Source organism: Zosterops lateralis (assembly GCF_965231275.1).
Source record: "Zosterops lateralis genome assembly, chromosome: Z".
NCBI lineage: Eukaryota > Metazoa > Chordata > Aves > Passeriformes > Zosteropidae > Zosterops > Zosterops lateralis.
The window spans coordinates 44,413,654-44,702,011 of NC_139800.1; the positions used below are offsets into that span (position 1 = coordinate 44,413,654).

A 288,358-nucleotide genomic window follows, 5' to 3' on the forward strand; every position below is an offset into this window, starting at 1 on the left:
TCCTGTCATACCACCAGATGATTTGATAGTTGTGTGTCATCATAAGCCTGAAGTATTTGTTTTCTTTAGAGATCAAAGCCATTATTTAAGTAAGTTACTTTAGCAATAATCACATTCTCATCACGGATTTTCCATTGTATTCTTGGCTTTTGCTAATATCCAGTGCAAAACTGTTTGCTTTTCATAGGTGCATCTAAAGAACTGCTGGAGGAGTTCTCTGGAAAATCTGAGCTGTTATGTTTTACTTAAAGAAAACTGTGATCTCCTCTTAGTATCCCGGGAGACACTAACACATTTACAAATACTGACTTACAAAGAGAGGCAAAAATCTTCCATCCAATTCAGAAAATCCCCTCAAACTCAAATCCAAGGTGTGGATCAGGTTTATTAATCTGGGCTCATTGATTGAAAGATTTTCCCCATTCAAGAAGGAGGATGGAGGGACAAACCTGAGTGCCTCAGGAATATAATTCTCTTCTTTTTCCAACAAGTTCCAAAGAGCCCAGGCAACCTGAGAAAATTCAGGTCCTCCTTGACATCTCATTCCACAGAGCTCATTCCTGAGGCATCTGGGCTGGCTGGCTATTTTGTGGCCACTTCAAATGTAGTAGATGCATTCAACACAGTTCTTGACCAGCTGAAAATGTGAATGTGAATCTGAGATCTTTAGGTCCTGGATTTATAAAGTAGTGGTGTGCCTGTTTAATTTCATGTATGTGACTACCTGCAGTGGGACTGAACCATGTGTTTAGTCGGGACTGTGTTTAGGGCATCTGGCTGAGAGACATTTGGTTTATTGCCATGCAAAGACCAGCCTTTTCATATTGAGTGCAACACTCCCTTGCATCTGTGATTTGATCAGGTCATTTAACTTCTCTACCTCAGTTGTTTCATCTGAGAAGTCAGATTGCTAGGGCTTGCATTTTGGACAAGTGGCATAGGAGGATTAATTAATGAGTGTGCACCCTGGACTTCAGAGAAGCCTACCAATATGAAAAACTATAATTAAGATTCCTTGTCTTGCACTTGAAAACACTTGCACACAGCCTGAGCACAAATGACTGTTTGTCACTATTACTTAAGGCAGTGAAGGTTGAATATGCTCAGTAGGATTGGAATCAGACTAAAAATTTACTTTTAAGACAGCCATTGAAAATCCAGAGTTTGGGAAGAACCAAGAGAGACTCCAAAGGCCAGGGCCAACAGTGATAGCTTTCCACCAATTCCAGCAGGCTTTGAATAAAGCTTGTATCTCCCACAACTGTCTCAGATAGTTATCACTTCCTCATCATACATACTTCTTCATCTTCTGCTTCTCTCAGAAAATGAATCCAGCAAGTTCTTCAAGCCGGAAGAGACTATTTCTGACATCAAGAAAAGGGAAGAAAACAGTATGTTGCTTCTGTACCTAGCTATCAAAATCTAGCATTCTAATTAAAAATATATAATTGGAAAAATTTTGAAGGATTGGAACATATACTTGTGGAACTGAGCAGTTTTTTCCCTTGGGCTGATTTTTGAATTGGATTTGATCTTGAGATAATTAGAGAGTTCTAAAGCTGGCTTGGTGGAATTGTAAGAAGTCAATATGGCAGTGGGTGAAAAAAATCAAGCTTTCAGAAACAAAATAAATAAGGATTTTTTGATTTGAGGAAGTCAGGAGCAGCACATCTGTTCCACCTGTAGGTGCTAGATCCACATGGTTGTAGTGAGTGATAAGGACTGATAAATGACAGGCAAGGCCCACCAACACCCTCGATTGTTCAGATAAAACCTGCTTTGGAGGAAATTTGATCTCCATGCTAGAGTATTGCATTGTCCATTTCATGCCTTCTGCATTCCTGGTGAGGATTTTCTGGAAATAAGGGGAAGGAAGAGATAGATGCTGCATAGCAGCTACTCTGGCTTTTTGTGCAGGCCTCTGGGGCGCAGACAAGGATACAGGCAATGGTGTGAACTAATGCTGCGGGCTGTAGCACAGGAGCAGGTGAGAGCTGCTTTACCCAGTTGCTGATGGAAGACTAAGGCTGAGGCAAAGAGTAGGGGGAGCAAAGGTGATAACAGCAATTAATTTGAGGGGAAAAAGGTAGAAAAAAATAAGTTGAAATGCGAAATGATGCTCCTTGGCAAGAGCATTGTCTTCAAATGGTGCACCTGGTTAAATGTGGCATTTGGCACAACTGCAAACTGGTAGGAACTAATGAGAGTTGGTGGGTAGGAACTTCCTACATCTTTCCAGCTGCTTCAAGTAATATGAAAAGTCAAATTTGTGTCCCCATTTTATTAATGAAATGTTGGCTTCAGGCCATGGGCAGGGTGGTAATTAACAATTAGCTGAGGAAAGAGCAATATTAATAAGACAAATGATTGCTAAGGAGATAGGGAGCGTGAGTGTTGGGGTGTATGCCAGTGAGGCTGGGACTCTTCACCAATAGGGCAGCAGTGCTACAGAGCAGGAGAGCAGGAGGACTGAGAGCTCCAGTGTTGGGGTATGGGTTTGATTGCTGTAGGAAGCTAGAGCTGTAAGGAGCAAGAAGTGGAGTTTGGTTGTGAGGAAATGAGGTGGTAGAGGAGACAGCAGACATTTAGAGAATTCATGCTGACATTGAGTTTTGGAGAGGGAAGAGACAAAGATGAAAATTTTGAAAGGAGGTCTGGTATCTGACTTTGGAGAAGAGCAAGAAATTGTAGAAGATTTACATGAGAAGAGAGGATGCAACTCTTCCCTGGTAGCCAGTTTTCTATCCACATATTCAGTATGTGATGCCAGGCATATGCTCCCTGCATCTTGATGCAAAACTATGCCTTCCTTCTTCCTCTGTCCTCCCAGGTACCTCAAGCTGTTGCTCTTCTAACGCTTTCCATCTATGACCCTTCCAGGCTGATATTAGCCCAGTAGGCTGTGCAGCAGCCTCGTGTGGCAGGCTGTCCCAAGAAACCAGCCACACGAGAAGAAAACACCACACTCCTCCATGCTTGGTGATACAGCTCACTGCACAGCAGACCATGGCTGTTACCATGGTGCTGCATCACAAGAGTGCCTCTTGTGTCACACTCTGGCTGACACATACTTTTGTCTCGAGTCTTTTTCAATTTTGGCTCCTGTCCTCTGCTGTGGGAATGAATGGTGTTTTCCTTTGTTTAGAAAACCTGCTGAGAGATCTGCCAGCTGAGGCCTTCCAGTTCTGACCAAAGCCAATAATGGTCTGTTATGATCTGTTGACTCTGTCCCAGTGAAATGGGCTTGTCGCCATTTAACTTTCCACCTGTCATTTGTGACTGATGGAGGCAGAGCTGAGGAGGGATGTGGATGTGCCCATCCATCTCCATCTCTCTGCTGTCAACACACATTGCAGATTTGTTTAAGCAGAGGAAGTGATCTTGTTAGTACTTCTCTTCAGAGCAATGTTGTTTGCATTTTTGACTGGAGCATTTCAGCCAGAGGCTGCTGTATGAACATGCCAGCCTTACAGGCCATAATTATCTCATTTTGGGAAGGAGAGTGGAGTGTTATGCTTTAAATTTGCCCAGCTCTGAAGGCTGCTTGTTGCATGTCAGTGCAACCCACAATTGTAGCTGCAGCAGTCCTTCCTTGACTCGGGTTTTCCAGGTGCTGATAGTCCTGTAAAAAGCTGCTATCTACCCCACAAAAAAAAAAAAAAAAAAAAAAAAAAAAAAGACCATTGAATAAATGTTCTTTTCCCCTCATGTCTCACTGGCTTTGTATCTGATGTGCAGTCTCAGTCCTCTGAACCATCTGTAGCAGGATAAAGAAGACACTCATGAAAAAGGGAAAATTGTACAGGAGACTCAACAGGAGTATGCCGGGGTCTAAGGAAGCCAAACCACAAAGCCACCATATCTTGGCTGGAAATGTATGCTTCCCTTGATGATAGCATAGCATACAGTTACAGTATTTGGCATCTCCTTTTGGAGGTCAAGACCAGAAAGATTTCTGTGAGACTAGCTAAAGCTTCCATAGAAAGAATAATGCTCTGTAGAATCACATATATTGGTCAGGAGGATAAAAGACCAACTGGACCATTTCTCTTCTGCTAAATTACAGTATCTCCTCACCTCTTGTGTTTGAATGCACTTTTGAACACCACTGCTGATATTTATGCAAAACATTCTTTTTTCTTGTGGCTGATAGTGTAGATGTGCTACTTTGCTAATGAATTCATCTGGTTACCAAATGCAGGTACAAAGTAGGGATGGCAGAAGGAATCAGTGAGTCGATGGCAGATGAGGCTCTGAGTGGAAGACTCTTAAGAGAAGCCATGCTTAGGCAGAGGTTTTTCACTTATTTTGAGATGGCCTTTGATAAGCTGATTCAACAGACGAATATAAGGTTCAGTGCTTCAGCCTGAGAAGGAGAGGTATCTCTTTCCTTATATGATTCCTTTGCTTTTCTACTAGGCATTGTATCCTCTGGAAAAGAGCTGGAGATATGCATGCCAGATTGACTTGTAGGGCTGATGATTCTGGTGTGATGCATGCTCTGTCGTACAAGGCAGTGTGTCCTTGTTAAGCTAGGACAGGTAATTTCTTTTCAGTAGCTGTTACAGGGCTGGTTTTTGATTCAGCATGAGAATGGTGTTGATAACACACTGATGGCTTGGTGTTAGTTGTGGTTATCCTAAGTCAAAGATGATTTTCCCCTTGTGTCATGGTCTGCCAGGGAGGCGGTACGCAAATGAAAGCAGGAGGGTGCACGGCCGGGACAGGTGACCCGAACTGACCAAAGGGATGTTCCACACACAGAACGTCATGCCCGGTATATGAAGTGGGGGGAGTTAGCTGGAAGGGCAGATGATATGGATTCAGGAAGGGGAGGTCTGGCTCAGTCAGTGGGTGGTGAATAATTGCATCGTACATTACTTGTTTCTTTTTTCTTATCATTATTATTACTTACCATTATTGTTTTATTTTACTTTATTTTCACTATTAAACTCAACATAGAGGCTTTACTTCAGTTCTCCTTCCCATTCCACAGGGGTGAAGGTGGAGAGGGAAGGAGGCTGAATGAGCAGCTGAATGGTGCATAATTTCCATCTGGGCTTAAACCATGACACAATGAAAGAGCCCTTCCCTCATATTCTCCCAAGGCCAAATCTATCTTTGCCATATGAATGACATTGCAAAGAAACCAAAATGTGATTCTTTTCTTTATCCTTTATGTGGCAAGTTGGGGGAAGGGAAAGAGTCTTGGTGATTTGATCCCTAAAAACCTCCATCTAATGATCTAATGTGGCAAAGATCCAGACAGAGAAACAACACCAAGCTCCTGGGAACTGGCTGTCATTTCCTTTTCCCTGCCTCCACTGTTGGTGTTCCCCTTGTTGGGAGTATCCTGAATTCCTAGGCCTGGCTTCTTGCTTGCCTGTCAGAGGCAGGATGGAGGGCTTTCCCCCATCCAGTGAGAAGGCTAGGTTGTACCCTTAGTGCTGGGGAGCAGCAGAAGCAGGACTTGCTAGGGCTTGGTAGCCAAGGAACAACTGGCTATTTCTCTGTTGCTTTTGGAGAAGCTTGGGAAGAACATGGCCAACATCAATCTAGCTGGAACCCTTCCTCATAGTCTTCACTCTGAAAAACTTTTAGTAGGGCCCCTAGATTACATCATGATTGCTGCATTGGGCTGCCAATTTCTGGAGGGAGTTGGCAAAGAAAAGACTTAATAACTTATCCCTGCTGTGGGTTCATCAGTTCCACACAAACATCCAGCTGCGGCTGTTTGTTGGGGAGGGGATGGCAGCCTGTTTAGAAGGTTGTACCCACTACAGATGGGCTGATTTCAGGACCTTGCATCCCTTTCTAAAGAGAAGGCCAAAGTGACAGATTTGCTAGACATGGGGAAGAGTCAGGGTTAAGATTAGGAGAGGACATGACAACAGAGGCTCATGAGGTAACCAAGAACCTTCCAAAGCAGGGATATTCAGCAGGATTTTCTGTGTTCTTCAGTTTGACTTGGGCTAATAAGGAGATTTCTAAAGACTCACACAGCAGGGGACATACTGTGCTGTGATGTCTCTGGTTTTGGAAATAAATATAAAATTGGAGATCCCCACACTCTGATGGATAGAATAACAAATTTGAGATTTCCTGTCAAATGGTCTAATTCTGGCCAGTTACAGGGCTCCTTGGGCAGGGAATGTTGGTAATTTCCTTTCCTCCCAATGAACATGTCAGATGGAGGAGAGAGTGAAGTGAAATCTCTGGATTGTTTCCTGGCCAGAGCAAGACTCTAGAGAATTGTCCATGGGTGAAGGAGCAGGACAAGAGTCAGTTAACCCATAAAAAGGAAGTTTCCTGGACCTCTGGGTATAAGGCCAAACAAACCTGACAACCTGTGAGGAAAAGGCCAAGTGAAGAATGGTAATACTGTTGTGGCTTGCAGCATACACCTTCACACAGTGAAGCTGGCTAACTAGCCAGTGTGTTCACTGGCCCATTCCATGCTGTAGCTGTCACTCTGGGCCTTACTATAACGATTTCTACCTGACTCTTTTAAAGAAATAATAGGAAGGGTTACCATCTTTACAAATGCCCAGTTTTTCTCACTCTGTACCTCATCTCCAAGTTTGTTGTTCCCTTTGTGTGATTGCACCTTCTTTTCCACCCTCAATTCGGGAAAAAATTGGTTGTGATGGTGACTAGATTATTCTGAGTAAAATGGAAAAAAAAAATGTTTTCCCAGCTGTGTCCAGAAAATCCAGACACACAAGGAAAGCCCAATAAATGATTAACTCAGACTTTCCATCTGTAGATAGTGGTGTTTCTGGTTAGGCGTTTTTAATGATACTATTTTTTTTTATATTGCTAACCTTCTTCTTCCTCAAGACAAAAGACACCCTCTTTGATTTGAAATGCAATGTCCTGAGAAATTTTCTGATGAGTACCTGGATGATTGCTTACTTGTTGTTTTCTGCCTTTTGAATAAGGAAAGATTATTTGGAAGTGAGTTTCCTGTACTACTTCCCTGTGAGAAGAGAATAATGAACAAGATAGCAACATTTTTATTGGCCAAAAAATTACATAATTTATGCATTGGTTACTCTTTGCAGAACACTGATTTTAATACACTACTTTTCTTATTTTTCCTTGGTTTTTTTTTTTATTTATTTTTTTTTTTCTCTTATGGAGTGGTTTAGTGAGGTAGGGTATTTTCAGCTGTGAGTTTTTAACCCAGACAGTTAAGTTAGTCTTAGAAAGTGGTAGGAAGAGACTGGTGCCATCTGGCTGGAACAGGCACTGACACAGCAATGCCCAATCCATGCATCCACCTAGGTGCTGCCCTGCTGATGAGAGAAAGCACCCTATGACTCCTGTGTTGTGACCAGAAGCAGGTTTGACCCGTGGGTTATAGTCAGAAAAACAGGTTTGGTTTGCTGCCCTGCTCCCACTCTGGTGGTCAAGCGTGAGCTTGCTTGGCAAGCACACCTTGGCAGCCCTTGACACTGCCTGTTTTACCCATTTTCCTGTTTATTGACCTCCTGGTTTTTATACTCAAGACTCTTTGCAAACAAGCAGTCCACCATAACTGCTTTTTGCCTTGGCTACCAATTTTGATACCTGGCATACTTAAACTTGGCATTTTCAATACCATGACCTGGGCAGTCTCAGCTGAGAGCATTACTAGAGCGCACTTGGCCTTGCAAGGCTCCACTCCTGCAAATACCCCTAGCAACTACCTTTGCAGTTTGGCCACTTCTCACACAAACGCCCCTTATCCAAGCTGTGGGATCCAACTGTCCCTCATGCTTCTTTCACACTTTTGTCTGCTGCAGTCACCAGCTTCTGAGATTGTCTCCCATTTCCCGTGCCCTGCTTAACTTCAGCCTGCACCCATGCAAGCCACCTGCCCAGTGTTGGCTCCCTGCTCTCAGGTTTAGGTTTCTCTCACCTGAGATTCAGGCTGGTGGTTTGAGTGGGTCTTTTCCCCCTCTGACTTCTGAAGGCTTTAAATTGGTGTGAGAATGAAGCGGAGTCTCAAGCTCTTATTTTTCTCTGGTTTCTCTCATTGTTTATTAATTCTTATCTTACAAGTTCTTTGTGCCCAGCCAAGGTGTTCACAGCAGCTCAGACACGATGTGACTCCCCCCACGATGGGAGGTTGCTACCTCTTATACAGATAACTACGTACTTATTATTTACAATTTCATACCAATGCCTAGCACCTATACAAGAAGGGTCATTTTTACTTTAAACCAATCCTATCAAACTACCTTGCATCATCACCACCTCAGAAGATGGAGGACGAGGAAGAAGGAGAAGAACTCAGGGCAACATCCTAATTCCTCCATCTTGTTCCCCAGCACCTACCTTCTAAAAACCCAAAACTACAAAACTTTCCACCTGGTGATTACCTACACTACTATCTTTTACACATGTGTGACTTGAAATTTTGTCTCTCTGTGTTGGAAGTTTTTCACATGGACTGAAATCAAAGCCTGTGTCTTCCTGGGCTCTGTGCCAGGCAAACCCCCTGCACAGACCCCAGAGCCCCCTGGCCAGGATTCAAACCATCTTTCTTGGGTCCCAGTCCTCTCTGCCGAGGTCTGTGACCATCCAGGGCAGCCAGAGGAATGCCCTGGACTCCAACACCCTGCTCCCCATCACTGCCCATGGCTGGGGAATTTGGAGAAGCTTAGCCACTGCACAAGCTGGACTCAACTGTTTGCCATCTTCTGAGTTTTTGGGGTTTTTTTAAATTTCTATTTGGGTTGTGTAAAATCACATGCCGTATGCTCACAACTAAGTTCTTTAACAATTAAGAGTGCTCTCTAACTGTGATATGTAGCTCATCACTACTTAGCAAGCTGCCAGGTTTTGTGTCAGCTTTTTGTGACTTGTTTTTTTCAATATAACTACCTGGAAATTTATATCAAGCATTTGGACAAAAAAATACAGATTTCCTTAATAAATATACTAACTCCACCACATTTCTCTGCTGAATTCTCATTCACAGAAATATTTTAGGATTTAATAGGGCCCTTCTGCAAAAACAATGATCAGTGGTGTAACAAACACCTGTTTGTGCCAATTTCAGGACTCCATCACCCTCCTTTGCGGAGAAGCTGACCAAGAGCTAGATGCACACATAGCATGGCTTGCAGGACCATCCTGCCCCAGGCTGGCAAATGCTCTCCTTTCCCAATCCTTTGGCACAGACCATGTTCTTGGCAGCCTAAGTGTCTGGGTGACTTAGACTAGATCCCTGGATCAGAGAGAAAAGGTCAATTTTCTGTCAACACAAATAGAGGGGGAAAAGCTCCAAGCAGGAGTGCAGTGGCTGCATCAGCCACCTAGGTGCCCAGGGCAGGGGCATGTGCCTTGCAAGGGATGTGACCAGCCCCACACTCCAGCCCTGCTTTTGCTCCCAGCTGCCTCCTGGCCTGCAGTCGCATGACCTCAGCCTGTCAGGGAAGAGGCAGGCAGAGTGCATCAACTCCCCGGAGATTCAGGCGCTGGGTGGTTTCTTTTTCCGCTGCATTAGCCATTTCAGATGGGGCGCAGATGGGGAATCAGCAGCCTGTGCCCCCACACTGGCTCCCGGGGCCCCCAGGGTGTCTGACAGATGGGACAAAACCCTTGCGGGGCCAAAACATGTTTGGCATCACAGCTGTGGCTAGGGGAGAGGGGTGAAGCCCTTCAGCACATCGCCCAGCCCCACCAGCAGAATTCAGCCACAGACGATGGGCACAGAAGAGCTGCATCACAGGGACCTCTTCGGGACTCATGCCAGCTGTTCCAGTGGATGGAAAGACAGGTTTTCACCCACCTGTTCCCAAAGGACAGAAATTACTAGATTGGAGTGCTGCTGAGCAGGGCAGGGGACAGTCTTGTGCTGCTCCTGGGATGGATGGTTAAAGACAGCCTGTGGTGCTGGAGAGCAGGCAAGAGGCTTAGGATCAGGAGACGGGAAGTTGTAGGGAAAGAGGAGAATGCCTTCTGAAATACAGTGTACACTACTGGCACCCAGATGACAGAGGTGGTGCAGTCTGCTGCCAGGCGATGCGGGTGTAAAGCAGGTGCACTACTGTTTGGGTAGATGTGGAGCTAGAAGTGCTGAGAAAGAATGGGTTCAGTCTAGGAGAAGCAGTGTGAATGTGAACTCTGCATGTCACAGCCCCATTTTGAAGAGCATGGGAAGGTGCTGATGGATGGAGCCCCTAGACAAGCTGGAAGAGCCCAGAGATGGTGCTGCTACCCCTGTCTTACTGCCAAACAGGGAAAGCTTTAGGCCAAGGTGCTTCAAGCATTATGCCCGGACATAGTTTTATCCTGCTGGAAATAGATTTTTTTTTTCCCCATGGGGCTGAAGAAAAGCTGAGATCACCCAATGCTGGCAGGGAGGGTGGCTCTGGCACTGTGAAGCCAATGGAGAACAAGGCAGAGCTGTCTCCTCCTCAGCCACAGAGCCCAGCTCGCTCTGGGTGTGGTACTTATGTCAGTGACTTCACTGTGATGCACTCCTACCACCAGCACTGTCCAAAGCCTGTCAGAAGAGCACAGCATTGGACAACAACCTTGCCTACCACCTAACACACAGGTTACACAGTGCGTTCCGTGATCCTGGTCCTCAGAGATTGTTCCAGAAAGCCTATCCTCAAGTTTGATTGGTTAAAACCAAAGAAGTTTTCAGCTGCCCCTGAACAAAACACAGATACCCTGAACTTAGAGTGTATCTGTGAAGTGACAGCCTTCTTTAAGCAGTCTGCCAGACTTGTGCAGTGAACTCCTCTAACTGGGCTGTGAGATCTGGGGGGGTTTTCTAAGGCACAGCTCTTGACGGGGAAACCCCACTTTTACTTAAAAGAAAAAGGCTCAGAGGTCTTATTTAGAGCATTTAGAGCAATTCTAATGATGTGGCTGAGTGCTCTAAAACCTGCCGCAAGAGAGCTTCCAGCGACCTGTGAAAAAAAACAACACAAAAGCGGAAAATCAGTTTCGAGTGTTCAGACGGGGTTACTCCGGAGACATCTGCGCTCTTCTGCTTTTTGAAGTCGGACTGCGAGGGGAAGCCCCAGGGCTTTCTGAAGCCTTTTCTAGAAAAGGCTTCTGCTTTTTCTTTTTTTTTTTTTCCTCTTCTCTCTCCCCCTCCACCCCAACTCCCCCCCCCCCCCGGCTGCGGGGGGCGCTGAGGGGGTTTAAGCGCCGAGCAGAGCAGAGTACGGCACGTCCCGGCCCCGCGGGCTCTGGACGCGTTCCTGCCCAGCGCTGCTCTGGGCACGCGGGCCGGGCTCGGCTTTTCACGCTACTGCTTTGCTAATCCTGAAATAATTTTTTTTTTTTTAATCTTTTCAAGAAGCACGTGGTGCACTCCGCTCCCCTCCCCGTCATCGCTCCGACCCCCGCCCCCTCTCCCCTGCCCTCCCCTCCCGGCCCCGCCCCGCCCCGCCGGGCCCGGCCCGGCCCCGCCGCCCGCCCGGCCCGCGCCGCTCCGCGCCCACCGCGCTGGGGCCGCCGCGCTGCCGGCTCCGCTCAGGGCCGGGGCTACCAGGGCCCGCCCCGGCTCGGCACGGCCCTGCTCGGCGCGGCCCGGCCCGGCCCGGCCCGGCTCGGCGCGGCCCGGCGGGAGGGCGGTGCGACCCGCCGCGGCCGGCGATGGGAGATGGAGGGAGCCGGCGGTCCGGTAAGGGGCGGCGTGTGCCCTGCGGGGGCTGCGCTCAGCCGGGAACACTTTTTCCCATTTACTTTTGCATTTTTTTTCTTTTTCCTTCCCCCTCCCCCCCGCTTTATTTTTTATTCTTTCTATTTTCTTTTTGTTACCCTTTTTCTTTCCCTTCTTCCCGCACCCCTTTCCTCTTTCCTTTTATTGTTTTCCTTTTCCCCTCTTAATTTCTTTCTCTTAAAAAAAATTAAATTAAAAAAAAAAATCTCATTTTCACAGTTCCCTAAGGGAAAAAGCTCGGAGCCCACTTCTGTGCTCGTAACTGCTATATCCCGGGAGACACCAGCTGCAGCAGGGAAGGGACACTCAGGGCTTGGGACCCCGAGCCTGCATATTGTGCAGTTCCTTTTGCTTGTGTCTCCAAGTAACTTGTCTGTGTAACACATCAGCGCTGTGCTGCACTGACAGGCTCTCTCAATCTTGCCGAATTCTTGAATTAAACAAGACGTTTTCAGAATAGTCAGCGTTTGACTGAGTAGTAGCATTGCACTTTCAGGGCAATAGTGGGGTTGAGATGATTTCACCAAAAGTGTAAAACTGTAGAATATTAAACTATGCAAGCATGCTTCTGTGCAGTTGAGGTGCTATCTTCATCCTTGCTCCCGGGAACTGGAGCTACGTTTCTCAATGGGAACATAAGCATACAGTTGTAAAGAGTTTAAACTTAACACAAACCCACTGAAGTTACTAACTCCCATATAGGTATTTCCATGCTATAAACATCAATTACCTGGCTCCCACAGGGTCCAGTCAGTATATTGTCAGGCAAAGCCACATGTGTATGTTATTGAAGTGATTTGGGTGTGTAGTAGGCAACTGCAAGTACTATTAGTTTTGTAGCTTCAGTCACACTTTAATTCTGTCTGTGCATAGGACCATTTACACAGAAAGTCAAATGCATTATTTGTAATGGAACTGGAGGTTGCACACCCAGTGTTTGAAGCAATTGTAATAGACTGCTGAGAGTCATCCAAGCCTTTCTGGTTTAGCTAGTAGAAAGAAGCCTCTTTCTACTCCAGATGCTTTTTCATCAGTCATATCCTTAGTTGATGCATTTCAGCACATGAAATGCTCTCAGTGAATCTGTCCTAGCTCTGTTCATTTACACAGAGAGGGTTGGTTTTGGGGCCTGCTTTTGATGGGAAAGAGGTGAGGTTAGCCATGGAGGAGACCCTGTGCAAATGGACCCATTTAATTAGAGCCTTGGTTCATTGGGGAGTGTAAGACCATCCTTTGTGGTAGTGGGGATGTTAAAAAAAATCCAAGAAACTTACATGCTGCTGTTTTCAAAACTTGAAACAAGTTTTGAAACAAAAAATCTACGACTTCTTAGTCCACACAGAAAATTCTTGCACAACTGATCTATGTGAAAGTGGTTCTCTTGTGCTAATTGTGCTTAAGCGGATTGTTTGATTTACTATTTCCAGTTTTCAATTTGATCTCTGTGCCATCAAAGTGAGAAGGAAAACAGCAGTGAGGATCTTAATGAATGTGCTAGCAGCTTTTTTTTTTTCCCAGCAAATCCTTCTTTACTGTTATCAAGGTGCATACCTGAAAGACATGGATGTTGTTCAGAGTATTTGCCCTCCCTGCCTCCACACCAACACAGTTCTTTCTGTTCTTGCCCATTATGCCAGGCAAGGCTGGCAATTGATTTTGCAGCTTTGATATAAGAGATGGTTTGGGGTTTGATCCCTGTGGGCTGAAGAGGCAGGCTCTCTGCGGGAGTTCCATGGAGCATCTCTGCAGGCGCTTGTCTCCATGTGTGTGTTCTGAGACAAGTGCTGGAAGATTCAACGTTTAGGCAGCACAAGTTGTACACCACACAAGGCCACCAGTGTTAAAGTAAGGGTGCTTGGGCTGTGGCTGATAAACTGTCTTTGTGCATGCACACTAGCTGATTGCTTGAAACCATTCCTGCTTCATGGGGAGACAGACTGGCAGACCTGAGGGCTGGAGTGATTTTACTCAGGCATGTGTTTCTCTTTGAGAACCTCTATTTGCTTGCAAGGGTCTTGAGAGAGAGCAAGAGGCTGGGGTACTGCTGGGTGCTGATTTAAAGGTAATTTAGAGATAGCACAATGTAGTGGCCTAGTGAAGGGAGCCCAAGAAAGGGAGGGAGGGGGTTGTGTCTGCAGAATAAGATGATGAGTGTAGGTCTCCAGGGTACTGAGGAGTCAGCTGCCAAGCTGCTGTTCTTCAGCTGAGGCTGGACAAACCTGTGAACTGCTGCCAAAACTCAAAGATTGAGGCTGTCAGAGTATCCTGCTCCAGATCAGCTCTGCCTTCAGAGTGCTGAGGATCTCTAGGGCGCAGCAGCTGTTAAGAGTTGTTTGGTGTGAGTCTTACTGAGCTCACCCAGCAAAGGTGGGAGAATTGTTCTTCGGCTCAGCAGGGACATATGCCACCCACCATCCTTGAAGGGACATTTCTTTGCAAATGGTCCTGATGGAGAGCTGGCTTCTGGTGGAGCAGGGATTTCTTGATCTGCCTGTCCCACCCAGACCTGCTCTGTGACCTAGGTGGTTCATTGCATCGTGGTGGGTTGTAAAATTGTTTGTGGCTCCTTCCCTCTGGAAGTTTGGCTGAGAAGGGGGATGTGTGCTGGGGAGCTTCTCTGGACAGTCACTATACAGCAAAGTGGGTCCACAGATAAACAAATTCAGGTCTTGTGCAATTTGTGTCCTAAACTTGTGAATATCTTTCTAAACGGATTGATGCCCTCCAAAGCCCATCATCACAGAGACTATTTCCAGACCTTATTTTCTTGTTTGTAGTGATGGGAAATTGGGGTTGGGGGTTTGTGTGTGTTAGAAATAATTTTCTTCTGTTAGATGAAGAAGCTGTTTGAGACTAGCTTGAAGTGTCTGCCTGACACTTTCATTCTGGATGTAAATGTTCCATTACTCTCAGGAATGGCACTGTTTAAAGTATACTTCTGCAGTATGTTTCCAGATACTTTCTCTGAGTGCAGTTCCTCCTTGCTCTGAGATGTTTCTTGCTGTTTTGCCAGCTTCTGTTTGAGACCACAGACTCCTGTGATGCTAATGCATCCAAACATTTATTCTCTGCATTAAAGACATGAGCAAGGCAGGTTGTGGATGGTGCTTAAAAGCAGGGTGGGGTGAGAGCTAGCCCTCTGGGTTCTGGCTTGGTTGCTACAGGGTTGAATCAGGAGTCAGAGCAGCTTGGTTATTATCTAGCCCTTGAAGCTTGAATGGCTCCTGAATTGACTGTACTTCCTGGATGCTGTAAGAAAAAAAACCTGTTTGGGCACTGGATCAGGCTGTTGTCAGGGATCAAGCTGTCCATCAGAGTGTGAGCACTGCATTTCCACCTCCACTGAGTACCTCAGCCACTAGTGATGGCTATGGGAAGTATGTGATGTTTGCTATGGCTTCCTTTGCTAACTGCATGAAAAGATTTTCAGTGTTGCAACTGCTGGGCTAAGCCGAAGGAAACCAGGCTGGAGCTGGCTTCTGAGGATGGCCTGCAAGGGCAGAAACACACTGGTCACTGCCACGCTTGCCAAGAACATCATGTCACAGCCGCAGCAACTTTTTGCTGCCTGGTGAAAGGACTGTCTTGCCCAGGACCAGGGGTTGGACTTGACGATCACGATGGGTCCCTTCCAACTCAATGTATTTTATGATTCTATGACTGGAAAGAGGCCCTTGTTTTGAAACTGTGTTGCAGTAGTTTGGGAGTAGTTTTAAGAAAACAACCTAAATGGCACATATTACATAATACAAGCCTCCCTTTTTGCAGAAGCAATGAATGGGGCTTGCTTTCTCTTTTTGGCGTGAAATGGCACAGTGGAAGAGGTGGCTTAAAGTATACTCATTATTTTTTTACAACAGTTTTCAAATAGGAAGTGTCACTTGAGTAATAACTGCATCTCCCAGGCTGAATGATTGCCAAGTGTGATGGCAAGATGCGCTTAGGCCTGGGATATGTCTGCATGTCAGTGCTAACAGAAGAATGCTTGCCAGGGAAGCCCTGTTCTCAAGAGGAAACAAATTCTAGTACCAGCAAGTTCTGGTTGTTGTCAGCTGTCTTGTCTGTGGACTTGCTATGACTTAATGAGGAAGAAAGAAGAGGTATTAACTTCCTCACCAGTGGGACATGAGCACCAGCTGGCCTCTGTTGTGCTGCTTGTGGGGATGTAACATCTCTGATGCCTTCTGCCTTCCTGCCACAGCTGAAACGGCCTGTTGGCTCCTGGCCGCTTGCGGGGGAGCTTGCGGGGCCATAGCTGCCTGACAAAGCTGCAGTCCTTAAGGTGCACTTTCTTAGCAAGCAAATAGTCTTACAACAATATTTTGAGTTCCGCAGTACCTGCCTGTCAGGAGAAATTTGTTGATGTGTTTTCTTGCTTCTGCCTCAATTGTGCCAGAGATAAGATGGCTCAGATCAAACTTCAGTCAAATTTCTGTTCCAAAAATCTTCTGTTAAATCTAGGTAAAGCTCAGAAGAAATTCACCTCAGCTGAGGTGAAAGCTGTAAAATTAATTTAAATGTGTGATATGAAATAATCATGCAGAATCAATAAGCTATGTCTATGTTTGCAGAGGTACCTACCTATGCCTTTTTGCATACTCTGTTGCTGTAATTCTACAGTTTGCACTTGCCACAGAGAAAATGCAGGTTTTTTCACTTCTGCAGATGTAAATTTTTCCAGTGTAGAGTGATCTGATGGTTTGGTGTGGGGTGTTTTTTGTTTGTTGGTTGTTTTTTGTTTTTTGTTTTTTTTTTTTTTTTAGCTTGGACACTATCTTAAACTATGTTTATAATATTGGTTTGAAACATGAAGATGAGCTCCCCAGTACCCTGTCCTTCCATCCATAAAAGCAGTGTATGTTTAGCTGGACATAAAGAATGTACAGCACACAGCAAAGGATGCTGTCTGTAAATTTTCAAGGGACAGCAGATGTTTGCTAGGGTTTTGGGAAGAATTTGGTTGCTTAAAGATACAGAACTAACTTCTGGTAGGCTCATAAGGTATTTAGGTATATTCAAATTTTAGCTTCCATGGAGTAGAAATCCATGTGGAGCAGAAGACTATAGCCTGTCTAAATGTTGTTCTGCTATCTGAGATGCACTACCTGCTGAAGAAAAGCGGTCTGTCAGTTTGCTAAATATACTGGAACAGACTGAACAAAACCAGTAGATGCAATATGTCTACTACATGCATCACTGAATTTAGGTCTTGTGCAATTTGTGGATAAAATATACTGTATTTGCACAGTTTTTCTTAAATTATATCCTCACCCCAACACTTTTTGACATAACTTGGGAAAAAATACTTGCACCGTGGCTTTATAAAAGTTTGGGGTGTTTTTTATTATCTCTATGTGTTATGTCTAAGAACATGGTGGTTCAGACAGTGAGCTAAAGCCTTTTTCTCAGAGGACTTGTTTTGATTCTTGTATATACCTTAGAAATAGTGCACAAGTATCCAGAGGTCCATACAGCATGCATCAGAAATCACTGACTTGGCAAATACAAAATGCTGAGTGACCTTTAATGGTAAAGTGTAATCATACAGACTTTGAATTAATATGCTGTCCACAACCATGCAGTTACAGCTCAGACAGCGTCAGCCTTTGCATAATAAAAAGCATTTAATTCTGTGTAACAGCCGACTTCTTAACAACTTCAACCAAACAACAAAGCAAACATCTCTTTATGGGGAGAAAAACTCAAGTGCAGGTCTAAAACAAGGTGACCAGACTGGAAGCAAATTTTACCTGCACGATACCGCTGCTAAGGCATTAATTTGAGGGTTTTCTGTCACTGTTCCCAGTTTCTTTTCCTAAGCAGCAAGTCTTTTGCTTCATTTCTGAACTGAGCCTCTCTTAATGCACTGAATTTCTGTGAAGTCTGCCTTTGCACAGGAAGAGCAGCTTTGACAGTATCTGCACCCTTTCAGTTTTGCTCTCTCCAGCCTGACTGCTTCCTGTGAGGCTGCTCATCGTAAACAAATCCTGTGCTTGGAATAATGGCATAAGAAGCCTGCAGTGCCCTGGTGCCTTTCAGTGATCCCTGGGGTAAGCTGTGGAGTGTTGTTGTGGTGATGACTCAAGAGGAGCTGGCTGGGTGGTACCAAGCCTGAGGTCTGTCCAGTGCACAGCCATGCCAAAGCCTGATGAGCAGGTAATAGTGACTCACTGCATTGGTGTGGATTCAAGGCTGCTTAGCCCAGGAGCATGTATGTGGTCATGGAGGTCATTAGATGCCCAGGAAGAGTTCAGCTTAGAGATTCATGAGAAGGATGTGATTTCTATATTGTTAGGGATTTGTATCCCCTGAGCTTGTTCACTCTCCTTGTCAGGTGTTTTGGTTTCTGTGATGTTGCTTTGCAAGGAGGTTGATGATTTTGACTACAAACTGTACAAGGAACCATGTCCTTTTGGGTGTGGTGCTGACTCCCAATACATTCTTTTGTTGTCTTCTCTGGCTGTTGCATAAAAAAAAAAAGGTGCTAAATTACTGATTTTTCTTTGTTTTTTTACAGACCCCTTATCACTGCAAGCACTTCTGCCACATCTCTCAGTTGCCTTGTAGTTGAAAAGTCTTATATGATCCTCTCTAAAATCCCAACTCTTGGTTGGAAAACAGCTATAGGCAATGCTCTCACACAAGCCTGTTCTTTCCTCCCCACCTTCTGGCTTTCTATACATCTCTGTGCAACTCCTGATAGTTAGGAATTAGTTTAAAACCCAAGCTGAGATTTCTTCTCTTTCAAAACCTTGGCTAGCATTAAGTTTTAGCAGCTCCAGCTGAGATTAAACCATGAAAGGCTCCTGTTCTTTTGAATTTTAATCTATTTTACTAATGCTTTAATTCAAGAATTGCAAACATGTGTTATTAGTGTGGGGAGATATGAGGAAAACACAAGTATGGTGTATGAGGTCACATGGAATTAAGCACTACAACCCTTGCTAGTGGTCTTACTGTGAGCACCCACACTCTTCCTGTGATGTTGGTGCACTAGGTTTCACCACTTAGCAAGTTTATTTTAATGCCAGCTTTCTGCATTTAATCCTGTTACTCAGGAAAGTGAATTAAAAAAAGCTCAACAGGCATAGTCTTTTCAGAACAATTGATATGACCTGTCAAAAGCAGTGAAGCTTGCTAAGCTTTTGGCCATGCAGGGATGATGTGACAGCAGAGGCAGAGCTCTCAATGCAGGATTCTGTAAAGACTTGTCTATGACACTGTAACTTGCTTGAAAAGATTTTAAAATCTGTGGGAACCTTCTGTCCATCATTCCTGCTGAGAACATAAGCTTACTGTATCAGGATATTTGATAGGTTGCTGAGAGGCAATTGAATTTTTTGCTAATAGAGATATTGGTGAAGCAATGAGAATGGAACAAGCACAGCCTGGGATTAGAAATGGTCCAGGTGTGGCTATGAAGTTTTCCATAGTAGACTGTGATTTACAGGCATTCTTAAAGGCTTTTTTCTGCTTTCCTGCAATACTGCTGCGTTCAGTAGCAGCCTCAGTGAAACCTCCAAAAGGTGCTGCCAGTGCAAGGATTGTTGCCTGCAGTCAGGGAGCTGACATCCAGTGGTGGTATGGCTGAGGGAGAAGGCAGAGAGCTCTGGGAAACAGAGCTGTGCACATGCGAAAAACATGTAAGACTGAGGCTTCCTCATGGTATGGCTCAGCTGTGGAGACATGCATCCACGTGCACCTCTCTGTCCCAGCCAGCTGCTCTTCATGAATGGTCCTTAGGTCCCTTCCTTCTGATGTTTCCCCTTAGCATGAGGGGTCTCTTGCTGTGCAGAATTTTGGCTGACTCTTGCTCTCTGAAGATTCATGCTTGAGCACCCATCCTGTTTTGCTTTTTCTCAAGCACTCTCTCCCCAGGTCTCCTGGAAGGGTGAGTCTGTCTTAACAGCATCTGTCCTTTCAGGGAGTCTGAAAAATTCCAGACTGGAATTTTTCATTTAATTATCTGCTCCTTTGAATACTTCCTTCTTATTAGACATTTTCAAGAAAATGTATGACCTTAAGTGTGAATGCTTCAGGAGGCATGGGTTTATACTGTTTCTTTGTGCTCGGACTGACCTATTCCTTGTCAGCAGCTGTAGACAATGTTATCCCCTTCCACTGAGACAGAGCCCAGCTCTCCTGTCAGCTCAGCTGAAAACTGTGGTGAGATAGCAAGAGTTTGATATTCTTCAGTTAAAGCTCTGTGAGATGTAGGTACATGTCTTGGTTTGAGACAAGTTAGGAGGAAATGTTCACCCCAAGACAGTATGAAAAGAAAAAAAAGGCCTCAAGACAAAACCTGTTTGTCCCAAGAAAAGGTCCCAACCAGAACCTCAGTGAAAGTCCAAAGAGGATGCTTTGGTGCTTTTCTTCTGTGGAGAAAGGAGAAGCATTTTCTTTAGCTTTTTATGACTCATTCTACCTATCTAAAAACCACTAGTATTTTTGGAGGGCAGTTTGATGGGATCTTATGAGTTGAAATGAAATTTGTCTGGAGAGAGAACTCTGCTTCAGGAAAGACAGCACCTGGCTCTCATCAGGAGCTAAAGACACCTCTCAAGGGTGAATTGTGGGAACAATTTCTCCTTGCAGATACTGACCTGCTGCTCCATTTGCATATCCAGACAGCAGAGCAGAGGCAATGTGTGTGTGCTTTGTGCCCGGCTGACTTACCTGTGCTTGGCGGCTCCTGCTGGAGTAGCAGGAACCCTGTGATTTTAGCATGCTGCTGCTGTTCAATTCAGTGCTGAGACACTGAATCAGCAGCTTCATTCCTGTGCTGGCCTGAAACCACCACAAGCACCATGGGCTTATCCTAAAGAATCTCTCTGCTCCCTAAGCATGAAACAGAAGGCCAACAAAGTGGGATCTCTGTTGGCCCATGCCAATACCTTGGGTGAAGTCAATAGAAACTGGTCCAGTGTGTTGGCAGGAGGTCTGAGGGGTGAGGACTGTCAAGTATAAACTAATGCACCCTCATAAATGTTATCTAAAATTTACTGAGAGGCAAATGCAGCCTTCCTAACTCCTGACCAAGAGCTATGACCTAGAGAAGTAGGCTTGATCAAACATGTTCAAACAGGCAGAAAGCACTCCAAGAGCAATGCACAAATGGGTAGGAACTTGCTTGCCTCTCTGCCTAGAGCATCACTGGAGTGAAAAATAATATGTATAAGGCTTATAAGAAATGTATGTACAGCTGTATGTACCCTGATTTAAGGGTATTGGTGCTCTAAGCGTCACCCTCTCCAGCAGTGACAAAGACAAGATGCATCAAAAGTGGTGGTTAAATCTCTCTGAGGGAAGCAATTATGAAATGAGCTGACCTGGATGCAGATTTCTTTGCCCTTGAGCTGAGAAAGAAGGCTTAAGCAGGAGTTTCATATCCCTTTCAATCTTGCTTGTATTTAATCTTTGCTAATGCAGCTTGAAAGCACCATGAATGTTTGTCCAGCCCATTTCTGGGCTCCTGGTTTCAGGGCATCTTGACTTCTGCAAGGCTGGGGTGAGTGGTAGATCGAAAGAAAGAAAGAAAGGAGGGCACATGTCTCTTGATTTGTACATTGGTAAAGCAGTAGTCTTAAAAACTAGCTCTGACTTCAAAGCATCCTCATTCTTTCCTGCTCTTGCATTCTTTTTTTAATATTTCTTGTTTGGATGAAATATGGTAAACTTACCATTAAGCCTGGGTCTGGACTTTCTTTATACATCCTTTTAGTGCTCTGAGAACCTAAATAGATGTTAAATACAGCTGTTCCCATATACAAGCCAGTATCTGTAATTCTCATCAGCAGCATTGAGCACTTCTGAAAATCAAGTTACCCCTTTCAGATTGAAAGACTAAGATCTTGCAGCCTCTGTTTGGGCACCTAACTCTAATAAATTATGCCCTATACACTGAAACCCCATTAATTTGACAATTTACTTTTGCCTGTTACTGGATAATGCAGAGGGTGCTGTGAGCTGGAGTTTTCTTCTTTGCTTTACAATATGGTACAGGCAAATAGAGATCCTTGGAAGATGTGTTTGCTGACAGGGATGCTCAGTGCAGCAGATGTCTATGAAATCTCAAAGAGCAAGGCTGAGGGATGGAGAAGCAGTGTCTCAGAGGGATATAGATCAGAAATTCCTTACTACTCAGGAACTGGACTGTTCCATTCATTTTATTTTCCATTTCATTTATCTGTCACTGGGATTTGGCACTAGCTAGTTGTTAGCCATCCCATCCCTTCACATCCATCTGAGTAGACTGAATTTTTGTCTGGCTTTATAAGCTATTCCTGTCTAAGTTGTTGCAGACAAAGAGCCTTCTCCTGTGTACTCTGGCTTCAGCTATTCATTTTCTAACCCTTGCTACCTCTCTGCCAGTGAATGAATGCAGCCCTGTAAAGACAGGACAGATGTGGAGATTTCTTACAAGCTCATTTTGTCATGCTTGTGGTAATCATCTTTGTGCTAGGAAGCCCTTTATCTGTTCCATCACATCTTTACCAAAGGACTGGATAGGCTGGTAGCATGTGCATCTACGTACTGGCAGCCCTAGTGCGGAGTAGTTGGACTAGGGAATGGTAAATAAATTAGTCCAAGACCCCTGTGCAAGATTGGCCGTTGACTTAGGGCAGAGTGGTGTTGGACTATAAATCTTGCAGAACTGGCACAGTGCAGAAAGGCAGGAGAAAAAATGGGTGTAAAAGGCCAGGAGAACCTGGAGCAAAACCATTCTAGGGCATGGGGCAAGATAGCTATTTGCCAATATGCTCTTGGAAGAAAGTGTAATTGTTGGACAGATGGTCTAGGAGGAATATATGCATTTGTGATTCCATCCATCTCTGATTAAAGAGCTGTGACTATGTGTTCCTGTGAAGTATGTGTCCCTTGTACTTTGAACTTCTGTTTGTATCTGACGCTTTTCCTGAGGTATTTGATAGAAATGCGTAAAAGTTATTGTTGTCCTGGGGGGCAGAATGTTCCATTTAACTTTGTTTTTTAAAGAGTGTTTTTGTAAGCTAATGCTTTCACCAATATAAACCATGCTGTGGCTTGCTATGCCACAACAAGTGACTGCCTCATATGAATATAAAGTTCACTGAAGAATTTATAGAGTTAGTGATTTATTTTATCTGTCACTTCAAACAGCAGAATTATGGGCTCTGTCTTGCCCAGCCGGGAAGAACCTTAATGCTGATTCTGGGTAGTTTCTGTACTACAGTTTATTGCTGGTGTGTGCTTTCTCTTAGAGATTTGTTTTGTCACTACCTGTCCAGAAAAGTAGAAAAGTATTTTGATCTTAGTCCTGTAGCCTTTCTCTCTTCTGAGAAACTGGATCTTTACTCTGTCAAAGTGTTTCTTACAAGAAGGGAGCAGTGGGAAGATGTTGGTGGCACCAGGCCTGGGTAGAATGGGTTGCTCAATCCATCTGTCCATCCACCCCTCCAGGTGTGTTCCCCTGCTCAGTGGGCTCACCACCCTGTGTCCCTTCCCTGCCTCCGGGGCAGATAAGCAGGTTTGACTTGTGTGGTATGGTTGTAAAACCAAGCTGGGCTCTTTTCCTGACCTACACAGTGGTGGTCATGCATGGACTGCCCAACAGAGACCCTTAGACAGTACTCCATGCTTGTTGCATCCTTCTTCCCTTTTTAAATCATCCTTGTTGTAGTCCTTGGTCCTCACTTTCTCTGCCCCATTCTCTTTTCAAAGAAATAGCCTGCCCCATTTCTGGTTTTCCCATGGGTCCCAGTTTATGACATACATAAACCAGAAATTTGCTATTTCTGGTACTGTTTCCTTGATATTTTTAACCCTAATTGGTATTATTGAGATAGTTGACCAGAGCTGCTGGCCTTTCAGTGGGTAAGCTGGCTAAAGAGTAGGTAAACAGTGGTTGGGTGCTCTAACATCTGTGTTAGATCTTTGTTCTTAATACTAAAATTCTTGGATTCAATGACACAGAGGTGAGCTTTTCAAAAGTGCTCTGAGTCGACCCACGTCTACTCTGGATGATCTTGGTGGTGACAGAGTGAAATTAATACTTCAGAAGTGGTGCCTGAAGGGATTTCATATTCCTTCTCCTGTTTTTTCACTAAAAGGTAGATAAGCTTTGTTTATTTTGACTCTAGGCAGAAGCACTTGTGCGGGATAATGACGTATCGGCTCATGCCCAGAATGTTGCCAAGGCCAAATATGAATTTTTATTTGGCTTGGAAGAAGAGAAGCCTTCAAGAATGGGTAAGTGCTGTTCATTACTACTGTCTAAAAAAAAAAAAAAAAAAAAAAGCAAAACAAACAAAAAACCCCCATAAGCCACTCAGGAAAGTTTTGCAGAAGCTGCTCACTTAATGACCCCCATGAGGGCTCACTCACTGTGCTGTGCTGCCCTTTGCAAGTACTGGGCTATAGGATCCTGCTGGTATGGCCCCAGAAAATGACAGTGGTTCCTTGTCTTATACCCCTGCTGTTCTTTCTGGCTTGTGGGGGCCACCGTGATGTGACAGCAGGGACTCGTGCTGGAGACACATTGGTGGAGGGAGTCCTTACACTTCTCTGCAGTAGAGTTGTTCAGCCACAAGTTCTGCAGTTGCACATGCTGAAACATGGCCATTTCTGCCTGGAGGTCCTTCCAGAAATGCACTTTGTGGTCTTTCTACAGGTAGAGGTAGGTGAGATTTTAATTTAGATACTTGAGGTGGTACCTGAACTGCTCTGCCCTATGTAGTCAGTAATTCCAGAAGTCCAGGTGCAATATCTAATGTTATGCCTAAGGATCTGTCGTGTTCCTATTGTCTTCTTGTAAATAAATACTTCTTGTAAATACATTTTCTACCTTTTCAGAGCCCAAGTTTAGATGAAAATAAATGTAGTTATTGTAGCTATTCCTCTTGCCTCATCAAAATTATCAACAAGCCCTGCCTTCTTTGAAAAAGCATTTCCTCAAGCTGTTCTCTTTGTACCTTGATCCTTTCTAATTGCAAACTTTCTGGAATGTCACTTAATTAAAGAAGACTCCCTTCTTGCCAGAAAAAGGCAGCACTTTGTTCAGAAACAAACTGTGTAGGCGTCTCAACTTCAGTAAGAAAAGGAAAAAAATAATAACAATTCTAATAATAAAAGATAATAAAAAGCAGAACTTGAGTTTTCTTCCTGGATTTTGTAAAGTTTAGTCGTCCACTTAGGAAATCCTAATTGCAAAGTGGAAAAAATCCACATTTCCAAAAAGAGAAAAAACTCTCAAAAAAACCCCAAACCAAAAGGACCACATTTAGGAATTTTAAATACTCTTCCAAATTGCCACAAAATGTGTCAGTTTATTACATGAATCATGATGACCTAATTTCTTGCTTGGAAAGACACAGTGTGAGAGTACTGTCAGCAGGCATTGGTACAAATCCAGAGATTGGTATTAAATAAAGTATGCTGTGTCTAATAAATCCAAGTGAGTCTATTGTTACTAGCAGCCAAAACAATTATCAAATATGACGGGTATTGTGAGCTTAGTACTGAGCTCTAAAATAAAGGGTGGCAAAGAGTAAGCCAGATATATTGACTTCTATGCCTAATTCTCTGTATTTTTCCTGTGCTGCTTCTTGCCTTGTTTCTGGATCTCCTCCTGTTCCTCTTTTACTGAGAAACTACCATTAGAGGCTAAGAGTTAGCAAAATAGGCCTGATTTTAAAGGATCCTCACAGGAGGGTTTGTGAATATTTAACAGTGGTTAACATACCACATTTGTGAATTGCACCCAAAAACTGGGTGACATTGTGCCTACGCAGACTGACCTCATGCTGTCACAGACAAATGCATCCTCCTCCTTCTCTTCCAAGTTGTTTGACCACCATGGATAAATGAGAGTGGTTCTGCCCCTTCTAGTTTTTTTTCAAGCGAGCAGTTTTTAACTGCTTATTAACTGGAGGTGAATGAGGACAGGGTGACTCAGGGGACAGAAGTACAAACTCAAGGCTTTTGCGCACCAAATCATGCTGTTTTTTGGATTTGATACATGTCAAATATGTCATGACATATGCTTTTGGGGGAAGAGCTGTGCTTGAAAGTCTTTCTGTTCTTTTCTGTGTTAGATGGGAAGGGAGAAAACACTACTAAAATCCAAATAAACATGCTACTCTCTGAAGTTCTTTTAAAAGAAAGAAGACATGCTTTTTAGGGGTCAAAGTATGAAGTATTTCAGGCAAATAAGTGACAGGGGCATGGCCAGGAGAAATGTTGGTGTTTAAACTTGATCAAAAAAAACAACTTTTGGGCAGTTAGGCTGAACTTTAATTTATGTAACCTAAAGCAGCTGACCTGTGCTATGGCTAGCCTCAGAAATGAAATGTAGCGTGGAAGCTGCTGAACAGCTTAATTACTACTGCCTTCTGGTTTTTCCTTTCTCTTTTGGCCACAGCCATGTTACTGTAGCCCTGCTGATGCTGCCGAGGATATCCATGTCTTGACTGAGCACTAAAACACTTGCATGAGACAAGCCAATTCACAAAGAAGGAAAAATAATTGGGAGGCAACTGTGCAAACATTTCTGTTTACCCAGGTGGGAGATGGCAGCTTTTGTTAATAAGCTCCCATGCTGATTTTTACCTTCCAAGTTGAAGCTGCTGGTCATTTTCAGATGAGAGAGGGGAAAATAAAAAGTTAGATTGCTTTAGAAGAGGTGTTTCATCAATGATACTCAGATGCTAATAAAGCTGTCACATGTAAAACGTTTTCTCTCCTTTGCTGTCTTCAGTCTGGTTTTATCTGGGATATTTGTGATCACTGATGCCCTAATATGCTCTTGTCTTTAATGCATGAACCCCTTGTCTGGGTCCTCTTCTGTCTTGTCCATTGCCCATCCTCCTGCCCTGGATGCATTACTTGGAGCAGAAGCCACGGTCCAAGCCCCCAGGACCCTCCTGTTGTGGAAGGGTTCAAGACATACATCTCCCTGCAGACCCCTCCCCCTGGGGGAGTGGGGAAGATGCACCACAGTTGTCCACGTGGCTCTGCACAGCCTGGCCACCTTCCCTGGCAAAACCCCAGCCTTCTGCCTTCCAGCTAAAGAAAATGTTTTTTAGAAACTGAATTTAGTTGGGTTGGACAAGACCTCTTCTCAGACTGACTGATATAAAAGGCCTCTTGTTGTATGTGGAAACATACATTCCTCCTCTGGAAACTGCTGTGGAAACAGTGATCTCTATTGAGCAGACTTTTCTCCAGGCTTGGCTGTGCTACAGGCCTGATTTTTATGACTTTGCTGTTAATGCATTTAATGACCAAAAAGAAAAAAAAAAAGTCACGGCCACATGACTTAGTCTTAAAAATGCTTCCTTGGGGAAAAAGTGGGGGATACTACAAAATAATTCCTTAAACACAAAGGCCAAATACCCCATAATTCTGTTATATGAGAAAATAAATCCAAGACCGTTGTTAGGAAGAAAATAGCTTCTTAAGATTAATAAACAGTCTTTTCTCTGATGCTTCTGAGAGGAGAAAGCTTTCATCCCTCCTCTGTACTAGAGGTTTAATCTCATCCTTCACAAAAAAGCCGTGTACAAATACTGCCTGTGTTGCTATGCAAATCCGGTCTTTCCCAACAGCTGCTGGAAGAAGCTTAGTTTTGAATTCCTAGTGAAACAAATAGCTTTTTGGAAAGCCTGTCACTTGCTGTTTTGTGTTCAGTGAGGTGTCATGAGGCAACTGATCTCATTTAACATCTTGCTTCTGCCAAAAGAGATGGTCCCAGACACATGCTGCCACGGATTGTTTCATGCCAGTTCTTGTGCTCATCTGTGTGCTTAGCAAGCTCAAGCCAGCAAAAACTGAGTAAAAACTGCCCCCTCCCAGCTAAAAAAAAAAAAAAAAAAAAAAAAAAAAAAAAAAAAAAAAAAAAAGGCAGCAAAAAGCACCAAAAGAATTCTAAGAAAAGGGCTTATTTTCTCCTGGCAGTGTGTGCTGAATCACCTTTGCAAAGGGGTCAAACAATGCCAGATCTGACACGTGAAAGAAAATCAAACACATACTTTGACCCATACAACATAGCCATTCCTGAACCGTAATCACAGAAATTATTGCTTTTTGCTTTAGAATTTCTAAAACTTATTTGAAGACCAAAGGAAGAGCACAATAGCTGCTCTTTTGTAAAAGTAAAGCCTTTTGGGGGTTCTATGCTGCTGATGTCAACAGCATTAAGAAAATTATCCCAGTATCTTTACTTACATACTAGGTTGTTCTTAATCTTGCGCCTTGCTTGTTTGCTTTGTTACTTCAAGGCACGCATGTCCAGCTCTGCTGCATCCTCCTTTCATTGCATGGAAGTTGCATCTTTCTAATTTTCCCTGCAGGAACTGCCCTCAGACCACAGGCACTCATTGCATTGTTCTCATGATAGCCCAGACTGCTGATTGTAGTCTTGCCCAGTGCTCCAACTCTGTTGTTTTCCATTTTGAGGTACCACCCTTTGCCATATTTTCATCTCTTGCTCTTTCCATCTCCAGGCAATCCTGAAAGTCTGGGCTCTCTGGTCTCATATCTTCCTCTGCAGCTCTGCTTTCCTTAAAAGGTGCAAAACTGCATTTTCTGAAGGTTGGAGGACTTCTGATTTTCACATTAATTTTGCTTAATTATGGGGAAGGATTGGTACATCTGATGTCATGCAGCATTTACTAGGAGCACACACAAGGCTGGAATACAGAAGGCTAGGAGCTGTGGTACCCCTCTTCCCTGTAATTAAAATTCCATCATCCTGTTGTGCATACTTGACTTTATCAGTTTATTGTTGTTGTTTCTAGTGTCCCACTGCATTTTCTGATATACAGAAGACCTGCAGGAATTTTTAAATCATAGTGTGTAATCAATAGTTTTCTCATAAATATCCCTGATGTTTGGCATTGCTGATCGGCAGTGGTGCAAAAAGAAGGTTAAGTTTTTAAATGTAAGTCTCCAGAGGTACTGTACTAGAAGGTATTTTTCCAGTTGCGTTTGTGTATTATAGAAGTGATTACCTCTTTGGCACCAGCATGTTCACTGGCCATGCTGAGTGCTCCTCTTTTACTCCAACATTGAATAAAACCAGGTCATTTTTGGATGCTCTGAAGAGCAGCAAGCTCTTACAGTGCTGTCAGAAGAGAATCGTGCGTATGGAAAAATAAATGCTGGTGCAGGAGGACAGGTTCCATTGTGCTCTGCATGTTGGCTGCAGAGGTGGAGTGGTGAAGCTGTCTTGCTATCTCCCTTGAAATTCTGAGTCCCGTTTCCTGAGGCTAGGGGAAACTAAGACATGCTCTGAAGCTGTCAGGTGTGATGTGATGGATGTCTGGGTTTCCAGTGCGGGGGAGAGGAAAACTAAAGGGGGCACAAGGCATTATGCTAAGTCCCTTGCTCCACAGGAGGAAATTGTATGTCTTGTGACCTCCACTTGAAAGCTGGATAGTTCAAGTTATCATAACCTACAGCTGTAGGGAGGAGATTACCACATCCTCAACTTTCTAAACAACAGAGCTGTTTGAAGGCTAAGGGTTTAGTACAAATAATCATTAAAACATGGACTGTTTGTTTATTATTTATTAAAGGTGCATTATTAAGCACTCAGAAGTTAGGAACTGCCAGAGTTAAGACGGTATATGTCTCCCTGTCTGCGCTCTGTTGGCTGAAGCTGAGAGCCATGCTGATGTGAGCACACAGATATTTGGGGACCTTGTGATGCTGGCAGTCTGTCAGTGTCTGGCTACATCAGATGCTCTGAGCACACGTGGCACCGACTGAACTTGGCTGAAGCTGGCAGGACTCAGCAGCACTTTCCTGGAGGCTGTCAGGCCATCCCCTTCCATCAGACAGACAGAAAATGGATCATGCAGATCAGTGGGTACAAGAGGAGAGGCTCAGCCAGCTGATTGGGCTTGTTATATGCAGGTACAGTGGGGCACAGCTGTATTTTTACCTGTCATCATGGCCTCCTCTCCTTGGCCTCAGCCCCATCATCTGGTGAGATCTGCAGCACACCAGCACAAACCCTGTATTGTGCTGTAGCCTTGCTTCATTTCTGAAGCTTTCTGAAGGAAATGATGCATGTTAAGTTGCTGTTGATATACACACGGAGAAGGCATTTAAATAAAATTATGTGGGTAAATGCAGTTCTGGCCTGGTATTGGACTGTAACACAGAGTACAGCATGTATTTTTCCTGTTCACAGTTCACTGCTTTAACAAGTACCTTCTGCCTTAGATCCCTGTGTTGTTTATTTAACTCTATCCAGCTTCCTGAGGAAGGGAATCTCATTCACTGTGAGAGCCTGCTGAAAAGTTTCTATGCAATGTCCAACTGCACCTTCAGCAACAAACACTTGGAGCCTGGGAGATGAATATGTCCCTCTGTGTCCTATTTTTGTTTTAGCTGGACATATAATTTGAGATCCATCTCCTGGGGTGCTTTAAGAACTGCCTAGCAAGATTACTCTTAGCTTGATTAATTCACCCCAAACCCTGAAATGTAGTAAAGAACATCCTTTTCTGCAAATGTATCTGGTTTCTGGATCTACAAAAATCCAGAGTTTCTGAGATTGGTGCTTAGAAGTGAGGGATTTTTAAGCCATTTTGGCTTGCTCAAAGCAACTTTCCAAGGGTTTTGAGAGGATTCTTTAAATATACAGTATTTTAAATATATAACATTAATTACAAGTGAATTTAGAGAGGCTGTAAAGTCTTTGTAGATGCTGAAAGTGTCAAAGCAGCTGTGAGATGTCACTGCTTTGGAAGTTTCTTCTTCAGGTGAAGGCTCTTAGGGAGCCTTTAAAGTAATTCTTGCTAATTACTGTGTGTATCTACACTTAGAAAATCACCTGTTACCTGCTTCCTTTCTAAATCACAGCAGCAGAAAAGAAAATTTCATTTTCTTTTTCGATCTGTTGTTTACATTTTGGGTTTCAGACTTCTCCAAACATAAGTCTTAAATCAAAACCTGAGATTCTTACAGCCATATCAATCCAGAGTGTGGGACTTCAAAGAAGAAAAGTGCATTAAATATTCTAAGACTCACTTGCACTTTTATGTCAGGATAAAGAGCCCAAATACTCCCTTTGTATTCCCTCCTGTTCCTGCTCATGCTAGCAGCTGTTCCACTCTACCATTTTGCTTTCCAGGGTAATGACTCTTGGGACTGAGCTATCTCACTGACCATCTGTGGCCCATACAGCAATTTGTAGTGGATAATCCCTCACACTAAATCCTCTCAGCACGTGTGCATGTTAGTTTTGGACTTTGTCCTTTTTTGAGCTTGCTGTAGGCCTGTGAGTGACTGTGGCAAGGTGTCATCCTTGCAACCAGAGCAAAGATATGGGGGGGTCTTTGGAGGACACTTAATTCAGTGCAGTTGGGGTTATGCAAGCTGTCCCAAACCCTGTTTACCACTGGGGAAAATGCGCAACCAAGTCACAGCATTGCTTGCATAAAGCTTTCCATCAGGAAGAGGGTTAGAACTTATGCAGTTGTAAAAAAAAAATCCACACAAACTCTCAGAGGCACAAAGAGGCATCTATTTTACATGCTTTCTAAATGGTCAGTGCTTTCTAAATGCACAGCATTCTTATCCTAGTGGCTTTTCTCAGTCTGTTTTCCAAACCAGTGACAACTTGGCATCATCACATCACTACCTCCAGCACTGGAACTTGGCAAGCAGAGAGATTCGTGACAGATTTACCATGGGCATGGTTGTCCTATGGCAGACTGAAGTTTCATCTAGCACAGCCTCTGATAGCCAAAAACCTCCCAGAATTTAGGGAACTATGCAAGAGCAGTGGTGAGCAGTACGTTTTTGAGAATCTCTTCCAGTGCGCAGCAAGCTGTGGGTGTACAGTTTCCTGAGCAACACAGTGCCCCTGTATACTTGCAGGGGGGTTATTTTTTTTTCCCCTGAACAAATTAGTTTAATTTCTGGGCAACCCTGAGCACTGGCTGTCACACCACTGTCTGGCTGTTCAAGCATAGTGACTGCAAAGAGCATGCCGCCTGTGCATGCTTTTGGGCTCTGTGCCAAACTTCGCAATGACCACAGCAGGGAGTCCCTCTGGTCGTTTCTTTTTGGGGTGACGGATCTCAGCCAAGACAGTCAATTTTTCTGCAAGGGCCCTGCCATCTATTCCCCTCTACCTTCCCTGCACGTTTGCTAAGGCACAGAGGCATTTCACTAGGATTTATTTCTAGGCAACTCTCCCCAACCTCTTCCCCCTGTTTCACTTTCACTCAGCTTCCCCATTTCCACCAACTTGTTGTTTTTACATAATGCCACTTTTGACGGGAACTTTTGACGGGATGAAGACCCAGCTCCACTTCTCCTTCTTGGAGCAAGCAAACTTCCCAAAAGCCTGGAGTGCCTGCAAGCTGCAGAAAATCCTGCGCCGAGTCTGGTGTGGATGTTTGCAGTCCAGTTACAAAAGCCCCGTGTTTGCATTATGTTAATCCTCTGGCTCTGGCTACGCCAGCTAGGCAGGACCTATCGCAGCAGGGAGAATGACATCATTTGGAAAAAGGGCTGCTGCACAAGGCTGCCAGAGGCTGTGCAGCATCCCTCCCTTCTACAGGGGACTGCTGCTCCATCTCAGCAGGAGCAGGCTGCTTTATCAATTAGAATATTTTTAGTGACCATAGAAGTTGTAACATGATGCAGGGCAGGAGGAGCTACAGATGTGTGTAACCATCCTCTTTGACAGGCTGCAGTAGTGATATAATACCATAAATCCTGTGATTTGATCATTAAATTCTGTCACCTAGAGATTTGTTTCATCTTAATGCATACATTTTTTTTTACTTGTCCTAATTTGCCTTTTACAAATAGTGGCAAGAAATACCAGGAAAGCGTAACTGATATGATGCTGCATGCAAGCTCACCCACGTGCTACTTGTGATTGGCGCAAGGAGCTGCAGAGACATAAAATGCAGGATGACTGAGCTGCTTAGTGAATGCTTCCAGCTCACTAATGCCGAAATGCCATAAAGCATCCTGCATTCCGAGACCAGCACATGACTCTCAGCATCGCCATTCTGTCTGATTCTCCCCTTACAGACGCAGTTACAAAAACGGCAGCTAAGCACAGACGTATCCCTGGCATGCTGTCAGGCAGCCTTGCTGGAGGAAATTTTTTTTCCCCCCTGCAAGCTGCCAAGGTGGACTCCTTAGCTGCGATAGACTGACTGAGACTGCAGTTCCCCCATCAGTTTCATAATACTCAGAAAGCATCCATTTACATCATTGTGTGCAGTGCAGGGCAGCAGCTGCCAGGAAATTTGAAACTATTTTGATTCCAGTTGACTAGAACAGCAGCAATTGAATTAGCTGGTATCGCTATAGATAAACTGATGATCTGTGCATTTTATTTCTTTGACCAATGGGTAACTGCTGGAGCTACAGTAACCTCTGTGAGTAAGGAGACTGTTCAAGCAAATATATCTCATTTCTCGAGCTATATGATATATATATATATATATATATACTGTATAGAGAGAGACACTCACACCATTCTTTTTTTAAATGTACCTGTAAACAAAATGTCTGTCTATGCTTTTAACTTGTGTTTTGCTTCCTAGAATTTCCTTTTATTATGCTGTAGACAAGTTTGTTTGACATGGAATGGTTATTTACCTATGAAATATCATATCTATGCCTGATATAAGTCATTAATTCTTTCAGCGTCTAATCATCAGAAAGGCTGCCAAATGCTGTTAGGTTATATCTGCCCAGTCTCAGTTTTCTAGTCACTCACCCCCTTTCTATTTTAGCTTTTTCTCTATCCATTTCTTTCTTTTTTTCCTTCCTTTTTTTTTTTTTTTTAATTTGTTGAAAGAAGCCACCTTCAATGCAAAGTAGAAATTTGTGTTACCTGAAAGTGTGTGTCCTTTCTTTGTTTGTTTGGTGATAGGTATTTTTTTCCCTGCGCATCTTCAGTGCAGTCCTTAAATTTTGTTGTTGTCTTTCTAGCCTTGTTTGTAATGCAGTCATATTGGGGGATGGGGTTGGACAGGATATGCCAGTAGCTGCAGCAAGACATGATGCTGTGGTGGTGGATGGGAATAAGGGAGGAGTTTCCCTTAAAGAGCTCAAGCTCCCCTAAGCTCTTGTACCTGAAATAGCTCTCTGAAGAAAGGGAAAGGCTTTGCAATTTTGGCAGAGGGGGGTGGACTGGTTGTGGTTTACCTCACAAAATAGAGACCTTGGCAGTCATGTGCATGGTGGTACCTAACATAATGGCAGCGAACACTGCTTTGATGTCATATATGAATTCTTTTTTTCAGTCAGACAGAGAATTAGGCAATATTCCTGCATGCATGAAGGCAGGAATCCCACTGACTTGTATTACAGGAGTGGCAGCAGCAGCCCATCCAGAGGAGGCTGCTGACATCTCACTTTAGGAAAGGCCTTATATTTCTGCTGTGATACCACTACTCTCTTGCCCAGATGGAACACAGCTTGCAGGTGTGGAAGAGGGGAGTACTTGTAAGCACTCTCCCTCTCCTTGGACATTGCTCTCTGCCTGCATGTGTGAATATGTCCTGTGTATGTATGTATACCTCTTCAGGAGTCTGATGGGCTTGCCAGAGTATGAGGTTCAGGAGAAGTAAATCAGAAACTGGCTCAGGATTTCTTTCCACCATCAGCAGTGGCTGTCCGAGGCAGATGGGGACACGCAGCAGAGCATTTAGCGTTCACCATGAGAAATAAGGCCCCCTCTGTTTCCCTCGTGTTGGTTCAGAAGCTAAGATAGCAATTAGCAGAGACGAGTCTGGCCCCTTGGCAGGATTTGTATGCGGTGCCTTGTTAGGGCTTGGCCTCCGGAGCACATTGGCTGCCTCCCAGCCCCACAGGAGGCTGGGGCTGACACTCCGGGCTTCCTTCCAACAAGGCGGGATGTGTGGGTTGGAGTGAGGCACGGGGGATCCCAGTTCTTGGGGCACTGTGTATTGCCTTTCTTCAGGCACTGCAGCCAGAGAGTGTGGCCCAGGTGGCCTGGCCAAGTGTTGTGCCACAGTGCTGAGGGCACATATTGAGCATTGCTGTGGGTGGATGTGTCCAAGAAGGGTTTACATTATCATCTATAGTGACAGGCTCCCTGTCAGTCCTCTCTTAAGAAATCCCACCTCTAAACCACGCTGAGAGAGCAGCACTAAAGCTTCTGCGCTAGAGAAGACCAGGGTTGTGGGATGAGAAGGCAGCTTGGGGTTGCTTGCTTGGGGTTGTTCCAGTGCAGGTGTAGGGACCTTGTAACCATACAGCATCACTGTGTGGCTGAGTTGTGTGCAAAGGTGACTGTTTGTCTGCTGCTTCAGACACTTAGGAAAAGCACTGTGGGTGCACCCCCAGCTGTGTGTTGGAAAACTTGCCATGAAGATGGGCTGGTGATGCAATTGTGGACAGGGCATCCTTGGTCCTTTACAGCTCCCTGGGACCTTGCAGCAGAGAAAAGGTTCCTGATTTGTCTAGTCACTGTCCTGAACAGCAACCAAAGTCGTCTGGATGAAGTTTATTTTTTATTATATAGTGATTAAGTCAATGGCATGGAGGCATTTGGAGAACCCACTGGGAAAGATTCAGAGGCTTGGCAGGGTCCAAGACTGTTGGTTTGATCCTGCACCATGCCCAGTGTGTGGTAATTACCCTATGGGTAGATATACTGGGATATACTAGCAGGTGTAAGCTTCTGCTTAACAAGCCACTGGCACATAGGTAACCATATTAATGCAGTTCTGAACTTGTGTTAGATTATCCTCTCTTTCATCTTGAACTCAGCCTATTATTAACCACAGCTACATGGCTTCCTCCTCAGAAACAGACCGTGGTCAGCCTGCTCGGAGCAGAGCTGGGGATCTGTTTGCAATGCAACACCTAGAGATGCACCTTGGGACCAAACCATTCAAATGCAAGTTGCTGTCTGGTTTCAGAGCTGTCACCCCTGATGATTTTCTGAGTAGCTGTTCAGGTCTTGCCATCCTGAAGTTTGATTTTAAACACTTCTATACTCCTGGCCAGTTTAGTTGTTTTTTTTTTTTTTTTTTTCTTAAGGAGTGAGACAAATGCAGCTGATGATGGTTGGCTTTTTTGTTGTTTTGGGTTTTTTCCCCCTAAAAGCTCAGTTCCTCCTTGGGCTGTGATATAAGGTGGCCAATAATCTGTCATTATGTGATCCCTGAGCTCCCTCCAGACAGATGGTTCTCTGTTACCTCACAACAATGGGAGCCAGTGGGTGCTTGGCGCTTGGAAAATGAGACCACCCATTTTTGCTCCTGCTTCGTTTACATCAGTTGGAAAAGCAGCACAAAGAAGAGAGGGGTAGCACGGTTTTTCTACAGCAGTGTACTTGCTGCAGTAGAAAATGTGAATTGCTTGGTATGCCCATCATTGCAACATGTCCTTCAGCTGCCTGAGTTGTTAAAGGAAGAAGGTAGTGCTGGCAGAAAGTTGAATTGCTTATTAATTGCTTTGTAATTTAGCTAATTAGTTTTGTCAAGGCTGTAGAACATAAGGGGTGTGGCTGATTATCTTCCCAGTGTTTCACCTTTACAAGTGCAGATTACCTAAAAACTTAAAACCATCATGTGTGGTGTCTTTTTTAAGTAAAATAACACGTGTGGTGGTGCATGCTGTGGATGGCTGTCAGACATCTGAATCTCTGCCTTCTTAGGCCTATGTGCTTGGCCTGTGGCCTCAGAATGTGCATGTGGCACTGGGACCTTTCCTGAATCAGACATTTCTGGCATTATTTCCTCTGTGGTGCTCACTCCCAAAGTAGGGCTGCCCAAAAACTCCTATATAATAGGACCAGCTCTGGATTACTGCAGTGTGAGAGTGTGCAGAAGTGGGTTAAACTGAAGAGTATTCTCTCTGCAGAGGAGAGCATTTACTCTGTTAGGAGTGGGCTGACGAGGGAGACTGGGCTTTTTGCTTTGTGCATGTGGTGGATATATCCAGGGTCTCTTTTTTCTTTGCAGGTAGTGGCCGTGGAAGCAGCAGTTTGCCTCCTCATACCATCATCAATGAATTTCCAGAGTATGGCACTGTAGAGTCAAGCACACAAGCCCCAACGGCTCCATCCATGTGCCAGGCCGAGCCTGTAACGCGCAGTCCGGAAAGACAGGACAGTCACCACTGCATCAGGCCTGTTCTTCAGTGCACAGCTCCTGCAGATAATGTGAGGCCTGATGCAGGGGCAGTGCAGCTTCACACCTCAGAAGAAGGTTTGCAACCTGCAGGTAATCTGCCAGAGATGATGAAAATCTCTCGACAGTTAGAAGCAATAAAGGTGCAAGAAAGAGCAAATACTTCTCTAGATTCAGAGACACAAATGGAAGAAAAGAGTGTTACTGGCAGCCAAAATGTGCAGGCAGCCAGAGAACCAGTTCCAGCAGGCCAAGAAAAACTCTCCGACATGCTTCTTCCATCTGAACGAACAGCTGAGGAAAAAAAGCATTTGATCATAGAGAAAGATCTGGCTTCAATATGGGCTGGAGAAAAGCAGTCCAAATTTTCACAAGCCATAAGTAATAAAGCAGAGGAGGTCCACACAGCTCAGGAACCAAGCTGTCACAAGCCATCTGTGACAAACCTGGAAGCAGTCAGCAGTGTGGAGAGGGGCACACGTTTTGAGGAGTTTTCAGAGTACAGTCAAGGCAAAATGCAAACAGGTCCTGAGAGAAGGCTTGCTAAAGAGGCAGCTGTGAGTAAACATGTAGAATTTCAAGGTGTGGAGATCTTAAGGCTGCAAAAAGCTGAGGAGCAGAGAAGAAAGAAGCACTCACTGTTGGACTCTATGTCTGTTGAGAGGAAGGCATTCCCCAAAACATCCAGCCACCCTGCGTCACCAATGGTCTCCCCAGGCTTGCTTGCCTTGCCAGACAGTGCATGGAGTGATGTCTGTGAAGACCCAAGGCAGGGACCCTCTGCTTCTGGAGCCTCTCCTCCAGCACTGCTTGATGAAAGCAGGAAGGATGACGTTTCTGTGAAGGACAGGAAGAACTGTGGTGAGGAGGAGATGGCTGTGCTTGCAAGATGCGAGGGCAGGTGAGCTGGTCCTAAGAGGGGAGCAGGGGTCAGGCAAGGGTTCTCTTGTCTAGGTATGTGGCTTGTGCCTACCTGTTTAGGAGCTTGCTGCCTGTGGTGTGGTGTTTACAGTAGTAGTTGATAGCTGGTGGTTGGCTAGTATGTGAAGTTGGTACTGAAGCCACTCCACACCATCATACTGAAGTTTGCTGTCCATCTCAGGTTTTGAAACATAAAGATCAGAAATCTTGCTGTTTGCACAGTGATGTCTGTGTGATGAAGCATCTGTACAGGTGTAGCTGGGATCTGGACATGTCATGTAATTAAACACAATTGGCATGCAGGCCTAGCCATCCAGATTTTCTGGTTTCATTCAGAGTTTGTGCAAGAACAGTGTGAGAACCTTTTAAAGGTTGGATTATCCAGGGCCATGAAGATCGTAAGAGGAAAGACATTTTATCCAGGGCCATATAGATCATAGGAGGATAAATGCTACAATATGTACTTTCTATATTATCTATCTATCTATCCATCCATCCATCCATCCATCCATCCATCCATCCATCCATCTATTTATATAATTTTAGCAGTAGATATTGCAAGAATGGCAATATGCATTTGCATCCTGATTTGCTTTGCATTCTGATGTCCTTGTGTTTCTTTCCTGATGCACATCTCTGACAAAACAAAGGGTTCCACTGGTGTGATCTGAGCAAACCATGCCCTCTTTGACCTGGAGAGGTGTTTGCTGCTGACACAAGATCCCTACAAGGGACACTCTGCACTTCTGGATCTGTGGTGTTTTGCTTTGGCTAGTGCATGGGATTACTTGGGCTGGCTATCCTAACCTCTGGCATGTTGAGGAGTATTTGGTGCAGCAGAGAAGAAAACTCTTCAGAGGGATGGTATACCTTTTCTTGCATTAGCAACCAGGCTGAGTTTTCTCCCTTCAAATCTCCTCAGGCTCTGTATTTTTAATTGCATGTGCTTCCCTTTGCATTTTGGAGTTATTTCCTTTTGCTTTTTGCTGAAGACCCCAGTCCTAGGACTGCAGAGATAACAAATTACCCTTCAGTGGCAGAGGCTCCATCTGGATACACATCTCCAACATGTGCAGGCCCTAGAATGGCACTGGTATTTGGATAGATCGTACACATTTTGCTTTCCTCCTTTGCATGTAAGCAGATGATGTTATCTGTTAGACAATATTAGGCTGTCTCCCAGCCCTCTTCTTTTACCCAGAAAAATGTTTCTTTCTGTGTCCTGGAGTGGGAGATCATGCCAGTCATAAATAGAGGTAGTGTAAGGAGAAACCAGCATTTTACCTGCAGTGCATAAAACTGCATTGACCTTTCTGCTCAGAAAGGTGGAAGGTCAGAAGGGTTGCCCAAAGTCTAAGCATTGCCTTCAAGCTGAAATGAGCTGTTTCTGGTTAATTTTCAGGACGGTGGAGGAGGGGGAAGCAGCCACAGGAGGATATGAAGATTTCCTTGGGCAGAGGCACTCTGACGTCTCCACCGATGTGTACAGCTCACAGTTTGAAAACATCCTAGACAATGCATCTTTGTACTACAGTGCAGAATCGCTAGAGACATTGTACTCAGAGCCCGATAGCTTCTTCAGCTTTGAGATGCCACTCACTCCCATGATCCAGCAGCGCATGAAGGAGGGTGGACAGTTTTTAGATAGGACATCAGCCTTGGGGCAGATAGATGTCCCTGACAGGGAGGTGAAGGGATGTGGTGAAGGCATTGCCAATGGATTAAGGGATGCAAGTGAAACACTCTTCAAAGGAGATGTCACAGAAGTCCCTCATCTGGAAAGGTAAAAGTAGTGGGTGAGCTTTCTGTGTGCCTGCTGATTTTCCCCCATCTCTGTTTACTTCAGTGTACTGTCACTGAATATAGTTTTGACTCTTTTAACATTTCAAATTTTCTACAGAGATTAATTCCCAGGCTGACTGCAGGAGAGGAATGAGCCATCCAAACCTGCCATTCATAAGAAGAGTACAAATTTACATTATGAAGGTTTATTAGGCAATGCTGATGTATTGATAAAAGTCTGTCTGTTATTATCACATCTCTGGGACCTGTCTCTGGAGGAGTTAGTTACTGGTTACAAATGAACCTTGTTCAGCTCCAGTTCCTACCTGAATTTATTGGCAGCAACTTGAGCAGCGGTAACACTTTGTGTACACAAATGAGTTGTCCAAATGCAGTTTGTGATCTGGATGTTAAAGATGTGTCTCGGGGCACAGTGTTTCCTCTCATGAGGCCAGTGGGAGTTTAGAATGTTAACTTCTGCTGGGATGAGATTTTGCTCCCACTACATTCACAGGTTACCTGCTTCTTTTGTTGGTGCACGTACTTACTGAAAGAGGAGCAAGCATTGCAAAAATGTTAATAATTTCTGTTTAGGTAAAAGTGGAGGTGAGAAAACCTATTAGAAGGAAGAGTGATGTGAAAAGCAAAAACTAGACTGAGTGGTTGGAAAATACTGTACAATTGTAGAAAATCACTCCATGTGCAAACTCTTGTAATAGTGTGCTGTCCAAGAGAGGGTGGGGCAGTGAAAGGCAGCCATGTTCAAAGTGGGAGGTTGAGTTAAAAGCAGAGTGGTGAGGGTGCAACTCACCCACAAAGTGGACATCGTGAGTGACAAAGATGCCTCTGGTCTTCATCCTCCAGGGACAGGATGTTATCTTAGGGTTCTAAGACTATTCCCTTAGATGGAACTAGTCTAGTTTCTGGGAGTAAGGATGGGAGATTTTTTATCCGTTTTATTTCTTTTGTGCTAAAATGAAAGAAGTCCTTTGAGGAGAAGTAGTTTTGCTAACTTTACGGATTAAGGTACAGTTTGCTCTTAAAACAACAGGGAGAGGGACCTTCGAGTTCAAAGTATTTTTCCCTCAATCATACAGTAAGAAAGATGTTTAAATCTTGTGCATGCATAGTGCCTGCCAGTAGGCAATAAGTGACTGCTAATCTGCAATAACCTGTATGAAGCCAGAAACTGAGGTCAGTCCTGAGACTTGAAGCTCCTTACTTCAAGTAAAACCAAAGACTGACATAAAACTGGACGAGGGAGAAAAAGCAGCACATTCAGATCCTGATTGTTACCCCCTAGTTGGAGCATTTAGTATCTAAAAAGTACTGTGAAGTAAGGCCCACATTGGCTCATCAAGACAAAAATTATCACAAAGACAAGGTGTGCTTAGATGAGCCACAACAGGTGCCTGCCTAATGTGGATTTCACTTGGAATTAATTTTAGTTTAGATTTGCAGCCATACTGATAAACCAGCAGTAAATGTTTAAGTAGCTTTTTTTCTCAACTAAAAAAAGAAGCACAAAAAAGAAGAGTGATCCTCGTTTGTTAGGGACAAGCCTCAAGGGCTCACCTAAGGTAGGTGCCAGTAGAAGATGTCACCACAGCAGGATGGCTAGCCACAAGTATGCCCAACAGAGTAATCCTACCAGCGATTATCGTACAGCTAACACCACTCTTCCTCCTCCAGTATTCCGGTACCGTGATGTATTGCACCAGGCGTGTATGTTGTGTGGTGACTGGCAGGCGACTGACAGGTCGTGAGTGCTATATGTACTGTGCTGGAGCCGGGGGGGAATCACGGTGTCAGGAGTGCGTGGGTAGGAGCAGTGTGTGCCTGCCGGAGGTGGCGGGAGGTTTATCCTACAGGGGTCAGGGCGGTGTGTCCTGGTGATGCTCAGGTGAAACAGAAATAGCCTCCTGAGCCCTGGCGGCTCAGGGAGTTTGAACGCGCGGTTGTGTCGCCTGAAGCAGTACGAGACCTGGGTTTACCTGAGTCTGCCCGTGCGATGCGCCTGTGGCACCTCTGTGCCTGCTGCTGAACCTCTCGTTTCCTACGGTTTCTTGCGGTTTCCTACGGTGCTGTGAACCTGCGGTTGTGCTTGGGGCTGCAGTTCCTCACGCCTAGCGCCTGCCTGGCGCTGCAGAGCGGCGGGAGCGCCCTGGGCAGTGGTGCAGCCCTCCCGGAGCAGGAGGGGGAGAGGAGCCCCCCGCTCCCCCGCGCCGTGTACGAGAGCGGCGGGAGAAGCCCCTCCCAGGGAGGTGGGGGTTCCTCTGGGGGCTCAGCATGTGGATACTGGCAAGTGCAAAGGGAAGTGGGTGGATGTCGGGTGCGGGGGATTTGGGAGCAGAGCAGGGTAGTGCGGGACTGCAGGGAGCGTGAGACACCCCCCCCCCCCCCGGATACCGTACAGCCAACCCGAGGGAGCAAAAACCGAAACCAGAATCTCACCAGTGCCTTGTGCCGCGCTATTTTGGTGGTAAAAAAAGTGACTGGGGAGGGAGCGCGCTTCTAAGTACCAGCAGTAGTTAATGGGTGAGCGGTGTGGAACATGAACAGTCCTTCCTGGCCCAGAGCAGAAGGGGATGGCCCACTTGAGAGCAAAGAGCTGGCGGTGCTACCCCTGGAAATTGAAAGCCGTGTGCCAGTTGGGAAAGGGGGAGCCCTCCTGGATAGCAGATAGCTGACACCATAGCCCCTTCTGCACCTGTCCGGAGGGATCCCGAGCGTACCTCACACAGGGAGTGTGGTTTTGATTCATAAGGACGAGAAAACCTGGCCTCGCAATGAAGAAGCGGGAGGGTAACATCCTTCTCCGCTCTTAGGAAATTGCTGGCTTTGGGAGGGGTCAGCTCTGGTATGTGAGGGCCGGTCACATGCCTTCAGAACCGAAAAAGAGGAAAAAAAAGCTGTTAGAGGCTTACAGGCTGCGAGTTCATATGAGCTCCTAGCTGTCTGAAGATTTCATCCCTGCTGTCCTCCCTGTCAGCTGCTGGCCGTGATTAAACGCAGTAAGTCCTGGTGATGGACCTGCCTGCTTTGACAGCCACCTGCTGTGCTTCCTTAGGATAGGGGGATGTCAGCTGCCCCTGGGTCTTCCGCAGAGCAGGCAGGCTAACTTTTACAAGGGGTCCTTTCTTGGCGTAGCTTAGGTGCTCTTTGTGCCTGGCCAGTGGAGGAGGGATGGCTGGGGGACAAGGGCGTGCAGCTTGCCTTCCTTTGGGACTCTTCGTGGCTTTGGGGGTGGAGTTTATTCTCTTTCAGTTCTCTGAGATAACCTCAGTTGGTTAGAGCGTGGTGTTAATCATGCCAAAGTTGAGGGTTTGATTCCTGTGTGGGCCGTTCACTTAACAGTTGGAGTCGATGATCCTTTTGTATGCCTTCCAGCTCAGAATATTCTGTCATTCTGTGGCGATTATCCCTCTGGGGGGGGATAAAAAATCTGCAGCCGAAGTGGCCTTAAGTTTCCACAGGAGGGGGTGAGAGAACAGGAGGAGGAGGGGTGGAGTGTGAGGTTTCAGAGCAGAGGGACAGCCTTGCTGTGTGTCAGGGCACCGTGGGATCCTCATGAAATAGGCTGAGCCACAGGTTGCCAGTGTGATGAAGCTTTGTAATGACAGTAAGGACGTTCCATTTGGGCCGTGTTTGGTTACCTTGTCTCTTTGTTTTATCCTTGCAGAGGCATGCAGTCCCCATTGTCACACCCACGCCCCGGGTGCTGTGCTCCTCCCTTCCCATGCCAGTGGGCTGTGTTAAGGCGAGCAAGGCTCAGCCTTCCTATCTGGGAATTTATCTTACTTTCAGACGCAGTAAGGAAAACTTTGCAAGCTGCTGCCAAGATACTGAACTTGAGTTTGTGTTGCCTGGACTAGGTGTAATCATTTCCAAATTGATTCAAATTGGTGATCCAAGTCAGAGTGGGGTGAAGGGGATGTGTTTACAAAGCAGTAAGATGTACTTGAAGGGAAAAGGAGTTATCTTTTCTGTGTATACCACAGAAAAAGCATCTGCATAACTAAATGTGAAGTGTGAAATTATATCTGTGATAATGTCTGTATTTCCAGACTTTAAAGACTGGACTTCTTTTGGTCTTTTCTTTTACTGCATACTTTACAGCAGGCTTTCCGTTCCCTCTCCCCTTGTAGGCTAGAATCAGAATAAGAAATTTTTAAAAACCCACAAAAAAAAAAACGAACAAAAAAAGTACAGCATTTCTTTTCCTGCCATAAGTGCCTTTTCCTGTTGTCTTGGAAAGTATCAACTTTGTTGGCAGGACATTGCCCAAGACTTTTGTAAATCCAGAGAGAAAAAAAAATAAATCTGTATTGCAACTCCTAATCCTCAAAAATGCTAAATATTTGCCACCTGCCATCATCTTCAAAGAACTGCTGCTGCTCAGCAAATTCTGCAACTTCTGTTATTTTTTTTTTTCTCCTGGAGATGGAAACACAAATTTAGTTGCATATATATTCAGGAGGGGAAGCAAACAAACTCCCTAAAGCAGTCTGGCGATTCTCAGAATAAATTCACAAGAATGTGGCCTGAAATTCCCATGGGTACCAGGTTACTTTTAATTATTGGGGCCTCTTGTTCCCATGGTGGATATTTTTCTGGTGTATAGGTCATTTCCAGCAATTTCTTACTTGGCACTGTGCTTATTCCTTCTTTAAGACAATAAGCTTTGTTGATAAATCCAGTTTTGATTCCTCTATCCAGGCTGATTCTCTCATTCTCTTCCCAGTTTATCAGTACTCAGATGCCAGTTATAATTCTGGTTTTCAGTTTGCACACTGATATTTTTGTCCAAAGAAGGTTGTATTTGATTTTTAAATGTAGTTACAAGACTCAATACTTAGGAATCTAACATGCAACTTTTATACATTGATTTTATTACTCTGTCTGACAGAGGTCTGGTAGAATTTTTTTGCACTTTGAAGATTCACTTAGAGACCCAATTGAATTTTTTTCATTTAGTGTCAAATCTGCTGAGATCCCTGCTTTTCTGAGTGGATGTTTTTCATTTTCAGGCCTGCCTCAGCTCGTGGCAGACTGGGACTTAGGAGACATAGGTCAGTCAGAACATGGTACTTCATATTTGCTGTCAGCCGTATGTCCAGGATAAGGAAGTGTATTCAGAGGGCATTGGTTATTGTCCTAGAAAAGCAAATGCATTAAATGCATCTGTGAGCAAGCAAACAAGCATGGAGCCCATTTGCTGGCACATGGGCTAATGCATCTGTCAGTTGTTGAGCCACTGCTAACCACTATATGCTGGCATGGGTGTATGTTGAATCCAGGTAAAGAGGAAGTGACACAATTCACAGGGGTACATTTCTGACACCACTGGCATTTCTAAAATGTTTTGCTACACTGTTCACCTTGGTATTCCCTCCAGGAAGGTGTCATCACTTCATCAAAGCTCTGGAGATGCGCTGTACAGAGTTTGCCTTTGCTCTGGCTAGTGAGGTGCTTGGAATACCAGTTTAGTGAGAGTTTGTAAAGCTGCTTCTAGTTCCTAAATAAACTGTTGTTCTAGGGAAAAAAAAGGGCTGCTGACTTTTCGCCTCTTCAGTTCTCAGCCTCCTCTGAAAATAAAACAAACAAGACAAAAATCCAGGAGCTCACAGAGACAGAAAAGAAAAATAAAAATGGAGCAGCTGATCAGTTTGCTACACAAAGCGCCTCAGTATAGAGCTGTCGGCAGCTCAGCTTTTAAGCTGGCATCTGTTGGCACAGCTCAATTAAAGTCAAACCCGTTTAGGTCAGGAAGGCTTGATTCACCAAAACCAAAGCATCTCTGCCAGCTCTGAGCTGCTCCCGAAGTGCAGCCTGCCGTCTCATCCATTAGCCATGATTGGCTGCTAGTCAAGCCCCCCTCCATATTACTGCTGGTTAAGTCTCTTCTTCCTCTCTGTGTGTGCTGGGATAGAGACAGAGCCTGGCAGCTGGCAAGATGGCATAGAGAGGCATGCATGTCTTTGGATGTGATGATGGAGAAGAACGGGGCACAGAGCGTGCAAACTCCTTGCTAGCACAGCTGGGTGAGCTGTGGGTTGGTTAGTAGCTGTTTTTTCTTTATTTTTTTTTTTGTATTATTCACTATTCTTTTTTAGGACAGGTGGTTCATTTTGCTGCATGGTTTCAGTGTAAAGCTCCTATGTGATACTAGTGCCAGTGCTCAAGTGCTCCATCTGCACATTTGCAGGAAAGCCTAAACTGAAAGGTGTAAACACATGTATTTCTATGCATCTGTTTTGCTCCCTACCAGGAAGGACCAGCTGGACCAGCTGCCTGGTTAATATGCTCTTCCTGATCCAGTCTCCCAACAGTTAAACCAAGCCCAAGCATGGGGGGGAAGTACTCAGCTGTCTTCCAGTTTTGGTCCTATCCTGGAGGACCCTGCAGGATCCTTGTACAGAAGGAGGGTCATGTGCGTGCTGAACACAGGGATGGTGGCTCTTGACACGTGGAGCAGGTGGGCTCTGAGGGGGGAGCCTAAGGATTCCTGAAACGTGGGGGCTTAGTGTTTTCTGAGCAAGGTCATAGGTGTGCAACGCATTTGTTGGGTCTATTTTTTTTATTTTTATTGGGGCAGGTGAATCAGATCCTGAGTATGGGACAATACTCATGCTTTCAAGAGACCATATGTCTATGTGTCAAGAGTCTATGTGTCTATGCATGTCAGAAATATTCATTGTAGGGAAATACTCATTGTAGGGAAATATTCATTGTAGGGAAATATTCTTTGCCTTTGGATACCCCCTGGTGAGAACCAGGTTTTCACTTTCTAGGCATGGTGACATTAATGTGATTAGTGTCCCTTCGGAAGCACTAACCCTTGCCGTAGCGATGTATGAAGCCTGAGGTCAAAATGGAATCAAACCTGAAGTATTTTTAGCAAGACATTTGTACTTCAGGCGGCAGCAGGCCAGCATATCTGTGTAATAAAGTACATGCTGTCTCTCGGAAGGGCTGCAATCCTGTCCCTGCATGTGGCGGGACTTCTTGTTCTAATGCTGTGGTCCTGTAATGACAATTGCATTTGCTGCATACAAGCCTACAGAAATAGTGTTTTCTGAATGCTTTAGCTGCTAGCTCCCTTTTTAACAATCAGTAGGAATTATTTTAATGAAAGAAAAAAACAAATGATTACAGGAAATAAGAGGCTATTTTTGAACAGCAGTATGCGTTTCATATTTTTTGATCTGAAATTGACTTTGCATATGTGTTTTATTGATAACCAGTAGGGGATTACAGGGATTGTTACTTTAAACTTTGCTCCTTTCCGTGTAATGTGACAAGGTTGAAGTACTTTTTAATAGCTGTTTAGTGGTTACTCTGGCTTGTAGACATCATCGTTGCTTTGTATGTCCTGGCTGATGCTGTGCTTGTGAGACACCCACTGAACTGAGTTTCAGCAAAGTGCAGCTGTGTCAGTCCTCAAAGAGGGCTCTACTTCAAAGCATGTCTTTGAAGAGAATCCATACGTAGGACTTCAAAGCAGATTAAACCATTTGGAGGAAAATAGCACACTGAGTCATCTGCTAGGAAAGGGCATTATTTTTATTTTTTTTATTAGTTTTCTCCCCTTCCTACAGTTGTATCTTGGAAGAGCCCTGGAGCTGAAGGTAACTGGCAAGGTAAATCATTGCTTGAAGTGCTTTTGTGCTCACTGTCTTTTGGCCCTGAAGAAGCTGGTTTGGAACTGCAGCAAAGCTGCAGCACAGCCGTTCCCAGCCCGTTTGTGTGGTCGGGTCATTTCTACAGGAACTGAGTCATCAGATCCCACTGCTGCCGGGATTTCTTCACTTTCTTCAGTAGGGCTGCTCCTTTCAGAGCTGGGCTGTTAAAGCACAGCTTTCCAGGTCCTTTTAAACAAAATTCAGACTGTGCCACTGGTTATGTCTGATCTGCTCTGAAATGTGAAAGGATATCATTCACTGAACAGCCACATTTCTCTGAAGGGTGGCAGAGCCGGGATTTATTTCCGCAGGGCAGGACACAGAGGATGGAGTGGAGGAGTGGGGGCAGGCACCTGACTTTTTCTGCTTTGTCCCTGCCATGCATCTGAGGGGCTGTTGAACTAGTATTAGAGCACACTTTTCATGGACAGAGTTGATGGTTATGGAGGGAATGCTGTTCTGTTTCAGAACCAGGAGAAGGCTCGTAGTGAAAGCATTTAAAACAACAGGGCCAGCACTGTCCTGCAGTGGGTGATTATCAGTTTCAGTGTGGCTTCCCAGTGGACGCCTTGCCCCTGCTGAAAAGAATGTTGGTTTTGGCCCCAGCTTCAGCATGCCAGAATGTCTCTCCACCCTTCCTTACTTTTAATTATTGCTGCATTTTGCTCTGATTGGTTTTGCTGGCAAATGCCTGACACAGCCTGCCTTGGAGTAAAGCTGATGTTAAAGGCATGCACGTTTATTTGAGAGAAAAGGTTGGTTTTCCTCCTGTTCCCTCCTCCTCTCTTTTCAGAAAGTCTTGTGAAGGTTCCAGCCCTGTATTAATCCAAACTCCCCTGCAACTGGTGCAACCAGTGCACTCCCTCCAGACGTGTATGCCAGACGAGGTAGTGCTCCTTGGGGAAGGAACATAGGCATCCAGGGGAGTCCATGTGCTACAGAGTATATGCTGTGCATCAGTCTGGTAGCAGTGAAAGACAGTGTCAAGCTGGGATCGCTGAAATGGCTGTGATGAGGACAGCACTTAGGCTGAGTTGTCACCCTGCCACTCGGTGTCAGCTCTGAACATCACTTCATTGTTAGCAGCTGGGCCAATTGCTCCATGCTTTTACTCCATAAAGGAAAATGCTAGTATGTATTTCTTCCCTGGAACTAATCAGAGAATCTTGTTTCCATGGATTTGCTACAAAATGAAGAGCATACCAAAGTTTAAGGCATCATAAACTCACATTCAGGCTGAGGTTTCCTCTTGCAGCCTAGTTGGCTAGGAGGTTGGACCACTGAGATACGAGGTGCCTGTATTATTACCATTATATTACTGGCCTTGGTGTATTTTTTCTAGAAATTGCAGCTGTTCTTCAATCAAACATTGCTGTGTACAGTTTCAGTTTTGGTGGTAGCTGGAATGGGAGACGGGGCAATAAGTGAATCTAGAATATTCTTAAACAGATCAAGCATGCTAAGTGCTGATCATGACAAGATTGTGATAGCTTGACATTGGGAGCTGAATTGCTGTAGAACTAGTCTATTATGGAATAAGTGAAGGAAACAGTATAAAATCCCTAGCAGTTATGGTGTAATGTAGGAAAGTCAGAAAGCCTGACAGAGCTTACTGTCTTCAGCTTACATGTTTTATCCGTGAGCTTGGAGAGGTGTCTGCTGCTGTTAGAAGGTATTGCATTTACCACAGCAGCTGCTTATAGAATTCTTGTAATTTCTGCTGGATATAGTGGTCACAGCCTCTGTGCATTCCATGTGGATCTGGGGATGCTTTGACAGGAGAAAGGATGCATTAGGAGTGCATTGCTGGGGACAGAAATAACAAGGTCTGTAGACCTGGTTTCTGGCCACAGTTTGTGTACTGTGACACTGGAGAGGTCTGGAGTTTTTTTGTAGCTTCTCTTTTCTGTGTTTTCTGATAGCAGATTAATGTAAGTGTCTCTGGATAAAAATCACCAGCCATTCCTGGACAGGCAATTACTAGTAGTATCATTACAAGCACTTTTGGCCTTGAATCTAGGATTAGGGGCAATATAATCTATTACATTTTTTGGTTTGTGTTTTCCAGTAGAGGTTTCTCATTTTTATGTGATAAAGAGTAAAGTTGCATGAGAAATCCATGTCCAGCTTTGCTCTGTATCACAGAGCTCTTTCTTGGCACTGTTTTGATGGTAATGCTGCTGTGGATTCTTTATGTGTAGAAACTAGACTGCAGAAGAGAGACCTATTTTCAGCCTTGGTTGCTCATAGCTCTTTTTTAAAATTCATTATAAGCACTTTACAGAGGGAGGCAAGTATTACTGAGTTCAGCAGATTAGTAAACAGAGGCATGGAGGGAAAAATATGCACCTGGAAAGTGTTGAAAGTAAGAAGAGATGTGAGCCTTTTCCCTGAGTAACAGCACTTGGATCCTGCTAAAATATCCCTGAAGGCAGCTGGCATGGTAGCCATGCACAGGGCATCTGCATTTCCTAAGCCCTCAGTGATAGGAGCACTGTCTTCAAGCCACCTAAAGCCAGTTGAGAACTGAAGTCTCACTTTAGTGCTAAGAATTTGCCATTTTCCCTGAACAAGAGGCTTATGTTACAGACAACCTGTACTGATTTGACAGCCTTTTTGTAGGTTGTACTTTTGTATGAAGTACAAAAAGTACTCACTAGTACTTACTTTTTGTACCAGGTACAAAAAGTTTTTACTTAGCCCCACTTTGTACTAAGTAATAAACTAATCAACTGTCAGAATTAACTACAGGAATAACAGAAGGAAGCATCCTTTATTCTTTGATGTATGTATGGGCACCCTCAGTCAGGATGAAGCTTTAAATTGGAGAAGCTGGAAGATAGGATTTCTTATGGAGCCCTGTTGACTAGTTTTGGCAAGCAGGGGAAAGAGCACATCCTCCCTCTTGCTAGGTGTTCCTCCTTCCCATCCTAGCCATGGCTGAGAGGCAAAGCAGAAGCTGGGAGCTACTGTATTGTTAATTTCACTAAGTGGCAGATGCTGGCACTTCCTTTCTTTCTGAACTTGTGGTCGTTTGCGGTAACATTGACTTTTGTAGTGCACTGGTTGCCAGCAGGGTACAGATGTTTCTTGTCAGCTTTGGCCATCTTTCAGGGCTATAAATATTACCTTTAATAAAGAGTAGTGGTGAAAGAGGACTATGATTTATAGTGAGGTGAGGCTCTGTGAGTTGGCATGGCTTTTGAAGCAGCAATTGTACATGAAAGACTCTGTAGATCGTGTTGGCTCACCTGAGTATGTATGCCTTGTTCTTGTCAATTGTTAGAGATGGGAATTTGGAACGAGTTGTGCCAGATTTGAATGGACAAGGTGTTTCTCAAGGCTTGTGTCAGGGTACTCTGTCATTTGCTTTCTTCACAAGTTTGATATAGGCCAAATTTAGAGAATTTCAGACATTGGGTAGTGGTTTTAGATAGGACTGAGGAGCATTTCCCACAACCATGATGTCAGGAGGGGCTTTTTTTTCTTTTCTAGGAAAACTGATGGCTAGTAATATTAGTGTTGTTGAAATTGTATTTACAGTATTAATTTTCTGCTAGGCATTGAGACTGACTGCCTTTTGTTATATCACCATTTTCTTTATCCTGAAATAAATGCAAACCAATGCAAATCCCTAGTTCCTGTTGAACAGGTTAGATTTCTGTTTTTCCCAAATACTTGATAAGTTGTACCTACAGGGTAGCTATGGGTGATTTCTGATGCTGTCGCAGCACTGAAAGGACAGAAACAGAGGTGGAACGGGCTATCTCTGTTCTGTAGATGTCCTCTTAAACCATGGATGAGAAGAGAGGTAGGAACCAGGTGATGATTTGTGGCATGTGGAATACCAAGTATTTTTATTTTAAGCTCACCTTATATGAAAATCTCATCTTTGAGGGGTCAATAAGTGACTAGCAGACATAGGAGTAAATGGCTAGACAATTGCTACTGGAGCACAGCAATCAGTTGTTTTAACCATGCCTTGTCAAGTCTGAAAATTACATTGGTGTGTGAAGCTGTGGTATGTTGTTTAAAGTGCTGTGTGTTCAAAGTCATCTTTAACTCATTCCACTCATATCTGCCCTGTGCATGACCCTTGCTGATCATTCATTAGCCCTGTGTAAGTGGGATTTTAGTAGAAAGAATCTCTATGTAGTATAAAAATAGAGAAATAATCATAGAAATGCTGTCAAGTGCACACACACACACATTTGCAGAGCTGAGATTTTGCAAAAAATTTTGTGCCAGTGTTAGAGAAAAGCTCTTCTGAAGTTGAAAGCCTGCCTTTGTGTAGGGGTGTGTATGTGTGTAAGCAGCTTTTTGGTGTGTCGGGCTCTTGTCTCTTTCATGGAAGAAGCAAAGCAGGCATACAGCTCAGCCAGAGCTTTCCTGTTGTACTAGAGGTGGGCGGAATCTGTAAGTGCATGATTTATATAGGGTGGCCTGGGACTGCCATGCTGAACGTCTTGACTTTGAGTAGCTGGTGAAGGAAGTAACTGTCCCCATGAGGGAGCAGAAGGGGAGCAAGGAGTTCTTCAGGCTGGCATGGGTGGTTTGTGTCTCTCATAATCCAAACTGGGTTCCTTGCTCTGAGTCCTGCTTTTTCTGGCAGTGCCTTCCCGTTGGATGTCCGCTGCTTGTGGGTGACACAGAAGCCACTGAAGGGTTCTAGTGATACTATTTTAGATTTAAGGAATTGTATTGTTTCCAGGACAACTAGGGGAGAATGAGGAAGGGACTTGTTCTGATTCAGCTTGGAGTAACTGATTATACTAGCTTAGTCATTGCATTTCTCCTGAAAAATGGTTAATTTCCTACTTTTAAAGAGGCCTCTTCATGCCAAGCAAACAATTGGGTTAAAAAAATACTAATGCAAGAAGCACTCAGGTGCAGTTGTAGGCTGATAATAGCAAAGAGCTCTCTGAAGTGAGCCCAGGTAGAGGACACTTAGCACAGTCAGAGGGAAGGTCTATATTTGGCTGTCTGTTAAACACCCTTAACTTCTGCTGACTGCTAAGTGAATGTACCTGTTCTACACTGCTCCTTCAATTAAGTGGATTTTGTTACTTGGCATCATGTTGCCTCTGTACAGTTAATTGTCTTCTATTCTAAGAGGAAACTAACGTAACCTTATTTTTCTTCTTTCCTTATTCTTTTCATTTCATAGCAATGCTGAACTACGGAATGTGCTGTTAGACTCTAGTGCAGCCATGGGGGGGAATGAACTTCAGGAGAGAGATGCCGCTGGAGCCCCTGGCCATGATCTCAGCAATGGCAGCAGCAGCAATTTGGAAGCAGCCAGGCGCCTGGCCAAGCGCCTCTACCATCTGGACAGATTCAAACGCTCTGATGTGGCAAAACATTTGGGTAAAAAGTATGTGCTGATATGAGGCCTTTGGCCACATTCTTATTGATCGTTCTGGAGGGGTTTGCTTCTGAATAACCTTTACTTATTTCTTCACTTTTCTTTAGCAATGAGTTCAGCAAGCTTGTGGCTGAAGAATATCTTAAATTTTTTGACTTCACAGGCATGACGCTGGACTATTCACTCAGGTACAGTTCTGTTTGTAGACTTTTTGTTGGCATTAAAATAACAGTTCTGTTTGCAATGTTGTCCTGATTAACATGGTTGTCCTTTTTGGATGTAAGAAGATGAAAGGAGGACTGTGGTGTATTTTGGGGACAGAGCTTTCCTCTTCTGTTTGGCTTGATGTGCTGCCGTACTCTAGTGCTACTGGAGTGGCCGCTGCATGGAGAAGGAAATATTTGGGTGGACCTGCTTAGGGATGTGCTTAGGGATGGTCCTTGATACAGAGAAGCTGGAGAAAAGTGTCCAGTCACTCTCAAAATAGGAGACTTGTAGTCTGCCAGGTGTCAGTGAGGAATTACAGTGTTGCTCACAGCTGATCTGCACAGACTTTCTGCCTGATGCCTTTTGGAGCTTACCCTGCTTTGCTGCAGTGCACTAGGACCAGGGTTTGATGTGGCTCAGTGGCTCCCCTCTCTGTGTCTCCCTGAGGAATCCAGAAATGTGCAAAACAGCAAAAACTTCTTCGTGGAAAAAGCTGTAGTGAGTTTGGTAACTGTCGGCATGGATGTTTGAAGACTCAGCTCTTCCATTTTCTGTCCTTTTTACACTGGAATCAGACCTCAACAATGTTTATTTTCAGTGCTTTTTTCAGAAGTCAAAACACCAAGTTTCTGTAACAGTGGTCTGTTAGCACAGTTGCTGGTATTCTGATGTTTAAGGGGATTGAAATGAGTTTAACTCATTTGACTGAGATTCCTTAAGTGGGAATTTTTTTCTAATGGAAATCTAGGAGGTGTACATGCCCTTCTCAGCCTTTTTGCAAATGCATTTCTGGGGATGTGATGGCATGAGACCATAACATATCCAAGGCACCCACAAAGTCCTGCCTGCTGAAGGCAGTGGAAATGGAACATGCCTGCACAAGCATGAACCTCCTGGTCCTGAGGCAGGGCGAGTGGAGCCAAGCTGGAGCACCCACTCAGCATGGGGTGGGAGCTGCTGGGCAGTGGGAGGTCTGCTGCTTGTTCCAGGTTTTAGTACCCCTGAAGCTTGATGTTAAATATACCCGTCTTTCAAAACGTGAAATCCAACACATAATTGCTTTGTGCCACATATTTAGGAGGTCTCTGCTCCCTGTAGATCTCCTGTTAATATTAATAGTTATGAGCTTCTCTAAAATTTACCCAGGCTTGTGTAGGACTGATGACATCTATCTTGCCATTTACTCGTGAAAACTGAGATTTCTGGGCAGGTCCCTTGACCTTCCTTTGCTGAGTGGCAAAACCAGCCTTCAGGAGGATTTGGATTGTCTTCTCCCCTTTCTCAAAAACTCCTGTGCTGTGTTGCCCTACATGATCATGTTGTCAATATATTGCAAGTATTCTTCGACCTCACCCTTTTACTCACTTCCTTTTCCAGTTCAGGCTGGATTAGTCCAGGATAAATAGTGAGGTTCTGTTTCCACCCCTGGGGCAGTCGGTTCCAGGTGTATGTCACACCTCTCCAGGTAGAAAACTGAGGCCTGCAGCCTGCTGCTAGAGGAATGGTGAAGAACATGTTAGCAATGTTGATGGTGGCACCACTTTTCTGCTTTGGACTCAGCTCGTACTGAAGTCCCAGCATGCTGGGCATAGTGGCATTCAGTGGTGGTGTGACTTCATTCAGGCCATGATAGTCTGTTGGTCCCTGGGCTTACACACTGACCATGAAGGACTGTTAAAGGGTGAACGAGTCTTGCTGACCACTCGCTGGCTCTCCAGTTCGTGGATCATCTCATGGATGGGGGTCACAAAGTCCCAGGTGGTGTCATATTGTCAATGGTGCAGTGATGTGGTAATGATTGGTACCTATTGTTCTTCAGCCCTCAGCAGTCCCAAAAGAGAGGGGTCCTCTGAGGTATTCAGGCAAGGCATTCAGCTGTCTCATTTCCTCTGTCTCCACAGCAGCTATCCCAAAAATCTCAACAACACCTTTTTGGGTCCTTGAAATACCCTCTTTTGGGGTAATCTAAGCTAAGGATGCAAGAGGCCTCTGGGCCAGTCACAGTGAGGTGTTTTTCATTTCCAGTCATGCTCTCTCCACCTTCCAGTGCAGTCAGCTGTTGGGGTCCCCTTGGCACCCCAGAAAGAGATGGATTCTGTCCCCACATATCCTGATGGCATCAGGGTACATCATGTGCTGTTGTAAACTAAAGCCTTACACTCCTGTGTGTTGGATGTGCCAGGGCTCTGGATCCACACAGTCCAATAGATCTGATTGTCCCTTTCTTCTGAAATCTGGCTGAGGCCTCTGTAATTCTAGTAATAGTACATGTTGCTCATTTTTTGTAAATATGAGCTGGAGGCCCCTTCAAGAGAATCAGAAGCAACATCAGCTCTTATATTAAAAATTAACTCTGCCCTGACCAGAACCAGGATAGGAGCACAAAGTAGGAAGGACAGAGAAACCCTGTGAACATTCACTTGTGTCTTCTTGTGAATTGGATTATTTGCAATACAATATGTGTGAAATTAAGTTATTACTAGACAGATCACACTCTGTGTGAGTGTGAGATTGTTGCAAATACAGCCTGTCTCTGACCTTACATCAGAGAGAAAAAAATTAAGGTTTGTGCATTGAGACTAGATAGATGTGAATGTTCCAGCAGTATATTCTGTTCCTCTCAGATCTGGTGTTAGTTTCAATCTCAGGGAATGTTTAAATTTGTCTATTAGACAGTCATTCTGTATGTCTTCTTACTTTAGATCCAGAAGTTTTGTGTTTTCAGTATTTTCTTAGAAGCAGCCTGATAAATGTATGCAGATCATCTTTGGCTGTGAGGTGCATTTTTCTAGTGGGAAGAACAGCAATGGGGTTAAGAGGAGGGATGGTCAAGTAAGAGAACAGAAGTGAAAGATGTGTCTTCCCCACCTCTCTGCACATGCTTGCTGGCTATATCCGGTGAGTGTGCCCAGATATGCATCAGCCCTACGCTGTGGGCTCTCATGAGCAAGAACCTCAGGAGGGCCAAGTTACTCCTCCTGCTGTTGAAGCTCAGTGGGAGATGTTGCTCTTCTGCCCTTTTGATCAGATATTTTCTGCAGGTCAGCTAGTCACACTGCTTCCTGACTGATGTGGTCCTGGATAAATGACAACACATTTGGTGTTAGCTGTGAGTGCTGTGCACTTTCTTGACTTCACCTAAAAGAGCTTCTCTGGTTTGGAGAGCAGTACTAATGAAGTAAAGTTAAAAGAGTGTTAAAAGTTATTGCAGGGGTGGTGGGAAATTAGAATAGAATAAGGAACATCCTGGATATCTTATTGTGCATCAAAAACACACGTTCAAATTCCTTGTCCAAAGAAAAAAAAATTGAAAGTAAGAACAGCTCTTTCAAATGGTGAGATTACTTATTATTTTGTATATTCTGTGGCTGAGACTAGTGGTAATTCGAATCGTCCTTCATTTACTATAACATTGGAGTTAACTGTACCCAGAATGATAGTCCAATTTCCTAGAAAGGCTCCTTGGAACCTAGTGTGCTTACGTACTTCTTGCTGTGATGTGTGCTTTGCTCTTTTGCACTGTGTGAAGCAAAAAGAGATTTATTACCTTAATTCCACTTTTTTTTCCACTCCTGATTTAGGAGTTTCTTTAAAGCCTTTTCACTTGTTGGAGAAACTCAGGAACGAGAGAGGGTTTTAATCCACTTCTCCAGCAGATACTACCAGTGCAACCCAAATGCCATTTCTTCTCAAGGTAATGTTTTTTCTAAAACTGAAGTCTTTACTTGTTACTGTCTTCCTTCATTCTCACCTTCAGCAGCAAATACAGTGTATGCCTGGAAAATGAAGCTACGTAGTCACTGTACCACACTTTAGAGGCTGTGTCTGGTAAGCATTGAAACCCTCAGTAGGAAAGGTGTTTAGGCCTTCTCAGTATAAATCCTCAGTTGTGGCACCTTCAGATTTGTCCTCAGTTGTAGTTTCTGGTCTCACTGGGGTGGGGGTACTTGTGCTCCAGCTGCACTCATGTGGACAAGAATAGGTCCCATGTCAGCCAGAAGAGAGGATGTTCACTTTCCACGCTCCATTCAGTGCTTATGTCTGCATGCACTGGCATCAGGCATGCCAGTTTTTGCCAGTTGTGGGGGTGAATTTTGGGTGCTGTATTCAGACCCTGGCATGGTTTCATCTCGACTAGCTAACATCAGTTAGAGTGCTCCTCCTTGCCAATGTTTTCAGTCAGTTTGGAAAAAGATGATGGAAACAAACAAGCACATAGATCAAACCTGGGAAAACTGGGACTGCAGAAGAGGACAAACTGTCTGTTGGCATAATTGCTGTGTTCAGCCAGACGTGCTGGCAGAGCCTTTTGGCCCTGCCATTGTAGCACACGCTGATCACACACTGAAGGAGGAGGTTGAAAAAGAAGGCAGTCATGGGTTTAACTATACCTTTAGTTGCAAGTGTAAGTGAGAAAGATCTGCTACATTTGGAGGTACCACTGTGCCTCCTTACCCCTTGCTTTGTGACCCCTGTTGCAGTTAGATGGTGTTTGGGCACTTTGTAGCTCTTCAGCTTTACTGGCTGTCATGCAGGGGAGAGAAAGAGTTGGTAGTAAGAACAGGATCTGCTCCTGTGCTGTCTCTCTCCTCTGCCTATTGCCTTTCTTATTTCAAGACACTGTAGGCAGTCAGGTAAAACAAGTGTGTTATGTTCAGAGTGAAATAATGACTTGCCAGATGATGGGGGTGCCTTACTCTGGTCCAGGGTGCAGGAGGGAAATTGCGACTTCAAACCCTGGGTAAGCGTTTAAATCTTGCACGCTTAACCCAGGATTTTAGTACTATGTGCACTTTGGGCACCACAATGTAAGAAAGATACAAAGCTATCAGAAAGTATCCTGGAAAAGGATATGAAGATGGATAAGAGTCTAGAGAGGAAGCCAGATGAGGAGCAGTGAGATCACATAGTTTGCAGAGCCTGGAGGAGACTGAGGGTACAGCTTCCTCACGACGCCTGGGGGAGGAGCGGGCACTCATCTCTTCTCTGTGGTGGCCCAGGAGCTGAGGGAATGGCTTAAAATGTCAACTGAGGTTTATGCTGGACATTAGGGGAGAGGTTCTTCTGTTAGAGGGTGCTTGGGCACTGGAATAGATTCCCCAGGGAAGTGGTCACAGCACCAGCCTGACAGAGCTCAGTAAGTGTTTGGACAATGCTCTCAAGCACATGGTGTGATTCTTAGGGATATCCAGTGCAGAGACGGGAGTTGAACTCCCTGATCCTTGTAGGAATCCTTCCTTGGAAAGTTGATTCAAAAAGGGCTTAAAGTACTACTAATTTTTCCTGAGGTGACCACAAAGAAGAACTTGACAAAAATTCCTCAAAGGTTCACAACCAGACTTTCCTAGCAAACCTTAGAAATTCAGGAATTTGGCAGAATTTAAAACAAACATTTAATAAAAATAAAGCATTTCACAGAACATTGACTTAGCAAACTTTACTCATCCAACATTAATTACCTATATTTCAGAAAATGGAAATTAGGAGTAGAAAAGAAGGAAAAGAGACAAAAAGAAAGCGTGAAAAACAAGATTTAGCTACTGGCCTGGATCCTAGTGTGGTTTCAGCTTCCATAAAATTCAAAGACAATAGGGACACAATCACATGTCTTGGGGTCTGGTCTGGCTTCCTTTGGCAAGCAACCCCGGGGGACTTCCAGTCATCTTGCCACCCCAGGGCTTGACTGGGGCTCCAGGGCAGGGTGTGAGGCATTGCTTTCAGTGTGACAGTGATTGGTGGCAGTTCTGGACTAGGGGCTCCAGAGAGTGGGGTGTGGAGCAGTGCGCCATCCCATTTTCTGCAGAGCTGCTCCCCCTACACACTCATTTCAGTTGTTTTGAGCCAGTAATCATTTTCTTCAGTCTCTCAGTCCTCCAACTCCATTCTGTGGTTCTGCGAATCTGGCTTATTGCTGAGGGCCTTGGCCACAGGACCAGCTTAGAAACCCCTGGAGTACTCTCTACCCAACATAGAGCTAAGGCAGCATAAATAACTGACTGTGCATCTCCAAAATTAGGTCTAATTGAGCTCTGAATGAGGACTGAGCCAAAGGGGGAGAAAACCAGGATACCCTGCTGCACCCACTCTTTACACATGAGCAAATGTATTTTACTTTTCCCTTTCTGCACTGAAGTAAATTAAGAAGGTCTTGATTCAGACTGTAATATTGGTATTAGCAAGCTAAGAGAGATAGCATAATTTCCTGTCTTGCTTGCTTCATCCATGGGTGCTGCAGGACAGTTTTGACAATTACTGAGAGATAGATGAAAGAAAGACTGTTCTGGTTTGGCAGCTGAGTGATGACCTCATTGTTCATTTATTTAATTACATGTATTTCTTGATAAAACAGATTCTTATAAAGGGAACAGACTCAATTAGTCTATGAGTTCTAGTTTCAGCTTCTTAAAGGTCCAGATGTGGTTTTGCATGTGACTCTGGTTATTTCTCTTTCTGCAGATGGAGTTCACTGTCTCACGTGTGCCATGATGCTGCTGAACACAGACCTGCATGGCCACGTGAGTGTGCATAGCTTTGTGTGGACTGCTCCTATATACACCATGCTGGGAAGGGGTGGTTTGTGGCAGTCTCCATGCTGGTGGCCTTCGCAGCAAACAGTGGCTACACTCCCAGGCTGTTGTCCTGGGCAGGCCAGGATGCCTTGATCAGTCATATGTAAGCTGGCATTGTGCCTGGCGTTGCCATAATATCTGAGCATACTCCCTGTCCTCAAGCCTGTCTTTCTGGTGTGCTTACCATCCTTCCTGCAGCAGGCCCTGACCACAAAGCTGTGCTTGGGATTGGCTTCCCCTTTACAGTATGTACAAACATATGGGAAGGCAGAATAAAGCGGAAGGTGAAGAAGTTTTGGGAAGGTCACAAAAGCAAGGTGATGCTTGCAGGCATTCAGTTGCAGGGGGCAGATCTGGTGGAAGCAGAATTTTGCACAGACAAATGATGGGTGTACTCAGAGCCAAGAGAATGGAGGGGGGAATATGGGCATGCTGAGTGGGAGCCCTATGTTCCTTCCCTGCACACCTCTCCCCACCGCTTGCCTGGGTGAAATAGTATTCTGATTTGAGTCCTCTTAGTCATGCTGCTGCAGGGTGCCAGCAGCCTTAGGATGGGTATTTCAGTACCCGTGGTGCAATACACCTGCTATGCAAGATGGGAGGCTTCCTCTGCCCTGGAGTTAGGATGCAGTGTTTAAAAACACAGGGAGCATGGCATGATAGATAGTATGCAAAGACAGTGGCTTCAGCCATGCAGCTCTGGGGCTTTTCTCTAGCCCTCCACTGCACTTGCAAGGGCTCTTCCAGGAAGGTGTCCCTTGGGAACTTTCACACATTAATGTTTCATTGGGCAGCAGAACGTGGAGGCACCCTGGCTCTGTCTTAATGGGCTGCTTAGCCCTGTGGGTGTGCTGGTGATAAAACCAAGACTTGAGTGTTCACAGGGAGTTCTGAGACCCACCTCCCATATAATTGAATGCCTTTGTCAGAAGGTTGTGGAAGCAGGAATGGGTAGGGAGTTGTGAGAAGCCTTTTTCTCTCACCCTTCCCTACTGAAGGGTGTGTCAGTCGAGTGTGATTGGGGGTACAGGAATGTGGCCCAGTTTGTCTCTTAGCACACATGGCTTCTCTTGAGCCACACCTGAGTCTTTCTGCACAGGTATCCCACTCCCCAGAGTGGTGAGCAGCCTGGGGCTCGTGCTTTACAGCCTGCCTGGCCTCACAGTCTATGGAGGGAGACCAAATAATGGTTACAGATCAGCCTGACAGCAATTCCCACTGCTCTCTGCCATGCTTTAGTGGGCCCTGCTGTCTTCAGTAGGTACTGGAATGAATGGTTTGGCTCTGACCGACCATTGCTGCTGCTGACTTCGGTTGTTGAATGTATAACTTCGGAGGCTTATCCAACTGACAGTTGACATTGTGTTGTTATGTATACACAACTGTAATATTTGCCAGACTCCTGCTTGTATTATGTCCAAGAGTGTCTCATTGTGTTCCCTCCAACCCCTCTGATTTCCTCTAATCTTGGTCTTCCTCTTACTGCTTTGCATTTTTCCACATAGGTGGTAAGTTTGGTGTTTTTGACTTGAAATGCAGCCCTTGCAGATATACCTTACTGTCTGTTTCCTAACAAAGATAATGCTTTGCCCCATCCTTACCAGGAATCTGCTAGAGCAGGAAGCAAATGCATCACAGGGCTTGTCTATACACTGAGCTCTATTTTTTATTGACACACTGATCATAAGCACAGACACTTCTATTTCACAGTCAGCTCAACTGCTTGTAGGGCTGTAATGCAGCTGCTCTGCCTTCAGTTCACACTTGCCTTTAACTCTTGTTGACAAACTCTTACTTATCCCCTTTGTTTTCCCTGTCTTGCCACACTTGTATTTGTAACTAAACAGTTTTTGCTAGGTGTGTCTTGGAAATTAATGCTTGCTTCTCTGCACAGAGGTCATCACCCACACTGGTGTTAGAGAGTTTTGAGGTATCTCTAGACCACCAGGCGCATCTTCTGGAACCTCTGTGGCACTGTATGAGGTGTTAGCTTTTTGTTTTGCAGCAAAACAACCATGCCGCATTGCCATTGGCTTTGGTCAGCATGGGGAAGATGCAAGCTGCCTGCGTGGAGGAAACAAATAGAAGTAGGCTGAAGTTTCAGGGAGAAAGGAAAGCACTTGTAAGTCTACTAGACCAGCTCCAGCCTGCACCTGAAGACTGAAGTTATGAGCTGTATTCTATAAGCTTTGCAACCACAGAGCCACAGTTACATCCTGTCTGTGTTCTCAGGAGCTGTCCTGTTGTGGGAAGCCATGAATGGTTCCAGAGTTACTGCTGCTTTCTTTCTGTGGGTTTGTGCTGGCTGCAGGCTATGGGGTCTTCCTTATTGGCTAGATGAGGCTGGTGGCCAAGATTTGGTGATTTTCCTCATCATACATTGAGGAAGATAAATAGAGGATGTGCACTTTAAGCTGTCATGTAACTCTTAACATTGGATGGCCTGTATTACCAACTGGTGCCCGTCTTTGGGCTCCAGTCATGTTTTAATTTGGGATCCTGCTCCTAGCCAAAGACAGAGCTCAAACAGAGCTCTTTTACTGTATTTCTACAGACAAAGCATGCTCTGACAGTTTAAAAGTCTTCACATCCATCTTCCAATTGACAGTGGTGCTATCCTCAAAGATACCATGACCATCACAGAGCCCTATTTTCTCTTCTGTCTATACCATGTTTCATGGCTCATCTCTGACTGCTTTTCTTTCCTCAGATTTCTTTGGTATCCTTTTTCATCAATGCAGTGTTGTAACTGTTGCCCGCACAAAAGGCTCCCCACATGCTAAGGAGGGGCCTTCTAGCACCTGGTACAGACTTCTCATCAAGTATAGACACGTTCTCTGGGGAGTGATGGAGATGGGAATTCAAGAGTAGTTTAAGGCAGCCTCAAAGCTCTGGATGTAGTTTGGCTCCTACACAGACATGTAGGGACAGCCAAACTGTTCCTTTGCATTTGTGGCTTATTTGGGCAACTTTCAGTCTGAGACTTAGACAGGAAGAGAGAAAAGGGGGCAAGCCTTTTGCTTTGTCAAAGCAAATGTCAAAGCAGCCTCAGCCTCTGAATCAGAAAAGGTAATGGCCATGCCTGGGCATTGCACTCCAGCTCAGGCGGTTGCCAGTGAAAGGGGGCATTGGAAATTTTAAGAGAAGGGTGTAGAAAGGGCCTCAGTCATGTGTTTCCTTTTGCCTCATGGCAGATTTAGGTAGAACTTTTCCATCAGAGGCTGGTAGAGCTTCTGGAGACACAGGGATATAAGGCACTATGCAAGTACCAGAGATCTTCACCGTTGTCCTCTTCATTACCCCCAGTATTAAGCTGGGTTTTTTGGGGGCTGGGTGTGTGGGCCTTTGGGTGTAAAAGTACTTTCTCTTTTCTAGCTACATGCACACAAGGATGCTCATCTATGAGTAATCTCGTGAATGCTTTTTTAGTGCTGCCTGCCTTGGGCTTAAAAGAGAGCAGAAAGATGCATTTAATCTGATGTTGCTCATTCCTGTCGTTTTGGAAAGCAGCAGGAATATGATGTTGTGTTTCTCTGACACTCCTTTCAGAACATTGGGAAAAAGATGACCTGCCAAGAGTTTATTGCTAACCTCCAGGGAATGAACGGTGGCAAAGACTTCCCAAGAGGGCTCTTGAAGGTAAGGAATTAACTGCAGAACATGGGTTTCATTTTTACTGACAGATGGTTCAAAACAGAACACCTGAATGCATTTCTGAATCTTAATTGTCAAACATGACAAGTGATGGGCACGTTTCTCCACCCTGAACATACATAATACATAATACATAATATATATAATGCTTATTCTCCTGTTTTCCCTCTTGCCTTCACTTTATAGTGAAAGAGACTCTCTGCAGCACAGAGGGGTGAAACTGAGCTGCAGCAGGTCTCGCCCCAGAGCTGTGTGCCTTATAAACTCACATGGTCATGCCAACCCAGAGTGCTGTCTCCTGATTACAGCAGCCAGAAGCAGCCAGTTGGCTCTAAATGCAAATACATAAAGGCTAAGGCTGATCTCTGTGTACAATCTGGAAGGCGTGTGTGTTTTTTCATCAAAGGTGCTTTGGGGTATTCACATTAGAGCTGGAGATGTAATTTCAGATTATAATGTGCTGTCTGGCACAGGCTGCATTGCTTCAACTTTTGTTCATTAAGTTTGTGCCAGGAGTTAAATCTGAAGAATGGGGGAAAAGGCTGAGCAGGACAAACCTTGTTTTATTGTCGGTAATAATGAGAATGTTTAGCTTCTTTTTTGTCTGATTGCTAGCATGAAACAGCACTTTGTTTAAATGAAGACAGGTAGGCGTACACTGGAGTTCATAATTTATTTATTTTTTTGTAATGGAAATAAAAATAAGAGACTGCCGCATCTGAGAGGTGACCCAATGTTTATTAAGGCAAATCAAATGAGTTGCCATCTCTTCTGAGGGTTTTGTTGTCAGGACCATTGTGAAATACAGATGTACCTGCATAGTTGAAAGCAGCAGAGTTTGTGTTCTAGTGTTGGTAATTTCTTCATTTTCTTCAGGGAGCTTTTTGTTGGGCCCTTCTGTGTCAGTTCTTACTAAGCAGTTGGGAATATAAATGCAACTCTGCTTTATTTTAGATTTAATGTCTTTAATTTTTGCGTCTGTATATCTGTCAGCAGCCACACTTAAATTATTTTTTCCCCCAAGGAATCTCCTTTATCAGTTTTCCATAGAGGGATGTGTTGAGATTAATTTGCAGTCTAATTACAGCCGTTACTGAATAAATAGATCTCCAGATTGCGTTTAAATAACCTGAGTGTACTGACAAGAGACTTCCACTGGTGCTCACCTGCTGTTTGTTTTCCTGCTGACAGAATTATGCAGCTAGAGCAGTACCTTGGTGTTTAGTTCTCACCTGCTAATGCTAGAGATGTCTGACTCTTCACCCAAAGCAAATAACCAGGGCTCAGGAGTTTTTGGATGTTGACAGACGGAAGAAGCTTGGTGTTGGTGTCCCACTTTGCTTAGGGCTTTCTGCCCTTTTCTGTGTGCTGCCTTGATGTCTTGGGGACAGAGGTGATGCCCAGCTTTGGTTTCTCATCTGGCTTGTCTGAAGATTTGATGAACTGACCCTTGTTTTTTACTTTTATCAGTAGAGGGGAGTAGAGTGAGTATGAGTAATTGTGCTACTGTGTTCACAGCAGCCATGCTGCCACTAAATGTGCAATTACAAAGACTTAACAGAAATTAATTTTTGCATTAGTCTCAATAAATTAAATTTATAGCACCCTGCTTCACCAAAGTGCACGTGGCTGCTGCATTAGCTGTGTAACCACTGAGCATGAGTGAGGTGGTGAGCCTTCTCCCAGTATTTTTGCCTAGCTGCCTGAGAGAGGAAGAGCAGTTTCCACAGGGTGGCAGTGTGTCCCTGTGGGAGTGAGGTCCTGAGCACCCAGTGGTGACTAATGCAGACCTGTGGTGAAGTGAGTGGGCTTTTCTGCCTCTGCAGTCTCCCTGTGTTCTCCTCGTGCCCCTGCTGCACCCTTGTATGAAGCCCTGCAGCTCTTCTGAGCCCCAGAGCAAAGCCAAGCAGTGCTGGAGGGGAAGGATGATCAGGGAGAGCTGGGTGTTCATCCAGGGCTTGTGAAGCTCTGCACAGCATTTATTGTGGATCCAGTTCCCAGAGTCAGGGGTGCAAATACGAATGCTTGGGCTATCCAGGAGACCCAGCCAACAGGCATCAATCAATTGCCTTCAGTCAATCCTTTCACCGTGAGTGTAGCGTGTAGCCCTGAATATTTTGTCTGCATAGGAAAATAGCACATCAAGGTCCAGACATCAACACATAACAAGGTACAAACTTTTGTGTGATCAGCCACAGAAAACTTGGGACATTAGATCAAGTTACTCTTTTTTTTCACCTCTGTGGGGGAGCTATCTCTATGTTTTATGAAGTTTTTTTCCAACAGTGAGAGCACTTTTGGTACAAACCACAAGGCCTTCATGACCTGATTCTCTATGTGTCACTAGTTGTGCTTTAAGAACAGATATTTCATTCTGATTTGAAAGTAGATATGGGAAATGCTAATGTGATCTTGCTCACCTTGTGTCTTGCTGTCTGTTCATTTAACATTGAAAAAGGTTTTGCTTTTGTATACCTGTCTGCACAAAGATTCACTGCCTTTCCTTTTTCCTCGCTCCTTAAATTGGATCTGAGGTTGCTTTTAAACTTAGGACCCATAAAGACAAATACACCAAACTGTGATTTACGGTGCACTTCTCCCCATGGGGTCTGCTTGTAGTATTCGTGTACTCATCACATATATATATATATATAGAAGGGGAAGGCATGGCTAGGATCTCCCTCCTTGGAAAGAAAGTAAAATCAGGCTGACATTTTTGCAGTGTAAAGAACCTCATGATTACAGTGTAGGAGTGGTTTCTTTCTCACATGCTCACACCAGCTTTAATCTGCTGTAGTGATACCATCTTCACAATGATGTGCTAGGAAATTGTACTGTGTGACCATAGCCTTCTTCAAAGCTGGGCTTCACTTGGAAGCTTGGGCTTGGAAAGAGCCTAATCTTGGCCATACATTCTCACTTCAATTCCTGAGGACATTGTGGTCCCCACAAATGAAGTGCTGGTATGGTGCTGGCCACAATGTTTTCCTCTTGTCAGCTTGAGACAAGGTATGTGGGATTCCACTCCAGGAAGGTGGCAATAACAAGCCCTTTTCCTATGTAAGGAGAGAAAATGTCTTCTGTGGTCCACAGAGAACTTGCAAGAAGGCATAACTGAGGAAATGGATCCCTGCTTTCGTTAGGCAGTGCTCTGGGCGGGGTACTCTGTTGTTAGGCTGTGTGCAAAGTACCACCTGTCCTGCATAAGTAAATGTCCTCTGCATTTATGGTGTCCAAGACACATCATTCATGGAATCATGGGCATCAGCCAACCTGTGACATGGGCTGACTGGTAGTAGTGCTGCCCCATGACATGAACACTGGATGTGGGAAAGTCATATCTGGCTATATGTCTTTTGACAGGAGGTAGCTCTTCACCGACCTGTTGTATCATCTGGGAACCTCCATCATGTTGAGGTAGCTGGGATGTTCTACAGGGTCTTGGCTAGACTCATCCTGTCCGGGGCTGCTGATGGAGATAAGATGCCAATCCTGCATAAAAGATCTTCTTTTTCTCAGAAGCAGTTTTTCGGATAGGCCTTATCTTCTGCAGAAGCACTGTAATGAAGTGACCAAATTGACTTCGAGTTGCTAGTGCTGAACTCTGCTGAAGAACCAGTCCTCCTTAAAATCATCTGAATTCTTGATCAGGATTCCTGGCATATGCAATTTCCTATAGAAGCTGTGAAGTAGGGTTTATCTCATGTTGCTGTCAGTTCCCTGCACTTTAATTAAGGGTTTTTTTGCCACTGTCTTTCTGCCTCCTCTCTCTCCCTCTTTTTCTAATTCCCTTTGAAAGCCCTCCAAAGCAAACACTCAATATAAAGAGAATTACTGACGTCTCACTTTATCCATTCCAATCATTTCAGGTATTTAGCAGAGAGAATGAACATCAGGTGGCTAAGTTCTCCCTGCGCAGCCTCAGCCCCCGTTGTGGAGAGGAACTTACACTAATTGGACTGCTGTGGGCACCCTAAGTGCTCTCATTAGAGTCTCTCTCTTCATCCTTTTCGTGGCTTTTTGGCAAGAAATTCCCACCTTCGAGGGAAACCTGATGAAGTCAGGGAGATGAAAGCGTGTGACAGCATGCCAGGATGGCCCTAGGAATACCCCACTGACTGCTGTAACACCCTGCAGTAGTGGGCAGAGGAGGGGAGGACTAGGTGTCTTTGCTCCACTAAATAAAACAGAGCTCTGCCTCCTTGTTTCTTTCCCAAAATAAAGGCTTTTTTCTCTTAAAAATATTTCTGTTGGAAATAGTATTTTTGGGCCATTTCTCATCTGTATGAAATAGAAGATCTGTTATGGAAGGCCTCTTTCAGCTGCTAGGAGACAAGACAGTCTAATCTGGCAGCATAAAAGTCAGGGAATGCAGGATGAAATCATTAATCCTTGTCTTAAACAGTTGTTTGTGAAAGCATCCTTTCCTTTCACTCTCAGAGGAGCCACAGGTCCAGTGACTATAGGTAACACCTGGCTAGTTAGTCTTCACTCTTCTCCATCCTTGCTGAGAACCTTCCTGCCATGATAACCTTTGTTTCCTTCAACTTGGATTTTTTGGGTGTTGTATTCTGCCCTATTCAAGAGCAATAACCATTTAAAGCATGCCTCAGCAGAACTGATAATTTGATTAGGTTATGATGGTGTGTGTATCGCTTTGTGTTCCTTCAATTATAGAGATTCCTGACATCTTCCTGCCCCGTTGAAATGCAAATATACCTTTTTTATTCTTTTTGCATTTCAGAAACTTACCTCAGTGCACATAAAAAGAAGAATCTATAATCTATGTATTTTTTCTCAAGTCAAATAAACGCAGGTACTGAGTTGAGGAAAGCCTCATAATAGGGAAAGCCTAATACCAACTGTGTCTCTGAGGAGGGAAAGCAGAACTTTAAACAGGGCTTAAAACATAAAAAAATTTGAAGGTGATATAAGAATTAGGATTACTCTGCATAGTCTAGGGGTGGTGCAAGGGATTGCTTATTCTACTAGGAAGCAGGCTGGATTTAAGGATGGACCTGTTTTGCTTTGACAATGTGCATTTCTCTGAATTATGTTTCCTCCTTCAACCTTTCTTTACTTTTCAATTGTTATTCAAAAGATCTCACCTAGCCTACCAGGCTTTTGTGTCAGCAAGGAGTGAAACCCAAGCAGAGTCAGCTAAGAATTTCCATTGCTACTGACTGCAATTACATGGCTCAATACTAGCCTCATAATGAGCGTTTGGAGGGTTAATTTTCATCTGTGGAGGCAAGTTATCGGTATTGTCTTGTCCAGGTTAATCAGACAAGGGAATTATTTGATGTTTGGCTTCTCCAGCCCGTCAGATAGCCAAGGCCATCACTTGTCTCCGACTGTAGCTGAAGTGCATAGCAGGTCTCAAGGATGAATGTCAGCTGTCAAGTGTGGAGGATACAGACCAATAATCTCCAGGAATGATGCACTCTGCCACTTTAAAAGAGGAATTTTGGGCTCTTTGCAGACTGGGAATTCTCTAATACAATGTCACGCATACATTTTGGTCCATATGACATATTACTCCCACCTCTATGTAGGTAGAAAACAAACTCTGAAAAACATTCTTTGATCTTCCACCCACTGATTTGCTTGAAATTTAAGTTCTCTGCTGCATCTCAAGGGAAGGAGGAGTAGTAATATAATTTATACCATATTAAAAAAAAAAAAAAAAAAAAAAAGGACAAAGAAGATGAGAGACCACCAGCTTTAGGATTATTGCTGTATAAATCTTTGGTATTCCTTCCTTCTGTTTGTTGCCACACTTTTCAAATAGTAGTGGACTATTCTCTCTCTGACCCAGCTATACTGTTTTCTTTCAAACAGGAGTATTAGGCTGTTCCTTAAATTCAGATTTTTTTTATTCCTTTCCTGTGATGTTAAATGAAATATTTAGTTTCCTTCTGAGGTCATGCTTCCTTGGATGATTAAGTATTCACAAGATCCTTGTACAAATATGGGGTAAATACAAGGCACCAGTTTTCTGTCCTGTTGACAAATGGGTTCTGGAAGGTATCAAAAGAGGTAGGAAGGATTTCACCTGCTTTTTGGGCAAGGTATCTGGACATGACTCCATAGGTAGATGGAATTGTGGAGAAAAGGGATGTGAAAGGCTATGCCTATTTTTCCCCCTTCCATAGTGCAATGCCTGCAGCCACAGGTGACACCCACTTGAAACCTGTGATGATCTTAGAGTGGCTTCAGTTTCCTTTGCCCCCTCCTCTACTCCCACTTCTCCCTATTGTGCCCCTTCCTTTTGCCCTCTTCCTTCCTTCCTTCCCCCACTTCCTCTACCCCCATTTCCTTGTCCTCCCCTTCTTTTTCCTCTTCTTTTGTTAATTGGTGTTTGCTGTTTGAGTCAGAGAGAAGCTTTGGAGGGTGGTGTGTGTGTGTGTGGGGGTTTATTTAATAATTTTTAAAATTTTTAAAATTATTTTTTAATTAATTAATTTTTTTAAAATGCAGATCTCTAGGGTGTGAGGGGTTTGTTTCAGTGGTGTTGACTCTAAACATATGCACTGTAGGGACAGTGGCAGAGATTGTTTGCAGCTGATCTGAGATAGTTTGTTTTACATCACTTCTTTAATCACTTTCTTGTGGGTTTTTGTTGCACCTATGCAGAATTTTAGCGTTTTGATGTTTTTATGGATTTGTTTGAAGTGCTGCTGTTTTCCATAGCCACATTTGTCAGCTTTAACTTAAGGAGCTTGGTGGTCTGTGTTAGTCTGCCTGCCATATGGCTCACTTAATTTCTGTGAACTCTATTGATAGTAGATGATAATTCCTAAAAGGAGGAATTCAAGAAGAGGAACTTTTCCCCTTGGATACTATAGTACTTTGCCAGGAAGTATAACAACTAGTCTGTGAAACAGCTGTTCTCAGATCTGCTGCAAGGAACATGAAGATGGCTGAAGGCATCTCTTCACTTGCAGTGCTGATCGGGATAACAGGGTGCATGATTTCTTTGCATCCCTATTATTATCCAACAGCTTGTTTTCATTAAACCTGTGATCTCCTATCATTCTCATCAGGGCACATAATTACCTTAGGAGTGGTTTCTTTTGGCACAAGATGCAGTGTGGATGCCAGGATACAGTGATACCAGGTTTCATTTGATCTTCCCCCAGTCATTGTGTTTTTGTCATTCTGCTCACTTCTAGGTGCTTATTGATGTAAAAAGTTGGCTGGGACCATGAGCTGCTGGTTGTGGATGCTCTTTCAGCCTTCTTCTATGTAACCTAAACCAGAGATAGTTCAGTTGCCCTCATGCAGTCATCCATCATTCTCCCACCATTCCAGCTGTTACCCTGCTAGGATTCCTGTTGAATGTGCATGTAGAAAAAATGGAGGGGCTCTAGTATTTTTGCTGTTCACAGGAGACATTTAGATTTAATCTTGGATTGTCAGCTCCCCCTAGTCAGGAGACCTCAGAAATTGTTATCTTAATATTACAGGAATTTTACTGTTGTTCAATTTTAAGCTCTAGTTATGTAGCCATTGTGTAAGAGTAGCTTATCTGTCAGAATTAACTTTCCTCTTCCTTGCTGTTTTGGGGAGAAGGAAGAAAAAAAAAAAGAAGTAAAGATGAAGGAAAGATTTAATGTTGTTTATTTTTGTTTATTTAACAAACAGCTTTTAATGGCAGCATTGAATAGTTTTGCCTTTCTGTGCTGGCTTTTAAATATGTTACTGGCTTTTGAGGGTGTATTTTCAATACATTCAATATGCATGTGTTTATGTATTTTGTCAGCTTGTGTTGTTTGTTGACATCAGGCTTAAATGATGCTAATGTGACTGAGTTTGAGGACATTGGAATTCTTTAGATACAGTAATGTAGCCCTTAGGTTTGTACCCCAAAACCAATATTGAATATTACTTTGAATTCTGCAGTTTTTCTTCTTGTGTTGTTGATTTGCTGAATGATGTTAGGAAGACCAAGCAAGGACTGAGTATATTTTGCCTCCCAAGGAAACTTGACTGGTGGGAGGAACAGATGGGAAGGAGCTTATTTCAGGGTAAGTTGGAACAGCTGACCATTTCCTTTATGGGTGACGGGGTCTGACATAGTGCCTTGTGACAAGAGAAAAGCTTTTGTATGGTTTTAAAAGGATGAGATGGAAGGACTAATAGAGACTGGTTTTCTGCTTCTGCATCTGTTTTGACTTAAAGTTTAAAATTTTCCTACTGGTTTATGATTTGTTCCTTAGAGGAACTGATAGAGAAGGTTTCTATATAGAGTCACAGTCCTTTTGGTCACCACAGTGGTGTCACTGACAAAACGAATATTTACATTCTGCCCCTTTCCTACCACCTCTTTGCTGACCTCTGTACAAGAGGGAGATCCTGAATTCTTGACACACTTGGAGAGTCCCCTGGGTGTGGTCAGCTCTGATTTTTCTGATAATGCACAGCTATTTCAGTCCCTCTTTAAAAACCTCTCTTCTATCCCTCTATTTATGTTAACAAAACACTTTTTCCTCAGAAATCCCTGTTGCTCAGTTACAGACATAAATCAATCCTGTGTGCATACTAATTTCTAAAATGGTGGGTCTTCTCTAATGTCGAAGCATGGTCTTTCCGCAGAATAACAGTGAGTGTGTACACGGAATACTGGCTCAGTCAGGAGTACAAGATTTTATTATCACTTGCAGATGAAAATCAGGGACACTGATGAAATCTAGACCGAATCTTCAATCTGAAGATATTTAAGATTTCAAATGCATGATCTCAGGAGGCTGTCTTTGGGAGAGTGTGAGCTGAGAAGTGTTTTCCATACTCAATAGAAAACAAAGAAGAAAGAATATTCTGTCAGCCTTGGAGTTTTGGACTGCTGCAGAAACAGACTTCTTCCTTTCTGAAGTAAGGTTCCTGTCCTACCTGAGGATCTGCTAACTTCAGCTCAGAGAATGCTAGATGAACTGCTGTAATTAGGCAGCAGTGATGGTGCTGTGGGCAAGAGAAGAGAAATATTGCTTTGATTCAGTCTAGCTTGTGTTTAATAATAAAATTGCTCTGTATAATTGACACTGGCCTAGGTCTGTGTGTGATATTTAGGGAGTGTAATTATTTCAGATGGTTAAGGGTGCTTGGGGAGTTGGCCTTATAAGTCTGAGAGCAAGAATAATCTGCTAGGCAGGGGGCTGCTAGGATAGAGAGTGATTTGTGGCCATTTACGTAGCACCTGTCAGGACCTGCTGCTTAGCTCATCTAGAGCAGTGTGACTGCAGTGCAAATTTCCTCTAAGAAGAGATTTTCTTTGAAAAGCTTTCCCACAAGCAGTGGATAATTTCACATGGGTTAAGTAACATAAAACCTTTTTTGCAAAGTGGCAGAAGTAACTCAGAGCATGATTATTGCCAGAGAAGAAGGTTCCTTGCAGTTATCCTCTAGCAATGACAGCTTTGTGTAAAAGAGGGGCATATTTGGGATTTGATCTCAATGTGTAGGAATGGGCTTGCTAGATCTGACTATTGTGGAAATGAAAAGGTATTTTTCTTGTTGGCCAGAACAGAAAATATCTGTGCCTCAAGCAGAATGGAGGCAGAATCTGTGAGGAATCAGAAGTTTCCCACCCACAGGACAGTTTTTGTGTTGGTATTTATGTAGCCTGTTCCCTGTTCCACTGACCATTGTCCTTCAGCAGGGTCCACACCTATTCCAGTCTGTGGGAAGGATATGCACCTTGTTGCGTCCGTGGGGGCAACATGAGCAAAGGCTTAATGTTATCAGAAAGGCTGCTGCATGCTGGGGAGGCAGCAGCATCTTTTTTGAGCAAAAGTGCACCTAGGACCATCATGTGGCTGTCTAGCCATTTGCCCTGTAAGGGTGTAAATTCCTGATTGCAAGAGACTGGGAAGATGTAACGGGGGAAAAGTCCACTCAGTTCATATGCATCTTATTTACCCCTGGGTGCTGTTAGCTGCATGATATGGGGCAAGCAAACTCTCACTTTGCTTTCACATGGCTTGGCAGACATGGAACGGGACTCAGGTGTGAATGTAGACTGGAACCTCTTCACCCAGCTTTTGGCTGCCTGATGTATCTCAGCATGGTACATTCACCTCAGCATGCCAGGCAGCACTGCCTCATTGCTGTCTGCATGCACAGACTTGCTCCCTGTGTGTCTTCGTGTGAGTGGGATGATAGCCCTCGTGTCCTCCCACAACCGAGCACCACTGCTTCTGTCTTTGCCCTGACTGGTAATACGGTGGTATGGGGCAGGTTGCTGAACCCGGTGTTAGCCTTGCTGCAGAGTCTTCCCACTCCTCATGCAGCCTCTGCACAAACCGTTTGCCTTTTCTGGGTTTTAGGACAGTGTCCCCATTGTCCACTTTTGCCTTGCTGCTCACACAAGCTGCTCCACCTGTCCAGTGTGTGCCAGCAGCTGTCACGATCCTGTGCTGAGCCGAGTAGAGCACAGCAGTCTCTCTCTCTCTCTCACACTGGATGGAGCATGTTGCCATGGCAATGCACAGTCTGCTGCACTCTGGGTCTCCAGGAGCCAGAAATTATGGTCCTTTTGCAACATTGAGGTAAACATCTCTCTTTTCCCGTATTTAGTGTATCCTCCCCTCAGTAAGAGTACTAGCTCCTTTTGGCATCAGTCTTCCCTTGCCCCCTGCATGAAGGCAGATGGCTCCAGGCACAGGGAGTGTGCCTGGCTTCAGGAGCCAGGCTCCTGTGGGTTGGAGCCATGCCTCTGGCAGTGGTAGTGGCCCTCCCATCACTAGGCTGTATGGGTTTGCCACAAGGGAGAAACAGTATGCCAGTTGGGAGCTGCATCACTTGTGGGGTCAGCCACTGGGGCATGCGGTTTGCTTGTGTAGGGGTATGACCACAGCTCTCCTGGCTGCTGAGTGGGGAGATGAGTCCCTAGCTGCTTGTTCACAACTCTGCCGCTGGTGTTCACTGATCACTTTGGGAAAGTCATCACTTTTCTCCTAAGCCCCTTTTAGAGCGTGAAAGTGGTCTTGCTCTCTCTTTCACCTTGGGAAGGCATCCTGAGCACTCTGGCTAATGAGTACAAACACTTAGAGTTGTGGAAATTTGTTGTTTTATTTCTCTGGGGCTTGCCAATACTTTGTTTTGGTGCTGTGGGTTTTCACTCATTTCTCCAGTGCCTTGAGAATCCATCAGTATTTTTCACATCCAGAAGCCTGGCAGGTGATTGAAGACTCTCTTTGCAGTATTCTTTGTTATTGCAGGCAGTAATGAGCAGTAATGGCAGTCTGCTGCAGGCAGGGAAGTGTGGCCGCGTGAACTGAAAATGAATATCTTGCTTGATCTGCTGGCATTTGTTCCAGCATCTTTCTCTCCACCTCTCTCCCTCTCACTGTTGGTGTGTGTATGAAGGGGGAGTTGATGCTGTAGAGGGGAGAGGAGCAGAGCAGGGGAGGAGTTTCTATCAGCCTCTTCTTTTTCTTTTTTTTTTCTCCCGTCCAGTGACGTGAGCAATGCCTGGAACAATCAGGCTGGCTCTAAACACTGTGCCTGAAGATGCTGGAGAAAACAGCTTAGTGTGCTTTAAGCAAACACTGATTGCTTGAGCCTGGGCTCTCCAGTCATAACCTTTTCCAGTTCCTCTGCAGGGGATTAGGGAGTTTCATTAGCTTTCTTCTTTCCAATCTCATACACTCACTTTCGGAAATGATTGGAGTTAACAGTGTTCAGAGCACCAGCAAAGTCCGGGTGAGAGCCACAGGTTCGGTGAAATACTCCCGAGAAGAATCTCTCTGGCGGCAGTCTCATCGGTCAAAATCTATGAAAATCTCCAATTCCTCTGAGTTTTCTACTAAAGAAAGCAAGGTAAATGACTAAATATTAGTAGCATTTTGCTTGGTTAGGCATGGGGTTGGTGTTGTGAAAAGCTCCTTGCTTTGCAGGAGTTGAGCTCCGGATGATCTGCAGTGATCATAGAATTGCTGTCAGGTCATGAAAAAAATCTCTGCATTTGAGGAGAGAACTGAAGGTGAAAGAGCTCTGGTGTTATAATGATTGGGTCTTAGTTGAATGCACTGAGCTTGGTGCAATAGTAAACAGGGAAAACTTGCTAGTGGCAGTGCTAGTTGGAGCCCTGCTGGGGAAACGTGCCAGGGTTGGCAGGTGATGTCCTTGGGATTATCGATTCAATGGGAATTGTTTTCTGTAGAAGAATAATTTTTACTCCTTATCTACAGCTCTGTGGTTTAGTAGATGTTGGTGCGAGGTGAAAATATTGTCTCAATTGTATGCATGATTGAATATTACTGTCAAGTATTTATTAGGAAGGCATTGTTTGTGCATTTGTAGGAATACATTAGTGTATTGTAATGGTTGGTAGCACAGGCTGTTCTCAGCTGCTACACTAACTATGTGCAGCATCTCCTCAGCCAGCCCAGCCCAGTTATTCAGCTCTGAAACAAACAACCCCCTTCATGCAGTGTCTTTTTTTTTTCCTCATCCCTCTCTCCCACATAATAACTGAGAGGCACCCAGGAACTCCTGGCAAGTGCTTTAAGAGCTGTCTCCCTCTCAAAGGTGCTCCATGTCTCCAAGGATTGGATGAACTTCATGCAGTGATGCAAATTTGCCTCTAATTTCATTCTGATTGCCAGTTGATTTTGACCTTGGGATTAAAAGATACAACCACTTGCAAAGGTGTTCTGAATCAATATTTCAAAGCATCAGCCAAGCATTTAATTGTGTTGTGAATCCATGTGCATGTGAAGCAGGCACACGCATGGATCTTCCTGTAGTGTCCCTTCCCTAAATCTCCTGTCTGTTCTATGAGAAACCTCCTCTGCTGTGCTGAAAAGATCTCAGTGCTGCACAGTAGTTCCTAGCAGAACTGTTAGCTTACAGGTTGTATGGCATTTCAGAGCCTGAGCTGTGTAACTTAAATCACAGGGTACTGCAACCAGACATAAATGTATTTTTTTCAGTTCAAGTTAATGAGCCTCTGTTTTCAGGACCTTATAAAACATATTTGAGAAACAGTGTATTGTTGAGTTGGGGCAGAGAAATAGCATGGCCATCATTTTCAGGGTGTTGCTGATGCAGTATGTGCTTCTCCATAAAATACAAAAGTAAAGGCTGCATCTTGCAGCCTGCTCTAGGACCTTGCTCTAGTGAACACTTTCACCCTAAGCATGGTAATAATTGCAGAGTATTTGGAGGGAGGATTTATACATGAAAACTCTTCTGCATATGGTAAAAACTCAAGTCTTTTGACATTGGATGAATTACTTAATCTCTATATATTCCCTCTCCTGGGCTTTGTGTCCACTATATATGCTTGGTGTAGTGTCCTCAGGGCTGGGACTTCCTCCCAGGAATGGTGTCTGACACAATTAGCTAACTACTGCAGTAATGAAAGCTTTGTGTTCATTCCTCTGTGGAATTCATATTTCTTCCTTCTAAGTGCTGTAGGTTGTTGTTTGAGAGATCTACTTCTTTTCCTGCCTATCTCAATAGGCTGGGAAAAACACTGTAGCTTTGTTTCAGTTTCTTGTGCTGTTTCTTTATTTCAAACAAAGGGTTTTGTATCTGTAGGACATCTAAGATGTGTAAAAGCTGTGTTAGGGAGGGCTGAGAAGATCCCTGCATTCCCTTTAGTGGTGCCTGCCTGGTTGATAAGCAGCTCTGCAAGTGATTGGTCTTGTGATTTTGGACAGTTCTGCTCTTTCCATCTCTCTGTTCCCCCTTCTGATCTTTGTCTGCCCATATATTTTGTTAAGACATCACTGATTTAGAGAACTGATTTATAATTGAGCTATGGATCTTTGATACTGTTGTGTTGGTGGAAGAACCTGGATGTTATTAATCTGTAGTGTGGCAAAGGAGCTCTTTTTATCGGTGTAACTGTGCATGTATGTTCGTGCATTACTTCTCAGGAAATGTCTTCAATTCTAGGCTAGCTTTTCTGGACACTGATGCCACATAGATTTCCTCAGTATTAAGTGAGGTTTGTTTTGTAGACTTGTCCTCTTCATATTTCTGTGGGTATGTCTCCCTCTTTGTGTCTGGCCTGCCTTGTATTTTATCTGCTCCCTATATAAAGTGATTGCAATGTTCAAGACCTGTTTCTGTGATTGCTTCAGCTGACTTTGGACAGGAGATAGATATAAACTGTTTGTGCCTCAGAAACATACATACTCTATCTCTTTTACTTTTCACTAACGTGACTCAGCCTATTTTGGTAAGCTAGAGAGTATTATGTATCCTCAGGCTTTAGTTAGTATGAAGAAAGCACCAGCATGGTGCCTGCAGATGAGGTCTGCCTGCTGTGAGTGTCAGAGAAGCTAGGTAGCCCAAGTGTGTTTCATCTCTTTGACACACATCAGGTAGTGCCTCTGTGTGGACAGGCTTCACTAGGGGGATGCATCCTGAGTGTGTATTATAGGCAGGTTCCGCAGCTTTAGACCAGCAGGAGAACCTGTGAAAAGGATACTGTGAATTCTGTACCATTGTTCTCTGGAGGGCAGGCTCAAGTCCAGACTGCATGCAAGGTGAGTCAAAAGATCTTAGGATCATCCATGTGACCCAGCATGCTCAGTAGTCTCTTTTTCTGACAGACTTCTTTTCTGAAGCCAGGGTCTGAATTGCCAGGTACTTGTGCCTGTCCTGCCTGCAAATGCACAGGGCCAATAAAACGGTTTAAAATAGACTGTGTAGATGCTCCACTATCAAGAAGTACTTATCTAACCTTTTCTCTGTTTTTCTGTAATAATTCAGTATCTGTCTTTATAATAACACTGATTAAACAATTCAGCAAGAACAGAAAAAAATCTTTTCTAACAAGCTGTGTGTATGAATACAGAGGACACATTTCTTGTGTGGCATTAATGTCTTGGCTCTCAGGAGCCACAGCTAACCATCCTTTTCTGTTTTATGATGATATATCTGGCACAATCTTTCTTTCCTTTTTTTCTTCCTCCCCCCTCCCCCTCCAGATTTTTAACAGAGGAGTTTCTCTCAGAAACATTCTCCTCCAGTTGGTGACGCACTTGAAATTCCCTGGGTGAAATGATCTCCTTTCCTTCCCCCTAAAACATTCCTATCAACCCTATCTCCTCCTACAGCAAAACAACATTCATCAGTTCCATATGCTGCTGAACAGCTCTGTGCTGTTTTATGAATAATGTATGCTGGCTTGTTAGAATAACGTTTGTTGTACAAACCAGTGGAATTTAAAATTGAGAGCAGTATCAGCAGACATGAGATGCCATGCACTAATGCACAGGCTTCTTGGGGTACTAATCTGGCATCCTTACTGCATCCCCACCAGAATGGGGGAAGATGCATGAGAAATCAAGGACGTGTGGGCTTTGAATCTGGCAACGAGCTACAGGCACTCAGTGATCAGAATCTTTATCCTCCCCTTGCCAGGTGTTGCAGATCCGTACATGAGGACGGGAGAAAATGTCAAGATCTGGGTTTTGAGGGAGGGTGGCAAATAGCAGGTGGTGGAGTAGTATAGATCTGTATTCTGAGTGAGGGCCAGCCTTCAGGCAGTCACCTAAACAGCAAGCTATGAGTAGTGTATAGCAACATGTTGCTTCTCATCCAGACCTTGCAGAAGGCAATGATACAGAGCTACGCCCTGGTCCAAAGGATGAGGACACAAACACCTATTAGGACTCCATGCAGACACCTGTGATGTCTGTCGCCTCTGTAACCTCTTTTGTTTTTGTAGAGTTCTGCTACTTCAGTTGTTTTTTCTCCCTCCGTTAAAGCACATATGGCAAGAGCCAGAGCTGATGCTGATGACAGCTCAGCTCCAAAGGGCAAAGCCAATCGACAGGTGCTGAATGACTGGGGGAGGTGCTGTGACTGGAAAGACAGAGTGTGTCTTTGCCCAGATGTGTATCTGGGACTTCTTTGCTTCTTGGAGTCAACCATGCCATTATCAGCTAGAGGGGAAGAAGTATATCAAGGCAGGGCTGCTTCCAGCAGTGGTAGGAGGACAGTGTGGCAAGGGCCTGGGTCAGAGCACACATGCATCCCTATCCTGGGGGCATCAAAAGCCACCCAGGCAATCCTCTGAAATGATCAGATGATCATTCCTCCAACAATGACTCCAAAAATCAGGGAAGAACTGGGTGCAAGCAAAGACCATGGGAAACAGGAACTGGAAAAGACAGTCTGGGTCATCTTTATTGTCTCTATGAACTTAGTTTTGGTTTTGCCTATTTGCTGCCTCACAGCAGGTGTTTCTGGCTCCTCTGCTATGCGTGGAGCAGGTGTAAAAAATGTGTGGTGCCTTCCTTTCCCTCTTGGCAGGCTTTTCTGCATGGGCTAGTGCAAACAGAAAGTCAGTAGCTTGCTTCAAGAGCTGGCCCTATGTTCTCTTTGAGGGGAGGAATTGTACAGTGCTCTGGGCATCTTGCACCCTGTTGGCCAGGCTTTGGGGGCCCTATGCCTACTTGTAACTTAGATTATTTACTACTCCCAGTGTCTGGATAATTTGCTATGTCTTTGTCCCTGCGTACACACCTGGTTGTGCCTTTCTTTTGTGCACTGTTTCTGCCTTTCTTTTGTGCACTGTTTCTGCATGCAAAGGCTGACTCACAGCATCACTGGCAGCTGGCAGGTGACAAGAGCAGCCTCTTTAAATGGGTCCAGCAGTTCATGCATGTGACAAGATTTTGAGGAGGGTGAGGGTGGTGAATTACAGTTTTTCCCTTGGTAGCTTTGTAAAATAAACAGGAGTTTTCAGAAGCATTCTCTCCATAGTTTGGCTTTTCTTGCCGGTTGGAATAGAAGTACCAACTAGTGAGAGCTTCTGAAAATCTGTGGTTTTTGCGTACCTACTTGCTTACCAAAGGGGAAACGAGGGTGGAATTCAGCAGATTTTTTAGAGTTAAAGCCTTCCATTTCAAAAGCAAAGTGTTTCTTGCCTAGTTTATGAACAATTACAACCAAATCCTGCAAACACATAACAAATCTCACTTTTTTTTTTACACTGCAGACTTCTAGGGGTCAGATTGGAGCTGTGGGAAACAGCACGGGAGTTAAAACAAGGAAATTACCTAGGATTTTGCCTACTGTTCTGCTTTATGCAGCAGTCAATTTCTTTTATTCTGCCTTCAAAATTGCATTTGTTTCTCCAAGGAGCTTACACATCAAGCTGTGCAGGGCTTGTGGTGTGGTGAACCTAGAGACCAACTCTTACCAGAAAGGCGGAAGCTGTAAAGCTCTGAGGAGTAGGTCTTTGTGTTCTGGGTAATAAGGATAAAAAGTCAAAGCATTGAACTCAGACACTACTGAGTAGTTGGTGTCTGGCAGTTTGGATCCTGTCTAGGGTAGCCTTGGGTGACAAAAGAGATAGAAAGTCTTTCCACTTTCTGACTGGTTACAGTCCATCTTGGAAGGTGACACCTATGCAATATTCATTCTGTCATTCACTGCTGTGGTTCAGCTTCTTGTTTTCTGGCTTACATACCAAATTTACCAAACACTTCCCAGGTTAGCAGGTAGGAGCTGGTGGTTGATGTCAATCTGTAAGACTGCTTTAAATGAGAGCTTTTTTTCTTTTTTTCTTTTTTTTTTCTTTTTTATTTCCCAGAGAGAAAATACGAGTTAATAAAACCTGTCCTTGCAGCTAGCTAAGTACAATGAAAATCATGACCATGCCATAATTTCTGATGAGCTTTGTTGCAATTCAGTGAAGCATTTAAGTGCTTGTCTCCAAGTTTGTTTGATTTGTCATACTCTGGAGAAATGTCTATTGAAAAGAGCTGCTGTATGAATCAGGGCCTTGGGGAATAGCCATGAAGTAAATCAGAGAGCAGGTGCTGTGTTGTACACACATGCTTCTGGTTGCAAAACATGGCAGGAGAAAATTTTGCTTCTCTGGAACATATGAGAACCCAAGTAGACATCAGGAAAATGTTAAAGTATAAATTGTTTTGGAGAGGTGACATAAAGCAGCTCTGAAAGGCTGATTAGTCCAGCAGCAAGTGCGCAGCCTCACGGCAGTCTCTGTCAGAGAGGTAGGCTGGGGGGATACACATGAATACTTATGTATTTGCATCCCTGGGGAGGTCTGCTTGTTGAGGTCTCAGTGAACATGCCTGGTACACACACAGGACATGCTTTGTATACTCTTGCCCAGGCCGTGCATAGTCTCTACACTTTTCTTCTTGTTTCATAAATACCAGAAACTTTTTGACAGGCTCTGTTTGATGGTCTGTGGGGAACACAATGTCCTTGGTCAAATGTGTGCCCTATGGCTAGGTTGGTGTCTGTTATTCCCTAAAGAAGGAAGACAATGTCTGGCTCATTAGTAAAGGTTGGGACAAACAAGCCCTCTTCTCACAAGGCAAAAGCCGGGGACATCTGTTATCCCTGCACCAATCTGGACTGCTGCTTTTGTGTATTCTGTTCTTTGGCTGCAGTGATCCCTAGAGATGTGCTTAGCAGTGAAATCTCATAAAAACCTGCACAGGGCAGGTGTTAATTTTTAAAGGTTTTGACCCAATTTTGTAGGCATTTGGGCCAGAGAGCAACAAATGTGTTTCCTCAAGTCAGGTTTTTCCTGTTTCTAAAACTCATTCAGGTAGATGAGGAAAAAAATACTACTACTGAAAAACTGGAGACGCAACTGGAGGAAGAATGCAGCCTCTTCACTTTGTATTTGGATGTAATTTTCTGGCTCAAAATGTAAAAGAATATTTTAGTCATAGGAGAAAGAAAAGAACAAGTTGAAGAATAAGATGGGGCCTTTGGCCAAATCATGTAAGAAATGCTCGGTGAGTGCAGGAACCAGTACCAATCAGAATTGGTTTGTGTACAGAAATGGAGCTGTGTCTAATTCTGCTGAACTGGCAGGAGAAATAATAACTCTTTCTTTTGCTTTCTTTCTGCAGAGTGGTCTTAAAATCTCTTGATAGCTTTCACATGAAAATTAAGCAAGTGCCTACAAAATGCCAGAAATGCCCATCCATTTACTTGTGGCTGTTTGCCTTTGGTTCAGAGCTCCTTATACAACTTCAGAGATGATAGGTTCTGTAGAAATAGTGAAAACTCCAGACTTGGAAATACTTCATCGTATTTCTCTAAATGACAAAGTGAAACTCAGTTAGTGGCGAGGCCCTCTCTTTGCTAGCTCAATGTCAGTAGGATGAGGCATGATTATTCCTTGTGTTCATATCGTTGTATTGTTCTGAGAAAGCTACTTTCTTGGAACGCTGTGACCAAGAGTTTGCCTGTGTAGCATCAGCATGAGGTGAATTATACCACCATAATGTCTGACCTACTTATGTATGATTTAGTTAAGCCTGATTTCTACAGAGCTGGTAGTAAGGATCTTCAAATAAGACTTCGAGATTCAGAAGGGAGCCAGTGGATGACAGGATGAAGAGTGGGATATGCTCATGGTATTGCTCATGTGAATTCAGCTGTGGCATATGCACAAGACTAATTTCAATTCTCCGGTTTCCAAATTATTTTTGGTTTGGGTCAGCATTAAAGCTGTCTAAATGTTACTGTTTCTGTTGAGCATTATGTCATAGTTATTATAGTATGTGATTTTCAGGCTTGTTCATACTCAATGTGCTACTTTTTGCTAATCATGTGCATCAACAGTTCTTCTACACTTTAACATATTTTGAGGCTGTGTAGGAGTTATGTGCCAGAGGGAGTAAATCTAGCTATGTATATAAGGTGAATTACAAATGCGCATTATACATGTGAGAATCAGGGACATTCCATACCAAAATACTTCACTCGAGTGACCTGTTTGAAGAACGCCATTAGCTTGTAGTAATACTAGGTGTTTAACCATTGTGTATATTAGCTCCTGGAGGGCTGAAATAAAACATACTTATCCAAATGATACATGTACTTTCAAAAAAAATCTGTCCCAGCTGTCTGATACTCACCCACTCTTAATTCAGGCTTCAGACCCTTTTCTTTACAGGTTTGTATCAAAACTAGAACTGCTACCTTTGGTGTCAAACCTACTGGGCACCTTTCCTATCAATTGAAAGAGGAATGGTGTTAGTGGACAACAGTCCAAGATCATGATCTTCAAGAACAAAAGTTGCTAAACATTCATTTTCTGTTTTGCACTTAGAAACTGAATATGTTTATGTTTTTGTTTAGGTGTGTGACTGGGAAAGCATTCAGGTGTCTTTGACGCTCAGGCACTTTGGGTAGCTATTCTGGCAAATTTTCATGGATTGGCCCATACAGTGAAATCTTGAAGTCCCCATTAAAGTAATTGACAAAAAGGCGTCACTGAGTGTCAGGAATAGGACTGAACCTTGAATTTCAAGGCCATAGTCTTGTGGCTTTTGCAAACTTCAGTAAAGTTTAGGTTCATGACCACCTGAAGAGCTAGAATGTACCTAAGTCTATTAGAACAGTGAGAAGTATCCCAGAGTCCTGAGAGACTTGGCTGATGTAGTTGTCAAGCCACTCTCCATGGCATTCATAAAATCACCTTGGTGGTGAATTCACCATTGCATGGTGGAGTCCCAGGTGACTGGAAGAGGGGAAACGTTGTACCTGTCTTCTAAAAGGGTAGAAAGAAGGATCTCCCAGCCTCACCATGTGCCTGGGCATATCATGGTACAGATCCTCCTAGAAGCTGTGCTAAGGCACATGGAGAACAGGGAGGTGATTCAAGACAGCCAGCACAGCTTCACCAAGGGCAAGTCCTGCCTGACCAACCCAGTGGCCTTGAATGATGGAGTGACCATGTTAGTGGACAAGGGAAGGGTTACACATCTGATTTATCTGGATTTCTGTAAAGCCTTTAACAGAGTTCCTCACAACATGCCTGTATCTAAATTGCAGAGAGACGGATTTTATGCATGGCCTGTTAGATGGATAAGAAAGTGGTTGGATGGTTGCATCCAGAAGGTAGTGGTTGATGGCTCAGTGTCCTGATAGACATCAGTGACAAGTCCCATCAGTGATATGTCCCTCAGGTTCATATGGGAATCACTGCTATTTAATGTCTTCATTAATGACATGGATGAAGGGATCAGATGCACCCTCAGCAAATCTGCAGATGACACCCAGCTGAAGGATGAGATGGCATCCAGAGTGACCTGGACAAGATAGAAAAATGGGTGCATGGGAATCTCAGGAGGTTTTACAAGACCAAGTGTAGGGTTCTGTACCTGGCTCAGAGCAACCTCTGTTATCAGCACAGGCTGGGGAATGAACAGATGGAGAGCAGGCCTGGGGAGAAGGACTTTGGGGGTGCTGGTGGGTGAGAGGCTGGACATGACCCAGCCATGGGCACTCCCAGCCCAGAAAGCCAAACGTGTCCTGGGCTGCATCCAGAGCAGGGTGGGCAGCAGGGGAGGGAGGGGATTCTGCCTCTCTGCTCTGCTCTGGTGAGACCCCAGCTGGAACCCTGCACCCAGCTCTGTGGTCCCGGCACAGGAAGGACATGGAACTGTTGGAGTGAGTTCAGAACAGGGACACCAAGGTAGTCAGGTTGATTGACCACATTTCTTATGAAGACAGCCTGAGAGAACTGGGATTTTTCAGGCTGGAGAAGAGAAGGCTAGAGGGTGACCTAATTGTGGTCTTCCAGTCCCTGAAGGCAGCCTGCAAGTACATTTTACAAGTGCATGTAAGGAAAGGACAATGGGCGATGGCTTCAAACTGAAATAGAATAGGTTTAGACTAAGCGTTAGGAAGAAATTCTTTACTATGAACATGATGAGACACTAGAACAGGTTGCTTAAAGTTGTAGATGCCCATCCCTGGAATGTTCAAAGCCAGGTTGGACGGGGCTCTGAGGAACCTGACCTAGTGAAAGTTGTTTCTGCCCGTGGCAGGAGTGTTGGAATTATATGGTCTTAAGGTCTCTTTCATGGCTATTCCATGATTCTGTGTTCTTAAAAAGGCACAAACCACAAACCCCAGAAAACTTGCTTGAAGAAATTACTGTAATCTCAAAACATGCACTCAGTATTTTTTTTCTTAGCTGAAAATTCTGCTGAAGATTGTCACATTGTAGGTACGGGACTTTCTTGATCAGAGACCGCTTGTTTGCAGATACTAGCTGGATATCTTTCTTAAACATATTAATATATGTGTAGGATGGGTCAAACAATAATTCCATCTCATTTCTCTCCCTTTGCAGGCCCTCTACAATTCTATCAAGAATGAGAAGTTGGAATGGGCAGTGTAAGTATACTTTTATTATAGAAACTAGAAGTTTAACAATAGTATCTGTATAGTAATCTGTTTATATGTCCTTTGTCACTGTCTGTGTGGGCTCCAAAGCCTGTAGAAGATAGCCAGAGTACATAATGAGTTTGCTTTTTTGCTAATGAATGACCTGGCAATATAGCCTCATCTGTTTCTCCAGCAAGAGGAGTTGTTAATGATAGGAGCCAACTGCATTTGTAAGGAAAGAGGACATTCATTTAGTAGGAAACTTCAGCCTGAAAAGAGAGAAATTAAATCCTCTGTTGTTCTATGACTGCATAAATAAAATAGAAGTTGACGTCTCCCTTTATCTTTCTGTTTATTGTGTCAGAACCGCTGAATAGAAACACACTTCTTGGATTGAGTTTCCTGCTGTTGGTTTATTGTCTTGGTTTGTCTCCTGATTAACTATGGATAACTTGACAACAATCTAATGTGTAAGATGATAAATTGGACAAAGTCTGATATCACTCCCTCCTATCCTTCGTTGATTTTGACAAGCTGACACTTGTTAACTATGTAAATGCTGTGGACAAAAAAACTTCAGTTTCTGATTGTGTTAAACTGACATTTCTCTGTGCTTAGGTTTCACATGGTCTAGTTATGACAAGAAAGGGTAGAAATGCCTCCTTTTCATTTTGCCACTTGCCACAGTGGATTTTGGTATAAAATAGGAAAATTATGTATTTTATATATTTTAGCTATATAAAGCTATTTCCCTGCATATATTTACATATCTGAAACCTCACCTTCTTGGGAGCAATGCATGTCTGGAATGCAGGCTCCTGCAGCTCTTGTGCTGGAAGTTCTTGCAACTTCCATAGATCTTGCAGGCCCAGTGGCTTCTGATCTTCATTGTTTCACGTTCATGATCTGCAAACAAATTTCTTGTCAGGGTGTGTAGCCTCACAAGGACAGCTGGTTCCAAGTGGCATTGCTGTTCCAGTTCAGGAATGTGTTAGGTGATGTCAGAATAGTAAAGAAGTTGTGCTATTAATGGGAATCAGTAAGAAGTGCCATCTCTGATGAGCATTAAAAGTCATGGTGGGAGACATTTTTACAGACTGTTTCTTGGACCTGGAACACGCTGTGTGAATCTTACATGTCACACCGAAGCTGTTTGCCAGACACTGTCACAGGTACTTTAGAACCAGCAGAATCCGTTATATGACTTTCTCAATGTCAGAATTTTCCTCCAGCTCTTGCCAAGAGACCATACCATGTCTAATACACTTGGGCAGCCTCCAGGTGGGAACTGGCTCTGCTCCTGTGAACCTCAGTCAAGGTGATTCATGAGATCTTAGTCCTGTATACATGGTAACTGCTTTGGCATTTGTATAGTCTAGTCCATGTCCTTTGTTTGGGGGAAAATTCCAAGCAGTCTGGAAGAGGAATAAACCCTTCTTAAGTAAGGGTTTGGGTAGATATAAAGCTACCTTCTTACAGGAGAATGCTCAAAGGTGCCAATTGTCTGCTCCAGTCTGAGACTGACATGTAGCTAGGACTGATGCTACAATTAATTTCCAGGATTAGAAACAAAGCTCATTCTGAGTATAGTCAGTACCTTTAGAGCTGAGAGTACTGGCTGGAAAAAGGGAGTGTGAAGATATTTCTCTTCATTTTTATAGAGATGTGTGGTTGGTATAAAGTGATAACCCCAAGAAGCCCTGGGCTGCCTTAGCTGTAGGGAGGAGGCATATTACTCTTTTGCTCTGCTGTTGTGATCTGCAGAGGAAACTGAATGGGAAGGAGACCTGATGAGTTTTGTTTGGATGGGACCAAAGAAAATCCTCTCTCCCTTTCAAAGATCATTCCTTTGCTCCCCTGATGCACTTGGGAGGGTAAGAAGTGGGTGGTATGGCAAAGGTGAAGATGGAACTGCAAACTCCAGTATAAGCTCTCCTACAATGTTGGCATTTTGAAGGAATGCCTTTCTTCCAGTCAGAAATCCTTTGAGGATCTAAGACACTCATGAGCTAAGCACAGGTTTAGGAGGTGCTCTGGAAGTACATTCTTTAGTGGATTAATGGCTATCAGTACGTCCATAGGCAGGAAAGGGCAATGGTGAAACATTTGATTGGGAAAGACTGCTATCCAATCCTTATCTTACTAGTTGTGAGCTAGGTGTGTTACCATCTTAAACAGTTTGCAGTACATTTCCAGTAGAATTATAGTCTGGTCCAAAGCCCACGCAAAGAAAAGGCTACCATTGACTTCAATTTTGTAATCACAAGAAGTGACGCCTTAATCAGCAGATGTTCTCCAGAGACTTTCAGTGGGAGTGTTCATTTATCCTTTTTGAACAGGAAAGGATGAGTACAGCTCTGAAGAGGGAATTGCATTACAGCTCTTCTTCTGCAGTAGTGCCTGGTTCAAGTTCTCCACAAAGTTAAAAGTGAATCATATACCATAGTCTGTAAAATAAAGAGATCTGACCTGGAATTTACACTGAACTGGTGAATGTGGGATACTGAAAGCACACTTCTGCTCCACACTGCAAGCCTTGAAGGTGTGAACTGTTCTTCATGTCCGTTGTGGATGGACTAAAATTTGAAACAAGGGAAATCCGTAATCAACCTTTAATAATGCTTTCTATCAATTTAAACCAAGGCACAGGTCTGCCTGGATAAACTAAAGAAACACTTTCATTTGAGGTTTTTGTGAACTGGTTGTTTTGTCTGGAATGGGTTAGGAAGAGAAGAACCACCCATAAAGGAAAAGAGATAGATTGCCTGGCCTCCTAACATCCCTTCACTGTGTATAATGCTATATCCCAAGGTTTTTAGGTGTTACTCATTCTTTGGCTTTCACAGTGATCGTTGTCAGCTTTAAGCTGAAAAAGAAAAATCCATTTGATTACAAAGGTGTCAGAACTAAATATGTTTTATTTGCATGATGTCTACATGGAAATGCCATGGCGGCCATTATTGTTTTCTTTTGTTTATAATACTGTGTCCGTTTACTTTTGAAGGTAATAGGAATAAAAAAATGATCTTAAAATATGTGATCTAGAATTAATATATGAACTCCCAAAGCACTGCTTACAAAATTGCTAAAGCCAAACATCTGCATTTGAGCCAGTTGTGTCCCAAAAGCCTCCTCTCAGCAGAACAGTGTAGTTTTCAGGAGAATCACTTGGTTTTTAACTAGCCAATTATATACTTCTCTATCCAGAGAAGTTTACAGGGATATAGTATATTCTTTTTTTGTTTTTCTGGACTACACTGAAAAATTATCTCCTTTCCGCCAAAACAAAACAGGTCATTCAGGTTGTGATGGTGGGAAAGAGATGCTGCCAAATCAAACTGTGATGCTGAAATCAAGGTAGTTATAAGGACATACATGCTGAAGCTCACCTTTTTCTGGGTCAAACTGAGAAATCTCTCCCTATTATAATTAACTTTGGTCTCCCAAGTTCTAGAATGTTTCCTGTTTGCAAATTCTTGATTGGTTTGAGGGCAGGGTCAGGTGGTACTCAACCTGGTTCTCTTTTTTTTCTCTCCTCCCACTGAGAAAGATGCCAAAACGTCTCTCAAGTCAGTTTCCTAATACAGATGTTGTTAGTTCCATGGATGAATGTTAGAAACCTGCATATTTTTTTCTCAGTTGCAATATTTAAGTAGATGAACTCAATTTTCTGCTGTGTCATATGAGTTTGCTATTTGAACAAATGCAGAGATAAAACAGAGTTTTAAAAATGAAGGGCTTGACCACATTGTTCCAGATTAGTGATACCAAAATTTTCTGAGGCAGAGTCTCAAATCAGACCACAGAGTATTACAGAAATAATTTTGTTACTGAGAGGACTGGATGGTGCTTTTCTTCCAGAAGACAGAAATGGGTCTTCCTTGTATAGAGTCTTCTTGGGAGAGGCAGAATCTTCACCAAAATGGCAACACTTGGGTTTTTATGTTTTTCTCGTCTGTGTGTTTAAGAATAAGGGGCAAACTCTTTCTAGTTGTCAGTTATCACGTATTTGAGAAGGAAAAAAAATTCTGTTTCACTGCTGTGACTGCAAGTGATAGACCAAGCAGATGATGGCTTTGGTGTGCTGGTTCTCATGGCGAGTCAGAAGGCTGGTTACTGCTTTCTCTGCAGGTCCTTGCCCAAAGACATAGGCTTATGGAGGTGGAACTGAAGCTCCTTGTTTTGGGAAGCCTTACAAACATCATGTGCCATAAGCAGAGTCTTAGAGAAACTCTACAGATGGTAACCTTTTCCTGTCACCAGTACCCTTTAGAGACACTGTGGGTCCTATTTCCTATGAATGGAAAGTGGGACTTAAATGAAGTTTTGCAGCTATCAACGCTTTTCAGCTGTCAGCAAGGGGGTCACTAGAGGAATTGCATCCAGTCCCAGAGGGAGTGATCTTCCTCTGCTGATCAGGGGCAGAAAATAGCGTAAGACTTCTGTAACCCAAATTTAACCCTCATGATGATGGTTTGCCGACTGCAAGGTGTTTGGGAACCGTTGTGGGGTTTTACCCCTAAAGGCACAATGATTGTGCTATGTCCTGTGTGAAATGGGAAAGTGAAGCAATGGTCCTGCCCTTTAAAAGGACCTGAGCTATGCCTGTGTGACACCACATCCACGTCTCTGAACATAACTGTACAGAGATGGCCACCCACTGACTCTTACCCACATCCCTGGAGGCCTTCACACTGGGGATGTTACAGCACAGGGATGATCTTTGAGAGCCATCTGGGGATGGGTAGGTAGTCACATTCCCCACAGTCTGTAGAGTTTCAAAGAAAGATCAGTTTTCAGGTTCAAGTTATCCAGAGCCCCCCTGAATTCTCTGCAATTCTTTCTTGCAAAAGTACCCTAATGGCTTACTAGAAGTAAGCTCAAATTGTTAAATACCTGGTAAACAGTATTTAGGACCTATCTATTCAGCCAGCTTTGGAAGATACCTGAGGAAAAGCTAATACTTTTTTTGCTGAACTTTCACATTCTGAACATTGACATACTGAACTTTTTTTGCTACTTTGACATTTCTCCAAATCATCTTGCTTTCTTCTTACGTTTGACCACTGAAGTAGCATGGAGTATTTGAGTAAATGAGTCCCAGATCCCCAGGTTTTCATTCACTTGTTTGTAATGAGTCCTTCTTGCCTCTCTGTCTCCCTTCATTGCCTGTTGCAGACTGACTTGTGTGTCTTGCCCTCATCCATATTGTCAGAGCACTCAGCTCTCAGAAATGCCTGAAGCTTCTGAGTCTTAAAGATGTCTCATTTTCATGATAGGACAAAAGGCCACTTAAACTTCTGTTCTGTGCTGCCAGCGGTTGTGACAACAGATGCTATTTTGTCCTTTCCACCATGTCTTTTGAGAAATTCCTGTTTTAGCAGCTGCCCTAGAAGTGCTGAGTTTAAGAGCACTGCCTCCAGCTCTTAGTGGTGTCCAGGATCCCTACAGGATTGCTCATCACACCATTGTAGCTGCTTGGTTAAGGGCACTAGTATATTCCCACAGGACAATTGATTGTATACAGTAATTCACTCTCATAACTCCAAAGGAGATAGCTTATTCCAAAAAAGTGTTAAGCCTTTTACTGCATTTGGTCTCTGCTGACAAGCAGAAATCTGCTGTGTCCTTGGCTGAAATCCCAGAATTCACAAGGCACTTCTGTATGACAAATCAGCCTGCATGCTTATGCCTTTTGAGAGATTATAGTCTGGATTAAGTGCCTCAGACTAACATTGAGAGATTTTGCTTCTGCAATGGACATATATCTAAGAAACACATAATACACAGTGGTTCAGACTTACCAGCAGCTAGGGAGTGTAGTGGACCCATGGAAGGGTGAGGACAAGCAAAGTTGTCAGAAATGCCTACACTTTTACAATTGGGAGAGGGCTTCAGCTAAAGTATACTTGAAGAAGTCCTTTTTGCTTTGACTAATGAAAAATATTTGTAGAACTTTCTGTGCTGGAGTGGGAAAGCACATGTCAGTAGGCTAAATATGCAAGGACTGCTCTTCCTTGCAGGAATCAGGTCTTAAAGTAAAAGTTTGTTCCTCTTAATTAGAAGACTTTAGAAGACAACATCATGAAGATATGGTGCACCTCCTTGACTATATTTCGGTAATTCATATGAGGTGATCAAAATCAAATGCTTGGGAACATTCCCTTGCTACTACAGAGTTCACTAATACAGTGCCTCTGTTTCTGGATTTGGTTCCCTTGTTATGAAACCAGTCTCTTATCCTTTTACCTCCTTAGGCTAAGTTATTCCATGAAGATCATTTCATAGAATTATAGAATAATTTTGTTTGGAGCCATCTAGTTCGGAAAAGACCTCCAAGATCATCAAGTGGAACCTTTTTTTCAACTAGACCATGGCACCAAGTGCCACAACCATTTGTTTCTTGAACACCTGCCGGGATGGTGGCTCCACCATCTCCTTGGGAAGTTTGTTCCAGTGCTCAGCCACCCTTCAGTGATGAAATTTCTCCTGATGTCCAAACTCAACCTCCTCTGGCACAGCTTCAAGCTGTGTCCTCTCATCCTATCACTAGTTGTCTGGGAAAAAAGGCCAGCCCCCACCTGGCTACAACCTCCTTTCAGGTAGTTGTGGAGAGTGATAATGAGGCTCCTTTGCAGGAGCTGAGGATAAGATAGATTTGTTGCTGTAGCCTGCAATTCTTGGAGATATTTTTTTGAATGGTCATTCCCATAAGCAGCCTTGATGGAAGTGAATCCCTAAAGGAGCTTCTAGATTGATACATGTCTTGCTAATCCTCACATAATATATGCCTTTGAACATAAATACGTGTTTGGAAGATCTGCTTGAGTTTGCTCTCTGCCAGTCATCTGGGTCCAGTAAGATGCAGCAACTTCAGGTCCACCCCCAGTGGGTTGGCAATGTTAGCCATCATTATGCTCAAATGATAATTTTTTAAAAAATCAGATGCTGGTCTCATGTTGCTACCACGACTTTCCAGTGACAACCTTCCTACTCCCTGACGCACCTTTCCTAGTCATGTGGAGGGGAATGTATGCATACTTCAAAGGATGAAGGGCTACTTGGTAAGCTGGGCTGTTCTCTGAAAACTCTTCCCCTACTCTTGTGATGGACACCCTTTATTTTCTAATTTGCCTAGTCCTTTTTAGCCTTTGCCTGTGGCAAGCAAAAAGATATTTATTAGTCAGGCAGTGCTTGTGACTTGCATTGTTGTCCTCAAGAACTCTGTGAAATACATTGCTCTAATAAGTAACATTTTGAGCAGCATTTTGTTTCCAAAGTAAAGATAACATAATTTGCCTTGTGTAGTTTTTATTTTTAAATTACTAATTTTGTGCTAGTCTGCAGAAGAAAATAAAGAAAAAGAGGTAGAATCTACGTTTTATATGCTAAGTTAAGGGATAAGCCACAGTGATCTGTCGCATTCTAATTATTTTCATCTACATGTGAACTCATGTAGGTGAAAGTAGGGATTTTTCAGCTGAACCCTGCATGAAAATATTTCCTATTTTAGCACCCAAATACATGGAATTAAAAATAGGTGAAGTTGGAGGACACAGAACACGCTTGAAGTCTTGTCTTTTGAGACAATAATGGAAACTTGGGCTTTTTTGAAAATCTGTGTCCTGTGCTGGTGAAGTAGGTGAACTGAAGGTTTGCTGTGATCTGTCTGCATTTTGATATATTTCTAGGTTTCTTCCTAAATATGGCCCTCTATAAAGAGAGAGGTATGCTTTGACAAGGAGTGTTCAAAAATTGCTGAAATGAAACTTTGCAGGTCAGTCCATCCTTCATGCATGATTTTCATTGCTTTTTAAGGGATGAAGAAGAGAAAAAAAAATCTCACTCGGAAGGTACAGATGAAAAGGATAATGGGAACCAGACAAAGGCTGTCAGTCGGATTGGCAATTCAAATAACCCATTCCTGGACATCCCTCATGACCCCAATGCTTCCGTGTATAAAACTGGATTTCTGGCTCGGAAAATCCATGCAGATATGGATGGAAAGAAAAGTGAGTAATTTTTCAATCCTAATGTGTTATTTTCTTGTTATGTCTTCACAGTGCCATGTACCACTGAGCCCATATACTTCTCAAGGCAAATAATGCTGCTTCATTAGGGGAAATAGCAGCAATAACAGAACACAACAATTGGATTATTGCACTCTCACTGTTAGGCCAGAATTTACAATGCACAGTCCCATTTGCAGCAGTTCTAATGCAGGAGTATAAGAAGTAATGTGATACACCAAAGCAATACGATTTTTTTTTTTTTTCTAAAAGAAAATTAATATAGTGGTTTACAGAATAGAAAACAATTTCAAGTGAATTACAGTAATGGTTCTGCAGTAATTTGATAATTCTCCTTTTCCTTATGTGACACCAGATTGTTCCAAATCTCCCCTCCCCTCTGGGTTTGTCTTTAAAGAAAGGCCGTTCTTTACCTCTGTTTGGAAGATGCTGTTCCCTTCCCTGCTTTCCCAGCCTTGGGTCACATATCCAATGAAGGGCAGCAGCTTTTGGCATCACCCAGCTTTTTACTATGCAGTTTCTTGTAATATCCTTTCTTGTAATCCTTCCTTTCTTGTAATATCCTGCTGTGTCTCTTACTTATTTGAATTATTTTCTTTCCTTCTTGTCCTACTTCTGTTTGTGATGCAGTAATTATCAAGGGCGTCTGATGCACCTGTGTTTCGTTGTTTGGATATCTTCATTTGTTGTCTATAGATCTTGGAAAAAACTGGGGTTAGTCAGAGCGTCTGCATTTTCCCCAGTCACTGTTGGTGATTGCCTACTCATGGTTTGTGTTGTTGGGCTAAATCCCAAAGACAAAGTCTGGCTTTATGGTGGGTTTCTAGTAACAGCCAATCTGTCCTAGCTGGGCTAAGCTCTCTGGTGTTCACATGTTTTGCTAGTCTATTTTAGAAGGTGCAATTAAAAGTCAGTATTTTCAAGATGGAAACTGACAGCTGGACAACTGGATCCAAACAAAGGTGTCAAAATCAAGCTGACCTAATTCTTTGTGATGACTGGATACTCTAAATAGACTTTATTAATCATCGTTTTATTCAGCCTTAATAATAATTTTCTCTAGTTGCCTTTATTAAATTATTTCTTTAATTATAAATATCAGAATTGCTCATTATTCAGCACTCTGGACACTGGCATTCTGGAGAGAACTCTTTTATGAGTAATGTAATTAGGGCCATGTTTTCAGAAGTTCCTATACAATTTAAAGGTCTGTCTTTTTCAAAAAAGTTGCATTTTCTGGTTTTCCAGGCACAAATAAAGTTTTTTCTTGTTTGTTTGTTTGTTAGACCTTTTTATGTTTCATTTCCGAATGGAGTTTCTGCAGGGCAGAGATTGCCTTGTGTGGGATTTCTAGTGAAGTGATGTGCTTAGAATGCTCATCTGTATTTTCTCAGGAGCCTAGTTCTGAGGGCTAAAGCACTTAGGCACTTAGAGGAGAAGGACATAACTGGCCAGTGGCTGGAAACTGAACTGAAGATGTGCCAATTAGAAGTAAGGCCTGTTATGCAACATGAAAATGATTAGCCTCTGGGACAAGGGACTTGTAACCTCTTCATCTTAGCTTTCTCTCTTCAGATCAGAATGGGAAGCCTTTCTGAGTGTCATGCTTTAGTTGCGTGTCTATTAGTTTCAGTATAGCGTTGGTGATATGCTGTATGACTGCTGGTCAACAGGGTGTGCTTGGTGGGGAGTGAGCTTAGATGCAGGCTTCTGGTCCCTGGTGCTGTGACTGTACAGCCTGTGCCTAATTCTCTCTGTTTGTTGCACCTGAATTTCAGACTGGATCCTTCAGCCTTCACGCTGAATTTACTTCCCTCTCTCACTCTGCCCCACCCTGGCTTGCCACTAGGAAGTGTTGGGCTAGTTTTGTTGTCTCTGTTATGTTCTTCAACTTGTGACTGACTTTGGCTTTCTTGTGGGTTTGGGTATTTTGGTTGGCACCCTTCTCCTTTCTCAATGCCAACTTGCGGTGCAGCAGCAGTAATGGGGAAGGATGCTCTGGGGAGACACTGCTTTCTGAGTAGTATCCCACTGGTTCTGAGCAGTGCCTGCTAGCCTGCTGTGGCTTGTAGAAAGATTGTTATCTTCTGAAAACTGCCCTGGTGCAGAGCTCATATATATTTGTGTAGGGGCAGTATCTGCCTGTCTTTAAGAGCCCAAAGACTGGATCTCTGTGGCCTGCTTTCTGCATTGCTGCTGTTCCTTTCTGATCTAGTCCAGGGCTGTCATCAGGGTTGTTTTATTGCTCTCTTTCACAGCAGGTATGTGCAGGCACTGTGCTAAGTTGCATTGTCCTTTGAAAAATATACTATGAAGGAGGTTTAACACAGGACCAATGTAGCTCTCCTGTAGCCTAGACAAAGTGTAAAAATGGATCTGAGTTAAATGGATTTTCATTTGTTTTCTTTCCAGCTCCCCGGGGAAAACGAGGCTGGAAAACCTTTTATGCTGTGCTGAAGGGAACAGTCCTGTACTTGCAGAAGGTAGGGGAAATCATTGTCTTTTGAAAACTAATTAAAGAGGGATAAAGCGGCACGCATCCTCTTCACTCTCTCAGCTCACCTCCAGGCTCCTTTCTCTCTCATGCACAGCATGGCTGATCTCCCTACCCCCACCCAATTAACACACTTATTCAGACATAAATCCTTCATTGATACCCTCTTTCTTTTCACAGTTTCAAGTTCAGTTCTACTGCCTGCATGCCCATGCACTGTAAGTTCCAGTGTATCCCACTGCTGTCTCACATGGCTGAAAAAAATAGCCAGCTTCACCAGCAAAGACAGCATCACCTCTCTGTGTCGTGCATGCATTCCTCTAGGCTGCTTTTAACTTTGCATTTCATACTTCCCCTTCTGTGTGACTTCCCCTTCTGTAAGGTTGTCCTCCTTTCCCATCTTTTCATAGTATACTTTTCTGCAGTGCCTGCAAGACCAGCTGCAGAACAATTGAAGAACAGCTTCGCCTTGGTAGGAATCTGCAGCTTCTGTTCCTATGCGAAATTGAAGGATAAAAGAATACTTTTTTCCCACAAAGCAAGAAAAGACTGGTTTCTAACAAAATGTGCTTCCTGACAACAAGCTGTCTAAAAAAAAAAGTCAGATGAAACCCTTCAAGCCTTTTGTTGCAAGCTTAAATATATTATAGTACATTTTAAACTGTACTGTTAGAACATAAAATGCAACATATGAGTAAGAACTGTCAAAATCAAATAAATGGCAGCATCTAAGTAGGTTGTTAAGGCTTTTTGCCCTCCAATATCGATGAAATATCCATGGAATAGATATGCTACTTGTCCAGACTGCACTGTATTGCAGAAGTATTTTTCTTTGAAAGCTGTTTTACATTTTTACTCAAAAACTGATAGTTTTGTAACTATCAGGAATACAAGTACATACTGCTGTTTCCTTCTCTCTTGCTTTGGCCTTTCTGAAGTTGTTGGTTTCATTGGAGGCAACACGAATAGTCTCTTGAGAAGAAAGAGTGATTTGGATCAGATTATTATAGAATGAGGTTTACAAGGTGAATGCTCAGGGTGCAGTACCTTTTTGAGGAAGCTGAAATCCTGAAAAAGACAAAACAATCTGCAGTCAGGATAGAAGATTTGGGCTGAAAGTTGGATGTGATATGCTCAGAGCCAGTGCAAGAGACTAAAACTAGGTCTGCTGAATCCCAAGTCCTTTTGCTGGGAGCAAGTACTGGTTTTACTAAAATGCCTTCATGGCAGGCTTGTACTTGCCCTTTTCTGATCGAAGTGGATTCATCTGCCTCAGTTTCTGAAATAAGTAAGCTTTAATGTTCACCTGAAAAGACCACATGGTTCTTTGAGAAATAAGAAGGCCTCTTTTTTGTACTACAATAATTAATTTTTTATTTGATATTCACGGGAAAGAACTAAGAACTGAGGATACTGTCTGTTTTAGCACCTTAATTAAATATTTTTATGAATATTGCTGATATATTTGTTTAAAATGCTTTCTGTTTAATAAAATGTAGAGATGCTAATGTAGTATGCAAATTTTCTACAGAATGCTGCCCCCTGCCTCTGTTCTCTTTCATACTTTCGGGAGCAGGGAGTAATTTCACATATAAGTTCATCTTTGCAGAATGAAATGCATTGTTGGAATTCTTGTTCTTATTTGTTTGTTAATTGTGTATTTTGCACTTGTCAGAGCACTTGAATTCAGTGATTAGAGGGCAGTGCTCTGCAGAGCTGTATTCTCCTATTTGTGTGGGAGCCACCCATTGCATTGAAGCCATCTTACTGTAGCACACTGACAAGCAAGGCTTTTGCTTTCATGCTGTGAGAGGTTGACAGAAGCATGTGATGGGAAGTAACTCATTCCAAGAGTGACGGGGCAGCTGTGAGCCTCCCCGGGGTACCTTTGGCCCCTGCTCAGCCACATGCTGCAGCTGTGAAAAAGCCTGTGATTTCAGCTTCAGAAGGTCCACCAGGGCATTCCTTCAGCACTCAAACAAACTTTACTCTGTTATGGATGTAGTATCATAGAAGATAAAGGTACTAGAGTTAAAAAATACACAGCTAGGCCATGTAATTATAGTAAAGGTTGCTGAGCTGCTGTTTCCTTTTGTAATATACTAGGGAATGAAATTACCCTAATTTTAGGAAGTACTGAAGCATTTTAGAACAGCTTGATTTCTTTGCAGAAGTGCACAGTTCTGGCAATAGTCCTGGTCAAAGAATTTCCTTGTCTCAATTCACCACCTCTCCTGATTATAGAGTGCAGTAGAGCAGGGTGCATTCACATACACATCCTCTTTCTCTCATTCTCTGTATATCTGTGGGGATGACATCTGTGAGGGTGGTTTCATTGCACTGAGTGCTGTTCAAACAGAATAGAGAGAAATTTCAGTGTACAGGTGCTGTCTACACACAAACATGTACAAACCTCTGCAGTATTGCTTTCTGTGTTCATCTATAACTCAGCTGTTCCCTCAAGGCACTATTGTAATATAAATATTAATTGTTCATAGCAGCTGTGATTCCTTCTGTGGGCAGTGTGATCCCAATTCTGCTGTCACTCTGTTTGCATTCCTGTTCTTGTTCTGTCGTCAAAGCCCATGTATGAAAGTGTTCTGTAGATGGTGGTCACTTGAGATTTACTGAAGACTTTTTCTGGGCACCCTTGTTTCCTGCCCATCTTTTTTTGTCCACAGGAATTATTCCAGTGCTAATTCCTGTGGTGCAAATTGTTTTGTTCTAAAATGAATGATTTAGGAGAGATGGTTTCTGAATTAGTGAGACAGAGAGCACCAGAGGAGCTCAGTGGAAACGTTCACAGTTAGCCAACTAAACGTGCCTGCACAGTATTATATAAAATAAGAAATTTTCACATGTTTGGGATGTTGGCTGTGTCTCTGGGCATCCTCAGGCCAAGGTTAATTTCCTACCCTCTGTTGATAGCAAGAGGAAATTGCAAAGTAGAAGCTTGACAGAATGTCTGTTCACTAGACTGACATGGGATGTGATGTGCGTACACAAGAGAAGCTTATAAGGAGAGGACATAAGGCTGACCTCGCTTCCTTGCCAGAAATTGCTTCTGGGCAAACTGTGCAGGACACAAACCTTCGTGTTTTGTTTGGACTCTTCTGTGAGGTTCTCAACATCTTTGCTCTTTGATGTGGCACTTTATAATCTTGCAGGCTTCAGGTATTTCTATATCAATTTTCTCAAACTTCCTCTGTTAAAAATAAAAAACAAAAACAGAGAAAGGCCAGACTGATGTAAAGTGTTTGGTGGTGAGACTTCATGAAAAAGAATTTTGCAGCTGTTACATGCAACTGCATGGAGATAGCCATCCATGGTGCAGTGACTGATAAGAAAAGACAAATGTCATTCTCTGGTTTACCAGAAATGTATTTAGAAATATGCTGATTCTGGGTCATCAGAATGTGGGAAAGTCATTCCCTAGGAGTTTGAGAAGGATGAATTCAGCATGCCATTGCATTGTATGCAGCACTCACATCAGCCTTCAGTTGACAGACACATCACAGTTTCTTTCTGGCTTCATATACATTCCTTGCCACTGTCTAGGTCTAACTTTAAAGAACTACCTTCCATTTCAGCTCAATCTTCACACTGACACCAGCACATCATAGCACATGCTGTCTTTGACAGCTTAGGTGAAAATGGATGTTCCTACTCCTCTAGCATTCCTACCAGTCAGAAAGAGTTGAAGGCCTTGGAGAAGGAATTTTGGCAGCACATCCATGTCCTTACAGCTTTCTCTGAGGCTGTCAAAGTATGTGGAGACATTTTTGGTATGCTGATCAGTGCCTTTGGAGAAGCTGGCAGAACTCCAGCTGTCAAGGTAGTTTGCAGCCAGCTGATCTGGTGGGATTAGCAAGGATTACCATGAATGCATTCTATTGGAAAGGAGGGTTATCAGACAGGGCTGCTTCTGGGAATGGCCAAATGTGGACTTCCGAAACAGGTTTATTCACCAGAGCAGGTGTAGACATTGGATGCAACTCACAGAGGAAGCTAGGAGGCAACAAACTAAGTGAGCTGACACTCTCTCTAGGCAGTAATATGAGATAAGATAGAATATCATATGTCTGAGGCCTGTCTAAGTTCATTTCCTGGCTCTGAGGTTTTTCCAGCTTTCCTAGGCAGTGGGGCCAGTCATTTTCCCCAAAACTACCACCAAATAAATCAGCTTGTGAACTCTTAAAGGAGCGGGCTTGACCTGAGGCCTTGCTCCTCCATCTTCAAGACTTCCTTGAAAAAAGTTTAAAGAATGCCATAAGTGAACATAGACAAAATGCATCAAGATAGATGCCTCCAGGTCTTGCTGATTCTCAAATTATGAGAGAGGAAGGACATTTGGCTTTGCTCACCGCCAGCACTCAAAAACCTCTTATGTCACAGATCTTTAGTTTGGAGGCTGCCCTTTCATCACCTGTGCATTTCTGCTGGGCCTGCCAGACCTGTGGTGGGCTGTGCCCTTGCCTTGCTCCAGCTGGAGGTGGAGGGGTGGCAGGACTTTCGGGTTGCTGCCTCTTCTCAGGTTATGTGTCTGAGCAGCAGTTTGGCAAGTTGTGGGCCTGCACTAGCAGGACCTTTGTGAGAAAGGATGAGACATGGCAGAGGAGCAAGATATTTTCTCCTACCTCCCAAGAGGTTGTCACCACAGCTGGTGACTCCCCATCCACTGAAACTCAACCTGGAGAGCCCAGCCTGGCAGAAAGCTCAGATACCTCTGGCAGTGTAGATTCCTCTGGCTGCAATCCTGTTTGATGTGCTGCCAGAGAAGTTCTGTAACTGATTCATGCACATTAACCAGCTCTTCTCTCAGGAGGGTGCCTCCCTGCATGTTGAAGCTAGTGCTGTCCCTGCACACTCTCTGCATCCTGCACTGTGTTTCCTGCTAAACCTCATCTAATAAATTGTGTTGAAGTGCAAGATCAGTAGTTACCGTGCCCTCCAGGGAGTTAGTTCGCTGCTTTACAGCCATCACGCTTGGTGCATTTCCAGGTGAGACTGATTTCTGTGATACAGTAGGAGGGAGAAATGGAGTCAGTTACAGACTGCTTTGGCCTGCTCTTCAGAAACAAAGTGATGCAGCCTTGCTGGAAAAACACTTTTCTTTCAAAAAGCTCCTGGCTTTCCCAAGCCATTTATAGTCATCTGGGCTTTGGATGGAACTTGTGGCTACGTTATGCCCTTGTCCAGCTTCTGTCACTCAGGAGATCAAAGACTGCTTCCAGGCTGATGCTTGCAAAACAAGAGTCCCTGTTTTTGTCATCTAGTGTTATTGGTACTGTTATTGTGTCAGAAACCCAGATAGAGCTGTGCTTACCATTTTAGACTCATCAGAGAGATTTAAGAGAATTTGCTGTAATTTGCTTTGTGGACACTGGTAAGGAGGTTTCTGCAGTGTATGAGGATTTGCCCAGGAGCACCTATAAAGGTAATCAGTTGAGAAAAATTAAAATCAGGCAGCAGAGGCTGAGAACCCAAGTAGCTGAGCAGTGGAGGTGGGGAGCTCATTATGAAAGATTCTTGAAATGAAGACAAATAATCCACAGCTGTTGTCATAGTCAAATACTTCCTGCTTACATCTCTTCCTGTCAAGCAGGTAGTGGAATTACTTCTCTCCCTTGAAAAGACATCAAAACTGAGAAAGAAAGAGAAAGGAAAACATGTTAAAGGTAGTGGAAACCACAAGTGTGCAAATCAGGTTGCACTTAGTTTGTGTATTTTATTACTATTTCTGAACTCTAGAATGAGGTTTTTCCCTAGGCTAAGGAAGAAGGAATAGCACATGCAGAAATAAAATGCCATTTTCCCCCTGCTATTTCCTGCAGGATGAATATAAGCCAGAAAAGGCTTTGTCGGAGGAAGATCTGAAGAATGCGGTTAGCGTGCACCATGCGCTGGCATCCAAGGCAACAGACTATGAGAAGAAGCCCAATGTCCTCAAGCTTAAAACAGCAGATTGGAGAGTCCTGCTTTTCCAGGCCCAGTAAGTGCTCTCCTCATGCCACTCATTGAGGAAAGAAAGCAGTGCTGAAGGAAGAGTAAATTCCTGCCTGGACAGGTTAAAAAAAGGCTTTAAGAGGTTCAATCTGTTTATTTGATCAGAAATAAGATTAAGTAGTGATGTGATTAGAGTGCACAAGTAGTGCATGAGAAAGAAACATTAGGTTTTAAGAGGCTTTTTAATCTAGCTGAGCGAGGCATAACAAGATGCAGCAAGCATAACAAGCTGAAGGTCCAGGAAATTCAATTTGGAAACAAGGCATAAACTTGCAATAGTCAGGGTGATTAATCATTGAAGCAAATGACCAAAGGCAGTCTTGGATTGTCTCCTGATGTCATCAGGTCCTAGCCGGATGTCTTTCTAGAAGATATGCTGTGGTTAGAAACAAAGTTAATACTTAATACAAGACTGATTTGATTAAGTTTTTAATGCTGTGATACCCAGAGAGAACAGATGACCTGCCTTTTGCTTCTGAGCCCTTTTCTACTGACATATATATGAAACCTCCTAGAAATCTGTGGTGTCCAGCACAACCGAAACATTAGGACATACATCTAAATCAGGGCATTAGTTGTCTCTGTCACCTGTGTTACTGGGATTGGATTAAGAAAAGATGTGTGCTAGGGTAAGGTATGGACCTAATACAGGCCAGCGTGTGACTGAGTTACTTAGGACTAACTGCTTGCAAATACAGGCAGGAAGATGGAGCAGACTCTAAGAGTTGTCCAGTTCTGGTTATTCTGACTTCTAAAATGCTATAGAAGGGATGGAAAAAGGTAGAACGGGCTGAGTCAACAAGTGCTTAATATGTTTTGCCTCATCAGGAGCCAAGAAGAAATGCAGACCTGGATCAACAAGATTAACTGTGTGGCTGCTGTCTTCTCTGCACCACCATTTCCAGCAGCCATTGGCTCTCAAAAGAAGTTCAGTCGCCCACTCCTGCCAGCCACCACAACAAAGCTATCTCAGGTGAGACATTTTTATAGAGTGCAGGTAACGATGATTTCTCTTTTTGGCTGGAGACTTGGTGGTAGTGCTTCTCACTGTTTTATATCTGTTGCCACTAGCAGTCCTAGGACAGGAAGGCTTACATAGTAGATCTCTGCTCATGTTCTCATGCAAGATTTAAGCAGGGAGAGAAAAAGAAGAGACTCAAATACATTTAGTTTATGTTTTTGAAAAAAATAGTACCACATAAAGAATTTTCTTCTTTCTGCAGAGGACATTTCAAATACTGATTATTGGGGGTTTTTTTGAATTTGAGTGTTTATGAAAGCCACTCTTTTTAGAAGTAGACATACTCCTGGTCTTTGGCTTATTGAATTGATTAAAGGTGAAAGCTGATGCATCAGACAAGCATCAATTTTATTTCACCCGCTAGATTTTCCAGACTCTATTTATCAGCTCAGGGATTTCCTGTATAATGTATATTTATTAACTGTGTCTTACATGAATGTCTTTTGTCTGCCTTGTGATCACACAAACTTTTAGCATCCTCTGGCAGAGAGCTTCACAGCTCTACTGCTTCTTGCACTAATGCACGTATTTCTGCTTGTTTTAGACTGGCTGTGTCCGATGCTTGTGCCCGTAGCTTTTTGTAGTTTGGGAGATGCAGTGCCTGCCTGGAATTCCTCATGCGTTGGCAGGAACATGATACTGATTGTGTTGAGCAGAGTGACAGAGGTTGTTATACTTCATGACATCTTCCCGTAGCTTTTAAATTGGTCTGCCCATGCTGGATTGCTTCTTAAATGAAATTGTTGGGGTTTTTTACCATCTCCATAGCTTAGCAACTATCCTTAGAAACCACTGTGTCAAAATCTGTGTTTCTCTAAGGGTGTGGGTTCTTTCAGGTACTTTTAGGTTCTTAGGTTAAAAGTTTAAAGCATGTTATGTAAAAAATAATACTAACTTGTCTCATCCTTGTGGTTTTACTTTTTGCTCATGCATAGGTTTTTAAAGACACAGTATGAGGCTTCCATAATCCATAACCCCATATCACCTAAGGAAGCTTTTTTTACTCATTGTTGTTCTGTGTGATTGTTCCATTTAGCATGTTGTTTCCTAGTCTCATTGTTTTCATTTAATCTGGAAAGGGAAAAGATAGATCACAGTCCTGTGGTTTGTATCTTGAAGAAGGAGAAACACAAAAGATAAGCTGTTTTGGACAAGCAGAAGAATGTTAAGTGTTCAAAGTAGATAAATTCAAAGGCAAGCAGAAGCATGTCTGCTCTCATCTGTCAGTGTGGAAAAGCTGCCAGCAGGCTGATTCTCATTTGGCAGACAAAAAAAAAAAAAGAAAAAAAAACAAACAACCAAAAAACAAAACCAAAAAAACCAATTGTCAAATTCCTGTGGTTGATGCTTAGGATTTTGTGGGATGAATCATGATGGACACTACTTCTTCAAAGGGTCGGTTCCTGGTCAGACAGAAGTCAGGGTGCAGTGAAGCCCTAACATGGGTAAGGAAGAAGGCTGGACGTGAAGACAGGTTGTGCAAGATGATTGTACCAGATTTTCCTTCAAAAGCAGAGCGATGTCTGATCTTGGTTAGTCCAACCGGAGAGGGATGTGACAAAGCTATATATAGGAACACCAGTGTAGAGAAGATCTACTAGGGTGTTGGGTTTTTTTTTTTTTTCTGAGAATGCACAGCACACACAAAAGCTCCAAAGCTGGTGCCATGGAAATGACAAGTGCTGTATTAATAGCTACTCAAAGACCTCCTGTCATCAGGCTGTAGAACTCACTACCGCAGGATGTCCCTGGGACCACGGAATCGGCACAATGTAAAGAGTGTTTGGGCACTAATGAGAGAGCATGCACATTTAGGGTAGTAACTGACAGCAACAAGAATTTTTTAACAAGTGGTTTCAGCCCTACCATATTTAAGTGGGGGCAAATTATCCCCCATGATTCTTTCTTCAGTTCTCTTGCAAAAGAGTTGAAACACAAGATAAGCTGGGGCTTAGCTATCATCCTCTGTAGAATTTTCTCCCCTTTCTGCTGTTTTCTGCAGCTCTAGCTCAGCCAGCCAAGGGGTTCAGTCCCCAGTGTGAGTCAGTGCAGTGCAGGCATATATGAGCTAGGTTTGAAGCTTTGGGCTTCGTCTGAGCTGTGGGCTGTGCTCAGAACCACACCACTGAGGGACAACACTGGTAGCTGTTCCCTCCTCTGAGGCGAGGTGCCTACACATGAGCTGACGTGGGTACTACCTCTTGGCTAGTTCACCAATATCTGCACGATCATGGGTCTGTTTTGGATTTACCTAATTCAAACACAATTTCAGATCCAAGCCTAGCAAGGGACAGAAGGCCATCCTGCAGGCAATGGAAACCGTCTGAGATGAGGGAAGGTTAGCTGACAGATGGACTGGAGGAAGTGAGTGGGCCTGGGATTATGATAAAGGAAATTGCCTAGAAAGTGGGAGTAGCATCTCCTCACTTTCTCCAACTGCACAGTGGGATAAAAGCTGGTAGCAGCTTAGCAAAATAAGATGCTTTTTGGGGACTGGACAGCCCTTCCTCTTCTGAATGCATTGTATTGTTCTAAACAAATAGAAACTGCACACCAGAGAGCTTTTGGCAATGCAGAAATAAAAGGAGGGGCCCTGACTCCATGTCTTTTCTATCCTGGAAGGAATTCGTTTTACATTGCAAAAACCTGAGGCAGGGTCTTTGCCTGTCTCATTCTGCCCTTGGTTTATCTGCATACACAACAGTCTTAATTAATTTACCAAAAAATGTATTAGAACAAAAGTGTCATGTTGTCACTATTGCTCCGCAGCAAGCTGCTTCCATTGCTCACAGCAAGGCAATGGATGACAAGTTTGCTCTCCTTCCCAGTGATGTCTGCTAGCTGCTGAATTTTTCTGCAAGCTTGGCCACTTTGAGTGCCTTTAAGAGAGCTGTTGGTGGCAGCACTCTGGGATGACCGACCTTATCAATCTAAGAAAAAGAAACTATAAGGTATTATTGTACAGGAACCTTTCTATTTTTTCTTTGCTTATTGGATATTTTAGAATCTGTCACTTAAGTGCCTAATGTGTTTCTGAAGGATGAACAGCTGAAGTCCCATGAAGCTAAGCTGAAGCAGATCTCCACTGAGCTTGCTGAACATCGCTCCTATCCTCCTGACAAGAAGCTCAAAGGCAAGGAAGTAGATGATTACAAACTGAAGGACCACTATCTGGAGTTTGAGGTATTAATGGAAACATTATTACTTCTACTTCTTGGGCTGGTTGTATATTTGAGTTACAGTTCTGAAGTTCTGTGTTTTTCACTTCACTAGGAAGTGTTTTTCCTAAACAGATAAGTCACAGCAATTGCAGATGTTGGGATGTAGCTCTTCTTTCTGATGAGAACTTCCTTAGCCTATGAATTTAGCTCCTAGTCTGTAACATGGAGGATGGAAACAAAACTCCTGTCCTTCCTGATGTATCTGTGTGAAGAGATTATAAGATCTTCATGCAGAAAGCGTCTTACATTGTGAAACTATGTTGCCTAGTGTATTGGAATCTCAGTCTCTAGAGAACGACTGCATTCTTCAGGAATGCAGATCATGGTAATTTGTCTTCCATTGGTAGGTTCTGAAGGAGCTGATATGCTAAAGTTATTGTCATAGGCACGCCTCCCTCCTCAGAGCCGTCTGTGTTGTATGCCACTGAGATGGATGTCAGGATGAGAAGGAAAATTAAAGATCACAAAGATCACAGGGTTGAGTGATGCAACTTAGGCAGATGCAATAGGAGATTGTTTCGAGTATCTAACAGCAGCTTTTGTCTATAATGGTCTTTGCCACATTTTAGGAGTATGTGGGAATGAATTGGCAACCCAGCATATGTCTGCTATTTGTTATGACTACACCTTTGAGCTTTTCCCTTCAGGACTGCGAGTCAGTGTTGCCTTGTGTCTGAGAGGATCCTACTACTCTAAATAGGCACTGCTTGGCAAGGAAAATACATAGTCTGGAAAAGTGGAAGAGCAGATAAGACAGATGAGACCACCAGAGCTGATGCTGGAGGCAAAACAACGCAAGCCTCCAGAACTGAAGTAAACCTTGTGCCCCATGCTATCAGTTTCTGTCAGAGGAACTCTTTTTACTCTTGGACTTAACTCACTACATACTTTTGCTTTTGCAGAAGATCATAACTACTGTTTTGAGTTTCAGTTTGCTGTAGCAAAGTTGATCAGCATGGTTTTATGAAGGAAGAGTCATTACCTGACCAATGTGATAGTCTTTTACAGTGTAATATTTGGTATGATGGATGAGGGGAGAGCAGTGCATGTTGTTGGTTCTTCACTTTGACAAGAATTCTGACATTGTCTCCTCTAGCGTGCTTGTAGTCAAGCTGATGAAGTGGATTAGAAAACTGAGAGTGAGGTGGTTTGGCTGAACCATTGAGAGCAAAGGGTTGTGATCAGTGGCACAGTGTCAGTTTTGAACAGAGCACTCAGATGTACAGAGTAAGTCACACACCTTCTCTCTGGAGGGGATCTTGTAAAACTTGGAAGATCAAGCAGCTGCTTAGCTTTGGGTTCTTGACACAAAGTTTATTTTCTTTCACTTTTAGAACCGTGGTGAGTTAGGATAAAATGTAGGCCAGAGTGTTCAGCGTTTGTAGAAGGATTGATGGGGGAGTAGATTGTTGTGGGGGTTTTTCTCTGTTTCCTGTCAGTTTTATCAGGCTGATCTTTTGAGATATTCCTCAGGTGTTGGGAAAGATGGGACAGGAAGGACTTACGAATATGACTGCATGGTAAGAAATATTGCAGATATAAAACCTGTGAGTGAAATAGAAATGAAAGCCAGTTTCGAGATGTGAGCATGGCAGGCAGGAAGACAGTGATTAGCTGAAGATGGGTGAAAAGACAGAAAAACAAAGGCACAGGAATGTTGCCTTTCCACCTTGGCAAAGACATCAGGGAACAAGTACATAAGAAAGAAGTCTATAGAGTTTAGAATATAAAATGACATGGTAATATAGTAGTTGTTATAGGCTGCATGCAAAGTTTGTAGATTTTGTATCTCACACCAGTTGGTCACTGTAAATTAGAATATTCAACACAAAAAGAGATATAATGTATTGTAACAAGGTGATCGCCCTCTTCTCTTGGCTCTCCTACCCTCTTCTCTTGCCTCTCTTACCCTCCTCTCTTCTCTTACCCTCTTGGCCAATCCCCTCTCCTCTCTCTCAGCTCACTTGCTCCTGCTTTCTCCCTACGTTTTTCCCCTGCTCCTACCCCGTTTTTACCCCTTAGCTCTCTTCTATCTCTCTCTCCCCCCATTCTCTCTTTAGGGCTTTGCTTCAGCCGAGGCTGGTGGCTGGAAGCAGGCCCTTTTTACCCACAACCCTTGTAATAATAAAGCCACGTGTTTCTAGACCATCTCAGGTCTGCAGAGTTCCTTGTCCCTGCCATCCACGGAAAAATTTCAACACTCAGGTACCTCAGTACAAATCAGAACCAATATAGCCTAGGAGACAAAAGGTGTCCTCCACACTCGTGAAAGTCTTGAATAGCTGTGCAGTTCAGGTAAGTGATCAGCTCTGCAGGAATGATCAGCTCTGCTCATCTAAGAAGGGAAGCTGTGGCAACAACTTCAGTTATGTGAGAGAAATGGTTATTCAAGGTTTTTCACACCAGCACTGCCAGTGTGCAGTGCTGTGTTACCTTCACACAAAGCAAAGATTTCATAGGCCATGTTGAACTATAAAGGCACCATTCCAAGGGCCGTGAGAGCTAACATTCCAAAATGCTGGAAGTCAAACAGATGAGGCAGAAAGCTAACTGGGTTAGCTTCTTCTGGTGCTACGACAAAAAAGGAAGGTTTATGCTGAGTGGAAGCAAGGTCAGGTGGCATGGAAGGAATACAGATGGAGATGCTGCTCACCATTGTAGCAAGAAAATTCGTGTGGCCAAATCTCAGTTGGATTTGCAGCTGGCCAGAACTGTGGGGAGCAATATAAAGAGTTTTTGAAATACAATAAGGGCAAAAGGCAGTGTAGAAATAATATCAGCCTCTTTACTGGATGAGGATGATCATCTCACAAACAGGGATATGGAGAAAGCAGAGGTCGTTTAATGCAGTCTTTGCTTCCGCCTTCAGTATGGTTGCAGACCAGGGAGATCTCAGTGCCCTGAGCTGGAGGCCCATGACTGTGAGAACGGTCAGCTCCAAGTTAATCTTGAAGTTGTGTGGGATTAGCTCTTCTAGCTGAATTCCTACAGATATATGGGGCTTAATGAGATTCATCCAAGAAACCTCAAACAGTTGTGTGATGTCATCACAAAACTTCTCTTGATGATATTTGAACAGTCTGGAGAGATCCCAGTTGTCTAGAAAGTGTCTAGTGTTTTCCCAGTTTTCAAGAAGGGCAAAAAGGATGACACTGGAAACTGGAAGTCTGTCAATCTCACTTCAGTGCCTGGTAAAAATTATGGAGACAATGATTCTGAGAAGTATTGGAAAACAACTGGAGAGTGATCATCACAGCCAGCACAGCTTCATGAGAGCAAAGTCCTGCTTGTCCACCTGATTTCCTTTTATGACAGGATAACTCACTTCGTTGATCAACAGAAGCCAGTTAATGCAATTTTTTGATTTCATAAAGCTTTTGATACTGTCTCTCTCAGGACCCTTCTGGAGAAGATGCCCAGCCCACAGCTGGGTAAGCACATCCTATGATGGGTGAGCAGCTGGCTCATGGGTCAGGCACAAAAGGCTACAGTGAATCGGGTGACATCAGACTTACAACCTGTCACTAGTGGGGTTCCACAGGGCTCCTTCCTCGGCCCTGTGCTCCTCAGTGTCTTCATAAATGACTTGGACACAGGACTGGAAGAGATACTAAGCAAGTTTGCAGATGATACAGAATTGAGAGAAACCGCTGACTCCCTTTAAAGGCAAGGAGGCCCTGCAGAGAGACCTTCACAAATTACAGGGCTGGATAATCACCAACTGTATGAAGTTCAACAAGGGAATGTGCCAGATTCTGCATCTGGGATGAGGCAACCCAGGGTGTATGGACTATCTGGGAATGAGAAAATGGGGAGCAGTGCCATGGAAAGGGGCCTGGTCAAGGACAAGATAAATATGAGTCAGCAGTGCCCTGTCAGCCAGGAGGGCCACCCGTGTCCTGGGGTGCATCAGGTACAGCATGGCCAGCCAGGCAAGGGAGGAGATTGTCCTGCTCTGCTCTGCACTGGGGCTGCCTCACCTCGAGTGCTGGGGGCAGTTTTGGGTCTCTCAGTATAAGAAAGATGTGAAGCCCCAAAACCTCCAAAGGAGGGCAATGAAGATGAGGAAGGGCCTTAAGGGGAAGCCGTATGAGGAGCAGCTGAGGTTCCTTGGTCTGTTTAGCCTGGAGAAGAGGAGACTGAGGGGAGATCCCATTGCAATTACAACTTTCTTGTGAGGGGAAGAGGAGGGACAGGCACTGATTTGTCTGTGATGACATGTGGGAATGGCCTGAAATTGTGTCAGGGAAAGTTTAGGCTCAACATTAGACAGAGGTTCTTCTTCACCCAGAGGGTGGTTGGGTACTGGACAGGCTTCCCAGGGAAGTGACCACAGCACCAGCCTGACAGAGTTCAAGAAGCATTTGGACAGCACACTCAGGCACAGGGTGTGATTCTTGTGGATGGTCCTGTGCAGGGCCAAGATTTGGACTGGCTGATCCCTGTGGGCCTCTTCCAACTCAGTTTATTCTATTATTCTGTGAGACAGTAAAAATCCCAAACCAAACCTAAATGTTGAGCTGTCTGAAAATCGTGAATGGAAACTTTGTGAATGGAAACCTTCCCTTTAGAACAATGACCTGTCAGGGTTGACAGAAGGTGGTGAAGGAGATTGGCTGCATGAGGTTAAATGAAAAGGGCAAGAGGCAGGCAAGGTAGGATTTTGCAACTGTCTGTTTCAGACTGAGGCTGCAGGCCAAACCAAGTGTCTGTGTACAAAGGGCCATGCTGATATGTCTCAGGAAGCACACCAAAAGGACCTGTGAGTCCCTAAGGTAGAAGCACAGTACCATTAGGAAGGAAGATGCCATTTTCCTTTTCTGTAAGTCCTTACAGTTTCTTTTTGTTCACACACTGGTGATGCCTTCATTCTTGTTCCTGATGAAAGACAAAATGAGATGGAGGGGAGGTGAACCAGGAGGTAGCTGGTCCCTGTTCAGGTATTCAGCCAGTAGCATTTGTTTTGATGGTCTTTGCTTATAAACTATTGAAAGAACAGTTCTCAATGCGTGCTCTCTTGAGGAAGTGCTGCATCAGATTGCAAAAAAAATTGTTGCTTATTACAGAAAATTTATGGTTAGAGAAAGATCTTTTGAGTGCTGTCAGGTGAGAGGTGAAGCCAGAATACTGATGTGTAGCTACCTCCCTCATACTTTATTATGTGCATTCATTTTTCAGAGATAACGTTGCAGAAGCTTTTGAATGGTTTCAACTTCTGTGGTTTGATTTCTTGACAGAAATTTCCAAATTAATTTCTTTTAAGGCAAAATTTTCACTAGCTTTTCCCTAACTTTAAATGTCAGGCCACTGAAAGACCAATTTTGTTGTGGTTGAAATCAAAGTAGAAATGTTTTATTTAATTGTAATAGAAATCAAGGGTCTACAAAGTCCAGGAGAAAATGGTCATTTGCACACATGCAGGTCCTAGATTTCCATTCTGATTGCTGAGTCTTGAGACTCTGGTGGTGGACCAGTGAAAGCATAAATCTATACAGCAGTAAAGCCCCTCTCTCCATTTCATGATATTCGGCTGCTCCCAAGCTAAGGAACAAAAGGAAAAAGCTAAGGAAAGAGGCTGGCCTTTTGCAGAGTGTCTGGTTCATTTTGTGATGAATCATCCATCAGCTCAGTGCATCATCGTCAGGGTTCTTCTTGCTATTTTTCCATTTCCATTTTTATTAAATGACACATCTTACCTGCTTCATGCGTTTGTCTCTCACGTTGTGGAGCTCCAACTTCAGATATGGAAGTCATAGGAATGCTTATTTATTTAATTTGTAGGAGGATTCTGTTGTGATTCTCCTCTATGAGGGTTTGTTTATTCAAAGGATTCTCAAAAGCCAGTCACGTTCTCTTCTTTTTTTTCCACCCCTTTATATTCTATACTTCAGAGCAGTTACCAAGCTTTTTGACTTCCTGTTTGACTTCCTGCTCCCAAAAGTTCTATTTGGAACAGAACTTTATTATTTTATTAGAAAATGTAAAATATTTTTAAAAATACTTTTTCCTCTGTCAACATAATAGCTTGGCTGCTGTTTTGCCACTTTGAAATACAATTTAACAATCAGTACTCATGTTTACATCTGCCTTCCCTGAATCCCAGCACAGAGATCGCTGTAATTACAATGCCTTCACTGTGTCTTTAGTGAATATGTCAGGGGCAGGTTATTAAATAAATTCTGTGAAGTGGATTGCTCTGTTCTCAGGGCCTCCTGCCCCAACATGTTTTTGAGACCCTTCAGGGAACTTCTGTTACTGTATCCTTATTTTCTTCTTTGCTGAATTGTTTCTTGGAAAATTATGCAATTGTAGCAAACAGAAAAAAATCTTACTGATGGAGAAGGAAAACTCTGGTCCAGACAAGGAATAGAGCAAATAGTCATGGAGCATATTAAAGGGAACTTTTTCCAGTTGAAAAATACAAGTGTCTGGACAAACAGCAACCTTCATCATTCCCTGTGAGTGATGTAGCAGGGGAACATGCCATATTGCTATCATAGCCCTCTCATCTGCTCTTTTTTGTTAAGGTCTGGCCTTCTAGGATATTGTCTCAGTGGCCTAGTGGTGGCCATGCTAGTAAAGTCTGAACTTAAACCCTGCTTTGCTTTCTCCCCGGTGTATAAGAAAAGCAGGAAGGGCAAGACCTGCTTGGTGGGAGTGGAGGATTGCAGAGCAGGATTTTTGTTGTCCGTTAGTTTAATGCACTTCATCTCCATGTGTCCCTGAGCACATAGGATCTCAGTATGTGTGAGCACAGCTTAGGTCCCAGCATGACTAAGGCAGCAAGCTTTTTTTTGGTGGTGTTACTTGCAGTGGGAGCCACCACTCAGCAGAGCATCAGAATTTATGTGCTGCAGGACTGAGTGCCTCTAATAACACAGCACCCCAGGCTTCAGTCTGCCTGAAATCCTCTTTGTTTAATTTACATTAGCCACTGTTGTTCATATCCACATTAGGCACCATTGTTCACATACATGTTGAGCTTCTGGCTTTCAAGGTCAGCAGAAAGCATTAAGTTACTTAGATGGTCTCTCATGTGCCCCTGCAGAATTTCTTCTAGACTGATTTGGGCCTTTCTTTTCATTTCCTAGAAAAATCGCTATGAGATTTATGTTGGCCTGCTGAAAGAAGGGGTGAAGGAGCTGCTGAGCGGAGGAGAGAATGATGCACCAGGACTGAAGAAATCCCACTCAAGTCCTTCTTTGAATCAGGAGTCTCCAGTTAGTGCCAAGGTGAAACGCAATGTCTCGGAGAGGAAGGACTACAGGCCAGAAACACCCAGCATTAAGCAGAAGGTCACTTAGGGTGGAAATGACAACTAGGGGAACAGCCATGCAGCAAAGTATCGGTGGTCAAAATTTTTTCATTTAATAACCTGTCATTCACAAAAAATAAGTGCATCTGCCTGAATGGGGTGTTAGTGACATTTTCTATTGTATATTTTGCTGTTTCTGTGCAGATTGTGGGAGATGTCTTTGCTCCTGCTTTGCTTTGCTTTGTTAATTTATCGTTTAGCAATTGAAGCATCAGGACTTTTTTGTGTTGTTCTGTTTCTAAAGGAGCTGGGGAAGGTGTAGAGCGCTGTGACGTTTATTCTGTCTCCTCCCCATTTATCTCCTCCCATCGGCATGTGGCTTTCATCTCTCAAGTCACTTGTCACTTTATTTATGTGGTGGGTGGGAAAAATAACTGGACAAGTGCTGCAGTGCTGTGAATGTGAGCTGTAGCTGTGAGAAAAGCTGTGCAAACATGCAGCTGCAGAAGAGTGACTAGAGGTTGGGTGCTGGGAACACTAGTTTCCTGACAATATGGAGCATGTTGGTACTGGTACTTAGCAGCAGGTGGTACAGTAAATAGTCGCTGTTGCTTATTGTTACTGTGTTGACCCTGGACATGCAAGTACAAAGGAACAAAACCTGAAAACCTCTGGCAATGCTGGGATGACAGCATTGGAATAATTTGTTTGCATCCTTCCAAGCAGAGTCTTCTCCTGAGTTTGCGGGCTGGAAGGCATCCAAACCCATGCTGTCTCTGCAGTCAGGAAGATTAGGGTTTACCCAATTGGAATGACTATCCTGGGCTTCACATTAATTTGCAGAGAAGGCTGCTGTAGATGTCAGCCATTAGCATTATATATTAATTATATATTAAAGACAAAGGGCCTCTGTGTAGTTTTTAACTATACGCTCTCATTTAGCTGCTATATAGAGCCTTATGATATATTGTGTCCTGTTGCTTCCCCGTCCAGGGGTTTCCTTGTTGGTGTGCACAGAGAGCTGCTTTCAATTACTCTCATAGTGACAAAGCACTTTGCCTTTTTTCTTCAGAAAGGGATTCCCCTCAGTTCTCCATTTTCCTTCTTTAGCTCACATATAGGTGGAAGAGGCTGGTGCCTCCTCACAGTTCCTGCATGCCCTGTGCCAGGCTTTCCAAGGGGAGCACAGGACTGGGAGAGACCACCACGGGTGGATCTTTTCATACCTTAAAGGCTCCTTTGTGCCATAGACCCTTGTGGTGGCCAGCAGTTTTCAGGCACAGGGAGCAGAAAGATGACATAGAAATAATTTTCCTGCTTCCCAGCCCCTCTTGTCTGGGCAGTGTCATGGCTCTGCAGGGAGTGCTGGCTCTCCTGTTGCCTCAGTTTTAATCTCAGTTTTTATACTGGCCCACAGGGTGAGCTTGGACAGGTCTCTCCCTTTCAGGTCTCTCTTTTGTGTTGCTCTTTCCCTCTATGAAGTAGTACAACCAAACTGGCCTTTCCCACAGAGAGGCTTGGCAGATAATGTTGAGGGCCAGATGAAAATTGCTCCTTGCTGTTCATTCTGTTGTGCCTGGCACAGGACAGCCTTCTTGATGAATGCAGTTATTAATGCATATAGAAACGTTAAGATCAGTGCGAGAACTGTTCAGAAATTCACTGGTGTTTTCTGCCAAGTAGTCAAAGGGCCACACATCAAAAAAATTGCTACCTGAGTGGATGTGTGTTCTGTTAGGCTTCCCAAGGGTCCAAGTCAATTTATCTGGTTTATTGAGCTGCCAGTCCAGTGGGCAGAACTGGAAGGGATCAAAAAGAAAAGGCCCTTAACAGGCACTGCATGAGTTGCCTCCCCTACCAAGTACCACCATGCAACACCTTTCCTGGTGTCGTGCTGACTGTTGGCTGTAGCAATGACATTGCACACTCAGATGTGAGGTTTTGGAGCAAATTGATCCTTGCAGCTGCAGCCTTGTTTTAGATGAGACTGTTCACACAAGTGATGTTGGGATGCACATCCATCTGGCATCTGCTGCTGAGAGTGGCCACTCTGTGCTAAAAGTCAAGAGGTTAGCTCCTAACCTTGGCAACGTTGCTAAAAGCTGCAGAGTCCTGAGTAGAAATTGTCAGTGCTTTGGCTTCAAAATTTGTGCATTTTACTAAGGTGGAGTCAACATTTAGCTCTCTTCTTGAAGAAGAGAGGTGTCTCTTGCTACTAGAGTAAAAAGGGTGTGGTGCAGCTTATTGCGTGGGGAAACTCAGTGTAGAGAGATGCATGATAGTGCTCTTTGGAAGGAATTGTTTGGAGTAATTGAGAGTCATAGATCAGCAGCTCATGGAGGGGTAACAAAGATCCCTGTTTGTCATGCTTTGGAGGTTGAAAACGAACAAGCAGAACAGAGAGAAGGAATTCAGTTGGGAATGCTGAATGCACATTTAGGAAGAAAACTTGATCTCTCTGTTATGATTAAGGAGTGGTATTCTCCAATTTATTGTTCCCACTGAGACTCTCCAAACTATATGGTCCTTGCTCTCTCCCTCCTTCCCCTCCCCATCCTTGCAGTGGGCTGGAGAGGAGAATTGGAGGCATAAAAGGCAAAGATCACAGGTTGAGCTAACAACAATTTACTGGAAATAGCAGTGTGATAAGAAAATGAATGGTAAACAACAACAATATTAATAACAGTGTTCAAGAATGCTCACCACACAGACCCCAACAATACCCAACCACTCACTCTTCAGTACCCGGCCCCAAAGGGACATCTTTCCCTGTTGCTGGAAAGTGACATAAGGTGGTATAGCATAACCTTCAAGTCCAGGCCATGCCCCTGCCTGGCTACTGCAAAAATTGACCCTGTCCTGGCCAGAACCAGTGCATTCTTTTATATAAAAAACAGGTTACATATAGCAGAAACAAAACCCAAAAAAGGTGCAGATCTGTAAATGGCCCTGCTTGGCTGTCAGGGTTAGGTTACCTAGATGATCTCTTTGAAGGCGGGCTAGAACATGCTTGGCAAACCTCTTGTGTTTATGGAGTGCACTGCTTCGTAAGGCAAAGAGGTGACATTTAACTTTCTTCTTCCCTGGCTTTTAACATATTTTGGTTGCTGAAAATTCCAGTTAAATTGCTGAGTTCAAAAAGAAATGACTCCTGTTAAATGCATTTTCTAGCTTTGACACAGAAACTGGTTAATTCCTCTTCAAAGTCATTGCAGAAAAGATGATTTGAAGCAATAGGAAAAATCAAAAAGTGAACTGCAAAAAAGATGTTTTTTTCATTATTTATTCCATGTATACATGTAAATGGATTAGAGTATTTTTTTAAGTTTCATCTGGGCATATCAAATGCAGTTTTTCACTGCATTTTTTAGTCATTAAACATTTGTTGAGCTTAGAGCAGTCTTGCTGAGACTGCTGAGGCATGCACGTTAGTTTACCCAGAATTTATAGTTTCTGCTCCAGTTTTAATTTATGCCATTTTCCTCTGTTACATTACAATTTATAAGCATGCCAGGCACCCGTGTAGAAACGCACGCTTTGGAGGCCAAGAAAAAAATGTGATCCCATTGTGAAAGTCTAAGACTCCTGCCATCCCTTGGGAATAGGTTCATCTACCAGTCAGTACTGTAATTTGTTGGTTTCCCTCCTGATATAAAGTGTAGGGCAGGTTCTCAGGCAGTCTAAGTGGTGCTTCCCCTTGAGCAGCACCGTTGAGAGTCTGACCAGGTAGCTTTGCATGGTACCCTGCACACTACCTTTCTTTGCTGAAATGTTTGCCTTTAGGGGAGATCAGTGCTTGACTGCAGTGACTCAGGAGTTCTGGTTGCAGTGTGTAAGGATATTCTGCTGGTTTCTAGCTGTTCTCTGGGACTTGAGCTGCAAATCACTGGAGCAGCCTGCAGTTTTCTGGGTGCTCTGTGCAAGCAGGAGTTGCTGGCTGGCCACCATGAGCATGTGTGCATGCGGGAGAACCTTTGCATTGGTGATGCAGGGAGGTGTCATCCTTCCTTGCCACCCTCCCTGCTCCACTGTGCTCAGGTGAAGCCTCTGCCTGCATGTAGAGAGTGGGGATGCAGGCTGGGGCCAACACCTCCTTGCTTCCCCTTTCTTAAGGTTCAGACAGTGGTTCTGGAATGTCCCACCCTGAAGTGTTGCTGGCTTACTCATCCTCCAGGGGCTGAACCATCTGCTATCCCCAGCTAAGAAAGGAGAGACAGGAAAGGGCCCCACTAGTCTGCACCTGACTGCAGAGAGCTGATGGAGAAGGGGAAAATTGCCTTTCCCTCTCCCCACTCAGCAACCAAAGTGGGTTAGATACTCTCCTGAAGCCAAAGCCACACTCTACTCTGAGTCAGCAGGACGCGGGGTACGGGTTGTGATGGTTTTTGTTCATCAGCAGCTGCAGAAGAGACCCCCTGGACTGCCTGTGTGTTTGTCTGCATCTTGCAGATAAATTATGCATGAACCAGTGAACATGACTACAGCTTCTAAATTCAGTATTTATGTTGTGTCTTTAGTTGATGTAGAGAGAGAAGTCAGCTAGCAGAGTGATTAATGCAGCAGAATTGTGCGGGAATGCTGTTCAGCAGTGTTGCCGACTCAGAGTTTTTAATCTATAACCAGTCACTTGTAAATGGTTACCAGAAGCTTTCTAATGATTAGTAACAGCTCGTGCACTACAATACATTCCCTCTGATCCTGCCTGCTCCCAGGCTGCAGTCTGTCCATTAAGGGGCTCTCCTGGAGAGCAATGCTCCGCACAGACTTGCTTCGAAGAGGAGTTTGGCCTAGCAGACCTCCAGGGACTGGAATTGTTCAGTGACTTTTCACAGCTCCAATGCCTTTGGATAACAAGGCTGCTTGCTATTCTGGCTGGAAGAAACCAAAAGTTTTGCCTTTCTCCAGTGAGGAAATGAGGTTCTTCTTGTTTAACTGGAGCAGGCCATTCAGTGAAGACATGGTTATGGCAGTGGAGGAAGTCAGAGATGACAAGGGTTATCATCAGGGTTCTTGGAGGCATTGCATGGCAATGTTCTTGCAAGTGGGAAAGGCTTTTCTCTGCAGATGGCATACCGCTTACTGTTTCTGCATTCTCAATTTTTAAGTGAATTTTGGTCTTATTGCAGTTAGTCTGACAGCTCCTCCTCCTTTTCTGACAAGCCGCTCTTGTCTGTCATCTTAGCACCTCAGCTGCTTCTGTATAACAGGTCTGCTTCCTTCCATGCTTGCAGAAATCCAGAAAATTTGACTCTTCCATCTTGCATTGAGAAAACCGGCTCTGAAGCAATGCTGCGTTGAATGGATAACCCTGTGAACAGCTTTTTCACTGTGCTTGTCAGTAGCCTGTGTTTCCAGCCACAGTTAGAGCTGGGACGTGTGAGACTGAGTTTTAGACTGCTGTGATCCTCCAGTTGCATGCTGCAGGGATGCAAAGTCTCCCCTTCTGCACTTAGGTCATGCACTTGCAACATTCCTAGTCTTCTAGTATCCAAGTTGTTGGAAACACTGGGTGCTTCTGCCGAGTCAAAGGCAGTGTACACATCTTATGTCAAGCAATCCTGCAGCTTGCTGCTTGTTTAAATTTTCTCCAGTATTGCTCTCTCCAGGCTCTAGGACATCACATCTGCTTTGAGGGGGCAGTTAAGAAGTCCACATTTCTTGTCAGAGCAGTCATTGCTCTCTAGCATGTGTTCTCAGCATCTAGTATCTAGGCTGGCTAGAGGGATGAACCATAGAAGCTGTCTCAGAAAGAGCTAGTCTGCAGCTTGTGCTTTTTAAAGGATATTTTTAGTGTATATAGAAGTAGCATGTCTGGCTTCTCCTGTCCTCTCTCCCAGAGCTCTCCCAGCAGCATAGGTGTAGCAAAGTGATCTGCTTCACCTGGAGCTTCACTGTGGGGACTTGAGCTCCAGGGAGAAGAGGCTTTGTCAGCCTTCAGAGGAATGATACTACCTGAAATGAGCACCAGTGCACAGGACAAGGATGCTGTAGGAGGAAGCCACCCTCCATGGCTGGTCACCTGCTGGAGACTGTGAGCTCTAGCATTGCCCTCAGTGCTGGGGTTAATGGGAAATGCTGGCTTCCTTTTCCCTCTAGTCTGTGCTGCTTGAGGAGCTGTCCTTACCACCTGTTGCTTTTCTTCCTTGTGACAGCAGCACCCTTATCCAGGGGTACCACAGTCCCTTTGTGAGGAGGCTGGTTTGCATGAGAGTGAGGAGGACAGGTCTCTGAAAAAAGTCTGAATGCCACCTGGGAGTATCTGCTCTGCTGATGGCAGCATACAGTTGAACATTGAAAGGAGGCAAGCCCAGTCTTGCCTGAGAGAATGTCCCTTGCTCACATATTTTGTTAGCTGCATTAAGGTTGTGTTTTAGTTATTTATTAGAGCCCATCCCTTACCAAATGGAAGCAAGAGCTTTCCCAAAGGTTGGACTGTTGACCTGCCTTTGAACGCTTAATTATTCCATAAAAATTGTTGATGTTTAATCAATGAGGGACCTCCCATGGCATCTGCTTTTAAATCTGGGCCAAGAACAAGCTGGGGTACAGGCCAAGAGGTTTATTTGGACCAATAAAGGTACATCACTTAGCAATGCAAGGATTGAAAGTGCAACAGGCCACAAGGGCATGATTTGTCTCTGACATAAACCACTGCAATTAGTAGCCACTCCAGAAGTGGTCCTACCTGTAACTGACCTAAATGAGACTTGCACAAGCAGATACTTTTTGTCTAAACAGGCCAGGTTTCAGCTTGGCCAGTTGAGTATCATGGTGTAGTGACAGAGCAGCTAGCTAAGCTGCCGTGGAGACTTGTTTGACACAAAATCCTTCAACTCCCCTTAGCCTCTTGATGGGAAGAGGGAGATAAATGCTGTCAAGTCTGTGTCACCACACAGCGCAAACTCTACTGGTAATATAAGTCTTAACTCACACACTTATGAAAATCTCATGCTCAGAGCTGTCAGATTCTGAAAGACTGTAGGACGAGAACAGGGGTGGGTTGTGGTTGGGGTTTTTTTTAAATTTGTACATATTCATGACAACAGTGTCCTCTTACTTGAGTCTAGAATTATAATTTGGCTAAAAGGACAGAGTTTTTTGGCTGTTTAAAAACTTTAAAATCACTCCTCTGTGTGAGGTACACTCTGAGGCTTATATTACTTGGTGAACATGTTTAAGTGATGCCTATAGATGTGTGTATTTCATAAGTATAGTATGGCTTCTATGGCTCAGCACTGCAAAGCTTGCTGTTGTTCTTTTCTGAGGCTTATTTGGTCAAAGCACTTCAGCAAATGCAAACATTGTTAGGATGCTTCTTGTTCTAATTGTTCTCATATGAGGGTTAGTTAAACAGCTATCAGAGCTTCTGCAGATTTAAGGTATACTTTGAGCTGCCTTGATCTTCATGTGTTGTCCACCAGGGGCTGCCTGTTCTGCATGTTGAAAGCAAGGCATATATTTGAGAGTCTAAGCAAGAGTTAGTGGGTGGAATTTTCTGCTAGCTTAACACTGGGCTGACTTTCTCTCTGTTTATATCAGCCGATACTTGTACAAGGAGCATCCATGCTGACTTCTTCTGAAAATCATGCTCCGGGGATCTAATACACAGCTTTACTTCTGAAAACGTTGACCTTGTTCTGTGAAAATTCAGCAAAGGGACATCATGTCCAAAGTGTCCAAGAAGGACAGGTGCCTGTGATGTCTCCTGCAGATACAGCCGTACAGCAGTAGTGAGGGGGTTTATTTTCTGCAACTGTACAAATTTCCAGAAGAGTGGCTCATCAGCAGGGAAAAGAGGAGCAGCAGGGCTGAAATATCTCTTGGGCATCTCGTATGTGCATCCCAGAGGTTTCTCTTGGGAGCGTTAAACAGTGTTTTAACAAGTGGCTGGTCTGAGGAAAAAAGCATAGGGAAACCCAGTGGGTTTTTGTGTTGCACTTTAGTAAGGGCAACAGTAGTATGATCTGCATTATTCTTGGAAAGAGAGAGCAAAACCTGAGGGTGTGGTTCTTACCTGGAGTCATAAAACTCTTTATCATGCAGTTAGGTTGAAGCACTTGAGCAACTTCAGTGAAACTATGCCTTTGCACTTCACTGGACCACGGCCAGAGTGATTGTGTCTTGCAGAACTGAGACACGAATGAGCTGCAGCTCAGAATAAAATGAAGGGGACCAGCCTGTCATCTTGCTTTAGGCAAGCTGTAGTCCTGTAATCTTTTTTCAGGTACTGGGCTTCTCCCTTGGGTTTCCTGCCCTCCAGGGCAGGATGGGAAGATGTGGGTGAGCACTGTCAGTTTCAGAGTTGCAGTTAAGAAGTGTCATTTACCCTCCACCTGAGCTGTTGCTATGTTGTTTTCTCTTAGACTGAGAAAGAGGACTGAATTTTCAGTCAATGTTGCTTGGTAGCCATATGGGAAGCATAACTCTCAGCAGTGATAGTACAGAAAAACATTTTGCACATGTGTGTACATACACCTTAGACATCTCTTGTGTGCAGAACTAACCTTCCAGGGCTTGACAGCAGTCCTTTGCAAGACCTTTCCTCTGGGTGATCTTCTATCGCTTTCGTGATGTGTAGGAACCTTCTTCCTAGTAAGCTTGAATTCAGTTTACTCTCATCACTGAATTGCTGGAGTCTTTTTCATGTGATACACTAGAGACACAGTCCCAGTCTCACTGCTTTGTGGTAACTTCTTGGTCTGCTGTGAAGCAACAACATTGAGGTAGCCATTATATCTTTTCCAGCAGCATGGAACTTACTGTTCTGACTCTTGGGGAGGTCATCATCTTAGGTTTGATGCTGTCCTACTACCTGGACACTCTGTTTTGTCCCTGGGAATAGGCATGGCCAGTAAAGCAGACTGGGTGGCTGGAGTCAGAGCTGTGCAGACTTAAGTCAAGCCCTGGTTCAGGGGAGATTTTTCCATGTGCTGCTGATGTCCATAAGGACTCAAACATATACTTGCTTACACAGAGATGCTTTCCTGAAGCAGAGTTGTCACTCTTTTCTACAGGTATCACAGGATGCCCTCCCTTATTCTGCTTCATGTATCTGGTACTAGAATGATCATTTCCTGATAAATGAAGGCACTTAATCAGTCCTCTTCCCCTTGGAAGAAGGACTTTTGGGGATATTGTTATATCATTTAAAATAATATTTTGGAATTTAAGTTTACATTGCTTTATTTTTCACTTGAGGTGACTGTATATAAATATTTTCCTCTATTTTATCATTGCTGATAAAGTAAGCCTACAGTATACAGACAAATAATTTGCCTTTGATGTATTGAAACTGTGAGATATAAAGTAGACTTCTCTCTTGTGTCCATGTTCCTGACTATAACTCTGTTCCTCTGTGTTTTTATAAGTTGGAATATATGTTGCTTACGGGCAACAAAAAGCCTGCAAGCTTCCCAATAATTTTTATGTCATTGAACTCAACCCTATTGAAGGATCTCACATATGTATAATGATATATGTATATGTACAAACTTTAGAAAGAAATAAACCAAATGTATTTCATGCTCTGCAGCTGAATGTTTTTTATTTGAACCCTGACAGTTGTTCCTACAAGTAAGAACATGAAGATGGCTTTACAGTGGCTGACTGTCCTGCTCCTGACTCCTGGCAGTCAGTAATTCCAAGGTTTCCTGAGCTGAAGCATACATGTACTGTCTGTCTTACAGTCTGGATCTGATCTGCGGTTGGGGTGCCCAATGGAACCAGTGGCCCTTCATGTACATTAGTCCTGTGTGAGGATCAGCTGGATTAGTCTGGATTAGTCCAGCTGTAGCAGTACATCTCTCTTCCTTCTGTACCTCTACAAGAGGTGGCATCCCTTCCAGCTGTTTCAGGGTGTGTAGCCTGCAGAGCTACCACTGCTTGCTGTGAAGAGACAGCAAGAAGAGAATTAACTGATTTAAAATGGGTTTACCAGCATGTGGATTGAAAGAGTGAAGCTGCAGTAAACTGCTGTTCAGAAATGACTGTGAGTTGATCTCAAAATTTGTATGAGGAGGTCACTGTTGAGGTTGAGGAATTGCTGCCGACATGGTATGTGGGAAGAAAGGAACCATGAAAGGCAGAAGAGTCTTGACACTAAAGAAAAAGAGTGTAAAGAGGCAGAGGTGGGAGTGGTTATGAAACTATGCCTATCCAAAATAGGGAGGAACAGTCTATACAACACAGCAAACAGTGTTGTCCTTGCAGTTCTTGGGTTGGACATAGCTCAACATGGGAAGTTAGTACACTCCGTGGAGAGTGGGTCACAGGGTAGGTGGGAGAAGATGTGTCCAAAACAGGTGGGGCATGCCCAAGCTTTACAACAGGGCTAGCAGCTTGTACTTGGAACAATAGTAAGAAAGACATGTTGTTTCTTACCAAGATTTCTGTGAATGTTTGACTATCTTGAGGTGACTGTTTCTTTATATTTTTTCAGCATGTTGCCTTTAGATGAATGGTAAGACTTTCATACTTGAGATAGCTCTGTGTTTGTTTTTTCACACTGTGCCTTGGGATATCCAATTTTTTCATTGTCGTGCCATCCTGGTTGCTTTAAAGCACTTGAGATTTTTGATTCCAGTGCATGCATCTGGATTAATACGTTTCTAATGAAAAGACTAAACAAAGTGGTGGTAAGGATGGTGAGAGTATTTTACAAAGATGTATTAAATGCCTCCTCTAAGCCCAAATGAATGTTTGAACTGTGTCTGAATGTTAATGTCAGTACTGCTCACCACATCTTTTCTTATTCTTTCTTCCTAGCTGACAGAGTCAACACTGAGCATTTTCTGCTGGCTTTTCTACCTGGAATCATTAGTCACATCACGTTGTTCACAATGCAATGAGCTAGAACAAAATGACAGAACATGTGCAAAGTGAAAGACAGATGCATTTATATTCTCTTCATTGTGCATTTTCACTTCAAGTTTTGAAGTACAGAATACAATTATCAAGGAAGACTGAAAAGGCTAGTTTGTGTATGCAGGAGAAACCTCCACAGTCTACAGCAGCTACACATCTCTGGGTATTTATAAATAATGTAGCCCAAGAAAGGGACTTAGCCCAAAGTAAAGCACAGTTTGGTCTGAAATTGTCATGGTTGTCTCTAGATTGGAAATGAGAAGAAAGTACTTAGCCATCAGAGAGCAATGGCCTCCTAATCTACAAGGTAAGGGCAAAAATACCCTGAAGCTTTTAAGGTAGAGCTGGAAGAGAAATCCTGTGATGATAACCCAGGTTTTCATTTTCCAGGTCATTGCACATTGCATCTGTTTCTTTCCACATTTTCTACTAAACTGATGTTTCTCAAATTATGTAAGTCACTGTGCTAACTATTTCTCCCAGGAAAAGGGCCATCCTAGAAAACATGAGTTACTGTACAACAGCTACCCACCTTGCCAGGTTTGCTGTGTCATGGTCACATTCATTTTATGACATCTTTTCTGGTCCCATTCCTCATCTAGTTTTTGGATAGATCAGTGTGTAAATGATGCAGGTTTTTGTTTTGCTGGCCTACTTCTCATAAGATGCAAAGATGACCTAAACTGGGATCAGGTGAAGGAAATTAAGATTAAGTAGACTTGCTTGCCTTGGAGAATATGGAGGTAATGTGTTTCTAGTATGAACTGAAAGTTTGTAGGAATTTTTTTGTCCCCTCTTCCCAGGCAGGGTGCATCAATAATAGGCCCCAATAACAGCCTTGGGAGGTTGAGCTTTGGGACAAATTTTGTTGAATTTGACCAGTGAGGATAAACTAAAAAGGGGTGTGTCTTAGAGAGGAACCTGGGCAGAGAAGGGGAGACACAACAGTGGCAAAAAGTTTGTTCCAGGAAATAGAAACAGTGATGAATAAGGCAAAAACCCCTCCAACAAACGAACAGATAAAGAACAAAAGAGGAGGGCACCTTCTGAAAGGAGGATTGCATCTCCCTACAGATGCATTGCTGATTTGCTGCCTGATCTGCCAGGAATTCCCTTCAAGACTGTGTCTGAAAAACTTGCTGTGAGAGGGTAGGCTTCAGAGGGATAGATTTCCACTGTGATGATATGTCATGTAAAGAGGTAAAGTGATGGATTTGTAAGTGAATAGTTGATTTATGTGATTCATAAGATTTAAGAGTGTGAAATAAGTACTTTTTGTAATTATGTGTAACAGGGTGGAAAATAATATAATTGCAGATTAGTAGTAGTGGTGTGTTTGTTTGGTAATCAATATATTAATTACTTAATAGATTGACCAGTTCCTTAGTAGTGTGTTGCTAATCACTAGAGGCTGTAATTTTGTTATAGCACTTACATCTTGATACTGCAATCTAAATGGAGGGAGTTGCTTCCTGAAGTAGCAGTTATATTGAGGGAAAGAACATTTCCTACCTAGTCTTAACTTGCTTCAGCCACAACACATTGACCAGTGCAAGGACGCTTGCAGGAATTGTTGTAAATATTTGAATTATGCCAGTGACAACAGGCCACAAGGTAAATAGGATGAGTCTTGAGAATGCAAACACCGTAAAAATTACATATTGGGAAAGTGAGGTCTGTGAATTAAAATCTCAGGGAAGGACTTTCACAGTGTACAAGCACTGTTTTCTCAGCTAACACTGTTTGTCTGCATGTGTAAAGGTACTGAAGGGCCTTTATAATACATAGTCTTAAAATGTAGGGAAATGACGGCTAAAAATTTTTAGATGGCTAAAAATCTGTGGAAGAGAGCAGAATACAGCATCAAAGGCTGAAAACTCTGTGGAAAAGAAGATTGTAAGGAGGATTTGCCCAAAGGGAGAGGGTTTATTCGAAAGCAAGAGGTAAGACAAAAACTGAACAAGACTGTAAAGAAAAAGCATGGGAGGCAACTGAACAGTACGCAGATTCAGTTGCCACTTGGAAAAGACAGTCCATTAATAGGAAAGGACCAGTCTCTTGTGAAGGTTTCCTAACCACTCCCTTTATCAGATTGCTCTTTTGGTGAAAAATTCTTATTCCCCTGTTTGCAGAGGCATTTTGAATACTGCCAGGGTTTGCCATAGGGTCAGGAAAGCATGCTGCGTGCTGGCCTTCAGGGGTAAACTTCTCAGAGTTAGCCAAGGTAGATAATCCGTCCTCCACCCAGTAGCCTGGAAGACAGCAGCATCCCTGGGGCTGTGCACTGTGTGTTTTTGCCAAAAGGACTGAAAGAAAACCCAAAACCCAGCTGAAGGGTGGGGTTTTCCACCATCACTATACTAAGATTGTTCAAAATAAGTGGTTTAGGTGGGTGGGTATTCCTCTCCAAGAAAATGCTTTTTGTTTAGCCAGAAATCATCTTTCTGCTCTACCTCGCTCAGAAGTGCAGTGCAGATATGCTTCGTTACCTCTTTGGAAGGTGAATATTTTTAGTCAGCTTGGGCAACCCTCTCCTCTGCCCAAATGTCCATTGCGAAAAAAGTACACTTCTTCTTTTTAGGATAATTCCAGCCAGGACTTGTGTGTTGCTGAACACTGGCTGCGAGCACAGTCCTCAGCACAGACATGTGCCCTGTCTTTTGAGAAGAAATGATCAAGCTGGTGGTGGGGATGCTGCTGTGAGTGTGGGTGTAGAAAATGCTCCTCTCCAGTCAGAAGTGCATGTGTGATATCCACCTCTTGGTGTGCTCTGCTTCCTGTTCCATCCCAGGCTGAACTGTGCTGAACACTCTGTAAGTACAAGTACTGAGACAGGAATGGATGGAGCCAATGCCACTAGCAGTATAATCACCTGAGTAACTAGGACACTAGAGATGCTCACCTTGGCAGAAATTTGCAGTGGTCTGTGCCTGGGACAGGAATACTTCCCATGTCTAGCTGCCAGGACAGTTTTGTGGGGGCCTCACAGCCAGCCAATGATAGCAGGGAATGGTGTAAAACCCAAGTCCTGTTACCATAGCCATACCCACGCTGCGTTTCTCAGGCAACTGAAGTGTGGGCGGCAGTTAGAGGTTGTAATTGTTTCATGGCAGAAAAAAAGGCCTATATACATACACACGCAGAATTAAAAAATGAAGTGCTCTTTCCTTTTATCTGCAATTTCTGATTGCACTTTGGACAAATTGTCAGAATCTGCATTCCCGCTGGCAGGGAGCCAGGCTCCCTGGCATGCTGATTAAATGGTGTGTGGGCAAAATGTAGGCAGATGATGGGGACTTGGTACATTGAAACCTTACAGAGCTGTGTTTTCCTTTGCTGCTGGTTTCTTTCTCTCTCCAAACTCCTTTCAGGCTAATTTTTTTGCCATCCTTCACTAGATCCTTTTTAGGGTCTGAACATCCAATTTTGGGAACTGAGAAAAGGTGTGAAGCCACAAAAGTAGCTGCTCAAGGTACATAATCCCCAGCTGCTTGCTCCCCTGCAGATGAGCACATAACCCTGTGAGTGCAGTGAAGGTGGCTGAGAGACCAAAATGTTGGGCTGCAGCAATGTAAAGGGAATTTCTGGATGTAGATGGGGAACCTCTTCTGTGAAGCAGCCAGTCAGCCAGTAAGACACATGCTTCTGGTCCAGCTTCAGCCTTCCTGGGACCTCCATCTACGACAGCTCCTCCTGGGATATGGCTTTACTTCAGTGAGCTGCTCTGTCTTTTTCCATCCTGAGGCACTGACCTCCATCCAGCTGACAAGCACTGGAACTGGGGATTTTGAGATGTCACATCTCTAATCAATTTGGTGCTTAGATCTCACAGCTGTAGCATTTACACTACCATTGTGTGAAGACAGGATTGTTGCATTGTTCCCAGGATATGTATCTGCCTGTCATGGTGGGCATCCTTGGTTTACACTGACTTGCTGCCCACTTTTTATTTGGTTCCTCCTTGTTTCTCAACAATGTCAGGAGGGTAAGGTGAGTTGTCCAACCTTTGAATCCACAATAGCATTCAGTGGAGACAATTTTCATGAACATAATGCTGAACTGCACTGTGACTCCCATGTCTGATGTCACCACAAAGAGTTGGGACTGGATAGCTACACCTCGAGTGAGGTAATTCTGCTTTTAAAATGGATGAGCTGCACTGTACTGAACACTGGTGTAGACCTCCCAATTCAGAGGCAGGGTAGCCTCCATGTAGCTTCCAGAGCAAGACAAGATTATTCCCTTTTCAAAATATGGACATAAAAGCTCAATCTAGTTTTTAAATTCCACAGCAATTTGATTCACTTCTTTAGCTAATTCAGATTTAAGAGATCTGGCACAAACAAGTCTCTGGAGGTATTTTGCAGCTCTCTGAGTTTTTGCTGCACTTGTGATTAATCAAACGTGTCTTCATGTTTAGTTCAGTGTGCAGCGTGACTGACAGGGCCTCTATTGCCAAGTGCTAGGAGCTGCAGAAGTCCTGCAGGGGCTCCTATGTGCTGACAGTGGAGTCTGGGGCTCTACTTCTCATGATTGCAGAGAAGGGTCTGGTGCTCCTGGTAGGAGCTATCAGCTCCAGCATAGCTGCGCTGTGATCTGCCTCTGAGCCTAGGAGCCTGAGAGGTTTCACCCTCAGCTTCCCCAGGAGCAGACCAAGGCCAGAGCTGCATTTGTGCCTGCCAGTTCTGCCTATACTACTTAAATATGCAAACTCTTCAAGGCAGGAGCTTTGGCTGTGTACGTTCAATACCAATGAACATTAATCCTAATATTTTGGAAACTGCTTGGCTTTCAGAGACTGGTATGACTTTAATGTGAAACACCTGGCACAGTGTTATATGAGCCCTGGGGACAGTTTAGTTTGTTCAAGTGTGTACTTGGGCTTTGAGTCACTAGTGTGATCAATCACAGGAGCAGTCTTTTCCCTCTGACTCACCAAGGCTGATTCCTTGAATGTGAGGGGTTTAAATATCCACTTGATTCAAGCATTTAAGGAGTTTGACTTAAAAATTCTGGCCACTGAAATCACAGTTGGAGAACTGACTCCAGGTCCCAGAAGTTCAAGGAAAGATCACTCAGGTACTAAAGACAGAGATTATGTACTAGCTTTCGTCAGCTGAGGATTGAGCATTTTGGGGAAAAAACCTGGAGATTGATTGGGGTACCAAACCCCAAAAACTTCCCCTGTTAATTTGCTCTGATCTGTCTCTCACTTAAACAGCTTTAAAAAGATGAAGGAAACCAAATCCTGTGCCAAGTAATGGGATTTTTAGGTTTCTCATTCTACTCCATGGAATCCTGATTTTGCCACAGGGTGCTAAAATGAGAAGGGAGGAAAAAAGCTCATGCCCCCTTGATTTCCATTCAAGTACCGCCTTTTGAAGTACAACTTTTTTTCCATATTTCCTCACCATGTACACCTTGAGGCCTGGTGAATTTCTGCAGTCCTTACACTGTCTCACCTCAAATGGTGTAATGCAACTGTGGTTTTTATTGTTACTGTTCTGCCTGCTGATATTACTGGCCTCATTAGAGTATGTAATTCTTTGTTTATCTGTGCCCCTTAGTGCTTTTATTGTTGTTCTAATTGACCACATCAGGTTGTATCTTCTCCATGAGCTATTGTCCCTATGTCCTCTACAGAGAAAACAAAGCACATAAAAGCCTAAGTAACTGGGTCACACAGAAATTAGTGAGCACTTCTGGAAGGTGAATTCCCCTTTTCCAGAAAAAGCAGTGAATCACTTTGTGTCACACTGCGTTTTTAGCTGCCTCCAATACTTTGACAGCTTTATGATCTCCTTTATGAAGATCATCCCTTCTTAATCTTATCCTTCACTATTGCTCTCAACTTGTTTAGTTATGAATTGTCATTAGGGAAGACTTCAGCAACTGGCTGAATCTCTGCAGTTCTGTCTAACATCTCTTTTACATGTGCAGCTCTGTTAAGTCAGTGCAGAACCCTATTTTTGGACCAAGCAATAGAACTGGTGTATTTTTGGTCACCTGTGCAGCAGTCATTATCTGAGTTCAGAATTCTGCTATGCTAAGCAATGTGTAGGCTTCCCATACCTCCAGACCATGGATTTGTTCCAAAGATTTATGCCCAAACTGAAATTCAGAGGGTGGAGGTTTATTGGACTTTTTGCCATGAAATTTTACTTGGGTCAGGGCACACTGACTGGCTGCAGAGCATGAAGATTAGCAGACAAAATATTTAGGAAAGAGAGAAAAACATAGAAAAAGAAACACTGGCTATTTACCTGTGATCAGATGATTGTTACTGTTAACTGTTCGTAAAGCTGGTTTTATTCACAATAAACAAAAATAGGAGCTCTTTTGATTGAGGGTAGAGGTTAGCTCTGCCCTAGAAGTTCTGCCCTAGGACTTCCATCCTGCCAGATGAGAAAAGGAAAGCACAACTTCCAATAGAGCTAAGTCCTAGAGCCTTTCTGTTTTTCTACTTAAGCACAGCGTAAATTATACAGCATTGGCACATCTTATTAATTTCACTCTGTAAGCAATCATAAAGCATTTAGTTTCAATATGAAATATTCAAGTTCTTCTCTGTTTGTTTTTGAATTCTTTATGTATAATTTAAAGAATTTGCTAACACAGAAATTATTAAACATGAATACATCAGGTGACAATTAAGCTGAAGAGGAGGGACAAGGATACTGGAAACTGAAAGATTTTCCAAAACTATAACAAAGTGTTTTGAATACATGATTTTTCCTTGGTTGATGCAAATAAAAAATAATCCCTGATGCTATGGCTAGGAATGACCTTGTTGATAATGTGATAGAGCCAGCACTAATCAGTCTGCAAAGCACTGGATAGGGTTATTATTACTGGCACTTATCTGTCATTGCATGATGACAGCAGATTACCTGACTGACTGCACCGTGTGCTTTAGTGCAGTCCCAGCTTTTGCAACGGCTGCTGCAGAAAACATCACTCTGTAGTTCCCACACATTTGAGCTTGGAAAGCCTGAATGGAAATTTCTCAAGGGACCCACCTTGTGCCTAGTTAAACTGGTTTTCACTTGAAAAAGAGGTGCCATGCTGTGCTCTTCATGCACCATGTAGCCGTACCGTATTTGTAGCATTGTCAAAAATAAGACAAGAACTTCACCCAGCAGGATGACAATGCATCGTTCCGATATCTCCCAGTGCTATGTTCTTACTGGCTTTCCATGTACATCCTTGGGCTGCCTCTTTGTAGGTGGAGGATGGTGAAGTGGAGTTGTAAAGGAAGAGCTTTCAAGCTGAAAGTCCATCTTGCTTTGTACACTTGAGCTATGTCTGTAACCCAGCAACTTGTCAAAGTCAGATTTCCTCCTGACTTTCCACAATGACATTGCCCCTGCCACTAAGTATGCATGGTCCCAGGAACATCCAGGTTTTGTGTACTTCTTATGCCCCACAGGATGCCAGCATGTAGTGCTGTTGTCCAAAATCCTGAGCTGCAACAGGGTGCAGCACCTCTTTCCTGCCAAATTCACTCTTCATCATTCTCTTGTGGGTTTTCCAGTTCCTGGACTCTGGGGGCACAGCTGCAATGCTGTCTTGCTCAGACATCTGCTCTCATCTGAGCCCAGATTATTGGGGTTCATCCTTTTTGATGCTCCAGCATTCAGCACCTAAATTTCTCCCTGTTAGCTTTCCCACTTGTGGCACCCTCCTGGCTGACATCTGCTCAGACATCTGCTCTCATCTGAGCCCAGATTATTGGGGTTCATCCTTTTTGATGCTCCAACATTCAGCACCTAAATTTCTCCCCGTTAGCTTTCCCACTTCTGGCACCCTCCTGGCTGCTCTGAACTGCATAGAACTGGGAAATCTCCACCATGTTCAGCTGCCAAACAGGGAGGGGATTGTGTGATCTGCACGATTCACAGAACAAGTACCCTGCCTGGCACTTGCCTGTGCTGCTCTGCCAGTGCTGCTGGAGGAGTCAGAGGGCTCAGAGCAGTAGTGAGCAATACTCCCCAGAGGTAGATGAAGAGCTCACCTCACTTCTGGGTGGCTGCGTGGGCCTGTTTGGCATAGAAGGGATGAGGGATTGGTGACTGCAGCCATCAATGCGCATGGGGAGGGAGAGGAAAAGGCAGGAGCCCCTTAAATAGACTAGAGCAGAGCTTAAAATGCCCTGACAGAGTACAAAACCCCTGGTAGCAGTCCAAGGGATGGTGGTGCTCTGGGAGAGTGGCCACGGAAATCTGCCATGAGAGGGCTTGAAAGGCAGAATGGGCTGAAGTATTGAGCAGTGAGCAAGAACCAAAACTCAGCGCTGTGAAGAAATCTGGATCAGAGGAGCATGATGAGTTTTCTGGCTGTCAGAGGATAAGGGAGCGGAAGGGGAGGCTTACAAAAAGTGCAGGGGCAAGGTCAAGCAAGAACTGGATGGGAGAAACACTGGCATCTCCATCCGTTGCCCCAGTCCATGGCCTGGAAGTCTTTTGCTGGTGTTGGTGCCAGTGAGACATGAGTCATTACTCAGAACCTGAATGTACATCCTACATCACTTCAAGCTTCCCACCTGATCAAATTGTGCCACAGGGTGTTGATGGGCTTGGCAAGATAAAAGAGGAGGAAGAACTTGCTAGATGAAGCTGGATGTTGCTCTTCGGCCAAAAAAAGTTGATGCTATCATTATTCACCTTTTCTGAGGGTATTAGTGGACTGTAGGCGTACAAGGTTTCAAGAAAAGCATTATCCATTTAAAAGTCAGATTAAGAAAAATCTGAAACAAACTATATTTCTGAATAGAAATAGGAATTTCTGGAGATCCAAACACTTATTCATTATTACTGGGAAGCCAATTCCTTCTGAAAAAATTGGCTCTTTGTTGCTTCTTATATTTTGAAATCTGATGCAGTTGCACATGGGGACAGTTCAGTGATGGGAGTTTTCACACAGATTTGTAGCACAATGGGTTGCAGGAGCAGAGGGAACAGTTTGTGCCGTTGCATCACAGCAGCTAAAGAAAGCCATATGTGAAATATCAGCCTCCCATTTAGCCACACAGGCATATATCTCCATTATTTTCTCTCCAAATGGCTCCTGTTTCAGAAGGCAAAGAGGAATGGAATGCTGTATAGAGAATGGAATCACTGATTGCAGAAGAAAAGGCAGTCCTTGGTCCTTGGTGAAGAGGTTATCATTCAAGCTTTGTGCCTGTTCCAGAGAAGCTGGGACTAACATGGTTTGTGAGTGAAGGGAAGGATGGAGTGGGGCAAACCACTGTGCATTTTAAACAGCTTTGATTCTGAGTTGGAGCTTTATGTTAAATACCATGATTCATGTCTATTTATTTTGTTAAGCAGTGAGCAAGCAGAAAGTCTAGCAGCTGAAATGATGTGCCTGAAAGACTCCTGGCAGGCAATCCATCAAGCAACTATTGATTATTGCTGCCACAGGAAACATTTTGCACAGTAAGACCTTTATTCTTTAGTCTGACAAATGCTCACTTCGATGTAAATTAGCTGAAGGTGTCCTTCTCTCACTTGTTAGGGCTGAACTGGGAAAGGTTTGCTCTCCTAAGAGCAGAAGCATGGAAAGCATCGCAAGAGCCGTGAGGAAAAAAAAACAAACGGGTAAGATTCCAGGGCTTCAGGTGGTGTTCTGTCATTTTAAAATAGGAAGAGAGAAAACAAATCAATAAAATTTCCCTAAGGAAGATAGCATGCTATAATTGAAAACTGCTACAGTGGGCTGTAATGGCTAAACAGAAGCTTCCTGGTAATGGTGCTACTGAACAGTCCACCCTCACTCACTTCCAGTGGTGCCTAATGTGAAGGAAATCAAAGTTGGGGAAGGTGCAGTGGAGGTGCTGTGATACCATTTAGACTTGGACTACACTGCCTGTATTGCCTCAATAGTGTGTATGTCAGTACAATGGATAAGCCAAAGCAAGCTTTGCACTCCCAGAAGGGGTCTAAATTTGCTGCTCTTGTTACCTCTCTCAAATGGTTAATTTTGTCTTAATTTTCCAAATATTGCTAAAACCATTGTAAGTATCTGACTTCAATTTCCAGCTGTTGGTTCCTGTAGTACCTTTCTCTGCTTGATTAAACAGCCTGTCAGGATCCAGAATTTTCTGTCCTACAGAGGTGCTTCTGCAGTGCAGTCATGGCCTATTTAATTATTTCTCGAAGAGCTAAACAGATTGAGCTCTCACTTTTTCCCACTACCAGGCATCTGCTCTTATTTTAGCCTCAAATGGCCATTCTGGTTTTCTCAATGTTCCTGCTCATTGGCATTAAAGGACAGTGTTCTCAGACGGTTACTACACCTTTGGTTTCCTTCACATGGGGTGCAGAGACACAACATGCCTCTCTGCAGAGACTTTACAGAGGCAAAAAAATCTTCCCTTAGTAGTTGGTGCTGATAGCCAGAATAGAACATTGCATTTTTTTCTGGACTCCACAATGGTCTGTGGGTGAATTTGCTCCAGATGGATGACCCTGAGCTTCTTCTTGCTCTCAGCAGTGAAAATATGTGGGTGATATTATTTCTGCTGGCATTGTGTTGAACTAATTAATCCTTGTTTTTTTTTTCCAAAGAACTGAGGTATGTAGATCTTGTTCTTGCACCATAACTGAATTTTTTTCCCAAATTCAGGAAGAATATGTGGTGGTGAAACAATCAGTATGAGCCCATGCTTGGCTGTTTGTAAAGGCTGGATTACTTGCCAGTTTGGTCTGGAGAGGTCTCTACATGCATGATTTTTGGTGTCTATGTGATGATTTTTAGTCTCTCCATGGGTGATGCATACTTATCTACCCTTCTGTGATTGGTCAGGTACACCTCAGCATTCCATGTTTCTTTACCTTCAATATTGTTCACCTGTCCTACACAGTTGTAGCCTATTAGGGATGAGGCTCGGCCGTAGACCCATTCCCAATCACTACAAAATATATGCATACAGGTTTTCTCTACTACCATACTACTTTGTTTCCTATCGTGGCAGTGTGCAAACACCCTTCTAATCTGTACTCTCTGTATGATATGGTTTTAGTTTAGGTTTAGGTGACTCAAGACATTTCTATAGTCACATGCCCAGTCCATCTCCTGGAAAGGTGTTATTGGACTGGAAATGAAGCAGTACATTTAGGCACAGTTCATCTTGCACCACCAATGACTTGAAGTAGCATTAAAACAACTATGCTGTGAGGTACACATCCTATTATGTCCAAGAGTGTTAGCCCATGAAGAAAATAATATGGCAGAGAAGGAAAATGAATCCATCTAAACCACTAGCTAAATCCACTTCATGTCATGGATAAGTTATTTTATTCCAGTGATTCTGGCTGCTGATTCTGCATGACTTCAACTCCTTTGGCTTCAATGTAATTTTAGCCTTTGCTTAAATGAATTTGAACTGAAGCTGGTGTGAAAATAAAAAAGTCTTAGCAAATTTGTGACTTGTACTCTTTCAGAATTTATATCTTTTGTTTGCTTGTTTATTTTTTTTCCTTTGCAACTAATTATTTCAGGAACAGGTGGCAGGGGAGAAGGTGAATGCTTCTATAAAGATGTCTTCAATCTCAGCCATTTAAAAAGCAATTAATTGTAATCTCCTCTAATTTATTAACTTGTGTAGGGTTTAGTATCACGAAATATTCACAAGAGCTGAACAGGGAATTCAGCAACAACGAACTATCTGTATGCACTTGACTGAATGTTCAGTTTATTAAACTATATCTGTAGTACAATGTGAAGACACTGCACTGTGTAAAATGATGCGACCTCAGATGTTTTACTCTGTCTTTTTAGTCATTGAGATGTCTCAGTGTTCCTCTCTTTTTCCTTGGGGCCATTTTTACTTCATTGCTCAACTATTAATTTCTCCTATTACAGATAGGCAGAAAAATTATGAAAAAACACTAGGCAGGATCCAGCCAGGGTACTGGAAGAAGAAAACCTATATCTATGAAATATGGGTGTTTTAATTTTATCATTAATTTTTCAGGAAAGAGAGCAGAATGTACACCTATAGCCAAAGATACACCAGCTGCAAGGACTGACAGCAGCTGGTAGGGTCTCATGTACCACATGCTGCTCTACTTTGCTTCTATGGTACCACCTCATTGTCACAGCTCGGTGCTTTATTTTGCTGTATGTGTTTGTGAGTTCACTACTTGCGACACCTCAGGGTTTTTTCCTGTTGCATGTGGATGCCAGCAACCGTTAGCAAAATACCATAAGGCTTGATCTTCTGTATGTCCAAAATGCAACAAGAAGGATTTTCCATGGACCCAGCAGCACTTTTATTGGTTATTCTAGCTGTACAATTGGCCAGGCCACAGAAGTGGACAAGGAGGGTATGGGGCAGGGAAGCCAACATAAAAGATGGAGCAATCCTTACAGGTTTATGATTGTAGGTTTCATAAGCAGAGCTGTTCAGGCTGCGAACTCCCAGTGCTCACCATATGGAAACCTTCAGGAAAAAAAGACCCTGTTGGTGGTAGTACATCATCATTGGCTGCTGCCTTAGTCTTGATATTTAGGCAGATCTGACAATGTCACCCCCACTAGTCACAGTAACAAAAGGCAATGGGACCTGAAAGCACTGGAAGAATGGTGGCCACCCAGAAGGATTTCTGGGGAGTAAGGAATTCTGGCATGCTGTGGCCAGTGCTGATAAGCCTCTGACTGAGAGGGACAAAACCAGGTAGATCTTCTTGGAAGCTAGCATAAATAGAATCACAGGATCATTAGGGTTGGAAAAAGCCTCTAAGATCACTGAGATCTAAGATCACTGAGTCCAGGTACTGCTGTGCTCTGTGTGTCACCTCTGCAGCAGTCTGGTCACAGACCTGGGGTCATTGCAACCCATTTCCCAGTGTGTCTCCAGTTGTCTGAGATCTCTGCAAACTGCATGGTGCTGCCTGTCTCTCTTTGAGCATGGGGCATAGTCAGAGGGTAAGGTTCTGCAGCACCAGTATCCCTTGTTTTAATACACCTATCGAAAGCCCAGTTTCGTGATAATGTACTGAGGAGACAGAGCAGCATCTCCTGGAAGATGGGAAATAGGCAAAGAAGAACACCCTTTTCTAGATCTAACACTCTTTTTTTTTTTTGCATCAGGAACTGGACAAATATTTGTGTGCTTTCACTCAGCCAGTGAGTCAAAGATAGGAATGCAGGACCTGTTCTTGTCCTGGGCTCACATACTGGCTTTGTGTATATCCCTGCTACAACTTGACTGTCCATGCCATGGGCATAAAGGAGGGTGGGGAAAGGAAACTTTGGCCAACCAGGGGGAAAGTCCTTCTTGAGCGCAGCCAGGAGCATAAGGCTGGCTCTGAAGTGGATGTCTGTGGCCACTACTTGTGCTTGCAAGAATAGGGGCTGACAAAATGGTCAGAGCTGCCTTTAACAGGGTCATGGAAAAGCAGCATGGCCACTGCTGAGTGAAAAGTAGGGAGTCTGCCCTCGCAGGACTTCTTCAGTACTGGCACTCAGCTTTGCTCTCTGGCTTGGCTCCTGGCAGTGGTCTCTTGGGGTTTTGAATCCTCTGCTTCTTGGACGTCGGAGTGAGCAGGACTGGGAAATAATCAGCACCTTGGAAATGTTCTCCACTGATGCACTAATTCTTGTGTAAGTGTTTGCCTCAGTGCACCTAACAGCTGGACACAGGATGGGGGAACCCACAAAAACAGTGGTGGTTGCCTCTGGGATATCCTGTAGTTTAGTTACAGGCTTTGTTATTTCTACTTGTGTGATCTAAGCCTATTATTTGCAAATCTCTCTGCATCCGTGTTATTATGAGAGTGGAATTACTCACCTGCCCATCCACCAAGCCATTAAGTGTTTGAGACATAGCCTAAAATTTCCATTTATGACTTCTCCTTCTGAAATGAAGTTCTGCTCCTTGAAGTCCTGATCCCTGAAACTGTATGAGATTCTTGCCTTCCTCAGAGACTTCTCCTACACCCAGTTTGCACTCATCCACAAATATTGCTAGGCAAGTGTGTAATTTCACCTAATCATTGCATGTTCACCTTCCGGGGAAGTTCAGGGACTGTCTCGGTGGCATGCAGGCTCCACATCAACACCAAGCTGTAGATGCTTTACTCATTATTCATTCTCAAATGGTGAAAGCAAGTGACTCAACTCCTAAATGTTTCCTACTGAGCTTAACCGAGTAACACTTGGGAGGAGAAAAGCTCCTGTTTGGCTCCACCTCGCTTTCAGCTGCAAAAGACCATCTGAAGAACAGTGACAGCCTTTATGATCTTTCCATCTCACCAACCCACTGGAGTAGTTAGGTTTTCCTTTTTGTTGCCAGTAGGTGGCATTGCTTACTCTCTTAAATGCCCAAAAGTTCAGCAATACATTTGGCCAAGCCTTAAGAAGTAGTTGGAAAATCACGGCCCTTCCCAACATTGCAACAGCTTCCAAATCCAGCATGTAAATTTTGGCTGGAAATCAGTCTGGTTTCTATCCCCAAGAGAAATGAAGCTGTGTTAGCGCTTCCCTGCTGAAATTACAGGAGCAAAAGAACTAGGTACTTTTATGCCGTAACATGGTAAATTTGTGAACAAGGTCACATGACTATGATATGATAGAACAGCAGTTCATAATCTTGCCACTTCTGCAGTGGTGTGCTGATGCAGTCTGATCAATGGAGCCTTACCACTGGCAATTGCAACTCCATCTTGTGCTGGGTTGTCAGCAATTGCAATCATGTTATGTCACTCCATTACACAGATTGACAAAAATGTGGCCTTGCCATCTTTCTCCCAATGGATAACCATTTCCTGTCCTGCAAATATAGCACATGGGAAATAATCTCTTTGTAATAATAAGACTGGAGAGATTTTTCCAAGTGGATGTTGACAGTTTCTGGCACTGCAAATGCAGCTTTGCTAAGAACCAGCACTCCAGGAAAGACAGATTGGCAGGCTAGAGATGGCTATGGTGTCATCACAGGAGTTGACTCCCTACAGGCTACTGGAAGAGGGGTGGTGTATGAGGAGAAAGGCAAGCAGCACAAAGGCAATTGGAAGTCTAAGTGCGAACTGCCTTCAATGTTGTCTCGCATCCAGGAAAAATTACACAGATACATACATGACTCCAGGGTAAACTTCAGTGTCTCTTATTTCTTTAGGGGCAAGGAGTCTCCTGGAGAACTCAGAGAACTCGACACCACTAGATTAGATTTATAAGCAGATATTCTTTGGCTGTTCATGAGAGGACATGGATATGTCCTGAAATGGATAGGATATGTGACATGGCCTAGATCACCCTGGACTCCTGTCTCAAGCAAAGGGCTAACTATCCATTTCTATGTCACCATTGGCACGTTGGGATGTGCACATTGCACATGCGCATGTGTTGTCCTCTGAGCATGCTGATGGGAGACTGTGTAATTCACCTTCTGCCAGAGGACAGTGCACAAAAATGTTGAGCATCTGAATGAGAACCAGGTCCAATTTGGCTCTGGAACACTGCACAGCACCACATGCCAGTGCTTTACCTCCAGTAATCAGGATGACTCTGCCTTTCTTTGCACAGCAGGTAGACCACTATTTTCTGAACTGTGCATGGCAGCTGACATAAATATGGAATATTGGGCAAATATGGAATATTGATTGCATATCATGCAATCTGCCCATGATAAAGGCAGACAGGCCATTCCTGGCTCTACACTGGTCTTCTCCTACTACATGCTGTCCCTATTTTCTGATTAGGAACGGCTTGTTGTGGTGCATATCTCCTCTTTCAAGAGTTCAAATAGCTCTAATGGACTAGGTCTTACATAATCTCTCCTGTGCCACTGGGAGCTTTGATCTATCCTAGTGAGATGCCACACTTGGTCTTGATGGAGTAGGAGTGTGGCTTATCTGGAAGGGGAACCTAATGTGGAAAGCATCAGGAATTCCTGAGAACAGAGACAGTGATTTTAGGACCTTTTTCTCTTTACCTGTATCTGAAAGGTTTTAGGTTCTACCTCTTGCCTCCAATTGCTAACAAGAGGTGATGATTTTGGCCCTTGAACATCAGCTGTGCAGCAAGAGCAAGGCATGGGGAATACATTTCCTTATCAGATGACTGTTATCAAATACCTTTCAGTTTGTTTCATAATATTCCTTTGTTCCAGAATGAAGACTCCTGAGTGACGAATATAATTAGCATCAGGTGATGTTCACTGTGAATTAAATGATTTTTGATTCCATTGTATATTATTTGTAGAGAGCCTACTTACATTACATTTTCATGTTTTATTTTTAAATTGTGGCAAAGCATTGGAGTCTATTCTTCTTGGAAAGTGATGTATGACAAGCTGTGGGACGTTCTCCCAAGTGAATTCAGACTGTCTTCTTATGTAGTCACTTCACCATTTTTGGTTGCTGACTCTCAAAGAAAATTTTAGGGTGATTCAGATTCCTAAACACATGTACCCAGCAACATTTTAGATATTCCTAAGGTGTCCAAACCCTCCGCTCAAAATAGGCAGACTGGATATGGCACCTGTGGGCCCACAGGATTCACAGACTATTGATTGCAAGGTACAGCTTACCAAAGCTAGCCCTTTGATATACATTATGATTTTTTTCTTGCATATTTTTGTTCTCTGATCTTGGAGGAGTTACGAGGAAATTAGCCCCCATGGCTCATATTTTCCATATTCTATGTCATGCCCATTTTTTTTGTCTACAGCTGGGGAATCCAGCTCCTCCACCTGTGGCCATAATGCTCTTGGCTCCAGATCTCACTGGTCAGTCTTCGGTGGATGGGCCTTTTCCTTTGATTAAGAGAGTCCTGAGGGAGCAGCAGCAGCACAAAACACATGATGTCTCCTACTCAGACTTGGCTGGGAGCCTGTTCTGCTCTTTGATATGTCCAGAATACACATCTCCTTAGGACCTCTCTTGAGTCCTGAAAATTAAAAAAGAAACCACCCAGCAGCAGAAAATGACAAATTGTTCTAACATTGTGTCCCTGAAAGACACTGTGACTATTGGATTTGCAGCCAATGGGTATTTCTACATTAGAAGAAAGAAGAAGCTGGTCAGGATACACCACAGAGAAGGGCCTTGGGGTTTTTTTGTACCTCTAGTCAATGAACTCCAAAAATCTTTTCTTCCATTTATAGCCTGTTAGTAAGCACTGGCATTGACCTGAGTTGTGCCAGATACTGCTGGTTGTGCTATGCTGGAAATTGGAGGCTCTGTCTGGAACCGGGATCCTCTTTCTACTATTTTCACATTATAGACACATAGTGAAACAGTTTTTCAATGTCCACGAGGTCTAGTTTTCTTGACCACAAAATCACAGACACAACTTCTTATCAAATCACTCCATGAGCAAAGGAGTTCCTTTGGACTAGGTTTCAAGGGTTTTTCTCCTCCAGCTCAGGAGTAAGTCGTTCTGAGGCCATATTGCTATTGCTAAGGAGTTGCCATGGCTGTGTTTGGCAAAGAGCTGTGTGTTTTCAGAGCAGTGCAAGAATGCACATTGAATATCACTGTGATTGCTCTGCTCCTAGAAATACCAGTTGGCCAAGAACCTCAGCTGTGTAGTGCTGTGGAGCTCCATGTGTCTTCCACAGAGTTTGACAGATCAAAGACCCAAGGGAGGAAACAGATATAGCAAAGTGTTTCACCTATCTTGATAGTGTTTGTGGCCCTAGAGTGGGAGAAAGTGGTACAAAATCTTTTGTCCATAATGAACATTACTTGATGCCCCTGTGTTGGGGGTTTAGTGACCGAGGTCTTTAAGATTAGGTTTGAAATTAAAATTTGCCCTATGCTATCCTGTCTCCTTCCAGGGTCATGTCATATAGTCTTTCAGCACCTTTTTAGGACTGTATGAATGTATTTCAGTTCCTGAGGGCCACAAATTCTTCAACAGCTCACTAGAAAAAAAAATACCCAGTGTTCACTGAAAAGCCACATCTGTTCCTTCCTGCAGACTGAAATGTCCATAACCAAGACCTGCAGGGGATGCCTCTGAGAAAAGATATGAGACAGAATTACTCCAGAGAATTTTACAATCTCAATATTGAACATGATACCTAAACTGAAGGTAGGATTTGGGATTACTTGCTTTAAGACAGGGATTGCTTGCTTCAAGTAGCTTTAAGGCTTAAACTGTGTTTTATCCACAATATAGGAAGTTGTCTGGGGTCAATTTGGTTATGGTGAGAACCTGATGGCTGAAAGAGAGCTGCAGAATGTAAAATGGTAGATTGTTCTAACATTGTGTGTTAGATACTGATCAACCCCATTAGAATAAATTCTCCCACAGCAAGTGACCTTCCTGAGGCAAAAACATATTAAAAATATTTCTTGAACTTCTTAGCTTGCATTTAATTTGAGTAATAATGAAGAAAATTTAAAATAGATCAAGACTAGCAATATGTTTCATAATTTGTGTAATACTGTCTTTTCCTAACTGTACACTAGGGATGAATGGTAGTTTATGTCCTATTGCAAAATTAACCAATTTATGCTGTTCTTTCCTGAATTTTCACAACAGTCTGGTTACTTCTGTAGCACAATGATGGTCTTCTGTCTGAAGATTTTTTTCTTTCACATCTCACTGCTTATGATACAGACCTATGGGAATACCTGTCCCCTTTTGCCTTTAACTTGCTGTCTTGTAAGTAGCTGCCAAGAGCATTCTTCCTTTATATTTTGTATCTAATGAGGTATGTATTGGGGCTGAAAACTCTTTTTTAATTTCTTAGTATTTCCCCTGCTCTCATCTGGTATAACAGAAATGCTCTTGAGCTCCTTGTGGAGGGCATGGAAAGCCAGCAAGAGATCTTTCAGAACTGTGTGTCCTGTCAACACTCATGTCTAAACACCCAATCTGGAACATACAGGAACTCCCATGCTTTTCCTGCAGACAGTTCCTTCCTTAATGGCCTGTTTGCTTTTGATACTGTATAGTGTTGTGGAATTCTTCTATAATAGTTAATGGGTTTAGGTGCCCAGTTTAGAAATAAATGGGTGTTAAGGGTTCCCCTATGAAACTGTGAAACTTCTCATCTCTCAGGATGAGATCTGCGTCTTGACATCCAATTTCACACAGAATACAGTGGGAGAACTCTTTGAGTTTGATGAGGCTCTAAAATTGCTTTGTTTTCCAGCTCATCAAATCCTGTGTGTAATCTAAGAAAAACAACGGGAATTTTCCTTTGGCTGAATTAGAGCTTGTGTTTGACTTGCTGGGGGTTGAACTATATACTTGAGGGACAAGGAGCAAGGGAAAAATTTAGAAAGAAACTGCCAAAAGCTGGTGGTAGGGACTTGAGTAGGTGGAGAGATAGCAACAGTCATCTTTCTCCCAGAGAGTGGTTCCAGTTGATTCTTTTGGAGTTCCCATGGCTGAACATGTGAGTGGGAAGGGCTGTGGTGCTGGCTGCTTGCCATGGCACTTAGGGGCTTGGAAGGGTCTAAAGTGGTCAGTACTGGCCCTCTGTGGGGGAAGAGGGGGAAAAGCATGCAAGACATGATACTCAGACATGTTTTCTGCTTATTTCTCAGCAGACCTCACTGGGTGGTCTTCAGTCAACCAAAGTCTTATAAGGTTGACATGTTTCCTGTCAGGATGCACAGAAATGCTTTGCTGTAGTAAGTCTATGCTAGATCAGGACATTTCTGTGTAAGCACATAAAGCACTTCGGAGGCCCTCCTTGAAACCCTGATGAGGTTTCACAGAGAAGGTATCCGATAACCAAGTGAGTTGCCTCCATGTGCCCATGTGGAAACAGATACAAACACTTGAAAAAATCAAAATGCCCAGACCCAATAAATGAATGAGAAGCCTCAGAAGGTGGTGAGGACATGCTGCAGCTGTATTCAAGGAGTAGTTTTACAACGGAGTGTTTTCAGTCTATGGTGTGCACATCAACCCTGCCTCAAACATTTGTCTCCAAAGCCACACCAGCTCCCAGATTCACCACAGAGAGATGGAATTTGCAGGATGTAGATAATCATCTGTGGTGGATGCTGAGTTCCATTTAGCAATCACTTGGCAAGGCTGGCTACACTGCAAGCATAGTTAATGCAATTTCAACTGTATACTCTCTCCAGGGTATTGTGCCATGCAGGAAAGGTCTCTAACTTTTTAAAAGGTCATGACTGAACTCCCGAGAGAATGAGATAGCCCTTCTCTGTCCTTGGGGAAGAGGTTAATTATCCAGTCGATGTGGGTGTAGATAGAGAAAGGATGGTGTAAGGTCTTGGAAAAAAGTCAGGCTGGGGTTTAAGCAAGTTCAAGGCTAGAGGGGAATGGGCCTGATTCTCTTGGGTTTTTATGCAGTCATTTACTAAGATGGTTTACCCAAGTGCAAAGACCCTTAAGCAGAAGTTTGGCTTTACTGTGTTGAAAGAGAAGGATGTTCTTAAGTGAAAACAAGGCAGGAAAAAAATGATTAGCACAAGTAAAAATTAGAAAAAGGGGTGTATTCCTGCAATACAGATCTCTATGAGAACAGATGAAAGAGGGCTTTTTTTACATGAGGAAGAACTCAAAACCTGAATTTACAATGTATTTATTTTTATTCTCAGTAGGATTTTTAGATTTAGCAAGAAACAATCCCTTTTTCATGTCCCCTGGTTGATCACATATCTGGAGTGTTTTAAAAATGAGACATCTTTCCAGCTTGTGTAGCCATAACACACAAAGTTAATGAATTGATCCTTCTTGAATTCGTGTTAGGTAGATGGGAAGCCACTTTTGTGCTATACAGATGTTGTAAGAATTATTTGCCATAGAAACTGGCAACTATCTGCATGAATCTTCTATTCCTTTTTAGAGTTGGAGTTGCTGGAACTTCAGAATCTTTTTTTTGATGGCACATTTCACAAATGTTGGTGTATGCACCGCAGGACTTCTTGTAGACAACAGGGGCTGATGGATGGACCAGGCTGTACTACTCTATGTGTAGTCCAAAATTTTGCCTCCAAAATAGGTGCTTAGGGGAGAGCTGGCAGGTACACCACTCTACTTGACTAACACTAGTTAGTCAGCTGACACAAAGGAGTATGTGCCTCCAGACACATTGGATTCATCAGCTGTTTTATACTTCACGTGATCCTGGAGGCCATAACCTCCTAGGGAATTGTCCATATAAATTTCACTTACAGTTTCAGGATGCAAGAGTTGTCTTACTGCAGATTGTTTTCTTTCTCCTCTTCCTGGGGCAACCCGGCCTGCAGAGGTTTTAGAAATTTAGCTTCCACAATGCAAGCTGTGATCATTGGATGACAAGTAGTGAGGAAATATATCATTGCTGTCAGTCTCTTGCTCTCTATGCCTGCATTCAACCATGGTAAAAGAACTGGGGAAGGGCGTTTCTCACTGAGCATCAGCGAATGCAGCAGAAGGAGTAACCAGGCACAGATACACACACTGAACATATTTCAGCAGGTCCCCAGGAGGAAACTAATACTGTTCCCTGCTCAAGTCACTCAATGCTCCCAGCCCTGTGCTTCAACAGCACTAAAACCTGCCAACAGGCTGGGCTGGGAGAAATGAGCCTGTTCTCTTGCAAACCCTATCAGAATCACCAGTAATTCCTCTTCAAGGAGATACTAGGCTTTGTTTCCACACGTGTAAACCCATCGTTGTAGAAGGAGGGCAATCTGGCCAGGAAAAAAGCCATATAGTAAAAGATCTTGTTTCACTGTAAGGAAACCTTCACTGCCAGATATTGCAAAGTTGCTGGTAGCTAATTAGAGCTGACTTAAATGGTATTTAGTGTGTTATTCCAGAAGAAAGCACTTTCTCACAGAGAGCAAATGCAATAATTACACAGGTGCCAAATTATGAATTCTCATTTATATTTTTCATGTATTTGCATTTTCAGACTCTGTTTTCAGAATTCTAATATTTATGCTGACATTATAAAGCTGTGGAAATGACTATATGGTGATATATTTAATTTTTGATAAAAATATATTAAAAATGCTACTTTTTTCCTTCAGACAAATGACAATTGGAAAGAAAAAAAAAAAGAAATTTCTGCCTAAGATCAAACACAAATGCTTCTTAAAACCACCAGTGATCAATAAACTAAACTAAACTAAACTAAACTAAAAGAAAATAAAGCTAAAAAATAGTTCATTATTCAAATTTAATTTCAAGGGTGGGGTGGTCTTTTCCCTTTTTACTTTTTAAAAACAATTTTAAAGGGAGATTATAAACCAGAAATTTTTAAAAATCAGTGTTTTGCTTTAAAAGTGTCAAAACAAAAAGGTTGAATGGAATTGCTTTTTAATCTTGAGCAATTTAGTTAATTCAACCCCAAACTGCAAAATACTGTGATTGAGTCATATCCTAACTTTTCAAAGCCAAGAACTATTTAGGCTGAAAATACTTTGCTGAGCTCTACTTCTGCCTCAAAAGAGGAGCCTGCAGCTGTTTCATCGTGAATTATCCATGGAGCACTGAGTCCTTCCTTTACCATGCCTAATCAGCCCCAAATTTGCCTTAATCCATTAGCTTTGTTTGCTCTGTTGTCTGTCTCTTCTTTATCTTGAGAAGGAATAAAGGTGACAGCCCAGAACCAAACAGTGGACGACTGTCCTCTTCAATTGCTTGCAAAGCAACTCACAGGGTAGTTTTCCCCTCTAATCAAAGTCCTGTAATGCCCCTAAAGCACAAGGAAAGAATTTTTTAAGATCTCCCGTGTGAAAGGAAAACTTTATATAGGAACTGGTTTTACCATGTTCAATAATGGAACTCCTTTCAGGCCATTTTTTTTTCCTTCTACAAAGGTGGTTTGTTTTGTTTTGTTTTGTTTTTTTTGTTTTTTGGGTTTTTTTTTCCTCTCTCAAGACTGTTAAGGAAAAGAAGCACAGGCAAATAAATACAACAATTTACAAAACTCAGTCCTGCTTGGCTGAGATGATAAACCACAATACCCAGATATGAACTACAGAAGGAGTCAGAGAGTGGCTTTCCACTAATTTGCTCATCAACATAAATAAATCATAAAAGAGGGATTAGCAAACAAGAGAAAATCAGTGGCAGCTTATGAACTGTTCACTAGTCCTAAAAGGGGTTGAATCTTTCAGGAATGAGGGCATATTTTATAGAAGCAGGTAGTTTGTGTAAGACTCTCCTTCCAGTCCCACAATTGCTTATGACTCAGAGCTTGCATTACAGATGAGTAAATATTTAGCCTTCATGGCCACAAAGGAGGGTTTGATGTTGAGAATGTTAAACCTTAAAGACCAGAAGGCAAATAAAAATTACCTCAGCATTTGTCCTTTGAAACAAAACAAAGAAAGCCTAGCAGTTTTTAAGCTAGACTCAGTAGTATTATTCTTTCTGCTGTTTGTAATTTCTGTAGTTTCTTCTCAGGCCTGTCAGTTCAACCCCCACACTTCAACCAGAAGTAGGACTTTTAGAAAGCCACACAACATGCATACAGTTGCATGCACCTCTGCTTCTCCTTGTGATGGAACACCACAAGGTATGTGCATGGGCTGCATCCCATTCCCAGCCTCTCACCACATTTTCTGTGGCAGCACTTAGTGTAGGTTTAGTGGCTTTTCTAAGAGCCAAACTCAGGATCACATCTAGGTCAGGACTGCTACTGAAGAGAGTCCTTATTTTGATCTTCAGGATGCATAAGCATCAAGCATCCAAACATCTTCAGAGTGACTGGTAAATGCAGATTTTCTTGGGAAAAGCTGTCTCTGTTAGGAGCTGTGTGAGCATGTGGAAGAGATAGAAAGTTCCTTTTGTTTAGAAATCTGTGCTACAGCTCCTAGATGAGAAAGTGCATGTTTGGACTGGAGGCAAGTTAAGGCATCCAATGAGAGCTGAGTGGTAAGACTGAGCACTAAGAAGGCTGAGGCCATTTGGTAGTCTGTGGGAAATCTTGTGCAAAAGAAAATTTTGTCAGGTTTACATCGAAGTGGCCTCTGGAAAGTGCTTGGAGGAAAAATATAAATCCGCAGTGGAGAGTTAATGATTTCTTTCACTGGAGAGGAAAACCTAGCTCCAGCACACAGGCCTTGGTGCACCGTGGGTGTGTTGGCTGAGGCAGCACCTAACCTGTGGTGTGCTCCTGTGCCCAGCAGGAGCTCAGCTTTGGTCCAGGGGGCTGGTGAGTGGCTGGTGTGAGGGTCCACTTCCAACAGCAAAGCAGACATGTTCTTGGGACCCTCCCACTTAGTCAAAGCTAGTTTTCACTGCCTCTGCAGCCCCACCTCAGTTGTCTGAGTCCACAACACTGTGTTCACTGGGAACTTCATATGATTTTATTTACCCATGAGTTTTACGTTAAAAAAAAAAGTTTATCTTAGGCTGAAAAATGCATTTTTATGTTCCTACATACAAAGGACTGGAAGCCTCAGTTCTTATACCAATATAAAATAATACCTAGGGATGTGAATGACTTTAAATCCTGACACTGGAAAATTTGAGGAAGAAATTCACTCAATAACAAAGGAACTGATATGTCAAAAGAGCTGTATTACCAGAGTTCTCATGGCATCAGACAGATCTAAAATCAAGTTCACGTGTCCCTAATTATTTAACAGGAATTCTTAAAATTCCCTCAGGATAAGTAATTTGAAACAACTCACAAAGCTATTTTGCTTGTTTCCTGGAGCAAATTTATGTCATAGTTTGGTAGTTACAATGTTATCAGCTGTCTTGGAAAAACAGGCCCTGTTAATGTGACCATTACCTAATTCATGCCCGGAGTCTGATCCTTGGAGATTTCTAAGCCTTTTAGTGATCCCTTGAATGGCCTCTTTATAACTTTAAACACTGGGACATTTAGTCAGGTGGCTGCCATAGTAGGAAAACAGGACAGTTTATAAGAATAACCATATTTGTTTGATGTCCTACCATCTGCACAACTGCAGACTTGTATATAAACACACATGACTATTTTTTCACCACTATACATGAAAACAAAAATTACCCAAGACTCTCTGGGAGATGGGAGCGTGAAGGAGATGAAGGTACTGGTGGAGCCTGATATCTGTGTCTTCCAGAGGAGATGGAGGCAGAAAATTCTTTTCCCTCTTTTCCATTTTTTTTTTTAATTCTGGTTTTACATCCCTTAGGAAGGCCATTAAGTGGAGGGGCCTGTCCTGCTGAGGGCAGTCTGTGCTTTGGGTTTCTTTATGCTCCTCACTTTGTACATGGCCTTGGGGCAGGCCATTTCAATCTTTGGTGCCTCAGCTTCTCACTCTCCTGTAAAGTCTTTACACATGGCCTCAGGGGTTGCAGAGGGTGGTTTCCTCTCACCCAGATCCCACTGCTGCCTGCTAGGATCCCATGGAAGTGCTGAGAAATGGCCACAGTGAGTCAGGAGGAAGGTGGTGTCAGAGACCATCAAATCAGCCAAGTTTCCATCAGCTCTGTGTGTGCTCTGGCTGGTGAAGAGGACCATGAAGTGGACTGGCTGTACTTTCTGCTTCCAAGGCTGCCCTTGATATGCAGAGATGATGCCCCTGGACTCCAGCAGGAGCTGGAACATGCCTATTCTGTGGTGTATTGTGCGGCAATGTCTTCAATGACAGGCACATGACTTGCACAGTAAATGTGACAAACTGAGCACTTTACAATTTTAAAAACAGAGAAAGGCTTTGCCAGATTTGTGGCTGTAGCTGACAATCATGCCATCATTTGGTGCCCTGGAGGCCAAGTTGATGTACTTGATGCCTACCTCCCTCAAAGCTGTCTCTAAAAAAGAGGCCCCCAGGGAAAATGTGATTTTCCAACCTGAAGAATCCTGTCTGTGGGGTCTGAAGACTTCCATGACCAGGGACTCAGATTAGCCATTTTTCAGGTTTCTCCTGTAGTTTGCATTGTGTTTGGACTTGAGGTGAGAATAGTGAGATCTTATTGCTGTGGTCCTTGTCCTTCCTCTCCCCTTCTCCTCTTTCTTGTGTCTCCTCTTTGTTGCCTTCTCTTAGTTTTGGCAAGAGTATCTGTGGGACATGACCACAGCTGCACATGTTCCTGAAAATGTCAGCATACTTGTCAAGAATGGTGAAGTAATACAATGAAAGAAGTAGGTGGAAATAAATACTATTTCTTGTTTGATTACTTGTGGCAAATAGAAGAGATCAGTCAGAGAAATTTTACTGTGTGTATGTAAACTCAGCCTGTTTTCTGGTCATGGTTTGAAGGCAGATCATGAACTGAGCTCAGGCTTTCCTTGAAATCTTTTAAACCTCCATGGGAAGTAAAATTGATAACTATAAAGGTTAGGAACACAAAATCACTGCAGGATTTCTCTGTAGTTCCTGGAGGCACTGCAAAAGTGTGCTTTGACTGCAGGCGGGCTGAGCTGTCCTTTGGGGAGCACATTTTCACTCCATGAGTACCAGGTTTGGATGTCCACAGCAGGAGTGTTGGGCCAAGGGGGTGTTTTTACTTACCAGTTGCAAAACTCCAGAGAAGCAATGCTAAGTCAGCTGAAACTTTAAATGAAAATTAAAACAAATCCCCTTTGGGATGAGATGGAAATGTCAGCCCAAGGATGAATCTGTTCTCAGTAAGTTGCAAGCAACTAATGGAGATACAAGTTGGAATCCAGCCTTGGCTGCACCACACACCATCTGTCAACCTTGTAGAGTGAAATAAAGGAAAAGCAGAGAGCCTACAATTATCCTCTCCCTCGTTGGATAGCCCAGAGGCCAGAGAAGTGGATTCTCTTCCCTGATACATTCCTTGTGATGGAAATGACACATTCATTTTCCCACAGTGGTGTTGCTGTGCATTGCTCTCTCATCCTACTCACTCTCCCCTTGGCAAGCAGGAACACAGGCTGCCAGGCTGGGACCTGTGTGAGAAGGCTCTCTTCCCAGGGCTAGAGATAAAGATGTAGCAAGTTGCAGGAGAAGAACATGAGAGAACAGGGGATGCTGAAGCCTCTCTACCAGGCACACGGGTGGCAAAATGCAGGAACTTGTTTCTGCCCTTACAGACACCTGAACATTGCTACTACTGAGCACTTTCAGTCAGGCAAAATCTCTTCTCTCTCTCCTTCTCCCCCATGCCCTTGCACATTTTCGTAACCTCACAAAAGTTTCAGACAACGTCATCTTTAACCTACTGCAGGCAGGACTTGGGAGCCACATGAGCAATAGCAAGAGAGGACCACAGTTGGTCAGAACACCAGCCCCATGGCCAATGAATGGGGGACTTGGACTACACTCCCCTCCAAACCACCCCAAACAGGGTGCTGGAATGTCTCTCCCTTGGCACTGCATTTTGAAAGATGTGTCTGGCAAGACAGCTAGCTGACTTTGGCAGGCACTACCATTAGTGTGATAATTAATTAAAGAGCAGTTGAGAAAATCACAGCATGAGATTACTCCACAAATCACTACCAGAGCAGAGCATCCTTCTCTATTCCATATCTCTATTTTTTTAAGGAATTAGTGGCTTACATAGTGCCCTGGAAATAAGAGAGTGGGATGAAGAGGAATGAATCCTTGTGCTAATCAGTTAGAGGACCTTGTCTGTGAGATAAGACAACCTGGGAACAGAACAGCAAGTGATATCACAGCAATAGAAAGGACAAATATCTCAAGACATAACAGCTAAAGGTTGTTTTACACAAGCCTCTTGTTTCCTATGTGACACCAAAGACTAGAAGAACCTCTCTGTGAAACAGGAAAGTTAGGAAGAACAGGTGTCCTGTCTATTGCAGTCAGAGCTGCAGCTGCTGCATAGCTCCCCATATTTCTGTGTCTTCAGCTGGGCTCTTCCAGGTACTTACAGTTGCTAGTAAAGGCATGCATGTTGTGCTCCTAAGCAGACACCCAGGTTTGTTCCTGCTACCACCTTTCCCACTACTGCCCATTTAGAGAGATTGAGGATAACCACTTCAAACAGGCTTTAGTGCAATTGCAGCCATCACCTGCCTGCACACCTGCCTGTCACTAGGCTGTCCCTGCCCCTACTGAAAGACACCTGTGGTCCTCGCTCACTGCCAGTGTGGAAAAGCAGGCAAATACTGGGCCACAAAAAGGGCTTGTTGATGAATGTAGGTGGGACAAGCTCAATAGTCACCCTCAAGCCCCTGGGTGTCTTGATGTTGTGTTACTCCTTACTTGAAGCAAAGAGGCTCAGCCCAGGACAAGAGGACTTCTGCTGCGTATAAAATTATTGCTGTAGCCCAGTTACTGGTTACTGAACTAGGCAGGGAAGAGCAATTTTTTTATTATCAAACTGGAGTTTCATTAAAACATGACTGATTTTCAGAAAAATACATTAAAAATAACCATTTCACAGATATCTTTGAACAAACTAAAAGTAGGAGAAAAGGATCCTTTTTTGTTTGTTTCTTTGAACTTATTAGTGCGGAAATCATCTGGAAACTTACACTGACTTTTTGGTTTTATTTTCACTATTTTTCTTCTGGGTGGGGAAAGAAAAAATTCGAATATCTACAGAAAGAAAGAAAGAAAGAAAAAAAAAAAAAAAGACTTCTTACTTGTATTTCCTAGTCAGAAGGAGACCAGAATGTTTTCTGCTTGTTTCTAAGCAGATACTTTAGTTGGAAGATTTCTCACCCTCAGTTATAAAATCTTTTATGTTAAAGGAGTACCAAAACATTCAAAGTGTCATGTTATGTCACCCCCCTTCTGTTCTCACTGTGCTTCAAGCTCTCTTTGGAGCATTGTTGTGGAAACTAAATTTCTGGTTTGTTCTCCCTCTTGCTTGTTGTATGAGGCCAGTGAGTTTGCTTGGGGTTTGGCACAGCTGCATCACAATGCTGTCCACGTTGTGTTGGAGACACTTCTGGGCTTGTTTTCACTTTAACCTTCTACATGGTCTGTGGGTGCAAGTACCAGTCTAGTTACGCAAGTTCTCTCTCCAAAGTCCAGGCTTTCCCCAGTCCTAATTAGAAGCAATGTATTTCAGCTCTTACTATAGTACCTTCTACCCAGTTTGGAGTCCCTGAATATTATAAATCAGGCTCTGTTTTACAGACAGTTTTGCTTTCCTCTCTAGGATTATGTATTTCACAGAGGAAGAAGAACTCAAGATTGCACTGAAGCACCTTGAGTTGATGCCATGAAGCTTCTTTTCCATCCAATCACAATTATCTGCAAGGGAAAAACGGTTTTTAAGTGTTGGAAAATGTGCTGTGTCCCATCTATTTCAGATTATTTTACATCTGAGTTCACAACAGACTTAGGCAATTTGTTCAAGATCCAAGAAATCAGAATTATCCCCTTTCCCCCATTTTTCATCACTTGAAAGGGTTTTTTTTAGAATTTTGGTTTTAATCTTCCTTCTTTTAGTTTTCTTTTTTTCCTTGTAGTTTCGTGGATACTTTGCATAACTCTTTCTTAGTGTAACAAATTAGATTTCATTCTCTGTTAATCTGCTGCCTGCCCTTGCTATTGATGGGTTTCACAAAATCTATCAGGAGCTAACTGTAAGTCTGATTACAGCCTGTGGATTTACAGACAGGGCCAGCAATCTATCCAGGGCTGGTGTGCAAAGCACTTCCACTGCTCCTTTCTACCTGATCCTATAAGCAGTTAAAACGACACTACTTCTTTTCCCACAAAATTAATAATATGTAATATTGTAAGCTTTTTTTTTTTTTCTCCTTCTTTTTTTTTTTTTCTTTTTTTCCCCTGCAGTAGCCACGGATGTAGTTGTGCAAATCAGGAGACTTCATATTCTGTTTTGTTCTGATGGGTAAGTAGGATCACTTGTGGTTAGGGTGACCTGACAGCTGTAACAGCAGCCTGCCTTAAACTGTACTTTTAGTGTTCCTTATGCTGCCATGAGGGAATGAGATTTTCTGTGAAGGATGTCTGACCCTAGATAGAGTCAGGCTGATTTCTGAGGGGGAAATTACACTATAGAGTTTCAACCAAATTAGATCAAGAGAAACGCATTGTTTAGTCCACACTTGGGGAAAAGAAAGACATGAAAAAAATCTTGCTATTGTTTTGACAAGAGGGTCTCAACTGCTGTGTGTCAGAGGATATGCTCAGTACTTATCAAGCATCAGCACAAACCATGTTTTTCCCTGCTCTCATCACCACCATCCTCTGGGGAGGAAGGCTGGTCTCTCCTGCCTCTTCACCTCCAATCTCCTGGTCAGACTTCCAGCCTCTCTCCCTGCCTCACACACTGTGTTAGCCCCCTTCCTGCCACTCAGTTGTCTCGATGGAAAAGTTTCAGCATGAACAGTCTGTACCCTCACCAAATTCTTCTGATGCCTTCTGGATATAAATAGCGATTGCTGATGGAGGAAACTCTAGTTGTGTCTTGGGGGGAAAATGTATTCTCACTTACAGATATTACTGGTCTTTTAGCAGAACCTAAAGTTGGAAAGGTGACCCAGTACTACTGCTGCTACACTTCAGCAATCTCTTATTGAACAACCTCACTAATATAAACCAGATATGTTTTGGTCTCCTAAGGTGTCTGGTATGAGAAAGATCTGTTACCCTTGAAGTGAATCCCATTTGCTTCACACTGCAAAACCGAGGGAATCCTCATTCCCTGTGTCATAAGTTTCTTTATGAAGCTGGGCCTTTGGCAACAAACTGCACAGTGAAATGAAAACTGGTATTGTTATTAAAATAATGTCCTTATATAACTGATCTTTCACCCAGTGGCTGCCAATGCAAACCTCAGTGCAAACCACGTTTCTGAGAGGAGGGCACAGAGAGTTGAAGAGCTCACGGAATCAATTTTTTATTTCTCAGGACCACAGATGCAATCACCAGTTATTTATTTTTTTTTTTTTTTCTCCAACTTGCATCCCCTTGAGTGCTGGCAAAACAAGGTCTCGGCAAAGATTTTTCAAGGGAACAGCAGAAGGTCCCTTGCAAGCACTGTACAGAAAATGCAGTAACCACTAGAAAATGCTGGTGACTGGCGGAACAGCAGAAATGGGAGGGAAGACCCCCCCAGAGGCATGGCAGAGCCAGGTGGCCACAAGGCAGGAGGGACCATGGGGGTGAAACGGCGGTGCCGCGTCCTGGCGGCGCGGACAGGGCCGGAGAGGGCTGTGGGAGCCAGGCCCCGGGAAGGCTCGGAGCGAGGGCTCCAGGCAGTGTGCCATGCCGTTCCATCCCGCCCCGCTGCTCCGCTCCATCCCGCGCCGTGGGGCGTCCCCGGGGAGCCGGTGGCGGACCCCAACCCGAGCCCGACCCCGCCCCGCGCCCCGCCCCACCGCGTTCGCCCAATGGGCACGGGGCTCATTTGCATATTTGCATATTTCAATGTGTCTATTTGCATACTGCCCGGGACATAAGGGCGGGCGGGCGCGGTGCTGGCGGTGCTGGGCGCTCCCCGGGCTCTCCCGTCCATCGCTGCGCTTCCGCGCGCACTTCTCTTTAGTTATCCTAAGTTTTTAAAGCAAAAAAAAAAAACTTACTTATTTTAAAAAATTGTTTTTTAAATTTAATTTTCCTTTCGCGACGAAAGTTTGAGGGCAGGAGGCGCGATGTGGAGGAAGGCGTTGCTGGCGGCCGTGTGCCTGTGCCTGTGCCTGCGCTGGGCGGCGGCGCGGGGCGGTGAGTCCGGGACGGGGGAGCGCGCAGGGACACGGAGCGCGCACGGGGCTCGCCTGTTGCTTTTGGGAGAGGGGAGCGCGGGGGGAAGCGCTGCCGGCGTGGCGGGAAAGGGGAGTTTGCCGTCTTTCCTTTGTGAAGCTATCCCGGGACGCTTGGGATGCTGCGGGACGCGGGAGTCGCAGGGTGGGCTAGCAGGGGCTGGAGAGCGACACTGGGGGAAGCTCCGCGCTGTTGGGAGAGACCCGGAACCTGTTCCCAGCCCGCGCCCGGGCTCAACCTGCCGGGCTGGCGGCGCGACCTGCGGCTGAGGTTTGGGATGTATTTTTTTTCCCAGATACAAGGTGTCTTCCGAGAGTCCCTTGCCTCAGCAAGGGATTTGCACAGCAGTAGCACCACGGTAAGGTCCCTCGCCTTCCTCCTCCGTGGCACTCATCCGTCCCAACATCCCAGCTTTGTACAGTTCTTGATCCTAGACAAGGCAAGGCTGAGTTTCATCGTTCACGTGGTAATGTGTTCGAGCTTAGTTAAGCCTGTAATGGACAGAATCCACTCGGGAAAAGCAGAACAGAGATATTTACTCTCTTTAGGTTCACTTGTGGCTGTGTTTGCACTCTGCCTGTTGTACCTGCACTTGTGCATAGACGCCCTGTCCAGGCTTCAGGAAGTGGAAGATGTCCAAATGGTGCTAGATTCTCACTAATGTTCTTGCAATTAATCACAATGTAATCAAAGCTGTTATGAACAAAGAGACTAGTTTTAGGAGACCACTACTCCTCAAGCTTAAAAACAAAAAAAAAGCTCTTAAAATATTGTTACCACTGCCCTGTCGCAGGCTTAGTTTCTTACATTGATCTCCCACACATAGTATCTATTTTTAAAAGTTTCTGGCTTTAGAAGAAAGGGTTGCTGTAGCTCCTAGAGCTGCTTTGCGATTCTAAACCGGAAAATATAAACTGCCGGTTTTTTCTGCTATGGATGCCTTTGTTACTTCTTTGTGTACAAGGAAGCTGAAGGGACGTATTCAAAAGTAAGAGGATGGGGTGCTAGGGTACGGTGAAAGGAATGTATTCTAGCTTTGAATTTAATCTTGTGCCATCAGAGACAATCAAAATCAGTTTTCATCACAGTATCCAAGTTCTCTACAGTAAAATAACTCTCCTCAGAGAAAGCTTTCATCCCTGCAGGAACTGATTTTCCACAGACTTACTAATAATTTCATTATTTCTTCTTAGGAGCAGGTTATATGAAAGCGGGTTGTGTGTTCATTCTAAAGCAATTCAAGCCTTTAGTTCCACACTTTTCCATGCACACACCAGTAAAAAGTTTTTTGAAACCACAGAAAACACATGACCCAGCCCTTCAGGAATCCAGAGTATTTAAAAAACAACATAGAAAAAGACTTTCTAGGTGAAGAAAATGATGTTCCAGAAAAAGATAAAAACATTGCCAGGAATAGAGTCAGATCCTTATTTTTACCAGTGTAATTCCAGAGTCAGCCTATTTACACTGTTGTGTGATGTGAACTGCTGGCTCTTTCTATGGCTTGTGTTTGGGATAGACATACCAGGGCAGCTGTGACATGGCCTTTTGAGAAACAATGCATTTCTGCAAAGGAGGTGAGGCTCTCAGGCATCAAGTTGTGCTGGAGATTAGCATGATCACCAGCACTGCTAAAAGTTTGCTGGAATCTCCTCTGTGCAGAACTACTTGCATGATATGACTTTCTCATACGTCCTATTACTGCCAGGTCTGCCAGTGGTTGCACTTTAATTGTCTTGGACTAATTCCAGATACCCCGGAGGGACTGATGGATGGCTAGATATCTGCTGGATTGAGTTTCGAGTGTCTCAGCTGCAGCTGAGTAAAGATTTGACAGGGAGTACCATGGAGAGGGGTGGGCACCCCTGTGCACAGTGCAAGAACAGCAGTTTGCCAGCTGCACAACTTGAGCTGGGGGGTTCTTGCTTGTTTTCGGAGCTTGTGCCAGGGGTGTTGCTCTTTCTACTGGCCCCACCTGGGAAGTGAAGCAGAACGTACTCTCAGGACTCTGCCATTAAGGAATACATAAATAAACTTGAGGTTGTAATATTTTTGCAGCAAGGTTAAACAATAACCTGATTTGTGGGGTAGGTTTCCTGGGATTGCAACACACAGTAGTGTGCTTTCAGTTTATAGTGTAGATCAAATTAAACAATAACCATTTCTGTAGTATAAGCCCTTTACTACGACTGGCTATGAATTTGCTTCAGAACTCTTAGGAATTCATTAAGACTGATTGATGGGTGATCCTAATGCTGATTATCGTCTGAAGGAAGATTTTAGCCCAGTTAACTACAGCTGGTAAATGTTCAATGTTATGTGCATATGTTTGCTGCTGTGCATGTGTGTGCATGCATGTCTCTGTGGGCTATAGTAGACACAGTCTAGCAGTGTAATTTCTAAGGATCTTTGCACCTAGCTAATAGTATTTCCATTTCTGAGTGCATAATGCTAGGAAATGGTTGTTTATCAAAGATTCCCTTTTTAAACCATAGTTTAGGTGTACTCATTCTGGCAAACACATTGTTATCATATTTTGGCAACCTGTGTGATGTGGGCAGTGTAACTTTTCATTAATATTCCAGATGTTGTTACTTCCTGAAGACTCACATTCTCCACCCAGCTAACCAGCTAAGTGGTAAATAGTTTCGCAGTCAAAATAATTTGCCAGGTTGTCTTCGGCTTCCTGTGAAAGAAACTTCAAACTGAATTCTCTTGATTAGTGTGTCAGAATGCCTAAAGTCAGTGGGATGCTTTCAAAATTGATCATTGATAGGAATCCCTAACTGAATGGAATTTCACAAGTTGCAAGTCCGAAGTGTCACACACTTTGGACAGGAAAAACAAAACTACTGACTTACCAGTTAGTAAGCCTTTTTTCCCCCCTTCCCCCACTTTCTATGAGTTCTGTGAGATTCTCAATACCTTGCTGCATAAGACAGCTTTTTTTTTTTCTTTTTTTTAATGTGGAAACTCATAGGAAGTTTCCATATCGTGGAAGTAGAGGTGTAAGAAAAGCATCAGAAAACTTTGTTTAGCATGACAGAATAGTGAGGTTTTGACAATGCAGACTGAAAAGCCAGCTTCCAGCTGGAATTGGTAATTTAATTCTTAATTCTGCTCCCTTAATTCTTCTTCAGTTTCCTAAATAATCCCTTTGTAGATCATGTTAATTGTGAGCACATAGCAGTAGATAGAAAACTTGTTTTGCAACAGGTGCTTGTATTTGTAACTGTGTATCTGGAAGCTTTGGCAATACACAGCATGTGCCTTTGTACCTTTTCTGAACTATGTTTCGGAAAGCGTAGTTTTTAGCAAAAGCATGGATTTCCTTTTTTGTGTGCGTGTGTTTATTTCCTGTTTCATTCAAAGGCCTTGTTTAGAAATGGGACTTGCATTCTTGTCATGAAAAGCTACTTTGGTATCTCAACATGGATGTATCTATATTTCTTGATATCTATTTTCTGTATCTACATTATGAAAAATATGATGTTAATTCAGATAAATCTCTGAATTTATCTGAATTAACACCTTTGAGTCCACCTTTCAGCAACATTTCCAGCTGAAAACAACCTATTTTTGGTTTTTCTGTTATTTAATTAACTTGAGTTAAACTAAACCATGGTGAGTGTGTACATTGGCTGTCTCTGCACTTGTTTGTATAAGAATATAAGAATGAAGCCCAGTGGTTCACTGGCTTGGGGCATGATTCAAGGAGACTTCTCCCTTTAAATCTGTGAGGAGAAGGTCTGTGGCAAAAGTCTATGAATGACAAATTTTGGTTCTGAATAATTTTTTTTAAATAGACCAAGAAATACGATGAGGTATGAGAGCAGAAGTGGGAAACGCTGGTTTTCTGAAGTGATATGCTGTGTAACTTCTCTGCGTCAGGTTTAAAGCATGGTACATGTACATGTTGGTCTGTGTGGTGAGTGTGTACAGACCATGTGTACCTGTATTCTGCAGAAGCTGAATGTGGGATGTGAGGTGGTACTGCAGCATTTGTGCAGCACAACATTTGGTGTAAACAAGGTATCTTCTGCCCTGAGCCATAGAGAATTTGCAAAGCCAAGCTCAGGGAAATTCTGAGGAAAGCTTCTTGATGAGCACACCATGAAGAAGTCTGCAATAAACTCCACTACACGCACACTTCCCTCATCCAAAAGGTATCTTGCCTCCTAGGAACTGACCATATGTGGACATAAGATAACATGACACTTTTTGTGGGCATAAGATGATAACAAGTAATTTCTTCTGACTTTCTAATTCCTCATACAACACAGTTAAATGAGAAAAGTGGCTGCCTGCCATTTTCCTGACTCTTGGGCTGTTGCTTTGCAGCTGCTGCTTTCCTGGTGGTGACTGTATCTCAGTGATTTTATGTTCTCAAATCCCCATCAAAGATTTTTAGACTAAAACATGCAAACACGTATGAAGCGCTTAGCACATCTTCAGTGCTAAGGTGCCACTGTACTGCAATCTTTTTAAGCTTGGTACACTTTTCCAGGTGTACCCTTAAGTATGGTACACTTTGAATTGTAAATTTCCTATGAGCTTGTTTTCAAAAGAGCCGTGGTCTGAACTTACATGCAAATTCTAGCATGTGTTTGTAATTGAAAACACATTGCAGGACAGGATATCAATGTAATTTAGATTTTGGATGATTATCAGTTAAGTTTAATCCAGAAGGGAAATGATATCTAGGTATGAAAGGAAGCACTATTAGCTAGTGAGCAGGTGGACTATTCTTGTTCACCTTCCTGTACTAGGACGGAATATACATAATTGAAAGCCCTAGCATTGTATGCCTTACAGTTGAAAGCTGTTCTTGTTCCTTTCAAGGTTTTACTGATTCACAGCTGAGTGAAAAGTTATAGCTGATATTTAACCAACCAGCCTTTGGAACTTTTCTTTTTCTGGCTAAAAGGTAAATAGTATAGGTCTAAAGATTTGTTCCAAAAAAGTGTTTTATACTGTCAGTTGATGACAAAGAGAAATTTTGAACATGCAAAAATATAGAAAATGCAAGCATTTGGTTAGTTTGGTAAATTTAGCTTTCATTAGTGGGTAAAATGTTATATTCACCATTATGTGAATAATTCTATTGGTAGAAGGAAGGGTAAGATCTATGAAAAACACCTTTCTTTAGGAGGAAGGAGGCAGGAAAGGGGCCCTCAGTGTAATTATCGTGGATTAGCTAGCCAGCCTAGCACAGTCAATGTCAAAACCCAAAGCTGAGTACTGCCTCTGTTCAGTGAATGGTTCTTGCTTTCCTGCTTTGACAGGTGAGAAATCCTGCTGAACTTGGGCAGTGTTAAGGCATTGATTATGTCTGACAAGTTTCTCTGAGACTGCTACGTAAGCATTGTTGCAAGGCTCTGTGCTGGTTTTAGACCTAATGCAAAAGGTTAGGCCCTGATTTCTTGTGACCCTTCAAACACAGCAAGGACTTCCCAGACTTTATAGAGCTCCCTGTGGTGAGGTCAGGCATAAGTCAGTGCCCTGCTGTGCATGGTAGCTTGAATGAGAGGACCAGAAGTACTGTTTTGGAAAAAAAATTAATTGTTAGTTATTTATCAACTAATGAATTGTTAGTTATTTATCAACTGAGCAATGCAGTACAACTTTATTCAGGAAATGCAGATCTACTAATTTTACTATTATTTCAAAAGAAAACCTCTTTTGCAATGGGAAAAAGGAGTGGAAATCTGTTTTGCATGCCTAGCATAAAGTCCTTACCTTGTCCATTTGTATTCCCTATGATGGCTTGGAGCCATTTATTAATGCGTGTTTAGGAGTTTGTGAAAGGTTGGTGGTCTTGATGCCAGGAAAGATGATGCTGGACAGGACAGAGTTGGCATAAGTTCAACAGCAGTTGAAAAACAGGCAATCAATATTTGCCTAACTCAGGCTGCCAAACTGGGGCAAAACTGGGTTTTGAAAAGTTAATTACAGAGTGTGCTGTACATAGAGGCATTTAAGAGTTGAATCAGACATAAAAAGAGGAGACATTTAAGTTTCTTTCCAAGGATAATAGTGAGCATGAAACCTTAAGTCACTTCTCTATCTTGCTAGGAAAAGGAGTACTTAAATTTTGAAGCTGGAAGTTGGAGGGAGTGATCTTTGCAGGCCAAAACATATTTTGCTACTACCAGTACATGATATGCACCTCCTTCCCCACCCTCCTCCCCTCTGCTTCAGGCAGCAGAAGATATTTTTCTGCAGCTTATTTTTCTGTAGGTTATCAGATGACCCGAAAATGTACTCCAAAATAGACTGCTGGTTTACTAGTTCAGTTTCTCTGATGGCTGTCTGATCTTCTCACCTGCTGTTTATTGGTCAAAACTTAAAACTAGTGTTTTTTTTAACAGTAGTGACTTCACAGCTTTTAATGCACTGCAACTACATGGTGTTACAAAAGGCCTTGTTAGGCAGTGATTATTGGTGAGGTGATGTGGAAGACACACCACCAAAATATGTAATAGTATGGTAGTAACAACTCTGCTGTCCTGGATGACTGTCTGTGACTGTTCTGTGCAGTTTTGTATACTCTTGTGGTACTTAACAGGTTTCCTGCTTAATGTAATGGGGAAAATACTGACTCTTAAAATGGATTCATACCTCTCTGATAGCTCAGCAGATTCTTAGTGTTTTAGCAGGACCTTGGAAAGAGAGCAATTTTCATCCTTTGATTTCCTCTTTACATGGCTGTTGTGTGTTCGTTGAGTGTTGCAGGAGATGAAAACCATGTGTCCCATTTCTTGACTGTTCCAAATATCTTTCCAACATTGTACTTATGCCTTCATACTTTGTCCTAGTACTCCTAAAGCACTGCTGTATGTTTTTTGTGCTCTTACAGCAGAAGGTGAAAACAATTTTGAGGGAATCGAGAGCAAGTTTTCTTTGCGGACGCCTGCAGATCCTGATGAGGATGTCTGCTACCTGGTTCCTGGGCAGGTGAACAGCCTGGCACAGTGCAACTTCAATCATACCAGTAAAACCTTTGTGGTGATCCACGGGTGGACGGTAAGATGAAGTAGAAGGAATCTCCCTTTTAACTGATAAACTGTGCAGAAGTGTCTCACAAATATATTAACATATCTCCTATTTTAATTAAAATCACCAAAACCAACAGGTGACAGGGATGTATGAAAGTTGGGTCCCAAAGCTGGTGGATGCTCTATACAAGAGGGAGCCTGACTCAAACGTCATTGTGGTGGACTGGCTAGTTCGTGCTCAGCAGCACTACCCGGTGTCTGCAGCCTACACCAGGCTGGTGGGAAAGGATGTTGCTACATTTATTGACTGGCTGGAGGTAAGACAGGGAGCCATGTCTCACACTCTGTGTGATGTTATAGAAGACAAAACAGCAATGCAGCTGTTTCAATCATCTCCTGTTGGGTAGATGGAGTTAAACTCTTTGCAGACAGTAGTTTTGCTGGACTGGTAAAATTCCAGCTTTGGTTTACTGGCTATCTCCTACTCAGGGGCCTTTTTTACTGCATTTCAGAAACTTTATGTCATGATCTGTGGGTGAGAGTATTTCTGAGGGCTCTGTGAGAGAGAGCTATGAAAGATGAGTTCCTATGTATTATACAGCAGCCAGCCCTTGGGGAACTGGAAATGTGCTCTGCCTTAGAAGATCCAGAATGGTAGGAAGAGGATGGGTGAAAACCTTTATAAAATAAACGGCCCTGTGTTCTCTCCTTTATTTTGCATTCCTCTCAGTTTAGATTTTGGCCATAAATTAGTTAGATCAAGAAACCTACAATGGGACAAAATCATGAAAACTGTATAGTGTTTCTTCTATTATTCATGGCTCAAACAAAAATCCCAGTATTAACAAAACATTTTATTTTGTGTCTTCTGATGTTTTTGTGTTTGGTTTTGAACTTCGAACCAATTGTTCTCTTCTGCAGGAGGAATTCAATTATCCTCTCAACAATCTCCACTTGCTGGGGTACAGCCTAGGTGCCCATGCTGCTGGGATTGCTGGGAACCTGACTAAAAAGAAGGTGAACAGAATTACTGGTAAGAAAACCTGTGATTGGAGAGATGCAATTCTCTCCATACTGAAATACTATGTTCCACTGAAAAATCACCAGAATAATTGTTGCTTGCTGGCAGTACTTTGGTTATGTGTTCATGATTTAATGAAACAGCAGAGCTGATATTTCTGGGGTAGAACTGGAAAAAGATTCAGAAAATAGCAGGAAAGGTGGTGAGTGAGAAACCTTTATTTCCTTCTTTACAAGAAATGAGTGAGTAGGCCCTGATAAAAGAGTAGTCGGGGAGGGGGGTGGGGTTGTGGTGGGGACTGACAAAACCATGGCTTAGAAAAGGTCACAGTATCTCTTGCAGCATGAGAAATTCAGTGGGTTGTCTTTATCCAGGCAGTCATTCCTTGCAGCTGATGGGAACCATTGAAACAGAACAGGAAATAAATTCTGCTGCAGCAGGTTTAATACCTGCAGAACCCTTTGCCATGGGATGATGCAGATGCAAGAAGTTTATATGGGCTCGGAGAGAGACTGGACATATAACCAGAAGAGATCCATGTGGATTTTTACAAAGTTAATCATAACAAGCTCAAGAAATACTCTAGACTGTAAATAATACTGTGAGAATTTGGGGAAGACATATACTTGCCCTGTTGCAATGTCTGCTTAGATGTCTGTTTAAGGTGATTTTTGGAGGCTGAGAAATCTGCTAGACAAGGCAAAGTGCATGACCACTCTGGGGCTGGTTTACAACCCAGCACCTGGAGAGCTGAGCCCCTAGCACTGATCTCAGTGACAAAGGAATTGCCAGCATCAGCAAATGAGGCTAAGAAAATTGCTCATCTGTGGTGTCTTTGTTGCTGAGAGACTGGGAGCACCATTCAGAAGGGAGCCTAGCTCCTGGCACCCTTTAGTCTTTCACCTGAGCCTGGCTGTGATCCCAGATCTACAAACATGCTGGGAGGTGGGCTAGGCAGAAGTCACATCTGGAAAGGTCAGGTCATGAGAGTCAGGCACATTAAAGTCAGGAGGCCAAAGCTCTAGCCTCTCTGCATTTCTTTTCTCTAACTTGGAGCTTTGCTGCTTTCATTGAGGCTGCCAAATCACTGACATGTCAGTAGCTCTCTGTTAGGCCTCCAGAGTTGCTCTTGGTGCTGAGGATGAATCTTGCCCTGGAAAAAGCACAGGGAGCAACATAATGTGGCCCCTGAAGCCCTCACAGCTGATGGGGAGGCAGCTCAGACCAAGTGGAGCTAACTGTGGGTGAAGAGCACAGGTGCCTGTCCCCAGCTGAGGGCTGCAGAGAAGACATGTCCCTTCAGCCATCTCTCAGGTAGTTGTCTGAACAGGAGATAGTACTTGTTCACTGGCAGAATAGTTCTGCATTTTTTTTGATGTTTTTGTTGTTGCAGCTAATCCCCTTCCCCTTAGGTATGTAGACAGTGAAGCTCTCATTTATGTTTCCCACTTGTTCCCCTGGCATGGAGATGCCAGCAAGACTTTTCCGTACTTCAGACACTTCAGATACAAATTCTACAGTTCTTGACAAGAGAGGAAGACATTGAGAAAATACTTATGGGCTTGTTTCTTCCATCCACTGGAAATGCTACAGCTCTGAGGAAGTTAGCTGGGCTTCCTTCCATGTGTTTGCATACACTTTTATTTGTTTAATCAGTGACAACATTTCAAGGTAGTGCATTTGGTTCTCCTATATACATGAATGTTATTTAAATGATCTATCTGTATTTTCTGCTGGAAGACTCAATACCCAATGAGCGTAATGTGGCAGCCGTGAGTTTGGCATTTGTTGTCAATGTCAGTATCTTTGGCAGATAATACCAGTTTTTCTTTGTGGTTTGCCCCATAAAGGCCTGGATCCTGCTGGTCCTACCTTTGAGTATGCTGATGAACTCACCCGCCTCTCCCCGGATGATGCTCAATTTGTGGATGTCCTACACACGTACACCCGAGGCTCTCCAGACCGCAGCATTGGGATCCAGAAGCCTGTTGGACACATTGATATTTATCCCAATGGTGGAGGTTTCCAGCCAGGTTGCAATTTGGGAGAGGCACTGCGTCTGATTGCTGAGAAAGGCTTTGGAGGTGAGATTGCTCTGAAACAAACAGTATAACATTCTGAGGGAAACCTGAATAGCTCTGCAAGGTATCTTGCAAAGAAAGATCTCTGAGAGGCGCAGGAATATGTTCATTCAAGTGCTTTTAAAAGTCATCCTGTAAAGCCGTGCTCTGCCATAAAGCCCAACAAGCTGCTGTGCTTGTTGACAGCATTGCATAGGGGTTTATATCATTATATGCATGCATGTATACATATTATACCTTTTCATTCTTTCAAGATGTGGATCAGCTGGTGAAATGCTCCCATGAAAGATCCATCCACCTCTTCATTGACTCTCTCCTTAATGAAGAAAAGCCCAGCATGGCCTACCGCTGCAACACAAAGGAGGCCTTTGAGAAAGGACTCTGCCTGAGCTGCCGCAAGAACCGCTGCAACAATTTGGGTTACAAGGTCAACAGAGTGCGAACAAAGAGAAACACCAAAATGTACCTTAAAACCCGTGCTCAGATGCCCTATAAAGGTAGGTACTCCTTGCTTACTGGTGAGCAAGACTGGTACTTGTGCTCAGCTGTGTGTCATGGTGGGCATGTGCTGCAGGTACGAATATTGGTGCTTTGGTGCCTGTGGTGAGCAGTGTTGAAGCTGGCCTGTAGTTTGCCATTGAATACAAGTCTCAAAGAGAAGTGTTGTCTTACTTGAGGTGTGGGGCAGAGTACAAAAAGAAAGGTATTTTGTAATGAGTGTCTAAGTAGCAAAAGTTAGGCTTCCTCCACTGCCAGATCACTTGGAAAATTTTCAGTGTTTTTCACCCAAATGATTACTCCCTTCTGCTGGGGAAATAATCAGCGGAACTCAGCCTTGTGAGCACCTTATTTAAAGATATGCAAGTATCAGATTTGTGCTTTGGTATTGTACTTGCTAAAGTACAATAGCTCATTAAAATATCAGAGATATATATATATTGATTCCAGTTGCTGCTGTGGGAGGTCTGAGTAGGACAATGCCAGAGAGAACTGGGAGGTTTTCAGCTAGGAAAATAGCATTGGATTTTACTACTTTATTTTTCTCCTTAGCTTTGCCAGCACCCCATGGTATGCTTATAGTGTACATTGTGTGATGGACCAGCAATCAGAAGGGACATTCCTGCACTGTTAGAGCAGCTGCAAGACTGGTGTTCTGTTGGCATTTGGTGCTTAATCTGCAGTATCAGTGGGTTGATTTTTTTTTTAACCAACCCTCCTGTAAGAGAAGGGCACCATTCATTTGTTTCTGGTCGAGTATAGCAAGCCTTACATGTTCAATACCAGGTTTGAAGATGATACTGTATACCCTAGGGTTTATTATACTGGAAGCTTGAGTGCGGAGTTTAGCTGCAAGAACTTCAAAGGTGTTCTTTAATGGTGATTGCCTTGCTTGCTAATATTTACATTCTCACAAAAAATAGTTCCCTGGACATCTGCAGGGAAATAAACTCATTTCAGTGAAGTTGGCATATTCCAGGATTTCTAGGATTTTCCGAGGTGAGGCAGGGTGGTTTTGTCACCAGCTGTCTCTTTGGAGGTTGAGTTTTCCTAATGGCATTTTCTTTTGTATTCTTTCAGTGTTTCATTACCAGGTCAAGATCCATTTCTTTGGAAAGACTAATATGACCAAGACAGACCAGCCATTCCTGATCTCTCTCTATGGCACTCTAGATGAGAGTGAGAACATTGCTTTCACACTGTAAGTAGCTACAGGAACAACTGCAAAGTACTGTTGAATTGACCTTAATTTGTTCAAGTCTCAACTGAAAAACTTGTTCTAGCTCCAGCTACAGTAATCTTACAGGATCCCAGAGTCTGCTTTTATCCTTGATCAGGTAGTTGCCTTCATTTCTGAAGCTAATGAACCCTACAGGAGGTCTTCTTGATAAGATATCTGTAATACGGAAATGTGAAATCTGACCTGTGACTCAGCCTAATAAGAATTTTTCCAGTGCTTTCTTATTTTTTTCTTAGTATCTTCTTAGTATCTTTATACCATGTTACTTCTTCTTAAAAGTAGATTTATGCATCTGAAGGTCTCAGTGCAGAAGCTGAGGAGACTTGGGATTTGCTTTCACAGCTCTGCAAATAAGCAGAAGTTTGTATGTACATCTCTAGACACGGACTGGCAGGGAATGGAGCTGGAAAATACCAAAGCCTATGCTGGAAAACACCAAAGTTTTCTACTCTGAGGAATGTACACTGTTTTTGGGTGGTAGTTGTCTGGCTTTTCTGATAGTCACCAGGACAGGAGAGGACAGCCCTTGTCTGGCAGACTGTCCCAGGATTTTACCAGCCTTGCTACAGAAGGATGTTCCTTTTGCCTCTACAAAAGATAGAGCTGTTTTTTTCCATACTTCATCCATCAGAACTATTCAGAAGGTTGCTTCCTTCACTGATGTATAAAAATTGCAGGTTCTATTGCTCCTTAATTTTCTTTGTGTGTCCAAAAGTTTCAGGTGGTTTTATTTAGTTTGGTGGGGTTTTTTAATTATTTTTTTTTATTATTATTTTTTTTTTTTTTTTTTTTTTTTTTTATTCTCCTCCCCACAGGCCTGAAGTCTCCTCAAACAAGACCTTCTCCTTCCTCATTTACACAGAAGTGGATATTGGAGACCTCCTTATGCTGAAGCTGCAGTGGGAAAAAGACACCTTCTTTAGCTGGTCAGACTGGTGGACTCCTTTTACATTTGACATCCAGAGAATCAGAGTGAAGTCAGGAGAAACACAGAAAAAGTAACTTGTTTTGATTGTTATAAGCTATATTAGTTCTAATTGACAGTGCTTCCTGATTTCTGGTATCTCTCAGGCTGGGATGAACATGTTAAGCAGTTACAATAGGTGCAACATAATGATAATCAGGTCTTCAGTGGTATCAAACACCACTTATATCAGCTAGGTTCAGTCATTTACTTCCACTGGGATCTGCAGTTTGTCGCCTTACTCTCATGTAATTAATTTGTATCCCACAGTTGTATTTACTTAAGGTTAGTTATAATATGCAGGAGAGTATCTCCATGAACCAGCATCAGTGACTGTTTTTGCAATTTCTCTCCTCCTTTTTCATGCTGGGTGTTTGCATAGGTTTCGTAACAAAGAGCATTTTTAGATGGAGATTTTTAGAAATCCTTCTGAAAGTGGGTTTGCACAAGAAATTATTGCTTAGTTAAGCTGGATTTTCTTAGGGGTTGAATACTTGAATGGTGGCTGAAAACTGAAACTCACGACTGTTGTAGGACATTGCTAATGCGTGAATGTTGAAACATCAAAGTCTGAGTAAGAAGTGCTTTGACATGAATCTTTTGAAATACTCATATTCACTAAACATCAGATCTGTTTGCAGAACATGGGCCCAGAACAGAGTATGTGTGTCCTGTGTATTGTATAGTAAATAATAATAAGTTCCTTCTTTGAATAAGCAGGTCAGTCGTTTGATCAAAGAACAGTTATCAGAGCTGAACAAATATAGGGGTGGGGAAAGTACTGATAAATAGAAAAGCAAGTCCTCATGTTTTCTGGAAATTGCAACCTGCTTCGTTTGCAAACATTTGAGGGAGTATGGCTTTCTTCCAAGTTCATTCACCTGACAAAAAACTCATGTAACGACTGGTGTAAATAAAGATCCAAGAGACTTTGGGATAGAATTTTTGCTGTCTTAGCCACAAGAAGATTTTTTGCAAAGGATAAGGGAAAGTTATGGCTATGCTTTGATACCCATGTATAATTCATTTACCAGTTCTTGCACAGCATTTCTTTTGTAACAGAGTTCTCTTTTAAAAATAACTTTCTCACAGGCCTGTGAAGTAGCAGTGCCCCACGTGACAAAGTATAAGGACTGCTTCCAAGCACCAGTCTTCTTTCTAAGATTAAAAAGGGATATTTGGCTCAGTCGTGTGATTTTTCCAATATTTATTCCACAGAGTGGTGTTCTGTTCTCGAGATGGCACCTCACGTCTTGGCAAGGGAGAGGAAGCAGCAATTTTTGTGAAATGCTCGGAGCAGCCCATCAACAGGAAGAGAGGAGGGTATGACTGATCACTATTGGTTTTAGATTGTTTTATTACCACTTGAGTGGTAATTTCCTACTTTCCCTTTAATTGACCTGTGCACTAGTCTTCTCAAGGCTTCAGGAGCCTCAGAGTTCAGACTAACCAGAGGTTTGCTTATGGCCACTTTAGCAGCTTAAAAGCTCTTAGCTTGCTTCTGTGCTAGCTGTCCTTGTGTGGTTGTTGGCATGTCTGAGAAGCAAGTGCTGGTCACTGCCTCTCACAGTCACTCGGTGGCCAAGTATGAGGGACTGTTAGAGAGGGTTACAGAGAAGGCACTAGCACACAGAGAAAAGCATGCCTCTGTTTTAAGATTCCCTGCACTTACCCTTAGCTCCAGAGCACTCAAACTTCCACTGGGTCAGCTCAGAGCCCTCCCTCCTTACTGGCCATCAGCAGATTTGGAGGCTGGTACAGGAATGGAGCAGGCATATGAAGGTGCTCTTCTTAGCACACTGCTTTCTGATGGCAGCCATCAGGTGAGTGAATTCCTGAGATGTTTATCTCTATAAATCAGAGATTCTGCCTTTGTTTAATAGCCTTTTGGTGCACTTTAATATTTTTATCAATTGTTTTCCTAACCCAGGTTAAATGTGGGAACAGTCTTTGGACTTTACCCACTAAAGTTGGAGATAGAGAAGTGGTTATATTTATTTTAGTTCAGTTGCTGTATGTGAATGGTCTCATGGGGACACTTCTGGACTGAGATCTAGCTCTGCATAAAAATGTACACGTGCTGACCGTTACTCTGGGGCAATGACCTGGACAGGCCTTGAGACCTCTGTGTGTGTATCTGCCATAAAATCAAGCAGAAGCCAGGAGAAACCCAAGCACGTAATTTATCTTCCTGTTAAGTAGGGAGTTTTAAAATCTTAATTTTCAAAAATAAGACAAGAGGGAACAAGTATCTTACATCTTCCCCATCCTCTTTATATTTTTTTTTCCTCCACAGTACCAAGAAAGCCTCGAAAGAAAATTCGGCTCATGAATCTGCTTAAGTGACAAGAACAAAGATTTTTCACACTGGGGAGGAGAAGAGTCTGTTCATCCCTGTGGACTGGATGTTCAGAACCAAATATATAGAAATATTTATCCGCTGCTGGATTTTTGCCTGCTATTCCTAGCTATTTTAGAGACTTCTTGTAAAAAAGTCTCAGCATATGAAGTTACTAACCATAAAGATACATTATCCAAATAGTCAAAAACAAAATGAAACCTGCAAAACAACTTGATAAAGTTTGGAGTGCTGAAAAGATATATGTAATTTTGCTTAATCATGGTGCCTTGTGACAAGGTTTCTTGACATCAGATCGTATAGAGCAATTTTTTAATATTTATTGAAAAGAAACAAAGCCCTGTACTTGGTTTTACTTTTTGTTGTTGTTTTTTTGTTGTTGTTGTTCTTTTCAGGAGTAATTTGAGACTAGACAGGTTTTTTTCTGTCTTGGCTAACTGAATTTTCAGGCAGTTCAGTGGAGAGAGTTCATAGTTTTCAAGTGTGTGTTTAGCAAATAAGTAGGTTTCCCATGTGAAAAAAACCCACCTTTGCTGTGTGTAATACTAGAAGGTGTCAGGGACTGACTTAATATGGGGATGAATTTTTTAGTTTGTGGTTATGAATGTATTTAATTGGGGGTAGATGCCAGTGCTGCTTAGCAATAGGTATGATCTGTTAAACTATATACTTCTATGCCTCTTACCCTGGTATAAATAACAGCTGTAGGAGAAGGTAGCAATGCCAGTGTCTTATGTAGACATTTAATATTTCATCTATGCTTTCAGTTATTGCAAATGAAACTGTCTAGCCTTCAACACTGTGAAAATGGAGCTGCAGAGGAATTGTGCTACCAGTAAATGCAGGAAACAGATATTTCCCCCACCCTCCACCCTCTCCCTGCTTGCTTGCGTCATGTATGCCAAAACTGTCACAGTTTCTCTGCTCTTTGACACCAAGAGTCAGTGATGCAGCTGAGTGGTTGCTGTATGCAGTTTTCAGTGCAAATGAATCCACTTAATAGCTGACAAGGATGCTCATACTTCCTTGTACTGGAATTGGGACTGCCAGTGATCCACCTCAGTTTGTTTCTTGGCTGTGATACAGTGCTAGGAGCTGCTTAGTTTTCTGCCATGAGATGGAATTCAGCTGGAAGCAGAAGCTGAGCCAATTAAAAGCAGCCTGGTCGTGTGCTCCACAAGAAGGAATGCTCTGAAAAACACCCAAATTAGCAATGCTGCAAGTTAAAAAAAATAGGTATGTTGAAGACAGTCTGCTTCCCCATTTTTAAGTAACATATAATTTTCTAGTGTGCTGAAAGGTGTAATAGCCCTCTTTTAGCTTTCTAGAAGGTAAATAAAATGCTGGGGAGGTACAAGAGCTTGAAGGGCTTTGGAAAAGTGTAATGTTAGCTATTGATGCTTGGTATTGTAGTTTTTTCCTGCATGTGCAAGACAACATGGAGATGGTGATTTCTCCTACATCATTCCATCTTAAAAGCAAAGAAAAAAAATGTATGTTTATGTGCACAGTTTGTTTCCTATTTCCAACTGTAGCTGCTAGTATATTTGGGGATAAAAGTCTTAAACAGTGCAATATGTTGGAATATTAATAGCTCTGAATTTGCTCACATTTGATTTCACATTTGATTAAACTACAGCAGAGATGTGATGAGTCACTGAGGGTGGGGTTGAGTATTGAGCCACTGCATTTGAGACTTCTAAAAATAAATACAGTGATTTATTCCCTACAGATTCCACATTTTGTTGCAATTTTCTCTTAAAAGTAAAATTCTTCAGCAAAGTATCTGGACAGCTGTGCTCTTAGTACAGGATCAAATACAAGCACATTTAGAATTTGGATACAAAATAGAGAACGTTCTTTTCATAAGGAAACATGATTTAGCTTTGGATGTTATTTATTAGCTGTAAATAAGATATTTATGAGTGTAAAGGTAGTTTGTATATATTGCTAAAGTTACTGACTGTTTCTACATTAATACAGTCATGTAGTATTAATCCTGTATATAGCTTTCAGAGATTTTTATCAACAAGCCACTTACATTGCATTGTTTCCTCTGTGGTTAATACTTTTTTTTTTTTTTTAAATCTCCTCAGTTTTGTATAGAACAGAAACCTATGGTTTTAATAAAATTCTCAAACTGAATCTGAAGTCACTACTTTCCTTTTGATGAAACCATCTCCTGTAAAACTTTTATGTGAAGGCCAGAGCCTGTTCTTGAATTCTGAGCTGAAAAGATGGAATGAGACATTAGAAAAAAAAGGCAGTGTGTGATTTCTGTGCTGCTCTCCCCCATTTCATTTTGGGAAATGCAAAACTCATGTATTAAGACATCAAGGAATCACAATGTAGAAGAAAGTATCCCACATCATAAAAGAAGTAGCTTTTCACCTGCAGTTTGTGGTTTACAAGTTTCAGGTCCTTTTAAGAATGGTCCAAGAACTGAACTGTCCTTATTTTGACAGGACTTTTATTTATTTATTTATTTTATATATATATATATATATATATATATATATATATATATATTTTTTTTTTTTTTTTTTTTTTTTTTTTTTTTTTTTTTTTTTTTTTTTTTTGGTGGGGGGGTGATGGGGTGGGGGGGCAGGTGTCAGAACTATGCTTCTGCTCCACCAAAATAGAAATGTTCTGACTCTGGGTGCAGGAGGAATGCACCAGTCCCTTGCCACCACTATTGCTTTAGGAAGTAACAGTGAAACATCACTTTCAACCATGTGTTGTGAGTGCAGCTGAGCTCAAGAAAAGTTGTCACTTGAACAGTTTGCTCTGTCATAAACAGTGAGGCTCTACCCAGGCAATGGAGGTGATTGCTGGAATTAAGGAGAATTGTAGTGACACACACTTGAGGGATCACCTTAGGGGTGGTTAGAGCAGTTCTCAGATGACCTGGGGAACTCTGCTGCCAACAGTCTTCTTTGGTGAAAGATGACTGACTGCTCTTTGACAAGAGCAGAGCTTCATTGCTTGTGAAGAAGAAGCAGAGGGAAGCTATGCCATGGAAAATGGATGATTGAAGAGGATGGGATGGATAGAGAGAAGGGAAGGGAAGGGAAGGGAAGGGAAGGGAAGGGAAGGGAAGGGAAGGGAAGGGAAGGGAAGGGAAGGGAAGGGAAGGGAAGGGAAGGGAAGGGAAGGGAAATACCCTGAGGGAATCAGTGGAAGAAGGAAGAACCTAATCTGCAGACTGGAATGCTTGGAAATGGGGGGGTTCTAAGGATGCCGCTCATCCCCTGTGTCAGTGGGTTAGGGGACTAGAAGGACTCTGACAATTGTACGAGACATGGCCTGGGATAACATCTCCTAAAAATACCATGGTGTAAACACTCTTTTAACATCACAACAGCCTCAGTACACTAAATGTGTTCTTAGGTAAAGCAGAGAAGAAGTTTTTGGTGGAGGGACAAGAATCCAGGTGTCTCTTGTGAGGCCTTAGAGCCAGTCCTGGGCTCCTTGACTCCTGCATGTGTCTCTGCAATGCCCAGTCACATCAGAAAAGGTGATTATCCCTGCTCACCCTGTCAGCTCTCTGGAATGAGCTGTGGGAATAGACCATACAGCAGTGGGTGTAGACCGAACAGTGGGTGGACAGACAGAAAGAGGCATTCTTGCCTGGAAGGAAAGAGTGAAGAAAAAGGATTTTAGCCAGTGTACCTGCCAGATGAAGAAATCCTGGCTCAGGTTTTTAATGCCTAGATTTTCAATTTCATATTTAATTCTGAGAAATGTTTTGAACCAGCAATGGCTTTGCTTTCCATAGGTGTCTCCATACCTTCTTCATTCAGATTATAGCTGTGTGCCTCCTCTTTTGTGTATTAAGAACAAAATGTCAAAGCTTGCTTGGCATGAGCAAGACACGGTGTATGTGTTGTTTCTAAAGATCAAAAAGAGATATTGAAAAAAAGTTTATGTAAAAAGGAAGAATTAAACTAACAGTAGTATTTTTATTTTTATTTACAGCTGTCAGTGCAAGGTTCTCCATATTCTGACTCTCAATACAAACACAGCAGCATTAAAATCCTCAGGAAAGACATTTCCATCTCCTCCTGCTGCATCCTTCCAGAAAAGTCATCTAGTCAAATGTCTTTTGTGGCAGGTCTGGACAGTCACCAGTTTACGCATAAGCAAATAAAGGGATTAGCATTCTCCAGTGGCTGAAGGAGAACAAGGAAATGAGAAGAGGAAGGGAAGGGAACTATTTGGCAGAACATCCCATATAAAGCTTGCTGTGACAATGCTTTTATATCCGTGTGTGGTGCTATCTCTGCTCAGCAACACTCAGAATGCTTCCCTAAAAGATCTTAAGTTAACTCAGACAGAACAATGCATCCACATCAGAAATACAGATGCTAAATGGGGACCACTTGGATGTAGCAGGTGTTAGTGTGGCAGTACAGTGCATTTTCAATCATATAATCTCCCAACCATTCATGTCAGAAAAACACCATGTTCTTCATTGTAGGCTCTTCCTGTGGGAAGTGACCCAATATCACCAGTCCCACTTCTTGCCAATGACACTGGAGAGTATCTGCTGCTGTGCATCACCCCACTATGTAGGACCATTCAGTGAGAAGCAAGAAAGCCTGCATGGCCATGGGTTACTGTTCTCAAAAGAGCCAGGAAATGAGAATATGTCTCATATGTTTCACCTACCAAAGGCCTTTTTACCCACAATTAGCTGTAAACCTGGAATGTTCTAAACAGTGAAATAAGGACACTCCAAATACGGAAATTAGGAGCAGTTGGAACAGATTCCTATGCTAGAACAGGTTGAAAAGAGGCTAAGAATATTCATACTTTTTCAGAAGTAACATTGAAAAGAAAAAAGACTTCTGCAGTTTTGCTTGACAGGTCCTCAGGCTTTGGTCAGCCCTTGCTTTCTTCCTCTGGCAGGCTTCATTCAGGAGCTTTTGAGGTTTGCTCCCACAGCCTGAGAAATTGCTGCTATACAAAACTACCTTTGAAGTCACATCTTATCTTTTGGATTAGAAACCTCTCCCATGGGTAACTGTGTATGTAAGGAGGGGGCCACCAGTCCTGTGCTTCTGCTGAAAGGACCAACCCTACCTTCAGTGAGGGACATAATCAGAACTCCACTGAGGCTAGAAAAATCTTTTTATTGCCATTGTGAAATTTTGAATGCTTTCCTAACACAAGATCCCAGATTTAAAATGAAGGCACCACTCCAGCTTTCTTGTGTTTGATACTCTTATGCAGTATTTCCAGACTGAATGCATATAATGTCAGGTCATGATCTGCTCAGGTACTAGGTTAAATATTGGGTTTGTTCTCACAAATATGGCCAGCATCTCTTGGCGGTAAAAACATTCGTATCTATGGGACACCAGAACAAACTGCATAATTGCAGTGATGTAAGTAACACCCAATAAAAATTAAAACAGATCAAGTAAAAGAAAAAATAACCTGAGAGAAAGACATGCACAAAACACAGTACCTCATTTATCATCTAGGAAGGTATGAGACCAAGACAATCCAAGCAAACTCCACCGTTTCCCTTGCCCTTCTTGCAGGCAGGCATGGCCAGTGGGAGCCATCTCAGGGATGCTCTCACATAGCTCCAGCTCACTGCTCTGTGTGGTGCAGAAACCACATACTGCAGGTGGTTTACTCCTTCCAGATCCTTCCTGAGTCTTGCTCTGAAGCCAGGCATGGTTACACTGATACTTAAATTCCTCACTGCTGCCAAGCTGCACAAAAAGAAACAGCATAGCTAGAGTGGTCGGTTCCTGGATCTGAATCAGGGGCTGATCAGCTTGACAGCCTCGATCAGCCAGAAGGCTTGACGGAAATCTGAATGTTGGAAAATTTTATTACATGTCAGCATCAGTTTTGAGTGAAATCCAAACAAAATCAAAACAAGAAGTAAAAGCAAGAGAAGAAATATCTAAGAAAAAGCAAGAAGGATGGAGGGGTCTTTGATGTTGCTGTAGGTTGCACATTCCTGTACTGTAGTATGGTGAAAACAACAATACCAAGACTTGCACAACAGGGCTGTTAAGCATTCCTTTGATTTTAAATACACATTTTCTTGACATCAGAGAAATAGAAGTGTGCACCAGAGGCTAGGCATACACTTAAGCACTTTACACTCTATTGGTATCCATTAAAAATATTTCGTCCATAACAAACAAATCCTAAACAAAAACGTGTATAGAGGCATTATAAAAAGATCACCAAGATTAAAGAACAAAAAGCAAGATATAAATAAAGGTTAAAAAGAAGAAGCACATATTCAGAAAGAGGAATAAATTAAGAGGAAGAGGAAAAGCAAGGAAGAAGAACTCTGCTTTGGCAAATTATTCCACCCAGGACACCCACCCACATATTCTTGAATGTAATTGAGCTATTATTTATATGCTCATATGACTAATTTCCCCCCTTTCTAATATTTATAACCTAGACAAAAAATTAAGCCAAATTTTTTGTTTATCTTGGAAAAAATTTGCCCTTTGCTAGTGAAGTTTTTCAGTACAAGGGTAAAAAGTAGATTTTAATCTCTCTGATTTTGTTTCCCAGGCCTTAGAAAGGAAAGTCAGGTCAGACTCAATGCAATAGAAAGACTCCTTCTAGTATTGGTCTTCTCTTAATGTCCTGATCACAGACCAGTGATGGAGTAAGCAAATGCCTACACAATGGCTGGTTCAAAATACAAAAAAATACTTGCTTCTCCCCCCACACCCCGTTTTTTATTTATAGAGCTGTGTTCATGTGCCTTTTTGTAGTTCTTTGTTTTTCCTTTTAACATCAGCAAATTTAAAGACCCTGGGGAGAAATCAGGGAAATGCTGGGGAACATTCTTTTGACAGCAATTTTACTTGCATTATTTTGAATAAAAAACCCCTGCATTTTCATGGCTGGATATTTTTTAATGAAAGACTGACAAACTCAGTCACGTTCAAAATTGGGTGTCATGCCCCTATTTCTTCCCTGAATTTGAAAGCATAATTTTGAATTTGCATGGGAGACATCAGGAGAGGAAAAGAGGGCAGGTTTATTTCTATACTAGGTTTATTTGGGGCTTCTTGTCAGTCTTTTAACAACCCTTTCTGAGACATTTCTGGTAATCAGTGGCGCCTCTTCTGACTGACTAGTCCCTGACCATCATTCTGTTTTTTGGTCATTTTCTGACAGGATGCCTATAAAGGTACCCCTTTAGCTGACTGTCAAGGTAGTAGTCCTATTGCCTTCCTTGAATGTCTTAGAGGTAGGGATAAGTGCAGTTATATGGGAACATTTTATTCCAGACAAAATGTAATTAAGTTGGCAAAGAACTCTGGCAAGTAGATTTTACATAACCAGAGACGAAAACTTGTATTTTCTTACCAAGCTTAGACCAGATGCTTGGACATCTTTGTGTAGGTATGACTAAGTCTCTATGACCTTCTCTCCAAACTTATCCTAGCTTGCTGCTGAATCTTGTTTTCCATTTCTCCTTTCGTTTCTCTTTTGGCAAAGTTTGCGGACTTCAGCATCCTTCCTCCTACCAACACCCCTGTTCTCCTTGTCCCATGACTGCAGAGGAGCCTGACAAATATGTATGTTACTCTTTGCAAGACTACCCTGCCTCCACCCAGATAGGAGACCAGCCTGCATCAGCTACTTCTCTAAGGATCCTACAACACTTTTTTACCTTTTCTACTGGGTTCCATTTCACCCCACCATGTGGTTTAAAAGCCTCCCCACAGATGGGGAGAAAAAGGTACTGTATCAAGATAACAAAATAGGTGTTTGAAAGTTCTCCACAAATTGATCAGAATAAATGGACCTAGCTGTACAACTGTCTTCTCAATTGCAGTATATGTCTATTTAAAGAAATAGCAGAAATTTCCTGTTTGGACTTTCCTCTGTGCCATGATAACATCTTGAGGACTTTGGATCTGTATCTTGTAGAAATATTAATCTTTATTCTATATCCTGTTTTCTATAGTATTCATTGCTAATGTACCCAAAGTGTTGTCAAACAGGAACACAATTCTCTCTATAATATTTTGTGTGTGTGTTGCTGGGAGGATTCAATTTTACATGCTTGCCTAGTGTTAGTCAGAAAAAAACCAAAATACATATTTTAGATAGATGTACTTGAGTTCTGTATTTAATGTTAGAGATGAGACAAAGAACACTAAATCCTTGAAGAGAAACACTTTCCTCATTCAATTAAGTGGCATACTCTATATTGGACTGCAGGAAAGACTGTCCAAAGAATAAACATTATATTGAGTTCAAGTTTCTTACCATTTTACCAGACTAGATTTTCTTACATTACATAAACTAATGGTGAGTGGAAATAAATTCAACTGTTTATGGAAGAAATGCTTGAAGATTTGGAACAGGGATTTAATGAATAAATTCCCCAAACTATATTAAAACCTGTTTGACTGCAAAAGAGGATTAATTGTGAGCTCCCTACAGGCCAAGCTTGGAGGATGATGCATTTAAGCCAAATGCAACTTCAGTAATATTTTTCCTGAACACTTTTTATTTTATATATGATGCAAGGCCTTTTGACACTTTCTTCACATTTTAACTTTGAAAGAATCAATACAAGCAAGCAGTGAGGGGCCATCACATGAAAGCAGAGACGGTTAAAATCCCTTATTCCCATCTCTTGGTTAATGTATATCACAAAATCAAGGAACAGTTAGGGTTGAAAAGGACCTTTGGAGATTATTTAGTCCAAGTCCCCTGCCAAGGCACCACTGGCACCATCCTCTGGACACCCACCTTGGAGATATTTAAATGTACTGCTGAGATCCCCTCTCTCTTTTCTCCAGACTAAACAGGCCCAGCTTCTTCAGTGTCTCCTCATAAGAGAGGCGCTCCAGACCCCAAATCACCTCTGTGGCCTGCCCTGGACCCTCCCCAGTAGCTCCTTGCCTTTCTCGTACTGAGGAGCCCAGACCTGGACACAGTGCTCCAGATGTGCCTCACTAGAGTGGAGCACCGGGGGACAATCCCCTCCCTTGGCCTGCTGGCCACACTCTTCCTGATGCCCCCAGGATCCCACTGGCCCTCCTGGCTAAAAGGGCACTGCTGGCTTGTGGACAGCTTGTTGTCCACCAGGACCCCCCGGTTCTCTCCACAGAGCTGCTTCCCAGCAGGTCACCCCCAGCCTGTGCTGGTGTCTGGAGTTGTTCCTCTCCAGGAGCAGGACTCTAAACTTGCCCTTGTTGAACCCCATCAGGTTTCTCTCTGCCCAACTCTCCAGCCTATCAAGGTCCCTCTGAATGGCAGCAAAGCCTTTGAGTGAGTCAGCCACTGCCCCCAGTTTTGTATCATCTGCAAACTGGCTTAGGGTTCATGCTATCCCTTCATCTGAGCTGTTGACAACTAGTTGCTGATAGTTGTTGCTATCCTTTCATCTGAGTTGTTGATAAACAAGCTGAGTAAGGATGAACTTAATTTCTTTTACATGCTTGGTGATGACTTCCAGAATGATCTGTTGCATCACCTTTCCAGGGATGGAGGTGAGGTTGATTGGCTGGTAGCTTCCGAGTCCTCCTTCTTGCCCTTTTGAAGATAGGAGTATATTGGCTTCCCTCCAGTTATTAGGCATCTCTTCCACTCTGTGATTTTTCAAAGATAATGGAGACTGGCTTAACACCATTTGCCGGGTCCCTCAGCACACATGGGTGTATCCCATCAGGCCTGTAGGTTTATGGGCGTTCAATCTGCCTAGCTGCTCTCTAACCCAGCCCTCTACAAACCAGTCTTCCATTCTCTAACCTTTTTTTCTTACCACTGAGGTCTGGGATTCCTTAGGGCTGTTCTCAGCAGTAAAGACTGAGGCAGAGAAGGCATTCAATAATTCTATCTTCTCCGTGTCTTCCAACACCAAGACACCCATCTGATTCAGCAGCAGCCACACATTTTCTCTGTTCTTCCTTTTGCTGTTGACTTGTAGAAACCCTTCTTGTTGTCCTTGATATATTAATTGATAATTGTTGTCCTTAATACGTCCTTGCCATATTAAATTCCAAGCAGGTCTTGGCCTTCCTTGTCACATCCCCGTGTACTCTGAAGATGTACCTACAGTCCTTCCACATGGCCTGTCCTTTTCTCTACATCCCACAAATTTCTTTCTTCCATTTGAAATTTGCTGGGAGCTCCCCACTCATGCATGCAGGTCTCCTGCTTCCTTTGATTGATTTCTTGCTCATGAGGATTCATCAGTCTTGAGCTTGGAGGAAGTGATGTTTGAACATTGACGAGCTTTCTTGGATCCCATTTTCTTCTAGATCGTAGCTGGTGTGATCCTTCCAAATAGATCCTTGAAGAGGTCAAAGTCAGCTTTCCATTTAGAGTTATAGTTCTGCTGGCTGCTTTGCTTCCTTCATTCAGGATCCTGAATTCCACCATGTCACTGAAGGCTGTACCCAACCTTTGCATTTTCAGTCAGTCATGAGCAAGTGAAATGTCTTGACATGTGGGAACACCTAAATCCTTGATATTGCACTCAACACAGGAATTTCAGGTGCTACTTCGGGGAAAACATTGTACACCTCTCTGCCTCAAGGAAAGATGTCAAAATGACAGTAGCTATGTCAGAAAATATTTAGTGGATGCAAATCTTAGAAAGAAATAGCTTGGATTCAGGGCCAAGAGTAACCACATACCTCTGTTAAGGATTGACACAGTAAAACACATCACATAGAAACTTTTCTGAACAATATTTCTGTTGTCTTTACCTAAGCGTTTTCTTCATTGATTTTGTAACTTCAATTTCATGCCATCTTTTCCTGTAGAAGAAAACCTGTCAATACTACTGTCACCAGGTAGAGAGGTATGAAGTGTAGTAAAGCACAGTAGACAGGCATAGAGCTCTTTAGTACATGTACACTGACTAGAAACACAGCTGTGTTCCTGCTGCCACTGCTGAATTAATTACAGAGTACAAATCTCAGAATGAATCTTCAATAAAGAAATGAAAGTCCAGTGTAAGACTCCAAGCAGCTGGAAGCAACAAGAGTTAACAGAGAGGAGAAGATGACCCTGATCAATATTTGGGCTTCAGACATGGTTGTGTGAAAAAGCAATGAACGAATGATTCTCGCTCTTTAACAATGTTGAGACAAATTCACAACTGAAGGGGAGAGTAAACAAGGAAATACTGTATCATTCACTTGCAGTATTTATCAGCACCTTTCACATTTGTTGAAAAACAGTGAGGGAAAGAAAGAGGAAGGGGGGCAGGGGTGTGGATAAAAAAGCTTTCCTAGGAAGTCACTACCCTGAAGACTGAATGCTGCAGATAAGGTGGTCACTGCTGCGCAGTGCAGGGATACCATGCGTACTCACCCTCTCAGCCTTGTGAAGCAGAGGCAGTGTCCTTCTTACTTAGTCACAGCAAGCTAGGTCAGAGTTTCTCAACTTCTTACCAAATCTCCTAACAGACATATTGTATTGGATTGCTACTAACCCCAGATCTTCCTCTTCTGCCTCAGGAAGCATGAGGAAAATCCCATTTTCTTTAAAAGCATGAACAATATAACTGTAAACTCAGGAATCTGATCCTTTCTTTTATTTTCTTTTTATTTTTTCACATTTCATTTCAATTGACAGGCACTGATTCTAGGATCAGAGGGTTTTTATCTTTGACTGAAAAATGCCTCAGAATAAACCTGGTGGTGAAAATATTCTTTTACAGCATTACAAAGAATGTTGCCAGGGATATCCATGGCCAGCCTTCCAAGTAGGCCAGTAGTCTGGCATTGTAACATCCCTGTGAATGTTTAAGGTCCTGCTGATATGAGAAGACTAGATTGCTAGTCTCCTCTGCTGGACTTGTTATCACATCTCTGCTCAATTACTATACAGTGCATTATGGTAATGTACACACACAAATACATCCATATACATGTTTTTAAATCTCCTCATAGCTGTGGCCAAAGACTTCCAACAGCTCTGCACAACCTCTTCCTGTTGTACAGAGCTGCTAGTGGGTTACTTCAGGTATTTTGAGTAAATTCTGCTCTCTTGGTAAATGGCAGAATCAGGTGGACAGGTTTAGAAGACTTTACTTCTCCTGGACAGGTCAATCCTTGACTACTGCTCCCTAGAAGACCTCCTTCATACATTTCCCGCAGGAAGAAAAGAGGCTCTGAACCTGAGGTATTTCCACAGAGCTGAGGGTAGGCTTCCTGTCTCCCTCTGACCATATGTTAAAAATGACCCTTACACATTATCAGCTCCTGGGAGACTTGTTTGTCTCTTTCAGAGGCCCCATGGTGAGGAGATAAGTTGGTGAGAGCTAGAAGGGGGGAGAATTCTTGAAGAACAGATCTAGAGCAGTCTGAGAACCGTAAAAGTAGCTAAAGTGCCAGTTGCTCTTTTAAACAGTGGCAGTGGTACCTGCCAACACTGGGAAAACCATAGCCTCAGCAAATATGCCCTTCCCCTTCTGGTGTGGGTAGGGATGGAGCAGCTAGCACCAGCAGGCAAATTGGGCAACCTATAGCTTTGGAAGACGCAGCAACTTGAAAGCAATATAGGCTAGGAAAAAATGGTATACAAATGGAATGAGTGGGCAGTGAGGAGTTACTCACTGTATCCTTGTCATGTTACCCACCTTCCAAAACATATTGTGTTCCCTATGCCCAGCATACAAATAGATCCTTAGCTCTTTCCAGTGCCTTCCTGACCTCTCTTTCCTCTGTGATCTCAATCTAACCCACTTACATTTTCAGGCTAGCAGTTTCTTTTCTGCAGAAGCTGTCCAGAATGAGGCACATGGGGAAAACCAGAGATGAATAAAGAGTAAGATCTACAAATACCTATCAAAGTGCCCATGACAATCTCTTCCCACATGGAAATTAAACCTTCCTTTCCTCCCAGGGGAAAATAGGGCTTGAAGTCTCTGAAATCAGCAGCCTGCAGTACTACCCCATCTAAAATCACTACATATACATATAATCCATAAGAATATACATATTTATGTATATTTGCATATTGACTGCTCTAAACTCCTTTTCCTGCTTGTTACAGGTGCTGCCTGGCAGCCATTGTAAGGCAGCCCACCATGAGACTAACATAAGAAGGGAACTAAACAATAGAGAAAAGTTACTTTTGGACAGATTTCTACTGCAGAGCCAGGATGGCTATTTGCATGTGACAGCTCCTTGTGCAGGAGGGAACACAAATTTCGATGCTGATATAAGATGCTAGGCTGTTTTGAGCACTTGACTCCAGAAGTAACATTTCTGAAAGTATTGTCTTGGCTATGGACACAGGCAGGCTAGACAGAGCTTGAAGACTTCTTTTTTTCCCCTAAGATACTGCCAGTTAAGATGGGTTTGCACTGGTATATTATTTCCATTTTTTTCCCTCCACTTTGTTTTCTAGATTCTTATGGGCCCACACCTTCCTGAAGGTTGAATGTCCAACTATCATTAATGAGTTTTATTCTCAGTAGAGTATATTTAAGAAATGCAGAACAGAGATTGGGGGGGTAGATTAAATGACTCACCTACACAGACCATGGATGGTTCAGAAATTATAAGCAGGTTTCTCAGTGCTCATAAACATGAATTCATTAGCCTCTTTCTTGTGTCTTATAATTTGGAGGAGAAAAGTTTTGTGGTCACATCAGATTCCAGTGTGTGTAAAAAAACGGAATCACTGTATAAAGGTACAATGATAAAAACCAGCTTACTTTGAAGGAGAGGAGAGGAGAGGAGAGGAGAGGAGAGGAGAGGAGAGGAGAGGAGAGGAGAGGAGAGGAGAGGAGAGGAGAGGAGAGGAGAGGAGAGGAGAGGAGAGGAGAGGAGAGTGGGGATCACCCTAGTATGACAGACCTGTCTCTCCTATTTTTCTCACTCTGGGCGACTCCATCATTTCCTAGAGTCATCAACATAGGAGTCTGAAAGTCTGAACCCTGCAGTGCTGAGGAGAGCAGAAGAGCACATCTACAGTGTCTGGAGGTAATTTCTGAATGAAACTTAGGCTTAATCCTTGGGAGGATGTTTTGATTATCTCATTGTTAGACAGGGAGTCTTCTTATTTCTTTGTGCTTCTTGTTCCGCTGTTTCAGGTCAACAGCTCTTCGGTGAGACCTTGGATCTCAAGACTGTCACAGCAGTCCTAGGGGGTAGAGAAAAGGTTCTGCAAGTTCTTTATGTGTGCTTTTCACAGTGTCATTCCCAGCCATTCTGTTGCTATGTGAAGAGTTCCTGTATGGAAAATGTTTCAGCACACTCTCAAGAAAAATAGATATATTATTCCTACTTTCTACAATACACAATATCCATGCCATGTGGCCAACAAATGTAGCAGGTTCACCAAGCAGCAGTCTGGAATGTAGCCTGGTGTGCTGAGGATACTTGTGGCAACTTTCCCTCCTCACAACTACAGTCCAGATGGTGACAGCAATGTATCTGTAGTATAACCAAAATATGAAGACAAAATAAGGGATGTATTTCACTAAAAATGTAGCTTAAAGGTGGGACACTTTTACGCAAGAATTTTAGACATCAAAAACTATGTGGCTCAGAAATTATCAGATATCACTTCTGAAGAAAAGTCTATCTAGGCCTGTCATGCACAGCAATACTGCCTGTAGTACTGGAAATATCTGGGCATCGTATGACTGAAGACTGGGGAATCATCTTGTAGAATCTTGGCTACATTTGCTTTATTCTGCAGGTACTTGGTCTTATCACTCTCAAAGAAGGATTACAGCTGGTAAAACTGCAGTCTGGTCTAGACATTGGCATATATTCTAGCCTATAGTCCTATTTACGTATTATTCACCTTTCAAATTAGAAACATTCTAGTACACATAAACAAGGTTTATTTAATGTCTTGACTCTTAGGTTTACCCTAAGGAGTTGGTTAAAATCAGTTGTAAGTGTGTAAATTTTCTCTCCTCATTGGGCTTAGAAGAGGGCGGTAGGCGAGCCCCTTGATATTTTTTTTCTTTTCTTTGATGAAAACCTGAGATTTCCCAGAGGGTAGATATACAAATAATAACTTTGATTTTCTGTTCTAACAAGTTAAATATTCAAACATAAATTCAAAATTCTCTATAGTGACATTGATGACTTCAGTTTAAAAAATGAAGGCTTCTGGATAAACTGTGAAGTAAAATTTTTGTATCTAAGTGTATACATCAACTGTATGCAGGTACAAAGTATGTTATATGATACTACCCATTGCTAAACTGTTTATACTAAAGGACAAGGTACATAGTCCTTGAATGTTCATTTGTTCACATGTTGACTGAGTTAGGCTTTAAGCTAAGGATTAAAATGGATATTTGCTGGTTTTCTCTCTCTTGGTGATAAAGGCAATTTGGCGTAACAAGATTCCTTGTGAGAGTCACTCTGTCTTACAGTTTAGACACAGCCCAAGCATCTTTCTGGGTAAATGAGTATTAATCGAATCTCAGATTTCAAGACAGTAATGAGACAGACAGAAGCTAATTAGCAGTTTAGGAAGGTCTTCACACTTGGTGAGTTTTTCATGGTTTCTCAGCTCACAAAAAATTTTCTCATTTGTTCCATGCTGAGGGAATATTGCTCCTGGGGCAATGGTACTGTATTTCTGGAAGACCAATCATTACAGTCCCAAAGGCTGTACATTTAGATTTCTCCTTTGTGCCAAGTAACAGATGCTATCATGAGAGAGCTGTCCTCTTCTCCTCTAATTCCAGCAGGCAGAATTGCTGGACTCTGTGAAGGTGTAGGGATAATATCCTGTACAACAGCCTAGTAGCAGGCCACATGATTACCTGGGATTAATAATCCAGCATCTTTGTACTTCCTAAGGTTGCATCAGAAGAATGTAAATTCTGAGAGCATGAATTTCCTCCACTCTGCAAGTTGCATTCTGAAGTTGCCCAAACAGAAGAGTGACAGGACTTTCCCCACTGTTTCTCTCCTAACTAGGCAAGGACCACAGCCAGCCATGCTTATGATTACCAGTCCTCATTGAAGGACTTTGAATAGGGGCAGGCTGCAAACTGGGAAAGCACATCTATGCAAGCACAGGCATGACTGGTTAATTGCACCAAACCAGAAATGGCATGTATAACTGCTGTGTATACTGCTGCAAAATATGTACTTCACTGTGCCACCTGCTTCTGCAAGGCTTTCCAGAGAAGTTGCAATTACAAAAAGACAAGCCAGCTGCCCGCTGACATAGAAAAGCAAATGTATGTTACTGCCTGTTTAGCAGCTTGTGTATACTCAACTGTTCTGTTCTCTCTGTCCCCATTTCACTCCTGGGCTCAAGCCCTCACTGATCATGTTGAATACATTTGAGGTAGCTTCTGGACTTCTCTCTGAAAATAAACTGTTGAGCGCACAGTTTGTTCTAAATTGTGTATACTGCATTGGACTGTACTGCACATACCTGAGAGTCCTTCAGCTTTGTCTCAGCAGGACTTGCATGCTCAAAAGCCTCTTGCTCCCCCTCAAGTGCACTTACCTGACAGCGTGGCATTGTCATGGTGATCTGCAAAAAGAACCTTCTTGCCACAGAAAAGGAGTGACTGTCCCAGAACAAATGCAGTAGAAATAACAAAACAATTTCTTGAAAAGCCCCAAGGAAAAGGTCTCAATATATGTTGCAAATGAAACTATTCCACACAGAAAGTACTGAATCTACAGCAGCTATGGATTGGTTTGGGGTCCATGTCCTTGTTTGTAAAGGCAGTATGAACAGAATCAGTTTAAGGTAGAGGAAGGGAAGTAGTCAAAGCAGCTTTTACCCTGAGCTGTCAATTTTCTTGTACACCTCTGTTCTGTTAATCCATTTTTGCTCCCTGAGAAGAGTGTTTTGGTTCTGGCGTTTATTTACCTGTTGTGAATTATCTCAGAGCAATTAAGCAGAATAGAAGAGGGTTCAGCACTAAGAGAGAACTAATCGTCCTCTGATAAATGCACAAGACCTTCAGGGGACCCATACAGCAGAAACAAATGAGACGGAATCTAGGAATCAGAAGTAGAAAATTTGAGATGTTAGACATGGTATAAATGCCACTTAGAATAATCTTTACCCAGCTGATCATTCACTTCGTTCAGCTGAAGGGTTCATGGAAGCAGATTAGTTCCTGTGATTACCTTTGTTGTTACAATTGAATTTATCCCATACCTTGGCAGAGAGCCCTTGGCAGCACTGGCATGAATCAGTCCTCACAGCTGCCTAACAACCAGAAACATGGCAATTTTTCTTTCATCTGTCATATTTTTCTTGTCTGGCTAACTTTTTTTGACACCATTCCCTAATGGACCAATGCTGGTAAATAGAAATTCCTGCCCATAGCAAACCTTTTATTACCTAAAGGACCTGAAAAGAACAAAATGCTGCCATTTTATTATTATTCTCCTTTCTGGTTACAGCACACCTGCTCTATCCAGTCGAGTGGGGGACTGCAAACTGCTCATAACTGAAGTTATGTGCTTTATTTCTCAGAGAATTTTGGAAGTAGTTCACACCAAAGAGCCAAGTAGTGGACTGGAGAATTCTGTAAAATGCAGACAAGGTATGAAGTGCCAGCAGACTTAGTTATCCACTTGTCTCCATCTTGTTTCTTATAATTTCCAGCTGTTGAGAATCCTGAGTCAGACCAAAGTTCTTCTATATTCACGGCTGCCCCTCTTCCTAGAAGTAAGCTAGTCAATTCTGCACTGATGCGTTTGCATCTGCACTCTGTCATGACTTGTTCCCTATAAAGACATCTGGGGAGTGTAGGAAGGCTGGCACTGCACCAAAGCAATATGAACAGAAGTGGTGATTTATTACTTTTCCATATACGGGTAATCAGAGAGGCTGGCAGATTGACACTGGTTTTTGGGAATGGCACAGATCTGGAGTGGGTAGTGGGAGAAAGCCTGCCCTATTATCCAGTCACTCTTCTAAGATCTTGTGACAGGACTGCACTCATCTACTGTGAGCAGCTCAGCCTAAAACAGAGACCTCATGATATCCACAAGACTACTCTCCACACTTCTCTGAATGCAGAAATTGTTCCTCCCACAGAGAAGCTCTCTTCTTTTTATTTGCCAGCCATGGATTTTGAAACTTACTCAGGTCTGAAAATGGGCCTTGGCCTTTGCAACTAACAGGGCAGCTTTACCAATGGATGGTGTGGGTTAGAAATGTTTGAAGTACAGTTATGTACTCTGCACTTCTTCCCAGTCCTCTCCCCACAGCCCCAGACAACCTCTTACATTAAGCCCTCAGGACAAAGTTTTCTGTTGTCTGAGGCTGATGATACACAAGCAACAGAATTCATGTTTCTCCTATCAGCCTGAAGAACTTATACAGCACACACAGTGTTAGGACTGTAAAAGATCCAAATCCAGCTCTCTGGGGCATCCTTAAGAGTGTCCTGCATATTTCTTGGAAATGGAATTGCCAGGCCATGCTAAGAAAGGAGCAAAACTGAAAATCATTGTACCTGAAGACAACCACTGCTGGTTTCTGCCAAGTTTCCTTCTGTCAAAAAGAGGTTGTAGGTCTTCCCTCATCTTGGTCAACCCACTGCATTTACAGAGAAATGCATGAAGAGATTTAAAGTAAGAGTTCCCTCTAGAGGAGTGAAGCAATAATGTACACATCATTCTGTGTTCTGCTAGGGTACAGGCTCCATTTTCTTTACAGATAAAGGCTGACAGTGGGATAAATCCAATTATGAATTCCACTGCCCATGCATATGCAATAAAAATGAAACAGCATCAGCTACACACACAAAAAAGGCAGCAGGTCCTTCTGAGGATTATCAATGGCAAAGCCCTAAACTTTCAAGTTTAACTCAGCCACATTCTGTCACAATTCTGTCGCTTGAAAGGAAGAAAACACTGTTATTTGCAAAAATCCCAGAGAGAATCCCAGAGAGTGATCATGACCCTGTTGTGCTTAGATATTGTGCATCCCTCCATTGCAGGGCTCAGCAGCTAAACATGAGGGAGAAAAAGATATCAAGGCACAGAAAAGATTAGGCTGCGGTCAAAGTCAAACAGAAGAGCAATCACCTGAACAGAATTTGTTTGTATGGAGTAATTTTATTCCCAGGTTTTTTTTACTCAGTATTTTTTTCATTACTACTGATTTTGAGGAACTTAGTTTTGGGAAATATTTTGTTTCACATTCTCTGGGTTTTGCAGGATGCTTTTTTCTTAAGAATTATTCAGCATTATGTAAAGGTGGAATACTTCTTAAGAAAGCTTTTTAAAGAATATTCAACTTATATATGAGATGTAACTTTATTTGCTACTTCTTATTGGGAACTCTGATCACAGCAGGAACACTGTGAAGACCAGCTGTGAAGAATTAAGGTTTCTTGTCTTAGCAATATCTGTCCAGAAATCTCTATTGGAAAAGCCATGGAATTAAATTGTCTGATTTCCAAACCAAACACATGTGAAGGTAGAAGTGACCAGCTATCTTGCACAGGGAAAGAAGACAAAAAATGCCTAGCTGGGAGGAGAAGAAATATTCTTGGAAGGATTTTGTATTACAGCAGACCAGTTTAGATAGAACCCTTTAGGCTGGGCTCTTCAAAAGAGACCAGAGGAGACAGTTATTACTCCATTACTTGGAGTAATCTGAAACTTCCTGCAATTAAAGCATGTTGTGCTTTGCCCTTCTCCATGGATGGATTTAAGCATAATGTCACATTGTATTCATCTATATTTTTTCATTCCAAGGGAATGGGATTCCTTCAAAAACATATGTGAATAATTGTTGACGTCATTTTACACATGAGGATGGAGAGACAATACAAGATTATGATACTGTCAGACATGCATATAAAAATACCTAGAGATATACTTAAATTACCTTCCCATATTTTTATATATGCAATTATTTGTAGAGGAAACTGGTCCAAGGAAGTTAAAGACAGCTCGTGAACAGAAGATGCAGAGGTTTGCATTGTCTAAATGACCTCTCCAAATATTTGTGAGCAAACATACACATATTTTTTCAAGGCAACAGAAACAATAATACATATGAGAGCCACAACAATCTGTCTGCATGTTAGTCGCTTTGTTAAACACAAAGGGCCAAAAGGTCAATGTAGGTTTAATGTCTCTCATTTGTTTTGGCTTTGAAAGTTAATTTGTGATGAATAATCTACAAGTTAAGATTTTAGAGCAGTGACAGATCCTGTCCCAACTAGACCAGTTTTGTGATATAATTTTATGAAACATTTCTTTGCAAGAAAGTGGAACATGAAGAAAGCAGAAAAAAGAGGATTCAGCGGCAACCTAGGAACCAGCCCAATGTCTCAGGATATATAGCATCAGTTTCATAGACTGTCTCTGTGACACTGGATAAATCACTTGAATAATTTTTGCCTTCATACCTTGAGCTAAAAGATAAGGTTTTAAATACTTATCCCACTTGACTTCTTTGTGTGCCTCTCAGATTCAAAGTCGAGGCCATGTAAATCCAATATATATACTAAAAAAAAAAAAAAAAAAAAAAAAAAAAAAAAAAAAAAAAAAATCCAGATATTATAAATTTTATGGAAAGTGCATTGTAAATTATAACATTGAGCAGTGTCCAACAGTTGATGTAGTTCTATGTGGTAACACAGTTTTATCTATATTACCCAAAAAACAAGATTGTGATTATTTTTATCTGCTGCTCCATACAATGGTGTTGTTGCTGTATAAGATTTTTCAAATGTCAAGGATAGGACAGATAGAGTGCACAATGTCATTACTACTCCATAAATGGAAAAACAGTTTGGCTGTTTACTGCCTCTGTGAAACAGTAGCTAATACTGCAAAGGACACTGCAAAGCCAGGTAAAAGCAGGTATCTGTAACTCGCGTTTCCTGAAGACAGGAAGGAATGGAGCTCTCAGCAGGCAGGAGGAGCAGGGTGCTGAATGAGGGGACTCTGACCATGAGAGCTTGGTCCCAGGGCTCTGTGAAGTTGTCCATTACCAGATGTCCCCAAAGCAGTCGCCCTCCTCCCTCTCGGGTGGAGGTGAAATGAGAGGACATCTCCCAGGCTGTTGGCACTTTCTTGGGCCATGACCTCCCTGACATACTGTTCAATGGTGAGTGTAGTGAGTCATGGAGTAAATATGCCAGAATCCGTTTAGATGTGCTACTTTTTTGCCAATAGCTGTGGGATTTTTTCTCATAACATCTGACTAATTGTGCTTTATCTAAGCAGTGGTACCTCCCTAACAACTACCTAGCAACATGATGAAGGTCAGACCATGGGCCTCTGATAATAGTCTCACCACTCCACCAGTGCCAGCTCTATAGGCTAAACCACTAAACAACCACTTGCTTTACAGCTCCAACATCTCACTTGTCTAATGATACACTTTGGGAAGTTACTTGTATCACAAATAACATTCTCTGCAACGATATGCAGATCTTTGCATGCTGGATATATAGCAACAAAATGCTCCTATTTCTCTACACTTTTAAACTCACAACATTTTCAACTTTTGACTGCTTAAGTCAAGTACCAATTTACAGGTTTTCCCTCTGTTTTAAACTTTTAAGTTGGAACTGCTTGTTTACATTACATTTTTCTTTGTGATCAGGGGGTTTTTTACATCCTAGAAAATTTTAATTTAATATAAAATTGTTGGTGATTAAAGATGTTGCTTTAGTGTCTTTAAGACTTGGAGATAAGAGTTTGTTACACCAGTGAAGTCCATGTTTTAGTTGTGCATAGCTTCATTGTTTTATTTCTTAAATTAGAGCTACCATTAGACTAAATTACTTTGTGTGTCCTATGTCTATAAGCATTTTTTTTTTAGACTTACCATTTTACTTCTAATAGTGGCATAGGCTACTGGGTAAGTTTCCACCTAGCCTGTAGTCATTCTTACTATGTTTAGGGCATAGTGATGCACCCTAATGTTACCACACAGAAGTCAAATGTGTTCTGCTTGCTTTGCATCTCCAAATTTTGAGCTCACATATCATCTTTCTGTCCCTCATTGTTTAACTTCCTCTTTCATTAATGTACAGATTTCACTTGTGAAATGGCATCTACACTGTATCCAGGCAGTGTCACACCCCTAACAACTACCTAGCAACATGCAGAAAGTCAGACCATGGGCCTCTGATATTGGTCTAACCACTGGCTCTGTTGCTCCATAAACCAAGATACTAGGCAGATGTAATGTAAAATCAAAACCAGCTTTGTGAAGGATATTTGGTAAAAGCCTCAAAATCTCTTTCGTACACATTTTTCTAATGCTGAATTCATCATACTGTTCCTGTACATCTGAAGGAATTTACTCTGGTAATGAAAACATACTCTGTATTTACAATGTCAATATATTACTTACTAACAAACTTTCTGCTACTGTAGCACTGTCTTGACAGTGTTAAGAAAAGCCTGTTTAACTATGTGAAATAAGCAATATCAATGAGCACAGAAAATAACTGTTGCTTGTTTAGTAAGGCAAATATGGAAAAATGCAGAATGTTTATAATTTGTCTCTATTGCAAGGAGTAGTTTAGTTTCACTCATGCAACTGCTTAGTTGCATGAAAATAAATCCCCAGAATTATTCATAAATTTGTATCTTTGATCAAATAATTTTGTATAATTTGAAATGCAGACTTTGCATAGTCATCAATATTTTCAATAACTGAATCCCTGTCTCTTTTTTGTTCTGCTTTTGAATTATTGCTAATGAAAACCCAAGTGTTGTCTAACTGCAGCAGGAACTCTGATTGCACTTGTAGAATGCTAACCCTCAGTTATAACCTTCTCTATCAAATTAACAAAGACAAAGCAGGAAGTCTGCCCTTGACTGCAGATTGGCTCATATGTTAAAAAAGTTAGTTTGATTTTCTGTTCTAATTCAAGCACTTCCATTCATTACTGGCAATTATTAAAGTTTTTATTCTTTTTGCTATCACAGCATGCCTTTGAGGAAGTCTTAAAAATCAAAACTCAATCATGCTTCTGGAGAAAAGCCAGAAATTGGAAAATAGCCATATAGTTTAAAGAAGCCATTCAGAAAACAACAGAGCCTTCAGAGTTTAACCTCATACCATGAGAAAGGTTCACTAGAACATTTTCTACTAGCAAGCTTTACCACAGATGTAAGACTTTGACTCATCAGAGTAGGCTGGGCACACCATGCACATACAAAACCAGAAAGAGAAAAAAGGCAAAAAACCACAAGTCAACCCACAAACCAAAACAATTCTGAGCCTGTATTAACTGGCTCCAACTTTTAAGAGTGCTATGAAGATCTTGATTCCTTTCCACAGACTGTCAAGAGACAATGTTAGATCGTTGAATGATTTAGAATTAGATTTGAATTAGAAAAATTTAATTTGCATGTTTCAGTTCTTCTCAAGGGACTTTAAATCATCCAAGTGTGTCACATGCATCTGATTCTTCCTTACCCTTTTGTCTCCAGAGTAGAAAGGACAGTTAAAATGATGCTAAAAAATCCAATGTGGTTGAAAGCCTGAGTGAAGTCTGCTTTGCCTGACTTCCAACAGCAGGGAGGCTTGGCCACCCTGAGAGTCTTCTCTCCACAGACACCCTCATCCATGTTACAAAACACTTGCAACTTATAGATTTGGCCTCCTCATTCCTGGTTATAGGAACTTTCCACAGGTCTTGGAGATCTGTAATACATTCCTACAGCCCTCTCTGACTTGCTTGACATGCTCCAGCTACTTTAGAAGTTGCAGCCTGACTTAAGGGATGGTGTCTCCCTTTGTGGCTATTACTTTGGTTCTCATAACTAGTGCACCCAGAGCAAAATGGTCCTTTTGCCTCACCATCAACCCCCGCCTGGGGCTAACTCCACACTGATCACAAACAGAACTTCAAAACAAAGGGAAGCCCATAGCCTGCAGAATATCCTCCCTACCTTTTTTGTGATGCCCAGGAATGGACAATTCCCTACCTGCTACCATGCCTCTCCTTGCAAACAGAAGGACACATCTCTGCTGTTGGGCAAGGGAGGAGAAAGCAGGGTGTGCTGCCCCTACCTAGAGGCACCTGCTGGTCTCTCTCCAGCTGCAAGAGGACATATGCTCTGGCAGCACCTGGGCATGGTGGTTCAGACCACTAGCCAAGCTCAGAAGAAAGGATAAGGGCAGGGGAGAGTTGGGTTAGAAATATTTGCCCAGAGTCTCACAGTCTCTCATGTGCTGAACTATGGAAAAGTGAGACAGGAAACAGATCCACTGCACATTTAGGGTTATTAGCTATCTGCCTTTAGCACATCAACAATATATAGATGTGTGTGTGTGTGTGTGTGTGTGTGTGTGTGTGTGTGTGTGTGCACGTGCTTTTTCAAGACCCCTTTCCCACATTTTCAAATCTCATTTGATGTCAGGATTGAAGCGAATCAGTCCAACCAACCACATTTGAAATTCAGACCTGCTATTATAAAGGTGCTGAATGTTGTGGTTAAGAACCTTGCCTAAGTTGTTGCTGTGTAGTTATCTATGGGTAGTAGAAAATAAAGCATCCTGCTCCAGAAGACATCCAGTTTGAGTGTTAAGCACAAGGTATAGACAGACAAGCCAGAAGAATACAAAAAACGAAGGGACAACTTCATTAGTGTGGCAAATATTGCAGTTCAAGAACTTCCTGCAGTTCAAGAACTGGGAAGAAGCTCAACAGAAGTGAGTTCTGAGAACAGTATGGTAGTTATGTAGATGTTAATGATTGCAGATGGGACAAATGTCCTCATCTGACTAGTTTCAGTCTTAAAAATCCTTAGAAAACCTGCTGCAATGAAATTTTTAAGGGTCCTGGGAAGCTGCCACAGCTTCCAAGGTACTTCATAAGGTAAACATTAGGGCATGAGCAGGCTTCAAGAAGTGTGCAAAAAGCAAAGCCAGGCAGCTTATATTTAGCTTTACAAAGAGATGGGAGCCATGGAGGAAGGTGAAGAGAAGGGTAAACTATTTTCAATGACAGTAATGTGCATGTTCTTTCAAAAATACTAGCAAAGAGCTCTTTTCTCCACAAACTGCTGTGCTGTCCATGATTGGGTTTCCCATATCTTTTCTGACAAGGGCATTATAGCAGAATACACTCAGCCTTTTACAAAATCACCAGAAAGCAGTATAATGTCATTATAAAAGTATAGTGCCATTTTAAAAGGCACCTCTTTAACTTACGTTACCTGTCACCCTAGTTGGAACTTTTTCAGGTGAGAAAAACAGTCAAAAGCTTGTAGAAGGAAAATTCTCTGAGGCTGAACTGGCACTATCCCTGTCCATGGCTACATTTTTGTACATGGCTATGACAGACTCATGTTCCAAGTCTATTTCAGCTTCCTCACGTCTCACCCTAGACCCTGAAGAGTAATTTTTCTCCAGATGGCCTATTTCCTTAAGATGCTGAGGCAGACTGGGTTTTTGGCATTTCCTTGGTTACATTATAGACTGTACTTTCAAGGACCAAACCTTCCAAATTTGTCTCCTCTGTTTGAAATGTTTATACTTTGGCTGTAAAATATAATTTCATTAAAGGAAATGAATTCAGTAAGGAATTTGAAGAATACCTTTTCACCTGGAAGACTGAATTTTTTTCTCCTAGTTTGCAGCTTTGTAATCTGAAATGGCAAGACTTTCAGAAATGGGACAAATTAGTCTTCTTTTAGCTATATAGATGGTAATGCTATCTCAGGAATTCAGGTTTAACAATCTTGACTTTCAATAGAGCCTACAGTAACTGGGTGCCCCAACTCTCACCTTTTTATCATACCACAAGTTTTCCCAGAGTGAAAGAAATATTGTTTGCTTGCAGGCCTAATTTAGATAGCGTATGACCCACTGTAAACACTGTTCAAATAAAAGGAAGCGCAATCAAAAATTTATTTTATTAATACCTTTTTGTCTTTTTTCTGGGGTACACACCAATCATCACTACAGGAAGATGCACTGTAGATTTAAGTCACTGCTTTGTAAAGTGCTTAAGAGAAGTTGCACAGTGGAGCAGACTGTAAGTTCATGGTGTTGTCTGTCCTTCCACTGTCTCCTCTTAGACTGCTTTAACAAGCCTGTCTGGCCAATGACATTTTCTCTTTCTTCCAGCAAAAATTTTTTAACTGCATTTGTGTTTGGCTAGCCCAGAGGCCTATGTTGGAGATGAGGTCTCTTAGCACAGTGCAATGTAGCTCTATCTTGCTTTGATTTTAATGAAGTTCATTATAATGCTAGCCAGAAGTCTTTTCCTTTTTCTCTTAAGTGGCAATTCTCTGGAATTTGAAAAAAACCCAGATTTTCCTTGTGGTTAATTACATTTTATCAGATTGGGAGACTTTTTTTTTTCAGTGAGGAAAACCATTAAATTAAAAAAGCAGGGAAGTTGCACGAACCCACTTTTGATTCCCTATTATTCATGGAATACAATTAGATTTTAAAGGAACTCATTCTTTGGTAACTGTGATGCTGACTGTTATTAAATCATCCCCTCATCTACTTTTAATTACATTTGCAGTTCTTTATGTACAGACTTGCTTGGATTTCAGCTACTTCACTACTGAAAGAAGACCACTCAGTCTGAAAATAAGTAGTGTTTGGCCTTGTTCAGGACATTGGAAAACTTCATCTGAACTAATGAGCATAGATTGTCAAGTAATAGTCCATTTGGTAAAAATAGGTATTATTTCCTCTCAGAAAAAAGATGAATGTTGTTATCAGATTAGAGTGGAAGATAGTTTTCTATATTATCTTAATATATTAGCACTAGCCTGATGAGATAAGAGAGTGTTAAAATGTTTCTCATCATCTTGGTTTGAAAATTCACACTGCATGATTCCTGCAGGTGGTTCAAGGAATTATCTATCTCCTCTGTACCTGGCAATTCCAGGAAAACCATGATGATTCAGTTCACTGGCTTTAGATTCTAAGGAAGATGACAGACTAAGACCTCTTACTAGGAGATGAAATCTATTTCCAAAGTACTTGAAAATTGACAGGGTAGGAAACAGTTAAAGAAAAAAACCCACCAGCAATCCAAAACTGAGGTGATTTGGGCCTGACCAAGCAAGGGATGGTAAGAGGGATAGAGACAAAGAAGTTTGCACTCACTGGACAAAAAGGATTCATCTAAGCATCACAGTAAACATTTGGTAAGTGGTACCGTAGTCCTGACCACCTAAATTTATTCTAAATTAATTTTCCGCTATCCTGGTCAGATTACATTGTTAAATCTCATTAAATTTTTTTTGCAGGCAAGTTTAGATGTATCCTGGCTGTCTCTGTCTGTGGATCTGGACTCTTCTCAAGATCAAAAATTGTATTTGGATAGTTTGTCCAGAGCCAGTTTAATGAAGGGCTTCACCAAAGAAAAAATACACTAATTTGAGAGGCATACACAGAGAGTTTAGAGAAGTTAATTTTAAAGTGAGGATGATAGCAGCTCCAAGTCCAGTATTGTGAAAGAGGCCAACATGTGATTGGTTTCTGTAGCCAAATTCTTAGTTAACGTCAGGAGTTTAAGCCATTTTCTGCAGAACTGAGTTATGTTTACTCTAGAGGTCCTGCCATTTGTTGTGTACATCTGCCAAAAATAGACACTTCCTGGTGTTTTGTGTCTCATATCTCTGCTGAAGTCTTTGCTGTACCAAATCAGAGAGTAGATTCCTAGGTGAGAAGGAATGTATGCTCATGTAATATGAATTCTGGTGTAAACAGGCCTTGTGAGTTCACTCAACTGTTCCTGTATCACTTGTGTATGTTCTAATGAAATAAAAAAAATACTATTAGAAACATTACATCCTGTCATGTCATGTCAACCCTATTCCAGTGGCTAACTTCCTCCCTTTAAGAAATTGTAACATATATATAACACGAGCTGTAAAAGACTTCACAAAGTAGAAATACTGGAGGTGCTAACGAAGTTTAATTGAAACACTTCTTCACTTTTCTTTCTTTCATGTTAAGAATTTGAATTATTTGAAATGTTAGTCTTGTACAAAGAAAATTTTGCATGATTGGGTAACAGATTTTCGGTTCTTCCTGGTAATATGGCCTATTCTCAGTATGTAAAAAACACACTGGAAAATTAGGGTTATCGTCCTTTTAAAGATTGAAAACTCATAGTGCACAGAGTTTCATGTTGACTTCATAGTATGCTTAGCCATAGTTAGAGCATGCCAGTTGTTCCCAGTGAAATTGCAGTCCAGATAGTGGTCTTATATAGACATGGCTATTTGCAGTTTCCTCTTCAAATAGGAGATAGCGTGCTCACATGGACTGAAGGGAGAAATTTTTAGCTGTGAACATCTTAGAGCCATCATCTAATACCAAGATTTAAAATGACAAGTAGTAAGAATAATTATGACATTATTCTCTAATTGTAAGGCCAATTATTGCCTTTAATTCATGATGTTCTAGTTACAGATGAGGCAGATTTTCCATTACAAGCTTCTTCTCCGTGTCTGTGTCTCGTGAAGCTGACATTTCTCACAGTAGCTGCCAGTTCAGTCATAAGAGGATTTTATGATTAATGAGATTCACTTTTTGCTGTTTCCAAGGTGCTTCAAATCCCACATCATATGCTAGAGGGAAAAGTGGGACACTTTAGGCTGATGTGTTCAGCTTAGAACAGTGTCAGCTTTTCTATTGAAGCTTATCTGTACATAGGTGACTTTTTGTCACAATGACCAGAGGTTTTGGTAAAGTAGAAGAACATTAATGTCTTCTCTGATCTCCAGTCATCCCCACACATTTCTCTGAACGTAAATCTTTCAAAATGCAAATGGAAACTCTGTGATCTTTGTCTTGCATTGAAGGAAAGGTTGTAGAAACACATGCTCTTCATATTTTTTTGCTTCCTCAGTTATTTGTAATATTCTTTTTTTGGACGATGTTAGATTTTATTTTGTCAGTTTTCCTTTTGATTTTTGTCATTTTTTCTATGTGCAGTATTTGTGCTATTGTAGCTTTTAGGTATTAGGGCCCTGTGTTCTTTGTATGTGCATGACACTGAGATTTTGATGGTGTGAAACAAAGCAGGATTGTTTTAGCAGAGAGATAACGACAGGAATACAATTGAGGTCTATCCTGAGAGGAATAGAGAAAGTAAGCAAGGAAATTAATGTTTCTAACACTAAAAGAATTAGGGGACCCCAACCAAGGGGTAGCACATTCATTACAAAGGAAAGGACATGGCTCTTCATATAATACGTAGGTGAGCCACGGGTGTCCTTCCTCCAAAAAAATTGCAGGTTTAATTTTGCCTGGATTCAGAAGGAGACAGGACAAACTGGTGGAAAACAATTTGTCTTGTTCCACTTGAAGGGTGGTTAATTCATGGGTGCTTGTGGCTCATGATATTTCCAGAGCCACAAAATTTAACTGTGATAATATTCTGGAGAAGAATAATTGCAGTTCTGTCCTGACCTTACATGGATTCTAAAGTATGTGGTTTTGTATACATTGATGGGAATCAGAACCACGTGGGTCTTTGGTGTGATCCAGTTTGACTCTTCATGTGTGCTTTATATTCCAGTCTTTGAATTGTTTTGTTCAAAAAATGAGATGAGCACTGGGGAAGAAATCTATATAAAAGTGGTAGTTCATCTCAACATAAGTCTGGTGGCATTCAAACAAAGCTTCTTATTACAGAATTAAAGAAAACCTAAACAAATTTTGACAACTGAAGGTGCTAGAAATGTAATTATCTCCCCACATGTGTACACAAGGGCAGCTCAGGATAACTCAATGGAATGGATCCAAAAATTTTGGAAATGGGAATGACAATCTATAGACATGTCTGTTTCATCATGGGGAAAAAAAAATCTCTTGAAAATAACAGGGTGCTTCCCCTGAGTTGAATCTTCAGACTGGTTCAAGAAAGCCTTCTAAGCTCAGTAAACTGAGAAGAAGAAAATCTATGTGTAATCATGTCTAAGACTGTCTTTGATTGCAAATTTCTGTCATCAGCAGCTGAGATGGCCAAGCCTTCATACAAGGATATTATTACTGTCTGATGATCTCAAGCTGTCTATTTCCAGGGTTTAGACATATTTTAAGATGGATGAAAACCTGGTATTTTCCACTCATTATGAAGAGTCCAGAGGCTGTGCTTTAAACACAACAGTTATGCTGTAAAGTCCAGAAAATAACCCACGCAAAATCTGAAAAGTCCAGTGTGTTTATATACACATGGCAAAGCATAGGCCTGTAGGTTTTATACAAAATGTGTGCCAGCAATGAAAAGTGAAGAATGGTTGACAAATGCATTTACAGATAGACTCTATTTTCTCTGTATTCCAGAAGATAGAGCTTTTTGCCACTTTTTAGTGTTTTCTGACTCTATCAAATACTCCTTCTACCAAGAAAGTAAAGGTGACAATATATTAATAAATGGATTGAGAGCTATCTGATGGGTCAGGGAACTGCAGAGGTCTGCTCTGGGGTTCATTGACAGATAAAGCTTTCTGGAAAGGCTAAACTAGACAGGTAGTCCAGCAAAGAGTGAAGCTGAGGTTTGGAGGACTTAAAGAATGAGAATCTCAACAAGCACATGTGATCACTTTCTCCCGCACCTATAAGCTGGATGGGACCCAATGTGAAAACTGTGAATGAGAATTTATTTAAAAGAAGGACTTTGCTAAATGCAGGGACTGTTTTATCTGTACTCACCTTTGGAGTGTCAGTCCGTTAATTCATCTCTATCCAAAAAGCACTTAACGAACTTTTCACTTGGAGGGCACAGAGGGCTCATTGCCAGCAACAGCTGCTCGTATGCATTGTTGACTAAGCAAACTTGGAATCATAAACTCAAAATTTTGCTTAAGGATCTGGGGGAATGAGCTTGCAAGGTCATGTTAGCATGTTACAGGAAAGGGCAAGACTCTGTCATTACCCCAAGAAGAAAGAAAGATTTACAGAAAATTTCTTTCCCTTAGGCAGGCATATCCCAGCTGCCTTATCCTGACATTTTTTGACAGGCAGCAGTATGGAATAATGGTATACTTAAATAAATGTATTTTCAGGAGGGGCAGGGATAAATTTTCTTAATTATGCTAATTTATCCAGTAAAATTTCACTCATAAAAACTCTTCCTCATTACATGTTTACTTTTTCTGCTTCACTTCACTGTTTATCTTTAAAACCCTCAGAATTCTGGCATCCAGATTCTTAAGCCACAAACAAGGATCACAGTCATAGAGACAACATGGCTGTAATTTGTATTACTCTATTTTGTGTTCTCTTGTAATATTGGCCAACTACCAAGGACTCAGCTTTGATCTTGCTTTGTTCTGTTTTTTGCTCACTAGAGGGAAGAAAATGGAAAAGAAAATAGAAGTGTTTTTCCAAAGAACTTAGCTTATTTTAGTTCTTAGCTTATCTAAGTTCCTTAGAACTAGAAATTTTAAGTTCCTTAGAAATTCTAAGTTCCTTAGAATTTAGGAACCTCAGGGACATGGTCTGATTTTCAAGGTTATATATATTAAGATGTCTTCCATGTGTTGTTTTTCCTAAAAAACCCACAAACCTGTGTTTTTCTGTCACTTTAAAAATTTGTATGTCTACACTGGTCATCACAGGGAAACTTCCATCCTAGTATTCCAGTTCCTGCTCTTCTGCTTCTGCTGGTGTAAACATTTATGCAACAAAACAGTCAGACAGGCCTAAGAACATACCAGCTGAAATGTATCCTTAAAAAACATACTTAAAAACTGTCAGACAAGCTATTGTAAACCTGTGTGTGTCCTTCACCACAAGGACAAGGAAAGTCTGCTGAACTGCAGTGGGCTGCAGCATGAGGTGTGGCTGCCTCTCTTAGTGGTGGTAAGGATTTTCACGGGATTGAGCTCATACACTTCATCTCTGCAGCAGCAGCAGAGAGCACCAATGTCTTAATCCTGCATTTGCAGGGTGAGTCTTCCATCTGTGATAGTAGTGTGTCCTAATGTTTTCAAGGAGATAGTTGACCTGCTGAATTAAAAGTGCTTTCTGTCTTTATCTTGCCCCAGAGAGATGTGTAGCTGTCAAGAGAGCCTGTTTCTTAATAGAGGGTGGGTCTAGCAGTGGGTTTGCTGTTTGGCTCTTATGTTGCAACCACCGCACAACTCTTCACATTATTGCAGGGAATTGGTGCAACTGCTTGAAAGATTTGCTGTCTTGCTCTTGTTATTCTTGGAGCAAAGCAGTCACACACAGATTGACATAAATTAGGCCAGATTCTGTTCTGTTCATAGTTATTCCCATGGGACTTGACCTTTTCCTTGGCCATACATATGCTACACAGATTAAGACACTTGTATCAGAGTTTTCTTTCATATTTTCAGAGTCTTGCTGGCACCAAAGGACCAGGTAGCATTCTTGAACCCTGTTTTCTGGCTCCAGTCAACCCTCATCACACAAGGCAAGGAAGACAAGGAAGAGACAAAGGAGACTAATAGGGCGATACTGCTGTCCATGTCAATGCATGCAGGCTCAAAGAGCAGAAGAGAACTCACTGACAATCCCAGTGAACTTAGAATTTGAAATTTGCTTTCTGTTTTCTGGAAAATAAATGGAGCTATTTTTTATTCTCTGTGAAGTTTTAAACCTCTTTTCGTAACCACCAGGAAAATGTTTCCTTTAGCACTATTAATAGAGTGATGGATTTTAAAAAATTAACAGATGGGGTTTTCTTGGGTTTGTTATTCACCAAAAGACACATTTCTGCCCTGCAAAAATACTAGGTGCAGTGTCCATCACTGTCCACAGGGAGGGGAACAAATCCTAGCTCCTAGCACGCACCAGGATTTTTGCCGAGAGAATGCAGTTTATCCACACTTTAACAGAGTGAAAAGAATCTGATTGTATATTACTAAACAGACCAAATGTCCTGGCCAATACTGCAGGGTAAATTTACATTTTGTTTAGAGGCGATTTTAACAGTCTGAACCTGAAGAGAAAGAACGACATGTTTCTTAAATATCTCTGCAACAGCCATACTATTTTATTGGGTCAGAGGTTTACCTAACTGGTAGTAGGAGCATGAGCAGGAAATTATGAGAAAATAAGATTAAACTGAACTTTTAAAGGTATTAAGCAAGAAAAATGTTTTGTCTGCTGTTTCCTCCATTTGTAGAGTTCTTGAGGGCAGAAGTGTTCTCCTTCATTATGCCAATCAACATTTCTTTCCTTCATCTCCTCTTAACATTCAAGAGCTAGGATGTTTAATCATTTCCTCTTACACACTCCAAAAAAGCACTCCTTTCCACCTGTTTCTACATGGACCTGATACTAACAATCCTACTCTTCATTATGGGCCAGTCTGTGCTTTGGTCAAACCATTTTGCCACAGGATGGAATAAAACCTGACCAGCTTGATCTAGTGGAAGCTGTCTCTGTCCCTGGCAGGGGTGTTGGAACTAGACGATCTTCAAGGTTCCTTCCAATCAAAATAATTTTGTGATTCTGTGATCTCAACTCCTACAAAGAGTATTTGAGGGTGAAAATGTGTTAACCTGTTTCATATTTCCTGACATGAGGGGTGATCCCTTGGGAGAGACATACCTCCAAAGTACACCAAGACCATGCTTTTCCATCATGTCATTTCTTCAAGGTGGATAAACAGTGCAGATGCATTAATTCACAATCCCATAGCTCTCCAAACAGCAGAGCCATGTGAGCATGGGACCATGATGAAACTGGTATGGCTAGATATCTGCCTGGGGTGCTTTTTTACTGTGCTCCATTCATGGGTTTTAATGGATTTGAGGAGAACCACAAAAGAAAGGTAGCCCTCTAACCATGTCACTTTGGAAGAAAAGTTCCTTCCAGTCCTAATTTAATCCAATGCCTTTTTTGTGATGTTTGAATGCAGCCACAATGCTCAGGTGCTGGTCAGCCTCAGTTGAGTTTCTTACAAAGTATCTTCTCCCATGAATGTTACTGGACCAACAATGGCAATGGAGAAATCTAATTTAAGCTGATCCACATAAACTAATTATACTGACCTGTCAAGCTCTTAAGTAATTCTTACTATAGTACTGCAAAATTCCATGAGAAGGCCTATTTAGAGAATGATTATTACCAGGTTATAGTTTTAAAAAGACTTGCACTAGTTAAAACATTAACAATTTCAAGAGAATTCAAAACAAAAATGAGAAAATATTCTGATGTTGACAGACACTGTAGCAAAATAATATAGCTTTTTTTACATCTTGAGTGGGAAAAAAAATGTCAGCTGAAAATATTACCTACAAAATCAGCCTGTTTTATTGAGATGAAAAAGATTCCTAACATATGCTGTGGGTCCATGCTGGAGGTTTTGCTAGAAGATGTTTTGCTCAGCTTTCACATGGAAGTGTGACATACCTTTTCTTCATGGATTTCCCTAATACATGCAGAGAGATACTTGTTCAAATTTGTTCAGATCATGTTTGTTTTCCTGTGTTTCTTCTAAAGGACTTTTGGTTCTGAGTGGGAGACACTTTTGAGTCATAATGACGTGAGCGTCACTGATAATGCAACTGATTAAACATTGAAGAGTGGACAAAACCTAAGTAATTTCTGGCTGATCTGTAATGCAGAACTCAAACTGGGCATGGTGCTCATGGCATTGCAAACATCTGGAGGTCTTTGTAAGTAAACATGTATAATTCAGACACCACCTGGTGCTGCCTGAGACTGGAGTGGGGAAGTCACTGCAGGCATGAATAGTAGTAATAGGCTGCGCTCTTCTGAAAGCACAGATGAGAAAAAGAATAATATTGTTATTTTTCATGCAGATGTCAAGCCAGAGATTGAAGACTGCTTGTGGGAAGACATAACTATTTATCTGCAGGTAGGCAGAGTTTAATCAAGCCATATTCTGTTACACAGATTTGTTTCTATCCATGGGTAAGGCACACTGGAGTGTGAGCAGTAGCAAAAATTCAGGTAGGTGATACGAAGAACATCTTCTTCTCAAACAAAGACTACAATTACATTTTTCAGGCCAAGTTTTCTGTCATATTTTTTCTGCAACTTGCGTTACAGTGAAGTAAAATTGATCAGTAATAGTTTTGATTTCCAGGATAAAAATATTCCATGAGCTATCTGAGCTATCTGTGCTCTTGAGAATATTTGAAAATTAACTTGTGAAGATCCCTATTTGGCTACTTCCCTAGAGTAAATAATAATAATAATAATAATAAATAATAATAATAATAGTAATAATAATAAATAAACTGAAGAAATGCAATTCAGAAAGCAGTGTCCAACAGTTTTTTCTGGCCTATATTTCTAAATAGTCTGGTATTGCTATATCTTCTTTGTTTTGTAACTTTAAAAAGGGGAGAAAAAAGGAAAAATAAAGTGGACCTTTCTTTTCCTTTGAAGGAAAAATACCTTCAAAGGATTGCTGCTCCATGATGCTCAAGAACTCACCTAAAATACATGCGCTTTTGAAGTTGAATCACCAAATTTCAGTCCTGAAAATGCTTATACACAACTCAAGTTAACATCTAAGGTTTGTTTTACAGGCTCCAGTGCTAAAGAGAGATGTAAGAGCTTGCATGATGTTTAACAGGACTGCAAGGAAACAGGGCTGTTTACAGCTTGGCTACTGTGTTTCTGTTTCTGGCAGAACTGTGAAATATTACAGCAGTCTGAATTTAAGTACTTTGATTCATTGCTCTACTGTGCAGAGAAAATGTCTTTAACTCAGAAGCTGAAATTATTCTTGGATAAGAACTGTCTTTGGATTTTAACAGAAGTGCCAGATAAAAGCTGCTGTAATGTACAGGAGTAGAATTCCAATTGAACCTTGAAAGAAAAACTTGATTTTTAAAAAATATTAGGCTGTTTGCAATGGTCATGTATTTTTTCTTTTCCTCTTATGAGGAACATATAAAGCAGTGGGGTTTGCAAATGTCTGCTTTCACATTTCAGATTGTGTAGCTGCTGCAGATATACAGCACTTTGCCTAATATTGCCCAGCAGACACAGGCACCACATGCAGTTTTTTTACTCTGGGATGCAATTTGGGATTGCGGAAGCCCTTAGTCAACTGGTAGTTTGGGGGCAGGAACATCTAACTTCTCATGCACTAATTCATTTTAAACTCGTGACGTTTTAGTTACTCTCATATGAGCAGGCTGTGTGTCCCTCTCACAAGTATAGCACATCCTTCTAGCCCAGTTTCTCACTTGCCAGCCAAGAAATTTCCACCTTCCAAATCGTGGCTTATCATGCTACAGACTGGAGTGAAAATTTTCAATCAAGGACTAGGTGTGGGTTAAGATCTCCTTTCCATGCAAATCCAAAGTGAACCAACTTGGTAAGCAGCTGTTGGTAGCAATTAGTTATTGTTATTAATAATAATTGTAAGAACTATAAATCATTGGTCATAACAACAACAACAGCTTGTTGATATGTAAATTTCACTAAGGTAGGTACTGTGGCACCATCTGAATGTCATTTTCCCCAGGAAAGAGATGTATTTCACCACAGAGAATGGCAAAAGCAGGACATAGCTTGTGACCTGAATATCTGTACAGATCGAGGCATGAGAAATCCTTTGGAACAGAACAGAACTGGACAGGAATATAAATGTGCAATATAAAAAACAGCTATCAAACAATTCCATATGTTCCGCATGAGTTTTTTCCAATTTAGTTTCAAATTGAGGAAAACATCTCTGAATGAAGACTTTGTCAAAACTACATATGGTTTGCATGGACAGGGGAGAAGTGAACAGTGGGGACATCTTGCCTTCAGCAAGGCTTTTGACACTCTTTCCCCTATATGCTCATAGGTAGCTCAGGAAGTGTGGGTTAGCTGAGAGGACAGTGAGGTGAATTGGGAACTGGCTGAATGACAGAGCTCAGATGCTGTGACCAGTGGCACAGGGAGGCCTGTAGCTGGTGGGGTTCCTCAGGCGTCAGTTCAAGGTTCAGTCTTGTTCCACTGAGATTGGGCTGCTTCTGAGATCGTCCCAGAACTCAGGACTGGCCCAGCAGCTCCACTTCACCTGGCTGTGTTCAAATTATCTCAAGAAAAGTATCACGAAAAACAAAAAGGTGTCCTTGATCTATTTGTCTAGTTTTCCTTTCCAGATAGAAATAGGACACAATTACTCTGACCAATTTAGCTGTTCTGCAACATGACATTCCAGGCTAGCAGCAGACTGTATTTCCTTGGATGCTTTCACCTCTTTTGGCAGTTCTCTTGCAGTTGGGCTGAAATGGAATACATCCTCCCACATATCCATTTTACTTTCCAGAATAAGAAGGAAATCTCTACAATTTGTCCAGAGATAAGAACTTGCATAGCAGATGCCTAAACTGCCATCGGTCTGTCTGTACTCCATGTTGTAGAATTACTGACTGAATTTTCCAGCTGTTTCAGTGTATCACCTTTTTATTTTTCCTACTCTCCTCAATTTCTTTTGTTTTTTGGTGACATAGAGGATTGCCATTTAAGTTGCCCAAATGGGACTATGGATAAGAATGCTTTGCACTAACAATTTAGAATAATACATTCATGCTTAACAAGCAGGTTTAGCACAAGCAGGGTCCTGGTGGACAGTAAGCTGGGCATGAGCCTGCTGTGTGCCCTTGTAACAAGGAGAACTGAGTGTGCTGAGGCTGCCTCAAAAGAGAATAGCTAGCAGATTAAGACATGCAACTTCTCCATAATCTTCTCATTCTAAGGAAGAAAACATTCATCTGTCTTATGCTTGAGGTGTTTATCAATGTGTCACAGGAAAACTTTATTCCACTGTTAGACAGAGCTAATTTAAAAGGAGCAGTTCTGAAACCTGAAGCCCTGAAATCATACTTTGGCTGAGCCATGTGCATCTTATTTATGATTAAAATAAATATGCAGTCATAAACTGACATGTTACTTCAAAGTTCAAAATGCAAAGAACTTGTAAATTGGCTGACCTAGTTCAACAAGATGTCAGCTGAGAAGATACAACTCCACAGTTTTTAATATCAATAGGTAACCAAAAGTGATTTAATGTTAGGTTTGTAATCATATCAATTTTTCTCATTTATTTAGACAGCTCAGATAATTGAAGGTCTCTGCAAGTAAATTAAGAAATGGTATAGATATAGCAAGCTCAAACTTACTGAGTTAAATAACTTCAATTTTATGTGGACATTGAGCCTAAGATCCTTATTTTAGGACTACATATGTTTTTTAATGAAGCATTAAGGTATCATTCTCTTCCCTTCTAGAAAATTTAAGATGATTATAAATTAAAAAAAAATCTACTGCCCTAATGGTGACTTGAGCTGACTATGCTTGATTGTTCTCTTAAGAAGAAATGTTTAGTCCCGAGGAAATTGTGAGTAGTATTTTTACTTTTTTAGAATTTTTGTTTTAGAGGACAAACTCAGTGAAACAGATGAAGATCAGATTCAATTGCTGGTATTAATATTATTTTTAGCCCCAAATTTCATGTCTGACGTGACTAGAGATGTTGCCTCAGCTAAAGATGCAAGAAACCTCACAACAAACAATGACTAAATATAAAAAGAAATTTCTGTCTCCTACTTAGAATGTTGGTTTATATGCCAAGGCAGAAGTGGTTTTATTATTTTCATAAATACTTTTTGTCCTCTCTCATGTAATTATATGTGGGGTTTGGGGATTTTTAATTAGATGTAGAAATATTTTGGATTTTTTATGATATTTAATCTGTCTTTCTGGTCATCCTAAGAGAGATGTTTCAGCTGCTAATTCCACAGGTTAATGAAGTGCAGTATAGGGAGACACTTCTTTTCCCATCACTTTTGGACCTCTTCAAAGCTTCAGTTCCTTTCTGTTGGAAGAGAGCAAACAGGAGAATATCATAACTTGTCTTCTTGAGCCAGAAATCTACTGTTTACTGCTACCCTGTCCCTTCTCTTGTCAGGTTTTGCTTGCAATTAGGCCTTTGACTCGGAGTAGTTCCTTCTGTACTGACAGAATATGAAATAGTGTGCAAGAGACTGGTTCGTTGCCAAAATGTGAGTGCATTTCCTGGCAGTTTTGCTATTGTATTATATTAAGCAATTACAGCCACTGAAATATCCAGCACTCATTTTGGTCTTCAATCCAGCAGTTTTCATTCCTTTATCTGTGCAAGAGCTTTCACTTGTGTGATATGGCTGGCTTGTTTTTGTCTTCCTGGTTGCTTCTAAGCCCAGATGGTCTCTTGCACCTATATTTCATACAGACAGGGGCAGAGATTCCAGAAGCATCCCTGCTTCTCCCAAGTTATCTGCTGCTATCCTGTACCTGGGAATGTACTGTTCACTCAAAATAAATGTCAGGAGCACTTCCCAAAAGTTCACAGACAAATCATTCCGAAGACAGCTGTGTTCCTAAGTGCTAAAGTCTACAGTGATGCAACTGTAGATGACAATGGTGCAAGAAGCACTAGGCCATGGTTAGTGAAGGGGTAAGCATGCCCTCTGCAAACTTGATATAATTTGGCTTATTTTATCCCCCTTTTTTGCTCACCAAAAGTGCACAAGTTCCTTTTCAACAGTTCAGGTAGCATATAATATATTGACCTGCAGCAGTACAGCTTTGTCTGAATCCCAGGCTCTCTGCTTATCAACTGTGTTTCTGTTTCCATTAGAAAGCTTCAGAGATACTTGCCAGACTTGTTATATCTGGATTTCAAGGCATGTCATTCCTGCATGGCCAGGCAGGGCCCCTCCTGGGTCATGCTACCAGCATGGAGGTATTCTAGAAGCAGGCCAGCTACCAAACCCTGATGGCGCTGCTGGTGGACTTGATCCAGTCCCTCCTGCCAGCCTCCAGAAAAGCTGGCAGAATGAGCATGGTATCATTGAAGCTGCTGGAGAAGCAGTCTTGGCTTTGTTCACAGTTTTTGCTTAACCTCCCCTTTTCAGGCATCTGTGTTCAAATGGTAACCATGCATCATCAGCCTCTTTTCTAGATGGAAAGGAATGGCGAATTTGGGTGCCTACAGAATGAAACTCAAACAGAAACTGTACTCCTTCTGAGAGAGGTCAGTACTTTCCCACTTTAAGAAATGGATGCCCAGTCTCCTGGAGAGAATAAGGGAAGTTCCTATATTACCATATTTGCCTAATCCATAGGGATGATGGTTATGTATTTCCTAAGGTTTGCTGAGATGCTTAGGAGGTGGGCTGATGGTGCTAAGCTCTTGCCAGAAAATTGCTGTAGTTAGATCTTTCTCCTACACACTATAGGGAAAACAAACTGCCATCTTCAAGGATTGTAAAAATGATGTTTAACCAGTCCCATGGTTCACATAAATGTTGTTTGCATTACAGGTATTGAATGGAAGCTGAACTTTGTCAGACAAACTGTAATTGATTCTAAATTTGATAAACATGCCCTGCAAGCTCCTGGAGAACATGATTTACTGAAATGCAGCCATCTCTCTGTGACTCAACACTTGTAACCACATATTATGATTGAGGCTGGTGTTCGAGGTTCAGAGGTTCCAAGATACATAGCTCCCATTCAGATTAATGAGATCCTGCGTAAAACAGTGCAATCCTTATGTGTTTTATTATCAAGCATTGACAGATCTTCATGACAAAATCGTATGGTGTGGTTATCGTATTCAGGTCCAATTCCACTAAGACACCTTGCCTGAAAAAGCCAGTGATTTCAAGAAAACTGGGAATTCATCTTGTTGCTGAACTCCTGCCAGTTGCTGAATTACATAAGTAGAAACTGTGCCACAAACCCTTTTATTCTAAATATAAATATCCTTAGGCCTTGTTGTTTATATTTTTGAATTCTTTCCTTTGGAAAGACAAATACTTATGTACATGCACCAAGCCCTAAGGAGACAAACCCAAGAACAGCATGGAGAAAAATAACAACAACATCCATCTTTAAATGGTAGCTATAACATTTGCAAGTCCTTTTTAATGATACTGGACTAAAAGTTTGAGCACAATTTTATATTAATTGTTGCTTGTATAAAAGCCCCTCTTTCTGTCAGTAAATAGACCATTGTTTCCTTGAAAGTGTACAAGTCAGTGTCAAAAACTGTAAACAGAATTTGGCACTGCCTCTAATTTGTTTGTGTGTTTTTGTTTTGGTCTTCATTGCATATTGAGGAAGCTTGTGTAAAACACCAACAGGGGAAGCTGAGGTTCCTGAGATTAAGATTCAGAACTGTAAATTACTTTCTTCATAATGAAAAGTGATCCAATGCCTTGGATAAGGCAAAAAGGAAGGTGTAGGCCCAGTGGAAACAAGGTCAGGTGACATGAGAAGAATATAGAGATTCATAAATCACTTTGACACAGTACTGGAAGGGATACTAAACAAGTTTGCAGACGATACAGACAAAGAGAATTGTAGAAATTTTTCTGTGGATGGCAGGGACAAGGAACTCTGCAGACCTGAGATGGTCTAGAAACACGTGGCTTTATTATTACAAGGGTTGTGTGTTCCAGCCACTTGGCTGAAGCAAAGCCCTAAAGAGAGAATGGGGGGAGAGAGAGATAGAAGAGAGCTAAGGGGGTAAAAATGGGGTAGGAGCAGGGAAAAATGTGGGGAGAAAACAGGAGCAAGCGAGGTGAAAGAGAGGAAAGGGGATGGCCAAGAGGGTAAGAGAGCTAAGAGAAGAGAAGTAAGGGAAGAGGGGTGAGAGGGCCAGAGAAGAGGGTAGGAGAGCCAGGAGAGGAGAGAGGTAAGGGAAAAAGGTAGGAGAGCCAGGACAAGGGGGCGATCCTCTTGTTATAATACATTATATCTCTTTTCGTGTTGAATATGTTTTGTGTGCAGAGGCCCTGCAGAGAGACCATCACAAATTAAAGACCTCGACAATCACCACCTGTTTAACAAGAGAAAGTGCTGGACTATGTGTCTGGGATGAAACAATCCGGGATGTATGGACCTTCCGGGAATAAGAAAATGGAGAGTCCTGGAAAGGGACCTGGGGTCCTGGTTGAGGGAAAGTCGAATATGAGTCAGCAGTGTCCTGGCAGCTGGGAGGGCCACCCATGCCCTGGGGTGCATCAGGCACAGAATATCCAGCTGGGCAAGGGAGGGAATTGTCCTGCTTTGGTCTGCACTGGGGCTGCCTCACCTCAAGTGCTGGGGGCAGTTTTATTACAAAGACATTGAGCTATTAGAGAGCATCCAAAGAAGCACAACCAAGATTATAAAGAGACTTAAGGCAAAGCCATATTAGAAGTGGTTGAGGTCACTTGGCTGTTCAGGCTGGAGGAGACTGAAAGGACACCTCATTGCAGTCTGTAAGTTCCTCGTGAAGGGAAGAGGGGAGACAGGCATTCATTGTCATGAATGTTTAGAGTTGGACATTTTAGCTATAAGGGTATAGAGATGTATCTTATAAGTTTCATTTCCAGCCATAACTTTGTATGGGTTTGTCACAAATGTTTATGTATCTTGTAAGCATTATTTAGAGAGAGAGAGAGGAAAGAAGGGATTTTTCTTCATCCACAGAAAGCTCCGAATCAGAACATTACTCTGGGCCATGATTGGTGGACACAACTGACCAATCATTTGAAGGCGGGAAAGAATGATTGGTCCAGAGGAGCTCCTGCTAAGGACCAATAGAACCCTGGAAAATGAGCCAATCATCTCAAGGATCCAAAATCCACCAATCACTGGAAGAAAGGAGCATATAAAAGGGACTGACAGGGTGAGGAAAGAGTCCTTCTGTGAGGGGTACTGTTTCCTAAAGGGGGAAGGTCCTGTATAGTACTATATGTATTTTGTTGCTCTGGCTCCAGACTAGCCCGACCCTTTTGCTGTTCCAGTAGTCATTTTGTTACAATAAATGATTGGCCGTTTTTAAAATTAACACTGGTACTACAGTCTCGTTTATAACACTCATCTCTTCTCTGTGGTGACCAGTGACAGGACACAAAGCAATGGCTTGAAGTTGTGTCAGGGGAGGTGTAGGTTGAATATTAGAAAAAAGTTTTTCACCCAGGGGGTGATTGGACACTGTAACAGGCCCCACAGGGATGTTGGTCTGGGAGGTTCCTGACAGAATTCAAGTTCTGTTGGTCTGACAGAGTTCAAGAACAATACTCTTGGGTACACACAATGTGATTCTTGGGGATGATGCTGTGCAGAGCTGGATTCAATGATCCTTGATGGCCCCTTCCAACTCAGCATATTCTATGATCCTGTAATTTAATTGCTGAAAAGTTGTAATTTAAAAGAGGAGAGTCCTTTGCAAAAATATTTTTGTATTTGTTTAGACTCATTCTATTCTCCTGTTGTGTCTCCTCACCACCTGAAATCACATCTCCAGCAAGGAAACCTCACAAGCTTGATTTCCCACACATTGGTTAATGGAAGTGACTCCCATATAGGTGTACAGGCCTAACTGTGGTGTCCATTCAAAGCTGATGCCATCAAGAGAGTTTGACCAGCTCTAAAAATCTGTACACCAGGAATAATTTGTGCCATAAAAGAAGCAGGACCCTTTCACAATTTGTGTCTTATCAGGGAAACGTAAAAAACGGGAGAAAAATCACTGTTTTTAATGTGATACTGAAGTTGGTAGTGTATCACTACATATGATAACCCTAGGTACACATAGTGTGTTTCACCTAGCTTGTTTTGTTTCCATGTCTGTAGGTATTATTATTCCCTGCTCAAGAAGGTTCCCATGTCTGTTCTGTTAGTTTGCAGATGTACCTTCAGTGTGCTAGACCACAGGGAATGGCTGTAAGCCTTCAGGTCTGTACCCTCCCTTCCAGCTATGCATGATCACATCTTGAATAAGGTGACTGCTGCTAATGAAAAAAGGATAAGTATTGTTGCAGCTAATATCTTCCTTACTGTGATCTGTCATCACCTCTTGCCTATCATGGTTCAATATGATGTAGTCCTTAAAATGCAGAGCAAAGCCTCAGAAATGGGGGTGGTCAGAATCTTGACAACTCAACTTCTTTGACTATTAGAAAAATGAGAGGAGAACAGCAGGTCAACACTTTCCTCTCAACAAACTGTAATAATCTGAAATGCAACACATTTGGAAGAAAAGAATTGATGCATTAAAGTGTAACTTTGAAATTTGATGGTTAATTTGCACTTCCCTCTTTGGAAGTTTTGTTTCTGTCTTCTGATATTTTTGCATTGCATCTACTCATGTTAGCCCCTAGTAGTCCCTCATGTCAGAGCAGCTTACTTGCTTCTGGCTGATTACCTGACGATCTTTTAGGAAATGCCTATAGTTAAAGAAAATAGAATTATTCCTTGCCTGCCAAGCCTTACTGTGGTCTTGTATTTCAACAAGATGATTTTAACATGACACAGTGACATGAACCTGCATCCAATTCATTAAAACAAGTTATGACATGTAAGGGAAAGGGAAGAAGAAGGGAAGGGAAGAAAGGAAAAGAAGGAAGAAGGGAAAACTGATCAAACTGATATTTAAACTTTTCAATAAGGCAAACCATCTTGCCTTATTAAGGCAAGTTCCTTGAGGCAGTTCTATCTTTCCATCTTAACATCCCCATCAATTAAATTAAAAGTTGCTAATGATAGTCATTGTATGTTCAGAGAGGTTGACAATAATGCTGTTTTGATGATGTTCCAGTCTTAACAGATGGTATTTGTGTAAGGTGAGGTGCTGGATTTACTCTTAATTTCCTTGCATCACTTACTCTGCTGCACTGGTTTTAACAACTAGCAGGGAAGTAAATTTCAAACAAGCCCCACCCTTTTGCCACACCCATTCCAATAATGGAGGAACAATGAAGCAAAAATGTAAATTGGAATAACCACTTACTAAATTCGTGGTAGCCAGGACAGTATTAATGGCAGAAAGTATATAAAAGAGAGAGGAACCCACAAAAAGTTACTCACCACTGCAAACAAAAAAAAGGTTTCCCAAAAGCAATGCTGCCCACTGTAGTTTCCAGACAAAGGCAAAACACTGAGAAGAGCTCTCATGGCTTAAAATGCTTCCTCAACCACAAGTCTGAAAAAAACCCCCAAACAAACCACAACAAACTGGGACAAAACAACACCCTTGGGAGCTGGATCATCCATGTTGTGCTGCTTGCTGTTTTTCTGATCCAGTGTGCTCAGCTGTGTTCAGCAGGGCTGGCCCAGCTTGACTCAGTCCTGGGGGCACATATTCTGCTGGGCTTAAAGGAGTGGTGGCAGAGAGAGAGCTGGGGCCACCGGCTGATCCAAGCACCTACTCTGTGGAGAGAGCCGGGCAAGATGGGAAATTTCTGGCACCTGGCTCTTTCTGATGAAACCTTGCCCCCACCAATGATACAGGTGGTATGAAATTAAAAGCCCTAAAAGCTCCACCCCCTTTTCTCTGTAACCAGCACATATAGTTGCAGTTTTTGTGTCAGTATCAGCTCCAGCTTGCACTACTGAGAGCCTTTCTTCTGTAGAGATGCCATGGTATATTGCTCAAGGAATGTAAGTTTCTAGTAGCATTCACACTTGTTTCAATGGCAGATCAGCAGGGCCAGCTAGGCCTCTCAAAACAGCAAACATGCAAGAAGGGAACTCCTGATTACCACAAAAAGCAAAATAAACAAAAAAGATGCGCTCTGGCTGACTTTAATATCACATTCTTAAGAGAACAGATCATCCTGTTGAAAAAGTCCCAGGATATTTTAAACTGTTTTTATTCAGAAGGCAGTCCCAGGATATTTTAAACTGTTTTTATTCAGAAGGCAAACATGATGAATAACAGGCAAAGAAATTCACTTAGACTGTGATTCATGAATTGCCCAAATAAAAGCAGTGATAATACTCATCAAAGATGGTGAAAAGTTGAGGGCACGCCAAACTGTTTTACTTTATTTTTATTCTGACTACATTAGTACAAATCTAGCTTCATTAAGAAACCTTTCTCACAAAGCTTTTCTTAAATAGTTCTTTTGTCTCCTTCTATCAAGATAAATATTTTCTCCTTATTCTTAAGGCAAACTTTCTTAAGGCAAACTGAACACTTTTGCAGTGTGACAAGCCTGCATAAGCCACTGTATGAGAAGATCTCCAATATTATTTGCATGATGTTGAGCAGCATAAAATGACATTTCAGGCAGAGGTATTTGAAAAATTCTGAAAGGTAGATTTTGTTTTTCAACCAGAAGAGGCTTGCAATGAGCCAAAAGCAGATGAGAGCATTAACATTTAGGTGAATAGTGACAGTGATGTAATGGAAAATGGTGAGGTATGAAAGGAATGATCAATTATGATAGTTTTGTTTGTTTCTTAAGAAATGAGATAATGTGGATGACAGAATGCTTCTGCAAGTAGTTATTCCTCTATTTTCAAGTAATATTATTTGTCATATGCATATATTTATAAAAAAAGTCTGAGTCTGTTTCCTTATGTGTTTGCAATAACACATTAATTAAAATAGCACACAGATTAAAAAAAACCCAACAAACCTTCCTCTGTAGATGTCCTAGCTTTTCATTCTAACAGTGCTTAGCAGAATAGCTAATGACACTTAGTTGCTTCTATAACTGACGGTAGACATTACTGAAAACAGATTGCAATGCAAAATGACATGTCTTGACAGAGTCGTGTACATAGTGTCTTTAGGTATTCAGAAAAAACCCAAAACAAACCTCCAAACAGTTCAGTCTTTTACATCACAGACTTTAAGAAGTCAAACACTTGGATAAAAATCTATCCATGCTTTAAGGACTTGAACGATGATATAGATGGTTGAGGCTCCTACTTGACCTCAAGCTTCCTCTGACAACTTGACCAGGACACTTAATGTCACTTCAGTTCCCTTTGAAAAAGGAGATAATCTCTGCTTCACATTTTCATGTTGCAGGCTGGGGGATGAATAGATTGAGAGTAGCCCTGCAGAAGGACTTAGGGGTGCTGGTGGGTGAGAGGCTGGACATGACCCAGCCATGGGCACTCCCAGCCCAGAAAGCCAAACCTGTCCTGGGCTGCATCCAGAGCAGTGTGGGCAGCAGGGGAGGGAGGGGATTCTGCCCCTCTGCTCTGCTCTGCTCTGCTCTGCTCTGCTCTGCTCTGCTCTGCTCTGGTGAGACCCCAGCTGGAACCCTGCACCCAGCTCTGGGGTCCCAGCACAGGAAGGACATGGAACTGTTGGAATGAGTCTAGAGGAGACCATGAAGACAATCAGAAGGCTGGAGCACATCTTCTCTCTTACCAAGACAGACTGAGAGGGTTGGGGCTGTTCAGCCTGGTGAACAGAAGGCTCCAGGGACACTTCAGAACAGCCTTCCAGTATGTCAAGTGGGCCTACAGAAAAACAGGAGAACTTTTTACAAGGCAGAGTGGCTTTAAACTGAAGAGTGTAGGTTAAGACTAGATGTTAGGAAAAAATCCTTTACTGTGGGGAAAATGAAGTACTGTAACAGGCTGCCCAAGGAACCTGTGGATGTGCCATCTCTGGCAGTGTTCAAGGCCAGGAGTTTTGAGAAACCTGGTGTAGTAGAAGGTGTCCCTGCTTGTGGCAGTGGAGTTAAAACTAGGTGATCTTTAAGATCTCTTCCAACTCAAATAATTTTATGGTTCCATGATTATGTGATATTTGGGTGGCAGAGTTGCTGACACAAGGAGTAAACTCCACGTTCTCAAATGAAGAGTCCCATATGAATGTAACTTCTAAAGAGGTGCACCAGGTGATATAACACCTTATCCCTAGTGTACAGCTGAACAATGAAAGTTTTCAATAAAAGTCAAGTGGAGACTGTTGTCTAAATACAATGTGGCAGTAATCTTTGTCATGCAATGTTAAAACTAACATTGGAAAGGTAGCTAGCCCAGGAGACCTGATGTTGAGGAAAAGATGCTCTGCCACAGAGATCTAGCATTATCTTTGCCAATCATTTAGCCATCCTAAAATGAACTGACATCACTTACCTACTGTAAGCAGCCAGATATGAAGCCTAGGTTGTCTAAGGTACCTAAGCTTGTCTTTCAAACCTAAGCTCCAAATCTAGACTTGACTTTTGCCCCTCATCATGCTGGAGGGATTCTCTTTCATACAGACAGTAGTGAGGCAGTGACCACTCTACATTGGTTGTTTAAAAAGTGGCAACGATTTTCTAGATACTTGGAAGAGATCTTCAGCTGGAGTAGCTTGTGTTCATTTGACTTATAAATTTGGCTCTGCAGGAGGAAAATGGATAGATTTCAGACTGTCTTATTTAATAAAAACCCACTGACAACTTTGAGGGCTGCATAGGTTTTGTTCTTTTCCAGTGCAAGGCCAGACCTATATTCTACAGATAAATGTTGACCTGCAAAATTCCTTTCCCTGTGAAGTCTGAGATTTTTATCTGTAGATGGTGGTACTTCAGACAAAATGTCATAGCATAATTTTATCTATCTTTGTGCTATCAGCCTTGAAATAAACTCTGTTACCATATAGACTTATTTCAGGAAATAAAATAATGTAAATGTTAAAAAAAGTCCTAATATGCTTGAAAGCTTATGTGTTTTTCCAACTTCGTCAGTTGCTCTAGTAACAGATATTACCATTCTTTTTCCCCCACAAAGCATGCCTTTTTTTTTTTTTTTCCTTACTTTTTTGCTGCTGAAAATGTACAAAGAGCAAGAGATTGTTTGAAGGGAGGTTAGGTAAAGTACTTCCTTCATATAGATATACTTTTTACCTAGGCCAGATATGTTTCATTTATGCAGTATGCCATTTAGCATTTCTTTCTTTTGCTGTCTCTTGGTTGATTCTCTCTCTGCTCAGCAAGTCATAGTCTTGTTCAAATATGTGCACTGACTGCTTTTTTCTAAACTAATGTAGCTATTACCACCACAATAGTCAGGGCATTTGAGTTCCAAGGAGATACAGATTTATTGCACAGCTTTGGTACGTACTGTAACACAGTTATGTTTGTGCCAAATTTTTGTGGCTACTCTTCACTGGACAAAATTATCATATTCTCTGTCAGAACCAAGAGTCGCCTGAGGAGACTTAATTTGTGACAGAAACAGTCAGAAAAAGTAAAAAAAAAAATCTATCTGTGTAAAAAAATCCATTTGTAAAACCAAGCCATAAATTCTTTTCAAGGGCCCTGTTTTCAGCTGCACCTACACAAACGGTGTAGGCAGATACATCTTTGCTATGTCTGCCCTTGCTGATGGCAAGACACAAACCAGCTCTCTTCCAGGAACTGAATAGTCTCATTCAGCATATGTACAGCCCTGAGCTAATGCATTTAAATGGCTCTGGCCTGCAGCCAGCAGTAGGCATACAAGTGAAGCAGACGTGATCGTCTGTACCTGTCTGTGCCTCCAAAAATGGAGTCCTTGTCATTGTTTCCAGCATTCATGGTATTGAACATTTGTTAAAACCATCAAAATATTCTCTTTGCTCTTGATATACCCAGCTGTGTGTGAATCCAGCAAAAGAAAACACAACAACCCGTGCAGCAGCCCATTTATTTCCCATGTCTTATTCTCCAATTTTTCTGCTTTTTACTCAGCTGCATCAGCTTAAATCACTGTTTTTGTTTTATCTAGGTTTAGCCTCAGCTGTTTTCTCTATCATATGCAGAATGCTAAAGTGTAAGTTTATTTCAGTTTTGCTCACCCTCAGACAACTATCCTTTCAGTGGACATTGCCGTAGGTAAAATTGGGCTTGAATTGAAAGGCTGTTGTATTCAATGCCATGGCTCAAACCTTTATATTACCCTCTTTTTCAGTAATGTCCACTGGGCTTCTCTATGTAGCAAAATTTGTTTTAAAATTTGCTTTGAAATTTGTGCCAGAATTAATTTTTCATTTAGTTTTTCCCCCAAACCATAGTTTTGTGTGTATTGTGACCCTTGTCTTGCATGGCTTATGCCCTACTGTCTGTATGTCAGGAAGTGATGCAAAACTTGACATTGGGAGCTCTGAAGAAATGCAGATGAATCACATTAGAAGAAACATCTGGTCCTAGGAGATCATAAGACAAGACAGCCTTGACTTTTTGAATTAGTGACACTGTTCTGGATATTCATAGTCCTCTTTCATTCACAACCATAGACTTCAAGATCTTTGCAATGCACTATTTGTGTAGAGGTTGCTGTAAGCTTTACATATGTTATATCAGAAAGGTTCACACTGTAAAACTTCTGTACCCTACTTAATGAGGATGCAGGGACAAATGTAAATAAGAATTGAAGTCTTGTGGTCTGGTTATGGAATAAGCAGATGTCATAACTGAAAAACTTCTAATCTTTCAAGTGGATACTTTGGTCTTGGAATGACCAGAAAGGTCAGAAAGGATTCATAATCATTAACTTTTAAAAACCACACTCAGATGGTAATTTTTTTCCTTGAAGTGTAACGTCCCTAGTTGGGGGCATTTCCCATTTCAAGAAACAAGTGTTCACTGATCACAGGAGATGGCAGGCACTGATGGTATATCTGACATGGCCACAGGATAAAAACTCTGACTGGCCTGTTTTAAATTACCCTAAGCATCCAGCAGAATGAAGCAGAGGGATTCTTGAAGAAACATGCACCACTGCTAGAGCAGAAGAACTTCAGTTTCCTCCTTACAGCCTTGTACCTTCCATTTATAGTCCAATTCCTCTGAAAGTCCAGAAATAAGAGACTGTGTATCCTACCTTGTACTCTGATGTGATGCAGGTTTAAGAGTTACTTATGTAGGAGGTAAAGGTTCTCTAAGAACTGTGAAGTGTCCTGCTTCCGTACCGTACATGTATTTCCTCTGAATGGTACATTGGCTAAGGAGTTCTAGTCCAAGACCAGAAACTTGTTTAAATGTAAAGCAAAGCAAGATAAGGAGAGCAAGGATGGGGTGGGGACACCAAAAAATAACACAGGCCCAATTTTCCACCCCAGTCAAGCCTTTCTTGCCTGCAAGCAAGATTGGAGAAGTTCTCAGTCTGTCTGAAAGTGGCAGAGCAAGACTTTGCTGAATCTGCCCCTGGATAGTGTGAAAAAAGGTAGTGATAGATATGTTGAATGCAACCCATTCTAGCAACTCTATTATTGGGAATTCCTGTTTGTTTCATATGTCTAAAGTTGTTCCACAGGTCTCACAAGCAATGGTCATAGTAGACTTCCTGATTACTCAAAGAGTTTGCACTTCTGCAGCTTTTCATGACACATTTGAATGCCATTCAAGCATTTCTAAACCAAGTGCATGGGATCAATTAAAAAAATGTAACAATTGTGTAGTGTGAGCTTCTCTTCTAAGTATTTCTGCTCATCTAATAGTTTTCAGAGCACTTGGTCAGTCTTACAGCAGTCTGTCTGGTCAGCATACCTGCTTATCATAGGGGAGCTCTCTCTTACTCAGGTTGACCTGATTTTGATATACAAATCAAAATTCAAAGAGACTGACTCAAGTGCTTGCAGGTAAGTGATAAGAAGCAAGAAAGATGAAAACAAACAAGAGCAGGAACTCCAGGCTTTAGGCTACAACTATTACCTTTTGTCATGGTCTGGAAAGGAGGAATATACTTCTGATATATAATTATCTTTCTCCACCCACTTCCAGAGAGAGATAGACCCACTTGCAATTTTGGGATTGTAGAGGGACTATGGAGGCTTATCATACTTCCATTTTTTCAGAGCTCAGTCCTGTAATGTCATTAACATAGACTGCTTTTTCAAGTTAAGAATTATTAAAAGAACTTGCCTTCTTGGAGCTCTTTCATGGTCAGGAATGTCCAACAAATTTGGGGAAAGAAATGAGGAGTCTTGGGTGTCCTGTGGATCATTTATTGCACTGAAGGCTTCCCTCAGAGAGGAGCTAAATAAAAGCTAGGTCCAGTAAAGCAGTTCCTTACAGAGAGAGCAGAAAGGATCAAATTTGACAGAAGAGAACAGCAAACAATAAAAGTTTTCAGAAGGAATATTGTGGCAGTCAAGGTACACAGAGCTTAAGAAGTAAAGAGGGGGTGTAAAAATGAATGTATCACACAGTTAGTGCTCCTACAAGTGTGGTATAAAACCAGACAGCCTATTACAGTAGCTCTAAGGACACAGACAGTTCCACTTTGCACAAGTCAATGCACTAATTTGCTGCTGTCTTCTGCCAGATAGAAGTGTTCCACTTCAGCATTGCTCCTTGACTATATTAATCATATCCATAGTGATTCTCGCCCTCTTGCCTTTTAGGATCTCTCTTCTTGTCTGATGAAGAGCCACACTGCCCCTGTCGAAGACTCACCCAAGGAAACATGCAGTACTCAAGACAAGGCAGTGACTCATCTAATCCCTGCTGGTGCTGGCCTGCTTTGTACAAGCACTCGTATTCCTATTATGTCTGTGTGGCATAACACAGAGAGGCGATGCTCCTGCAGAAATCCCCCAGACAGGCCAGAACTCTTGGTCCAAGTCACAGCCTAGGGTTTCAGGAGTCATCTCATCCTCCCCACTGTGCAAGACCAACACTTAGTTCACTGGCCCTGGAACCACTCTATAATTTTGACTTACTAATTAGAACTGCAGCCCCTTTTCAATATTTATGTCAATACTGCATGTGGCACCTTGGAGGGAAGTGAGGGTCTTAAACCCGGAATCAATATTATTTCTTTTTTAAAATCAACCAAAAAAGCCCCAAACTGTCAGAGCTGGCATCATGAAGAATGTTGTGAGTCCACAGGAATGAATCTGCCTGTTGTGTTCCTTGCCTAAATATGCAAGGTTAATCCAGATGCTTCCAGTGGAGCAGAAAGGAGATTTCTTCTAGAGCAACATGCCAAGGACTTCTGGTTTTCTTTTTTTCTTTTTTTTTTTTTTAGTGCCTCCAGCAAAGATCATCTGCTAGGACCATCTGGATGTCATGAGTTCCATGAATTTCATCTGTTAAATGTGAAGTTGGCTGTTTGTAGAGTGGCAGATGCCTTTTCTATTTGTGGCTGACATTGCTTGCATTTTCCTGTTGACCATAATCTGTGATAAAAATTTTGCTTGGTTTCAACTAACCTTCCCCATTCTGCCCTTTTTTGGAGAGATTTGAAAAAAACATCATTTGTAGAACTATTTTGGAAAGATGAGCCCAAGAGGAGCCTTTATTTTCCACCATTCTTTTGTATTATGGAGCACACCCAGCCCAAAAGAAAAATAAAGAAATGTTAATGTAGATTTTTTTAATAATTTGAGCCCTTCTTTCAGTGACGCTTCCTGTTTGTGGCTCTCTGCTGATTGGCTTTCATGGCACCTGAAAAGCTAACAACTCTCATTACCCCTACAGTACTCCCAAGGGAAAGGGAAGGGCATGGAAGAATGTCTGAAGGCTGTTCTTAATACAAAGTATGAATGCATCTTCTATGCATCTATGTTGCAGAGGATTCCCAAGATTTAGTGATGCTTGAAGAAGTCATTAGAGAAAAACTTGGGCCATATTTGAAACACCCACAACCAATGTCTCATTTACATATCACATCCACTTTTCTCCTAATAGGAAATTGGGATTTAACAACCATTAAGAGCACAAGGTTTGGGTCATTCTGTATTAGAACTTAAGCAGTATGGATGGCACAGGCAACTGTTTTGAGCTCTGTCCTTTATCTGGTGTCAGTGGGGCCCTGTAGACTGCGGCTCTCAGGTGGATGGGCATGGACTGAGAGAGCTACTCTAGCAGAATCTTAACTGTGGCTATTTCACAGAGTGTTTTAGTGTATCTAGAAGAAGCCAATGCAGTTGGCCTTATACTGATGAAATATACAGGTGTTCATGCACTGGTATACACTTTTAGAAGCATTACAGCCTAAATTATCTAACTTAAGGTTTTCCACACAGAAGTCTATGACAGGCCAGGAAATTAAAGAGGGCCCATACTCTCACTGCTGGTGTTCAAAGATGTAACAAGTCTCTGCTGCAAGAAGCTAATCCAGCTGGGATATGTTCAGCATTCTAGGCTGAGTCCTTGGCACATCCTGTGCAAGTCAGAGACACAGTCTTGAAGTTAACTTCATGAGAACTATGATCCGAACCATGCACACTTAGTACTTTGACTGTAGGAGCAGGAATCCCATTATTTACTCCATCACAAAGGCATTTGTAAAGTATGACTGCACAGGTTTTGACACAAGCCACAAAACTGGTGTAAGGTGGTCTGTTAGATATTTTTGAACCTGTAGAACTTTGTCTCTTTGTTTATGAAACAACCAGGAGTTCCCAAGAATTTATGTCTTAGACCCCATGTTATTCTTGTTCTTTGAGCAGAGAGATTTGCAGATCCATGCAGGCAAATTGCCCTGAGTGATCAACTCAAACAATTTAGCAGGAAGAGATACAGAGGAGGAGGGTAGGCCCTACATTTCCTTACCTGTAAACAAAGACTGTAGAAGCAGGGAAAAAAAAGGACAAGAAAAGCCAAAGTCAGATTTAGAACATTTGAAACTAAACCTCGCCATCATAAGGGAAGAGTGGTGACAAAACAACATGGCTTTGTCACAATCTGCTAACCTCTCCACATACAACCTTTTATCTTCCACTAGTCTTCAGGAGCATTCTGACCTAAGTTCTGTTAGGCATTTAGCTTCCAGCTTAGAAATATGATGGAAGAAGAATACCACAGGAAAGTAATTTTGCTTCTGTGCTTTTTTCATGCTTACTTTCAAGCCCAGGTTTTAGTGTTCTGTGATAATGTCTTGTCATGAAAACAGCAGTCTGCCTTACACAGCTAAAAGAACAACCAGGAGTATACCAGGGAGAGTAACAGGGTGCTCCATCTTATGTAGCTTTTAAAGACTGAGGAGGTAAGTTGTTCCAGGATGCTGTATATTTAAATAGTAAGTTATTGCATACAATGCAGAAGTGTTACCTAAAATGCTAGCCTTTCTCCTATGTGTGCAAGATAGATACTGGTTTACCATTGGAAAAGTTGCAAAAAGACTCTCTTCTCCCTACAGCATCTGTGTTCTGTCTTTCTATGCTGGGAGCAGAAGTGCTGAGGCAATGACTCTTGCTCTAGCATAGTCCTATACCAGCTTTTGCGGCTGTCCCACACTCCCTGTGTGTGACTGTGGGGTACATGTAGCAAGCCATGCAACAGCACTGCTATATTATTCATGCCAGGGCTTTGTCTGTTCCCAGGTGTCTGGCATACTGCAAAGCAGGTGTGTGTTTGTGATGCCTTGGGTGAAGGAAATTTCCCTTCTTGCATTCCAGGCAGGCAGGCTGAGGTATTAATCTCTGGTGAGACTGAGGCAGCTGTGGATATGTGTGTAGATGTAGCATGGTTTATTTGGGAATTCAGAAATAATATAATCCAGCAGTTACTAGAGAATAAACTTTTGATGAAGGTTACTGAAATATGAGATGGAAGACCTCCAGTGCACCTCTCCCCAGGTAGCTTTAAGCCTGAGTATGTCTCCTCCATTCTAGAATGCAGCTGCATGGGCAAAAGGTTTGATCAGGAGCACATAATGAGCTTTTTAGGAGGAGTCTCTGGCCGTCTCCATTAGATGTCTTTGGCAATGCTAACAAGTGTCATCATCTCTACTTAGCTTGCTCATATCTTTCTGAAACTTGGATACCATTGGAAAGTTTTGCTATCTACTATTTACTATTTGCTTGCTGTTTTTTATTGTCTTACCAATAATAAAACAAAGATAAAAACTTCCCAAATTGATTATAAAATCTAAATATCTTGACTGACTATACAGTGGTTGTCTCCCGTAATTCTATTTCCAAAAGTGTTTTGCTTTTCTAACAAAACTTTCATTCCAGACAGTTCATGATGAAAACTAAATGATGGAACTAGTTTCTTCTCATTGTGTTTAGTTTCTATCTTCCTTGGGTTTTCCTTAATTAAGAAAAGCTAACAAAAAGATGGTGGATGTGATTTCGATTCCAGGGAAGTAGAATTAGAAGAACGTTTTGTTCTGACAAGAAAGGTATCACAAAAATTGTATTTCATGACATACCTGAAGGACAGGGTACCATCCAATGACATTCAGACAAGCCTGAGAAATTTGCCTACATGAAACTCATGATTTTTAACAAGACCAAGTTCAAGGTGCTGCACCTGGCCTATGACAACCCCTGGTATTAGCACAAGCTGGGTGCTGCACAGATGGAGAGCAGCCCTGGGGAGAAGGACTTGGAGGTGCTGGTGGGTGAGAGGCTGGACATGACCCAGCCATGGGCACTCCCAGCCCAGAAAGCCAAACCTGTCCTGGGCTGCATCCAGAGCAGCGTGGGCAGCAGGGGAGGGAGGGGATTCTGCCCCTCTGCTCTGCTCTGGTGAGACCCCAGCTGGAACCCTGCATCCAGGGGTCCCAGCACAGGAAGAACATGGACCTGTTGGAGTGAGTCCAGAGGAGAGTCACAGAGGTGACCAGAGAGTTGCAGCACCTGTCCTATGAGTAATGGCTGAGAGAATTTGGATTATTCAGAGAAAATATTCAAGGATGACCTTATTGTTGCCTGCCTGTACCTGAGAGGGGTCCTACAAAGGAGATGGAGAGGGAGTTTTAACAAGAGCACATAGTGACATAAAAAGGGGAATGACTCTACACTGAAATACAGTAGGTTTAGATTACAGATTAGGAAGAAATTCTTTACTCTGAGGGTAGTGGGCAGGGAAGCTGTGGATGCTCCATCCCTTGCACTGTTCAAGGACAAGCTAAACTGAGCTCTGAACAACTTGATCTAGTGGGAGTTGTACCTGCCTGTAGCAGGGAGGTTGGAACTAGATCCTTCCGACTCAGACCAAACCATTCTGTGTTTCTATGATTTTCTGATGATGCAGCTGTTGCAATTATTCCTTTATCAAATATGAGTTGCTCTTTTTATTTTTTATTAGCTATGTCAGCTCCAAGAATCTGAATTTGTAAGAAAAAGTGAGGAGATAAAGAAATGCTCTTCTTTATTTTTTTCATACTATTAAGTCCGTTTTCAGGCTGTATTTGTGAAACTCTTCCCACAGACAGACTTTGAGTCAGATGCACAGATAAAAAAAAAAGTGCTGCAGGTATATTTTCATATATTTTGATATAAATGCTGGTTTAGTGTGATACAGTGGACAATAACCACTGCCAAAAGATATTTTCTGTTTCACACATCAAATTAGAAAGCAAAGTGAAATAAGGAAAGTATTTTTTCAAAATTTGCACAAAATTCTGAGTTTTAATTGGATTTTCTTGGTCAAATAGGATTATATTTAATTCCCTCAGTATAGCTTCATTTACTTAGGTTAATAGGCAGTCATAAAAATGGACATTGGAATTAGCATACCTTTAAGAGGAACAGAGTAGTTCTCAGTGAAATCAGGCATGTTTTCAGGCTGCCTGCAGACAGATTAATGTCTTGACTCTTGACTCTACCAGTGTCATACATACACGAGCCAGAGCAAGAAATTTCATTCATACCATGATGTTTAACCATGTCATAAAACACAGGCCCTCTGTGGAGTATTCCTCCTTAGCATGAGAAGAAACTGCTCTAATGTAGGCTGCCTTAGGGTCTAGAGACATGTCTTGCATGACCTAAGGTTACCAGCTTGGAGTAATCAACAGACTTACTTGCTGAAAAAAAAAGACAGAGACAAATACCGAGAAAAGGCTAGCACAGTCTGCATATTTTTTCTGACCTGCAGTAAAAATCCCAAATTAGGTTACTTTTAATAAATTCTCTGTGATGTGCATTTTGAGGGATATAATCCAGGTCTTCAGTGGTAAAAGGAAGTACCTCTTGTTACCTGACCTACTAGATTTGAGGCAATAGAATGCATAAGCATGTCTTGTCTAGAATGTCAAATTTCAAAACTAGTATATTTTTACCAAAAGTTCTTCCTGATGAGTTTCCTGTTGTTCACCAAAAACTTCTATTGGAAATACGTCTCAATCCTGAGGTGGAATTCCTGGCTCACTGGCAAAGCAAGTGTCTGAGGTGTACAATACCTAGTGTGGGAGGGTGAATTTCAGATCTCTGCTTATCCAAGGATGCAAACCACTGCGTGACACCATATGTGACCAGGGCACTGGACATCTAAAGGAAAAGATACTGCTCTTTCTTTTTCCCCTAAAGAACTGTAAACATCATGATGTCATCCCAATGTGCACTTGCACAGAATTGCATCTTTTGAAATTTAGACATAGTTAGGTTGAAAAGCCCCTTATATTATAATCTGGTTGTATCACTAGATGTGGACAAAGTCAAATCCATGAAGCTTGGATGATGTCATTTACAAAAATATTTGAGCTTAAAAAGGCAGATTTCCCAAATCTCTTTGGGACTGTGCTGCTCCCATTGCTGTGAGTATGTGCGGGGCAGATTTCCCTTGTACTGAACAGGTCTGGTGTGTGGAAATGACTTTATTGTTCCCAGACAGGGTGGAGTGAGTTTCTATTGTTCTCAAGCCTGAGGCGAGAAATGTCAGCTGCAGCCTGGCTGAAACAGGCCTGGCTCCATTCAATGCACTCTCAGCGAGCCAGTGTGTGTCTATGAGCACTGCCTGGTAGCCTACAACATTTCTTCTGTGGCCTCAGGAGCAGTCTGGTGGCACCACTGGTGTTTCTGGCTTTACAGGCTATAGCTTTGACATCTCTTTTTTCTCAGGAGCTGACTTACTTGGCATACACCATTCTGTGTGTAACCTGACATTTTGCTCCCCAGAACTAGACTTCCTGGGCCCGGCATTTCTGCGTTTCCCCAAAGCCCTTGCCCACTTCAGTGAGCTCACAGTATCTTGTGGGGAATGCCTGATCCTCCTCCAAGTTTAAACTCTTCACGTGGGAACAAAAGCATCCTGAAGGTAGTCACTCCACTCATGTCAAACATGTTGTTGACCTGATTGGTCCTCAGGTTTGTTTAGCTGGTGCTAAAACAAAACTCCAGGCTAGGAAAAGGCTCTGGTATCTTCAGTGAAGAAAATCATGATAGGAGTGTGACATGCCCTGAAAAGAGATCTGATGAGCAGAAGAGATCCAACTACAATGCCTGTTCTGGGAGCAATGCAAGAGGTCACAACCATACTCCTATGGTTTTGGACAAATCCTATGAGCTAAACAACTCAATGAGAAAACTGCTACTGAGAAGCAGGCAGAGGGCTCACTCACCCTTGCTGAAGAAAGGTGCAAGACAGAGGCAATCAGAATTGCAGACCAGAATAATGGAATTGACCTTGCAGGAGAACAGGCATCCCAAAGCTTCAGGAGAACCTGGTGCTTCAGCAAGTGACCAAGGCAGCACTAGCCCAGTGCTGGAGCACCACCTGGTGATGAAATCCAGAAAAGTTTTCTGCAGATCACATATAGTCCACTAAGAAAATAAGTTGTCTCTGTGACCAAGATGCTGCTCAGGTGTCTGAACACTGACCTCTCTGACACAGAAGATCCATGCACCTCTGGCTGTCTAGCAGGAGGTGTGGCAAAAAATCACAGAGCAGACCAGATAGTGTTTGCTGCAAAACTAATCCATGCTTTTAAATAGCAGTCAAAGAGAAAATAGCTGAAAGAGGTAAATTAGCATACATGTGAGTTACTCTGCCATTCTACATATCATTGTTATTGGCCAAGGAAAAGGAGAGTGCACAAGAAAGAGAATCTTCCGAAATGGCATATAGGTCCCACAACACCTACTATTTTGGTAGGTTTTGACTTGAACAAATTGCCCTTTGTGTAACATTTCCTTACAGTTCTAAGTACATTGGCACTGCTAGGCTTGTAAAACACTGATGAGAGCTTTCTTTAAGGGACAAACATGCCTGGATTCACAGGGTATGGAGCACTATTTTGATCTAGTCTTTCCTTCTAGGATGTGCTCAAACCTTTGTTTTTCCAGTATCAACCAAAGAAAAAAATATCTCAAAAGGGAAGAATATAATTCAGGTGAGTGGCAAACCTATTATTTAGCTATTCAAAAGGCTCCCGTTCATTCTTTTTCATTTAACTTATGAACCTCACTCCCCAGAAGAGGCCTTTTGAGCACTTCTGTTTGAATGAACTGGTCAGACCAAACTCCATGGCAGGTCAGTTCCTGCCTGGCTGGATGTGGTTTGCACCAGTCACTGTCAGAGGCGTGTGGTTAGAAGGAGGCTGGTAGCTAGAAATTATCCCTCTTCCCTTGACTAATGTCCCAGCCTTGTGTCCCAGCTGCCACAGCGAGGAACAACTCACCTCTGCCCACAGCTGTCCCACTGTACCTGTTCTCTCACAAAAAAAATGCCCCACATCCCTCCTTTCTGTATCTAACATCTGTTTCAGGGAGGATACCATGGGGCTGCTGTCACTGGTTAGAGGCTTGAAGGCACAACTCCTTGATCCTTTGCTACCAGAGAAAGAAGCCACCCCTGCAAAGAAATACATGCAAGAACTACCAGCTTGTGTCTGTGACCAAATCTCCAAGCTGGATCCATCCATGGCTGGGAAGCTGGCTGTCTGAATGGTCTGTTGGAGTGAAAAAGTAGCTACATAGAGAGAAGAAGACATACAGCAACCCATAGCTCCCAATACAGCCACATAATGGCCTGCAGCATTGGAGAAAAGCACCTGTGTGTTCTTTAGAGAGACTTCTTGTCTAGTGTCAAATTTACTCTCTAGCAATTGTGGGCCAGTTCTTACCTAATTCTTGATCCCAGTTTAGATTTCTTGGGTGAAAGAGCAAAACTGTATTCTGCCTAGTGGCAAACAAGACTGGTGGATGTACTAGTGATCTGGCTGGTTTGTACCATAACTACCAACACAAACAATTCAAAACACAGGCAGCTTAAATTTCTGTGATGTTTCCCCCTGCTGCCAATTCTGTTAATATTTCTTTAGTGAAAAACCTCTTTATTTGGGTGATTTTTTTGGTTTGAGTTGCAGTCAGAAAGGATTTCTGGAAAACACAAATATCTCTTTCATTAACTGGTGTATATCTTTGCTTTTGTTAAGTAATGAAGTGGTTCAGTTTCTTTTCCATGACAAGAGGGTCAGAGCCACATTAGGTGGTCCCACTGAAGTGCGGGCAAACAGAGGCTGATGAGTCCAATCCTATATTTGAGGGATTTTTCTCATTACAGCCAAAGGTGTTTCTTGCCACATATCCTTGTAGATTTGGCAGTAGAAGGTGTCAGGATGCAGGATGGAGAGTACACCCCACACAGACGACCGGTGACATGTAGGTCAGCAGGTGCTGGATTTCTAATTTTCTGTATCACGTTGCATGAGCATAAGCTTCAGTGTAAGTGTAGCAGGAGGAACACGCTCCAAGTCTGCAAGAACTGATAAGCAGAGCTGTCAGCATTGAAACTACACCCCCACATGTCACATGCAACTCAACACCATACTGGAGGCTTTAGAACTTTGATCATCAGTTTATTCCAGAGATGGACAACCAAGCTGCCTTGCCTTGCAAGTCCTACTGGAAGTTTTCATATTTATGTCCCCTTTGGACCCTGCTGAGTCTGCCTGCTGAAGATGAAGGACTCAGAGTGACCTTCAGAAGCCAAGTGGAGAGATGGGAAGAGAAGCATTGACTGGTTAATTGCATAGAAAGGAGGAAGAGCCTTAAAATTAAACATATTCTATATCAGTAGGAGGATACAGTGCTTTATACTGTGATGAGCCAGAGATCTGTAAGCTGTTTCTCTGCAGAAAGGAACAGATTGGACCGTGAGTCACTCTGAAAGTAGCATGATCTTTTTTTAACTCAGAGCAACAGGTCTTCCACATTTGAGTTATGACGTTGCTGAGGGTATATGATACAGAAAGTTCTTCATTTCCCTTCTGCTGTTCATCCGTTTCCCTGAGAACCAGGTAGCACAATAAAATAATGTAGCAGATAAACACCACTTGGTTTCTACTTAGGGAATAAATGACACTTGTGTTCCAAAGTACAGGAAAGGAAACGAACCCAAATTCCTTTCTTGCATCACTGTTGATGATCATCTGCTGTTATGGCTCCCTTTCCCCCAGTCATGTAATTTGGTGAGCTGGAAAAAATGTTAAATATGCCAAAGAGGGGTTCCAACAAATTCTTTACTGGACACTGTGCTGATAAATATCACACCAGATTGTTTTACCTCAAAAAGCATTAATGCTGGGGAGGTGTTCTTGATGCACCAGAAAAAACTGAAGTTCTCATGCCCATTCCTTTACTCACAAATTTGACATGTAATTTTTTTGACACTATGAGTTAACTGATCAAATTAGTGTGAGCAGTTGGAAAGTAACTTATCTTACATAAAGGCAAATCAAAAGCCTGAGCTGGATTCAAGGGCCCTTTACCACATGTATTTTGAAGTGAATGAAACAGAGAATTCTAACTTAAGAAATCTATAGGATGCAGAGACTTGACAGGAAAGCAAGAAATAGGAATAGCCACCCAGTAGTTTTAAGACCTGTTTCCCTCTGAATTGTTTTTTGTTCTCGTTAAATGAAAGTTACCTCTAATGGAACTGGCTACTAAGGGAAGGAGAAGTACAGCCACCGCCAGTCCTCTGAAAGCACTCTGGCCCTTACCTGGGTTGGTGATCAGCTGCTACACTGGCTTCATTGCCAGAGGGAGCAGAACCTTGGGCTGGAACAGAGCAAGAAGAGAGTTCAGCCAGCTGGGAAACCAGACAAACCTTTTACTTTGCCCTCTTTAAGTTTCCCAGCTCTCCCCAGTCCTTTGACCCAGAATCAGCCAGAGATGCCACACAGGAAGATCTGAAATTCTCATCTGTTGTGAGAGAAGTACTGACTGTCTTTCCAGTTCTAGAAGTCCTCGTGGTTAAGAGCACAGCAGGGAAAACTATTCATGCACTTTGAAAGTAAAATCTTTTGAGAGAAGCTGGAGAATCTAAATATATCCAATGTTAAAAAAAACCCACCAAAAAACAAAACAAAAAAAAAAAAAAGCAAACCAAACCAAACCAAACCAAAACAAAAAACAAAAAACAAACAAACAAAAAAACCACACCCAAACAAAAAAAACCACAAAAAACCAAAACCAAAACCAAAAACAAAAAACCAACCAACCAAACAAAAAACCCCCACAACAACAACCCACAAAAGCACCCCTGCTTTTATATCCACTATTTTTGGTCTCAGAACTACAAAGAAGCTAGTCAGACACCTATCCTCTGCCTCTCTCCAAAATCAAAAGAAACAGACATTGCAGTAGGCAGGGTTCAGAAATCTGTGGGTCTCCTTTATTTTGCAGTGGAGGTAATTCCCATTAAAAGAAGTTGCATCTCTCCCAAAGAATGAATGCACTGTTTTCTAAATTGCCTTGTCATGAGAATATAATTCAACCATATATGTGTCAAATGGACACTTAAAACATACCTGAAGTTTTGAAAGCCACAGTCAAATCCCCTCATGTCTGCAAGCCAAACACATATTTTGTGCAATTTTTTGTAAATTTTGCCTTTCCAAAGAGCAAGACGAAGCAAAATGAGCTTTATGATTAGATGTCTGGATCTCAGAAATTCAGACTTAACACTTTGTTGTAAATACCTGTCTATCAAAAGAGGAAGGGATGATTCCCAACAGTGTTCCAAATATGTGGCATGATCATAATGTGTATGAAGAGGTGAATGGAAGACTTTTAGTGACATCTTCCAGAGACAGGGGAGAGTCTTGCTAATCACATCCCAATCATCTCCCATGTGCTTTTGATGAACTCCTCAGAACAAACGGAATATTCTTTATCTGATAAATACAGATTAGAGCAGGGCTTGCTGTAAGGCACATGGCAGAGGCCACAATATTTGTAGCAGCATGGTTCAGTGCAATATGTGTCCTTGTGACAGAAGAACAGTTTTCCTTCAGTCTCCCATCTTGACCCATCTATTCTTTGAAGGTTAAGATAGATCTTTGTGATCAACCAATCTGCCTTCCCAGGAAGGCAGGCTATATGTATTCCCCATTCTTTTTTTCTCAGATGGTGCATTTCAGCCTGCCTGAATGGCAGCAGTTAACATTTGTCATAACATTTAGTTGAACACACCAATGATTAATTATCATCATGGATGAAAATGTGCAAAATTCAACATTTTATGTTTCTTAGGTTCACTTTCAATTATGGGACCTCCTTGTACCTCTCTCTACTAGACACAAAAGCCATGTCCTGTTTGATAACTTTCTACTGGTAGTTTTGTTCTTTCAGGTCTTTTGGAAAATACCTAACAGCACTGGGAATTGTCCTTGTCCCAATGGAAGCTAAGTTCCTCCTTACAATTATATTTTTAGAAGTGTCAACTAGGTCTTTATCTATTTAGTGGCTAACATGACAGGTTAAGTCTAGATTTGATGGAGAACACCATTCACCACCATGTCAAAAATCACACCCGACATCTATGATATGGATGTCTGCTAACTTCCATCTCCCAGGCTCTCTCCAAATTTTTTTTAATGTGCTAAACCCATATTAACTCAAATGAAATAAAAATAAAACTCTTGATGGCCTAGCACAAAATTTCTAGCAAGATTACATTGTTTTAAGACTTATTTCTTAAGGTGGTAGTTTTCTGGTGGAGGGAATGGAAAGGAGAATGAAGGTGCAGCATTGCTTGATGCAGAGCATACTCTTCCACAAATGTAATAGGAAAGGGCTTGGCAAGGGGAAAGGAGTTATATTTAGAGCAATACTAAAGAATATTGGCAGCAGAATCCTTGTCTTGGATGTGTTCATCCTTATACTGAGCATGTCAAAGGCACTTGAGAAAATGAGCTGCCAGAATACAACCAGAAAAAGCTGGTAGCCAAGCAATCTAAAATCAGTCCTTGCTTTTTACCTGGTTCTTCCAGTTTCTTTCCTTTGCTGACAGCTCTGCTGCCTGTGAGAAAGCTGTACAGCATTCGTCCTTAAGCTGTTCCGAAACTCAAAAACTTTCAATAAAAACAGAGTACGAAAGAGAGAACAACTGCTCATTGAACCGTGGTGGTTTGTCATAAACGTAACAAACATACTGCACCCCTTGCATGACTTCATGGGGAAAACCAATGCCCAAAGACATGAAGAGTTTGGAACAGTCTCCTAACAAATATTCCAAGATTTGGTCTTTTGAGACTGGACAGAGGTAGAAATACTTGCTTTAAAAAAAAGCCATCTGAAACATAAGCCTGAGATACAGACCAAGTAGGGTTTGCACACAAACGCCTCAAGAGAACACAAAGATGTGGGCAGATAAAATAAGTTAGCAGAGTGCAGAGTAACCTGGTCTTAGCACTACCTGGCAGAGCAACACAAAGACTTGAGTGTCTTGGGTTATGTAGCCAAAAAAATATATTTATTCTATTCCATCTGTTGAAAGCAGTTGGGGAGGAGTTTTCTTTATCTCTTGTAACTTCAGGAGAGAGGTGGTGGGTACCTTCTGGTAATGGGGCAGCTGTTAAAACCAGGTGGAACAATGCTCCTTATCTCTTCTACCACTCATCCTCCCTCCAGGAGGTATCTGCTGTTAAGGGGCCATTGAGGCTCACCAATTAAATGGCACATAACATCATCCCATTGTGAGATGCTCCACCCAGTGGGGGAGCCAACCTAGACAAAAACTGAGATGCCAGAACACCAGGCACCCAGTGTTTCCACTGAATTCCCAGAGGAGGACTGGACCCGTTCTTGCCATTACTGGACCCTTTCTATGTGACCATCTCTATTCCAACAGAACCACGTCTGCCACTCCAGGAGGGCTTACTTTGGACTGCTTCCAACACCCTGACCAACATGGTGTCAAGTTGTATTTCTGACTCTGTAAGGGTTTCTAAGATATTTGTTTGTTTGTTTGCTTGGTGTTTTTGTATTTTTAATATTCCTAGTAAAGAACTGTTATTCCTATTCCGAAACCTTTGCGTGAAAGCCTCTAATTGCAAATTTATAATTATTTGGAAGGGGGGGTGGGGGTAGTTTACATTCTCCATTCCAGCTTTCCCTGGCAGATACCTGTCTTCCCAAACCAAGACATCGAGTCACTGAAATACTGAAGTACTGGCAGGCAAGAGGGAACCTGCAAGAATATCCATGTCTCAGCCTAAAAGTCATTTAACTTTACCTCCACTAGATTGGTGGATCTTCTGAGCATTAGGGTTTATCTCACTAAAAATAAAGCATGAACATGAAGGAAGTGTGCAGCAGTATTTAGCCTGATACAGAGGAATGCCTGCATTTTGTATGTAGACTGCTATTTGGATGATCTTTTAAGATTACAGAAAATAGTGCTTTTGAATGATTTTACTACCAGAGAAGGATGGGTAGGGAGTGTCTTGGGAACAGAGTCATTAAGCAACAAATGATAGGGGGAAGGCTGCTGGTTTTCATTTCCAATGTTAATAGTAACATGCATTTCTTTCTTGCTGGAGATGCCTTTGATGTATAAACAACTATTATCAAGTGACCAATAACTGATGGAAGTGTAATAATTTTTTGTGTCTGCCACACGTGCAGCAAGGAATTCCTGCTATCTGATACTTCAGTCTTCACAGTGCAATGTTATCGTACTTTATCTGTTTCTGTGTCTTTGAAGCTGAAAACAAACCTGATGTTGATGTTTCTAAAAAAACCAAAATCCTTTTTTGCCTTCTTCTTGGCTACTAATGTATCTGTTTAGTTCTGTAAGACTTTTCAAACCTACTCACATCCAGAAAACTTATTTTTCACTCTTCACTAAGTCTGATGTCAAGTGGTACCTTGAGAAATCATCAGCTTGGTTTGCAGAATTGTCTGAAATTAAACAAAAAAATGCTTTTCCTCAGTTTTTGGACACCAGTGGAATCCAAACCAGTCTGCAGGTAAACAGGGCTTTTTGATCAGCTCATTTGACTATCAGTTACAGGGTTACTGAGGCTGGAAGCCTAAGTTACACAGTCAGCATTGTCTCATTAACTCATTTGGTTAAGCAAGTGCTGTGGCATGAAGTTGGAGGCAAAGATTTTGTCCCTCTTTGATTGTTGCCTAATACATGTATTAGACCTGTTGGGCCAGATTAGAGACAACTGTGGCCAGAATTATATTTAATCTTGCTTTGCTATTGTTTCTTTGCAAGTAGCATCAAACTTTTCCATTTCCTAAGATCATGAGGTGGTAGATTTGCAACCAGAAGGGCTACTTGAAATACCATAACTTTAAGTCCAACTGAAACATATTCTTTAAAAAATATGCGTTATTAATGCAGTTGTCCAGATCAGTAGAGTCAAGAAGCCATATGTAGGTATGTAATGTCCAAATATGTTACAACATAGTGTAGCTGCAGTTTTAAAACAGTCTTTCCAGAAATGCATGGTGCAAGAGGTTATCATCTCTACTGTCATAGCTGCTTGAAGTGCTGAGATGAATGTCCTAGTGTGGAATGTTGGATGAAACTGCTGTTGAGATCTTGTCACAGTATGATTTTGAGCAAACCTCTCTGAGCAGCCCATCCTAAGGGTACAGGGAAGTTGTTTGCGTTGCTCCCTTGCATTGTGGAGCAGATGACACAGCTTGCTGTGCTGTGATTCTCCGGAGAACAAGCAGTCTCTAGGTGACCCCTTCTTTAATCTTGCAGTTGAAAGGCAAACACTATTCTTGAACAATTTTTTTTTTGTCTGAATACTTTGATAAATTGTGTTTTACAAAATTCTTACTTTGAAACTGGATAAACTATTTGTCTTACTTTCCTCCCAGTTTTGTTCAGGAAACAGCCATAATGGCTGATAAAACTCTGTGATGACTACGGTTCAGTTTCTCACCAGATGGAAAGAGCCCTGAGTGCTTAAAGTGAATATCTGGCTAAGACTGGCCAGAATTCTGAATCATGCTTATTTAGATTCAAACAAATTACTCATGTTTGAGCAGCCTCTTCTGTAGCCCTGAGAAGCCACCATTTATTCTCACCCATTAGGTCAGGTCCCTATTAGCAAGTCCTAATAACTGCTGTGAATATTATAAATATACTGGCATTAGGAACTGGCAGCTCTGTTTATCTCTGTTACAGGCAGACTGTCTTTTTAATGTATCATTAGGAAGCTGGGCGATTGGAGCTGATGGATGGACGTTGTGCAGCTTTCCTCTTTTCTGACATCCAGTGACCACTGGATAGTACTGAGGTTACTGTCCTGCTCACAAACATGTTCTAAGAAGCCTCACACCTTTATTTTAGGTTTTCAAAAAAATTGTCTGGTACACTGAATTTGGGTTATTTGTTTGCATGTGTGTAAAGCTGGTTGTCTCAGATCTTGTGGATTCTTTTCTGCCCCTGGTTTGGGATTGCTTACAGCTAATAATAAATGCGCAATATAAATCTCCTCACAGGTGTGCACAGAGCCTCAAACTTGTTTGAGTACATGCTGTCCTGTCACACTGGTGGGTGAAGAAGATAAGGAGCATTGACTGTTGTATTAATCCCTAACCTACGTCACTGATACTGGCTACAGAGTAGTATCAAGTCTGCCAAAGTATGCAACTGTCTTTAGATACTGGCAGCATCAGAAAAAGTTCACTGATTATCCAGCCATCTTAACTCCCATGGCTTCTGAAAATTTCTGATGCTGAAAGCACAGGAACTATAGCACAATGTTTTTAGAAACCAAAACACCCAACATCTTAAGGTATTTGTAGATATCTGACCTTAAAGCTTCTTATCTGTGTCTGAAGATGTTCTCTGATGAGGCGTTCAGATTTGTCTCTAGTAAAAATGTCACTAATCACTTTTTATTATGCTGTCTGAAGGCTTGAGCCACAAATACAGAATTAGCAGGGTTTATGTGTGCTTGATCCACTCAGTACAGCTAGTGTGGTGGTACACCTGAAACTAGGCATGGATGTGAATCTATCCATCTGGCTGCAACAGAAAAAAAAATTACTGATTCCATCTCAAACCATGTAATGCTGACCCAGCAGGATTTTGGCTGCATTTGTCATCCTGTCCCCTCTTTAGCTGCTATCTGTTGATGCCTTGAAGAAGTTAACCCCCCTTCTCTTAAGGTCTAGGTTTGGTTTGATTTTTTAATCTAAGCAGCTTTTCAGGGAGATGGCTCTTCAGACTGCTAATGCCAGTTTGATTTTTCTTTTGCAGAGCAAACCAGAGCTGGCCAACCGTCCAAGTCCTCTTAGTGCAAAGACACAAGCAACAAGTGGGCTGGAAGGAAGCACAAGGGAGGATGGTGACCAAACCCCTCTATCATGCTTGTCATACTGGCAGGGTAGTGGTCTGAGTGCAACTGCATGGCATCTGGCTGTGATGCCAGGGTGCCTCTGACAACAGCTAGCCAACAGAGTGGTGTGCAATGCAGATGGTACATTGTTGCTTTAACTCTGCAGCTCTGCTAACTGAAAGATGAAGTTACACTACCCAGAGTCTGAAAGAGCCAGGAACTGAAATATCACTGTGATTAAGGTAACTAGATGCCAAGTGCTTCATCCTTTTAAACTATTTTCAGAATTCTGGATAATAAGGATTGTTCTTCCCTGCCCTGTTCCTTCAGACTTTCAGCAGAAGGCAGGTCAGAATTGGTTTTTGAAAGCCCAATTTGCAATACAATGGCTTTCAGAGAGGATTTTCAGACTATATATACACAATTAATATTAGAAAAATCTGAACACATAGGGCACCATTCTCTGGTGTCTGTTTAGATGTGTGCTTCTACACAGATACACAGCAGATACACATCTAGGCATGAAACTACATGAAAGTTCTCAATGTCTCTTTCACTGCCAGTTAGTTGCATCCAAAACCAGACATTAATTCAAGAATTCAAGAAATCTTAATCTGTGTTCTCTTAGTTCATGATGTCAGAGATGCTACATGCTTGTTCTTACTAAAATTGGGCATTACTTTAATAAAGACAGGAAATTTCAGGTAATTTGAGAGAGGAGGCTTTTTTTTCTTTTCTTTTTCTTTTTTTCTTTCTTTTTATTTGAAAGAGACTTGGTATTTGTGTGTAAAAACAAAATACTGAGACATTTAATAGGCAGATGTGGCCAACACATCATAAAGCATTGATTTGGTTTGGATAAATAGAAGGCAGTAGAATATTGAGGGTTTTTTTTTAAAGTGTCTGTTCTTCTGAGAATACTATAACCTAATTTTAAATCGATATAAACTCTGCTAGTTGTTTTTGATTTTGCAAGGACCTCAGCATTCTGCAATCAGTCTGAACTCAAGTGTACTGGGTATCCAATGCCTTTGAGAGCACTGTGTTCTGTGTGACATTCAAAATACCTGAACACAGTCTGTCCCAGTAGCTACTGAAGCTGTGTTTGATATGATACATAGCTACACAGCTCACAGCCACAGAGATTTGGATGCCCAGAGCAGTCTTAACATCACTCTTCTTTGAGCTAGTATGTTTTTCCACCTGATTTACTCTTCATTTTTTGACTGTGTCCTTTCAGTGGACACTTACAAGCCAAAGAGTTCTATTTTGTCCAAATGGCTTGTATTTACATACTTTTGATTCCTGAGAAAATCTGGTGGCTCTTTGGCAAGTAAATGGAAATAAAGATTGTGTATTCAAAGATTTTTAGGCAGGAGGGGGAACAGTTCAGTTTTACTGAGCTGTTGACTCAAATGGCTGTCTCTCTCTTTTTACAAAGCCAACTGCATAGAAAAGAGAGGGGTTATATGAATCAAGTGCTCCTTAGTTATGATGTGGTCATCTTCAATTCTTGATTTAAAAGATCTATTCCACTGTCAGAAATCTGCTGTCTCTATGGAAAAGAATCCTTCCAGTTTCTATCCTTCCAAATCTGAAGAATGTTAAATTGACAATTTCTGGGCTATGTGTGTGTGTTTTAAAGGTCTCATATCCGTAGAAGTAAACTAAACATGGTCTAAAGTCTTCTAAGTAATAAACATGCTGCTTCTAATCAGCAACAGCTCTACAAGGTAGGTAGTGCAGGTGTGTGTATGTTTCTGTGGGTGTTAGTACAATAGCTGTTGTGACCTGCAGCACGTGCTGGTTAAGTTCTGTTTGCACAGCATTGTGTAAAATGAAACAAATAATGTCTGCATGGGAAAAGTTGGTGCTTCATTCTTAGCAGCTGAGCTGACATGTTCTCACATCTCCTGGGTTCTTCCTTACTTCTGTATCTAGTGTCGTATGTGACTGAGGCACCTCACGTTCTGACCTTGCAAACTGTTATTTTTAAAAACAGACTTCTGAGGTGTAGATGGGAAAATGCTTAAAGCACTCATAACCAAAATCCAGGATGGAGCCAAACTTTCCCAAATACCTCTGTACTGTGGCAGAACCTGCACCAATAAGCCAATTCATCCAAATAAGCTGAACTGAGAATAGGCAGAGAAGCCTCCCTGATTCTGCCTAAGCAGCAGCCCTCTACACACAGCAGAACAACATGGCAGAAAGACTGCACTGAAAAGTTGCAATAAAAGGGGTGTGAGTGTATGTGAGCAGTGCCATAGTGCTGTGTTTAGATGAGGGGTATCGTGGTCTCTGTGCACTGTCATACAAGCAGAGAAGGTGTGGTGCAGCAAAAAGAGCCCAGGCTCCTGAGGCACGTACAAACAAGTTGCAGAACCTAAGTAGCATGAATGGTGACCAAATTTAATCTCCATCCTGAAGAAAAAAGGTGATGAAAAGAAGAGGAACTGAATGCATGTTAGCAACTAGTACAAAGATGTCAAGGAGATCCTTATACAAGCAAGCAAGAATCACCATCACTAATATTACCCCCTTCAGTATGGTAAAATAAGTGTTACGGGTCAAGACAGGTGATTCTTGCCCTCTACTCTACTCTTCTGACATTTCATGTGGAATACTATGGACTGCTCTGTGGGCCCCAGCACAAAAAGGAAAAGGACTTTTAGAGTAAATCCAGAGTAGACCACAAAGATGATCAGATGGATGGAGCACCCCTCGTATGAGGAAAGGCTGAGAAAGCTGTGGCTGTTCATCTGGAGAAGGCCTTGGGGTGATGTTATAGCAGCCTTCCAGTACTGGAAAGGGAACCTACAAGAAAGGTGAGGAGGAAGGTTTTACAAGAGCATGAAGTGATAGGAAAGGAAGAATGGCTTAAAACAGAAAGAGAGTAGGTTTAAATTAGATATTAGAAGAAATTCTTTACTGTCAGGGTGGTGAGGCACAAGAACAGGTTGCCAGAGAAGCTGTGGATGCCCCATCGTTGGCAGTGCTCAAGGCCAGGCTGGATGTGGCTTTGTGAAACCTGGTGTAGCAAGAGGTGTCCCCTGACCATGGCAGAGGAGTTTAGACTAGATGACCTTGAAGATCTATCTCTCCTTTCCACCTTCAGCTGCTGTGTTAGGGTGTGGCTGTGTGCTTCCCCAGGGACTCCTGGGGCTGGCACAAGCCCCATTGCAGCTGCCACCAGGTGTCATGCTCTAAAGATTTTTGGTTGCCACCATGTGTCATGGCTTCCACAACTGTTAGTGACACAGGCACTTTGTGTCTCTTGAGTCCCTGCTGGGCACACTTGCCCAGGACACAGCCAGGGCAGTCTCTTAAGAGGCATTTGCTTGTCCCCATCATGTCCTCTCTCCTGTGACAAGTGTGGTATTATGTCTTAGGTTACAATGCAAGATGTAACCTAAAGTAGGTATTCCATTACCATCTGTTAAAACCAGGTGGGGCACTATTCTTTATGTCTTCCATGACCCATCCTCCCTCCAGGGAATATCTTCTGTTAATGGGCCATTGAGTCTCACTGCGTGACTGATAAAATTACATCATCCCATTGTGAGATGCTCCACCCAGTGGGAGGAGCCACGCATTCCTACCTGGATAAAAATCTGAGATTCAGAACTGTCAAGCAGCTGCTTTTCCACTGAATTCCTAGAGGAGGACTGAACCCATCTACACCACTACTGGACCTTCATAGGAAAACTACACCCTTCTACAGAACCACTGCTTCAACAGAACCACATCTGTCACTCCAGGAGGACTGGAGCCACATTTTTAATTGTACTGCTACCAGAAATCCTGACCAGCAGGGTGTCAGGTTGTATTCTGACTCAGTCAGTGTTTTGGGGTTTTTGTATTAGTGCATTTTTAGTTTAATTTTCCTAGTAAAGAACTGTTTATTTCTATTCCCATATCTTTGCCTGAGAGCCCGTTATTTAAAAATTGTAACTTGGAGGGAGGAGGTTTACATTCTCCATTTCAAGGGAGTCTCCTGCCTTCCTCAGCAGGCACCTGACTTTCTAAACCAAGACACATTAAGAGTATAGACATTTGGCAGAAGAAAAACTCCAGCTGGTCCTGGAAGATCAGAGGGGCTGGGTGCATCTGGGCTTTATTTCTGATTGTAAACAACTTGGCACTGTATTTCTGGTCATGTTCAGTGAGATCTCGGGTGCTGAGATACTGTGGGTCACACCAGAAATCTGGCCACACTGGCGATCTCAGATCCACAACTAGTGTGGTTCATGAATTCAATGCTGAAGTTTGCTTGGCTCAGTAAGAACCTTCACAAACAGAGGTGTGTTCCTGCTCTGCCCAGAGCTGATCTGTGACTGAGGCCTCTTCCTGGGAGAGTAAAGGAAAACAGGCAGCCACATGGCCTGTCTTTGTCACTTCTGTGTTGTTTACAGGAACAGACTATTAACTTTTCTTGGCTTGTGAAGAGCAGATCCTGCACAGTGAAAATGGCAGCAGGTTCTTTGGGGAAATTGGTAAGCTAGTGGTTTTTGAGACTGATGTCATGTTTAGAAAACACCATCAGTATCTCTTACTGACTAGTTACTATGGATGGGTTAGAAGAGTGCTAAATTAGCTTCTGTTGTCTCCCCTAATTCAACTATATAGTGTTTTGATAGGACTTCCATTTCTAGATAATTCTGCAATAGAAAGCAATAAATAGTAGGTGATTTTTGGTTATTCTTCCCCCAAATAATGCTTTTCTTTTTCACTTTTGCTCATTTGATCAGGTCTGGAGATAATCACTCATTGTCACTCTCCCTCTTATCATTGATATTACTGTCAAAAGTTGGACTGAGTTGACATAACCATTTCTGTAAACCATGATTTTCAAAGGAGGTGCTATATGAAGTACATCCAAGAGCGAACACTTATTCTTAAAACAAAAGGTATTTTCGAAGCCAAAGCTGTGGTGTAAACCAGCCTAATCTGACCCATCCACAAGACCAAGTTCACTTCCTTCACCAAAATATTTGTTTCATCTTCTTTGTTAAGTTAACCTCAAGTAAAATTCTAAATTGCCTCTAAAACTGTTATTTGATTGCATGTAGCTCTACATCCACAGGAGGGGGCACTTGAATAAAATTTTGAGCAGTTTACCAAGTACCTCTCATTTCATACCTCATTTTTTGCACAGTGATTCTGTGTCTTGGAGAAGGGGAAAAACTAAAAGATTGTGAAGGTGCAGGGAAACTAAATAGGCCATCATGTCCTGAAGTATATTGCTGAGTTCTTCTAATGGGTGGATCTTGCACTGTTTCAGTTATGTTTTGCTTCAAATCAACAAATATAATACGCACACACAAAATTATCCATCAAAAGAAATAAAACACTGAGTCATATTTTTTCTTGGTGTGAAATTTTTGTGGTCTGCTTCAGTAGGCAATATGGCTTTTTACAAGGAAGCCTTTGTTTCATGCTTAACATTCATGTACAAGCATCTAGAGAGTTGAACTAGACTAAAGTGCAAGTCTGGTGCAGAGAAACTGCACTACAGTTTGTTTAAACAGCTTTGTTTAAATAACTTTGTTTAAAAAGAGATTTGTTTTCCATACCTGCCTGCAGTACACCCATGCTTCCTGAGAGGAGCAATAAGTGAGAGTAATCATATTTTCACATGTGTTACCGGTAGTCTGCACTTCAGCTGTGCTGATGTGTCAGACCTTTCTGAGTGACTAGGGCTTAGCTAAGCATTAGAAAAGTAGATATGTAGCTCTGCTAGACCATGTTTTGTGTTCTTTGCCCCTCTCTAAGGCCTCTCTGATCTTTCATGATTGACAAGGTGTAGTGCTTGAACTGATTTCTAGTTTCAGTAGACTTGAAGATTTTCAAAGCTGAAACTATGAAAGAAGCAGACACAAGTTTATGTGCCAGCAGGACTGAGACTTACTTCTACTAGAAGAATCAATAACATGTTTTTGTATGTATTTCCCCTCCTTCTTCCACTCTTGCTTTTGTGTAGTTTAAATCTAAACTCTGGATATGGACACTGTGATGCCCAGGACAGGAAACAGAGCTGTCTTCACTGGAGCAATCAGGTTCACACATGGAACTGCAGTGAAGATATCTCAGCAGAAATCCACTACTGGTGTGGCATGGTTCCTGCTCGTAGATCAAAAGCTTATCCAGAGCCAGAGCAGATTCCTTTTGTCTGTGTGGGGACAATGAAGAGATGACTGCTGATTTCAGTACTCAGATTGTACTACTGAGGAGAAGGAAAAATAATAGAAGAGATCTGATGTAACCAGCAAAACATCTTGCTTTTCCCTTTCCTATTGTCCCATGCTGGCAGTTGTGGCTCTCACTGTCTTCCAGGGGCTGTACAAGTCAGACACTGTAATTTGAAAATAACTCTTGTAACAAGGGTTCTTAGGTATGGCAGGGTCCTAGAACAGGAAAGAAAAGAGAGGAAGTGGTGAGGGTCCACTATTAAATTTATCACATTATCCTATTCTTCCTAGTGGCATATCCATAATAAATTAAGCCAAATATTTTACTTGTTCCCCATGTTATGAACTCCATGTAGGAGAGCAGACATGTGGCTGGATTGTAAGTTGTGTGTTATTTCCCTCTTCCCCTCTTGCTTTTGTTTTCTCTTACGATACCATGGGTTGCATTTTAAAGTCTCACAGCACTGACCTATCTAGACTCTCTGACAGCTGCAATCAAATTCTGGTTTGCCTCACTGCTAACAGTTCTACCAGTGAAATTCTGGCTTGACTGCACTAAGAACAGAATTGGAGCAGTTCAGGCTCCTCTAAAAATACCACTTCAAGAGATTGCTGTAGCAAACCACCATGATTCTCTGCCTGAAAGAGTGAACATTTATTAGGGCCAACATCAACGGAACTGGAACCTGAGACAGGGAAGGAGACATCTCTTTTTGCTTATGTGGGTTAGAGGGGAGCAAGCAAGATCTAATTTTCCTGGTCCCAGGCAGATTGTTGAGCCTAAGCCTCATTGTCTAAAGTTATGCCAAATGCCATTCTGTTGATGTTTTTGATTTCTCACAAGACATTTTATCCTGCTTCAAAGCCCGTGACGATTTGAGAACTATTCAAGGTCAGTTACCACCCCATTTCATATTGCTGCTTTTCAGAGAAGGCATCTGCAGAACTGTGACCATTTAGTGTATCTGTGACAAAGCTAGGACAATTTTCTCTAATTCTTTTTCTTTCTTGAGGAAGACAGCTGCTTGGCTCCACTGACAGCAATGCAATTTTAAATTCCTGAGACTTCAATTAAAAACTAGATCTGTTTCCAAAACAGTAAGGACACATCAGGGGATGAAGAATTTGAATTTATTGTCAGGAATATAAAGCTTATCTCCTTAATTGTGGCCACAGACAAGCCTTTCGGTCTTGCAAGGTAAAAGAGTACTCATCCTGTACTCCAACAAAATGGAGACCGCAACTGGTGCTTTTTCCCTTTGTGAGATGTCTAGATTTCAAGAACTGGTAATGGTAAGATAGATAAATATACTGTTATGAGTGGTGATCTAATAAAACAGCTGGCAAACTTTCTGTGTCAAATCTGCCTTATTTCCAGCTCACTTGTTTTCTCTAAGACATTTAGGACTTGATGTTCCCAAGTGTGTGACAACTCTCTCAATATCAGACAGCCAAATATGCAAAATTGCTACTTGGTATTTTGATTAAATATTGCTCGAGAAGTAGGCCTGGTGGTACTTTTTGTCTTATGAGTATTCACTACTGGGATCTGCCAAAAAAAGGAGATAATGCTGTGAGCTGTAGCAATTCAGAAATAGGCTCTGCTTCAGCTCTGCCTAAACTTGCTCTGCCAAAACCTTTGATGCCAGTTTGACTTCTTGTCTCTTGATGGTGATTACAGTGGATTTCTGGTGAACTCAGAATAATTAGACTAAATCTTGAGTTGTCTGAGAGCAACCATCCTATCTCTCCTTCTGAGCTGTGTGTGGTTACAGACCTGGATTCAGCCTTCACCAACAGCTGATTGATTGGAAAAGAGTCGTTCTCTATGGGTACCACCAAAATGTCACTCTAACTGCAGCTGATGCACCACTATATGAAAAGCAGATACATAGCAATTGGGGGTGTCAAAGCCACTGAGATACTTGCAGATCTAGTGCACTGCTGGGCTCAAAGAGGACAGAACATGATTTTAATGTTGGATTCAAAGGAAGGCTCTAATGTAAACCGAGTAATAGGCCTCTGCAACTGCTCAGCATTGTGCATGGTGTCCAAGCCAGTCAGGGCCAGATTCTGGCCATAAGGAAATGTTGTTTGATTGAGTTATAATCACTGACACAGGGCTCTTTGCACCTGTTTAAAACTTAATCTTTAAAAACAGCTAGACATATTCAGGGATGAAATGTTCATGGACTGTAAGGAAAGAAGACAGTTTCTGTGGTTGAAGAGATCTGAAGCCATGAAGCCAGAAGCTGGGATACAGTGGGAGGAAAGCTGTTATCTTCTTGATGTGACATTGGTCTTCTCCTTCATGCTGTTGTCAAAAAGTACCCCCTCTTGCATGGACCTTTGCTCTTTACTATAGCTGCCAGTTTTCACTGCTCTCAATGTAGGAGCTTCTGAACAAGACAATTAAATGGCCAGGGTTTCAGACACACTTGCCTTAGTTCATCAACCTTTGTACCTAAAGAGAGGACAATTGATTAGCTTTTCATCTTCAACCGAGGGGCAAACACAATGCTATACAGAGAAGTTTAGTCTGGAATACATTTTTCTTCTGAGGAAATTGGAGCATCTCTGCAGTTCTGACACTGTCACATTCTCAAATGCAAAAAACAGAGAGATTTAAACCCCAGAAACAAAACATTTCAGCAGCTTTCTCTATTTCTCACCCTCGCCTCCCACCATTTTATTGGATTCCTCCTTAAGCCAGAAGTAATGGCACTGAAGACAACAAGGAAGATCATGGAGAGAAATGGAATGCCTTTTAGTGGATGGAGAAAAGCAGAACCTGGCATTTCTGTAATGAAAATTGAGCAGACTAATTTTGTTCCTTACCACAGATTTTATGTTGTTTCCCAGAAGAAAATATAAATTAATTCTTAATGAAATACACTTTGCTGCCACTTGGTTCCTCAAGGGCTGTCAGATTCAGATCTCCCATTATCCTTTTTTCTGGAAGGCAACCTACAAAAACAAAGGTTCAAAAAAAAGTTGTGCTTTTTTTGTTTGTTTGCTTGTTTGGTGTGGTGGTTTTTTTTTTTTTTTTTTTTTTTTCCCTCCAATGCAGATATCTGAGCTGTTTGGAAAAACAAAACAAAACAAAAACCAAAACAAACACAGAAAAAAAGAAGATTTAAAAGGAAACTCAATAGTGTCAGTGCTCCTACCACTTGGTTCTGCTGTCAAGGACAGAATAAAACTGTAATTGGCTGCAATAGATAAATTATTTGTTCAGACATGACTTCCCTCCGCAAATTGGCAGATGATACCAATTTGGGTGGCAGTGCTGATCTGCTGGAGGACAGGAAAGCTCTGCAAAGGAATCTGGTGAGGCTGGACTAATGGGTCAAGGCCAAGAGTAAGAGTCCAACATGAATAAATGCCAGTTCCTACCCTCTGGTCACAACAACCCCACGCAGCGCTACAGGTTGGGGGAAGAGTGGCTGAAAGCTGCCTGGGGAAAAAATACATGGGAGTGATGGTTGGCAGTGGCTGAACATGAGCCAGCAGTGAGCCCAGGTGGCCAGGAAGGCCAATGGCATCCTGGCCTGTACTTTCTGTATAGAATATAGGAAAAACCTTCTTTTTAAAGTTCTCCGCAGGAAGACCTTGTTGCGACTGCCAGCCCTTACATAAAAAAAAAAGCCCCAAACCAAAGCAAACCAACCAACCAACCAATCAAGAACCACCCTCCCCCCCCCCCCCCACCTCAAATTATTTCTTTTGGGGAAACAAAGGTAGGGAGAAGACAGCAAACAAACTGTGGACAGCTGCTATACATATTTCCATATGCAAGAGACTGGGAGGAATTGAAAGATAAGATGGTTTTATACCAAAGTGCCTGTACAAAAATAAAATGTTAATTCCATCATTACTAAAAATATTACCACCAGTAGACAGAGCTGATACTGTCTATTTCCATGGAGACCACTGCAGTATTTCAGACCTCTGGTTTTGTGGGCAGAGGAAAATGCTGTTAAATTAACTAATACTTGAGAAGATAGACATAAATTCTCACTGTATTTTGGGAACTCACATAACCTTAAGGCAATGCAGCTACAACAAGATTATAATAACATCCTCTGGCCTGCACTGACTACTTCTTTCTGGTGATGCCAGTGACACAAATATCCATAAACAGTGTGAGGGTTCTGATGGTCTTTACAAGGGCCGTCCCCCTTCTGCAATAAGGACTCATCCACCTGACACTGCTGTAAAAGGGAGCAACCTGATCCTGTCAACTGTGAGCAGGTTTGTTCTGTTACTTCCTGTGATAGAGCAGAGTGAAGCACTGTGTTAACCTCATACAGACAATAGTCAAAATAAAGCAGAAAAAGGCAGAGGCAAACAATTTTTCTGGTGTCTTTGTTCATTTCAAGGCTGTGAAATCACTATAGTGAGCAAGTGGTGCATGTACTGTCACTGTGGCACTGTCTGGTGGTTCATACTAATTCATATGCTTACAAATATATAATGGATCTACCTCTTACGAACCCTTCCTTCCTTCCTTCCTTCCTTCCTTCCTTCCTTCCTTCCTTCCTTCCTTCCTTCCTTCCTTCCTTCCTTCCTTCCTGCCTTCCTGCCTTCCTGCCTTCCTGCCTTCCTGCCTTCCTGCCTTCCTTCCTGCCTTCCTTCCTGCCTTCCTTCCTGCCTTCCTGCCTTCCTGCCTGCCTTCCTGCCTTCCTGCCTTCCTTCCTGCCTTCCTGCCTTCCTTCCTTCCTGCCTCCCTCCCTCCCTCCCTCCCTCCCTCCCTCCCTCCGTCTCTCCCTCCCTCCGTCTCTCCCTCCGTCTCTCAGCTAGGTTTCATGTGGAGCTCTTTCCTTAGGGTAGTGCCTACAGGAATGGATGCAATCTTGTATAGAGCATAAAGACCCTGAAGGACAGAGGACAACTTTAAGCCCTGGAAATGCTTGAAACACAGGTCTGTCTTTCTTACCAAGAGGGTGAAAAAGCTCTGCCTAAGAACCAAGGTTAATGGAGTTCAGGAAGATAAGCCCTCCTTGAAGAAATTCAGCATTTTGCATGACTGAACCCTATAAAATTCATTACTCCTGCAAGCCTCAGCATGAGCTGTGATCCAGTTTTCTTGGCAAGGATGAGTTTATTTTGTCAGTATCTGCCCTTTATTCCTGTGTAAAAACTTGCACAAAAGCCATTGGCCCTAATTTGCAACCCGAAAGAGCATGTAGGAAGGAGGCTTTTACTTAGCTGTGGCATCTGATGTGAAGTTAGCTTTCAAATACCAAAAATAGTGTACTGAAACACAGGGATGGAGTTTCTCACAGATGGATGGACGCATGGTGTAACTTTGGTACGAGTACACCAAGGACATACAGTCTGCTCGCATTTTCCTGTGCAACTTCATCTTGTGTTACTTTTTCCAGAATCTAAAAGCCTGACTGCTATTAACCTGATTCCTTCACTGTTGAATATCTGGTAGATCTCCTGATAGTACCAGTGCAGTATTAATACTTTGCACCTGCCTTCATGCACTAATACCCTGCTTAATCATAAATATTGGCAAGGCTTGTAGCTATCACAGTAGAACTTGGCAACTCCTGAGCCCAAGCCTGAAAACATTTTAGAAGATGTATCAAAAAGGCCATGTCTTGTAAACTCTAGCTTTATCATCAACTTCAATCACAGATTCTGTTAATATAATTAGAAAATTACAATGTCTTTTAGCAATGCTAAAAAAAGGGAACTACTGTGATTCTCATATTCTTTCCTTGGTAATTCTATCTTGTAGGCTTAGAGCTACCTACTTTTCCTGCTCCCTAAGCAGAAGCTCATCAACTCTTAATCCAGAATACCATAAAAATGTCAGTCCATTCTCCAAAAAAACTTCTAAAAGCCAGGAAGCCAGTAACTGAGATGTGTCTTTCAGAGAACAATAGATATCTTGGCTTGGAAAGGTTGTTAAAACAGAAATATTTTCAGTGAAGTTAGTATAGCTGACTTAGCTAAATCAGAGCAAAACCCTTGTGTACATGGACTCTCTAAACCAGTTTCTTACCAAATTGAGACAACTCAAGAAGTCCCTCAGAGTGATTGTTTTTACTTTCTGGAAAGTGTCTGTTTTAGTAATTTGGAAATAGATTTGGGAAGTAGTGCTGTTTGTACACAGAACCCCACCACTCCATTCTACCAGGTCTCGTGTCATGCTCAAGCTGGCAATGTGTATTGTTTTGTTAGATGGGTGAAAGGAAGTCATCATTTTCCTTACCTTCAGCTTTCCCTATGTCTGTGTCTGTTTATCATGCAGGTGTAAACAGGACACTTCTCTGGAATTCCATTGCTCCTCCATTACTATTCATACTCTCTTCTCCTTTCCTAGCCTACCTGCACCATGGAAGTGTTCTTGAGACCTCTCAGAGTGGCCTCCCTCCTCCTGCAAGGTCAGTACAGCTGACTGCTTTGTTTCAAGTACAGAAAGGTGAGCTGCATGACACAGAGCAAGATTTCTCCATTCCCAAAGCCCTTCATACTTATGACCAGAAGATTTGACTGCACTTACACACTGCATGTGGTGAGGGAGGCTTCAGGGCTGGGACATGAACTGTGTCCATTTAATAGCAAGATGGTTTCCTATGATCCCCATCACATCATGGGTGCAGATGTGCTGGCAAGAAGTAAGATGTGATGGGGAAGTTACCTAATGCTTTTCACAGACTTTTTCTGTGCTTCTGTGTCTTAGGCACAGGGAATATTACTGCTATTAATGATGGATGAAGCAGACAAACGTGATCTTATTCTAGCAGTAATTTTAATATAGAAGTGCAGAGCCATGTGTCCTATGTTTGCCTGTTTTGCAGTAATCACAGCACTACTTGAGCATGTTACAAGTAGAGGTGTAAAAGCACTGGCCTTTGAGCATTCATTTCCTACTGGCATGCAGAGGTCTACAACAGATACATAATGCACTCATTTGGTGACAAACATTTAACTAAACGAGTGACATTAACTAGTGAAAAAAAGCAATTTTGAGCTGTATGCAATTTTTAGTCCTGACCAGATGCTGTCTACAAGCTATGCTCTGCAAAAAGGTTCCTCTGGGATGGCTACTTAATTCAGACCTCAAACACTTCAGAAATTTAATTTAACTTGAAAATTAACTTAATTCAGACCTCAGAAGCTTCAAAAAGTTTCTCAGTTCTCTGCTGTAAAGAAAAGAGAGACATGTGAAACAGCATGCTCTGTAGAGCTGGGGTAAATGGTTCAGCTAAAAGTTAATAAGAAACACAAACAATGAATGTCTTCTATAGGCACTGGTAGAAATTTAGGTTCTTCTGTGTTAAGGAAGTAGAGAAAACAGCCACTTTCCACAGTGTGTTTCTACAAACTCTAGTGATGAAATGAGCCTGGTCCTGGCATGACATCTATATTTGGGAAGCCTTAAAATCCTAGATTGAGAATGCTGAAATTTCTTTATATGCACCGGCTTCTAGCTTTTGGTGGAACAAGACCATGTGAGAGACTGCACTTTTAGGGTGATAGCCTGATTACCACTAATTAATATTCACAGCTTTCCTGGAAACCACTGCATTGGTGCCTGAAGTACATCCCTGGGCATGAGAGACATGTATGGGGGAGAATTCCTGATTCCTTTAGCAAGCTGCTGCTAATTTCAAAACACCACTATAACAATAGATATAGTTCAATTCACTCAGTCAATGCCTTAAAAATACTGACATCAGTTGCAATTGTGTTCCTTGATATCTTCACTGAACTAGAACTGCTGTGGATGTGTCAGAAATGACAGGTCACCACATGAACATTGGCAGTGTAGTCAGAGGCAAAGAACAACTTACACTGCCCAGACTTTTTAGCTACAGCAGTGATTTAATTCTTGAGGACACCTGCAAATGGTAGAGAGACACCTGCAAAAGTCCCACGATTGTGGGGAAGAAAAATCAGGCCTTAATGATGAAGAGTTTTGGAGGTCCTACAAAAGAACTCACCAAGCAGGGTAGGTAGGAGATGGCACACACTGGGGAAAAAAAAAAAAAAAAAAAAAAAAAAAAAAAAAAAAAAAAAAAAAAAAAAAAAATTGCAAGGACTAGTGTGAAAATGCAGGGAAAGGACTTTTGTGGGAAAATTCCATGTGTCAAGTAACTTGATGTTTGTTTAGGGTATATCTGAGCAATAAAAAAGACTAAACCAAAATTGCTGCAGCTAACCAATATTAAGAAAGAAAAAAAAGCTGTTATGAACTTGTTATTAGTATGCTAAAAAGCACATGCCCATGGTAATCAGGTATCAGGTTTAAAACTTGAATAACCCTATTTTTCTACAGTCCAGGGAACTGAGCATAAGAAATAGGGTGGTGGTCTTTATCTGAATAGCCAGGAGTGGAAAACTGAGACCTTAATTTTCTGTGATATTTCCCTCGAAAACATACACGGACATACAAAGAAATAAGCTCAATCCTGTCTGAATATCAGGGCTGAGATTTGGCTCAGCTTCCTCTGTAAATTCCTGTTTCTCTGTCAGTTCTACTTATATGCATTTATGACCAGTTTTCTCTGCTCCGTACCCAGTATAGTCACTATGCATACAGCCAGTCTCTACTAGTCCTTGCACTTGCAAGGCAACCTGAAGAGCTGCAAAGCAGACCACAAATAACTAGTTAAAGACAAGATGTACAAAAGAACTCAAATAAAAGGATTTTTATTCCACTGAAAGACCTGCATAACCATATACTTTCTTTTTCTAGAAAAAAAAGCATGAGGATTACAAAAGTTGCTATTTTCTATGCCTGCATTAGCATTACTTGCCAAAAACATCGAAGTCTTCCTGTACCTCAGGTTCAGTTAGATATGTGTGCAGAGTTGGGCTTCCATTACACCTATGCATGGGAAGGCTGTAATTTTCTCATGCCTGACTAAGGACAAAGACATAAATGTTGTGTTGGTTGCGTTGTAAAGGTGAGTTAAATTTCTGATTAGGATATGCAGGACAGGCTTGCTTACGCATTAGTTTGAGGCAATTACAGGCCCCGAGCCTCACATCTTCTCTTTGTAAGGTTTGGGATGCTAACATTTCTGCTACAAACTCACACACAGGAGCAAGGAGTAGACTCAAAGAAATATAAAACCTTCTTGAGGCAGAATTGTGCACTACTAGACCACTAACAGGAATAGTGTTTCACTCTGCAGTGGAAAAATGACTTTTCTGGCTTGCAAATGCAAGCTAATGGCTCTACCAGGAGGAGAGGACAAAAGAATCAGGATCACAGACCCATAGACTCACAAAATCACAGAATAACCTGAGTTAGAAGGCCCCCTCAAGGAACATCAAGTCCAGCTCCTGGCTCTGCACAGGATCATCTCCAGGAGTCCCACCATATGCCTGAGAATATTGTTCAAATGCTACTTGAACTGTGTCAGGCTGGTGCTGTGACTGCTTCCCCAGGGAGCCTGTTCCAGTGTCCCACCAGTGTTCTTCTAAGGGAAGAACCTTTTTCTAATATCCAGCCTAAACACAACTTCATGCCATTCCCATGGGTTCTGTCATAGAGAAGAGATCAGTGCCTGTCTCTCCTCAGAAAAACAAAGAAACACTTCCCACCTTGAGAAGAATTTAAGAGAACATAATGATTAAACAAAAACTGACATGCAGGGAAAACTGCAACTTGTCCAAAATATCATAGCAAACCAGTTGCAGATAAGGAGCAAAACTTTGCTCTTGACATGCAGCCCATATGTTATCTCTTGCAGTCTGTGTTTTTCTGAAAACCTGCATGAGTAGAAAGTATACTTTTTAGTGACTGAAGGCAACCTTAAGATCTTCTAAAGTAGGAAATAAGTGACTTGATGTTATTAATGACAAAGAGATAAGGTCAATAGCTAATAGCAAAGTAAACCAGTCAGTTACTGGGTAAACATGAAGTTACTTGTATTGGTTTGCCATTTTCAAAAATTGTCTTCTAAATGCTGCCTGAAGGCTGCTTTATGGGGAATGAAACCACTCAGGATAAGTTACCTTTTAAAATTTTTCTCAATAGGTTCTCTTTGCATATCAATTTTATAAAATGCAAGGTTTCCTACTTTCCATGAAACAGACTGCTGGATACACAGATCTTTTCTTGGAGACTGTGGAGTAGCAACGATTGAAAAAATAAATAATGGAAACCACAACTGCTCAGGGGATTTGTTTTCTAATTAAATGCTCTCACTTGTCTTCTGTTTCCTGCAACTCAATTTGACAATGCAAAGCATGAATACTGAAGTATACATTATTACTATATACTTAGCCCCATAGCTGATAGTGAATGCTTACAAATAGAAGCTGGTTTTCTGTGTATGGAGCCACAAAACTGCCATCATTATCAGCAGAAGTGGTTCCTTCAGCGTATCATCTGGCTTGGAAATAGAAGATATTTTCAATACTTTTTTCTTTGAACTTTTGAAATTGTTCAGACTTCCAGATTATCAGTCTAATCACAGCTCTTCATATCCACATGTCCCAGTTTTGCTAGGAAGCTTTGAATTATTTACACAATAGGATTGTGTGCACTGGGAATAAAATATTAGAAGCAGGCAAGTCTGAAATCTAAATGAAAAGGCATCTGGTTGGATGGCATGGGACTTACTCTAGTGACCCAGAGGCTAAGAGTAAACAAGAAAAAGAACAGATGTTTAAGAGATGGTTACATTAAAGTCCTCCTAGACAGTCAGGTCTTTGGCTGCAGTGTAAAAGCAGTGACCACATTATCTTCATGTGTGTGACCATGGGTATGCATGTGTGCATTTGAGTGTGTGTGTGCATGTTCATCAAGAAGGGAAGGAGCTTTCCCAAGTGGGGCTGCATGTTTGTCTTCATATGAGGAAGCTGCCTTTCACAAAGCACTGGCCAGAAGGGAACTGACAGTGGTCAGAACATGGCTTCTTAGGCTCCTGGCAGTACCTTGAAGCCTGCGGGAAAGCAAAGTACGGAACTCTCAGTCTGGCCTGGAAAATCATAAGGAGGAACCCAAAACAATCTTGTAGATGCCGTCCTCCTCCACCTGGTGTTTTTTCCAACTTGTTTACTGGTAGAGATGTTTACAAAAATCTGGTGCCCTAGAGGACCAATCCTGTTCATTGTATTGAAACACTGTATAAAAAGAATCTGTCTTTCAATAAACTTGGCTATAAGCTCATGTTGTTACACGAGCTATCCTGAATTGTAACAATAAGGAGGAGCCTCTGACTGCCATTATCACAGAATCAGAACAAGAAATTTCCCTGAACCTCCATGTCATTCAGCCATGTGGCACAGCACAATCTTCAGGGAGCTGACCCAGTAAAGGAGGGAGGACATGTGTCTCCCCTTCATCCAATATCATCCTTTCCATCTGAAGAGAAAGTAGCTTCCAGTCCCACCAAAATTTAGGCAAGGACTTACGGGGCTTAGCTCCAAGCAGCATTTCCTTTACTGTAGACTGGAACTGAGTAACACCCCTCTATGTCGGTCAAAGTGTCTTATGCTACAGGACAAAGTCCTATAAGTTTGAGTAATTCCCTTGGAAAAAAATGATTTCAAGTATGCAATGCCATCTCCAGTGACTACAATATGAGAGTACATGGTGAATATCAGCTTGAATAATTGTTGCAGCTGATACAGTAATAACATCATTGTTATAGTAAAATTTTTTTTGACATTTCATTGAAAAATATGGGAATATGTCAGCACTATAACCACCTGTAAATTGGTAAAATAAAAACATCTAGACTTCTATTTAAAATCATGTCTTCATAAGTATATGTAACAGCTTTGAAATATTTGATGCAGACATTTATTATTATAAAACTTTGATATATAGAATGACATTGATCAAATAAAGTAGATACCAAGTGGTTTAATGCAACATGATTTTTCCAATGATTCTAGGGCTTCAGGTACCAGAGAAACTTGCTGGAGGCTTGTTGGCAATATATGGCTGTTATGTGTCTTTATCTGAGCTCTATTTTCTTCTTACAATCACTGTAAAAAATGCTTGTTGTTCATGCCAGTGTAGTATCCCAACGCTTAAATTTTATATGGAAAACAGTTGTAATTAATTTCTCGAATTCAGTCAACCAAAACTGTCTAAGATATCTTCTGTCTAAAAGCTGACTCTTGAATGGGTTGCTTGCACTTAAGTACTTAGAGACTCCCATGGGTGGAGGAGAGGCAAGACTGAAAGTATTGAAAATGGTCAAATACACTAGAAAACATACTGAAGAAGAGTTGTGTGCCCATATGAGCAGTCCCTGGACTCTGCTGGAGAACCACAGTACTGGCAGACCAATAATTATTATTCTTTTAGGGGCTATTGCCTGTTCTGTGGGGCTTCAATATTAGACTTACAGCAGGAGTAATGTGGCACAGTGCAGTCACAGGAAGATTATACACCTGAATGAAATGCAGAAATATTCCTTCCTATATAATCAGGCATCTTTTTGGAACATATTTAGCTTGTTCAATGAAGAGCAAGGGGAATTTTCTTCTGAAAAGTGAGATGTGCCAAAGGAGTCTTCACAGCAGAAGTTAATACATAACACAGAAAAGTATCTTACTTCTGAAAGTCGTTAGTAGGGTTGTGTTTTACACTGATCTAGTTGTAGTTAGACCTAGCTGTAGGTTTCTGGAAGAGCTGCATGGAGTGAGAACTTTTCTTTTTTTTATCAGGAACAGCCTCCTTGCTCGTCCCTTGTTGCGGTGTGCATTTTGGGTTTTCAAAAATTTCTGTAATTTTTGTTATTAAGTTTCTGTAAGAGTTAATTCCTACCCCCACACCCCCACTTCCCTTGATCACAGCTGTCAGGCACATAATAGGCCTGGCTCTCCCTACTGTATGTCTCTTAATAGCCCTGGCCTGGCCCATTCATTGTATAACTTTGTATCTTATCTGTGAACGTACCCAATCTGTTTCCATGCCCCTTCTACCTCTAGAAGGCAATGTCAAATGCCCCCTGTACCTAAATCACTCCCCCTCATTTCCATCTGTAATGTCCATGTTGATAAGGGCAAGCAAGAACTCACACTAATATTCACGCTTTGACCACCTGGGCCTTCGCCCTGAATAAACACCTTCCTAAATAACACCAAGTGTGAGTCCGCTCCTTCCAAGCAACTCACGTCTCTGTCTGAAATCTGGACCCAAAGGTTTATATGGTATTTGAAGAGCAGAGCTTGGTGGAATGACAAGCTCGGAAGGACCATAGTCCCTCTTCTCAAGGATTTTAGGATAATATGATAGTAGTCCTTACAAGCAAGCAGAGCTGAGGGTCCCCTATGTTCTATGGCACCTTTGTAGGCTCTCCAAAGAACCAAGGGTTTGTTAGGGGTCCAGCTGTGGGAAAAGAGGGTAAAGAGTAAGGGTGACTAATGCAGGAAATACTGTTGACTGCAGGGACATGGCCTGTATAGGGAAATACAGAACATTTCCTGCAAATCTGCTTTTAGCATAAGATATAAAGCTGCAAAAACTGGCTGGTTGTGCAATTGCTGAAGAATTGATCCTGTACAGTGACAACTTTTTTAAAAAACACAATTTCAGCAGTGTTGTGTTGCACTAAATTTTAGAAAACACACCTTTTGCACTAGGCAAACAAATTGCTCTGACAAGAGAATTTCTTTGGTGTAGTTTTTGGAATGTTGAAATTCAATCACTTCTGTGATGTGCCGACAAAGGAGAATTCCTGCCTCAGGAACCACTGGCAAAGCGGCAGTGAGCCATTTATCATACTGCATAACTAACATTAAACAAACCCACTTGTCTAAATTAATAAGGGCTGTTGTCTGTAAAAGCTTCAGAGCTGAGCAGCAAGTGTCCTGCAAAGCTGTAACACTGGTTTCCCCAAGGAGAGACAATGTTTTTATTTCAGTGAAAATATTTTATGAGCCCTGCAATAAATTCGCTAGTTTCTATTTCATCCAACAAACAGAATGATGCACTAAAAGATGAATAGGGAAAATCATCATGTTGGCTGCTTACACTCTGGTTTCTGACAGTTCCTAGTTAGATAATCCTTTAATTATTTGTGAAGAAAGACCTCTCTTGAGTTCTCCATTGGACTGTAAAAAATTTCTCCTTCTCATCATCCATGAGCAATCTGGCTAGGCCTCCTGGCACAGAGAAAGGTTTCTGCATTTCTTTGGTTTATGCATATATATCAATAAGCCAGCCAAGTTTTATTTGGCTTTGTATAATCAGAGATCAAGGACAAGATCTGAGGGCAGCAGAGGTGTGCTACTTGCTCCCCAGAACTCCTGGAAGTGCTGCTTCCTTCAATTCTCCACACCTAGTTAGGGTTCAGTAATCTTGTATTGCATGTTGTTGCACTAGTGCTGTGTGTCTTTTCCCAAGCTGATTCTTAGAGCGTAGGTGAAGAATCCATTCTGAAGAAATGCCTATTTAGTTTGGGTCAAATTGTTCCAGTGTTCCCCAAAATCAGCAGTCACATCTGAGTCCAGCTTTCAGATACATGTGGGCTGCTCAGCCTTCCTTATATCAGTTCAGTGGGGGTGTTTAGTATTCTTTTGTGTGAGCTAGCACTGATGTCATGACTTTGCTATTCATTTCTGTCCAAATTGTTTGAAGAGGAGAAGCAGAAGGAAGGTAAAATTGTGTGATTAAATAACATTTCTTATACTCCTCACTCAGCATATGCTATTTAGGTGACTCTAAGCATATTTAGGTGACTCAGGTAGGCTTATTCTTCCAAGTTTGATTGAGAATGTAAATGTCTTCCCAGAACAGCTACATAAAGTGAAGTGACACTTTAATAACAAATCGTCCTTTAGTCTTTCTTGACTAAAGGGCAGAATTTGCAGTAAATTACACACTGGGCAAGTAATTGGCTGGCTTCTTTCTGTTTAGGTTAATCATGGTGGTTACATTGAGCCATGGAAATGGAAAAGATGAAGGCTGTACCTATCTTAAGCCACTCAGAGCCTAGAGCTTTGCAAAGAAAGCTGTCATTCTATTTTATTACTTTCGGCATAATAGTGTGTAGTGCAGGGTTTTGTATTCCTTTCCATGAACACATCAGGAGGGCTGTGCATGGTAGCTGGAAAACTTTTCACTCTTTTCTAAACCAAAGTGATACCTTAATACATCAACTATGTTTCAACAGACAAAACAGAAGATAATATCAATGGATAAGGAATAACTCTTCAAAATGCCTTTGTGAGGGTGGTGCACTACTGATCCTCTATTAACAAATCTGCTTGCCAAGAACACATAGGAGAGTGAATGCTGCCAGTTCTGCATTTCAGTGCTGCAAAGCTAAGGTGCCACTCCACCAAGGCTTCCTACAGCCTGTCAAGCTGTGTCTTCTGCCACCACTGGCCTTTGCCTGAAATATGTGTAGTCTGTGCCTGACCCATATTAAATGTTCTTTCTGTTTCATAAGAGGAGATGGAAGGTCAGGCTGATGCTATCGGAACATGAGTTCTGTAAACAAAAAACCAAAAAAAACCAAACCAAACCAAACCAAACCAAACCAAACCAAACCAAACCAAACCAAAACCCCAAAAAACCCCCCAAAAAACCCCCAAAAACCCCAACCAACCAACCAAACAAACAAAAAAAAAACCCCAACAACAACAACAACAAAAAAAAAACAACAACAACAAAAAAGTGAACAAACCAAAGAGTATAATAATAATAAAAAAAGAGTGCAGTATCTCCCCTGAAGTTTCTCTTGACCTAGTTTTTTTCTGAGCAGGAATGTACATAACCATCAGGAAAGGAAGACCATGGGCCTAGTTTTGTGTTCATTTCCCCCATATTAACATCTATAAATTAAGTTATGGCAGGAGCTGCAATGGATTTTTATATGTGAAGATAGTAATTTGTTAACACTGAAAATGGCTAACATGGAAGCTACAGAAAATTGTACTCAATATATGCCAAATAGTCACAGGATGTGGTTGGACATCAGAGTGACTCAGCATGGCTTATTGTATGCATGCATGCACTGACATATGCAAATAAAATGCTGCTCAGGATGGGTTTCATATTTGACTTCAAGTATCACATAATATAAGAAAAATAACTATATGGTTTCAGTCTGAGCCTGGATGGAGAGCTCCTTCACTTTTTGAGTGCTCATCCCTCTGAGAAGTTTGCTTCACTACTCAGTCCTCAGCTTACAGAAACCAATCCCAATACATAAAACCTTTGTCTATGTCCTATTTATCATTATTTCTGTGCACCTTAGAGTTGTGAATACCTTTCAATCTAGATTCAAACTGCTAGTGATAAGGATCTGAGCCTTGCATCCTTTACTGTTACAACAGGTTGAGCTGCACCCCTGGAGACTGCCTTGGGTCTGTTCCCTTTGTTCCATGGGCAGGGTATGCTTTGCAAAATATTAAGCACTGGGAAATGACCTTTTTAACTCATTGGTGCCAAGAAAAAATTTCATATATGAGGTAGCCTATAGTCAACACATCCAGAGACAGATGCAGCTAGCCCATTCTCTAGTGATTTCTCTAGAAAGACTGAGTCACTTTTAAGCTCAAAAGTGAAATTTTGTCTGAGTGACAAGAAACCTAAATGAAAAGATAAGAAGCTTAAAGCCACTGTGAGAAAGAAAACTGAAACTGACAGACTGGGTACAATTGTCCTTTCCTCAGGGCTGTACAGGCAAACCTTTTCTTCCATTCACCTGTGCATAGCAGAAGTATGTTGGCCACTAAAAACTATTCTGCCACTTCTGAATCTTTGTGGTTGATTCCCAAAATTGCACAGTTCAAATGAAGGCTCAGATTTTGTGGTGCTAAAATCACACTTACATACACTCCTAGATGTACGATTCTCAATGCAATGGAAAAAAGTGTTTCAGAGAAAAACATATCACAAAGGAGAAGAACCCTATAGACTTAAGCTTGATCCCTGTATCTGACACACTCCTAGAAGATCTAACTCCATCAGTCATGTGAAAATGAATTGATTTAGAACAGCAAATGTGGTTTACCCAGATGTCTGTCAGAACTTGCTTATCTGTCCTAGTCTGAATTGCAACTTCCATCTGTTTTTCAGAGTCTATTGCTTTCTGCTTTTCTTCTTCTCCACATCACTGTGGTACATTCCAGATCAAAGGCAAACAAAAACTTGGGTAAGCACTGGGGACTCCAGGTCTAAGTCTAAAACACCATGATGAAAAAATGGACTGTGAAAACCATTTCTCAAAGGCTCTGAGAAGGAGGCACTGAGCAGCTCCAAATCTGGTGTTTCAGGCTATTTCTGGTGATGAGGCAATGCCAGCTAGTGTACAGGCTAGGTCAGTTCTCTCAGAGATGAAGAAATCTTAACAAAATGATGACTGTGTGGGAGGTTGTAAAGAAACAAAAAGGCACCAAAATGCTCTAGCAGAATAGAGACTTGCTCCACTCCCAAACTTGTTTTGTTTTCAAGAAGCCCCTCTAAAGTGACTCTTGCATCCAGAAATTAATCACTGAAAATTCCTGGGGACAGCAATGTGAAGGACTACAATGGGAAAAATGCACTGAGGCAGGTAGAAAAGGGAAAAAAAAATTCAGGTGAGCTCAGGGACAAATTACCTGTACTCTATGACAAAACTCACCTGCCCTCACACTCCTAAAGGAAGATTATATTTTAAAAATTGGACTATTTCCAATGTTGAGTGGGTCTAAAATGCTTGCTTGATGTGATAAACTTGGTTAGTTGCATGAGAAGAAATAAGCAGTTAACAGGTTTCAGCTTTTCCTTCCCTGGAATTTTTTGAGTTCAGTGGAACAACACATTTTATGCCATTCTGAAGTTCAGCTTCTGCTTGGAGTTCCAACTGTTCATTGCCTGGGGAAAAGGGCAGAGCCCATCCTTTGGAATTCTGCACAGACCCTACTTTCAGGGGCATAATTGAGCTGGCAAAGAACAAAGACCGTATGTGATCTGAAAGACCTTCAAACTGAGTTGGGGCCATTCTTTCCATAGATTGAATTTCAAAGAGAAAATAATTTCTTTAAAGCTGGAAGTGTTAGATGACTTCAAGAATTTGGTAAGGCTAGACTGGAAACAACCTCTGATCTTCAGAACATTGTCTGAATTTCAATCCTTTGCATTGCATACTCTGTTGGAAATGGATGAGCTACAACTTATATCAGGTGAGTGCTAACTTAATCATTAAACATGCTTACAAATCAAATTTGCCTGTCTTAGCTTCTTGCCTACTAGCAGGGAAATTCAACACTTTTGGGCACTGCTTTGCAAGCAGTTGTAGCTGTAGCATTGTGATTAAACCCACTGCATTCATTAATCATGTTTGAGAGCCAGATGCATTTGACGTAACTAGAATTTTAAATTCCAAGTCATCCAAAGCAATGTATCCTGTCCTCAAGGCACAGGCTGGCACGGTGGTGACTCTGAGTTGTCTCGAAGTCCTCATAGTTCTTGGCTTGCAGTGAACAGACAATCTAATTACTTGTTGCAGGTATGTAGCCTCGTCCAAATGTGTTTAATGGTTTGCTAAGGCATCTGATAAGAAGCCAATTTAAATAAATGGTAATTATTAACACCATTTCATTGTGACAATATTAGTGATAATTCTTGGGTTCAAAGAAGGAAAAGTAGTTTGCAGTGTCTAAAGGGCCTACACAACATTGCTTGAAGGGGTAAAAAGAAGCTAGAAAGAATGTTAGAAGGTGGTCAACCAATTTGTCACTCAGTGTGAAGGCCTCTGACATGTAAGAGAGCTCTGGTGTGACAGCAGAGATCTTCCTCCTGCTGCTCTATCAGAAATGGCATCGCAAAGAGAAGCTTGTAAGAACTCCATACAGGTGAAGATACACTATGATAGAAGAGCAAAATTGTTCCTGTGGTTGACATAAGATAAAGATCTACAAGGCAAAATAATTTTCCTACCTGTCCCATACATAAAGAAGTTGGGAAGGGATATTCAGTGAAAACTGTCTGCTGTCTGGCAGAAAGCCAGACTTACATGCATGAAGGGAGCTTTCTATCATAAAAAGAGCTCATATGCAAGGAAAAACTTTGTTCCCAGCTCTGGCACTTCACGTAGTATGCATGGGGCATAGGGGAAATACGGTATTAATCTCAAAGCTGTGCATAAGAAAATGGTCAAGTTGGAAGGGATCAGTGTTGTGGCGATGTTCTTACTGAATAATTCCCATACCAGAGACAGGAAATGTTTTTATCCCTCTCTCAAGCCACTTTTTCTTATGAACAGCAACCTGTAGCCTTCCTTTCATCTTTTGGTTTGTACCAAGAGGTATGAAAACCATAGCTTTTCTTTCATTCAGCTTTGCTGCAAACAGTATTTGTTTTGGTTCTTTTTTCTGATTTTGCATTTTATGAAGAGTTAGGATAAAGACTTAGCAAGCATCTCCAATATGGCCTGCTAGAGTATTTCCCTTTTGGGGGAGAGACCTTGTACAGACCTGCATTAATCATATAACCTGCTTCCTCTTCTGCAGAAAGGATACTTTCAGCTTGGAATTGCTTCACAATTACACTGGTGCAACACTTGATTTTCTTAGAAATAAAGACACTGGAAAATACTGGAAGTAAGATAGCTGGAAAATACCCAATGCCTCTTCTCTGCAGGACCATCAGGTGTGGGAACATCTTGGCTTCCTTTCTGATTTTAATAGGCCTCATCTGTTACTTTTTGAAGCAAACATCAGTGATATACTGTGAGGTAGGTGGAGGCATTGATTAGTCCTTTGAAGCACATAATTTCAGGGCCAGAGGTTCTGGGTTTATTCCCATGTGCATGTGGTACTTTGCTCACATTCCTTCAACAAGCACAAAATGTATCATCATAAACACTATTTAAAATTACATTAAGGTTTTGGTAGATAATGGGTTTCCTCTGTTCTCTTGTGGGAATACACAAGATCAAAACAGACTTAATTAGCATATCTAGTCTGGTGACTAGGATGCCATGGCCAGGACAAACAGAACTTTAAGCTTATGAGAAGATGGGATTAAAAACATGCTTAAAGGAAAAGATTCAATCAACCTCCTACGATAAAGATATGGTAAAATGCATGAGTTGCTTGTATGATCTTTTAACCTAATTGTCATAGTAGAAATTATTAACCTTACTGAAATGATATATAAGTTCTTGGAAAACCTGAGTAAAATCGAATTCTTATCATGAATCAGTTTTCCCATCTCTCCATCAATCGCTGATATTCTCCTTCACTCCAGAGAATTATTCTTCCTGGTTTCTCTGAACATTGTCTCCTCCTCATGTAGGCAGATATACCAACACAGTGGTATATCTGCCACTGGTTCTTGTCATGGTGAAAAGGGTGCAGTGACCATTGTGAAGGTTGTCCAACAGGCCAAACTCTATTCCCAGCTCAGGATATATAATGCTTTCAAGGGCTATTCATACAATTGTTTCATTCAATGTGGGGCAGAGTCAAGCGATGCCAAGCTTGGGTCAAAGCTGGAAAGCAGGCATTAAGGCCTGGTTTCCTAGTCATAATCTTTTCCATGAACTGTTAAAACACAGAAGTCCAGTGCATAGGAAGTTCAGATGATTAAACCTCATGGCTATGCAAAATCTCATAAGGATAGATTTATGTTTCTGAGAACTTCAAGAACCATAAAACAAGAGGTAGTGGTTTAAGGGTGGGACAATATGTCTGGATCCTGTAAATCTACAAGTGTAGCTTGTAACTTGAGTTACATATTTGGGATTATAAACCAGATCTGGCTACATAGGTACCACTACTTTCTTCCAGAGCTCTTGTGCCTACACAGCTCAGTAGCTGGTCTGAGCACACAGCAGTCAGAGGAGCTCCTGGTTTGAGTGAAACCTATCTTCAACTGTGTGGCTTGCAGTTACAGTAAACTGTTGTACAGGAGCAAAAACAAACTTGATGAAGCAGAAACAGAACAGCAACTAGCTGAGCAAAAATCTCCCAGGAGAACTGAATATCATGCCTGTCTTAATATCATGACCTTTTTAATAAGGCAAGGTGCATTAAATTAGCCTGCTGTCTCAGAACTAGCTACCACTGCCTGATGGTAGCGTCCTGACTTCACCTACTTCTGCTCTGAAAACTTAGTATTAAGCTGCAGGGTTTAACAGTGTGGCAGCTTCACATACCACCAGGACCTACTCAGGACTCTTGCCTTCTCTTGAGATCCAAAATGTATACTCTATTCCTCTCATTTTTTAACGTCATGCATCTGAGGTCTTTTGGGCTGGGGCTTTTTTTTTTTTTTTTTTTCCTTTTCAGAATCCAGATGCTTATATTTGAAGGGATCTGAGTAAACACTTGCAGGTAATGCTGAGCTTTAAGTTCCCTTGTCAGCTCAGGAAGAAAGCAGTTTTCAGGAATTATTCCCCTTTTTCAGATAACAATGCTTGGAGGTCTGCATTGCTATATGTTTGCTTCGAGTTTATGTTGTGGCTGTCAAGATGTATCCATGTTTGCATTAATGATTATGAGTAAGCAGGAAAGGAAAGTGGGAAGCACTACTGGGGCACCTGAAGAGAGTTTGTTAGTCTAAGCCAGAATGCAAATCAAAAACAAACAATTGCCGCAGTCAATGGGAAGTTTCAGGTTTGTTACAGTATCCTGGGGGACTTTCTCACCCTGTCTGATAGAAAGCAAAGTCCTAGTGAACACCCTTACTGCGAGTTTGTTTTGGAGGAGTTCTTTCTAGAAGTGTGAGACTGCGACCTTGTCTATTATCATACAGAAAAGCATTGAGAACAATACACCTGCTACTCTTGCATCTCAACTCTGTGCAGTAATAGGGTTTAGTAATAGTTTTATAGTTCTGTGATTGCTTCTATCAGACAAGGTGACCCTGGAATCTCCAGCAAAATAGTGTGTAAAAATTTGTAACGGTGCATGGAGTTCCCTTCTTAGCTACAGCCCTAATCCATCCTGGTGCCAAGAAACCTAGACACAGTACAGTGGTAGACTCAAGGTCAAACTTCTCATGATGTCTGAGATAAAAAGAAAATTTTGGATCTTCAGAATTCTGGCTTGCACCCAATCTTGCTCAGTTTTACAACTTCTTACAGAGAAAAGTGCTGAATCTCTACTGCTTAAAAAGATCACTCCGTCTTAAGGTTGTGCATGGGTTTAATATTGGCTTCATATGGATGCCTAAGGGAAGGAAAAAACCCCACAAAAATAGTATTTTGTACTGTGTTAATAAAAACAAAGTAAACAAGGCTCAACCTCTTATTTTTAGTAGTCCAGATGCATGTGAACCTTTCAGAAGAATAGTTGGAATTTGCTTTTGAGAAAAATAGTCAGAATTTTTGTCAGCACCAGCTGAGGCATAGACAAGGAGCTTCATGCTTGTACACTGAAATTTTTTAGGTAATATGTCAGTTTGGGAGAAAAGAGGAAGACATTAATACATAGCTTAAAAATTCAATATTCAGCAAAAAAGTCACAAAGGATTGCTCTGTGCCCAAGATAACTTAAAATTCATGTTTGTTTTTGGCAGCAAAACATCTTCCACATACAGAGGAAAAGAGTTGGAAAATTTCCTGTCATGCTAGAGTCATTGGAGTTTTGCTGCTCATTTTCCAGGCTTCTTTGAAGTAAACATGTGAAACATGACCAAAAAATCCCATACTCCAAGAAAAGTTCAGCATGAGCATATGAAAAGTCCTGACAGATCAACAGGGTCTTTATACACTTGAAAGTGCATAAAGAAGTCCCAGTTCACATGATGTGAACTGTTATGTCTTCCTGGATAAGAGGGATTGAACAATGCTCGTGACATCTCATACTTAGATTTGAGCTCTTCCTAGAGGAGGTTTCTGTTATAATATCAAAAGATCTTAGAAATTACAACTGAGCACACAATTTGTAACAGGAAAATACAAAGCACAGTGATTTTTCTTCATCCTTATTGCAGTACTACTAACAAATGGAAAAGAACAATAGAGTTTTAATAATATTCTAGAAGCCAAATTACTAGTTTGAATATAAAGAGGGTTGTGAGTGGTCAGCACAGATTCACCAAGACATCTTTACTGACCTGATAACCTTCCACAATGAGTTTTCTGACTTGGTAGACAAGGGAAGAGCAGTTGTTTTTAACCTTGACTTCAGTGATGTTTTCAATATCTCCCATAACATCTCCACAGAGAAGCTTCCAAGTTATGGCCTGGATGAGCCAACCTCATCGAGTCTAAGGCTGATAACCAGCTGAATAGGCAGGCTCAGAGGTTAGTGATCAGTCACACAGGGTCTAGTTGGAGGCCAATAACCAGTGCTTCATCCCAGAGGTCAAGCCTGGGACCAGTCCTGTCCATTTTCATACACTCTGTATGTTAGGGCAGAGTGTGCCCTCAGCAAGTTTGATAATGGTACAAAACTGGTAGGAGAGCTGATACATCAGGGGGTTGTTCTGCTTCCAGAGGATCCCTGACAAGTTGAAGAAATGGGCTGACAGGAACCTCATGAAGTTCAAAGTGAGGAAGGACAAAGCACCTGGAAAGGGAGAACCCCAGGAACCAGCACATGCTGAGGTCCACCCAGACAGAAGAAACCTTAGCATAAAAGGATTTGGTGGTTGTCACTGAAAACTGGAAAATAAATTCTCCAACAAATTTGTTAGATTAGAAAACCAATATTATTTTATTGGCTTTATTTATTTATATCCAGCAGTGCTGGATGCATAGAGAATCTTTCTCAAAGTATGCATACTAAGGAACCTATCAGACCAGGTTATATTCCTGTAACCAATACATATTCATCACATTTTTGAATACATGCATATATGCTAATTATTTCCACAGATTTATATGAATATGGTTTCCAATCTTCTGATGAACCTTTTCTCTTTGTGACCATCTCAAGTATGTCATTAAGTCGTAATGCACTTCTCTTATCATTCTTTGCTCTGACAGACAATCCTTGTTCTCAAAACTAAGATATCAGCTAATACATATTAATCACTAATAAAAGTAAATAAGGAAACATCAGCTGGAAAATTACTTACTAGTTACAGGTGGAGGGAGTTAACACAAGGCCACAGTAATCTCTGGCATTTATACTAAGCACTGTGGGGGACAAAACAAAGCATTAACCATGAGTATAGGGATCATATGCTACAGTGCAAAACTTAAAAGAATCTTTCATCATCTTCCCCATGGCTGTATAGACTTCTTGTTTAAGAAATATAACCCTTTTGATAATGGTTCTGTTGGACTCCAAGCTGACCATGAGCTAGCCATGTTCCCCTACAGCAAAGGAGGTTAATGAGTTGGTTGTGAACTTTCCTCACTTGGAGAAATTGGAAAGACATCTGAATACAGTCTTGGTTAGCTCGTTTTAGGCAGTCCTGCCTGAGAAGGAAGGTTGCACCAGGTGATCTCCAGAGATCTCTTTCAACCTCAACCATTTAATGTTCTTTATATACAGTTATGTTTTGTCTTATCATGTTAAAAAGCCTATGGGAGTCACTTATTGATGCTCTGATAGCTTTGGAATAATGTATCTTGCTTGCATTTTACTGACAGTACATAATCTTCTGAATTAATTTATGCTGTAAAAGATATATACATATATTTTTGTTTTACAGCATAATCTTTAGACGAAATGTAAAACTGGGACATGCTTCCCATCAGTTGTTGATTAGCAAAAGTACAGCTGATAAAATACTTCCTAATATCAACTACAGATATCCAAACATAATTCACTTTTTGCCTTGTTGAAATGCAATATGTTGCTTTATTCTTGTTAATCTTCAGTTTCAGACAATTCAAGGCATGGTGACTCAAGCAACTTGTCCTCTTTGCTATTTTAAGTCCAAGAATAGGTGTATTCATGCAACAATGAAACAATGACTCATGTCTGAAGCAAAGCATTTAGGGTATCATTCTCAGGTCCTCTTTTACCACTCAAGGAGAGGGTAGTGTGGAGGGATAGAATCACAATGCACGAAAATTTGGATATTTATCAGTCAAAGCCGGAGGAGTAAAATGAAGTAATTTTTTTTTTAAGCAGTTCATGTGGTAGGTGAATAAAGAGAGAATTTTAAATACGTTTCAAGGGAACTGAACACATTCTACCACCAGGTAAGTCAAAGCTGTGTTTTTGGAGGACTGTTAGCAAAATGAGTCACTGCGCACAAGGTAGAGGGTGCCTGTGTTTCTCACTCGGTCTCAAAGCACAGCAGCCATTAACATGAAGCAACTTTAGAAAATACCCCAAGCAGGCATCCTCCTTATTATGCAAACATAATTCACCAAGTGAGGGTTTGGCTCCAATGAAATTCATTCAGACAGAGAAGTTGGAGGACAAGGGCGCAGATCTGTAACCAGAGCAAAACATTTGCTCTCTGTCTGTATTCAGCAAGCAGCTGCAGTTTCTCTGTGGCACATTAAAAAATGCTCTATTTATACATGCCAACAATACCAGCAAATTCCACAGCTTGCTGGAGCATTCTCGCAATATGAAAACAAACTTGTTTTTTCAGTGACAGAAAGAAGATATGAAAATGGGGGTTTTCACTGACTCATCATAATCATGGGGGTTATTACAAAACTAAATTGTTCTGCTAAACTGCTATTTCCACACAAACAACTCATTTGCAATTGTGAAGGCAAGTGTGTTAGCAGAAATAGACCCCTCTGTTGCTAAAAAAGTTGCCTTCTTCCTTTAGTGTACGTTTTATTTTAAGAAAACAGATATGGATAAATTCCTATACCTCTTCATGTAATTTTAAAAGAATTACCATTATTTTAACTTTTCCTCGTATATGCTTTTCAAATATAGCTTTTATTTTATAGTAGTACCAAAGCTGTAATCAAGGGCCTGTTCTGCTGACTTCAATCTTTTTTTTTATACATTGAAATTTTTCTGTTTGGAATGGGTAACATTTTTGATCACACATCCTCAGATATATTATACCAAATTTCCATACTCTTAACACTTCCAGCAGATGGAAATTTTCCTCTTTACAGGTGCATCCAGAACAGATGCTGTATGTACATCAGGCCAGCAGTCAGGGTCTGGAGCTGCTCTGTGATCCAAGTGACACCTTTTCCTTGTTCTTAATTCTACTCTTCAACAGTCTAATCCACTTTTGTCCTCCTTTGTGAACAGATGCAGCCCCTTGTATTTGTCTTCAACTGCTTGGAAGGAATGGCTGCTCTGGCAACAACACTTTTTTGCACACAGGGATATCCCTAAATTTTTTCTGCTTTGGAAAACATTCAAAGAACTTGATGCTTTCATTGGTAGCTTTCTGACCTTGTGGGTACAGCTTGGGGCTGTGCTGCAGAAACCTCTCTGTGAGCTGATGTGGATTTCTTTTTCCTAGAGGGAAACTCAGCTGTGCCTGGAAGACAAGAGCCCCTCCTGCAGACCGGCAGAGGGACATGGAAGAATGACAAGCATCTTGAAAGCACAGTTAATTATGAAGTTACCGGGACATTTTGCATCTGTTTCTGCAATGAAGAAGCCTTTTGGTCACAAACCTACAGAAATGAGGGGAGTTCTTCAATACTAGCCCATGAACAAGACTTCTGTGAGTTCGAGTGTATGGGAGGAGCCTGGATTATTCCACTATTTGAGCTAAGTGGTGATAAAAGCTGGGCACAAGCTGAAAAGACCCATTTATACGATTAGGCTTCATAAATCAAATTCTGGGTTTATTTGTAAGTTGTCTTGAAGCTAATTTTTTTTAGCTAGAGCAATAACAATATACTTAAGGGGAGAATACTTTCTCTGCCACCTTCTAATAGTTTATTTGCACTTCAAAGTAACGATTCAGACTTAATTCAGCCTTAACTATCATGACCTAATTAACTTCTTTATGTTGCAGACCATGTCTGAATATATGATATGCTTTGCTATGTTGAGGGCTGGCTGCTCAGTCTCACGGCTTTTCCTAACTAGTTTTATCTGTCACAGCACTTCGCTTTTCCTTTCTATGCCTATGCATCTTTCTGAAAGATTTTCCACGGAAGGCTCTCATAAGCACTTTAAAATTCAGATAGATTATATCACTCCAGTCCACTTTACAGGCTTGTATTATGTGGCACATGTTTCCTACATGGAAATGGTGCTAGCTTTTGTTTCAGACTATTTCATATGAATTCATATTATTTCCTCCTGAGTGGTTTTGAACCACATTAGGCTTCAATGACATGAAAGCAGATAGTGGTTTTTTTTCTTTCTTGGCAAGGGAAAAATATGACAGTTTTCTGGAGGCATGGAAACATTCCAGTAGTGTTTTTTGGGAACTGATACATTTAATCAATTTCATGCACCCTGAAAATTTGCAGGAGCAGTAGAAATGAAAACATCTTTAGAAATAATTTTGTCTGAGATTCACTCACAAAACTGGAATTTAGAAAAACCTAATATTAATTTACAATTAATTTTGAGATCTGTTCCTGGCAATTGCTGTGTTGAGCCCTACAGAAATGGGCAGAGCATCAAAGTTGGAAGAGAATTATGATTTCTGATTAACTCACTAGCAAAATTAAAATATTTGATGCTGGTTTTTTTCAAAAAACATAACCTAGAAACCCTTATCCAACCCTAGTTATTGGAGATGATGGTTCTATGGCTCTGAAAATATATAGCATTTCTCTCAAATCTGTCTTATTTTCGTGGAAGATAAATATGTACAGACAAACTATGAAACTACTTGTCATTGGTTATTAGGTTGGACAAATGTGTAAAAAAGATAAAAATGAATAGGCTGAATTAGTGGAGCTGCTAGACCTACTAAGCAAAGTGGAAGAGGTTTTAGTTTTATGGTTAGTCTTAGCTCCTAAACCATTGACAGCTGGCATTTGAGAATGGATACTAGTGGGAATATTCATCTATAGCAATTTTTATTTTATCCCAAGCATCTGCTTCTTGATGCTGGCAAGAAGATACTAGATGGATCACTGTTTGTCAAGTAAATAATGAATTATGCTATTCACTATAACTGATAATTAATTATTTGCAAGAGACAATTTGCAAAAGGAAAAAATCTCCTTCACTCCTTTTAAACATTTGAAGAATAGGCCCTAGCCCATAAAAATTCTTTAATGAACAGTTCCTGATATGCACTACTGTGCTGTTTCCTACACTAGCTCTTTGCATAACTGAAAAGACAGTTTTTAACATTTTCTTTATAGGACACTGCATTACAAGCAAAGGTTTGCTAAGCATAGACTAAGATGGGAAAAATCTTTTAATACTGCCAAAAACAGGTTTCTCATTAAAAATAAGAAATTTTATGAAAAATAATTTAAGGATAATTCAAAGAAATATTGGACTTCAAATCCACAGAAGATTCTGTAGTCAAATTTAGACTCCTTTTAAAATAAACCTGGAGGCTAAAGCACATCAGATTTTGAAGAAATGCTCCTTTTTGTTGTTTGTTTTAATCAATTCTGTCAGAAATATATTGCAAGACACAAAATCTATTCCAATTAAGGTGATCAGTGATTAAAAACTCACCTCTATGTTCCATGAGGGATTCAAATCTTGACACAACTGTGACATTCCCACTAATTAATATGTGGTTATCAGTTTCTACTTCATTTTTCATTTCAAATATTCCTAAAGAGACTTTGTCTGAACTGAAACTCTCTATACAATGTGAGTATGCTAAGCAGGCTGTGCGGAAGACTGCTGTTTTGGGAGACAGGCTGAAGAAATGCAGCTTCTGTCCCATAAGATAGTGTTTCAAAGCGGAGAATTCTATTGCATTGAAAAACTCATTTTCTGTTCAGCACCAGATGTCAGCAGAGCTTTAGGTAGCTGGCTCACAGTGTAGCTTTTTTAACAAGTACGTGACATGTCACATACTATACCAGACCTACACTTACATTACAACTACTTGGTGAATTACTAATGGTGAGGAATTGCTGGTCTCCGTCCTTCCCTAGCTGTCCCTAGCTGTGTCCTAGGTGTGAGCAGCTCAATTCTTTGTGCTGCACACTTCCATCCTCCTGCTTTGTTTCCACTGAGCCTGCTCAGGGAATTCACAGCTGTTAATAGCTCCCCCTGCAAGAGGCACTCTGCTGCTGGCAAACTCACCCAACAGCTACTACCACCTGCTTTCGTGGTTTGGTGGGTGGATCCTGGGCAGCAGCTAAGCTCCCTTCCAGTCACTTCTCACTCCAGCCTCCCAGTGGGATGGGAGGAAAAAAGTGGAAACCAAACCAAAAAAGTAGTTATGGGTCAAAGTGAAGACAGATTAATCAGTCAAGAAGAAAATTGTGGAAAAAAGCAAGTGATGCAAAAGGAATTCCAGACCTGCCCAGCAGCAGAGTGTGTCCAGCCTACCTCCAAGGGTAGCTACTTACAACAAAACTTGCCTCTCCTGGTTTTCTTGCAGAGCATGATGCTATGTATTATGAAGTATCTCTCCAGCCAGTTCAGGTCAGCTGTCCCAGCTCTCCCCATCCTAGATTATGTCCTGGGAGAAAACAGAGTGAGAAGCAGATGATGAGCAAGCACTATCCAGCAACAGCTAAAACATTGTGGATTTTTTTATTAACTATTTTCAACACAAATGTAAAAAACAGTACCGTTTGGGCTGCTATGAAGAAAATTAATTCCCTCCCTGCTGGACCTAGTACACAGAGGAGGCAGACTACCCCTTGCTGCTAGTTCAGAGCATGTAGCATGGGTAGTTTTAAACTGGTGAAGTTCACTGCTTGGTGCAGCATAGCTGTGGGGTAGATCTGCAGTGAGGCAGAGCTCTAAGCCCAGTGTGGTGGACTTCTAATCCAGTAGGCAAAACAAATTGAACTGTGTTCACACAAAAACACACTGTTCCTCATGCTTGCTGCCAAAGACGTCTTACAACTCTGCATAGTTTTCCTTCCACTCCATACTATAAAAGAATTGTTCTTTGAGAGCATGGAGATACATGTTTCCCTGTCCACTCACTTCATTAAGAAATTGCCACTTCTTAATAGACCTTCCTAATCTGAAAAACAAACGAACAAACAAAGAAGCAGCAGTATTCACCTTCTCATCCCATGTCCTGTCCTCAGCTCTTTTCTCACTTCTCAGTAGTACGAGCTCTCTTGTTGCAGGACTATATGCCTTGGAACCTTTGGTTCAGTGCTGTTTCCCTCTGTCCTCCACTGAAATTCCTGGGACCACCATGAGAAAACAGGGGATGATATGAAGAAGGCAATGCTTCACTTGAGATGTGTTAGCTTGCCTAGGATGTTTCAAAGACCAAGTGAGTGCTAAGACCAAGAGAGAGTTCTACATACCAGGAAGGTCTCTGTGGCAGCTGCCTGCTTTGTTCCTTCCAGGTTCAGTAAAGCAGTTAATGCATTAAACTCTGTACCATTTTTACTTCAGTAGGATTGTATTTGGCCTTAAAGTACACCATGCTAGGCTGGGATCTGCTAGAAAAGCACAACATTCTGATTTCTTTCCAGTTTCATGTGGATTATTGCTAAGTAGACACCAGTTTTGCTGGCACCTGGCCCTTTAGCTAGTTAGCCTACTAAAACAAAAGAAAGGGTATATAAATGGATATATAATTTCATGACATAGTACAAAGGCTTTTAAGTTTTTGTCCTTTTGTATACTGGCAGGCTGATCACCCCACTTTACTATTTTTTGTCCTTAAGCATGGATTCTTCTGTTTGAGAAGGATACTTTGTCTTCTAAATTAGAAAATAAGAAGAATATGTACAAATATGAAGTCTTTGCACTTCTTTTATTACTAAAAGTGCAAAAAGTATTGTGCCGTTTCCATTACAATTCTACTTGTATAGGTCAACTGATTTAGTTAGCTGAGACTAATTTTTCAGTTGAGCCTCTAAAGAAGCAGAAAGACAGAATGACAGAGTCACATGCTCTCTGAACTTAGGGAAGTGATATCAAAATAGACCCTGACAGGCATGAAAATTTTAGACAACACAGATCTTAGACTAGTGTATAATATATTTTTTTCAAGAATATAATGGAGGTTTTTCGAGCATTGTATGAGGTTAAAGGCTCTACACAGAATCATGTGAGCATTCCAACGCAGTTCCATTGAAGTCCTTAGGGGCCTGATTGCAAGTCTTTGCTGATGCATGCAAGAACCTTGCCCAGCTGTGAATTTGACTCCTGTTGTATAAAGCACTTTCAGTCCCATTATAAACCAATGTTGTTTTAGTTTCAAAGAATGTGACAGATTCACACTTACAAAAGAATGCTTCTGCATTTTCCCTGTTCAAGGGATTTTAATGTAACTGAAAATAATTTCATTTTTGTTTTCCAGATACTTGCACTCTTATTTATATTTAGACGCTTTCTGCAGGGGAAAAAGAATGTTTACAACGTAAAGGCTAGCAGCATGGGTGCATTTCTCTGCTTCAAAGTAGTCAGAAGGAAACCACTTTATAGCCAAACATGCATATTTGCAGGCAGTGAATCCAAATCTTGATGTATGGGAAACCACATAGAATTTACTTGCCAAGAGGGCTTTAGGAAAAAAAAAAACAACAAACCATGAACAAATTTTGAAGAATTCAATTGTATAAACTCATGTAAATACAAGTAAATAGGATAGAGTTTCTTCTTAGAACCATATTCAAGCAAAAAGGTAGTGGGTTTGGTTCCTGTAACTGTTTTTATAGGCAACAAAATGAACATGACTGGTTGCCTTTTTCCAGTTGCTCCCTCAGTTTCACGCAACAGGTCAACTTCGCATCTTTTCTCCTCTACTGGTGACTAGTCATTAGAAATTTGCCTTTGATGAAACTAGTAGAAACAGCCTCTTTTTTTTTTTTTTCCAGAAGTTTCTTTTTTCTGCTTCTTCTCTTGCTGAAGCATCTCAACGAGAAATTAAAGTAATGACCTTAGCACCTTCCAAAAATGCTTTTTGGAGGGAGGTTTTTTTGGCTATTTTTTTGTTTGTTATTTGGTGGAGGTTTGGAGTCTTTCGGGGTTTGGGGGTCTTTTGGGTTCTTTTAAGGAGACATCCATCTTTTCTAAGTTGAATTCAGTGCTAACAATCTATAATAAATGGCCAGCTCCTGTGTATGGGTTAAAGGTGTGATATTGCTCTTTTCCTCCTTTTGTAGGAAAATAAACAAGGGATAATCTGTTGCCAAACTGAGTTGCATGGGGAAAAGAGAATATTTAGTGTTGTCACAAGTCTTGTGAAGAGTTGAAAATCTTGAGAAGATTCTTGTGTTTATTGTTTGGTTTATGGATTTATTACTGAGGTTTATGTATTTCCACCTCCAGCAAAATAAACAAGAAAAGCTTTTTTTAATTTTATGCCATTGCAATATATGCTGCATCCTGAAGGACACTTTTGGAAGACTGTGGTCTACCATGGTGTCATATTCACAATCAGACTTGAAATGAGCAGGAGTTTCCATTTTTGCCTGTTCTACATTAGTCCCTTTGAAAAGTGACAAGCAAGCCTGAACTGCTGCAAAACTTCAAAACCAGATACTTTGGAAACTCCACTTCTACAACACAGTATTCTTACAGTCATATCACTGTACAGGAAAGGAGGGGATAAATTTAGATCCTCAAAAATGAGTCTTCATTTTGCAGCATCTATCAAAACAGAATGTGCGTCTATTTCTCCGTTGCAAAAGAATAAATACTAGCATGTTGTCTCTATCAGTAGCACAAAATATTACATTTGAAAAGGATTTTTTCTTTTATTTGGTTATGGGAAAGGAAAACATATCACGCTAAGGAGAAATGGCTCTTGATGTTGCATTTTCTTCTGTAATCTGTTTGAGTAACAGCCTGTGCATCATGGACCAAGCAAATAAGTTGTCTTTGTCAAGGCAAGCAAAAATCCCTGGATTGGAGCTCTAAAAATGTACAATTTTTGAACTGGACACTTCTGAGATTTCTGTCCAGAGGATGATTTTTAGAGGGAATATGGAAATACCCATGTGTAGACTGCTGATTGCTCTGCAAGGGACCTCACTCGAGACACGCAACTCCAAGCAGTCAAAACTCTCAAATGTCAAACCTTTCCAAGGCACCTGGGATAAAGGCGCATACCAGGGTTGAACCCTCAGTGTTAGTGAATGGATGCAGTGGTCTTGGCTCAGCAGACAGGCTTTCTCTACCAGCTCAGGGGCAGCAGGAACCGGCTAAGGGTTTGAGATCGAGCCACCAGAGGGAGATATAAGGCCGCACACATTTGAGCTGTGCCATCTCCTGTCTACTGTTAACGCGTTTGTAACCGTTTGTGCTGCCATCTCAAAGCTCAAGCTAAGTCACACTAATTGTTGTGGCAAACAACAACACCAGTAGGCCACTAGCACTTGCCAAAGATGAACATTACCAGTTTAACCTTGCCTCTGGCAAAGCCAATGTATGTAATCCCAGGGACAAAAACCCCCCCAAATCCTCAAAACCAACCCACCCCAACCCAAACAAATAAACTGAACCACCACCCAACAAAACAGCCCTCGAACAAAATTCTTGTTATTTTTGTGACAGATCTGTGCAGCCTGTTAGAGAAGATCACAAATGTTGCTCTGTGCTGTGCATGCAAGATTTTTTTATACCTGTTACTTCTCTACTTGTATCAAACTGAGATCCAAGAAAGCATTAAGTTTCCACAAATATTTTGGCATGGCCCTTTAGAATAATTCTAATGAAGCTCAGCCTGCTGGGTTTCTTAGAGTGTATTGCAGGGAATTCATGTTTTGAAAAAATTCCATGGAACATTTCAAAGTCACTTCTGCACTCAAAATAATTCTTCAAAAGCAAGAATACACACTACAACAGAAACACTTAGTGAACTGCTCTTAAGAAGTAGGTTCAGACAAGCTCTTGGTTAGATTTTTGGTTTTTTGGGGGTAGTCTTTGTATTTTTATTCTTCATATCTGTCTCTTCCTTTTTTATGTCTGTTCCTAGACCTAGACCATTCCTAGCTGCAGTGTACAATGAAAAAGCTAAATACTGTAATAAAGTAATAAATAATAAAGTAAAATAGGTTACAGGAATAAAGTAATAAATAAATATATTAACAATGAAATAATAAGCCATAAAGCACTAAAGTAAATACAGCTGCTTGAAAAACTTAAGCTACAATTGTCAGTAAAAACATATAGATTTCTGCTCTGGACCAAAATGAAAAAAAAAAACAAAACAAAAAAAACACCCAACAAAACAAAACAAAACAAAACAAAAATTATGACAAAGCTTATGTGAAAATATGTTGAACTATTTTGAAAATTTTCATTTCAGTAATTTCAAATGTAAGACTTTTCAGGCTGCATCAGCAACAAATTGTACTCCTGCTGCCTTTCCCATTGCTGCCTCCCTTCTAATTCTTTTGTCTGACTATGGGAACTCTGTCCATAATACCTCAATTCCCCCCTGATTTTAAATTATCTTGTCTGTGTAAGAGACTAAGAAAGAAGAAGACACCAAGTCTTGGAAAAGTAAGAAGTCTGTAGTTAGAACCTGTGACTGGATGGTCAATCACCTTGTCATATTGGATATGAAGGGAAAAAGGAAACCCCCAAACAAGATAGGCAGAAACACAAAAATGACAGAGAAATGTAACTGTGATAAAGATGAGAAACAAACCTGGCTAATCTCAGGGACTGATGGGATAGCAATAAATTCAGACACACAGTGGAGCAACTGTAAGGATGCAAACTGAAGGGTGCTGGAGAGGCTGGTGAGACTTGGTAGTTGCTGAGGATTCAAGGATGGGAGGGGGTCAGACAGAAAAGGGTGTAGAAGGAGGTAGTTGCCTCTTAGATGAGACTGGTCACCATGTTGGTCTAACTGAGACTGGCACCTAATTACTACAATCTGTTCTACTTTCTTCTTACATCCTTTCTTATCTAACTGCATATTCGCAGTCTCTGTCTCATGTGCGTGACTGCAGCAAGGACTATGTGACAGCTACTGAGCGAATTGGAGTGATGAATTTGGTGCCAGCAACTGCAGTTAGATCAAGGGTTTTGGTATCCCAGACCCGTAGAGGCAGGTACCAAAGCGAGCAGGGTGTCAGTGCCAGTCACTGGGACAGAAAGGGGTCTTGGCCACCAGTCACTGGGGTTGAAATGGTACATGCTTGAAAAGCCATCAGACCAATAATGGATCAATGTCAGGAAAGATGGTAGAGCAATTGGTAAAAAGGGGGAATGCTCCTTGTTAGAAGAGGAGGTCAAAAAATCTTGTCTTTTTTTGCCGCCTAAGGATGAACCTGGAGACAACATTGTTCCTCATTAGCACTGTGGAGGAGGAAGAGAGGAAAACAGTGTTATTTCAGATGCAGAATGGTATCAGTCAGATTTTATTAGTTGTTTTTGCACCAAGTATGTACTTAGTCTGGAAATTAGAAAAATGCCTTACTGATAGATGAGTAAGATTGTGGGATACCTTATCAAAAGAAACATTTTGGCCCAAAAACTTCAGTTAAAATAGATCTCAGAATGATTATTTTAAAAGGTTTATCTTGACATGGCTCCCCAAGTTCACAAGTGACTAATTTTTATCACTTCTGTGTTTCTACAGAACAGTTGATTCAGAATCTCCTATTAGCAAATGTGCTAATAAAAAAAAGCAATTCTAAGACCTTCTGTGCAAGGCTGGTCTTCAGCCTACCATAGATATTCTTTCTGTAGTATGGCCATCTCAGCTACTGTCATTCTGTTGCAGGAGAAGAGTTCAAAATGCAGAATTCATGTGTTTCTTGCTTCATCATTGTAGCACTAGGGCTTGGAGGGCTTGACATTGTGTGAACACTCAGGTTTCTCTAGGGAAAACTGGATGCATCTCCTTTTTTCTCTCAGCTATTTTGTATACATGGATGCACACACATGGGCTCACACACATACACACACATATGCTTTTACCTACATAAACAAACTACATTTACTTTTGTGTTCCCACCTAAAAGAGTGAAAGCATGACACGTGTGCTGCAGAGGAACTCTGGGCACTGTTTCCCATAACCTAAGGAAGTCTCTGCTTTTGTGCTGCTTTGAGCTTTTGCTGGATTGATAACTGATGTGGCTGCTTCACTCTCATGAGAGCATCTGAAAAAAACCCCATAGTTTTGTGCTTCACATATTTTGCATCTCAACACTGCCCGATGTTAACCACATATAGTTGAAATTAAACCTCTTTTCTTTTTTCTGTGGTAGGTGTGAAGATGATCTGATGGTCCTACTTCCTACTTTTTGAAAGTCTAATGAAGATAGCAGTGAGTACACAGTGGATAAAAAAAGAGGCAAATAATTCAGATCTTAGGGATTAAGTCTTCTTTCAGGCTGCTAATGAGAGAATGGAAAAATTTCATCCTGAAGGATGCTGAGCGGGGTGATAGTTCAGTTCTTCCAGACACTGAGCATCTCTAAGAATCAGCATATTTTCCCCTTTCACTGAAAGCGGCAGTCCATAAGGACTAGGCAGTTTTTCTGAGTCAGGATACTACTGCATGGCAAGAATTCCCACTGCTGCTGCTACAGCATCCAAAGCTACTGTCGGCAAGTGCAGGCTTACAGAGAGACACCAGACAGCACCTGCTCAGCTTCTGCTCTTTATGTTTTGCCCCTACATAAGTTGTCCATAGATCCTACAAAAGGGCAGAAGGAATGAAAGTCCTCCAAATAGTGCTGACACAGCTTGTTGTGAGGGTGACTGGACAATCTTTGGGGATGGCTAGCATGAATTACAAAGAGGTGCTAGGAAATTACAGACATTCCTCTGTGTAGCAGGCCTAATACATAGAAATGGAAGTTTGATGCATGTCTCTGTCTGGAGTTTGTCTAATCTATGCTGTCAGCATACACTTACACGAGTTACATGGCGTTTTGAAGTTTCAAACTTGTTCTAAGCATAAATCTGTTTAATGATGCAGAAGTCTTGACAGCTCTTCATAAAGCCCTTACGATGCAAGAGGCTTTGACAGGATCTGCTTCTTGTTATCTGCTCACCATTGCTGATCAAGCAAATGGCTTGCTGAGTTGTACCACTAGAGCTGGCACAAAAGCTGTGGCTTCCTTGTCAACAAGCGCTGCCACTGAAAGGGACCTAGGGGTACTGATTGGTGACAAGTTGAACATGAGTGAGCAGTGCCCTGGCAGCCAGGAGGGCCACCCATGTCCTCGGGTAGCATCAGACACAGCATCACTGGCCAGGCAGGAGAGGGGATTGTCCTGCTCTGCTCTGCACCTCACCTCGAGTGCTGGGGGCAGTTTTGGGTTACCCAACATAAGAAAGATGATAAACTCCTAAAGATAATCCACAGGAGAGCAAAATGATGGTGGAGTGCCTTGAAGAGAAGCCATATGAGAAGTGGCTGAGGTCACTTGGTCTGTTCAGCCTGGAGAAGAGGAGACTGAGGGGAGACCCCACTGCGGTTACAATGCCTTGTGAGGGAAGAGGAGGGACAGGGACTGATTTCTTCTCTCTGGCACCCAGTGACAGGATCTGAGGGAATGGCCTGAAGTTGTGTCAGGGCAGGTTTAGACTGGATATTAGAAAAAGGTTCTTGTATTAGAACAGCCTTCCTGGGAAGTGGTCCCAGCACTGAGCCTGACAGAGTTCAAGAAGTGTTTGGACAATTCTCTCAGGAACATGGTGTGACTCTTGGGGATGATGTTGTGCAGGGCCAGGAGCTGAACTTCATGATGATCCTCATGGGTCCCTTCCAACTTAGCTTATTCTCTGAACCAGAGATGGAATATATACATACCAAAGCCCTGGAAGTTGTACTGAGTATTTGCTTCAATTTTGCTGTCTGCATGAAGCTATGTGGGGATTTCATAAAAGCCATAGGAAGATCCATTTATATGATCCATGCTTCTTGCTATACAGATGTGATGAGGGCACTGAATTCTCTGTAAGTATCTTTGCAATCATGCTACGAATTGAATTTTTTTCCCATTCTTTCTGGTTGTTCTTGTTAACTATGCCTGCAAAATTAAATATAGCCTTGTTTTTATTTTTTTTTTCTCTAGAATAAAACCTTGAGTGAGGAAGATGCTTAAGTACATGCTAAAGTAGAGGCTGCAATGCTTTGTTGAAAATTTGTAGGTATAAGAACATGTTTAACTGTAAACACATACTGAAGAGCTTTCTTAAACTAAAACTTTTCCCCAGAATAGTAATTATTTAGATAGCAACTGTTAACACAAGCTTAGTGATGATTTGAATTGAATTAGTGAACCCACACTGGCATTACGGAGAGAAATTATTTTTCATTTTATGTTTAAAATGCAGGTATATGTGAAAAGAAAGAAATGCAGCATTTTCTTATACAAAGGGGTCACTTCCTGCTGTTGTTAAATAGTTTGAAGTGTAAACATTAGTTCTGTTATTAAAATGACAGGATAAAACATGGGAGTTTCAAGGAAACTGAATATTAAAATCAAGGAGTCTGATCACATAGTAAAGGTGAATTTAGGTCATTGGCCAATGGTCAGTTAGGATGGCCTGCCTGCTAGGGGAGAGATTAAATAATACAAAGGGAAGTTTTCAATGCATCGTTTTTCAGAAAGCAAAAAATTATCAGCAAACTGTGCTGTCTAGAAATATCTGAGTTCCAATCAGAGATTTCAGTGCAAATCAGACCTCTTTGTTAGGCACTACTCAAATTAGGGATGCATTGAAGTAATCAGTATTCTCTTCAATTTTTAAAAAATTGTTCTTTGTTTTTTCCTTTCATTTTCATTGCTAAGGACTTATTCAGGAGCCTGATACTGAAGTGCATGTACTGGGGAAAAGGCAGGAGATTTCTTCTTGTACTATGCGTTCAGATACCCATATACCTGATTGTAATGTGCCCCTGGTCAAAGTTGTCCACACGCAGTGTAGATTTTAGATTAGACTTCATATACAGTAAAAACTGGCAAGTGAGCATGGGAAAGATATGCACTGGATAATTGGCCTAAAACATGCTTGGAAAATTGGAAAGAGCTTGGGGTCCAAGTGTTTTGAAAAGCAAAACATAGTCTAGCATGGTACTGGTTACTAGTCATCTCTCTGTGAAATACTGACACTGCGACCAAAAGTCCTTTATGTCTTTACTAGTGACCTGTATGATGGGACAGAGTGTGTTCTCACAAGTTTGCAGATGCTCCTAGACTGAGGGGGATGTCAGATACTCTGGAGAAGAGGGCTGGTCTTTAGAGGCACAAGCTAGAGAAATGGGCTGATGAGAACCTCCTGGAACCAAGCATCAGCAAATGTCAGGTGTAGTTTGAGTTCCCCAGTTCAGCTCAAGACAAAGATTGAGCCCATGCGGGAAGTTCATTAGAGGCCACAGATGCAGAGGGGGGTGGAGGATGGCACAGGGCAGGAGGGGCAGCAAGAAGTGCTTTTTTCTCCAGCTTGAGAGCAAAAGGGAGTTGTTCTGGCCATAATCAGTTCCTTTGTGGCAGAGCACTGAAATAATAGTGCATCCTCTCAGGGATGCACCAAAGGCAAAAGACAGCCACTGCAATATATAGCTCTCACAGAAGATGAGAAGATACCCATCTCTCGTGGGAGGGTGCTCAGTGCCTACGCAGGGACACCCAGTCAGGCTGAAGGTTCTCCAGTCTCTGGCATCTTCTTGACTTCACAGCCCAGAGAAAACAGATAAATTGCCAGGTTGGCCCACCCGTGAAGTAGGGAGGAATCTATGAGCCAGTAGATGGGGGTTTCATTTAAAAGTGAGAAATCTGGGTTATTGAGTGAGCTCTTGCAAGACAGAATCTTGCCGTTTGAGTTTTTACTTGCTTACTCTACCCCCTTACCCTAGAAACTATGCAGACAGCAGTTCTTGCCCTGTGTGTGTGCTTTATGTTGAAGTAATTGGGAGTGTGAGACCCTTGCTCAAGTCAGAGCCCCGATCAGGCACAACTCCGGCGTTTTCCTCTGTGAGGAACTTCCTGGGAAACATGTGATCTACCCCGGGTTATTGCACATCACCCGTGAGCAAAACGCACTTCGATTTGCGAAAGTACCACGCGACGTGCACGGCAGGCAGCGGACGAGACAGAAACCAGGGGCCAAGATGTAGCATGGGTGATGCCGGGGGGAGATTCCCGATCCCGGGGTCCAGAACAGCGGCTCCGGCGGGGCGCGGAGCCCCCGGGTCGGGGGGCGGTGCAGTGCGCAGGGGGCGGGCGGCGGGCGGGGCGGCGGGCAGCACCATGTGGCCGCGGGTCCCCGCCCTCCCGCTCTGGAGCTGCGCGGCGGCGGCGGCTTCCGCGGGGCGGCCGGGGCAGGCGAGCCGCCGCCGCTGCCCTCCGCATGGAGCCGCGGCCGCCCGGCGCCACCGCCGCCGCGCTGCGAGGGGCGTCCGCGGCGCCGGGGGCGGCGGGCGGCGGCGGCGGCGGCATCGGGGCGCCCTGCGGAGGATGTGGTGAGTGACGGAGGCGCCGCGGTGCTGTGAGCGAGTGTGTGCCGGGTGGGTGTGTGGGGTGCGCGCTCCCGGCGGGCCGGGCCCCTGCCCGGCCCCGGCGGCGCGTCCCTGCCCGGCCCCACGGGGCGCTGTCCGCGGTGCTGAGCGCGGCCGGGCGGGCGCGGCCCCGCGCCGAGGGGCGCGCAGGGAGAAGGCTTTCCTTGCCTGTCTGCCAGCCTTGCGCCGTGATACCCGTGCTGGCTGGCGGAGAGGCACGGTCGCTGCGCTAGGTATGGAAATATCTGGCCGGACCTTGCGTGGTGCTCCCGCAGGGTTTGTGATTCGGCCGTGTCAGAAAGCAGCCGGCAGACGAGACCGTCAGCGATCGGCTGGACCGTAAGGTGACACAAACACGCCGCCGGGTACCAGTCCAGAGCTGGTGCTGCTTTCAGTTTGCAAATCTAGGCGCTGTTTGCAGCAGGCGAGATAAAGTAGCTCCTTGGCACCCTGCAGTTTTGCAAATGGAAACATAGACTCAGTTTTTGCTCTGAATTAGCTTAAATTAATTTGAGGTCAGCCAAAACTTAGATGCATTATTCTTATGTTTTGTTAGTCTTGAGTTACATCCTGACTGGCACTGATTCTTGGGGAACGATATGTCCTTACTCCTTGGAGGAAATACATTTCTTAGAGTGCAAACTTCTCTCAGTGTAAAATAAGTAGTAACAATAGACTTCTTTTCAAGCCTTTTCTTCTTGTAGCCAATGTTCAGGCTCTCTTTCCTGCAGCGGCTAAACATTCTCCTCCTTTGTTATTCTGCAGTATTTCTTGCAAACAAATATTCTTCGTTTGCATAAATAATGAACACACTGTTGCATTTTTGGTGTTGTGTTCATCTTTGATTCTTTAAAAACCATAATTTTTCAGAGCTATTATATGTGTGTGTGTAGGTGTGAGGAAGCCATGCTTTGCATTCAGTTATCCACAGGTCTTGGCTCCTAGATACTCTCTTGGGCTTAGTGAACTTTTCCAGCATATTTGCTGTAAATGTAAAGCACTTCAAAGATTTTTTTTTTAAGCTGAAAGGACTTTGCCTGTTTAAAAGGTACTGTACTGTTTACTACAGGTGTTACCAGCCAAAGGCTTGAGAGGAGTTAAATTGTGTAGTCATGAGGCTATTGCATAATCAGGTGGGTTAGCCATTGGCAAGGGCCGTTCTTCAGCTGCACAGAAGATAGCAAAGTCTATTTCTAAAGGTGAGGTCTGTCCACAGACTGAAAGCTGCCACAGGCATTCAGGCCTGTCTGAATGGGAGTCTGTGAAAATCCTGAGTCTGGGAGAGTCACAGCCTGTAAAATCTAGACTGCCTTCAGCACCTACCCTTTGTGATTCAGTGGGATCTGTATTTCACTTGCTGATATGTCCCAGCTTGTAAGTCCTATCTCGTACTTGCTAACTTTGGCCTCTTCTTTTTTGATCAATGATACTAGATGAATTTCTAAATTTGTTACTAAAACGAGAATAGTCATTTTGTTTGAGTTTACTTTGAAGAAAATATTACTCCTCTTCCCACTGAGATGTCTATTGCTTCTCTTTAGAGAAAAAAGAGCAATTTAAGAAAGTAATGATCTGCCTCATGTTCATAACTTTTCCTTCCATTTTGCCTTGTATAAGCACTTCTGCTGGCTTTAAGCAGACCTCACTGTGGGCATAAATTTTCTCCAACATTTTGAAGACAGAGGCATAATTCATGAAGGCTTAAGTTTGTAGGTGTTTTGCTGACATGATTAATCATGCAAATAATTCTAGGGGCTTCCATGCTGGACTGCTTGTCTGACTAGTGACAAGAAATATATGACATCTAAGTAGAAACCCATAGAAGCAGATTAACTGGGAGACAAAACCTCAGCAGAGGCATTCAGCTGGCTTTTCTCACCTCTGTGCAGAAGACAAAGTGGAGCACTCAGCCTAACACTACTTGTACAGCTCATGCTGTACCCATGTTTCCTCTCATAAATTCTGCAAGTCTGTCAAATGCTTCCCATGCTGCAGCTGCAGAAGGGCAGGAGAGCACTGGCCCACAGCTGGCAGAAGTGAGCCGTGATCTAAAGGAATTGAGGTATACTTGTTCAAATACACAAGTATATGAATCATGCTTACTGTGTAGCCCAGATGTTTGCATTACAAGTACCCTGTCACCTCTTGCCACAAGTTTCACTGTCTTCGTGCACAGATACCATTGGCAAAAGTTAAGTAACCCATGTATGAGCCAGCTTTGCAGTCATGGCAGTCATTCCTTACACAGTCGAAGATGTGAGCAGTTGGCAAGCCAGGGTGTTTGTGTGTGTT

The 288,358-nt window shown here is 42.2% G+C and overlaps 2 protein-coding genes across 7 annotated transcripts; both read left to right on the forward strand.

The window, feature by feature from the left end:
- Positions 1-11,440: 11,440 nt before the first annotated feature.
- Positions 11,441-153,638, forward strand: PSD3 (pleckstrin and Sec7 domain containing 3). 4 transcript variants are annotated; one of them, XM_083882987.1, is made up of 17 exons: positions 11,441-11,635; positions 23,794-23,902; positions 36,631-37,699; positions 39,122-39,502; positions 52,354-52,560; positions 52,659-52,739; positions 56,340-56,452; positions 59,215-59,273; positions 62,877-62,966; positions 85,084-85,127; positions 92,937-93,130; positions 95,561-95,631; positions 101,477-101,634; positions 102,477-102,621; positions 105,709-105,852; positions 112,982-113,122; positions 153,612-153,638. In XM_083882987.1, the coding sequence occupies exons 1-17, from the start codon at positions 11,615-11,617 to the stop codon at positions 153,612-153,614; spliced, it is 3,030 nt and encodes a 1,009-aa protein (XP_083739113.1). In that variant the 5' UTR covers positions 11,441-11,614; the 3' UTR covers positions 153,615-153,638. The 4 variants fall into 4 exon arrangements, with proteins under 4 accessions (XP_083739113.1, XP_083739112.1, XP_083739111.1 ...); XM_083882986.1 differs by lacking the exon at positions 153,612-153,638 and adding an exon at positions 141,937-142,004; XM_083882985.1 differs by lacking the exon at positions 153,612-153,638 and having other exon boundaries at positions 112,982-122,667.
- A 12-nt stretch (positions 153,639-153,650) lies between these two features.
- On the forward strand, positions 153,651-172,823 carry LPL (lipoprotein lipase). Of its 3 annotated transcripts, none has more exons than XM_083882991.1 (10): positions 153,651-153,669; positions 162,403-162,569; positions 162,679-162,858; positions 163,463-163,574; positions 165,413-165,646; positions 165,898-166,140; positions 167,222-167,342; positions 168,197-168,379; positions 169,564-169,668; positions 170,642-172,823. In XM_083882991.1, exons 1-10 carry the CDS (start codon positions 153,666-153,668, stop codon positions 170,685-170,687), a joined length of 1,395 nt encoding a protein of 464 aa, XP_083739117.1. In that variant the 5' UTR covers positions 153,651-153,665; the 3' UTR covers positions 170,688-172,823. The 3 variants fall into 3 exon arrangements, with proteins under 3 accessions (XP_083739117.1, XP_083739115.1, XP_083739116.1); XM_083882989.1 differs by lacking the exon at positions 153,651-153,669 and adding an exon at positions 155,261-155,504; XM_083882990.1 differs by lacking the exon at positions 153,651-153,669 and adding an exon at positions 155,261-155,504 and having other exon boundaries at positions 162,406-162,569.
- Positions 172,824-288,358: the final 115,535 nt, after the last annotated feature.

What these genes read in the sequence shown, in the direction of transcription:
- PSD3 (XM_083882985.1), top strand. Translation starts at nt 11,615, where the DNA reads ATGGAGGGAGCCGGCGGTCCG. An exon ending in GCAAAACATTTGGGTAAAAA is followed by an intron (nt 52,561 to 52,658) that starts GTATGTGCTGAT and finishes ACTTTTCTTTAG; the next exon opens with CAATGAGTTCAGCAAGCTTG. An exon ending in ACGCTGGACTATTCACTCAG is followed by an intron (nt 52,740 to 56,339) that starts GTACAGTTCTGT and finishes CTCCTGATTTAG; the next exon opens with GAGTTTCTTTAAAGCCTTTT.
- LPL (XM_083882989.1), top strand. Translation starts at nt 155,435, where the DNA reads ATGTGGAGGAAGGCGTTGCTGGCGGCCGTGTGCCTGTGCCTGTGCCTG. An exon ending in GAGAACATTGCTTTCACACT is followed by an intron (nt 167,343 to 168,196) that starts GTAAGTAGCTAC and finishes TCCTCCCCACAG; the next exon opens with GCCTGAAGTCTCCTCAAACA. An exon ending in TCAGGAGAAACACAGAAAAA is followed by an intron (nt 168,380 to 169,563) that starts GTAACTTGTTTT and finishes TTTATTCCACAG; the next exon opens with AGTGGTGTTCTGTTCTCGAG.